Source organism: Siniperca chuatsi, linkage group LG23 (assembly GCF_020085105.1).
Source record: "Siniperca chuatsi isolate FFG_IHB_CAS linkage group LG23, ASM2008510v1, whole genome shotgun sequence".
NCBI classification, from domain to species: domain Eukaryota; kingdom Metazoa; phylum Chordata; class Actinopteri; order Centrarchiformes; family Sinipercidae; genus Siniperca; species Siniperca chuatsi.
Window position 1 is genome coordinate 12856529 of NC_058064.1, and position 288358 is coordinate 13144886.

At 39.9% G+C, this 288358-nt stretch overlaps 8 protein-coding genes and 2 long non-coding RNA genes across 40 annotated transcripts; 3 read left to right on the plus strand and 7 right to left on the minus strand.

The window, feature by feature from the left end:
* Positions 1–29855: 29855 nt before the first annotated feature.
* pdzrn4 (PDZ domain containing ring finger 4) lies at positions 29856–68739 on the minus strand. Of its 2 annotated transcripts, XM_044185707.1 has the most exons (10): positions 68603–68739; positions 68242–68462; positions 45713–45984; positions 44721–44823; positions 37689–37787; positions 35953–36015; positions 33973–34074; positions 33668–33784; positions 31829–32881; positions 29856–31724 (listed from the first exon to the last, which is right to left on the minus strand). In XM_044185707.1, exons 2-10 carry the CDS (start codon positions 68308–68310, stop codon positions 31152–31154), a joined length of 2451 nt encoding a protein of 816 aa, XP_044041642.1. In that variant the 5' UTR covers positions 68311–68462; positions 68603–68739; the 3' UTR covers positions 29856–31151. The 2 variants fall into 2 exon arrangements, with proteins under 2 accessions (XP_044041642.1, XP_044041641.1); XM_044185706.1 differs by having other exon boundaries at positions 68242–68707.
* Positions 68740–84747: 16008 nt separating this feature from the next.
* On the minus strand, positions 84748–85748 carry LOC122871095. Its single transcript, XR_006376785.1, has 2 exons — positions 85660–85748; positions 84748–85578 (listed from the first exon to the last, which is right to left on the minus strand). It is a non-coding gene; the product is annotated as an uncharacterized LOC122871095 (long non-coding RNA).
* Positions 85637–101875, plus strand: LOC122871096. The gene is made up of 2 exons (XR_006376786.1): positions 85637–85774; positions 100405–101875. It is a non-coding gene; the product is annotated as an uncharacterized LOC122871096 (long non-coding RNA).
* cntn1b (contactin 1b) lies at positions 101453–116011 on the minus strand. 2 transcript variants are annotated; one of them, XM_044185721.1, is made up of 25 exons: positions 115841–116011; positions 113020–113218; positions 112485–112638; positions 112333–112368; positions 112057–112183; positions 111784–111965; positions 110948–111043; positions 110640–110852; positions 110430–110529; positions 108695–108879; positions 108350–108474; positions 108053–108170; positions 107731–107881; positions 107502–107629; positions 107209–107381; positions 106903–107026; positions 106610–106777; positions 105471–105620; positions 105319–105389; positions 104938–105190; positions 104697–104818; positions 103340–103529; positions 103105–103226; positions 102800–102956; positions 101453–102721 (listed from the first exon to the last, which is right to left on the minus strand). In XM_044185721.1, exons 3-25 carry the CDS (start codon positions 112537–112539, stop codon positions 102639–102641), a joined length of 3129 nt encoding a protein of 1042 aa, XP_044041656.1. In that variant the 5' UTR covers positions 112540–112638; positions 113020–113218; positions 115841–116011; the 3' UTR covers positions 101453–102638. The 2 variants fall into 2 exon arrangements, with proteins under 2 accessions (XP_044041656.1, XP_044041655.1); XM_044185720.1 differs by lacking the exon at positions 113020–113218.
* Positions 116012–116939: 928 nt separating this feature from the next.
* Positions 116940–178043, minus strand: nrcama (neuronal cell adhesion molecule a). Of its 10 annotated transcripts, XM_044185709.1 has the most exons (35): positions 177745–178039; positions 157858–157933; positions 156785–157429; positions 151571–151621; positions 139808–139977; positions 139233–139250; positions 138765–138870; positions 138040–138233; positions 137579–137701; positions 137215–137385; positions 134406–134517; positions 134071–134255; positions 133563–133694; positions 133092–133235; positions 132836–132947; positions 132383–132549; positions 132053–132200; positions 131839–131963; positions 131449–131478; positions 130654–130755; positions 130050–130247; positions 129891–129961; positions 129480–129705; positions 128842–128957; positions 126369–126576; positions 125642–125764; positions 125270–125446; positions 124996–125028; positions 124233–124298; positions 123216–123338; positions 122901–123056; positions 122364–122495; positions 122184–122262; positions 121543–121554; positions 116940–120584 (listed from the first exon to the last, which is right to left on the minus strand). In XM_044185709.1, exons 3-35 carry the CDS (start codon positions 156838–156840, stop codon positions 120350–120352), a joined length of 4101 nt encoding a protein of 1366 aa, XP_044041644.1. In that variant the 5' UTR covers positions 156841–157429; positions 157858–157933; positions 177745–178039; the 3' UTR covers positions 116940–120349. The 10 variants fall into 10 exon arrangements, with proteins under 10 accessions (XP_044041644.1, XP_044041645.1, XP_044041646.1 ...); XM_044185710.1 differs by lacking the exon at positions 131449–131478 and having other exon boundaries at positions 177745–178040; XM_044185711.1 differs by lacking the exons at positions 131449–131478; positions 139233–139250 and having other exon boundaries at positions 177745–178040.
* A 5233-nt stretch (positions 178044–183276) lies between these two features.
* Positions 183277–194958, minus strand: pnpla8 (patatin-like phospholipase domain containing 8). Its single transcript, XM_044185722.1, has 10 exons — positions 193548–194958; positions 191141–192294; positions 190760–190909; positions 190460–190611; positions 189914–190008; positions 189588–189759; positions 189409–189466; positions 188995–189189; positions 184807–185002; positions 183277–184583 (listed from the first exon to the last, which is right to left on the minus strand). The coding sequence occupies exons 2-10, from the start codon at positions 192125–192127 to the stop codon at positions 184309–184311; spliced, it is 2280 nt and encodes a 759-aa protein (XP_044041657.1). The 5' UTR covers positions 192128–192294; positions 193548–194958; the 3' UTR covers positions 183277–184308.
* Positions 194959–196067: 1109 nt separating this feature from the next.
* LOC122871098 (THAP domain-containing protein 5-like) lies at positions 196068–199612 on the minus strand. Of its 3 annotated transcripts, XM_044185724.1 has the most exons (4): positions 199397–199545; positions 199082–199169; positions 198561–198747; positions 196068–198136 (listed from the first exon to the last, which is right to left on the minus strand). In XM_044185724.1, exons 2-4 carry the CDS (start codon positions 199165–199167, stop codon positions 197396–197398), a joined length of 1014 nt encoding a protein of 337 aa, XP_044041659.1. In that variant the 5' UTR covers positions 199168–199169; positions 199397–199545; the 3' UTR covers positions 196068–197395. The 3 variants fall into 3 exon arrangements, with proteins under 3 accessions (XP_044041659.1, XP_044041660.1, XP_044041658.1); XM_044185725.1 differs by lacking the exon at positions 199082–199169 and having other exon boundaries at positions 199397–199612; XM_044185723.1 differs by lacking the exon at positions 199397–199545 and having other exon boundaries at positions 199082–199367.
* Positions 199613–199667: 55 nt separating this feature from the next.
* LOC122871100 (dnaJ homolog subfamily B member 9-like) lies at positions 199668–202782 on the plus strand. 3 transcript variants are annotated; one of them, XM_044185728.1, is made up of 3 exons: positions 199668–199816; positions 200139–200380; positions 201191–202782. In XM_044185728.1, the coding sequence occupies exons 2-3, from the start codon at positions 200164–200166 to the stop codon at positions 201691–201693; spliced, it is 720 nt and encodes a 239-aa protein (XP_044041663.1). In that variant the 5' UTR covers positions 199668–199816; positions 200139–200163; the 3' UTR covers positions 201694–202782. The 3 variants fall into 3 exon arrangements, with proteins under 3 accessions (XP_044041663.1, XP_044041665.1, XP_044041664.1); XM_044185730.1 differs by having other exon boundaries at positions 199706–199816; positions 200093–200380; XM_044185729.1 differs by lacking the exon at positions 199668–199816 and adding an exon at positions 199823–199959.
* Positions 202783–207662: 4880 nt separating this feature from the next.
* On the minus strand, positions 207663–214197 carry LOC122871099 (aldo-keto reductase family 1 member B1-like). The gene is made up of 10 exons (XM_044185727.1): positions 214040–214197; positions 212844–213011; positions 212570–212686; positions 212225–212302; positions 210983–211105; positions 209935–210041; positions 209439–209520; positions 209184–209267; positions 208986–209068; positions 207663–208858 (listed from the first exon to the last, which is right to left on the minus strand). Exons 1-10 carry the CDS (start codon positions 214103–214105, stop codon positions 208816–208818), a joined length of 951 nt encoding a protein of 316 aa, XP_044041662.1. The 5' UTR covers positions 214106–214197; the 3' UTR covers positions 207663–208815.
* An 8620-nt stretch (positions 214198–222817) lies between these two features.
* Positions 222818–275196, plus strand: tfec (transcription factor EC). Of its 16 annotated transcripts, none has more exons than XM_044185732.1 (9): positions 222818–222914; positions 231812–232055; positions 266722–266976; positions 267763–267864; positions 269929–270049; positions 271118–271174; positions 271303–271378; positions 272281–272428; positions 273919–275196. In XM_044185732.1, exons 2-9 carry the CDS (start codon positions 231834–231836, stop codon positions 274396–274398), a joined length of 1461 nt encoding a protein of 486 aa, XP_044041667.1. In that variant the 5' UTR covers positions 222818–222914; positions 231812–231833; the 3' UTR covers positions 274399–275196. The 16 variants fall into 16 exon arrangements, with proteins under 16 accessions (XP_044041667.1, XP_044041666.1, XP_044041668.1 ...); XM_044185731.1 differs by lacking the exon at positions 222818–222914 and adding an exon at positions 224686–224708; XM_044185733.1 differs by lacking the exon at positions 222818–222914 and adding an exon at positions 224686–224708 and having other exon boundaries at positions 269929–269974.
* Positions 275197–288358: the final 13162 nt, after the last annotated feature.

Consider the following 288358-nt stretch of genomic DNA (forward strand, 5'->3'; position numbering starts at 1 on the left):
TAATAAGGCATACATTACAAAGGTTTTATAATTTTACTAAAAGTTTGTTAAAAAGAGCACTCCACCAGTTTAGCATTGTACTCATATAACACTGTCTGATTTACGATGGACGTTTTTTGGAAGTATCAAAATCGATAGTTTTTTTTATTCCACACATTATTTTTCCTTGACAAAGCCTGCAGCCTACATTACCCACAATGCACCTCGATCGCCAACAGTTTGGTCGGGGATTTGGGGGTGTTATGCTAGTAGTGGCTAATGTAGCCTTGAGCTGCTAGCCTCAAGTAGAGATGAGGAGCGGGATAAATTGCCATAATTGACATCACTTGAGGCAATTTATCAGATTTTGCGCAGCTCCCCTCTGGAGCCACAAGAGGCTTTATACTATATACTACATACTTTATATATAATGGGTTTATCTGAGCTTTCAGCTGCCTTCTGTAGCTGGAAATTACGCTGATGAGAGCGTGAGAGTAAAGGCTGTAAAACCAAAACAATGAGCTGAAAGAGCAAACAGACTAAAACGTCCATAGAGCTGAGTGGCACTGCAGAGTCGGGTGATAATTCTCTGTGGATCCATCTCTGTGAGTGGCACCTTTAACATTACACATGGTAATTTGAGCAATTGTTCATATAAAAATATTGATTAGTGCAGCTTTAAAAAAATGATTTTGACAACTTGCAGAACTACCGAGCATCTGGAGCAAACTGTCCATTGATGGCCAAACCCACAGCCCAAATGTGGTTCATATTATTGGCTTATTGCTGGTCTATAAAGCATTAGTTAAAACTAAAAACCTCTTTATAACGATGCCTTATTAGAAAGTGGTAACTATTTCAATATTGGCTCTGTGAGCTTTGGTTTTGCTTGAGTGTACGCTTTGATCTAAAGAAGATTTTCCTCTTATTCATGTGACTTGCCACATAAAAAGACAAGACAGCATCTGTCTAATTCTGACAGCTTGAATCTAACACACAAACATATATATGGATGCATAATGCACACATTAAAACAAATACATACACACAACCACAGCGAGCAGAGGTATTAGGTTGAGAGGCATCACACACACACACACACACACACACATACACTCGCTCTTATACTATGTATGACTTCTGCTCCGCATATTTGAGCATGTATGTCATCGTACTCCTTGATTGCACAGTAGGGGGCCATTTACATGTTGTAATAGGGTCCACATATCACTGCTGTAGGAGATGAGAGAGAAAGGGATACAGGCCTGAATGTTCCCCACAAACAGAGCGTCATGTTCTGCGCTTCTTATTTACATGTGTGTGACCCCAGGGTACGTTTGATGCCCAGTGAGATGGAATATGACATCTTTGCTCACACTGACATTGAATCTGCTTCAGTGATTCACTGGGTATGTCATATACAGAGAAAGAGAGAGAGAGAGAGAGAGAGAGAGAGAGAGAGAGAGTGATGGGTATTTCAGCAGATTGCTTTATTTACTTCACAGCTTATTTTCTGTGTGTTTGTCAGACTCGACATGGCAAATGCCACAAAGCCAAGCCAAAGGATGTCTGTCCAGCTTTCTGGGAAATGTCACTGCTTTCAGGGGAGCCAGCACTGAAGAATCTTCCACCATTATCAGGTTTTCTGACAAATGTGGTCCTCGTCCTTGTTTTTGTCGTCCTCACTTTGTACGCATGTTCCTTCCTTCTTTCCCTTTCTTACCTCCTTTTCATCCTTTTATTTTACCCTGCCATCCCCTGTCCTGGATTTCTTCTTGCATTCCTAAACTCTTACCTTTTCACATTATTTCTACAAGAATCCACCTTTGAAATCCAGTTTCTCATGCCTGATTTCTTTTTTCCTGCACCCATCGGAGGGCACGCAAACTTCCAAAGACAAACCACACTGCGAATACAAAAATACCCAATATGCTCATCAAACATGCTCATATTTTTTTATGCTGTTCAAGAACTGGCAACAGAATGTTTTCAAAGAGGGATTGTGTTGCAGAAGTTCTCACCTCCAAACATTTCAAGAACGCCAGTGTGTGCCTGTGTCTACTTAGAAATGCTAGCCTTGGGGATATGAGCTCCTTCGCTTTGTACTAGACTGCAGGCGCACATAAGAGCCAAAAGAAGGCTGCTACCATAAGACAAATGCATCCAAGGACAATAACAAGACGTTATTGTCTTGTCAAGCATGTGAGGCTCTTCAGTTACTGCTTGCAACAAAATGGGATGTTCAGTGGGGTTTTGAAGTGGGTTGAGCACCTGGATTTGCTAAATATAAAAGCTAGCAACAGTGTCAAAAGCACACAGCTCCATGATTCTCTTCTGAGTATTTCAATCAGGAGAGACCTCATTAGAATGAACAATCATTTTATTGACACGTGGTGGTGATGGATGAAGAGAATGCTGAGATCTGGATGGATGAGAGCTTCGGGTGAGCTCAGACCTGGGTGCTGGAAGTAATGACTAATGCGGTGGAGGATCTTGACGATTCGTAATGAAATGACAGCTGACAGCAACAGAGAGGACAACAGATTTTAACCGCTTTACGCATAGTGGTCATTACAGTGGACAGCTATTCAAAAGCCGTTTTCTTGTATATGCATGGGTTTTGATGGTATAGTATGGCACATCATCCACCACAGTGGACACTGGTGTGTCATCCCATACACTGCCACCCACTGGTCAGCCATTGTGAGTGCAACAAAAATTTCTCCAAAACAAAATGGCCGACGGACGGCCAGAAACGCTGAGCACCTCAGGAATATTTTGCCAGTCCTTCTATAGTAGGAGACCCTTGCAGGTAAATACAATTTGGTAACCTCAAGTAACAACTAAGGAGTAATATAACTGTTAAAATTTCCAAGTATTGATTTTATATTGTGAGGAAATTACGATGAATCATCTGTCCACTAAATTGGACATCATCTATATTCAACACTTTTGCATTGCATTGAACAATAAAATATGTGAACACATTGGTTTTCCAGTAAATAAATATATAATAAATGTATTATTTTATAGTTTTTTACATAATATATATATTATTTTATAGTTTTTTACATAATATATCATTTTATTCAATGTTTTTTTAAATACAGTTGAAAACTCAAAGGCATGCTGTCCACCCAAGTGGACATGTGAAAAACTCCTTGAAAAATGCATAGAGATTGTGGAAAAATCTGATTGGTTTAACTGAAAGAGTGACACCCCTAATGGAGGAATCAGGAGAAGTGAGAGAGAGAGGAATGAGGATGAATGACTACATAAGGATAGTCTTCCTGACTGAACTTACGCTAAGCTTCATTAGTCACTGTTAGACATCGTGCTTATTAGCTTTTTTGAAGAATACCACTCTCAAGTCTGCATGGTAAATATGAAGCTACCACCAGAAGCGGCTAATTATGCTTAATTGTCATTTTTACACTCTGTAACTTTGTAAAGATAAAACAAATGCACTAGCATTGTATTAATTAGTGAGCTGTAGAGGTGCTGGTAGGTGGATTTCTTTTGTTTTGGACTGAACCAGACTAGCTGTTTCTAGCTAGCTGAGAAGATTGATACCACTCTCACATTTGTCTGTTAAATGCAAGGCTGCAGCCAGTAGCCGGTTAAAGACTGAACACAACTTTTACTTATTTCAGGTTTTGTATGGATTAAATTAATGAGATATATCGTGTGAATTAGTGAGCTTTAGAGGTGCTTTTCGAAACATTTTGGCTCCGTGTAATGTTACGTTTTTATTGTTAGTTTTTTCGTTTGAACCAAATAACGAAGAAAAGGAAATACCATGTTAGAAATGTAAAACAAAGCCGTTTTCCTGTTTTTGTTGTCTGAATCAAAAAACAAAAAAACAACAAAACCAAATTCAAATAACGGTCCAATTTTGGTTTTTGCAAATATCTTTTTTCATGTTTCCGTTTTGAAGAAATAAGAAAAGCCACGTGACCCAGAAGTGAAAGTAAATATATCAAAATAAAAGCCAAGAGGATAGTAGCCATTCTTTAACACAAGCACATGGGTAAAGTTTGAAGAAAAATAAATAAACCTGGACCGGGGTATGATGTTTATTAATGCCATTGAATGCGCTATATATGTTGAATAAATTGTTCAAATTTGTATGGATTCTCTTCATTTGTGTGACATAATGGGAGTGTTTGTTGTCTATTATTATACACACTGGAGTCACACACTCCAGTGGAGTGTATAGGGCGAAGAAAGATGTGAGACATCTCTTTAAGTAGCTGTGCTATCCATGTTTCAGTCTTATATAGTATCTCATACAGTCAACTCCTAAAACAGTGCTCACATGGTATATAGCACAGTGGTTAATCATTCTTTAGACCAAAATGGAAAAATGAAAAAAGGAATTAGCAAAAAACAAAATCGGACCGTTATTTGAATTTGGAGTTGCTGCTTGGATTCAGGTATAAAAACAAAAACGAAAAAAAAAAACATGGTATTTCTGCTTTGGTTTTTTGGTTCAAGCGAAAAAACTAAATAATACACAGACCATTTTGTTATCAATGGACAAAGCCTACCTGGCTACCTGTTTCAAAACACAATTTCTGCAGGATGGGAACACAAAGCTGCACATTTATATGCACATGTGCACAACACACATTTACACAGGAAATGCATACACACACATCACACTCACACACAGATCCCATCTGCTCTCCCGTCTATAGATCCCTTATAAAACTTAAAGCCGAGGCAGAGGGGGCGCTGAGATGGAAGGGCTGACATCAGAAATGAGTGACCATGCCGCTTTTATATTCCAACGTACCCTGACCCTCCTCCTCTTTTCCCTGCCACATCCTGTTCGCACAACAATAGATTTCCCATTACTGCCCCCTCCTTCACTCCATCCCTCAATCACAGCTGGACAGTATTTACCCCCAGACTGATCTGATTCAGAAACCTACCTCAAAAATACCTCACCGCATGCTTGTGTGTGTGGTCATAGACGTGTGCTCATGTGAATATTTGTTCATGGGTACAAAATTGATTCTATGGAAGCGTGTGTGTGTGTGTGTGTGTGTGTCTGAATATGTGAGAATGTGTACAGTCATTTGTGTATGGTGTGAAGTGTATAGCTTCATTGTATTCCAAAAGCCCAGAGCTTATCTTTTCCTTTCTCCTCTTTTTTTTTTACCCCACCCTCCACATTCTCTGTCTCTCACACACACTCTCTCTTTCCCCTGCAAGCTTTTCAATTAGGTAATTACAGTGGCACTGAATAGAGCCTGCCCGGACACTGGCGCTCCATTGTAGAAGCACCTGTCCCCCCATAGACAGCAATTACCTGCCAGGCTGGAGGGGAGTTGCAGGCTATTGTCTGTGTGCATATATTTGTGTGAGTGTGTTTGTGTGTGTGAAACAGTTACTGTGTGTGTATGTGTCTGCTCAGCCTGTGCATGTACTGTACACGCATCTAAGCAGGTGTATTTGTGTGCTCGCTCATTTTGGCCCTAAAGGCTCTATATGCGTGTATGCGTGTGTGTGTGTGTGTGTCAGAGCTGATGGGGGTTGCACTTAATTAATCATTTTCGATGACAGTGATGGATGTAGATTTAGAAAGTCTATTCTTATTTGAGTTCATGTTAACCAATACAATTTCAACCTAATTTTCATCGTGAATATGTGGATTGTACGTGTTAAATGCCAGTGCTGCGTTCAGGGTATGTGAACGCCCTGCAGTGTGATTTTGCCTGGAGCAGTTCAGATTCTGCTGCCGCTTATGAGCAGCACGTTCACCACGTTGTTAAACACTTTGTTAACATTTTAATCTCTGCTATGGAGTGAACCAGAGTGGGTTTTCTCTTAGTGTGAGCAGAGAGTAAGTGGAGAGTGGCAAAGAGAAAAATTGGAAAAATTTCCGAATGCTTTGGACGGGGTCGTAAATGGCTGCCACTCCAGTTCTGGCCACTATACATCTATATATCTGGCCACAAGGGCTGTACTCAGCAAAAATGTTAAAAGTCACAGAAAGATTGAAAAAGCAGATTCAATCAACTTTGCACAACATTACATAAAACATTGCGTGAAATCGATGGCAGGAATGTGTATCAAGGTCCCCAAGGAAGAAGACGATGAGATGTTAACTGGTTTCACTATTAGCAAACAATATACGCCAGAACAACAAAATCCATTAGCTCTGCTGTTAGCTCCCTGAAATAGCATGAAAAACAACATTTCCTCAAACTCTGACAATCGCAGGTACACTATCTCACACGGGACACGATAGTGATAGCTAAGACGCCCCTCTCTGTTACCTTGTTTTCTTGTATATCTAGTGGTGAAGGGACTAGTAAGCAAAAACCTATGTAGCCACTGTTGTGCAGAGTTTTGCTTCTTGGGCAGTAGTTTAATAAAATACATTCATTTTAAGACAACAGTGACTGACCAGAGAGTGTTTATTCATCAGTTAAATTTGTTTTTCATTGGTTCATTACCAATTATCAGATGACATTTAGAACTGGCACACACTGTTGATTTAATATAAAGTTGTTGTTGAATGTTTTGTGAAATCCTGCAGTTTTCCTTTGCATTAATTTCAAGAAGTGAGAGCTTGTGAAGTGTAATCCTATGGTTTTGTGTTGGTGATGTCAGTACATCAAAATACAAATCTGGTGTGAAATGCGTCACTTTCACTCCTTTGGCTTTGTTTTGAACACACTAAAGATCCATGTAGTTTGAGCTTTTGTGAACAAGCAAAGAATAGATTTTAAACATTGCATCTAAAGCAGTTTATAACAAGTGGTAGTAAAATGTGGATGATAGCACATTAGATCACCATAATTACATTAAGCCAATAACATGGAGTGCAAGGATCGGCGCTGCAGCACACTTGAAAATATACTATGTATTAAATGTTTTTACAACCTATAATAACCATGTTTTCATGTATAATAGATGCCTGCAAAGTAAAGCTGTGCCAGGAAAGTTTTTGAGTTTGTTTTTTCCTCTTTTACAGGCTGCAGAAGCTGTACTTGCTTGTAAGGTCGAATCTAGTAAATAATGATTATGCAGTGTTTACATATCAGATTAAAAATGCTCACTCTATCATATATGAAAATAGTACAGCAAACTGCACCCCAACCACTTGTTTTTTACTCAGGCAGCTGATGTGTATTTATCCAAATTACACCCTGCAGAATCTTGTGCTGTGGTGTCCTGTTCTGGCAGCTCCCTGGTGTGTTAATTTACGCCTGGGTCCATTTTATAGTGAGCACCTATTGATCTGCTTGGACACACATGTAAGGCTCTAATGCTCTGTTAAGACAAGGCAAAATTACTGCTACAAATTGATGACAGCACAACGTGTGTGTGTATGTGTCTGTGCGTGCAGTGTTTCACGTCGTGTAATTCTGAAACCTCTCAAGGTGGCAAAACACGTCAGTAACACCCTATCACATCTGTTCCCATGACGATAAGGATCCACTCCGTTAATTAAAGCCCTTTACTTCCCCGTTATGCGATGAACAGGTTAAAGGACTTACACATACGCAAACACATGCGTAAACACAAATACCTTAATTTAGTAATGTGCCTTACTGAGTGGAAGACTCTAACTGCTCCATTGTCTCTCAATCTGGTTACAGCTCTATTATTTCCCCAGGTAAAAGCAGTGACGCATGAAGACGATTTGCCATCACAAACATTCTATCACTGACTGCTTTGTGGCTCCTAAATTATTTCAATGAGTAAAATGCATAGCGACTAATGGTTAGGCATCTTGGCAGGGCTCCAAGTCGCTGTAATCAAATGCATTCAGAGTTTATCAGTGACGTTTATCAGGCTTAGCGCTCTTGATGTTCCGGACGGAGGATGTGAGAGAGGATATGAGGCTGATGGTTGTGATCAATCACTGATAGCATCACACGGGACTAACGAGGTCTCCTAACGAAGGAACACAGAGAAAAGGATATAATTGGGAAAACTCATGATTATCTACCTCTAAAAATGGATTCCTACTGTTGGGGAGACTCAGGAAGAAGGGGGGAGAGAAGAAGTGAAATAAAAGGTCAATAGATAAAGACAAAGAGTTTCTTCATTAACAGTCATGTTTCCTGTCAATGAATCCTGCTCTGTTATAAGATAACATGGAACTTTATTGATACTAAACTAAATATGTGCCCAAGATGCTTGATTTACATAGTAAAATAAATATAAACATAGTTTAAATATACTACATACAAATAAAAACAAAATATACATACATAGCAAACAGGGCCATAGCCAGGATTTTAATATTTTAATATATATTCATTTAACTGTTAACCTTACATAAAATACAAACATACATTTTTCTACAGAATGGTCCAAATGTCCTATTTATTTATTTATTTTAACTTAGCGTGTGTAATTTATGTTAAATTGTAGAATGTAAACTCCTCCTCAAGTCCCCAAATTCCCAGAGACAGGACATGTCCTTGGTGTCCTCACTGGTAGCTACGTCGCTGATAGTAAAACTGAAAAAAATAAAAGTTTAAATAAAAAAATAATAAAGGGAGGTGCACAGGTACACAGGCATGGAAGAAAGTGCAGGATACCTGTGATTTTAGCCATACTAGTAGCATTGCTCTAGGGACAGCAATGTCTATCCATCAGCCCACCACTTTGGTCCAGACTAAAATATCTTTTGCCACAAGGGCTGTGCTCAACTAAAATGTTAAAATGTCACGGAAAGATTGAAAAGGGAGATTTCATCACCTTCACGCAACAAATTAGATTATAGCAAGCTGTATACCACAGAAGATAAACAGCGATCATCGTTTAACAAAATAGCTAGTAATATGCAGTTTAAGGTACGCTGTGGAGTTTTGTTGAAGGCAGACAAACGTGTTGCATTTCCAGGTAGCCATCGCCAAAACAACTAAATCTGTTAGCTTGGCCGTTAGTGCTGTTAGCTTCTTGAGCTAGCATGAAAAACGTCTATCTACATTCTATATTTTGGGGTGAGGTGGGGGGCTGAACCATACTTTTAAATTTTTAAAAAGCAAAGACCTAACCTTATTTTATTTCAGCACTACCATACCAATACTATACTGTTGATTAGAGATGAGCGAGTACACCATTGTATTATTAGAACTGGATACCGGACCCCAAAATGGCGCGTATTCATTCCAATGAGAATTGCTTACTTCCCCTGCACAGTAGTGTTTCTCCCGCTGACAGGCGGGGTCAGGTGGAATGGGCGTGGCTTAAATCAGAAGTGGGTGGTGCTTAAACAGGAAGTGGGCAGGACTAACTGGACATTGTTAATGTAAATCTGAAATTGATATGGGTTGATCAGAAGTTGCTTTATTTATTAGAAAATTATTTACAGAACAGCCTCAGAATTGAGCTTCAGAGCAATGTTTTTGATCATAAGAGTAAGAGAACTAAGAGTTTTACTCTGATGATACTCGTACTCATAAAAACTACATTATCGATACTTGTTTCAGCTGAGTGCTCCCTCAACCCTACTGTTGATACATCCCATATTCATATTCTTATCATGTCTATATTCCTACTAAGGGACTACAGGGGTGAGGTGGGGGGCTAAACCTAAGTAGACTATCCATACCGCTTAGTCCCGTTAGGGGTCGCGGGTGACTGGAGCCTATCCCAGTGACTTTGGGCCTTAGGCAGGGTACACCCTGGACAGTGGCCAACTCGTCGCAGGGCTAACACAGACACAGACAAGGACAGACAACCATTCACTCTCACATTCATTCAATACGGGCAATTTAGAGTTATCAATTAACCTACACATGCATGTCTTTGGACGGTGGGAGGAAGCCGGAGAACCCGGAGAGAACCCACGGTAACACGAGGAGGACATGCAGACTCCACCCAGAGAGATTGTGTGATGTTGGTCTGGTCCGGGAATCGAACCCACGATCTCCTTATTGGGAGGCAGGAGCTTTAGCCGCTCTGCCACCGTGCACCCCAAGTAGACTATTAGTCTTGTAAATAAACAGTAAATTGTTATTGATAGGACATGCCAGGTATCCTGATTACTTTCAAAATTGGAATTCTCATATTTTTGCTTTTTAAAATGCACATAAGACCGTAATTTTCCTATTTACTAACTAAAGCAATCATGGTCTTTAATCTGTCCCTCTCGAGAAAAATACGTCACTTCTCCCGAGTCACGAACTAGCGACAGTGAGGCAGGCAGAACCAGCCTGTGGATCGTCCTGCTAGGCGAACATATTAAGGGCACTTCAGCTGCTCAGACAGGCCTCACTTTGATCTGGGAATACACAGAGTCCTCAGTGCTGACAGTTTATATAAGCAGCAGATCCCAGCCTGTCGCTCACATCACCACCACTTTGGGGAAAGCAGCGGCTCGTGCTTTCGAGAGCATGGATGTGGAGACACACTGGGAGAAAGACAAGGGGTGACAAAGCAAAATAAAAAAAACACTGACACGTGGGTTTTGAACATGGCGAGTCTCAATTGAAGAGGAATGGTGGCGAGGTCTCGGGCATTTCAAACATAACACAACAGTCAAGGTCGAGCACTGTGGGATGACTTCCGAATATTTACATGCTGCTGCTCTGATGGTGAAATAGAAGTGAAATCGATGCCCTGAATACTCTAGCTGTCCAACGGAATGATTCCACTTTCTAAGGAGTCATTCATTAAGAGGTTAATGACACGAAATGGGAAATTAATTTAACGTCCAATGGAACATTCCCTGTAAGTGTGTGTGAGAGGGATGGACTGTGCTCGGCCATCGGCCTAATGTTCTTCAAAGTCAAGATGAATGGACCCCTCCCTTCTTCAGTGAACTCCATTTCTCCTATACCGATCATAGATATGGGCTGTTGCTTTTTTTCTTTGCCAGATTCAATTTATGGTTTAATTAACATTTTGGAGCCAAAAAGACACTCTCATGTCTTCAATAGCACAGATGGCCCAAGATGTATTTATGGATAGAGTGAATTGAAAATGAAAAAGCACAGAGATTTTGACTTAGAGATTATTATATCATTTGACTGAGCCACATATCTGAACTTGTGCTCGACAGCTGGTGGAAGACTTACTTACTGTTAACTAAAAAAAAATCCCTCCATTTCTGTGTTCACTGGGGAGCAATAAAAACAGATGGCAACTAAAATGATCCATGTCTGCAGTAAGATGACAATTTCTAATCATAATTTATCCCGAGCTCATCACAGTTATGTTGTGTTTGCAAAGTGGTTAATTCCTTTTTGATTCAGTGCCATCATAAAAAGACACACTCTTTGTGGAAGTGAACACTATTTCAGTTGTCAGGCCGGCTACAGGCTTACTGTCAGCGTTATATTGGCCTATGCTGATTAAAGCTTTAAATTTTGATCATTGGTGATTCAGGCTCTCAATAATGGTCAACAGTGATTAAGCTGTCACTGCAGGGCAAGGTCATTTCCGCTTCCAGGTAATGATACAGACTGCTTTTCATTTGTTGACGTGTTTTCAATATCTAATGGCAATTACACTGGCAAATGAAAGAAACAAACTTGAGCTAATTTATCAGTTAGCATGTACAAAATATTAGGGACATCTTCAAGTCATCTTCTATATCTGCATTTCCTTTGTTACTCCTGCAGGTTTCATAAGAGGAATGTGGTGTCCTGGTGGATCAGTGGTCTGGAGTGTGTGCCATGTGAGGCGCTGAGTCTGAATGTGGAACAAGACCTTTACTGAATGTCATCCTTGTGCAATCTGTCCTACCTTTGTTCACCTCTATGATTCAAGAGAGATGAAATGCCAAGAATGTAATATCAAAATATGAGGGTAATCAATAACAGGCTTTTATCTGGATTTGCCTCATTATTTCACATAATGAAGAGTATGTGTTTTTAGCCACGCTCGCGCCATGGCTCTAGGGATGGCAATGTTGGTCTGTTTATCCACTGCTTTGGTGAATGGATTGCCATTCAATAGTTGTTGAAACATTCAGAAATTTTGTTACAGATGACCCCACAAATAAAAATATATCCAATATTTTGGGCGCATGATGACATTTAGCCCAAAACGCGGGTGACAATAAGCTGAACTTGAGATATTTATAGTTTCTGTTTGTTGTACATGTAATTGTAATGCAATTGGTCCAGTCTGTGCTTTGGAAAGCCTTTGTCCCCAATATAAAACACATAGAACTGCTCAACACATCAGTTTTCTATCATTTTGTCTCATCCCATTATACAGTTGTATACACTTTATGCAAATGTTGACAAAAGACTACAAGAAGGGTATACAATAAATTTGGATGGATTGGATTAAGAGGGAATTATAAGAGGCGGACAGTGATGTACTGTATGTCTTCACAAATAGCTACAAAAACGTTTTTTTTTTCAAGGATTTCTTACTTTGTTTTCCCATTTTCTGAAGTCTTTATTCACTTTTACCAACTGTGCATCGTGCCTTCATTGCCATTTCACCCTGCACTGTGTGACAATAGTCAAACACCACACCCAAGATTGATTAAGTATGCATGCTGGCATGTTTGTCATTTTAATTTATACATGCTTAAAACACAGTATACAACTGAGACACATGCGTCAAGCCTATTGAAGACAGAGGACAGATATAGATTGTTTGGATTTACAGCACTGCAGAGGAATAATTACATCTTCTAACTGTGCTAAGTCTGAGCTCTCAAGGGAGCAAACAAAGCAAAGAAAGATTAATAATGAAATGATGAGACATGGACTATCAAAGGATGATGCGCTGGGAGGGGAAGCTATGATTTAAAGATCTGGACAAACTAAGACTTAATCACTTTATCTGATTGGTATTTGAAGCCATGAATCTCAATTAGCAAGCATTAGGATCTTCTTGGCAGTTATGCGGAGTCCATTTCCATGATTGGACCCTGCCTACTTGTCAGCTTAATATACAGCATAGATGGACATATTTTGAAAGCTGCTAGGGAAAATATATGAGTCAAAAGATGTTAATTTAGGATATCAAATATCTCAAAAGTGCAGTATTTAACATGGCATTTCAATTTAATTTGAGCAAAATGCTTAGTAGTGATTGCTAACATATTGATAACATATACCAGTGATTTAGTCTCCTTATGCAAAAATCTGTAGATCTGCAGGCTGTTGACTGAATTTATACTAAATCAGCCCTCTTTTTCTCAGCTGCTGCTGTTGTTGCCTTATTGTCTTATAATTAATGATTTCCTATCTTTGCTGCTTTGTCTATAGCACTTTGTCTCTCCATGGTAGCCGTGCACTGTACCCTCTTGCCTTTGTGTGCCTTAATTATGGCTGAATAGGAGACAATGAGCCTTTTAACGGATAGGTCTTTCTCTCAGCTTCCAGGTTCTCTATCATTCCTCGCCACAGGTTCTCAAAATGGCTGCCTTTGTACCTGCTCCCTCCATACCTCAATTATTAACAAACCAAACGGTTGTCCTGGTAACCTGCAGATAAGCAGCTAGGCTAATTTGGTTAGCTTGTTATCTCATCTGTTGGAAGGTAAAATGAAAGATGCTGGGAAATCACCTAATTAACCACTTTGATGTATTGTCCCTTTGTAAGTATACGATCAGCAAAAACATTAGCTTGCTTACTCTGCCGCTGAAATCCAGGATTTACAACATGCGTTTGATTGCATTTTTGTGACTTTTTTTAATTATTCACATTCTGATCTCCTGTTTTTGCTCCCTAGGTGCACAAAAATTCACAAGCCCAGTTTCCACAGAGCCTCTTTAGCATCACCTGGGGTAGCTTTGAAGGAACGCTAATCTAGGATTCAGTTTGATAATATGTCTATGAAATATTCACTCTTCTCTCCTCTCCCAGCATTGATTTTTGCATCCTACAGTAAGCTGCGAGCTGCCTCTTTGTGGCGGCATGTGTCTGATATTGGCAGAGGCTCTCAGGGAGATGCGTTCGTGTGTGGATGACATCGGGGAATCACTCAGACGAGTATCCTACTTGACAGTTGCTTGCTGCCATCCGATGCCTCTCACCTGAGGCACAGGCACCGACGTCCTTCAAAACCATCTGCCTGTCTTTCACTGCTAATTGATTTGTCCTTGGATGGAGGTGTCTGAGAATGCTTTGGGGAGAATATGTATTTTGACAGATGTTCTACAAGTGAATGTGTACCATACACAGAAAAAGTCAGGGCCTTGACTAAAAGACGCTATCGGTGCCTGGAGGTGAATTAGTCGTCTTTGTGATGCGTTGAGTTGTTTAAAGAAAGCGGCGGGAGCTTAATGGCGAGGCGTCTCAGCAATTTTACAGCAGCAATCTGGTTTGTTTTCCTTGTGCTTCAAAGTACATTAAACTCTCTCTCTCTTTCTCTACAGTACTTCTCTCTTGCCCTCTGGTAGCTCCTTAACTAAGCCAGCACTTTTCAGTCTTTAGGGATTCATGTCAAATCGCAAGAAAACACTATCACAGGAAGGGGTGGCCTCCCTGCGTTTTTGATTGATACAGCTTCGAAAACAGTTTCCCATCATCAGTAGTCGAAAGCCTGAAGCGCTGAAATCAATACATTGTCTTTTTTTGACCTAATAGCATTATGATAGCCCACCCTTGGTGTGCGTGTTTTTTTCCCCAGCAAGACCATAAAGGCAATAATTAATTCAGGAACTGAGGAATTATTCAAAAAGAAAAGGCTGCAAGCCACAAGTTGAATACTGTAGCCTTTAGTTTGAGCTCAGTGCTCACAAGGGATTGCTCCAGAACTGAATTTTGTAATTTTGTCTTTCTTTCTTTTTTTTTTTGCATAATTGCACACTAAACCTTATCTCCCCACCTCCAAAAGAACACCTCCCCTCAACTAGCCAAAACTTGTCTGGAAGAAATGGAGTTTATCATCAGCATGTGTGAACAAGAAAAAATGGCTGTGATATTCACAGAATTTCTCTAAAGAGATTTCAATGGGAGGAAACGCACAGAATTATTCAGTTATTCATGAGTCATCATTGTCAAGACACATCGACCAAAATACTGGGGATATAAGATATTTATAAGCGTTGGATTCTTGTGCTCCAGTTCAATCCAGTGTAATGGAAAATACTTTTAAGGAGCATCAAGCATAGGGTGTTTGGGGTTACGAATAAAATGACTTGTACCTCAATTATCAGATATAACTTGATATTAAACCCACTAGAAGCAGCTTCTGCTGCAGCATTCTGCCCTCCTAATTACCATAGGCTCCAGCATGCAGGACTTGCTCTCCTCTCTCTCCTTTTCCCACAAAGTGGAAGTGAGTGCAGACTTAAACTACCCACCAATAATTGGTCTGGCTCTGAGGATCTATTCCCTGGTGCTTATACTGAACAAGGAGAGCAGCTAATGTATTGGTGTCACAAAAGGTTAAATGCCTACACCAGCATTAAAATGTAATTAAGCTCTTCACCCAGCATGGAAGGAAAGAAAGAAGAAACACAATATTTCATATTATATATGAAAACAACATTTATACTTTTTTAGATATACATTTTGAAATAGTCTACTCCCCGCTTCTCCTTTTATATAATAATGCATTAGTTATAAACAAAATGATCACAATATATAACATGAAATATACTTAGACAACAATATGTAGTAAGCTTTTAAAAATAATGCTACTTGCACAACAGCATCCCTTGTTGGAGCCAAGGTCTCAACACAGACATGCAGCAATAGAGTCCCTTGGCCATTTGGAGGCAAGGCACAGCAATAGAGGGTTTTAATAAATACAGGTTTAATTATTTGATCGTACCTGTGATTGCTTCCCTACTAACCTAATAATGGCATGAATGTCTGTCGGGGTGTGCGTTGATTCCTGGGAGGCTGTGGGCTACAGAAGAGACGATTAAACATTTGCATTTAGATTGTGTGCTGACATACAATATAAACATATGGCCCCGTGATTCAGACATAGGGAGAGAGAAACGGAGGCAGACACGGAGGGCCCGAGAGATAGAAGTTGTGTATGGGGGCCCTTAGTATCTTTGTGTGTGTATGTATGTGTGGATGTTTTGTATGTACACACGGTTGAGGTGGTCCAGTGTTAATAGCCATTTCTTTCTCTCTCCCCCACATCTTTCCTCAGCTCTTTCCCCCTATCAGTGAAGAAGGATTGGAGGATTCATAGCATTAGCTCCACTGTAGCTTATTGCTTATTAGTTGGCCTTGACGCCCCGAGGAGAACATGGAGGTAAATATAAGGGGGATTTAAGGAGGTTCCATCTAGTGAATGGATGGATTACATGATTATAAAGAGCCCTGCAGGGAGGCTTGGATGTTAGAGGCAACCAGCTGGGGGAAAGGAAAAACATGAAAATACAGTAAGCAGAAGAGGAGAGATAGGAGGAGGACACCTTGAATGTGCACTGATGTAAAAGAAACTTCTGTGGGCATTTATTCTTACTGTACTGTAGAAGTCTGTGTTACTACACTGTACTGTAATGTTAATGGAACTGTGCTCTACAGGCAGTGTCACTGTTATATAGAGACAGTTAAAGGAAGTTAAAGTGTTCTGGGTCTCATTTTTGTAGTTTTGTCCATCATCTCTATTGGTTAAGATAACATTTTACTTACCAGCTTAACAACTGCTGTGATGCAGAAGTGGACAAGCAATAGGCCTGATTTTAAACTGACTTTTAGACTTCGAACCTCAATTAATTTTTATTTTTATTCTTTTTTTGGGGGCTACTTAGGAGCAGCACAGAAAAACTGTAAACACAAAATTGGCATTATTACCTCATTGAGTTGATATGTCAAACTTATTAGCTAACAGTTTTTTACACTTATCATTATCATTATTTACACTTCCAGAAGATGTGGAGCAACATTAGCATTCATTGTGTTTCTGGCTACTAAGCTCACTCTTCTTTTAGCTTGGTTTTTGGTCTCCACAAACTGAAAAATACATGGCTCTTTATGACTAAATGCTCCACTATGTTCACCAGCTGATTGTGCTAACATTGTCTGTGTGCTGTTTGGTGCTGGGCAGGTAGCTTACAGTTAGTTTATAAGAGCTTAAGCTTGAAATAAGGTTGATGACAGCGGTGAGAGTAAAGTTGCGTGCCGTTAAGCCAAAACAATGAGTTAAAATGTACAAAGTCAGGTGGTAGTTGCGTCTTTTGCACTCACAAATTCATTATTTTCAATGGAGACGCACAACAACGGCACTCAAAACCGAAAGTGACGCCATAGCAGTGCGCATTTGTTGCAACGTGCCTGTTTCTGAGTTAATTTTAATTTCAAGTGGTTTAGAAAATTGCGTTAAACTGGACATTTGTCCAAAAACCTGTCTGGTTGCCTCTTACTTGCCCTAAAGGTGTCTGGTCTAAAGCTGGGGTCTCCAGTGTCACCATGTCCCCATATCTCAGCAATGAGTCAAGTGTTATCCTAATAATATCTTCAGAACATATAAACCAATGGACAATATCCAGGTTACTGTGAATATACTCACTATATTACAGTTGACATTTATCTTGACCTTCTTGAGTTAGCAAGTGGACATACAGTTATGGTGCATGAGTCCTGCTTTTCTCTATAAGCCAGACTTCCAATCATTTTCCCTGTCCCTCTGACATTTTCAATATCAAGTATCACATTATATATTTTAAGTATATGAATCTATTTCTGCCAGTTAGTTCAGTCATTGACCCCTCAGCTGTTCTTCCACAAGCTGTTACTAACCATCAGTGTCTTGGCTCAACAAGCTATTATAGCTGAGGGAGGGGCTAACCTCAGTCTTGCTGGTAAACATGGCCATCCTTTTCGTAATTCATAATTTGACAGCGCATCATCTGTCTTCTTCTCCATGTGTATTTACAGCAATGTGTACATAATACCTTTATAAATAAAGTTTTTTAATATTAGACTGCATGAAGTTCCCAAGAACTTGAAGAGTGGCTTGTTGTCTGTAACTACACATATACATTTACTACCTAGGTTTTCTACACAGTGCCTCGCCCACAGACATTTCTGCAGCTCACGTGCAGCTGTGGGCACCACCTCTGTCCCTTTTCTCACTCATCCTCACTTTGTCAAATGGCAATTACTTATGAGACAATTACTCCTTCAGATCATGAGAGAGCCTGCAGTCGATGCAGTTGAGCGGTGATGACTTGTGTGACAAATTCTCTCGTAATAGTGACTCCATCGATCAGTGCATGAAGCAAATGTAAGTTTGTTAAATCAGTTGGGGAGACAAATGCAACACGTAGAATGTACCAAGTTTGTCTTTATTGACTGGCTATTCAGTTGATATTTACAGAGCTCTGCTGTGTGAAACAGTTCATTAGCGTAATCGATCCCAAAGCATACACTTCTCTGTCATGCTGTCAAATAAGCTGCTTTGGTCTAAAGCTGTTTTTATTGATATTCCTTGATGTTTGTTGTGTTTTCTTTTTTTTTCGCACCAACTTACTTTCCTCGCTCAGATGAATCTTTTATTGATTTCAACCTTTAACCGTCTGTCTTTTCTTTGCTGAAAAAGGTGTACTTTTGAAAAGTTACATCATGTTTTCAACCTTTATGACTATAAGTCATGTACAGAAGATACTGTAGAGACATGAGTCAGCAACATACAGCCACCATGTCAGTATATAACACATCTTATTTAAAGGATCTACAGTACATATCTGTAGTGTTTTGTGTAGGTTTCAGATTGCCCAAAGGCAGTTTGACAAAGGAAAGATGGAAAATGTTTCAGAAATCTTCTTGGATAACTTCATAAATAAATGAATGGATAAATTATGGAAAGAAACAATGAAAATTGAAAGGAAATTTTGGTCCTCATCAAACTAGAAAGAACGAGGGCACCTGGATTCTCTCTTTCAGTTTGACTTTAAGAAGTTTTAACTTAAACCTGCATTAACTGATTTTTTAGGTCACTTGGGGGTAGTGGAAACAAGCTGTGAACACAACATTGACATCACCTTTTAAGCTGATATGGTGAACTTGTTAGCAAACAGTTGCTTATTTACACATCCAGCAGTCACGGAGCAACATTAGCATTCATTTGGAGTCACGTTTCTGGCTACCTGGCAAATGTAAATCCAATATTCATTATATTTCATTATATTTCACAATTGTTTTTAGCCACGTTAGCAGCGGCTCTAAATGTCCCGACAACTATCGGATGTATTGCCATAAAATTTGGTGCAGACATTCATGTCCCCCTAAGGATGAATTAAAGTAACTTTGATGATCCGCTAACTTTTCATCTAGCACCATCATCAGGTCAAAATTGGGGTGGTTAATGACAAAATCCCCACCAGTCTCAGCTGTACTTTGTGGTTAGTGCTAATTTGTAAATGTTAGCATGCTAATATGTTTAACTAAGATGGTGAACATGATAAACATCATACCAGCTAAACATCAGCATGTTAGCATTGCCACTGTGAGCATGTTTGCATGCTGGCATTAGCATTCAGCTCAAAGCCTTACAAGCCTTACAGAGCAGGTTGCATGGCTGTAGACTCTTGTTCTACTTCACTTTTATTTATATTTGGTATTTTGATGGTGTAGGCTGTTGTCAGGGGCAGTTTGAGATTTTGAAGAAATTATAATTCCTACCTACATCACGAAATGTGTACACGGTACCTAGTTTCACAGAACTGTACATGTATGAATGGGCAAATTGTGATATCCAGTGTCAAATTGGAATATCATGTGAGTTGGTATACAACTATGAGGACTTACAGTATATATTTGTTCTCATCTAAACATGTAGTTTGGTCACAAATGAAAAGGGCAACACAACAGCTTTTATTGCTTTTCTGTTAATTCAAAAGACTTGTATAGTGCAGCTTGAAGCAGCCTTTCACTGAGTTTTTCTCAGCATGATTGGCCCACGGGCCCCAGTGACTTAACTACAACATCACAGTGCAGCTTCTCATAAAGCCAGATCAATTACTCTGAGTGGGACCTGATTTTTGTCTCATTTCCTGTCCTCATTTTTCACAGCTTCACAGGGACTGTAGAAGAAGGGAGCGCCATCTGTGCACTTTTGCCCAAACACAAAAAAGAAAACATGTCGCATGTTTAAGATAATCTCATGGAGGCACTTGTTCTTCTGGAAATCCTCTTGCTACAGAAATCAATTTGCTTTCATCAGGCCTAATGACACTTGGTTAGGGCTCCCATTTCCAAGTAGGGCATTCAGGGAGCTATTCATGGAGGATGAAGTAACTTGGTGAAAACACTTCAGTATCCAGTGATCCATATGGGCAATAGACTCGGCTGAAAGGATCAAAAGAAGTACCTTCCCCCAATTGCATCTCTGCTTTTTAATCAAATGTGAAAATGATATACCTTTTATTTAAGTGGCATGTTTATGTATTTGACTTGTACATGGTTCTTTATCCCCCAAAAATCCATTTGAGTATTCTCTAAAATACACCTACGGTGACAACTGAAACATTATCTGTTTTCACTCAGTTTCAGCAAGAACTGTTAAGAGATTCAACCAACTGCATTGATAAATGTTTGTAAGAATGCAAAGGACTATGGAACAAATAATCAGATGAACAAGAATGAAAGTTTACAGCCAACCTAGTGGCTCTCTGAGGCTGCACTTGAGCTAAACTTAACCATGCTAACATGCTCACAACAACAATGCTAACATACTGATGTTTAGCAGGTATAATTACCACGTTCACCATCTTAGTTTAGCCAGTTAGAAGGATAACTTTAGCTAATTAGCACTAAAGACATAGTACAGCTGAGGCTTATGGGAATGTCATTAGTTTTACAGGTTTTGGTCAAATTAAAACTTGATGGCCTGTTAAAACTGAAAACACAGGAGTAGAACCTGCTATCGCTCTCAAACTAATTTACTGGTCTTAATACAGGGAATGATGTTAAATATTAACTCAAAGTTAATAAACTTTTCTGATTTATTTATATTAAAAGATATTACTTTAGAAACATAGTACAGGCATTAAAATTGCGTAATATTGTATAATACTTGAGGGAGGCTGCAAGTAAAGAAGAATAATAATACTGGTCTCTCTGGTGTCCACTGTTCAACTCCATTTCCTGCTTAAGGTCCCCTAGCCTGATGTATCTTGTATCTTGAGCATAAAGCCCTGTCCCATAAGCAAACTCCTCAGGGGTCTTGAATCTCCAGCGCAGAAGTAATAGTCTGTTCCATTTCAAACGGCCCAGCACATAGTCAGCTGGCTGGCCACTGAGTTTCTACAATGAAGCTCAGCATGTCGTAGTCCATCTCCTGAGGGTAGAGCGGGTACCCAGCAGCCAGCTCTGCAGCTACCAGGCCCAGATACCACATAGTGATGGCCTCAATAAAAGGAATGTGCAGCATGATTTCTGGTGCTCTGTACCAGGTGGTCCACACACAGACACCAGGCTTAACAGTAGACACATGACAGGCCAGGACAAAGTCAATCATTTTCACTTTAACTGGCTGCTGTTGGCGGTCCACATCTATAATATTGTCAGGTTTGAGGTCATGTATGTACATTTCCCATGGACCTCAGGTTGGACAGAGCTGTGGCCAATTGTTATTGATTCAGCTCTGTCACTTGAAGACCCAAAAAAAAAAAAAACAATATTGGTTAGTTGCCAAAATATCAAATGTACAACGATGTGTACATACAATTTTACAAAATACAAGAGAAAATCTTTGAGTGAAAAAATTCCTTACATTTTTCTTGTACATGTCCATTAAAATGTTAGAAGTCTATTCCGTTACATGATCAGGTTAATAAAATAAAAATAAAAAGTATTGGAGCACTCATGGGGTTTAAGTCTGGTGCTTACACAGAAATTAAGCAGCTAAATAATTTAATTTACCCTATGTGTTATTTATTGCCATGTTGATGGATATTCTTCAAGCATTTTCTGAGCCATTATTAAAACATGAACCGAGATGGTTTGTTCACAGTTCTTTCAGTTGCAGTTAGGTTGAAGGTCTGATTTGCACTGACGGACTCTGTGACATTATACCCATAATATTCTATGAGTTGGGTAACTACATCAGTCTGGACCAAAGTGGTAGACCGACCAACTGACAGTGACATCCCTAAAGCCACTCCACCAGGTACCGGCATTGCTAAATACAATACCATGATCATTTTATTTTTTCCTCCCTGTCACTTATGGCCATGAAATGCTGAAACACTACTGCTGTATTTGCCACAGTCCAAAGCCATAAATGTTTGTTCCTTACCTCCTGGAAGTTACAGGCTCCCTTTGTTTTAACAAATCCACCAAAAACTGCTTATGAAGACAAAGTAATACATTGTGTTAAACAGCACGTGTATTGTGTATTGTAGTTTTTCCCTGACATGCCTTCAGTTGGTGGCTGAGTTCTATTGATGGCAATAAAGAGGCAAAACAAATGCAGTAGAAAAGACTGTGGAAAATACATGCTTATAGGAAAAAAACTACATTTGTGTTGGCATTATCATTTAAAGTAAAGTGGATGAAAACCTATTCTTTGGTTAGTAAAACAAACAGGATTCTTGATATATTTGAGACACTTTAAATTGTTATTCTTGTATTGTGGCAAAAGACAGACTTTTTTAATGCGGCCTTTTAATAGAACATTTTGAAAAAAAAGTTTTCATGTCCTCTGCTCTGCTCAAGGGAGCTTTGAACCCCCCGAGCAGAGCAGAGATGGTATACCCAGCACAACACTTGAAACCACTGAGCCCACCAGGGCGCCTGCAGTAAACCAGTAATAACTGAGCAAGATAAGGCGCAGTCAGCCAGATCAATAGTTGAGCGCATCACTGTCTAATCAAAGCCTTCACCTCACAGGAGAGACTGAAACAGAATATGTTTGTCTCTCAGGATAAACCAGGTGTCAGATCGGCTGGATTATGAAACCAGCTGCAACCAACCACTATTGTCACTGCTGAGACAGAAAGCAGCTACTTGAAAAGAACTGTTTCAAAGCATTATGCTCACATTTCATATCGGTCTTGTATTATATAAGGTGGTTCCAAAAAAATATAAAAAGCAGAAAATTAAATAAATCATTTCGTTGGAGGTATCTTTTATTTTTCTTGCTTCTTGGAACATTTGGAATAAATCTCTTAAAATGTAAAGACCAACTGCGCTAGAAGGCTTCAGAATGATATTTTATATTTTATCATTTGATCAGGGTTTCAGGATTTAAGAAAAAGTTGCTTGTTTTGAGCACACAACATTTTTCTTCGGTTAATCCAGTTCATTTTTAATGCGTTTCATTCTGATTTTCATCGACCTGGCTTAGAGGAACATGCAATCCTTCAGGTGAAATGAAAAATAACCAAAAGGAAATCACGGGTCGTGCAATAGTCACCTACTGTGCCGCACTCAGAAAATCCTAGAAAGCCGTTGGCTCCTCTCATTCATCTAACATCTTCTTCTCCCTCCACCATCCCACACAGGAACACTTACAGCCTTTTTGTTCCCTGCCACCCCACCTCTTCTGGCTGTATTCTGTTCCAGTTATCTCAAGTGTTAAATCTGCGTTCCGACTGTTCCTCTGAATATTTTATATCGCTCATTAAGCACAAGTTCAGCCACCTTTAGCCTGTTTTCATTCTACAATAGCAGCTCTTTACGTCTCATGGTCTGTGGGGGCCTGGGCAAAATAAAACAGCAGCAGCTTATCAGTTCAAACCGCACAATGGTCTCTCTGTTGTTCACTTGTACCAGCAAAGAAAAAAAGATAGTGGTGAAGTTCCACAGGAGTACAGTTAGTTGTCCTTCACGAGGAAAAGACAGTGAAATATCCATTTTGTTAATTAGAAGTCTGAATGTGCCATTACCGCATAATTGAGGCCATGAATAGAGGTTTAATGAATGGAAAATTATCAGTCATTACCCCACCCTAATCAGTCATTTATTCCGTAATAAGACACAACTCTTGATTGTGCTGTATATTATAATATGAGTTGGCTGTTGTTGGCACGACAGACAACACTGATTGATCAAATCTACATCTGCAGGTCGTTTATTCAGCAAGAAAGAGTCTGCATCGCTGATTGTTTTTCCCCCTTATTTTGCTGAGCATGTGTGCTTTTTCCCCCTCTTCACAGTAATATAGTGAGATACATTCATCCCTGGCAGCAACCACAGTATAACCACAGTCTTACACTGTTTACCACTTACCAACTTCGCTGGAGCAATAGGGGGTTAATTGCCATGCTCAAGGGCCCCTCAACGGTAGCTGCTGAGGTAGGAGGGACCATTACTCATTCAGCACTGAGGTTTTCCCACAAGGTGTAGATATTCAAATTAGATTCAAAGAGGCATGCTTAACCAACCTTCAGGCTACATTCACCCTGATTAGTTGAAAAAGGATATAATATCCCACCCACATCCATATCTTTAAGTCACCTGCAGTAAAATGTGAATATTATGTATCAGAGAAAAGTGATATTTTATTCATTGATCATCCAGCATCTCGTATATTTCTAGTCTGAAAAAAGTCATCAGCAAAGTACTTCTAATGATCGTTTGCCAAAACCCTCCTCTCAATAATCCAGTCATACAGCAAACGCAGCTAGCCAGGTCTATCAAGCTCTGGATTTCTTAACATGTTGAAGCGGTGTGCATTGGGCGCTAGTAACAAAGATACCTGGCATCTAAAAGAGTTTGGGGTGTTGTGCCTTATATTTTTAAATCACCTTTCCAAAACCAAAAACCCAAGAGCCAAATTGTAAGAAATACATTATACAGCGGCTCTAATGTAAGCTGCTAATGTTAGCATTCCCAACTAACTAGCTTACCCCGTCACCCAAGTCATTAGATGCAGGCTGATCAAAAACTCAGTCGGAGCTGTTTTAACAGCCTACAGTCTTTTTGTCGTCTTTTTCTATAAGCCCCGCTCCCCTTTGCTACTGCTGCTACGCCTGTCAAGCTTTCCGTTCTAGCATGAAGTGTGGGCAGTTGACAATGATAACAGTAATGAAATGTTCATTTTTGAAACAGTCGACTGTTCCTAAAAAAATCAAACATGTTCGATGTTAGTTATTAGATATTAGGGAGTTTTAAGTGGCCCTGGATGCTACTATATCGAGTTTAGGCTAACGTTTCGTACGTTAAAGTTTACACCCCAGCAACACTGAGATAATGTTATGTTTGCCAAACACATCAGCCCTCATCCTCAAAGCCTGGTCTTGTGAAACATACTGTTAAAAAATATAAACAATAAAGCACAAAAAAAAGATGTCTTTTACAGTATTTAGCCATCAAACGCATATGTAAAGATAGAGGGCCCAGAAATGTCCTGAACACAGGAAAATAAGAAAATACAGGCAGAGGGCAGGATCTCTGCAGATACAGACACCGCCACACACTTCTAGTGGATCATAAGTGATGATTGAGAGGGATTATTTTTGTATAAGTCTATACAGGTCTTTTTAGGAAAATCCTACTCAATCTACCTTTAACGTCCTTTTACATGGTACCCCTTTTAAAACGAGCCAGCTGGAAACCAACCCTGACCAGCTAGCTAGCTGCAGCTGATAAAACCTGCCAGCAAAATCGAAGGTCATCGGATAGAAATGAGATGCCTGCTTTTGTTAACCTCTGTGTCATATCCATGAACCACTGTTTCAAAAATTAACATTTCAAGTGGAAAGTTAACTGTTATCATTGTAAACTTCCTATACTTCATAATAGAACGGAAAGCTTGACAGGCGTAGCAGCAGTAGCAAAGGGGAGTGGGGCTTATAGCATCGGTCAGGTAAGGTACAATTTTTAAAAAGTCTTAGATAGATTTTAGATAGATTGATAATGTCTTATATATGACCAAAACACAATAAATAATCAGAAAAGATATTGACAAAGTGAGAAACTATTTCTGAACTTAACCAAGTTAAAATGTTTCATCAAATAAGCCAAAAACATGCAACTTTTCGACATTTTTTTCTTCTTATAATGGAGCATCAGCTGAGGATCTCCCAAGTTTTTTCATAGTAGCACACTCAATTACACACACACACACAGAGTCAACACTCAAACACACACACACAAAATGTCACCCACTTCCCGTCACGTCGTCTAAACTGGCGTCTCAGTAAAGAACACCTGACTTTGTTCTAGTCCTGCACATTTGCAGCTGCTTCAAAGACATCGTTAGATTAAAGAGGATACCACGCTTTTTCATCTGTGCTACAGTGCAGCACTAGGCTGCTCAGCTGTTGGAATTTGAATGAGACAGATCTAGATGAGAAGAATGGTTGAACAGGAGTCAGGATATAAGGATTTCACATATTCATGTTTACTGTATGTCTTCGGAGCAACATTCTGCTGTGAGGATAGATTTGAGAGAATAAACAGCTGTAAAGTTTCCAACAAACACCAACCTAACTCTTCCACTAACTAATTACTGCATGAACAAAATCCCCCCGATGTCTTCCTCATGGAGTTGCAGCACCTTTGCACTGTGTAGTTTTATTTTTAATAAGTTAAATCAATGGATGTTACCTGGATTTAACCCCTTTTTGTACACAATGTTTTGTATTAGTTTTTTACGCCTTTTCTCTGTTTTTCCCTAAGGTTGTTAGTTTTGTTTCAAATGTTCCTCTTTCTGGGGCACCCCGGTAGCTCAACTGGTAGAGCTCATACCATTAAGGCTGAGTCCTTACCAGCGGCCTCTCTCTCTCTCCCGCCTTTGCTGTCTCTATCTACAGCTGTCACTGTCCAACAAAGGCAAAATGCCCCAAAAAATAATCTTTAAAAAAAAAGTCCTCTTTCTTCAAAATGTCTATGAATGTCACATCCATTAAAGGATTAGTTGGACATTTTATGAAATACGCTTATTCGCTCTCTTGTCGAGAGTTAGGTGAGAAGATCATTTCATATCTGTCCATTAAATACAAAGCTACAGCAGCAGCCAGTTAGCTTAGCTTAGCATAAAGACTGAAAACCTTTACACAGTTTTTGTATGGATTAAACCATTGAGATGGTGTTAATTAGTGAGCATTAGAGGTGCTGTTGTGCTGGTAAATTTTGCTACCATTTGACAAAGATAGGCTAGCTGTTTCACCCTGTCCAGTCTTTATGCTAAGCTAAGCTAACCCATTGCTGGCTGCAGCTTCAGATTTAATGGACTATTATGAGAGGTATCAATCTTCTCATTTAACTCTAGGCACTATCCCTTTAAAAATCATGGACTGAATGTGAGGTTTCAACTTTTGATCTGAATCTGGTCATGATGTGACTTTGCACTGACCATTTGTCTTTACTCAGATATCAGGCAATTAACAGTAGTGACTGCATCCATCCAGCATGTATCAATACAGCATTTAATTTATAATGCAATGCCTCAGCATCTAAAATATAGATTTTTAAAACTACATTTTTCTTTTCTTTTTTGAGGGATAAATCTGGGTTTTCTATGTTAACTTCATAGTCATGAAACATTGAAGCAAAGTGCTGCTTTGAACGAGCATATTCCACATTCTAGTTATGGTGGTATTCTTTTTTTATATCATGTCTTGATGCCTGAAGCTTGCATGCAACCTAATCCTCAATGCCTTAGCATTAAGCTATGTATTTTGGTCATGCCATTGTGCTTCATACATGTATGGAAATCCAAGCCTATTTCAGTGTAGGCTACCACACGATACCACTGTAACAGATCAACATTCAAATACATTCAATTATTTTTGCTATGCACATTAGGATTAATCATTTATAATACTGCAACGAATTATTCCTCAGTGCCTGTGCCACTTCTGTCACACAGATATAAGTGGTTGGATATTATACAGGGAGATGGGTAGCTGTGAGAAAAGTGGGTGCAGTGCTTACCTGATTTAATAGTATGCATAAAAGCCCTGGCGATGGGGATGCCAGTCTGATGTCTCTCATTAATTCTTCAGTTCAGTGGGCTGTGGACAGACACAGCAGATTGACAGGGGATGAGGAGACTTCACCAGCGTCTCCTTAATGCTTTGAAATGGGAGTATAGTTTAGCTTTGATGCCTCCTATCGCTAAATGCCCCCCCACAACACACAGCCTCTGTGCACCCATATCTGACCCCCCACACACACTGTCAGTCAGTCCTGGTGTGAATACAGGAATACAGTAAACTGTAGCGACAGGCTAAATTTCTCTGTGTGCCACAAAAGATGCCACAAAACATCAAAATGCTTTATGACTTCCTGTGAGTGTGAATATGGAAATCAGAAGGCCTGGTTTGGTACAGCCTGGAGGCAGGTGTGGTACTTTTCCAGGTGCAGCAATCATTGCATTTCCCATTTAATTCTCCCATGTGTTCAATTAGCAATCATTTTCTATATAATCACTCACAAATAGAGCGTAACTGCACAGTATTGATCAGTGGCAGCACTTTTCCTGCATTATCTTAGTATCTTAGATGAACAACCTAGTTGCCTCCTCTCATGTACTCCTTGCCTGACACACACACACACACACACACACACACACACACACACACAGGATTGAATGTGTTGTCCTCTGCAGGAAACAGTAAGTTTTCTTATTCCTCTTGCGCCTCTCAAATCCAAACATGTAAACGGTTGGCCACAGCATGCATAATGCATGGTGGGTATGATGGAGACATCATCTCTTACTGCTGACTGAGCCACATTCAAACTCAGTCACTAAAAACTTTGGAGCTCTGGGAGTTTGACACCAAGCGGATCGGAGGATAGCATTAATATTATATGGCTGATATGGACCAAGATTCTACAGTCTATACTTCACTGGTGCTTAGGGCTAAATGCATGCTAACATGCTCACAATGACAATGCTAACAAGCTCATGTTTAGCAGGTATAATGTTTACCATGTTCGCGATCTTAGTATAGCGTGTCAGCATCATTTGCACTTAACACAGCTAAGTTACAGCTAAGGCTGATGGGAATGCCATTTGTTTTGCAGGTATTTGGTCATACACTACAAGCTTGGACAAATTTTGGACAAATTAAGTCATCCTGAATGGGACATGGCAACTGCTGCGCATGTAGATGCAGCGGATGGTAGCACGGCGGCAGTTGCTGTGATCGCCCCAGGAGGAGAGGAAAGAGAGTCAGGATAGGAGCTATGCTGGCCCAGCTTGGGCTTAAGGCTGCTCCTGGCTAATGTCTGTTCAAAATAGGACTCTGGCCAAGCAACGGGAATCAGAGACTGTTGTGCCCACATCTTTACAGAGACCTGCTCAATCAACATCCTGGATCAAGCACTCGATGGGCAGACCGTGTTCCCAGCTGACAGACTCCGGCAAGATGAAAAGAGGAGGACTCTGTGTTTACATCAATGATGCCTGGTGCTCAAGCACAGTCAAAGTGGATGGACACTGTTTCCCAAATGTGGTGCTTTTCTGTGAAGATGGAAACCATATTATCATTGCTATCTTTATCTGCTGTTTACATTCCACCAGATGCAAATTAAAAAAATGCACTGCAGAATTATTTTCTGGGTGTAATACGTGTATGTATATATGTATATAAATAACTGTATATATTGTTTTATTTTATATATTTTATGTTACCCTATTCTAATATAAATTTAATTCAATTAAAACGTTATGTTCTGTGTGTGTAGCATGAAGGGACTACAAATTAATTTCATTCTACAACCTTGTGTTGTAAAATGATAAATAAATTACCTTGTACCTTGAATGTGTGTACCAAATTTCATGGAAATCCATCCAATAGTTGTTAAGACATTTCATTCAAAACCACAACTGTCAACCACATGCTGGTGCTAGATGAAAAGTCAGGGGATCACCAAAGTCTTTAGGATACATACTTTGGGCACCATGGATATATGTACCAAATTTCATGGCAATCCATGGAATAGTTGTTGAGATATTTTAGCTATGGTCCCATCCCTAGAGCCACGCTGCTAGCGACATGTGAAGGTAAACTCCAGTAACTAATTACAAAAGACAAAAAATGTTCAGAAGGTAATTACTGACTAAAAGAGTCTTTCTTAATCATTTTTATTATTATTGTTTTATTACAAATATCACCATCAACAAATACTGAACTCAAGGCCTCTTCAATGAACTGTACAGTGAAAAGCAGCAGGTTTGAGTTGAAAGGCTGCAATATGATACATTTTCTTGACAGCGCCTTGTGTTGGTCTTTCAGGGGTAGCCATTTAACGTGAAACATTTATCAGACGGACCATAAAAATTAATTTACAATAAATAGAAATAACAGTAAACAATATAAATATGAATCTATTTAACATTTTAAACATAATTCACACATTTATGGTTTATAGTAAGGGTTCAGGGTTGACTCAAGGGTTACTTAAGTCAATGTTTGAATTAACCAGGTTCATTCAACCACTCGATAGATCAGAGTTTTGACTGTAAGTTGAGGTAAAACTCATAAATAAAATGAGCTTTTGAGATAGCATAATGATATTTTCAGTGCTTTTTTCAGAAGACTCTGACTTAAGTGACATTATCAACACAATGAAAGGAGTGTTTTGAGTTGGGGAGTTGTTGTCCTTCAGGGATTTCACAAAGTTCACAAATTTCTCTTTGTGTTGGTCTGGCATACAATGCAGGCTACAGTACAATCAAATAGTGTGAACTCTGACCTTGTTGGTCTGGTGATACAAAGATAAATAAGAAATTGCAATAAAATGTTTACAGTACATTGACATTCAGTGTAAAAATTCCCTTACAAAAAGTTACTGAGTTTACAAAGTGTGAAAAATATTGTATTTTACCCATTATAAAAAAATGCCACCTTGAACGAGGCAAGTGAAGTCACTTCATATGCAATGAAACAGAAGAATGGAGAATATGGAGACACAATACATAGTATACAAGTTAATGTGTTGGTTCTTAAGTTTTTTCTGTGTATCTGTTTGAACCAATATGCTACCAAAATCATCTGCTATCAGAAGCCAGTGCATTACCAAAAAGCCAGTGTAAAAACAGTGAAAAGTCATGTTTTGAATGGCTGAGGTCTTGTAATGATAGAGTTAAAGAACTATTCCAACATTCTCAAAGGGATAGTTACAAAGTTGCCTTAGGGATGCTACAGAAGTCCTCAGCAGTGACATTCTTTATTTAATTTCAAAAACTGACACATTTTTACATAAAGCAGTAGCCCCTGAAATGCGTGCTCCCTAATTAAAATGTTCAGTACTTTACTGATACTGATACTTTACTACCTGATATTAACACTTTAATATCAGGTAGTATCATTAGTACTGCAAGTATCATTTGTATCATAATATCATTAGTACTATTTGTGTCCACTAGACAGTTGTGACCGATAGGAAGGCGTTATGTACTTTGGAGCCCTCTGGGATTCTAGCTCCATGGCTCATCAGCTCCTGGATGGTCATCCAGTTATCCAGGATCTTTTTGTTTCGTTTCTTCATCATCTTTTTGTGACTGAGCTCCAAGATATTGATCTCCTTCCTGCCCTCAGCTCCACTGCCTGGCCCCTCCTTTAGACACTCAAGGCGGCTCTTTTGCATGAACTCTCTCCTCTTCCTTTGCTCCCTGGCCCGTACTAAGTGCTGCTTCCTCTCCTCTTTGCTCCAGTAGCGGCCCATCTTCATCTCACTCATAGCATCGTCATCTGTGGTCATGCCTCCGCTCCTCTCCTCTCGGATCCTTAGTGCCCGCTCCCTTAGAATGCGGTCACGAGCAGGCCTCCGGGCCACGTAGCGTGTACCGTCAGCGCGAACTTTGACCTTCCACTCTAGACGGGGTTCCCCAGGGCGTCCGTTCCTGTGCATGGGATCTCGACAGACACTGAGCAGACTCAGCTGGCTCTGAGAATACTCCAGGGATGAGTGCTGTTGTAGCAGCTGCATATAGCTCTGCAACACAAAGAACATTGTTAGCACAGAACTGCCTTCAGAGGTGCCTCACTCAAATCGCATATCAGCATTAGGTTGACACGTCTCTTCTTGATTATACCTACCTGAAGTTGCCTGGATCCTCCCTGGCCTTGATAGGGGGTTGTCTGATATGAAGAACCATAGGGAAGCCCCCTCGTGGAATCTCTGGTCCTCCCTTTCTTCTCACACCGCTCATCGTCTGCAGGCAGGGCAGGATCTGACTCAGACCGGGAAGGGTTGCTCTGATCTGGACTGCTGGAGATAACAGAGCCTGGGTCTGCTGGCCTGCAACGACTGGGTGTACCCTGGGGCTTGGGGATAGGGATGGGGCTGGAGGGTGTGGAGGAAGCCAGTCTGAGGTTTTTCTGGTTGGTGATGCTGATGTGTCTCTGCAGAGAATGATCAGGAGATCTCTCCGTACCTAGTGGTGTCGACCGCGCACTCTCCGCCGTGTTGTAGGCACTGGAGCTGTCCTTCTCTCTGATCTTATCGCTGTCCAACCTCTCCGGGTATTCGTGGATGTCGGCCAACCTGCCGTGTCGCTTGTGTCCTGGTGAGCAGGACGTGGGTTGTGAGGAGTCTGGCTGGTGGGTCTGGCGGAGATGATGTGCCTGCATGATGCTCTGGCACTCGAGCTCAATGCTGCGCAGTTCCTCATTTAGCAACCTCAACTCCTGCTCCACTCCATTTCCTCCTCCAACACCATCTACGCCATCTCCATCCCCTCCTCCTTGCTCAGTGAGACTACACTCTATACTGTGTCGAATGGAGTACACCCCACACTCGCCTCCATTCCGGATTTGACACTTGAGCTCCAAGAGTTGCTGGAAGCGATTCTCTAAACCTAGGATCCCACCTCCACCATTGCGAATACTGACTACCCCTTCATGGCCTTGACCTTTGGACGATGTCCTCGGACCCTGGGTGTCTTGTGGCACTACAGTCCCTCGTCTTGTGTGTGGATGCTCTGCCCGCCATCGGTCTCTCAGGCAATGGACTGGGGTCCTCCTGTGGAGTCTAGCCAGCAAGGGTTGGTGCTCTGGACTGTCTGTACTGCATCCAAATCCACTGTCTTTGTCTTGATTGTTGGAGGAACAGGTAGCTGTGTCTGTTGTCATGTCTTCTTCAGCTTTATGCTGGTGTATGAAGAAAGATAAAAACAGTTAGTCCTCCTCAAAGGAAATTCCATTGCACTTGCAAGAGTTTCTTATGTTGTTGCAGTTCATGATTTTGTTACACAGTGCATTGTGAAGGGAGAATGATCTGCCAATGATCACTAGGAATTACCTCCAAATTGGACGATTCTGCACCTTACGATTTATGTCCAATGCAAATGTTCAGTACCAATTCACAAAGTAGTGTGCCCTATATGTAGAGAGGCTGAAGGTCAGGGTGGTTGATGGGCATGTAGCACATCTGACTTTCATGATGAAGACCAGAGTTTACATCCCGTCACAGACCTGCAGATAGCGCTTGCCCTATTATTTACCATAACCATGATCTTTCCATAACCTTAACCAGGTGCTTTGGTTGCCCAACCTTAACCATAGTTTCTTTGCCATAGCCATGATCTGACCCTAACCATATCGAAGTTGCCATACGCAGATATTGTAGAAAGTGAGAATTTTTTAAATGTTGGCATTGGACTTTAAAAACGTCGTCATTGAATGTCATCCAGGGTTTTGTAGAATCGTCCAATATCAATGTTCTTGTCTGGCAAAAGGGTTGAAATGATGGTAAGGTTACATAAATCAAATCCTGTGCTCTCACTATCCTTCCTCTTCTGCCACCTTCTCTTATTTAGTCTCTCTTTCCCTCCTACCATATCACCTTTCCTCCCGCTTTCCCTGACACCCTTCTGCCTCTTTAGTGGACATTTTTGTCTTTTGTTTTGATGCATTTCTTTTCGCTTACGTTCTCACCTCATCTCTTCTGTCAAAGCTATGTTCTTTGTGCTTCCTCCTTTCCTCCAGGATCTCCATCTTCAGCTCTTCCACAAGCTCCTGTTGCTCGTCATCCAGCCATACCTCCTCCTCCAGCTGAAATCACACCATCTTGTCAGAAACCCGTCTCTCTCTGTGTGTTTGTGTGTGTGTAGAAACTTCACACAATCACGCTGACAGCTCGAAGGAAAAGAAAAGGCACTTTGCAGGCAGCTGTTGTTATTTTACATGACATAGGTTGTCAAGATAGGGCAGGGAGCCTGTGTAGGTGTGTGTGTGTTTACCTGGATTTCTGGCCTTGTTACCAGTAGTATGATGCTCCTTGCTTCTTCACTTGACAGCAAGGCAACAGCTTTCTCTCTGTCTTGCACTTCACAGCCATTTATCTATACATCAAAGACAAGTATAGATGGTCATGTTTAGAAGAACAAACTTGTAGAAAGCCCCAGCCACATCTATCATCCATCTAACCTATATGAATGAAAAGATGAGGATAATACAACTAACTAGTGTTCCCATTTTTGCAAGACACACCTTGAGTAATCACATGCTGACACCTTTCTTTCTCTCTCTCTGCCCATTTTCCTTCCTTTGTGTCTTTTTCACACTATTCTTTCTCGGATCTCTCCGTCTGTCTCCTCTACCCTCTGTCTTTCCTCCTTTCTGCCATCACTTCCTCCAACTCCACGCAACTCCTAGTAAAGGCATGGGTAGGCTGCACACTCGGCAAGGGGAGTCAATTACGAGTGCATAGTCCGACCTCACGAGAGTCTGCTCTCACCACACATCCAGACACACAATTAACTGTTCTTTGACAGGTGGCGTTCATCTTTTCCTCACTAGAGTAATGGGGCTGTCAGAAGAAGATAATAGGGCCAGGAGTACAGCAGGCCCTGCTCCCCACAATCATTCACACTACTGGGACACAGAAACACTAAAGTGAGAGAATGGAGGTACTCAGAGTGCTACAGTATATACAATAAATATGGAGGAGAGGTAATGTTGGTACACTGTTGTTCAGCCAGTTTATCCATCATGCTTACAGTTCAATAATGATCAATATCGGACAATCTAATTTATGTAAACTAACAAGCGTAAATAAGAAATGACTCTTTTTTGTGTGGAATGTCATTTCTCAGAGTTACACTACAATATTTTGGACAGTAAGTATCAAGCACTTGTATGAAGCTGATTAGTTTTTGTTTTATTGCATGATCAAGTTCAACTATTTCTTTAAATTGACTTTTTCTTAGTTTAGCTGTTTACTTTAGTTTTTAAGCCTTCTATTGGAAAATAAATAAAAAAGTTCTATTAATCTTTTTAGGGACAATACACATTTTGGATGCATGCATAATGAATAAAAAAAAAATATAGTGACAAACATGCCATCGTAGCGTTAAGGTGCATTACCGCCACCTACTATGACAAAGCGAGAACGGAAAGAAACGGAAATGATTAAAGAGATGCTGTATTATTTACACTATATTATTATATGTGTATTATTAACATGATATCAATATTTCATTTTTAAACATCACTATTATAGTCAATACTGGTATATCGCAACACCCCTAATTAACATAGAGGTCTGTGCAGAAGACATTGCCAAAAACAAGAAACAGACAACTTCTCGTTAAGCTTTAACTGAACTGTTCACCTTGGCTACACACACCTGGTGCCACTCATTGGTAAGCCTGGTGTCAAGAGTGCAAACACTTTGTTGATCCTCTATTCCAGTGGGAAAACAATGGGCACTGAAACTTTGTATTTGTGGTAGACTGGATACAGATACAATCCAAAGTAGAAAAACTGTTTTCGTATATTTCAGAGAGTATATATAAGGTTGCAACATTTTATGTGTTTAGAGAGAACTATTCACAATCTCGGAGGTGTTTTCACATAATGAGATAGAGTAAGACAGAGACAGAGAGCAGTGCTAGAGATGATGTAGTGCCTGGTGTAATGGCGACTGCAGACTTTAATTTCCCTGGTAAAACCAGGTGATTAAATATACATATGCTTGCCCGGATTGGAGACACCAGCAGCTTGGATATCCTCTAAAAAGACGGTTTGGAGGATCTACCTTGGCATGTTTGTTCAACACAGAAAAAAGAAATAGGGATTTATTTTGTAAATACGTGGCTGAAATGAAAGATAACATCCTGTTAGTGATGTGAAGACTACTGAGGGTTAAAACTAGACACGCCTTGTGAGTTTATAATATAACCTGGTGTGAATGTACTTACTGAGATGAAAATACACACCTGTAGAATACGATCTCCTTCCTTGATGCGTCCATCTCTTGCTGCTATACTGTTCGGTTCCACCTGCACATAAGAACATGAAAATCAATGCTGACAGCAGGTCAACACCACTGATGTACCACTATCTCACCACTGCTCTCTCATCTCTGCTGTCAGGAATAAAAGTCTGTTTTTTCACAAAGAAAAGATGCTTATTTTATCGCTGACAACCATGTATTGTTCATACAGGTGGGTTTTCACAGGTTGACATGTATTACTGCTTTACATTCATTTTGAGTTTGGAAGCTGGTGACTGACACTGACTGAGGTAACATTTAAGTCCTTGACATTATACAGAAGAGCATGTTAGTTATAAATGAAGTGAGTGAAAGATCATGAGAGACAGCTGAGAAAAAAACAATAGAAGTCGCAAGTGTTTATGGCACATACATGATTCTATTTTAGTAGAATTAATCAACATCTCACCTTTTTCAAAATGCATCCCAGTAGATATGCAACAACACAACAAGCATTCCATAATCATTTCATAAACTTTGTTGTTCTTGCATTGAAGATCAAGAGAGGTAGCTACATGTGGGGAAAAGAAACTTCAGTGGAAATGGAGAAAAATATCACGCCCTTCCCAAAGTCGCACCGATACTATCCATGCATACATTTTAATGAGGGAAATTAGCATTTTTATCCTTTTTATCAAACATACAAAAATAGATGCGGCCTGTCAGTGGGAGACTCCCTTCACAATCTGTTGAGGTTCAGCAGGTGCCCGTGTTGTTTATGGTTTTGTATTCAGATTCTTCGTCTGGTTCAAGACGAACAGGTGAAAAACCAGAGAAATAGCTGGTTTATGTAAAAGTAATTTTATAAAGGCTGAAAGGAGCTAAATATACTGCAGGTCTTTGTGCTTCTGCCATTTCCATCTTTATGGCAGCATTCTAATCCTCATAGCAGTGCTTACTTTTCACACCCTTGCCTTTTCTATTCATAATGGGACTGAAATTGCACCTGCAGTCAGGCTGAACATTATTCTAATTCAGTTTGTAGTGCTTGAAGCCCTCATAATTTCATATAATGCAAGAATTTGTTTTCATTTTGTCTAGTCAACAATTTTGCAAGAGGATGTATTTTTTTCTGAGCAAATCAAAAGAATTGAATTTTAAAAAGAATTTCTGTAATATGTTCCCTCTTTGTTTTGTGTGTTTGGTATTCAGAGGGGGTACAGTAAATGGGAGAATTTGACATTTAAAATACTGTGGGGCGTGGAAGAGAAGGTTGTCGCTCAGAGCTAATTAAAGCCTTCAATTAAAACATGTTAAAGGAGGAGGAATGAGAATGGCAAGATGGGAATCACATTTCAAACCTGACTTCCTCTTTGGCCATGCATGGCTCATTCATAGTTGATATTCAAATGGCAAACATATTTCTCTCCTTCCTCCCTAATTCAGTTCAACTTGCTCTCTCCGTCAGGATGTAAATATGGGAATTCAAATGGGACTTCATGCCATCTTTTAATAACATCCTGCTCCAATGGAAACTGATCATGGGACCGTGAGTTTGATTTAGCGAACATGCAGCCTTGTCACGACCAGACCTCATCGGGGAGTGCTAGTTTATACTCCAGTGCTTCTCCTGGGCATAGCATTTTATTTTACAGTACAGTAAATATCTGTTGCGTAGTAGGTAATTATGTTACCTATAAGTGTCAGTGTAGGAGGACCAACAGGAACATCTGTCCCTACCTGGCTGACATAGATGCCGGTGTCCTCTTCATCGTCCGTCCTGTAGCACAGCGTCAAGCCAAGCTTCTCCTGGCTGTTCTGCCTACACAGCTCCACCTCCTGTTACACACACACACACACACACACACACACACACACACACACACAAACCAATAATGTTTTAAACCAAACATGTTTTCTCATGGTGTTTGCCATAGTGCACCTGTTATGAGCCTATGTTTTTTTCCCAGTGGATTTGATGGATTCCAAAACCATATCAATTCAAATATGAAGTTTATTCATCTGTTTTACAGAGCAGCTGAAATGATACCACCCATGGGAGATGAGGTCCAACTTGAGTTTTATGCTCCACATTACCGTTACTAATCACTTTGGGAGTGTTTTGTTGTTCTGTAGTCATAAGTAGTGAAATTGCTTTAGGCAAAGAGGATCTATGTTAATTTTCTACTGATCCAGGCACAATATCCAGGCGACCCTCAAATGTCAACCTCTCTCTCTTTTACACACACAGGTTTGTAATTATACACTTATGAGGACTGTTGCATTGTGCATTCCCAAGCCCCTGACCCTAACTTTGACCATAACAACTAAATGCCTAACCACCAAACATAACCAATAAGAGATTAATCAAGATATATTTACTAGCTGGATACTGGAGGAAAAACTGAATAATTATGTGTAGCAGATACATTCAAAATAAGCTTTCTTCTTTATGGTAATTAAAAACATAATTAGAGCTTCATTATGTTTCTGGCAAAACATATTTGATATAGCAAATTAGTTGAATTTGGATGTAATTTTTAATAGACGCGGTGGTAATTTTACATGTTCTTGATTGCCTCAGTTTTTCTTTTAATATATTTAACACAGCTTTTCTTTGTTTCTCTTATGTCACAGCTTTTAACCTGTATGAATAGATTTTTTGGCCACTTGGAGGCGCAACAAGCTCTAAACACAACTCTGACATATTAGCACCTTATAAGTTGATATGGCTAACATAACACAAACAGTTGCCTACAGTATTTACACATCCAGCAAAATTAGCATTCATTGGAGTCAAGTACTAGATTCTCCAAATGAACTCTTCTTTGCTCTCCGCCAACTCATGAGAGAAATGTCTGTCTCTTTATGCTCTTTCTCTTAATGCTCCACTATGTTCTCCAGATAGTTGCTAACTTTGTCGTTTCATTCTGGGCAGCGTACAGTGGGTTTATCTAAGCTTTTACACTGAAAACGATAAAATTCAACATTACTTTGCCCGGGAAGTAGATATGAATATCCAAAAAGGGTTGCAACTGTTGGGAATGCGATTAACTCAGATATTCACAACAGTATTTTTAGTAACTTCGGGAATTGTAATTGTAATGGCTTGCTATTCCACTGTGAACTTTATTTTTTACCCTAACAATCAAAGCTTGCATATATAAATTTGTTAGCTCTGAAACTCATTTCCTACATCTACTGTCTGCTACTTGGAAATATTATAGTTTGGTAGATTTGGCAGAAAAACAGTTAACTGAAAGAAGTTAATGCTCTTTAGCGATGATGGGAACCGCAGTAAACAATGCCTTTCCCATTACAGGTAGTCATGTTTTTCATTGGTAACATAAAAAACATGAATTAGTGCAGCTTGGATGACTAATAGATGAGTTTGGAAAATCTATCCACTACTAGCTGTATTTCTAGCTGTTATTCATCTGAAAGTTTTGGAAATCAGATTATCAAAGAAAAAGGTGTCTAGTCGATTGTGCAGCACACACACACACACACACACACACACACACACACACTGAGTTCTAGTTTGGTTTAGTCCCTTGGAGTCTTGGTCTAGTTGTTCACCTACACAGACTCACAGGCTGCTCCACCTTCACCCAGAATAAGACCTGAAGTTGCAAAAGTCACCACACTAGAACTCAACCCAGCACATTGAGAAGAACAATGATGTAACGAGAGAACTCTTTTATAACCTGCAGTCCAACAGTGCACTGCAAAGCAATATAAATAAAACACACACACACATGTAGTCCCAGCATGTGTTGTGTACATCAATGAAATGAAAGCCTGTCAGTATCAAACTGAAGCCAGCATGTGGCAACATACAGGGCAGGTCTATAGTGATGGTATTTCACAGGCTGGTCCCCTCCCACAGGAAATGTCTCTGAATTTAGCCCGACTCGCTACTGGCTCCTTTTGATCCCTGCTGTGTATAAAGGTAATCACATAAAGATAACTCCAGGGGTAATCTTTATTAACCCCACGCTGCCAAATTCATTTCAGCGCGGTGGAGTTGTGAAAGGAGGGGAGTGGGGTAAAAAGGGGTGACAAAGAGGGTGGGGGGCAAGAATTAAGCCCCAGCCGCTTTTTTCTGTCATGGGAAACCACAATAGCAGAGATAGACAGGGGAAGTAATTAATTTTTGTGGCATTTAACCCCCTGTGCAGACAGCCCTGACCTTCAAAGGTTGGGGTGTGTTAGGAGTTTATAATATAGTAACACCATGCGCTGGTCTTGACTACCCACACTCCTCACCAGTTTAGTACACTGGCTGATTCATACGAACCCTGGCAGTGAAAGAACAGCTGCATACAGAGAGATCAGACAGCACTAACGCCTTAATGTCACATTGGGTGGTATGCTGAGTTTTACTGGATTACTGGAGTCAGTTATCGTGTTGTGAAGCCCACTAGTCAATGATCTCCAGATGCTTGGAGCTGTGGGTGCTGAAACTGTAGAGAAGCTTGATTAGTGATGATTGGATCTTAATCTGTGCCACCATGGAGTTTAAATTATGGCACAGCAGTGACGTTGAAACTAATTTCACATGGCTTATAATGCATTGTGACAATTGATGGAATTCATCTTACAGTATGTGGTTTCCCAATTTTAAATGGGAGAGATCACATTTACCACATGCTACTAAGGTATATGAAAACTTAAGACGTATGACATAGGTGACATCCTATCTTTTAGAGCCACATTAAACATCTGTTAGCAACATTTCAGTTCTAATATGCACTTAACAGTTACTTCATGTTTCATTCAAAAGAAATGACTGCCATGCCTAATGTTCATTGGCTCATTGTTTCCACTTTGCAGATGATGACATCCGTTCAACTGTCACTATTTTATAGCGACAGTCCTTAAAGTGTAGTGATGATAATTCAGTCAGGAAAAGCATACAAATGATTTTAATAAGAGGTATCCCATTGATGCTGTGCTGTTTTCTTTAGCTTCTTTCAGATTTGTTCAAATTTGAAAAAATTCAAATTTTTCATCTGCTTTAGTGCTACTTGGTCTATGCAAACCAATTTTGTAGTACATTATGGGAGCATGGCCACTGACAACCTCAACACAAACCATTTGGTGTTGGCAGGGTGGCAGCTTTTTAAAGTGGGACAAAATCATCAGGGTTATCTTGAATTGGGTTAAAGGCTATCGATTTTTAACAGAAAACCTGCGTTTACGAACTGGGGGTGTGGACTTTGAAAGATGTAAGCATTTATCAGGCAGGGAGTGTCTAACAAAAGATGATATTACATTATGTTAATTATTAGTTGCATCATGGTAATTATAGGATCCAGTGTTTTTGGTGCTTGGCTCATACTAGAGATTAAAAGCCTGGATATCTTGGCCTGTGCTGCATTGATTTTCACCATTTTTCATTTAATCTTTCTCTCTTAAGTCCCCCAACATCATGGAAGTGCAATACTAAATCACAGGAGTACCCCTCTCTTACTTTTGAGTTTGTCACTGCTTGATCTTTTAAAAAGCAGTAACACATTTTTCTGCTTTATTTTCTCTTATTTTATACTTGCACTGACAAAGCGCAATAAGGCTCTTTATTGTTGAACCACCCCTTGCGTGCCAATATTTCTTTGTTTCTGAGGATAAAAAAATTTGATGTTTGGCACCTGCTGACGATCCATAATTAAGACATGTTTATTTTGACAAATTTGGCAAACAGTTAACTGGCTGCTTTCTGGCTGCTGCCACTTCATTAACTGTACTGTGTAACCTGGTGACCAAACAGAGCATTCATTAAAATCTGCTATTATTCAACATGTCCCGGGAACAGTATTTTCAATAACTCTGGGAATTGGAATTGGAATGGCTTGCTATTCCACTGTGAACTTTATTTTTTCGACATCTTCTGTCTGCTACTTTGAAATATTGTACTTTGGTAGATTTGGCAGAAATAGCAGGAGTATTATGACAGCAAGACTACCCATGTGGACAATCAGCTGGAAGTGAAGCTAAACCTGTCAGAAGTAATGTTCCTGGGAATGGCAGCCCTATTCTGTTTCAACCAAGAAGAAAGCAATTGTTTCAGTTAGATACACATGGATGGACAGAGGTAAGTAAGTGGTGTGGCAGGTGGGGGGAGTTTGACTGTATGTGTGTGCGTGTGAGTGTGTGTGTGTGTGTGTGTGTGTGTGTGTTCATGTTGTAAAGCCGACTTTGTTCTGATACTACTGCTATTACCGCACACAAGCACTCCACCCCTACTCCCACCCCTGACACACACTGGAGACTCTTTCATCAAGATGACGCTGTAAGGTAAGGCCACAGCTGGCAGCAGAGCAATCCTAATGACCCACAATGCAGTTCACTGAACCAGGAAGTGCCAATTAAACCAGGGGAGGACCATTGACAGTAGCAAACGTCACCTATCACTGTCACCTAGCATGACCTCGAGGTCCACTGTCTGAGTGGCATGATTCATCTGTTACAATGGAGACACTTGTGGGTACAGACCATTGGCTGTATGGAAAACAAATTGACATCAGCCTCAGCTGTACTTTGTGTTTAGTTGTAATTACCAAATGTTAGCATGCTTTCATGCTGAAGTAAGACAGTGAACAAGGTTAACATTCCCTGCTAAACATCAGCATTTTAGCATTGTCATTATGAGCATGTTAGCATGCTGACATTAGCATTTAGCTCAAAGAACTCTTGTGCCTAAGAACAGCCTCAAAGAACTCTAGCATGGCTGTACATATAAGGTCATATATCAAACATTAATCCTGAAAACATGTGTGAAAAAAACATGTCTCATATTCAGTATATCTATGTGTCTAAGGGACAAGCTTTTATACATGTTGTTTTGTGAAGAAGCACAAATTATGCTGTTCCAAACTAGCAATGTGTGAATTAATCACAATCACAATTCTCTGTAAAAGCCTCCTATTTACTGTATTAGTGATATACAGTATTCCATGAGATGGCAGATAATACACCAGCCACAACTTAATATGGAACATAACCTAATTGATTAATCAGTGCAAGGTCGTTAACATTCTGTAACATTGCTCAGACAAACCTAGAAACTTTTTAACAATTATATTGTTGGTTGCGGATTGAAATCCCACCAAATCAATTCTGATTTCAGTGAGTGCTTGCTTTTTACCACATAACATACTCACAATTTCTGTTCATCTTGAAGTGACTGTCTGAAAATGGACAAACATTTCTGAAGATCAGTGCATGATGAAAGGGAAACTAATGGCCTGTGGATGAAACACACTGGTAATTCAACAAGGAGGCCTTTCAGATAGGTTTTTTTGGTACAATTATATGAAGAATGCCCTTCCATCTTAAACCCAGGGACTTTATGCTACACAGAACAATCTAAAGAGTAGATGCAGCTTTCATAAGGGCTTGCATTATTGTAGACAATTTTTCTTGTATTGTTGTGGGACTTGTGAGCATCATGCGTCAGGGCTAGCCTTGGATTATCTCCTGGGATTCTGTGTTACTGACAACAGCAGCCTCATGTCCGACTGCATCAGTGGATTGCATTGAGCCTATTCAATCAAGTTTCAATAGCTTGGAACTCTGAAGCCACAAATCGCTTCACAAATGAGCATTTCCATTGCACAAGTATTGTGCTGTGCGCATCCTGGGCTTCATATGATTTTGATACAATATTAACACCATTTGATTCTTCATTGGAAAACTGAATACTCTGCTACAAGTCTGTTAAAGACATCCTTTCCTGCACTCTCCAAACAATGGTAAAATAAAATCACCAGAGGAAGGCTAATGACCAATAATTGACCACCAGGGTGCCACAGATTTTGATATTTCATCGCCAGAATTAGTCTGGAAGCTCTCAGTTCATTTTCAATTTCAAAGGGGCGTTAACAACGGGCGCAAATCAAAATGCCTCTGGACGCAATTGGATAAAACCAACCAGAGCAACGAAACGTGTAATGTTGCGTAGTTTGTAAATTAAACTTACCAAATCCTGTCGGAAGTACAGCAAACGCATCTTTCTTATCAACAAAAGCTTTAAGTGAGTTTGTTCTTCTTTTAGAGAAAATATACTGCCCAGTTGGTTTAATACTGACGTTATAGTTGGTTTAATAGTGAGTGGATTCAATAGAAACAGTTCCACATCAGCGGCAGCAATCTTGGTTGTTTACGAAAATGCCTCAACGACCAATAAGGTCACACTCTTCTCTACAGTCATCATATCAATCCCGCCCCATATTAGATAAACGGTTGTGACTGGCCCAACCAGATGCAGGAGGGTGGAAATTTGTCTGAATGGGAGGGGGGCCGGACGCAGCATCCATGGTACAAGGGTCTGCCAAAAAGTGTGCTTTCATTTCAACATGGACGCCACAGGTAGACTGGCTGAGCAGGTTCGCCTCTACAAACACCTCTATTGCAACGGACAAGCATAAATGCTGCTCTGCATGCTCTCAGCTCTGCGGAGGCACACGCCACGGTGTCTCGCGTGAGTATAAATAAAGCTTAAAACATGAGCTTGCAGATTATAAAATATAATAAAAGCAGACATTTTATGATGATGAGAGGAAAGGTTAGGGAGTCACAATATACATAAGTATTCATTCTCTGTGGACCATCAACTTTTACACCAAATTTCATACCAATCTTGTTTTCAAGTTATCTTGTCGTGGACGGATCGACTGATAGACTAAAGGTGCAAAAACATGTTGTGCTGTCCCAGTACAGTTTGAGGACTTTAGAAATACACTCATACAGCAGAAAGATTGAAAACTGTACCTCATACTCATACTCTTCAGTCCTCTCCACCTCTGCTGGGGTATTAGACAGGTACTCTGGACATTCATAAAACTCACGTTCCATGGTGTGGATGGAATGACAACTAAAGAGAAAAAAGAAGAGACAGTTATTTTAAAGGTCCTTAATATATGTTCCCATATGCATGTGTCTTCATGTTTGTTACCTCTAACTTGAAATAAGCAGATAATGTATTGAATGGCTTTGGCAGTATGACAATAATGTTAGCATACCAGTTAAATTTGGTCCAAGAATAAAGTAAGTGGTTTGTGCATCATGTTAATCATGCTAAATTTGCTTCTTTGACAAAATGAAACAAAAAAGTCAATTACATAAAAGTTATGTTATTTTGTATGTGTTACATTTCTTAGTAGTTGTCTCATTTTGCAACAAAACTCAGCAATGTAGACATCAACCATTCGCCATTCCCCATAAAAGCCATGACCTCTGTAAACTGTCACCATGATAACTGCCTCTTCATAATCATTGACCAAGACTGGCAGATTTGTAGTTTTATAGGACAAATTGATTTCATCTGCTGCCCAGCAAAGCCCTATAAATAGCCACAGAATGGACGTAGCGGCAGAATGCCTGCTCTATCAGCCCATTGGCTTTTAATCGCCCAGCAAAATCTCCCATTAAAGAAAATGGATGTAGCACACAGAAGCAATTATTGCATGCAGGTTTGGCTCTGCATAATGATTTCACAGGGACCATGTACTTAGCTATGCTGGGGGTTTCCACACTATGATACAACTGCTTAATAACTACCATGAAATGAAAGAGAACAGCGGAGAAGCCTCAAGGGAGCTTCAGGTTCATTTGGGATGGAAAAAACAATTTCCTGGTTCCAGTTAACAAAAAATAGGGTAATAATTTTCAAACTGTTTATGTCGTCTCAGTGTGTACCATTAACATTCAGCTACCTTTCAGTAGATGGAAGGCTAAACTGTACACTAAGTGTTTGCCCTCACCTGTCAGACAAAAGGAAGGGACAGATGTCAGGAACGGGTGGAGTAGCAGGCCGAAGCTTCGCCAGTGCCATGATGTGCTCAAAGGTGATGTCCGTTTGCGTGCAAACATCTACCACACACACATCCTGTGGTGTGCCGCTGTGGTTAGGTGCAACAGCAGCCGTGGCTCTGGTGGGGGTCCGCCGGAGGACCTGGACAACTATGGGGTCTCGCCTGATGGCCTCCACCACTGTCTCCTCATGGTTGACCTTGGAGAAGTCGCGCGCATTCACCTGGAGGAAGAGGAGACCAGATCACTAGGACACCCTTTGTCCTCCATCATGTTGCATGTTATGGTGAAAAGATGCAAACCATATTCTGTTCCAACGTCTGAATTCCCTTGTCACTGACAATAATTACAATATACTGTCTCTGAAAAGAGGAGTCTAGTCAGTAGAAAGTGAAAGGAGACCTTGCACACTTATTAATGATCACAATGCCTTTTTTTTAACCCTAATTTATCCAAAGACGATCTGGCAGACATACATGCTCTTTTCAGCAACAACCTGTTTCACATTCACACCTGGGAGCCTCGCAGTGCCTTTACACGTCTCCACAGTTAGGTGCTGAATAGCTTCCAGTAAAGAAACTACAAGTTAAGTGCTTTTATAAAGGGCACTTTGGCAGTAAGTCTTGATGGAAGGCGCACATTACATATTCTGCCTTTTTTTTTTTTTTTTTTTTTACCTACACACTTTCCCAGCAGGTTCAGACATTTTAAGTGCTGACCAGCTATTTACAAATGCACTTCTCTAACCTTTAGGCTACTGCCAAATTTACAGAGACTGTATAATGTACTAGACTGCAGCATTTGCTGAAGGAGAAAAACTCTTTAATGAGCTCATTTTATCTCATTCTGTTATGCACCAATATTCTTCTTCAAATCAATCCAACTCAAATGCATTATTTACATTACATTCCTACCATTAAGCCCATTAGACGTAGAATAATAATAACAATGATTTAAGGAAAGGAGCAGCAAAGTGGGGAAGAGCAGTGGGGGTATACCTTGTTCCATTACTCCAATGTCAGTTTTAGCAAGCAGCACCTTGTTAATTTGTGAGATCAGAAAAGGTTGTGCCAGAAGGGAATCAGTGGAGAAGAGATGTTGTACTGACAGCTGTCAATGTGAGAACACACACACCTAGGCATTTACTCTCGGACACAGATAAGTTTAACCCAATTAGTTTAACCTCTGTATTCCAAGGCTGTGCTCATGTTCATTTTCAGCCTGTCACATCCTGAAATTGATTGTTCGCATTGATTTTGACATCTGAGAGTGTTTGTCAAGGGCTTAAAATGTGGAAGCATACGCCTAATGTCAGCATCTATATTGGGAGAACAAATATGAAGAACTACGTTCTGAAATATTTCTTATACATTTTAGCCTAGTCGAAGGGCTTAGTAGCAGAAAATTGAACATCATGTTGATGGCAGTATGGTTTTCTTTTTGTGATGTCAGTATAGGCCTGCTAGACCTTGCGTGGGGTATGTAAAGAAAAACCATTATGTTCGACCCACACATGACACATTTCTTGACATTGTTAAGTGCAATTAGTTAGAAAAGTGTTGCAGCAGCTTTAGGTGCCCATCAGTCCACTGCCATCTGCAGCTATCACGGCAATTAATTTATGGCTGAACCTGTGATCTTTTTTGTTATGACATATTTTTGCCACGTAAAAGTTCTCATCCACACACATTAACTTCATTTTATCGTCCCGTTTGAACCTATGGGCATCTCAGAAGAAGCGTAGGGAAAGTTCCACAACATTTTTGAAGTGGTAATGCAGGTCCAGATGGACACATTAATCTCCAATCAGAGGGAATGCTCTGGAAGGCAGGAAGTGATTGTGCGGGTACACCTGCTAGTGTGTTTACCTGCTGTTGTTCCCTCTATTCAGTCTGCCTGTTGATGAGCTAACTGGGGGCTGATTAATAGCCAGCAGATGTCACAAAAATTGGGGATAATGGCTCAGAACGTGCAGGTTTTATGTCCGTGTTTGTGTGCACGACACATTTTGTTCATCATATACACTGAATTTACAAAGCATTAGGGATAATTAAACCACAAATGAGGAGATAAAGAGGAGCAAACAAGACAGAGAAAGGTTTTGGAACTTTGTGACAATTGCTGTGGATTGGGCAAAATGGTTCAGAATCAAGAAAATCATTCACATATTTGTTTTCCTTATGTCCACATATGCTTTAAATGGTTATATAATAACTGTATATTTCTTAGTTGTATTAGTCATTCTATTTTATCTTTATCACACACAGTCTGCATTAAACCTTCAGTGACATATCCATAATCCAACATTTTCCATACTTTTCATTGAAATGTCTTAATTTTCTGTTCTGTGTATAATCTTTTTCTTTGCAGTTTCCTGTTATTGTTTCCCCCATTTAGTCATAGCATGAAATCTTCCTTTCTGTCTGTATGTGTGTATGTGTGTGAGTGGGCAAGCATGCATGGTAGCTATACATGCAAGTGCGATATCTGTACTGAGACGTGTAGGTCTGCGGATTCCATCAATATGAAACACTAATTCCATTTTGATTACAAGCTCCCTTTCTCATTACTCAACTGCGCTCCTGTGACCAAGCTGACAGAGAGACAATATCAAGTCATTACATCATCTGATATAAACCATGAAAGCTCCACAAGAACACTAAAAATAGTGAGTTTACGGCAGTCCATAGGGATGGCTGTAATGAACCAACAATCTAGTATAGCCTTCACATACCTCTCAAGTTAAAGGTTACTATTGCCAATAAAAAATGGTTCCCAGTAGCCCTAAACCATAGCTTCTTGTCTGTCCAAACACTCTTCCGAAAGGTCAAGGTTCAAAGTGGTGTGCTACAGTTTGGGAGGACAGAATATACTGTTGCTTATGTGTGTGTGTTTCTACTTTGTGTGTTCGGTGAACACAGTGTGTCATCATCGATCTACAGCCTTTACTGAAAATGTCATTTGTTATTGGCCCACTTTGTATGCTTGTTATTACTTCTTGAGATGCTTTGAGAATGTTTTCTGTCTTTTCTATCTATCTATACTAGCCTACAACGGCAGAAAGCAATGACTACAGAAACATTAAAGTTGGGAAAAAAGGGTTAGAAGGCTAACACAGTTTGGCCAGTTAGCCAAATAAGCTACTTTAATTTTATGAATATAAAGACATATTTTATCTAAACAATGTCACAGACCTTAAGACCTAATTAACGGACAGTCTCAAGAGCACTGGGCAACCGCAGCATCTTCAAAGAAAATAAAAGAATCTATGATTTAATACAATTTATTAGCTGTTGTTACTTTTTATCTTGACCGTGTTTTGGATTTATAACTACTGCCTAATTTATGTGGTATAACAAACGGCTGTAATAACATGTCGGATCATCATAAATGACTTACAGGAAACAGTTAGGAAAAAGTAGATAAATGTATCTCTAGCTAAGGCTAGCTGTGGCTATCTCACCAGTTCAAACAGCATGGCTTTCTTGCTTTCGCGGTTTGGTCTTTGGAGTGCAATAGCTGCGTTTTGCTTGGTTTTTAGCTTTGTTTTGTAGTTACTGCAAAGTTTTACGACTTTTCTAGACAGACTTGTTTTACGAAGTTTGACTCTATTGTTCGGCATAATTTTTATATTACATCAGATTCTGGTCTTAACTCAGTTTTGACCAAATGGGTGAATTTTGGCTTTGTAGGGCAGTATAATGTGGTAGACAACCTTAATTCACAGCACTGTCTCCACTGAAAAGTCCAACTGATTGTTTGAATAAGCTCTGATATTTCGATTCCTGACATAACTCTAGACAGACTTTTAAGGGCCTGCAGAAAGCAAATGTTGAGTCGCAGCTACCAGCTATTAATGTAACATTTTGCTGCTTGTGATGCACGAATTAATACGCATCATTGACAATGAGGGGTTACTAGCAGACCATGGCTTACATGTGTTGAGACGGGGTTGAAAGTAGCACAGTGAAAGCCAATCAGTGCCAGGCCTGAGGCTTTCAATATGCTCAAGAGAGGGCTCATGTCAACCTTTAAATGTGTCACAGGGTATTATTTGGTCACTAAAATGGCTAAATGTTGTTTCCACTTTTGAATACAATCAGGAGCGATAAGGAAAGCCCAGTGATAAGAGTTTATTTGTGTGAGTGTGTGGGTGTACATGTGAATGGATGTGGTTTGTGCACAGATAAGAGCGTGATGGAAACCACTCAACCTCACAGCTAAATCTGACAGATATGGTGTTATTGTGCAAATGGAAGCAGACACACATAAGTCACATACACACACAGTTTAAACATTACATCAGCTCCCGACAGACTTAAAACAGCTCTACAATGCGATTGTTTGCATTAACCATATTTGACTGAATAATGCCAGTATCTCAGACTGAATAGGCTAACAATGGGCCACGAAACAATAAGCTGCCGAGGAGAGACCCCCTGCCCATTCAACACTGACCTCGTCTGCCTCTGAGGAGACACAGCTCTCAACAAGCTTTCTTCCATACATCCGCCATATCATGATTTTTGTGAACTTGAGCTCAATACAAGAATGATTGTTTTTACATTCATGGAAATTGGCATATTGTGATGAGTGAGGAAGCGCAGGTGGCGTGCGCCAATAATCTGCCAAATCTCATTTCTCTTCCTCCTTTTGCTGCATTGAGATGATTCAGGAGGCCGCTCTCATGTGGCAAGGGCTCACTGTCATAAATGTCTCATTTCAATAATAAAAGTCTCTGACATGCAATATCACCTAGTGCAGCGGAGTCAAAGACGATGATGGTTTCATAAATTTGAGTGGCAGGCTGTGCAACTGGACCCTTGCCTTGTGAGGGATGAGAATACTATGATGCTACTGATGCACGCGTTACAAACAGCCAGAACGAGCTAGCAAAACAAAATGGAGGGGGTTGAAATAAACCTTTTTTTCTGTTTGTTTTCAAACTGTCTTTCCAAAACATTCTACAATACTATCAGCTAAACATTATATCATAGATCTAAACGATTTGCAAATGGTCAGTTAAGGATTTAGAGGCAAATTAAGGCATCTAGTTTGGTTAGCAAGATGCCGCGTAAGTAGTTCCCTACAGTCAGTCGTAATCCAGGGGACTTATTTCTGTGTTTACTTTTGGTTGGACTCAAGCTTTGAAATGATTTATCTAAAATTGAAGTTTATTTGGAAAGCTTTAGGAGGCTTGCACTGCTTGCTCTGATACATTGTTTTGCTGGAGTTTCCATTTCCCTGACTCTCCTCAACGAAGGCGGTGAGTTCAATGTTGGCATCTCCCATTGTTAGCTAACTTCTCCCAGTTAGGGAAATATGAGTTACTTTAAGTTACAGAACGATGCTACTTTTTCAAACAGTAGATATGTAAGTTTTGGTTCTTTTTGACTTCTAAGTGCTCTAAAGTCAGAAAGTGAAAAAAAACCCAACTTTGATATTCCCTCTCACTTGCTGTACAATAGTACACCACCTGCCAAAATACAATTATAGCTCATTTCGAGCTGAGTATGATGTCTCTCTGGAGTAAATGACTGCTGTTTTGCTGTGATCTGATTCTTTTTAACCTATATTTAACTGGGGAAGATTTGCTGAGCATATGCATCTATCTTAGCAGCATCACACTCACTCAGTGCTGTTTTACTTTGCTGGAGCAGCTGGGGATGAGCTCAAGGGCACCTTTTCTTTCTTGTGGACACATTAGTAACCGTGTGGGAGAGTGTGCATTGTTTCAGGATTAAAACTAGAAACGTTTTAGTCATACGGGCACTTTCAGTAACATTTAAGCAACTGCTCCACTTTAGAAAGAGAAACTTGAGAAAAAGGGCAGAGGCTGATTTATACCATTCCCTGTCATTATATCAATTTGATGCCGACTGCCTTGACTCTCTTTAAGGATTACCTTTTATGGCTGAATCTCTCTCTAGTTCATGGCAAGCCTAGCATTTATCTACCCCTTGTAACTACAAAAGGATTGGAGGAGAGATGAATTGTGATGTGGAAGGAGAGTTCATCAGTACCTCATTGCCTAAATCTCATTCAAAAAGCTAAATTTTGACCTCAGGTAGTTCTCCTAACTGTGCTATTTTCTTCACATTTTAAAAGATTCACTTCAGGAATCAAAACATCCTGACTCGACTTTAAAAGTGTGTAAGGAGTTAGTATGATTTCACCTCCGTTTTGCATTTTTAGCCAGGCTTGTTCGTCTTTCCCAATCAGCAACTGTTCACTTTGCATTGTAATGCTCTGCTGTTTTACATTTCTGTATCGCACCAATTAATCAAAGTGACAAGGTATTTAATGAGAGGCAATTAGAGTGTTAACCAAAATGCAAATCAGACAGAGAGAGAGTGCGGAAGGGGGATGTGTGTTTGTGTTGGAAGTAGTGGTGGTGGCTTGGTGTGTGCGTATGTGTGTGATAATCTATGGCAACGGTTTCAAGGAGATGACGTCGCTCAGTGCTCTTATTAGGACCTTTATTCAAGGAATAGTTCAGCTCTTCCTGCCTGTGTTTATGTGCTCATCTTCACCCGTGATTGCATCTGTGTCCATGCCTGCGATTGTGTGTACAAGTTATAATGAGTGTCCTTCACAGTTTTTCACAGACATGGGCTCCTGCACAACAGGTGAACACAACCAATTAGTTCTGCATGGAGGAAGACCGCATGACAACATGAAACATGGATCAAATAGCTGTCTGGACGGATGTTAAGTAGCCTGCTTAGGTTAATCTCTCCTACATCATACAGTGTCTGTGTGCAGTAGATTAGACTGTTTTCTCTAGGAATCGCTCTTCACAGTGCAGGCTTGTTTTAGCTTTTAGATCTTAGCTTCAGAGGGAGCGCTAAAAGTTAAAAATGTATGAACTTTTAGCAAAGGAGTGGCGTGCTTCAAATGGTTTTTCGTAGTCTCACAGCAACACCAGAGACCAGTGAGTCCCACGTGTCCCTGTTCAATAATATCTGCTAAAAGTAACAAGCTGGTGTACTGTCCTTCAACTGGTATCCTGCATCCAAGCCCCTCATCATGAACCATCAGCACTGCTGAAGTGTCCTTCAACAAGATCGACTTTGCTGCTCTGCAGCTGATCATATGCTGTTACCTCTCTGTGGAGGGCCAAAACAAAAGATTATTTCCTACATTTCCCAGAATGTCTTCAGACAATCTTCATAATAGCCAAAGCACAATTTTGTGCCATTGTGCCAACGACCCCTTTAAACCATAAAATGTCTCGTCCCTACAACCTCCTTGTGCCCCATTGTCCCACATAAAATCAAGGGTAGGATCAATGTTGCTGGCAGGCTTCTCTTTTTTTTTTTTTTACATTTTATAAGATGTTTTTAAGGGAGTGAAATGCCACTCTTATCGTTTTGATATTTAAAAAGTTAGAGAGGATTGCTTGCTTTATCGTTGACAAAATGAACACAAGAGTCTGTCGGTCCAAACCATCTAGCGTTAGCTACCTGTATACGCCATTTTCCAGTCCCCGCTAGCTAGGTAGCAGTCGAGCACTGACTGACAGCTAATGCTAGCAGATGGTAAACAATAGTCGGAATCCCTTAGTTACTTTAAGTACATCACACTAATATCTAATACTACTAATCACCTTAATCAGGATGTCACCTTAATGTCTCTAGACATTCAGAGCTGAGCAGCAGCTTGTTCTATCAGTCTGTGAAACTATAAGCCAACGTTAGCTCAGCAGCGTAAGTGCTGACAGAGCTGTCAGTGGCATCAACTTAGATGATATTGGATATCTTCAGCTTTAATTGTCAGATGTGACTTACCAGCAGTTTGTCATTATTATCATAAGTAAAAAACTACATATTCATCACTACATATAATGCTGCTTTTGAATGTAATGAATAGAATAATGAAAATCTAATTTTAGGCATCCAAGTAATGTAGTCATTATCACTAAATGTGAACAGCAGTAAATTGGTCTGGTTGTCTCAATACAGAACTTTGAAGTTGACTTTAAGTAATATACTAATAAGATATTTGTCAATGTCACAGTTAAGTCCTGATGGAATGGGAGCACTTTCTCACCCTATTTTACATCCATATGATTTTATCAGTGTAATGGGAAAACACGTCTGACATAATGTGTAATATTAATTTTATTAGTAATATTTTAACATTCTCTGGGTGTATTTTCAAAAGATTTGTTTATTGTCACACTCGCCTATGTGACCCCCTCGCACACAATCCTGACTCAAACACCGCTATTGGTGGAGAAATTTCTCCCTCTTTGTTTTCTCTGTTCTGCATACTGAATGTTGGTGAGTTAAGGTGGACACCATTGCTTAAAAGATGCAACAAAAATGTATGTTTACTGTGGATCTTTTATAGCAGCATGTGCCTGTCTCTATTTTCTTTGAAATGACTCATGGAGTTTTGAGCTAATTGTAGTACTTAGTATCTTTATTTCTCTCATTCTCCTTTATGTGGAGTGTTTTTTCTTTGTCTTGCTGTCAAGATCTTTCTTTGTCATTTTCACTGTAAGTCAGTCCATTTCATTTAGATTCAGTGGGTCTATATTGCCAATGCAGATGGTTCATCGCTTTCTGTTTCTACCTATGTGGGGTTTTTGTGTGTGTCTCAAGGGTTTTCTCCTGTCTCGCTCTTCACATGTCATCTTTTCCCACCCCAGCGTGACAACACCAGCAGTAGAAACACGCACACAGACATCAGAGACTGTTGACTTGTGACTGTCATTCCAAGCAGCCATTTCTGATGTAAGTGGGGGGAAATCAAAGGTTATCATCTGTCAGTGAACGCATTAAGAACCATCTCATTTCCTGCTCTTTGTACCACTTCCATATGCAAGGCAGGCTTCCTTTCAATTAGGTTTCATGAATACAGATACTTCCCACTGGTAAAACCTTGGAATGAAACATGATTTGTCTCGTATTCTGTTTTTTGGAATTACAATATGAGTATTTTCTTTTATTCATAAGACAACCACAGCATAGTATGCACAGTATGTGCTGGTGATACTTTCAAGGGAAAAACAACCTCCTACTGTATCATCACTGAGGTAATAGAAAGCATGTGAAGTCCAATTAAAACATTCTTTCCTATAATTTGTACCTCATGTATGCTGTTAGATAAAATGACATCCAATGGCAAAAGTCAAGAGGTTTGCTTCACACTGCCTAGTTTAATCCACAATCTTATTCAACATCTACTGTAGCCTGGCAGTTTCCTTCATTTTCTCTCATAAAATGACTAATGCCTTCTGCCTGGTGGGCTCATACATCATGGCAGAGCCAATATGTCTGTGTTTAACTAATAGGCTCTGTGTCCTTAAGCAGCCACGGATGGCACAGGTTATGACAAACTGCATCAACAAGACATTCATTACCCTCAACATCCTAGCAACCAAATCACACAATTGCCGCGATCCACGAGTGAGCATCCAGCCCCGCTGCCACACTCTTATTCCTCGCACCCCGTGTCGCCAATGCATAAATTAGCCTTCTTTTGTCACATTGGGGGGTTGGCGGGTTGAGAATTAGCTCCGTTTGTTTTGCTCGTGATGAGACGGGGTGCACTGATGGCAGATGACTGCAAAACTTCTTTACTGACAAATCAATAGAAGTCACTTTCATGTGTTTGTGTGTCTGGGGATTAGCCAAATGTGTTTGTGTGTACATTTTACACATGTATGCTTGTGTGTGTGTGTGTGCGTGTGTGTGTGTGTGTGTGAATCCGTGCAGATAGTTGTCTTGACTGACTAATGTACTAGGCCTGCGATGTACCAGGATTCTATTGTCGCACTGTCCTCCCCACAGTCATTAGATCACCATTAATCTCTCATCTGCCATTAAAACAACAGCCACTGAGCTGCGCTGAACAATACAGTGGCCCTTCCTCCAGCCCCTTGACACATACTTGCAATGAGTTTGAATTAGGCTCTTGGGGGTCACCGATTAGACCCACATAATTCATCCAGACGGCTGAGTTCACAAAGAGGTTATGTGTTACTCCTCTATATGGGAAACAGCATAATACATTCTCCATCCAAGCATGGAATCAATTCTTATACTGGATTTAACTTAAAGAACAAGGTGGTGATATTCTATATTTTAAATACTATCAACAAATCCTATTAAAAGACTAAAACCAACAATTAATTGATCCTACTAACAAGTGGCCTGATATAGCTTATTCTTCTGTGCCATAGACCTCCATTGTGGTCCAAAAAGAAGTGTTAAAACACATCAATGAGCCACTAGGTGACACATTCTTTCGTTATCAAGGACCTGGGCACTGTAGTTTATTTTGAGTCAATCCTACAAACACCGTTCTGCTGCCATAAATACCCGCCAGTGCACCAAATATGTATTAATCCACTGCTGAAAATAGTACCCAACAAATGCACTGTTTTCTCTTGTTTCAGTGGCGTTTGCTAAAAACTGCAGTGCCTAGCTGTATTAGAAATTTAGGCCTTTTAGAAAAATGTAACTTTATATCTGTGACCAATTTTTCTTTCAGTAGGAACCAATGGGCATGGAAATGAGTGCTACAGAGAAAGTACTGGGAGATGGACTTTTGGTCTTTTCATGGGGTTTGTTGACAATAAGAACAATATAGAATAATGCAAGCCTTAAAACAGCATATGTTTTGCCAACAGATGAAATCAGGCCAGTGGATAGCAGTAGGCTTATTTTTATAAACCAACTTGGTTCTGAAATCATATTTATAAAAAAAACAAACAGGAAAAATGACTTTGTCTAAATTGATGCATACACTGTTTTATAGTAAGCATTGAACAATCTATGGTTTATGATGACTATTTTTAGAAGTTGACCTGGATTTGGTAGTAGTATTTTATTTATATTTATTTTATCATTATTTGCTTTACATATGTAATGTTTTGAAAATTGCCACTTTAAATACCAAATGTACTAAAAAAATTAGACTTGTTTTGGGGAAAAGAAACAAGTGTTTGTCCTTTTTTCTTTGATTTAGCACAGCAGTTAATGCTGACTTTTAGATGTGGCAATGGCTCTTTCAGGATCCCATTCAGTTTCTGCTGCCCTTGTTTTCACTGTTCTGAGTCTAAGCAACCGTGGTGCTGTGGGTGAACCGTACAGACAGACTAGCAGGGGTTTAACAGTGTCATGAAAGTAACATCACATGCAAACACCGGTGAAGGGACAGACAGAGATAGAAGATTGACTGAGACTGTATAAATGCTGACTGACTGAATACGTCAGTAGGAAATTAGCATAGCCTCCCGTTGCCTGAAACATTTTGTATACTCATAACTATGTAACAGAAAAACATTGCGAAGTTCATAATCTTTTTTTAATCTCTAAATTAAGAGAGGAATCTAGAGGGAAAATTATTGGACAATGGACCCAAAATCCTGTATGAATGAGTTAATCTACAGAAGTTTCACCATAAATCAGTGGGATAATGTTATCTTAAATTTAAAACTTCTTTTCTGAATTTAGAATTCAGAAAAGGTGGCTCCTTATTGAATGCAGTCTTGCTATGAATCTTTGTTATTCACATGAGCACAGATTTGGTTGAAGGCAAAAAGAGCCAGCCACAGATGCAGGGGCATAATTTGCAAAACATGCTAAAGCTTGGAAAGTTAAAACATTTTACTGAGGAGCGGGAAAATAAAAGATTTATGTGCTGCTTTTTGCATAAAATTATTTTTTTTAATTTTTTTTTTTAAAGAAGCCTAGAGTGTGAACTTAACATTTTTTCTCTCCTCCCACCAAACCTTTGCCTTTTTCATTTTAAAGTGATGCATGTTTATGCTCACTGGAAGCACCTCCATTAGCATTATTCATAACATGAAGCTTCCTGAGTCCGCCCTTTGGTAGTGAAGAAAAACAACTTTACACTCCACTAACTGTGAGCGGGTGAGAAGAGCTCTTTCTAAAATACCCTCATCAAAAAACGTGGTTGGTTAGTTAAGTGAGAGACACGTGGTGGTGCAATTTAACCCTCATTCGAACCCGCTTCAATCAAGACTTAGACTGTATCCACAGTTTCAGGCAGCTGAGTAAGTCTACAATATGACTGAGTGAATGGCTAATCACATCCGCCACCAACGTATTATCAGATGGATGATGATTAGTGACTGGGTAATTTTAGGTAATTTTCAGACTGTATCACAGATAGACTCTTTAAATCAAATCGCCGTTTCTCAAAATGGGTAACAGGCCTAATTTGTGAGATCCTCCGTGTAACAAGGCCATGAAGCATGTTGAAATGATGTGTGACTGACTAAATAGGTATGCATTCAGGAAGGTAGGACTGAATTTGAACTTCTTGTGGCCTATATCTGATCTTTTTGAAGGGAAATGTACTATTTGGACAACCATAAGAGGACAGAAAGAGAAAAACAACAGCATTGGCTGTGTGTTTAAATGCCTAAAATGATCTATGTTTACCTTAACCTCACAGGGATGTGTATGGTATACATTTTGTGTATCAGAAGCAAAGGCAGTAGTAGTGTGATGTTGATTGGAGTACCGCAAAACCTCTTAGGGGTGAAATCAGGGCGAATGGTTGGGTCAGCTAAGTGTGTGACTTTGACACGATAAGCAAATGCTACTGATTGATGAGGACAGAATGTGTTTTTTTTAAAAACAAACCACAATCTCTCCCTGAACTTAACCAAGTAGTTTGTGTCCAAACCTCACCAAACTTTAACCATAGCTTTGGCAGAAGCGAAAACATTCATATGAGTCATTTTTGCAAAGCACAGACAAGCAATGCCATTCTTCCCAAAGGACCATCAGATCAAGAAACTCACACACGGGTCTTTTTGGAAGACAATGACAAATAACTTGGAGGCACAAAGACGTGGTTTTAAGTTTCTCTGCAAATGCAGCATGTATTTCTCATTCCTATCAGTTGGGCAAAAAGAATGAACACAGTGTTAGATTGTTCTTTAAAGTTTCTTTTAACTGAAATACATATCTCTGGAGGATTTCTGCTTTAACAATTCTAGACATAAAGTGATTTTTTAAAATATGTTGCTCTGCACTTTAGGGAAAACACCCTACCCACCCTAAGACTGGAGTTGGGATACAAGAGGATGAGCAGAAGATATCCCTTGACCAACGTTTGTAAAATGTTCTCAACCAACAGAGAAGCATGTCATTCTTTAATTGATCTTACATGCCCTCTAAATTCTCAAAAAAAACCCCAAATGAAATCAAACAACTCAAGTCACACAGTAACTACACAAGTACACAGTTCTTTATACACTAATTAGCCATTTTGCTCGGAGTAAGACTGTGTTATGTGCCTGCACCTGCTGGGATCTCAGCATTTACAGCGATAATTCATACATTTCGATATTTAATGACTGCACCACAGAAGAGACAAACTAACAACAACAACAAAGACCCATCCACAGTGCTTTGGCCACTCTCCATCCTGAGGGCATTTCCCATATCAACAAAAGGCTTATGGTTACACCCGGCGCTAAATGTAATCATCCCCCCTACTATGCAGATGGTTTAGTGTTATTCTATCTGTAACTGGACTCGATGCCAGGCTCTGAGTGGGCCTAATGACTCCTAAACCCAAGTTGGTTAAGTGGGAATCCAACACCAGCACCCTGCTGTAACCTAATCTCCCTTTAGACCACCTGGACCCAGGATCCAGCCTGTGGGTTCAAAACACACTTGGCAGTGGCAGTACAACAGTGCATTTAGCTAACAGCCTTATCAAGACACATAGTGTATGCAGAATTATTTAGCTTTGACAACATACTGTAGAGCAGATGTCATGATGGCTGTCAGAGAAAAACATCATCACTGACATTATAAGCAACCAGCTGTAAGTGTTCACGACTCAGAGCCGCTGTTCTTTGAAAACAGTTATAACAAATACCCGTCTCCCCCAAATGATGATGCGTGATGGAGAAATTCTTGGCAAACAGAAAAAAGAGCTGGGAAAAAAGCGGAGGTTTTCTTTTTATAGTGTAACTGACATTTGGTCTCAGATGAGAATTGCACCTTCGTTGCCAAAGAACTCATCCAAAGATCTGACTGAGAGAAATTTTATGCAAATGTCAAGGATGTTAGAGGTTTTTATGTCTCAGAAGTTGAGCGTTAGCATTTTCCCCTCTGCAACGGCTAAATATCTAAGGGAATTTCTTTTTTTGTGTGCACATTTCATGCGTGTATGTGTGCATTTTTGTAGTGGCGTGTAGCAGCAAATGCCTGCAACATATCCATAACAGCTCCAGATGGTTTGTCGTAACATCTGTCTAACCTGACAAAACATAGCCTGCAGCTTTTGGCCATAAGGTGTATTGTTGGGTTATTCTGGCACAAAGTTGGCTTCAAACCGTATAGCAGTCACTGGCTGACAGCACACACACTGAGACTAGACAAAATTTGTGTCTCTCTCTCTCTCTCTTTTCCACACACGAATGACAGTCAGACGTCACTATATTTTTCGTTACAGGGTTTTTCCAACACAGAAAAAATCTGTGGCACCTCAGAGGGCGGGGTCGTGCCAAAGGTGTTTTAATGAGTCCAATAGACAGACAGTGACAAACAGGCAGAAAGACAGACAGGGGCAGTGGAATGGAACAGACTTGAAACAGTGTCTGCTGACTGATAAGAGATGGGGGAGGAGGAGGGCGAGACTTTCTGTTTTGGAAAGGGCGAGGTTCAGAAGGGGCGAAAAAAATCAGGAGAATGGGGGGATTTAAAGGACTTATTGATGGCACACGATGTGTCTTTTCTTGCTCCGTTTCTCTCCCCTCATGCTTTACTACTGTACTATCTTCCCTTACTTTCTATCTCACACCTTCTTTTCCCCTCCTCTACCTTTCCATTGTTCCCTCACCCCCACCCTTCTCCCTCTCCCTACCTCCTATCATCTTGGCCAGGCCACTTGGCCAATTGGTGAGTATGGTAATCAGCTAGGGGCTGATAACAACTGATAAGTCCAATTGTCAGGTGCTAAAAGCTTGAATGACATTTTTACACAGCTGAAAAAAAGAAAAACATGTCGTAAAGCTGATGAATGGATGAACACTGTGTGATTTTCCTTCTTGTGTGGTACATGAATGTACACAGTATGTGCAAATAGGCAGTATGTGCAAATCTACCTCTTAATGTTGCCGTGTGGTTGTGTGTACATGCATCATGCGTGCGTCCTTTGCTGTGTCTGGAGGGGAGGCAGGAGGTGGGGTGAGGAGTGTTACTTGTGCCCACAGAAAGGGCTTTCATCCTGGGCTTATCAGAGCCAACACAGGGGGAGATCGTTGGCTGGTGGAGCGAAACGGCGACTGTTGCTGTTCCCCCCTCCACACCAGACCAGTCTTCCCCTGACTTTGTGATCCCCCTCACACACACAAACACACACACAAATACACAGCGAGAAAGTGGTGTGTATGTATGATTGCATACAGCCAGATACACCAAGAAAGACACAGCTAGGCATAGACATCAATGTACAGAATCTCTGCCATCATCTCTGTCACTCTCCCTTAAATACACACTGCAAGGAAACACAAACACACACACACACACACACACAAACAAATTCATTTACAACACAATCAAAAATACCTCATCAATCTATTCCAACTGTTTCCATATTTTTAATGGCAAGCAAACACACACAACACCAGGGTGCTGTTTCCCATATTAACTTGGCATTAACCTGACGCTGAATAATCACCCATTTCCTGTTTCCACTTTTGGCCGGAGACCAGAAGACGTGGTACCCACGGCATCGGTGACGCAGCCATATGCACCTCTAAATCATGCAGTATTATCGCCATGCTGTGCTCCAACGAGCAACTATAACCATGATGGAAGACACCAGATGATCTGTGTTCAACAGCAGAGTTCATTTCCATAATGCTAGATTAACATTTTTAGGGTGAAAACCATTAAATATTATTATTTAGCACCTCAAAGCTTTGAAAGTGTGATCGTTAGTTATTTTTTTGGAGTTGTGTCTTATTTTGAAACTGTAGCTTTCATATTTTGGAATGAAAGTACAGTACATACAGTAGAATAAAACAGATCATCGGATTTAAATGCAAGTAAGGATGTACGTTTTGAGAAATTTGAAAACTGATTGATTTCAAAAAAGATCATTCTGTTTTCTGATATGTAATAGAAAACTGCCAGGGAATGTGTTTGTGTGCGAGAGAGACTTGTCAAGTGGAATTACACTCACAAGTGAAAAAGACAAACTCACTGACCTGCACAGACAGGAAGACAATTTGTTGGGCCGAAAAATGCATGAAAAAATGGAAAGGTCACTTCATTCAGTACTTTCTGGAAAAGCTCAAAATCCCGTCAGAGAGACAGAGACGGACAGAGAGAAAAGAAAACAGTGAGTTCAGGACCAGTGTTGTGCCCCTCTGATAAGTGGACAGCTGATGAATCAGGAGATACCACCTCCCTTGTTGGTCATCTGTAGCACATTTTATGGCCCAAACACATCATTCAGAGGTGAGATCTTCCAGCAGAAGATTATACTTATGACCATTCCCCGAATCCCAGACTTCGCTGTCATGCATGCTCACTCTTGGATCACAGGAATATTTTGCTGTAGTTGTATGATAACTGCAGTTATGTGCTTTTTCCATTTCATTTTCTGCTTTGCACCAACCTCTCAGGTCGATGTAAGCGATAGCACTGACATATTTCACATCCTTATCTGGATGAAGTCACCATCCAGGACTAAGGTGGCCATATGGAGGTGACGGCTGTGTGGGTCTGACCACAGCATCCCCTGCTCTGTGTGGCACTCTCTGGACACCATAGCTGGTGGCGGGATGAAGGGGTGTCTGTCTAGCCCCCTACATGCTGTCTAACAGGCTGGACATGTGGCACAGCATCTGTCTCCGGAGGACAAGCCCACACTAAAGATTGGTCTGGGTCATCACCATACACACCCACATATGTACAAAGGGGATAAATGTATATGTATATGATATGAAAGCATATGAAAAATCTTATTTAAATACATTTATGAGAACACTGGTACGTCCCACCCTTGTTATGATAAAACAGCTTCTCTATTGAATCAGCACATTTAACGTTTAAAGTTAAAAATCCTTTGGCACACCTGTGGTTACTGGAGGTAATGGCAGGTGCGTTTTGTTAAGGAGTTCCATTTGAAATGACCGGCCCAGTATCCCTATGAAGAACGTCTATATTGGATGCATCCGCACCTCACAATTTACATCCATGAAATCCAGTTACAAGATTCAGTGCCAATGCATGAAGCAGTGTGTCCTATATGTAGTGAGGTGGAAAGAAAGGTGTGGAGGTCATGTGTCTGACTGCGTTTTTGAGTTTGTGTCCCATTACAGAATTGCAAATCATGTTTGCCTCTGTATTAACCATGACCTTACCCTTACCTTAACAAAGTGTTATATTTGCCTAACCCTAACCATACCTTTGCCATACCACTCAGCCAGTAACAATGAAAACTACTGTGTAAGCAACTACGTAAGACAAATACACTGAATGGTATTACTGAAAAAAAGCCTAACATAAATAGTTCTAAGTAAATGGTTTGATATAATGAATACCTGCAATATATGCAATGTTTGAACCAACATACAATAGCTTATCTTATTAACAAGCCACCCAATGAAATGAACCAGACTTGACTAAACTGCACTCAGCACTCATCAAGCCATGCTTTTGTTTGGTTTAAATTTCAATTAATCAGGTATTCTTCCATAGAAAACAAACACTACTCTGTTACAAAGCAGGAATGCAGGGGAGGATTACACACAGGGTAGTTTCTGGCTGTTGTATACTGTAGATATATGCTCTGTGGTATTGTTGTGTGATACAAAAATGCTGACTCTGGTACAACTAAAAAGGAGAAAACACATAGGTCCTGAGAGGCTCTGGAAGCCAGAGGCTGTGGGACAATTTAACATAGCCACAAGCAAAATACATGGCATGGCAATTGCAACAGCCAGAATGGAGCCCCGCAGTTTGAGTGTGCACACACACAAAATCACAAATGAAACGCTGAATGTAAATGGTCTGACGAGAGTCATAAATCTCTGCTGGCCGCTGGGCAGCTGGGGTCGAGCAGCCAGCAGTCCTGTCAGAATAGCGCAGCTGTGTGAATAGAGATAGCCACTGTGGTGCAGGAGACACCGAGGCATGCCTGAAGGCTGAAAACTGGAATTGGCCTCTGAAATGCTCTGTTACTTTTTCAAAATGAAAAGTGTTGAACAGTTCTGTTCCAAACACTATATATCGGGGGGGGGGGGTCATTACCACAACTCCAAAATAGCTGCAATCCATTTTGTACAATTGTCATTGTTTCATCCACAAAAAGACATTTAACATCTTTAAAATGAAAAAAATCACCCTTAAGGCCTGGTCACATCATAATGTGGCACAGCAAAATTAATCTGCGCGTCTTTGTGAAATATTTGGTTCTAGAAGCTTGCTTACGTGGTGACTAGTGGCAGGGCTAGCTGGTGAACAGCTGGCAAACACGCTAGCCATCCGGGACCATGCAAGTGCTGGTCAGTCACAGTAGCTCCCCGAGCTTATTTCTATTTTCTTTATTTTTCTTTGTACTGTGATGTTTACTTCACCCTGGCATTTTGCTATCAGGATGGTACATTAGTTCCTTCACTATAGTTCTATAGTTTTACTGACGAGGGGAAAATGCTCTCCAAGCCAACGAGCTTGCTAACTGAGCTTGTTAGGTCAGTCGCTAACGGGACAATAACTCAACTCAACTCAACTTTATTTATAAAGCACTTTCAACACCACAAGTGGAACCAAAGTGCTGTACACAAAATATAAAAAAGAAACAGAAAAACAGAAAACAAACATATGACATACACACCTACAAAGCATTGTCAAAAGCTAAAGAATAAGATAATAATAATAATACACAAGTTTATTAAAAAAAAGGTATTTGTACCATAAACACTTGTCTCATAAATGTCTGCAAACCATTCGCTTCTGTTTATACTCTGATGGGGGAGGTGAAAAAACTGGATGGTGCAACACAGCTAATCACATCGATTCCATTGGAATTAATTGATTTTGCCATAAAATGTTGCCATTTTGAATGGTGGTGTGAACAGGCCTTAAAACAGAATTTACATTATGCTGCTCTAAAAATTTTGGACAGTCAAGTTCAAACACAGGCAACTGTCTCCCTAAGGTGGACGTCAAAGCATCAAGACTTGAATTGATAATGCCACCAAATGACTGATGAACTGGTCCACAAGCTGGACAAGACAACAGTTTCTCCAAAGAATGCCATCAACATCAAACTGTTATTCTCAAATATATCATTGCTCTAACAAGAAATCACATTGGTCAGGACTCACCAACCAAGACACAAGAGAGTGAGAGACACAAGACGAATACATCAAAGCTTCAATCCAGTGCCACTGTGCACCTGTTCTATCCCTGCTTTAGCTATGGTACAGTATCAGCATCCTTTGGTTTTCCACTGGTATAATGAGCAGGTGTTGTCCTATTGTGCAGCACTGTTGGAAGTGCAACAGAACAAAAACACTTTTAGAATCTGAAGTGTTGTGTGTGTTCCCAAGCAAAATGAGAGAGGGGAGAAACAGATTGCTGAGAAGGAGAAAGACAGAGGGGGAGAGAGACTAATGAAGGTTATAGAGAAGGAGAAAGTCTGAAAAAGAAAGGAGAAGAAATGAGTCTGGAATGATAAAAGAGAAAAGAGATAGAGGGATTGTTGAGGAGTCTCTCTGGATTTGCAGAATCCCCTCAGCCTCCAGTCTCGGGACAAAGTCACACTGACACACTTACTGCCTGGTGAGCTCTCGTTCTTTCTGTCTCTCTTTCTTTCGCACTGATAATGAGAACTGTAGGTGTTCGCCGACTGTCACATACACACCACAGAGCGTTTAACAGTAAGAGGGTGTGCTCGCTCACACACACACACACACAATATTCTTGGACATCTGCCACGGTGGCAGGACACCTAGAGTGTGATGCGGAAATAGGAGGAAACCATAAGGGTAATTTTTATGTTAGTTCCAGCCAGTCTCCTTGCAAACACCATGCTTTATGATACAAGCATACATCTGGTGTTATGTTATGCCAAATGAAAATTGCCTGAGCTATAGCTGTTATATAGCCTTAGATCTTTTTTGGGTGTCATGTGTTTAGTCTAGTTTACTGTAAGATAAACCACTAAATACACCCAGTGTGTACAATCTACTTGTAATTCTAGATTCCAGACTTAAAGTAATAGTTAGACATTTTGGGAAATTCACTATATTGCAGAGAGTTAGATGAGAAGCTCTATACCACTCTCATGTCTGTACAGTTAATATGTAGCTGATGCCAGTAGCCGGTTAGCTACATTAGCATAGAGTACTGGAAACACAGGGAAAAGCTAAACAGCGAAGGGTCATTTTTATACTTTGTTTTTTGTACAGATTTAACAAACAAGATAGTGAGCTTTAGAGGTGCTGGGAGGTGGATTTTGTTACCGTTGGATAGAGCCAGGCTAGCTGTTTCCCACTCTTTCCAGTCTTTGTGCTAAGCTAACCGGCTGCTGGCTCTCAATTTTTACTGTACAGACATGAGAGTGGTGTCAACCTTCTTATCTAACTTTCAACAAGAAAGCAATGTATTTCCCACAATGTCAAACTATTTCTTTAACAATGTTATTTATCATTACACTTCAGTCATACACATGCTCTTTATATGTCTTTAAATAGCTAATTAATAAATTGCTCAGTGGGTTAACATACTAAGCTACTTATCCCTTTGTTCTGGCCAGTTTATTCAATTCACCTCAACTGTACAAAAGGAGCAATGACCTTCTAGGGTTTCCTTTAACTGACATGGCTAATTTTCTTGCACACCACCCAGGCAGACAACACAGACATACACCATCTCATTAAAGCATGAGGGCATTTAGTCAGAGACTGTAATGAGCTTGAGACTGCAGCACTGTGAATAACGTTCATGAAAGCAGCGTCTAGCAGCGATTAAAGGTTAGGGTAGTGATGATGTATTTCTTACATTTTACGGTGCCCATAACAAGAAAACAGGCTGTCACTGCCACCATCAACCTCATTATCATCAACATCAAAAATCTAAAAACAGCTTTACTGTCATTATTATTGGACACAGTAAGGGTTTATTTCCCACCAGGGCTATAAAACTAAACTAACAAAGTATTCATCAGAACTGCTCCTACTCATTATGCTGTATCCAGTTTCCCTGCTGTCTGTAACCGTGTAAGGTACTAAATGATGAATGAATCCTTGCTGCTGCTGGCCTGGTATTCGCCCGTACTGTACTCAACAACAGAGAGAACCCAGAGCACGTGTTTCCCCACAATCAGCTCCACGCATGCAACGCTGCTGCACTTCATTTTTCTCTTCTTCTGTTCTTGAATTTAAAGTTGACATTAACAGATAAAACCTGTTAAAATACCGCTGAAAATTTTCAAAAAGCAGTCAGAGAGAACTAATACATCATGTTCTTCTAATTCTAAAAGAATGGCATTTTGGAGATATGTGTTTTTTTTAGTAGATTCACACTTGCTGACACTTCCTATCTAATCAACACATTCCAGCCAAACCTAGTACAAGATGACAAGTTATACATTCACAGTGTTTTACTGCTCATTATGACAATATGATCATTTGTGGAGGTAATAATAGAGTGTATGGCTTTTGTCAGTCAAAAGATGTATCTAAAATGTATATAGTATTTCTTATGTGTCATTTATGCCTATATATTGTGGAAATTTCATGAATATAAAAGGGCTAAAGTTCAATTTACTCATTCAACACATAATGTGAATGTATTTTCAATAAAAAAGCATCAAAATCACAGAGGCTGGATTGTATTTCTACATGACAGCAACAATGTGAAAACTCTCATATCGGGTCAGAAGAAGAAAAAAAAAAAAAACAAGTCCAGTTCTGACAAACAACAGAGAGGAAAACAGCAGAACACATTTGTTGGTTGTTCTTTGAACTGTGTTGCTTCTAGACAGTCGCAGGCAGAGGAGATGTGATGAATTTCCCTGGAGCCAGCACGGGGAAAAGAGCTGAACTTGTTCTCACATCTCCTGCTGCTGAGGAGAAATAACTAGCTCCATTCACTTTGATGGAGAGGGGAATACACACACACTCTTTCTCTCACACACACACACACACACAGGCTCTCTGCCTGGCTGCTTGGAAGTAACTCATTTTTGTACATTTCTCTCATTGTCCCTCTCCCATTTTTTTCCTGGTTTCCACACTGAACCTGTCTGCTGTCTTTCTCCTCTTTCTGAAAATTACTCTGACTTCAGTTTTTTTAATACTGGCTCACTTTTACCTTCCTTGCTCACTGGAGGGAAATCCAATTCTTTTCAGACGCCAAATCATTCCTGCCATCATTATCATCATTGCTACTGCTGTCATTAAGTTGATCACGCCGATGATACCCAACCAACAACCACACCAAACCTCCAAAGTCTCACTTACCTGTGCAATCTCATACAGCAGTTTATAGTGTTCCTCCCGTTTCTGCAAGGTGCACAAATTGCAGCCCATTCTAGTTGTCAGGGAAACAGTGCCGAGTGCCCGCTGGAGTGTGTGTGCTGTCTGCGGTGAGTGTGTGAGCTCCCCCTGGGGCGAAAACACACTCGGGCTCCTCTTCCTTGGCTCCCCCACACCTCTTTCTCATCCGTGTATCCTCAGACTCGCTCCGAGCGCAGAAAACACACACACACACACGTGTCAGTTCACTGCTTTAGTAGAGGTTGTAGTTCCTTCAGTGTGTGTGTGCGTGTGTGTGTGTGTGTGTTTGTGAGGAGTGTATCAGTGGTAAGATGAGTAAAAGCACCTGGCTTCTCTTTCCCTCTTGCCTGTCACTCCTTCTCTTGGTTCTCACTTGCATGCCTACATACACTCTCCACCACCTCCTCTCTCAGTGTGAGCACACACTCGTACGCACACACACTTTTGGCTCATGCAGACACACCTCCTCCTGTGGCAGGCTGCCTACACATGCCTGCTCCTACTCCAGCTCATGAATAGACAGCGTTCTCATTGGCTGTTTAAGGAAAGGGGCTGGGAGGGGACTAGTTTTATCTTGGGCAGATTCAGTATCTGAAAATCAGTGTTGTTGTTTGCAGGCAAAGTGAAGGACATGCTGCGCGTGTGTGTCATTGTGCCAGTGGCTGCATCTGTATTTGTATGCTTTGAGTACATCTGTTTGTTATCTGTGTGTACATACATTCCACCAACATGCAAAACCCCACCATTTCAATGCAAAAAATTGAATACAAAAAACAAACAGGAGTTAAAATGCCAGTTAATCAAGATACTGAGAGGGCTAGAAATCAATCTCATTTGGATTCAATCAGATAGCCTTCTGCACTCAAGTACAATGGTTGGAGGAGTGGTGTTTAGTGGCTGCCATAGATTTACAGTCAGAGAGCGATAGTCACCGAACAGATGCTCCCTCTCTCTCTCTCTCTCTGCCGGCAGTTAGACAAGGGCACCGGACTGGGCTGACACACACAGGAAGAAACACAGACTAGTATTGACTGGCTTCAAATTAGCTTCCAGCCCAACTGGCCCCTCTCCATGGGGGTGAGGGGACAGAGGGGGGAGTGAAGGAAAGACAGGGTGATGGAAAGAGAAGAGGATGGATGACTTGGAGATGCTGTGCAGATAAATTGAAAGAGAAGTGATGGTATTACAACCCTGTCACACTAGAAATTATGCTAATTAACCACGCCAAATATGTTTTAACAGAAACGTAATGCTGCCCAGATTACATTTCTTATCAATATAATGAGTAAAAGTTGTCAATGAACATTTTTATGGTTATGTTTAGGCACTCGCAGTACCTGGTTAAGGTTAGCGACAGATCGTGGTCTTGGTTTAATATTGAAACAGTCAACAGTAACTTGAAGAATGAGACACAATGTGTTTACTTTATTAACATTTAAAGTCAAACTGAAATTTGAATTTTCCACACATTCTGTGTAAGGAAATCAAAATGACAAAGTAGCTATTGTGCATAATGTTCCATTTTTCAAAAGAAGATAAAAACATTCTTGGACATATTTGTGTGTGTGGGGAGGGGCATTTCCCACATAGCGCTGGTGCCGTTAGTGATTTAAGACACCTGCCCCTTTACAAAATTAAACATTTTAGGAGGAATCATCGTGCTGTTAAGATTATCTTTCACACGGAAAGTGGAAGCTAGCAAGCTAGGCTAACTACTAACTTGGTGGACCTACCTTACCAAGATTGGCACTAATTCCCACTCAACGTTACTTTTGGTTCATGTTACTCAAACTAAACACCAAGGATATGCTGTTTTTTAAGAAAAAAAAGATTTAATTTCATTTTGACTTCATCTGAGAGCTCTACTCTAACAAAGTAGCCTTGGAGCCTAAACCTAACCACCCTGGTCATTAGTGTCAACTTCCACCTCCATACAACTTGCATGTGGTACAGAAAAGTAGCACAATTAGTACAAACGAAATTTCTAGGAGACAGAGTTGAACATTAGTACGCTCATACAGTATAAATGAACATATAGCATCCTTTGCTTTGTAGCCCTGAACATGCCTACATATATCTTGTTGTTGTGTTCTGTCTACGGTCAAATAGTAAGACACGTATATTAAAATGAAACTGCTATTAGGAACATTACAAAACAACATATTGTATATTCCTGGGGGAAGTATAGTCTATAGTTTGCAAGGACAGCCTTCATTGTCACAATGGGCAACATGGAACTCACTCAATGCTTTACAATGTATTGTATTGTTTTCTAAACTCAAGAGTTATATGTTTGGGTCATTCTTTCTTTACAAGAGGTCAGTACATTTCATACTGTAGCATGATTTATTTTACAATGAAATGCATGAATTGCACTGACGAACAGCATAAAATCTGTTATGGCAAAGTGGGAAGTTCCAGTCAAGAGGCAGATACACATAATAGCTGTCACTGCTAAGACTATGAGAAGAGAGAACCAATGCGTCATCCTTCTTATCACCAGTTATGCAGGTACAAGGACCATATTGGTTCAGTCAAGGGCGTCAGAGCAGATCCAGATACAGCCCCCCAGATAACACTTAACCCTTTTTCTCCGACCGTTCTTGTCCCCTTCTGATGAGGTCACCACTTTCTCCGCTGACCTCCGAAGGTGACTTCTTAGGGGTGACATCACCACCTAATGAACTTTATGGTTCGTCTATTTCTTTTATTGTTTTCTTTTGTTCTTTTTCTTATATTTCTCTCTTCTGTCAGCCTCTTCCACTGTTTTCCAGTGCTGATGTTTGCTGTCTGAGTATCGGATTAGCAATATTTCCAGACATTCTAGTTATACTGCCACTGTGATCATCCATAAGCTCAGATTTGCTGACGGACACACATACAAAGAGCTAAATGTGTGTCCAGAACACACAAACACACACAGTCACATACACAACAAAAATGGGAAAATTTCAATCTTATTGCTCCACTTTTTTACTGAAAGGAAAGTAAATCTGAGATGCGCAATGTTTCTACTGAAGGTGACATCATCATTGTGGTCATTTATGGCCTATCACCATCCTTTTTATTGTTCATATCACCCACTTTCCATCATCTCTACAATTTATCTCCTCCTCCATTTCATCATCCTGTTCTATTGCATCTGTGTACATGAGACACTGGGCAGATGTCTGGCTCATGTTCTCATATAAAATTGAAGAGACTTGTATAACTTTAAGAGACGTGGGATTTGAACCCTACGGATCAGAAATGATATGAGAAATATTGTACAAACAAAATGTGCTTCATTGTCTTTGATGTCTGACAACTGGACTGGCAATGCAGCAGCAGAGTGGTGTCATGCCTGTAAGGTTGCATATTCAATAAATTCTTAGACAAGTAGTTAACTTTAGGGTGAGGAGGGCTGAGGTGGGTTCAGACAGCTGTATCGGTCATTTCATATTTTATGGTAAAGTCCGTCAGTGTGATCTGCCAGTCAGTCAAAGGTTAACCAAAAATAGCTTGCTGCAGGGGAAATGGTTGCACTTCAAAGGAAGCCTGAAACACCACATTAGCATAATGTCCTATATGGCTGTGATGGAAAGAAAATTGGCCACTTCGCATGTTCCTCTCTGAAAATAGAAACTTGTTAGGTAGGCTCTGAACCATTTCAGTATTGAATCTACTGTCAATCTAAGTATAAACTTTTAAAAAGAAAATTCTAAGAGTTCTAGGTATAGCAGGTAATTACAGCTGCGTGAATCCTTCATCGAGATGTTCAAGGGCCACAGTATCCTTGACGACAGACGGAGTAGTGCGTCATGGGTGCAGAGCTGATCTAATCAGGAACTATGATCACGCTTTTGGTCTGTGCTCAAAGGCCTGCCCTGCAGAATACCAAAAAACAGGTGTTCAATGAGTTACCACTGCAAACTTTTCTCTCCCTTTCTCTCACAAGTTTCCTTGAAGCTCATCAGCGGACACGATGGAGAGGCTCGTCTTTAACTTTAGCGCGGGCAGACTGAAAACACCTCCAGGACTCATAAAACTTGGTTTTATGATGATCTGAGAGTGTCCTTTATGCATTGTCATTTATGTCTCTTTAGGATGACAGTTATGATGTTCAAAAACATCACCAGATTCTGTTTCAGAGAAGTCGGAAACAGAGTTGTGATGTTTGCAGCACAGTTGTTATGATCAAAGTCGGAAAACATGCTAATAGGTTCTGATGTCATTCTTAAATTAGCAGCTTAGCTTTTGTCAAAAGATTTAATCAATTCTCAACCACCTGTGGTGAAAAAGTTTGCTTTTAATGTGAATTTTACGCCATGTGTGGAAAGATCAATAGAAAACAGCAGCATTTCTGCTAGAGTAGACAGCTGGGCGTCTCAAAGCCAATGGCGTGAGAAGAGCCTAAGGGCGACCGACACATGGCTCTCAATAACCATAACCATACATTATTTAAAACTCTGAACCATTCATCTAGGTAAAAACATGATTAGAGTGCTACTTACAGCGCGGAGCTAAAGGCCGAGGGGAAATAATGGTACGTGATGGTAATTGAAAAGCGGCATCCTTTTCTGTTTTTTGTTCTAGTAATTACATTGTAACTATTCATTACTGTCTAATTACTTTGCAGGAGGCCAGCGTTCAGATCCAATCCTCATAATGACTATCTCTCCTCCACTCATTGTCTCCTGATCCCGATTGTTGAAGCAAAATCACTGACTCTGTAAAAAAAAAAGCCAGAGTGATTCCAGTCATTTAATTATCAAATTATGAGCAGAGTTATAAAGAGAAACAAAAGGCGGTCAGCTCACAAAATTAAGGAAAAGACAAAACAACTAAACTGGGATCCATTCAACAAACACAGAGGGACCTTTTTGTTCATAATTTGCAGACTGCCAGTTGGGCAAAAAATCATTCATTAGTGAGCTGTTGTGGAAAATGTGTTTTAATGTCCAATCTTAGTTATATCCCCATTGAGCAGCCAGGCAAAGCGAGGTAGACACATGCACAGAAATTCACACATATACACAAACAATGTGTGCGATAATGAAACCTTCAGAGCTTGGCGTCAAACGAACCGAGGCAGCCATTAAAACAAGTCAAATCACTGTTGAATCTGTCGCTAACACTTTCTTTTTCATTGCTCCATTGAACAGGGCGATTTAGAAAAGCAAATGGCAACATTTCAGGATCCTTCTTGAACCATTGTGACCAGACACCCAGAGGCTGTGTTACCCCCTCCTTGCTCACTATTCAGTATATACAGCAACTTAACCACCACAGTGCAGCATGGCCGGGGGGGAATATGAGATCCTGACAGCCTCTTTACTCAATAAGCTAGTAGCCAAACTGGCGTCTGACCAGCTGACCTCACACCACGTTGGCCATGCAGGGTCAAGTAGCCCATAAGGGTGAAGTTGTCCTCAGGCACTGGGAAACAGATCTCTCTCACCAGCTTATCTTCGACTATTGAGCAGCATGAATACACTAAAAATCAGCCTACGAAGCATGGAAGAGCTTTGTTCCACTGAAATACATTACCTTGAGTGACAGATACTCCACTCAAATCTTCTTTTGGAAAACCAAAAGAAGATTTGAAGTTTAAATGGTCTGGTTTGTACCTTTTAAAGTGTTTTTTGGCGTGGATCTAGGGATGGCAATGTCTCTCCGTCGGTCCACCACATTGGTCCAGACTGAAATATCTCAACATCTACTTGACAGATCACCACAAACTTTTGTACAGATTCATGGTCCCCAGAAGATTAATCCCTTGACTTTTCCTGTCGCACCACTATTTTCGGTTGTGAAATGTCTCCACAACTATGAATGGATTGCCTTGAAATTTGGTACAGACATTCATGTCCTCCTCAGGATGAATTTTGGTGATTCCTTCATTTTTCATCTAGCAACATCATCTGGTCAAATTTTAGTTTGTCTAATACTTTGGTTTATAACCAAATACTGCAAAACCAGTGACAGTCCCATCAGCCTCAGCTGTGCTTCATGCTAACTAACTAATGTTATCGTGCTAACAAGCTACACTAAGATTGTGACAATGGTAAACATTATACCTGCTAAACATCAGCATGTTAACATTGTCATTGTGAGCATGTTAGCATGCTGGCGTTAACATTTAGCTCAAAGCAACACTGCTTAAGTACAGCCTCACAGAGCCGCTAGTGTGGCTGTAGACTTTTAGTTTTGTTGCCTTTCATTCATTTATACTATGGTTATCATCAATTCCAACAAAAATATATCAGTGGGTTGTGATCCCATGCAGTTATTTGACACAGCATCTAAACCAACTGGAGCTCATCTGCCACACAGCTGAGTCTCAGGTTCCACCCAGACCAACGTATGTGTGCATAAAAGAGACACAGAGGTAGAGAGACATTTCTATCCGTGCTATAGCCTTAGGGAGTAAACATACACAGATACCCCTGTCTGCACACACACACATTTACACTGGAGTGTTGCTGGGCTCTGGGCCTGTCCCTGTTGTGTTAACCCAATAGCATAGGTCCAATAAAACTGATTAGAGAAGTCTTTGCCTTCTGCTCCCAGGCCCTGCTGCTGGACTAATGGTACAAGCGGGCCTCTCAATCTTTCCACAACATCTGTGCCAGTATTTAACCATGAGGATAGATGGAGCACCAGGGCCAGGAGAGCACCACCGGCAATCCGAGGGAGGAAGGAAGATAGATAAAACAGCTAGATCGATAGACACAGAAGATAGATAGAAAAATAGATCAATAGAAACCTAGATTTATCCATCTTTTTCTCTTTTTGGTTCTCCATCTGAATGCTGTGCACATCATCCTCTCCTCCACTCAATGTAGAGTGCAGGAAGGCCAAGCCAGCTGTTCCTCCATTGTCCAGGTGCTTAACAGGATTACGGGGGGGCACAAGGCCAGCCTCTTCCACACATACACACACATATACACACATGCACACATGCAGACACTTCCATACACAGACTTAACATAAAACTTCAAAGGCAAGCCGAGAAGCACAAGGACACATCATCCCTCGGCTTTACGGATAAGGGCTGAAGCCATGCTTGGCCAAGCATGCAGATACTGTGTTATTGGGATGCTCAGTGTTACAAAAACTGTGTAAATAAACAAAACAAAAAATACCACACTGCAAAACATATACATTGTATTCAGTCATTCAACCCTGCATTCAGCATTATATCTGCACATATTTTTTTTTAAAAGTGAAAGGAAACCTGGCTACTAAATGTCTTGTCACTATAGCTTTGACCTTTCACTAAAAAAACACAAATGTCTACCTCATGGTGGTACCAGAGAAAAAGACAGGGGATCACCAAAGTCAGTAGGATTCATCCTCTGGAAACCATGAATGACTGTACAATTTTTTATACCAATCCATCCAGTAGATGTTGAGATATTTCACAGGATAAGTGAAACTTTTGAACTGCTGGTAGCGCTAGAGGAAAAGTCAGTGGAACGCCAGTCATTAGGATTTAGCCTTTGTGCACCATGGATATCTGCCATCCATAGAGCCATGGCTAAAAATAAGATGTCGGGACTAGATTAACCATTAAAGAACTTGTAGAAAAGGTTTCAGTCGTAGTCATCTGGACACTGTTTTCAGAATCAAGACGTTTCGGCTCCCATACAGAAGTCATTCTCAATTGTGAAAATGGTCTGAGAACTCAGAAATTTAAGATACTCTGCGTTGCTTAGGTCCTGCCCTCAGGGAGACAGTGTTAAAAATAATTAAGCTTACTAGTTATCTTAATGCTAAAATCTTAATTTGTCAGACTGGGAGGCACTAGATTTCACTTCTGAAAAATATTTCACAAAGTCCCTTTCTGCCTCCCACTCCTCTGCTTTTCCGTCTGTCGCATGCACATCCACCTTCGGCGGAGCATAGCCCTTTCGATTTTTATCAGCGCACCAACTGGGTTTAAAAGGGCTTCCCTGTTGTGAATTAATGTGGCCTTAATCTGGCCCCCCACTCACGGTGATAAAGGGGTGTAAGAGACAGAGCGTGTTCGGTCAGAGGACACAAGATTAGTCATACGCCACTGAGCTCGAAGTGGGGCCTTCAATGTCGCGTGTCGTTTAACTACCTGGTTCCACCTGCTGGTGCCCCCTTTCCTGTCTAATCCTGGCTGAGCACAAGGTACTGCCTGTCAGGAAGATAAGGAAGTGCCCATTGTCTTCCTGATCCTCCTTATGGCTGTATAGTAACCTGAGGTGTGGTCACAACATAAAAGCACTGGGAACAAAGGCTCCATCTGGAACAAAAAAAGGACAAAATTGATAAGACACATGTTGAGATGTCATTGTACACAGAATAATAAGTTTTTTTCTTGCAATTAGCTTTTACTTGGTCGCTGGAGATATGCTAGCCATGAACAGACAAGCAAAATCTCTCAAATAAAATCACTTATTCATGCACACAAATGTTTTGTTGACGTCAATTCCTTTACATGGCAGGAGGAGCCCACATAGAGTTTACATTTGAATGCCTTGTGTGCGCTACACTGCGTCCATAACAACAGGGGCCTGAGCCCATGTAGTGAATAAGCACACAGCATTGATTTGGGGCCCTCTGTGGCTGAGAGTGTGGCTGGCTAACTGGCAGCGGTTGGCCTTACAGTCAATATGCTCAATAAAGTCCAGATTGTAGAACATACAGTAATTTGGAAAATCCCAAGGAACACAGATCTATATTGGGTAAATCCATACAGCAGGTCAGCAGGGGATTTCTATTAGACGTAAATGTCTATTATAACAAGTTATTTAGTATTTGTTGAGCTCTTTAATCACAGTGATCAGGGATCAATCTTATCCCTAATGATGTGCATTGTTTTAGTTGACATTACAGCCATTTTAATATATGCATTTTGACATGCAAGATCATCATAATCTTGCAACCTAATATATTATTTAAAATATTATTTAGAAATGTTAATTATAGGTAATGCTTTCCTTTCTGTTACAATGCCATTATAATGTGTTCAAAATGTATTATTTCCAGAAGTTGACACCAGCTCAGGACTCACATCCTCACCACCCTGTGTTGTGTCTGTCAATGATTTGGCGTGTTTAGCTTCACAAGCTTGTAAGGATTAAAGATTACTGTAAGTGCAACAGTTAAATAGTTCACCTTTTCTTATTCACCTCAGTGGCATTGTTCATATTGTACGTAGGTAAGTAGCAAGCCTATAATCCTGTGTATTTTTTGACTTGTAAGTTCATCTCATAGCGTTGCAAGATTAATTTATCATAGCCAAGAAGACCCAAAAGACAGGTGTCTCTACAAATATAATAATGTAATAGATATTTTATTTCTATAGTGGATGGTGAAATTAATAGAGATATTAGAGTTACATGATTTAAAAAAGTATCTTTTTTTTATTAATGTGTTAAGACACATTAACATATTAACTTTATAAATGATGTATCTAATGTAGTTACTCCTCAAGGTAAAATTATTCATATCTTCAGATGGCAAGAGATGTTGTCGAATGAAGCCTTTCAGATAAAGCCACACAAATAGTTCAGGTTGTTGTTGCTGCATCATGACTGTAATAAAATCACCAGAAAAACAAATCTGAGCAGCCCTGCATGTCACAGATCTGTTACTCGATCTATCCCACCATTTTATTTTATGTGGTTGCATCTGCTGGAGAGCTCAGGGCGTCTGGGTCTACAAATGTTCACCGTTGGTGTGCTTTCTTTTTAATGCTCAAATGTTTGTTTTTTTGTCTCCAAAATGATCCACACACAAATAAATGTGATTGATTGCTTGATTGACTGGGCATGCCTTTAGCACCCTGCTGGTCCCAATCTTCACCCAAAGTGACCAATAAAGAATTTACTGTCCCCACAATGGCTATACAACAGAGAAAGAAATGGCTTTACGAGGAGAAGATGGCCTATCACAGTCCAATTGAATGGTTTCATTTCGCTCCGCAATATACAGTATTTATTTGTAGCAAAACAAAATTGATCTTAAAAGCCCCAAACTACAAAGATGAAATAGCAATAGAAAGAGTTTTACTAACATGCCTGTGATAATTCTGTCAGAGGTGATATGTTTTAAATCTAAAATTTAAAACGAACCTTCCAGATTTCATATAATGTACAGTAAGAGTCATGATGATGTAAAATTATAATTCAAGCAAAAAGACGAAAAGCATAACACCAAATTAGGAAGGTCTGTGTATTTTATGTAACATTATCAGCCATCTGTTTAGCATTGACTGATGCTACTTGGTTCAAAGCAGCCTGAACACAGACAGTTTGGTAGACACACAAAGCTCTGACACCAGCTCTGTTATGACCCCAGAGGTTAAAAGGATGCAAGGATCAGATGGCCTCAGTCTTTACAATGCTAATGAGGACTGTGGAGGACCCCTTTTTCACAAGTACTGGGTATGGCAGCACACACACATACACACAATTTTGTAGCTTAGTCAGGATCTTCTATTGACTACATTTGTTCCCTGACCCCTAACCCTTAACTTTAAACATGATCCCAACTTAAAACTAAACCCCTGGTCGCACCAGAAAGTGGTACAGTGAAAGTAATCAGTGCGTCTAAGCGAAATATTTGGTCTAGAAGCTTGGTGTAGTGACTACTCACAAGGCTTGTTGGTGGACCACTGGAGCTGGTGAGCTAACCGCTTACTCGCTAGCTGGATGCATGGGCCTTTGTTCAGTCACAATATCTCCGTGTTTTGTTTACTCACCTCTGCATTTTGTTCAACATTGTGCACCATTTCGTTTGATAAATATTCATTGAAGAGAAGAAGGAAAATAAAGTTTTCCAAGCTAAAATGCTTGCTAGCTTGCTAATAGTTAGTTTGCAAACTGGTTCACTTGTTAGCTTAGCTTGGTTGCTAACAGGACAATACATTCACACAGTTTATTTAAAAGATGTATTTGTATCATCCACTCTTCTCTCATAAGTGTCTGCAAAACATTGCTCTTTTGTGGAACAGTTTTTACTCTGACAGAGGAGGTTTAATAAAAGTGGATGGTGCAACATGTCTAATAAGCTATGGTAGCTTCCACCATTTTGGACTCTATGGCTCTCTGATGCCTTCAAAGCAGCACTGTCAAGATGCCTAACTTCCGGTCAACAGTGGAAAATTGCAGGTCAAAGTTCAGCAAAATCAAAAATAAAATTCCACTGATTTTACTCACAGACTGTATAAAAGAAGGCCAAAATGCCAAATGCAAGGCTTCAAAACAGTAGTCCACAAACCAATGGGTGACGTCACAGTGGGTACGTCCACTTCTTTTATGATTTTACTTCTCCCCCACGGGCGAATCTAAAAATCGATTCCATTGTAATTGTTTTGAATGCTGGTGTGACCACGGCCTTATTTGCTCTTGTTCTCACAAGGATATAGCTACAAGAACAGTCACACGCTGATGTTTACAGCTCTTTTTTCACCTTATAAAATCTCTTGTTTTTCTAATCCTGCACCAGTCTTGTCAGTTGTTTATGATCCAATATCAAGCCAGGGTGGCTGTAAAAAAAAATGCCACCCTAGACGAGGGGAAAAGCACAGAAGGTCAGAGTGCAGGTTTTTATTGGTACATACCAACAGTGCAAGTTATAATGCTGTCAAAAGCATTTTACATCACTTTAACTGCTTGTTAAAAACATATCGGCCTGTCAAGTATGATTGGATTTGTCACATATTCATGAATTGACGCATATCACCTGTATGTACAGTATGTGCTATATGTTTTAATCAAATCAATCTAATTTTAAAAAAGCGGTGTTGAACACCATATTGTTTACCTCCCTCTCTTGACTTGATAGCATGCTGTGGTTGTCATAGCAACCATGCAATATGACAGAGCTGATGACAGAGGAGCTCTAAGCGGAGATCTGTCACTGAAATAGCCTCATATGGTGGAGTCATGCGGTAATGGTGTGTACACCTGTGTGTGTGTGTGTGATGAATCCACACACATGTGGATAGACCATTACTTTTTCTTCTTCTGCTGTGTCCACAGAAAAGCCAAATAATTTTGGTTTGATTTGATTTGGGAGTTCTCCTCTCACCACAAACATGTCAAAGAGGCGATGTCAAGTGTGTTTGGACAGTGTGTCAAGTATTGATGGCAGACAAAAATGAATAAGGGCTCTCTGTTTGGTTGTACTTGACTTAAAGTCAGGGCCGCAGAAGTAAAAGTAATCTGCAGAAAGGCTTTTTGCAAAAATAACATGCCTCTGACAAACAATGTCCGAAAAGCATCATAACTTCTTTTGTCACCAGGAGGTTGTGTTTGGAGGCAGAAGGTCACATATATAAACACAATGGATAAGGCATTTCTGTTCTGACGTGTTGACTGAGTTTCACTGGACACTGTAAAACTCTGCATGTTGATGATATTTTTGCACTCATATCATCCAACCAAAATCCCTCTGGTTATTAGGGCTGTTACTTTTTATTCGCAATTTGAACTACCGTTAGAATATGTGAAAAAATTAAATATTCGATCTGTAATTATCTGTTCGAATTCAAAATTCAGTGTGTACAAGCCCAAAAGCGGTGCCTTGTAATCCAGTGGGGGGCACTCCTAAAAATGCACTGTCCATCTGGTCCTCTGCATGCCTTGTTGACTTGTCAGTAAGCTAGGCTATTGTTGTTCTCTTAAAATACAGTAAAATAGAGAAAAATAGCAAGCCTTGCTGGGCAGATACCAGACACCAAACCCTTTAAGACATAATGTGAGGAAGAATTTTGGATTTGACACCATAGATGGAAAAATCGTGGATAAAGGTTAGTTTGTTTGCTAATTTAGCAACGCAACTGCCTTACAGTAACGTTAACTTGTCACTCAAGTGAGGCAGTAGCAACACCACAAATGGAAAAATGTTCATTCTACAACGAGGATTAGGCTACATGGTTTGTTTTTCAAATTCATTTGGACAAATTACATGTTAGTTTGAATTGATTTAGATTTTTTGAAAAAGTCACAGCCTTACTCTGGTTGCAATTCTTATCTAACGGTTAAGATGGACCTCATAAAGCACTATGAAGGGTCAAAGCTTCTAATTTAGAACAGGAGATAATAGTGCATCAGATCATGTGTCTGGTAAATGTTTTCAGATTTGTCAGTTAAATCTGCACTTCTCTTGCCACTAAGAAGCACTTTCTTCTTTGTTGACCTTTAATGGTCAAATCATCAGAACGGCGCATTAAGGCATGTTAGGGTCACCCTGTGTCCCAGTGGGGGTCCTCTTCGGTCAAAAAGATCAAAATGGTTAAGAGGCTTAATCTCATGAGAGGGAAGCTTGTTTAGTAGATCCACAATGCCACAAGGTCAGTTAAGTGTTAGAGTTCAAAAGGCACCACTCAACCTTTCATTCTTTCTTTTCAGCTATCTTTCTTCTTCTCTGAAAACAATCTCACCAGGTGAAATGCTTTAGAAGAAAAAGAGTTCTGTTACTTCAAAAAGTCACAAAAAAGTTAGAGCCCTGAGGTTGTCCTCACACAGTATGGGGGTCTTGGGTAAAGCTACCCGAATGGTAAATAGCTCCTGGTCACAGGTATGATTCCACAGCTCTCTGCAGACTCAAACCTCTCATCAGCCATCACTCTTGGATTTATTGCCGTGTTTTTCCATTTCATACAACTCTTCTGTGTTGGAGCAACAGTGGTGCAATGCAGCAAGTTTTTTTTCATTATGTTTTCTATACAGTTCAGTCGAGTGCAGGAACTCTAGAAGTGTGCTGCTAACAAATCCAGACATATCTGACATTACATTGCATTTTCACAGGGCAACTGTAGCACAGTATGTGTTAGTGTAAAGGAATATTTGAACTAGTTCTGACTAATCTCACTCCTTTTCACTCCAGATATTACTGCAGGAAAAAAAAAAGCTTTTTGATTTTGATTCCCGTGCTTTGTGGTTTAACACAGATAAGAGAGAAAATAAAGCAATACGATGCAGGCAATAAAAAAGAGTTTTAAAAAGTTTGAAGCACCTAGATTAGAAGTTATCAACTTATTCCAACCACATTGCTGAGTAGCCTTAGCTATGTTATTTATGTGGTTACTTGATCTGAGAGGCCATGTTTGGGTTTTTATGATAATTTCAGCTTGGCCTGGGCTTGCAGCATCCATGAGTGTCTTCAAGTGCTGCAGTGGCAACCAAGACCACTCAAAGCTTTTAGAGCATGTGGAATAAAAACACAAAGAGCTCTATTAAAGGTCCCAGCATCCAATCACGCAAAACATAGTCATAGCTTGCTAATAGGTCTTAATGGCAGAATATTAGTTGCATTTAACAGACCACTTATATGGTCAGGTCTCTTTGCTTCCCCAGCCATTACTTTTTAATCACTAATTTTCCTAGCATTTTCAGTATTCGTCAGCCCAACCATCCATCCATACATTTCTTGCTCTCACCATTTTCAGGAAACTTGTTACAGTGTCATAACACATGCAAAGAGAGAGAGAGAAAAAATGGCCACAAACAGAATTTAATTAAAATCCAGTGAATGAAAAGTATGTGATGTGTTTTAATTAGTTTCATATATGTTAAAGGAGGCAAAAGCTGTTTTTTGACTGTTAACTTTTGACATTTAACTATGTGTTGTAATAATAATTAAAATAAAAACAATCAATTATTTACATAGCATTTATTTATATTACAATATTTATCAATCAAAGCATGACCCCAGACCCCCGGATCTCCACTGACCCTAGAACTGCCTCTGGATTTTTTTTACTTCTTGGCATTTTAATAGTTATATATTGATGCAGTAGGTGTACATGAAACTTCAAACCAGCTAAATGTTCTTGGTCTCAGTGGCCCATCCTGTTTGAAAATTTCAACACCATAAGGAAGAAAGTCAGAAATGAAATTTTATTAGGTCTTTGTGTTACAAAGTGACAAGTAGCCACGCAGTTTCAAGTAGACACCTTAAAAAATGAAAAAATGAAAAAAGTAGCGTATAAAAAGGAGAGACATAAAGATGGACGGAAAGACAGAAAGTGAGGTGTAAAGGGTGAGAGAGACACAGTGATGAGAAAAACCATTGATCAAAAGACAGGGTTGGCTTGCCCCGCTCTGGGTGAGACAAATGGCAGTAGCTTTGTCAGTATCTAGTACAGTGTGTGTGTATATATATGGTGTGTCTCCCTGTCTATCTGTGCCTGTCATGCTCCCCTGCTTCCAATGCATGACAATTATCCTGCTCCAGACTGTGTCGACAATAAAAGAAAAAAAACGAGGCTCCATGAGATGACACCCTGCCAGTGTTGTAGCACAAAACTTTAGCTGTCAACAGTTTCTTTGTGACAGCAACACTTCTTGTGATTTCCTGATAATTTGGTGTTAGAGTGACTGTAATGTATGGGCATCCTAATGGCTTGTACATATTGTGCCTTCATTCCTAACATCAACCAGAACTATATGAGAGCTGTTATACTGTGTGGGAAAGGTGTTGGAGTGACTATGCACCATAGTGCACCAGGTTTAAAGCCCCCAAAATCTTGGTTTCAAATCTTAAGAAGTTCTCTATAAAAGTAAATATTCATGACTAAATAAGCAACAATGAGAGTTAAAGTTTGGAAAAAAAATATTCTTACAGTAATTTATAAATAGTTTAACACTCAAAAACTCAGCTAATGTGCTTTATCAGGACCCCACAATTGTCATCACACTCTGATTCAAATGTTCCTCAACTCTGACTGGTGCATGGAAGTACGTGACATCACCTTTTTCCAACTGAGCCCTGCCCAAATCTTTACCAAAAGCCAAAACTGTTCCAACCCTGGCAGACAATTTTGTGATCATGTAGGACCCCATTGCTCATAATGAGATTGAGAAAATAAGTTTTCAGGGTCTTTAAGCTCTGCCACTGCTAATGCATCTCAATGTAAAAGCAATTTGTCCTGCTCATGTATACAAATATAAAATGTAGCATCTCAAAAAACCTTCAATAATAAATAATAGGGTTGGTCCAATTATCACCTTCACAGTGCCTAATGTGGATTTATGGCTATGGTCAGAAGCCTTTGTATCCTTTCACAGGTCATAAACTGGGAGTCACAAGAGGTCAGATGAACACTGAGGTCACCTCGAAACACATCCCGTCCACCCTTTGTATTTGTCATTATCTGTATGTGCTTATTTGTGTCCACAGCTGTAACCACCCACACAAATGTGCATGTAACATATCCCACAAAAAGTAAAAGCAAACACTTACAGGAAAAGACTTACTTCTGGTTATCACTACCTTAAAAGAAAATGTTTTCTTTGACGTCTAATTTTTTACTTAATTGAATGAATAAATAATTGGGAGATTGTATAACCTGTTCAGTAGCTGTGCTGATAAGTCTTCAAAACTATGGAAGAATTAGCCTCTGCAATTACTAAAAAACACATACAAGCTTCAAAGGCCACATAGCAGGATATGAGTGTGATAGTGAATTTCCACCCCAATAAAAAAAAAAACAGAAGCCCGTAATGAATTTATAGGATTTTATGCTTTTCACTTTGAAACTTAAAGCACACATTTATTCCTCTAATTGGCCAAATAAAGGTTGTAGAAGGGAATTTAAGTGGCAACATAAATTTCAATTAATGATTCCAATTACCTGAAATTGGTTTCACCTCCATCTCACAAACAATGACAAAATAAAACAACCTCCATTAACTTTTACACATCAGTACACACCCACAGACATACACATGCACCACAGGCATTATATAACCTTACAAATTAAAGTAATTATTACAGATATTAAATAATACAAAGCAATTTGTAGGCAATCATGAAATGCTTGCATCAATTAAACAACGCAGTAGGATTCAGGAGGTAAACTACACAAACACCATTGAAGAGCTGCAATTGTTATGGTTCACAAGCTAAGGACCCAAATGCAGAACACAGGAAAGTGGAGAACTGGATAGTAGTAGTAGTGACAGTCTTTATTTAAATACGGCAATGACAGGTTGATAAGTGCTCTTCAAAAGCGGGTGATTCCAGTGTAGTCTGCTATAGCCAGTAGTGACGTTAGTAGTCACAGTCCGTGGAGAACTGACTGGACTCAGAGGACGGAGACGGTGAGTATAGGTTCTGGCTTGGCTGGTGTAGCGTGATTGGCAGAACTAAAGCAGCTGGCTCGTGTGATGAAGCAGGCCAGACAGGAAGGGCGGCTGGCTCGTGTGGTGCAGCAGGTAGATCAGGAAGGGCGGCCCGCAGACACCAGAGGACATGGTGGCCGCAACCACCGACAGGGAACAACCACGGGCAGGCAGCGGTCAAAACCAGGAAACAAGTCCAACAAAACAAATCCTACAGGGAGCAGGCAAAGTTCAAAAGTCCACAATACAGGCAAGGTTCAAGGAAACAAAGAATCAATACAACAGAACTCACAAGTAAGAAATGCCGGGATGCTTGACACAGGAACAAAGTACAACCAAAATGCACATGAACAGGGACAACGACCTGACAATGAACAAAGGAAAAGACCCGGACTGAATACACTGAGGTAGGTGAAACACAATCTAAACTGGAGGCAAAGCAAACAAAGACAGGATGTAAACCAACAAGACACACGAGGAGAGGAGAACACTACAAAATAAAACAGGAAACAGGACAAAACCCCAAACTATGACAGCAATTGACATTACAGTAGAGGACTTGGCTAAACCTGTTAAAGAAATACTTTGACATTTCGGGAAATACGCTTATTCACTGTCTTGTTGAGTTTGATTTCTGTGCGATGAATACAGCCTGCAGCCAGTTAGCTTAGCTTAGCACAAAGACTGGAAGCAGGGGGAAAGAGCTAGCCTGGCTCTGTCCAAACGCAACATTAACGCTTGCTCATTTTCCTCACTGATAACTAGTGAGTAAAGCCTGTGACTTTTTTATGATTTTTTTTTATGGAAATAGTTTGACATTGTGGAAAATATGCAAATTAGCTTTCTTGCTGATGAGAAGCTGTTTGCTTAGTTTGGCACAAAGACTAGAAATAGCAGGAAACACCTTTGGACAGAGACAGGCTAGCTAACAAAATAACCTACCAGCACCTGTAAAGCTCACTAATTACCATGTTATGTTGTTTTATTTTGTAAAAAATCTGTTTATATGTATATATAACTGTTATACAGTTAAATACAGTTTTTGTATGTATTAAACAAACCAGAGATAACGTGTTAATTAGTGAGCAGTAGTGGTGCTGGTAGATGGCTTCCAGTCTTTACGCAAAGCTAACCAGCTGCTGGTTGTAGCTTCACATTTACCGTACATGCATAAGAGTGGTATCCATATTTTTTTATGTAACTCTCAGCAAAATTTCCGAAAATGTCTAACTATTCTTTTAAACCGCAGTATCTTTGTGCAAAGTGTTGTCTGTAGGATTATATTAGCCTGTTCTCATTAAGGCCCCACAGAGATATAAGCATGCCTGATTGTATTGGATATACATTCTTTCTGTATAATGATCCAAAGTATTAAATTATGTAGCCAAGTACAGTGCGCACATACTTCAAAAGACACTGAAATGAATAATTAGTGAACCAAAACACAGATTTTTAACAACACGTGTCACTAATGTATTCTCTTGAATACATTTTCTATATTTTTCCTCAGGATAATCTTAAAAGCTATGCTTTTTGCACCAAAATGTTGAGATTTTGTTGGAAATGTTGTCCTTTTATTAATCTGGTAATTATATGAAAATGTATTACTCCCTTCAACACATTTTGACAGCACTTAGTAACCTTCATTCTTTTCCTCAATCACATTAGGACACATTGTAGAGGCACAACCATATACTGTATAAAACAGGTCACATAGCAGATCTTCCTCTTGCATTGAAAAGTATTAGAGTGAACTATGCTGTATAAAGTCTCATATCACATGTTCATCAGCAACAATCAATGCATGCTTTACACACACTCTCTCACTGATCGATACCACAGCCAGCAGCTCTGTTAAGGATCTGCAGGTTTAAAGGTAACCTAGTTTGCGGATTCAGCTATGGAGCTGAGGAGGCTGATAGAGCTTCCTGTTATTTGTTTCACTACATCCTTGTAGAGAGGACCTGTTGACCCTTCCGTTCAGCTGCTGATTATCTTTTCGCTGGCAGTGAAAAATATGTTTCTCATTACATGCATTGGAAATTGATTGCGGTCTTCTTGCTTCAGCGCAGTGTGTCTGATTGGCCTGCGGTGGAGATAATTGCAAGTCTTGTTGTCTGAGGAACTGGTTCTCATACTCAGGCTTGTCAGTCTGGCTGCCCACACCAGAGCCCAGTACTTTCATCAGTCTCAGGGTCTTCAGGTCACAGTTTTATTCTTCACTGCATATGCAAATATGCTCCTCAGAACAATACTTTCTATCTAGTTGAGGCAAGGGTTTCAAAAATAACAGTCATTAGAGAATGAAAGGTTGGACTGTCTGCTGGCTGCTTCAACACTGCTTCCCGTGATTTTCGTGACATCAACAACCACTGTCTACTCTTTCTCCCTCCTCGATTTTCTGTTTTAAATCTCTTCACTTTCCTTAATCGTCACTCTTCTACTCATCTACTCTGTTACTCTCTCTGTGGTAAGTCCATATCATATTAAACTTATTTTTGTCTTTATTTCAACGGTCTTCGCGTTAGGGGCTAGTCTTTGTTGCTGTTATGTTAGCTTAGTTCCTAGCCTAGCCTACTAGCTTAGCCTCTAGTCACCAACAGCTAACACAACCTCGCTAACTGTGTAACAATGATACAAAATTGTAAATGGGCATGCTCCTCATTCCATCCTGTGTTCTCTGCTCTCAGAATACAGGGCTCGTGTTTGTCCCCAGAGTTAAAAAGAAGTCAGCAGGCTGCAGGACCTTTTCCTATTGTGCCCCCTTCCTCTGGAATAACTGAAACTTAAAACTCATCTTTCCACTTTAACTTTAAGCTACCTGCTTATTTTTGATTAGCTTGTACCAGTGGAGGTCTCAGTGAATCTGTTAAGCCTTGTAGTTAGTCTATGTTTGTCCTGCTGATGAGAATAGCATCTCTCCCACAAGCACATGAGCATCCAAGCTGTGTGTCTCTCTTCTCCTCCTTGTCCTCTCTTTTCACTCCTCTCTCTCTCCTTGCTGTCAGGGCCTCATTCCAGATGTTTTTGGATCTGGATCTTCGTCTTCCAGGAGATTCAGCCTCTTGTCTCCCTCTGTCCCTTGTGTGCATGTTGTCCTTGTCTCTCTCTCCCTCTATGTGTGTTTGTTTCCTTTCTCCTATATGTGTGAATGGTGTGATTGAGCTTTGACTCTTGTGTGTTAGTTTACTCTGTCCTCTTTCCAGGTCTCCATGGTGGAGAGGAGGTCGCACCTGGAAGTTGCTTGACATCAGATCACTAGATCCATATTCTTCATATATCTTTCAATCTATCTATAATTTTGTTACCCTAATTGTCCATTCATGTTGGTCTATATCTATTGCATATCTGTCCGTCCTGGAAGAGGGATCCCTCCTCTGATCCCCACTCTTCTTCGGGATTCTTCCATTTTTTTCCCCTGTTAAAAGGGTTTTTTGGAGAGTCTGTCTTTATCTGAATCAAGGGTCCAAGGATAGAGGGTGTTGTATGCTGTACAGATCGTAAAGCCACTTTAGGCAAATTTGTGATATTGGGCTATATAAATAAAACTGACTTGACAAAGTTTTTGTTCAACATCACTGCACATTTCGACACCCAAAACACTAATCTGTCTAAATTCTGTCTTGTAAGTAAAGCTTTTTTTTTAAAGTCAGCATCCTGACATTTTATTTTTTCCAGGCTGGTTAGTCCAGATGCTACCTCTAATTAAGAACTGTGTCAAAAAGCTCCAGATGCACCACAACAGCTTTGTACCTATCAGCAGCCAACTGTGATCCATCAGCTATGTGCCATGTCAGATTTTCAGTGACGAGCTCTGCACACAGAATTTGGCAGACTACTCCATTATCTGCAAACATAAATCTCCAAATTATGTGTGACAATGTGTTGGGCATAAGCAGCAAGATAAAGCAGTATGTGAAGTGTGTCAGATTGTGTTTGCTGAGTGGAAATGTGGGTATAAATAATGACTTGGTGTATTCTATCATGCTTTCACTAAAGCTTTAAACCTTTCAAATCTATTGCAAGAGGTCTCTCGCCTCTCTCTAACAACTGCTAACAACCATAGTTATTATTATTATTATTATTATTATTATAGACTCAGATGTAATTGGGGTCATACGTGAGGATAAAGGTCACTAAATAATCTTCATGCTCCTCTGGTATTTCTGCATCCTTTTCACACCACAAAAGTATCTTTAGTAAAGGAGAAACGTGATTACATGACTGCACAACAAAAAACAAACATCTGTCACAAACTTATTTTCTCATTGACTTCCATGTGTTTTTAAAAGTATACAAATTTGGGGTTTAACAGATTGCAAGTGCTCAACGATGCTAGATTCTGTTCAGATGAATAATACACATTTTAGATAATAAAAACTCTACACCCCAGGAAGACTAACAACAACTTTATGGAAGCTAATGGGGATCCAAATAAAGAATAAAGATAAGAAAAGGGCTAACACCATAGCACTTCTGTAGTACTATCTGTCAATACTGAATGAACACATTTGTTTTATAATTTATATCGTCTTATTTTCCAAACAGCAAAAATTGTTATAAGGACTAAATTTCAATACCCTGTTGAAGATGATCAGCAGGTTTTCAATAAATTTTAATAGCTTCTATAATAGCTTCTATGCCTCAATATTGATACCAAAAGTTGAAGGAAAAAGATGTATGTACAGTATATCAAGTGAATGATAAACAGATCATAGGTCAGAGAGAAAAACTTAGAAAATCACATGCTTTGATGACATATCGCCTACTAGTGACATTTACTAAACTCTGAAATAATGTATAATTATTACATTATATTGTCAAATAAACACTCAAGTTTCAGCAAAAATATTTCTTTTATATGAAAAAATATCAAGTGAGAACAGAAAAATATTATTATTATCATGATTATTCAAGGGCACTTTTGGTCCAAGCTCTGTTAATTTCTGACCCGGCCTCTGTCATGCTGCTGCCGCACTTTCTCTTTCCCCCCGTCTTCTGTAGAGAATATAGATAACTTGACTGAGCGTTTCTATTTTCTAGCCTTTATGGCACTGGTTTAGCGGCCTGCAAGTCGAGTCAGTGAGTGTGATGAGGTACACACACGGGGAGAAGAGATGAGACGAGTCGGAGAAATAATTTCACATTGCGTGAGAAAAGTAGACAGCGGAAACAGAGCTTTTAATCAAGAATGGACAGACTCTTACATGTTCAATCTTCCCACAAGCAGTTCAAATCCAGTATGTCTCATATGTTCCAAGGCGATTATTATAAGCGTCAATGTGAAGCGCCACTACGAGACAAATTATCATTTGAGAAAGTTAACAAGAAGGATAGATTTTGGTCATTGGATGGCATCCTCCTTCATATCACCTATGCATGGAAAGGAAACCGTGTACTGGTCACAGGAGGTTGACAAGCCCCACTTGTTAACCTTAATTTGTTTGGCTTGTCTTGTTATAGTGAAAAGTGACTGTGAGCGATTGAGTGTTTTCTTTTTTTTTTTTTTTACCCTATTTGAGCATTAATTTCATTATTTTTCTTTTCTTTCAGTGGTCGTCAACCCATTGCTTTAAACACACAGTGAGGTGCCCTCTGCTAATCTGCAGAGCGCACCCTGTACATTTTAAGGAATGTGAGAAATGGGTTCAGAAATGAAACCTGACAAAAGGTAGTCTGGAATCAATGGGTGAGGCCTTATTGTGCAAGGGGTTAATGGTTTGTCGAGACAGGGGATTGTACATTCCTGCTTTTTAGGATTTACTTTGCTCATGTTGGGCAGCATACAGGGGAGAATGAGACAAAAACATGGTGGCATGTGAACCCAATCATGGACCAAACTCAAAGTTTGAAGCACATCATACAGTATGTGCCTTTGTGAGATGACCCATGAGTGGCCTGGTGCATTTGAAGAGATTTGTTCCAAAAGACATTTACCATTTTAGTAGAGTTACAGTCTCCTTATAAAAGTAACTGGTAGAACAGAATTGAGACAACTTATGGTTAAATGATAAGGTCAGGTTTTAGTTTTACAGCTGCCTGCTGCATCTGGACGCTATGCTAATGATAGCTGTGAGAGTGAATTCCGAACAATAAAATTGCGGGCCAAAAAAACAAAACAATGAGCTGAAAGATGCAGAAACGCTGCATAGAGCTGAGGGGAGTGGCAGAGTCAGATGATAATACTTTGTGGGTCTGTCACTATGAGCAACCTCATTCATAAACACACAGTCATTTGATTCCCTTTATTACAAAAATATGAATTATAGCAGGTTTAAAGATTTTTTTTTTGTCCAAGATGTTGCAAGACCAAAGCTCTTCATTTCTCATTTTTTCCCAGGGTACATAGAAAATAATGCCAAAAAAACAGTATTTCCTTGTGAAGTGTCCTTGAGCAAGACACTAAATCCCTACTTGTTCACGCACTTCTTCTCTAAAAAGTAAAGACGCCCCTCTCTTTAACAACTTTGAGCTTCATACAATCTTCTATCCAAACAGAGTGATCCAAAAGTAGAACTGTATATCACTCCTCAAAAAGAAGGCTTATTTAAAGGCTTACTCCTTCAAACAGATGATATTAGCACCTAATCTGCTCTCACGGAGGAGCTCTGGTGCCGACAGCAGGGAGTGAGCTTAGAGACTCAGCTAATTTGGGTAATGTTCAGGAACAATGGAAAGAGGGGCTTCACTGTGTCATCCGTCAATGACTAATGCAAGGCTGGGGAATAATTTCTACCAGGAATTGATAGGACATGGTTCCTATTGTCTGAGAGGCGTTCTATACAATGTGGTGGTGATGTCAGACTGGGTGCATGCACGTCAAACCTGTCAAACCTTTTCCTCCCTGCATCTTTCTTCTCCATCCTCCCCTACAGTAATGGAGCGCTGGCAAAAGTCACAGGTCTTTTTGATTTTGAGCGGTTCCTTTTTGGGGAATCATAACATTGCAACAGACACAATAGTAAAATATTTTTTAAATAGTTTAGAAAAGTTCAAGCTGCTCTAGTTCATATTTTTATATCAACAGTGGATGACTATGTATAATGTGAAAAGGGTTGCTCATAGTGACAAACCCACAGAGAATTGTTCCCCTCAGCTGTACAGAGCATTATAGCATCTTTTAGCTCATTGTTTTGGTTTTACAGCCCGCAACTTTAATGTTCTGGTTCACTCTCACCGATCTCTTCAACCTCTTTTTCAGAGAAAAAGCTCAGATAAACCAACTGTACTTGCCCAGTGCAAAACATCAGACTGACAAAGTTAGGGACTAGCTGGTGAACTGTGAAACATTTAGCAGCTAAAACGTCAGATATTTCCCTCAGGAGTTGGTGAAGACCAAAACAGAGCTAAAAGGAGAGTTACTGTAATATTGCTAAATTAGCAAGATCTCTTTCTCAACCCAACTGGCAGTGGTGGATGGCCGCCCACCTTTGAGTCTGGTTCTGCCCAAGGTTTCTGCCTCTTAAAGGAAATTTTTCTTTGCCACTGTCGCCAAGTGCTTGCTCATGGTGGGATTTGTTGGGTCTCTGTAAATAATATTATAAAGAGTACGGTCTAGACCTGCTCTATAGGAAAAGTGCAATGAGATAACTTCTGTTATGAATTGCCACTATATAAATAAAATTGAATTAATTGTTAATAATTTTGTCGAGTGACCTGAAACACAACTTTAAGAACTTTAAGCTTTAAGAGTTCTTATTTGGGATATTGTGGTCTTTCTCCAACTACTACTGGGACAAATCACTCTAAACATCTGAACTTTGCTGTTCAGTATTTCAGCAATGCTTTATTTACTATTAATCTTGTGTTTTTTAAACAATGCGATGCAAATATTGTTTTACATAAGAATGGCTTTGTTGAACAACCAAAATGTAATCAGAGGGCTTGCTCCAGATGTGTATGTAATGGCAAAAGTGTAGAAATAACATTTTGTCATTGCAAACACCCCTGCTGGGTTCTCTTCTGTAGGTTTTGACTTAACTTCCTTCAGCTTATCTAGCCCATCCCTCACAAAGACAAGCGTAAACAGAACACAGATGTTTCTCCGACCATTTTGTGAGGGTGCCATTAAATAAGTCACATTATTACATGACAGGAGTGAAAGTGGCAGTCTTCTCGTGGAGGTTAGTATAGGAACTTACTAAAGAGCAACCCAAACATCTGCTATGCTGTTCATTTTAGCACCCAACTGTGGCACAATGCAGCCTACTGTAACTCCCCTGAGGCTTCTGCAACTGACAGATGGCAGCAAAGGAAATCAGTGTATTTGTGTGCCCATCTGTATATGTGCAAACAAATTTGTGTACTTGTGTTTGCATATCTATGTTTTGCATTTGTGTGTGTATTTGACACAGTGGTGTGGTCCCTGCATTACTGAAATGTCTCTGCTTTGATATCTGCCTGATTCTTTCCAGGTGTGAACAGAGTTAAAATGCTACCTCAGGAGTGCAGTCAGATCTGAGGCTTGGAGATAAACACTGCTGAACTGTGGAGGAAAGCAGGTGTTTTGTTTGGTGATTGTGATATCATTATGGATTGTGAAGACACGAACAGCCTGTATTTACTCAATGCTTTGTGTCAAGAACAAGCAGCATGCTCACCAAAGAGATCTTTTAGAAGAATGAAATTATGAAAATGTCATATTTTTAAGCTTTAAATTTGAGTGAAATGCTAAACTACACCAGCATCCCCTAAATTGCAGATGAACCCCTTTCAGCTTTTCAGGAAAAAACAAATGCAGGTTAAAAGATTTCACCAAGGGGAAAGGACATTAAAAAACTGCAAAGTTTCGTCTTTCAGCAGCGACCCAGAGCCATAGCCATTAGCAATTTTCACTTACTTAGCATAATTTGATGCCTCTCTTGCTTTGAGCAAGGACCGGTCATTAAAAATGCATTTGTCTCAATTAAGGTGATAACACATTAACTCTTTACAACAAAATGCACTTTCACCACTTGTATGTGTGTTGGTAACTATTGCAAAAATGCTTGTTTTTTTAGGTATAATAAAGTTATTCAGCATGTAGCTTCAGTGAGGTTTTGTGTGCATGTGTGATCATGTTGGAGTGTGAACTAGGGTAACTGAAAGAGACACCCCGCTGATTGTAATGTCAAAGCCAATTTACTAGTCACAGGGAATACAACACAGCTTGTAGAGATATTGTATAATGTAATTTTAATCTTTCCACTACTTTAGTTTATGTCCATATACCTGGAAAACTAATGACATTTCCATCAGCCACAGCTGTACTTTGTGTTTAGTGCTAATTAGCAAATGTTAGCATGCTACCATGCTAAACTAAGATGGTAAACAAGGTAAACATTATACCTGCTAAACATCTGCATGTTAGCGTCATCCTTATGAGAATGTTAGCATGTTGATGTTAGCGTTTAGCTCAAAGCATTGCTGAACCTGAGCTAGCATGGCTGTAGACTCCTTCTTTTCCTTTCAACTGTTCCCTTTCAGGGGTCGCCACAGCGAATCATGTGTCTCCATCTAACCCTGTCCTCTGCATCCTCTTCACTCACACCAATTAACTTCATGTCCTCTCACACTACATCCATAAATCTCCTCTTTGGTCTTCCTCTAGACTGTTGGTCTGTTGGACTTTGGTCTTCCTCTAGACTGTTAGTCTTTTTTAATCTGTCTCTTATGAGTCCCCCAACTTCTAAGTATTCCACTAGGAATGTCAATTTAATTGTAATCTGTGATGAAATTGGGAGATAAATGTCCCATTTATCCATTTGTGTATCCATGACACACATGATTGATCCCACTGCCTGGATTTTGATGAAATTCCGGTGAAATAATGCTCGTCCAATATTTTAAAGTAAGTAATAAATACACGGCTTGGGGGCATTACTATACTTTATTTGATGAATTTTGCAGAATAACACCATGTACTCACACATTACATTTATCAGCCCGAGCAGGACATTACAACTGTTTGCTATCAGTGTCAAATACTCAGACAAAGAACGGGAACCATTGTTAAAACTTACAATGTGACATGTTTGTTACTGTTTGGCTCACACAGGGAAGTCATCATTTATAGGGGACATATTTACTGCAGTGTTGTTATTTCTATGGAAATAAAAATTTTAAGACTGACAGAGGATAAAATTTCTTGTTAAGGTGGACAATGTCTGCTGTGTACAGATGCATGTAACACAAGAAGAGACACAACAGACTGGATCTGTCACCTTACTTAACAACGCAACACCACTAATGACTCTTTATGTAACCGCGGTGTTGACAATAGAGCCTATCTCTGTGGCTGAACCTAGGCCTGTTTGTGTCTGCAACACCTGATGCAATGTGCTAGCCTCGCTGACAATGGTCTGAGATGATGTGAGAGTCTGCACGCCAAAGGATTTCATGTAGCTTGCTGTAAGTGAAAAAAGGCAAATTCCCCCAAAGAATTGCCTTTAAAACTGTGAAAAAGGACTATGCAACACACACTCACATACAGATTCATAAACAAAATATGCAGACGTACTATAGACAGACACCACAGAGGGGCCATCTTGCTGTGCATCTTTTCCACTTCAGATTCAGATGAAGACAATGTTTTAGTATCAAAAAAGACTTTTGAAGTTGACATTTTCATCATGCCTCCCAGACAGACATCTTTCAGCATTAACTAGGGGAATTTGAGCAGGATATTTTTGTTGTGTGTAGCTCAGCAACAGTACTTTGATGCTATAGAGCTGTTTCTAAACTTTAACTTCTACTTTCATGTCATCTCCTCCCTGTTGAGAGAAATCTTCCCTGTGAATAGGGAATGTGTGATAAATCCTGCCATTATTCTGAGGGTGTGAGGAGGGATGGAGGTGATTTTGCCTCACGGGCACTGAGTGATGCCACATCATTTTGTGGTGTCTTTCAAAGTCTATCCTCTTTCCCTCTCTCCCTCTGTTTCTCACTCCGTCTTCTGTTTTTTTTCTGCCAGCTTGTTTCCTGCCTCTCTGCTTCCATCCCTCCAGCTTTTCCTTCCTGACAGCACAGGTATCACATTCCTCTTTCATAAGGCTGACATCCATCCTTCACTGCATGGCCTCCTGTGTGATAGCTGAGAGCACGCCACACTAATGGCCAAAGCCCTTCTCTCCTGTCTACACCAGAAACAAGGGCAGATATTCAGCAGAGCAGATATTTAACAGTGTCTGCAAAAAATATGTTCATCATTGATAGTCCACTGGACTATCAAATCAATCTTCCTTCCATTCAATGGTTTCTTATTTCACTCTTTTGTCAGATATTTTTCACTCGTTCATATAATTTAATATAATTGTTGTTTACGTGTATACTTTGGGCTTCATTGGAAGCCTTTCCCTTTCATATATACCATAAATTAAAATCACTTTACGAATTATGTGTAAATTATTCAATAATCTAATGAATGTATCTTATACCAGTGGTTTCACTTGTTAAGAAAATGTTTTACTGAGATTGAATACAGAAAGAGTGATGAATCTTTTGGCCAGTGTGCTCTCCCTAACTCTCTACCTGATTGACTAGATAATTATAGATACTGGAGACTGATTCTCAATAATTAGAGGCATAGACAACCTTGTATTGCTTCATAATTAAGGATGGATTGAATTAGATCAGGGGTAGCACAGTGATGATATGTCATATAAGCTCTGTAGGTTTTCATTGATAATACATTAACAAGACTAAGAGTCTACAGTCATGCTAGCGGCTCTGTGAGATTGTACTTAGGCACATCGATGCTTTGAGCTAAATGCTAGCACTAGCATGGAAACATGCTCACAATGACATTGCTAACATGTTGATGTTCACCATGTTAGTATGGCGTGTTAGCATGCTAACATATGCTAATTAGCAGTAAACACAAAGTATTCTGTAATGTACAGTATTGGATTAATTAAAAGTTTGACTTCAAGATGGCGCTACCTATGGAGAAATCTTACTAAAAACCAAAAATGTCAACTTGCTGGTGGCACCAGGGGGAGAAGTCAGTGGATCACAGACAAAATAAAAACAGAGAAAATATTTTATTTTTTACTCCATTGTCCTTGTTTACCTTGTACATCAGTGAAGTATTTGATCTGGATCTTGGAATAAATGTATCCCAGCAGCTGAACACGTCCGTGTCCTTTCTGTTTACCAATGCTGCTACAAATGTCAAACGATGACAGCTGTTAACGGTGTGTTTTGTGTGGACTGCCCATTTCCCAATTTCAGCAATCGCACTGAATGAATATCTCCTAAACAAAAGCTGAAAAGGTATTTACAGCAATAAAGACTTCCTGGCTCTGTGGACGTACTGCTGTTAATCTTTAATTGGACTAAAAGAGGATTGGAAACAGTTTTTCTGGCATCAGCGATACCAAGCATCGGGTCTGCCAGCACAAGACAGAGAGGATTTGGTATGATTGCCAAAGCAGACTAGGGGGTCCTGGTGCAGAGTGAGCACAAATCTGGCAGGGGGCTGATGAGCCACACAAAACCAAGTCACACAATAGTAGAACCTGTCTGTTATTTCTGAATTTAGACAGCACTGTGGAGAACTGGGTATCTAGGGAACATTTCCACAATGAGGTTTCCGAATTTAGCCAATGGACAGGAAAAGCCTTTTCTGTGAAAGTATACAATGCACAGTAAGCAATCAATTCCCCCTCAATGCCACACAATACAGCTAAAATAGTTTCCTTCAGCCGCAAGGCGCACATTCTTTTTGTTCACTAATAGTGAGAGGGCACCAACATCAACCATCAGCCTGACAAAGTACCACCACCAGAAAGAGGTATAGGTGAAGGAGCTATTCTTCACAGAGTAAACAGGGTCATAAACTACCCATAGAAGAGGCAATTACTTCCTGATCTGACACTGCAGCCCATTTCAGCCAATCGAACAGTGGGAGGGGCCTCCAACCGTGGTCTTACAGGCTGCTAACCAGGTTAGCTGCGCTGTTAACACAGACCTGCTCTGCCAACACCAAATTGGTTTGGGAGATTTAGCGTAGCAATAGCAGGAGCCATCTGATGTTGCTCAATACATTACTCCACTCTGTGGGACCAGCAGGAGTGGCTTCTCTAGTCTGGGGTAACTAGCTAGCAAGCCAGGGGGCCCTGCCAAATTTATGTGATTTATGGGCCAGTGTGAAGGCTAATGCAGGCTGCTTTGTATATGTCCTGGTTTGGCTCTTTGCTGGCTACACATACTTTATTTTGAGCTTTCCCATACCTTTGATGCTTATAGTATTCATAGTATTACCCTTTGTGCTGCAACACTGCTGCTAAATTATAGAAAATGTGTTCTCTATTTAAATTCATAGTGTGCTGTTGTGCAAAAACACGGCCACTGGTGTATGGATAAGGATGGGGATAATTCATAGAATGGAAATAAGGCTAAAACGGTCAAGAGGATTTGATAAAAATGCAATGAGTGTATGTGAGAGGTAGGAAATCATAAAGGCTGAACCTGCTTTGAGCACTAGAGCACTAGGGCTCCAGCTCTATTATTAAATCTATTTATGTGCTCCCACCATCACAGGTCCAACCTGACAGCCAGAGAGTGTCTTCTGATCAAATGGAAAGCAGCAAAGGGAATATCTAATACATAAATAATCAGCTGCATTGCACTGCATCGTGGGAGTTTATCTGCTGTATCTGACACCTGGTATACCTTGTATACCTGGTGTCTGTCAGAGTGACTTTAGCGGGCAAGAACAACAGTGACTGCAAAAAAATCAGACAACTGAGATGTCTTTAGTGTTATGACCATCGGTGGAATCAGCACTCAGATTATTTACTCCATTACAAATAAAAGTCTCAAAATTCAAAATTTTACTTGTACAGAAGTATTATCAGCAAAATGTGAAGTATACAATGTAAAAGTAGAGTCTTACAATATTACATATATTTCATTAGTGGATTATTATTGATGTAATAAGCAACATTTTAATGTTGCTATCTCATCAAGGTGGATCATATTTCATAACCACGTCATAGTAGTAGTAGTCAAAGTAGTACAAATGGAAATATAGGTACTTCAAAACTGTACTTAAGTACAGTACTTGAGTAAATGTATTTAGTTACTTTCCATTACTGGTTATGACCGATTCATTCATGTATTCATTTATGTATCATCTCATATCTTTGAAAAACTATCAACTTGTTTATTTGGCTGAACAGCCGAATTGTCTACTCTCATATAACAGGTTACATATGTGTTAAAAAATATATGACATAAATTGACATAATCGTCCCCTGACATATTTTGTATGTGCAGCAAGATGTCATGTGCTGCTCCTGTCCTGCTATGTGAGTGTTAACGCCTTCCACCAAAGATGCAGCATTCTCACATCCGTGCTGTAACAAAATTGGATGAGTTACATTCATGAAATCAGTTGCTCAGAAGCTTAGTGTCACCATTCACTGTGCCGATGCATTTTATTTTGACAGCACAGCCAATGCCAGAGTTTAGTTTGCATATCCATCCTTGATCAGGCGAGTTTACCAAATTACCTTTCATATTTACAGCTAATGGCCCAAGGGAGTGTTGTGCTTCCTGCACATATCTTAGCACAATATCAGTCAGACCCACCACAAATAAATCAGTTCACTGATAAAGTAACATATTAGCAGCATTCCACGTTTTGCATGCACACAGTCCTCTGTGCAACTGACTTTGTTATATCCAACTTAGCCAACCACTACCACAGTTCGACTGGGCTTTAGTGCCTTATTCAGTGGCACCTCACACTGTTGCTATAAAACGAGAGGCACTTTTTTTATCACATTGTGGAGATGCGACTTAGCAGATGCCTGGTCAGAAGTTCCCTTTCATCATAAATGTGACAAAGTCACAGTGGAAAAATAAAGCCTTTAATTCACAAACATGTTGTCTAGTGGAGTCTGATTTAACATCACAGCTGAATTAAAATGCTGGATTCTACTGAAAGCAATATTTCATGCTATACAAAAAAGATTTCGGAAATGCACTGCTGTCCAAGCCACAGAGACAGACTAAAGGCTCATAGTATGCTGCTGTTGTTCATTGTCCACAGAGGAGCCAGCCCGAGCAAGTTACCATGTATCACAACAACAGGCCCTTCAATATCCATCTCTGGAGGAAGATTCACTCCCCTGCCATGAGAGACTCACCTTTATGCATCTGCTGTGATTGTTTGTAAATGATGGCAACATTGATTTCAGCCTCACATGGGATTTTCTGTGTCCATGTAATTTGGCTGAAGGGAAGGAGGTAAAATGGGAGAAATGCTGGTAATGGAGGTGGAAATGGTGGAGAGATAAAAGCCACCCACACAGAGACTACTGTACAGTATGCAAGCAAGCTTGCTTTAAAGCACAAACAAAAGCACACAGACATAAAACAAAACCTTCAAAACACCATCACAAAAGATTATGGATATGCTGTCACACTGTACAAGGAATGAGCAATAGCAGAGTAACCTTAAGAGAAACCAATGCTATAGTAGTATTCAGTGTGAAAAAACCCAATGGTGGATGTGAATAATATTGCTGTGAAAGTGCAAGGCAAACAAAGAACACCCATTTATACAGAAAAAAACTATTTTAATGAGCACATTTTTGTAGTACTGCAAACTTTTATTGTAAGGAAACTATGGATGATAAGATGGGTATGTCACAATTCATATTAGAAATAAAAAAACACTGTTGTACACTATATTGTGTATGTGATTTGACTGAATGATACCCAAAATGTTGGTAAATGGCACAAGGATGTACTGCCATCTGCTGACTGAAATCACACATCACATTGCAGCTTGCAGGCTCTTGAGAGAGCTCAAAAAGTCAAGAGAATAGAAAAACTGAATTCCTTGTTCATCAAATTTAAAATTAAGTGCTAATAAGAGTAAACACCAAATCCCAGGCAAAAGCTATCTGATCTGTATTTCCCAACTTATAGGAATGTTTCATGATTGTTCTTAAGTTCAAAATTGACTAAGAGTGAAATTGTTTCATTTGTAAATGTGTTTTTCTTTTCTGAGATCAGACATGAACTCTCTGTTGACAGGAACATATGTAATTGGCAAATCAAAAATGGACTAAAACTCAACCAATGAGACAATATAGACTGTTGTACTCTGTTTAATGGTTTTGCAGCCCGACATAAAGGAAATTAGCATACATATATATGTGATATACAGTAGTTTCTGTCCAACCCCGGTCTCATGGTTCATTCAAATATTACATTTTCACTTGCAAAAATCATCACTGGTATCAAAGGAAGTTGTCATCAAAGTGATACTGCCTTCATTGGTGCAGCTAGAACTCATACTTAAATTGTCTATGCACATGATCCTGGTGAGGATGAAACTTGAAATTAACATGAAGCAAGTATCCTTTGTACCTGTCACACAGCACCATTGAAAATTTAGAAAATTAATCTAAAAAAGTTTAACAAAAGTGAGAACACCTTTTAGAATCTAGAGCAGTGTTCTTATGATTGTGAAGAATAACATTTAAAATGTAACACGCCGTGTGCTCCAAGAAGAAAAATGGATAAGTGACATTATATGTTCATAAAATCCAGTCACTCATCCTTCTCTGCTCATTCCAAACCAAATGCAGTGATTATTATACAGTTCTTTACATAATATTCTTTGCTTGACCATCTGAGAAATTGACAGTGCTTGTTATACATAACATTTCCCGTTTCTTTGGGTTAAACTGTAGCTTGGTACTGTTTGTCCAGCTCAACTCCAAACAGGAAACAGTGATTAGAACATAAAGAAAGATGAATGATAGAAGATGGATAGGACATATTGCAGTAGTGATAGAACCGTTTTTTCATTCAGCAAACACAACTTAAAAATGACTTTTCTAGATGCTAGGTGCTTTCTAGATTTCTATCTGAACAGTGCGTCGAGACATCATTCAACAATTATCATCTGTCTTCATTCGTTTTGGCTTTGACTTTGGGGTGATTTGAATGAAACATCTGGAGTTGCCACAGATATTTAGGATCTTCTCTTTAACTGACATAAAATTATGGCCAGATGCAGGAGTTCCACGTTTTACTGCCTATATCCTGCAGTTCTGCTGCATTGTTCATTTAGAAGAAGTAAGTCCATTTTTTTGTGAAAAACAACTTCCGTGTGGTGTTACAACAGAACAGATGCAGGACAGATGTAGGGTCTTAACCAATGACTATCAGTGTTAGGAGTGTTTGGAGGAGAAGACTGGATCTCTTATTACAGTAGGTCCATATATTTACTTCCCAGAGTCTATTATATACATGTCATTTGTGGCAGACTTAAATTTCCAATCCCACAATGCACAGCGCCAGCAGCACCAAAGACACTAGGCTTAGAGTGGGCGTGATCATAGATGCTTTACCTGAGGAAGCAGAGACAACATGAGACAAATGGACCAAGAGGACAAAAAATCTGGAATCAATCATTATTTTAGTCTTACCCTGAATCCTAATCTTCCTGATTGGGCCATCTCCACCTTCATAACGGCCACGTACCATCAGCTCATAGTCTCCAACCTGAGGCATGGGGAAGTCCATGAAGTGCCAGCCAGTGATGTAGACTTTCCCGTAGATGTAGCCTGTCTTTCTGAACATGACCTGGAAACCAAAAAGCGTGGGAGATTTTCAACATTTCCATGTAGAACTGGGAATTAGTCTTAGATCTGATGAAAGAAGCATTATTATTATCAAACATTATTAGGCTAAATAGATAGTAGCAAAGCTTTGCAAAGCTTTCCACACCCACCTTGTAATACAGTGGGAAGGAAATATTGCCAAACCAGTCATACTGGATATGATCCCACCACACATACAACCACTGTCCAGTCCAGGTAATATAGCGCCACATCCTGGGAGGGTCTGGTGGTGCTGTAAACAAAACAAAATTATGTATTTAAACCACATCTATATCTGTATATCATAATAAGGTAACTCTTATTATAGGTGCTTATTGTCCATAGATTGTGAGTAATTGGCATTACGTGGTCTCTTTGTGAACATCTCACAGTGTTCACCAGGGGGTCCGAGGCCGGCTCCATTGAAGGCTCGAACCTCAATGAGGTAGTGAGCATCTGGCAGCATGTTCTCCAACCTGGTCTGATTGACTGTGGCTGGAACAAATATACGGTGTGCTCCCGGCTCCGGATCATCGTACTTTCTCCAGTATTTGACCTGGTTAGCAAGAAACATGATTTTTGTTCTTGTTTGTCAGTTTGCTGATCATATAGTAATCACTGGAAAAAGAGAGAAATTTCAAAGCTATGGTGTTTTCGTTACAATGCTATAGCTAACTAACATTGACACCAAGGCCAAAATACATTGAGAATGTGGTAGCAAGAATCGTTGCAATGTAACTTACAAGAAAATTAAAAATGAAATCCTGTTATGATACTTCTAAAAAGGGTAAAATCTTAAGTCATTGGCTGTCCCTAAACAGCAAAATTATCAGTGTCTATTCTGCCACCAGCACTTGGTTTCAGTTGAACATTCACTACAGTTTAGCTAGCTAACTGACTGTTAAATTCAGCCTTTTGTAAGATGTGTGACCTAGCAAATATTGACAGGCATCTTTTACCTGCTCCCCAAACACTCTCGTAGGACCATTATCTATAAGTAGGACTATTCTTTTGTGATTGTTATTTTGTGATTTGTTAATTTATTTTTTTCTGCAATCATTTGACTTATAACAAAGATAACCATACCAGCCGTTTGAGGCTAATGTGTTGCTAAAATAACTGTTAATTTACTGTTGGGCTAATTTGTGTATTTTACTTGCAGACTTATGTGCATGTTTACTACCGGTATATCATGACTGTACTTCCTAAGGGGATAGATGTTGACCATTCACTGTTTCTCGCCAGCATGAAGCACAATGTACGTTAGCTAACTAAGTTGACAGCTATAGCTAGCTAGTCTATAATTTTGAGTAAAAAATTATAGACTAGCAAATTGTTTAAGATATCTTTTTCTGATAATCACTATCACATGCCAAGTACTGTCTTTCTCAACTTTTATTGGAAGTATGTCTAGCTAGCTCACTACATGCATAGTGAGAAAGAGTGTTAATTTATCTCTGCCATTAAATAAATATGCCAGCGTGTCAGTCCACATTCAGCTTATTCATTCATTTAACACTTCTCAGTAGTTTTGAATAGCCACAAAGGAGTTGTATCAGTTCTGAGTGAATAAACAACTGTTCAATCAAAATATAACACTCCTGTGGATAGACAATAGAGCTAATATGTCTTTGTATATACCTTAAGAAATTTTACTGTTATACAGTATATTTGTTAAAGACAGAAATCTTCAGTAACGGTATGGAATTTAAAAGCTCTGTACCTGGTATCCCTCAATGTACTGCTGCAGGCCTGTACCAGTGTCGACCACTGGCAACCACCAGACCAGAGCTTCGGTGGAGGACACTGGTCTGGCATAGACGTCTGTCGGTGACTCTGTAGGTACTGTAGAAGTCAGGATGAGAAAAGTAAAAAGATGGTCAACTGCTCTAAGTTTAGTGCCACACCCTTTATTTTTCCAAGAGAATTGAACCGAAACCAAACTATAAAAACAAAATCCTCACCATCCCTTGGGTAGTAGATGTCCTGGGTGGGGCTGTACGGGCCGTCTCCTTTCACATTAAACGACTTGATCTTCACCTGAAACTCTCGGACCTGGAAGTCTTCGTCAGTTGGAATGAAGTAGGAGTCCCTGTGAACGTAACGCCTTGTCTCGGGGTCTGAAATGGTCTCGTACCACCAGTCGTAAGCATCGTAAGGCTTGAATGCCACAATGTAACCAAACTTTTTGCCGTAGAAATACCATGGCTGCACAGGCTAAGGGTCAGGAGTGGAATGAGAAAAAGAAAAAAACACCAATTAGATTTTATTAATGCAGGGATGCGTGCAAGTATTTTCAGTATATGACATCGTGATCGAGAATCGTGATCTGAGGGCTTACTTACTGTCCATGTGATGACAATCTCGCCATTTCTACCTCCATAACCTGCCACATCAGTGGGAGCAATCACTGGAGCTGAGAAGAAAAAAGGTCATTAGTGTTTGTTTTTTTACCCCTGACTAAAAGATATGTCAAATATTAGTATTCTCTCCTTACAAGAATCCCAGGTTTTGATCTTGAGGGAGGGGATGCTGGCCTCTCCGGAGCCATGCTCATTGGTGGCGATGATCCTGAACTGATACTCCATCCAGGGGTACAGGTCTGTCACTTCTGCCCTCTCCGCATTCCCGTCAAGAAGGGTTGGAGCTGAAGGAGACACAAATGTCATGACTCTTATTTAGGTGCAGTATGATGAGGCAACCCTGTCAACAACGTCCAAGTAGATTTTACTTGCAATTTGAAGCGATCAAATCACATAAGGTCAAGGATGGTGGATTAAAAGCGAGTTGGCCCCCTACTGGCAGTGAGCAGTACTCACAGGCAGGGGCGTCATGCAAGCCAAAACTTTTCTCGAAAAAGAGCAAAATCTTATCTACTTTAACCAAAAACTTGCATAAATTCACATAAAAAGACTATATCCATAATGCAAATACATTTAGAGAACATAGATAATGAAGCCACATATGAAAGGAACCTGCCAACATGGTAATAGCTGTATTTTCAAACACAATGCATAGGAAGCAGCATGAGTACAGATGACTGTCCTGACATCACATGCCAGTGTCTGCTCCTTTGCCAATAAAAGCTCAGACTGAGCAGTAATAACCAATTTTCCAACTGCTCAGTCTCCGTGAAAGACTTAGTCATCCCCACTAGCCTAGGTACATATAACCTGTAACCACACCTAAACTGATATAACTAGAGAGAGACAGAGAGGGGGGGAGCAATAATAGCCAAGTGTAGGAATCCCTAACTCTCTCCAATTGCATTTCATTTTCACACATTAGAAAAAGGGACTGATGCTCTACTAACCACTTCAGCAACACACCGTTAAGTTGTAGCTACATCTCCTCCATCACAGCAGAGTGCTGCGGGCTTGTACCTGCTGTTGCGAACCGATTTCATCCTGCGACTTTTGGATGAAACCAATACCATAGGGAAAGAGGGTGTGTGACTTTGAGGTATGATCTATGACATAATTAGGAGAATATGTTTGACTCATAATGATTGAACTAGATATTATAAACAAAATAATAGCAATAAAAAAAAATCAAATAAAAATATAATAAAGACAGATATCAAAAATCTGGCGGGGCACGTGTCCCACCAGATTTGCGCATGACGCCACTGCTCACATGTGCTGGCGTCCCTCCAGTCGTCTTCATTCACAGCCCAGTAGTGTCTGGTTTGAATGGTGTAGTAGAGAATGGGGCTGTTATGATCCGCTCCTTTAGTCCACAACAGCTTCACCCACGTGTCCCCGATCTCTTCCACCCGGATCACACCCGGAGGCCCGGGAACACCTGGATCAGGGACGAAAGGCGCATGGAAAGAAGGTACATATATTCTGTTGTACATTTACTCAGAATAAGAATATCAAACAAAGTACTAAAATGTAATTAAAAATCAAAAATAATCTGGGACTGACCTACAACCTTGAGGTCAGCGTATGCTGTGTCGCTGTCCACCACTGTCTGAGTCGTGCAGGTGTAGCGACCTTCGTGCCAAATCTGGACATTCTTTATTCTCAGGTCACCCCTGCCATCTTCACTCTGAACAACAGGAAGCAAAAACAAGGAGATAAAAGAGGAAGAAAAAATAAAAGGAAGATGGAAAACAGTGAGGGCAGAAGACAGAGCTGTATATTTGTCATTGGCTGACAATACCAGTAGGGTGTCCAATTGTGAGACACGTGTAAGATGTTATATTAGGCTAGGACAAACCATCACCGTACCATAACGCGTTCGTAGTGTTGCCCTTCAGAGTCAAAGTCGATGACCCTAAAGTCTATGGCCCAGATGAATGCGATGTCCAGCATGGGGTCGTATGAAGCAGCACACCTCAGAATCACCTCATCACCAACCTTTACCTCAGTGTCTTCAGGCGCTTCTGTGATGCTGGTAGCCTCTAGGGAAAAGAAACATCACAAATAAAGGTAAAATCTTTATACTAATGCAAGAATATGTCACTGTAAATGTTTATTTGTATATGTACAAACATACAGTATATATGCGCATATTCACTGACCTGTGATGGTGAGATAGCCAGAGCTGTTGGCCTTTCCTCTGTCATTCTCAGCAAAGCAGTTGTAGACACCCTCATCATTTTTAGTGGCATTGAGGATCTCCAGACTCCCATCAAACAGGATGGAAATGCTAAAAATGACCACAATTAAGCTAAGGTGCTTGACAGTGGATGGGTAATGCATACTGTATTAGAGGGCCTCAATGTTGAGTGTATTATAAGTTGGACAGACCGTGAATTGTTGAAGAGGAGCTCTTTGCCCTTTGTCCAGGTGTACCGCGGTCTAGGAGCAGCTCGAGGTTTACACTCGATCACCACACGGCCATCTTTAGCTCCAAGAAGCTGCTTCTTCACAGGGTTAAACTCGAATGTAGGAGCACAGGCTGAAGGGAGATTATAAAGTGAATTCATGTTTAGTCACTGTTGTCCCCAATTTCATGATCTCTTCTGGCAAGAAGGAATTTATGTCATTGTACACCAAATGCAATTTGTTTCAACGGTTTCGTCACCCTTCAGTCCTTGAAGTTTAAAATTTTAAAACACAACTGACTCACCGATGACTCGCAGCTCAGCGTTGGCGTATTTGATGCCCCAGTAGTTCTCAGCGATACACTGGTACATTCCTGAGTCATCAAAAGTGAGACTGGAAAACTTCAACTCCCCCTTCCCATACTGGAAACACACACACACACACACACACACACACACACACACACACACACACACACACACACAACCCAAATGTAAACTTGAATATAATTTCAAAGAAAACCTAAGCACTAAAGCTAAGTTGATACCATGTACTCCTACATTTCTTTAATGGCAGGTGACAAAATGTACAACTTTTTTACCATATATCCATCTTTGTACCAGCGGATGAAAGGAAAGGGCTTCCCTGACGCCACACAGCGCATGGTGTGCTCTGAGCCGATGTCAATCTGAGTGTTGTTGATGGTTTCTGCCCACTCTGGAGCAGCTGCAAAAACAAAATATGATATGATAAATATGATAATATGACACAATATTCAAATATATGCACCACAGAAGTGCCACTTGTTGCTTTATTGCTGTCCAAAAGATCTACTTTTGTGTTGTCTCACAAAAGAACACCACTGGCACCACTGTAAGAAATACTCTTTATACTACATTTACACTCTGCAATCTAATGTTGGTAAAGTACACCCCAGTTCACTTACACTCCACATACAGCCAGGCTTTGTGCCAGTCCTTTCCTTTAGTATTGATGGCTTCACATTCGTATCCGCCCACATCTTCATACTGTACGTTGTACAGATGAAGCACAGCTCCAGATTCGCTGATCTCATGATTTGGTGGGAGGTCTGTCGAGTCCACTTTCCTCCAAACAATATGAGGGACGGGGCTGAAAAGACACACAAAAAACATCACATTCAGACTTAAATTAAATTTAAACTCAAACTTAAATAATAAAACAAATGTAAATGGCATGGACAAAAATGATGGGACCCGTAACATAATATTTTGTTGCACAACCTGTAGAGGCAATCACTGCAATCAAACGTTTTCTGTAGCTTTCAGTGAGACTTGCACCTGTTAACAGGTGCTTTGGCCCATTCTTCCTGAGCAAACTGCTCCAGCTGTCTCAGGTTTGACGGGTGCCTTCTTCAGACTGCAAGTTTCTGCTCTTTCCATAGATGTTCGATAGGATTCAGCTCAGGACTCATAGAAGGCCACTTCAATAGTCCAATGTTTTGTTCTTATCTATTCTTGGGTGCTTTTAGCTGTGTGTTTTGGGTCATTATCCTGTTGGAGGACCTGTGACTGAGACAGAGCTTTCTGACACTGGGCAGTACGTTTCACTCCAGAATGCCTTGATAGTTTTGAGATTTCATTGTGCCCCTCACAGATTCAAGGCACCCTGTGCCAGGCACTGCAAAGCAGCCCCAAAACATAGCAGAGCCTCCTCCGTGTTTCACTGTAGGTTTGGTGTTCTGTTCTTTGAAGGTTTCATTTTTTCGTCTGTGAACACAGAGCTGATGTGACTTGCCAAAAAGCTCTAGTTTTGACTCATCTGTCCAAAGGACATTCTCCCAGAAGGATTATGGCTTGTCAACATGCATTTTAGCAAATTCCAGTCTGGCTTTTTTATGTTTTTCTTTCAGTCCTCCTGGGTCCTCTTCCATAGAGCCCACTTTCGTTTAAAAAGCAACGGATGGTGTGATCAGAAACTGATGTACCTTGACCTTGGAGTTTAGCTTGTATCTCTTTGGCGGTTATGCTTGGTTCTTTTTCTACCATTCACACTATTGTTCTGTTCAATCTGGGGTCAATTTTCCTCTTGCGGCCTCGCCCACGGAGGTTGGCTACAGTTCCACGGACCTTAAACTTTTTAATAATAATTGCAATTGTTGTCACAGAAACTTTGAGCTGCTTGGAGATGACCTTGGAGCCTTTACCATCACCATGTTTGTCTATTATTTTCTTTCCGATCTCCTTAGACAACTCTCTCCTTTGCTGGTCCATGTTCAGTGTGACCAAACAGCACAGTGTCTACTTTTCTCTATTTAAATAGGCTGAATGACTGATTACAAGATTAGAGACGTGTGATACTAATAAAAGAAACTAATTAGTTTGAAATATCACTATAATCCAATTATTTATTATCTTTTCAAAAGGGTTACCAACAAATGTGTCCAGGCCATTTTAGAACATCTAGAATAGAATAAGCAATGATTCATCTCTTTCACAGATTCCTTGCTTAATTCTATGACATACCAAAGGCATGCAAGTATACTTGACAAAATAGCTTTTAATTTAATCACTTTTCAGGAGGAAGGATGCATTATTTCAATGAGCTGTAAAGGTACCAACAAATTTGAGCATGTCTGTATCTCATGAGCCCTTGTACTTCATTTATTCAGTACATTGAGTGTCACAAAAATGAAAACTTACTTTCCCAGTGCAAAGCACTCTAACGTAATATTAGAGGCCAGCATAGCAGTAGTATCTGGGAACTTCACCCTGATGTCTGCTGGGTACTTTCTCTCCTCACCTGAGGATAAAAAATTATATAGAAGTAAAATATATCCAAAATTTTCTAGTTTTCTAAATTATAGAGGTTTATATTTTTTTCTTATTAAACTGCAGCTATTATCTACTGACCGTCCTCAGGGGGTAAGGGGATGAGGGGGATGAACTTGGAGAAGACACTCTTCCCTATGATGGGACTGGAAACGAAGCAGGAGTAGTTTCCTGCATCCTGAGCTTCCACTTTGGAGATGTACAGGTTCCCCGTCTTCTGGGAGACAAACCGACGTTGATCCGTGTGCAGGAAAACTGGGAACTCATTGTAGATCCAGCGGTAGGTCACCTCCTCTGAAAAGGAAAATGCAAGCGGGACGTGGACAAGTTGTTACTGTTATCTTCACAAGACTGATTTTTCCAATGGAGACATGAAGTCCTGTACATACGTGGCCAGGCTTTTGGAGGGGCGCACAGCAGAACAGCCCCCTGTCCCTCTTTGACATACACTGGGTCTCTGTCCTCCTGGGGAAACTCCTCCACAACTATATTGTAGGTGAAAAGAAAATATAAAAAATGATGGAACCGGAAAGCAAAAACATAAAAATGCAACACAGTCGTTACACAAGGGACATTTTAACATTCTTAACATTGTCTTTCTCCATTAAATATTGTACTACATAATGACGTAAGTGGCAAGTGTTTATACAACACAATGTAGCCTGCACTGCAAAACTGTACATCATCTGATTCAATATTACAATAACACCTGAAGCTAAAAGAAATGAGTCAGCTTTAGTCATTCGGGACCTCATCAGAGTCAACAGAGTGGGTGTTTCTTCTTTCATGCCAGATTGATTGTTGCTATGGTTTATTAGCTCTGCCCATTTTTACTTTGTCATGAAATGAGACATAAGAGTGAAGACTAATAAAAGCCTCAGCCATAGCCTGCAGGGCTATAGTCAGGTACGGTATAGTAATTTCAAAGACCCGGTCAATTTGACTTCATGTCAAGACTGAGATGAGAGTCATTCAAGTTTTGTTCTAAGTCGAAACTAAAATAGCCACAAAAAAATAGGTGTACAGTCCTTGAAGAACTGAACTGATCCACAGTCTATGTCGAACTAATTTATGCACACAATTTTGACTTATAAAGGGATAGGCGACGAAGCACTTAAATGTATCTACTTTTATGGAGAATAAATGGAGATAGATCTGGCAAGTGAGTGAGTGCTACTGCCCTGCTAGCTAGCATCAGCTGCACCAGCAGGGTTCACATGCTCACATCCAAACTTGACCCTGGCTTCCTTGCTGATGACGGTGCCATAGATGTTCTTGGCCACGCAGACGTACGTCCCGGCGTGTTTCTTCTGTTTGGGGTTTGTGATAACCAGGTTCCCCCCCACAAGGCTGTAGTGTTCGTCTGGCTGCTCCATCAGCTTGATTTCCCAGTTATCACGGCGCCACCTGGCAGTGAAACAATACAATTCTATACAAGATAGCTATAATGTACATTATATTATTGCTTTGAAGGAAAATCTCCTTTAATATGTGTAACCTGTATGAAGCTGGTGGGTTCGCTCGTGCCCTGCAGTTCATGGAGATTCTCCCATCAGGTGAGTCCTCAGTATAGACCACATCCACAGGCTCCTCCTCAAAGATGGGGCCATATCCAGTAGCATCCTCTGACAAATTTTACATAACAATTAGCTGACATACTAATTTAAGGCTGAAACGTTGTGATGTGTGCAGCATGCCCTGTTTTTTTTTTTTTTTTTTTTTTTTTGTTTTGTGTCCTGGGTCTTTTGGACAACAAATGAGAAACTGAACTCACCTCCATAAATTCTAGGCTCACCAAATAGGACCGCCACTGCAAAAGGAAAAACATGGCCATGTCAGCTAATGGTGTGCAGGTAGTACTGACATTCTTGTTAGCACTTTTAAGGGGGTAAATGGTTTATTTTCAGGCATCACTGTGTCTCTTACCTGTGAGGGAGACGGAGGAGGAGAGGGCCAGGAACAGTAAAGCAGTGGAAGCCATGATAGTCAACAAACTGACTTACTGCAGCCACGTGAGTTAGGCGGATGGGCAGAGGGACACAATCAAGAAGTCGATGGACAGGGCATGAACTGGAGAGGGCTGAGTAAGAGACAAAAAGACAAACATAATCACTGTTTTTTTATAACGTAAGTAATAATCTTCCTTCATTGTGGCAACAGTATGTTATTAAAACACTCATGTGTCACTTTTAAGATATAATACCAGACTGATGACTGTGCATGACTTTGCACACCAGAAACAGAGTGAGTACAGAACTAGCTGGAATCCTCCCTGTGCATATAAATGATTCAGGATGTGAGTGACTCAGCAGAACGCTGCAAATAGTCAAGCAAAGGGCGTGCACATCCACAAGGACGTATAGGCCTGTGTGTGTGTGTGTGTGTGTTTGTGTGTGCACGCTGACACACACTAAAACACTAGGGCTGTCTGTAATCAAAACACAAGGTAGCACTGCAGTACCTAGAGATCTCCTGCTGCGCCGTCACACATGCTTACACTTCTGCAGGATGAAATGGCAGCACTGCTGTGAGCAACTGCAGAGTTTCAAGTGGGTCGCCGACACATTAAAATGATTCCCATGACTTCCACACAGAGATTTTAAATTTAGGAAAAAGAGGGCACTGGAATCTGATCGGTACTCTGTTCTGATTGATGTGATCTGTATTGGGACAGAAAGAGTAGTATCAGTGCACCCCTAGTGTAAATCATATCATTTCAGATAGTATATATTGTAAATGCAGGCTACCTAGTGATAGCTAACTGGGGGAATATGTTTGTGGGCTAAAGTCTCACCAACTCGACTCAAGAGTGTGAATTTAGGTCTAAAATATGGAATGCAGCATGTCAGCAGTCCAAGGAACCAAAAACCAAAATTAGGTTTATTTTACACTCGCAATTGTAATTATGAAACAAAAGCTGATTTATGTTTGATTGTAGATTAAATATATCAAATTATTTAGATGTGGGCATTTAAATGAGGAAAACACTTGCTGATCACTTGTCATATTGTTTAATTTACATTTTAAATTTTAGACATTTACCGTAGGCACTTTCTACAACTTTAACTGAACTTGTTATGGGATCAGTATGAGTTACAGTATCTGATGCTCATTCTAAACCCTCACCCTGCCACCAGAAAGCATTAAACTGCACAGAGCGGTCTGATCAAATTATAGTTATTAGTTCCAAAAAACCTGCATGGCAGAAGTGTGGTTGATACTAATATATTGTTTACTGTAGAGTATATAGGTGGGTTTTCGTGGGGTTTATGTTCACTGATGAGGATACACTGGCTCTACATGCCTCTATGTTTACTCCAAAAAGCCTCACAGACCTTTGAACTAAACCGTTGCACTAAACAGTCAGCTTAAAACTCAGGCTACATCTGATAATAATCTTCCTATAAAGGTTAGAAATGTTTTGACATGGAAGTGTACAAAAATCTGAAATTCTGGGAAATAAATGTCATATTGTGATATTATATTGAAAAATCAACATGCTTGTGAGAAGCTTTATTTAAAAAAAAGAAAAATCTTTAGTTCACTATTTAGTATCAATTTTAAGAAAACAAAAAACACTATGTATTTTAAGTTGTTGGTGTAAATATTGTGGCCATTTACAGTAGGCACCATCTGACAACAAATGCTTGTATGTTCTTTAGTTAGCTAGCAGCCAGACAGTCTCACAGTCCTTTTCCGAGTCATTCTGGGTGTGAGAAGAAAGGGAAGAAGAGGCAGAAGAATAAGAAGGCACACTGTAGGAAGAACAAACTGCCAGACAGCCACCTCCCATGTGTCTCAGCCGCCACATTTGTCTCAACCACACAGAAATAGAGAGAGAGCAGAGGCATGCACCCAGTATACAGCACATCCACATCTTTGAGACTGCAGCACTGACTCCTTGTGTGCACTCTTGATGACTCAACACTAATATCACTGCTGCAAAGTAGCAGTTGGCTGCAATGTATGCTGCATTTGCACAGCTATTCATATGTCTTCAAACTGTCTTTGAGATGGAGTTTGAGCAGCAAGAAGTGGATGAATGGGGGGGGTATATATCTATGCAAACATATTCATAAATCAATCAACTTCAACGCACAAGCTTCCAGGACACTTTTATATATATATAGCTTTGGCTTTATAGATTATAGTTGCAGCAATCTGTTCCACCACTAATTCTAATCAATTCAGAGAGTGTTTTCATGTGTTTCCTCTCGCAATAATCCCATCACAGATCCTCTTTGGACAGACCAGCGAAATTTAGGTCATCACATGTATTAAGCCCAATGTCTTAGTGACAGCTGGAATAACCATGTTTACTCTGGTTTTATTTTTTTTTTAAATTCACATTCAAAGTCATGTTTGAGCTCAACAACAGGATGAATAATGTTTTAATCTTGAGTTTACTGGGTTAGTGATAAATAGATTAAAGTGGGCTTCATTTGATTTGTTGGTGTTGGTGTTTTGGTTCTGGGTTTCTACTCTGCATTCCAAGAGCTTGAATGTGTCAAAATAAAAGACAGGAAATAAAATCAGGCCCAGTATTGAGGATGCGATGGGAGAAATAAAAATCCATCTTGCAAAATGTTTGACATCTAAAAACTGGGGAGGCTAAATTGTTCATGGACCCTCATACATTTTGCATTTTTCTGCTACAGCCCAGTGGACGGGGAGGGGGGCGAAGAAAAGTAATTGATTTTCAGAGGATATATGTGGATGTTTATTATAATGCAGTATTTGCAATATTTAACTTAAATGATATTTGACTCAACAGATCTTATGACAGTACAATGCAGAATACAATCTTTAAACAGTGTTTGAATTATAAGGGAGTTGCCCTCTTGCCCATGAAGGACAGTTAGCCCTTTACCAGAGGATGCCATGGTGCATCCAGCAGCTTCCTGCGCCCTTGACGCATACAGTATCTTATCTGACACTTTCACCTTGCGTCTCCTCCCTGCATCTACACAGACATACTTTCTTATCTCGTCTTATCATGTGCTGCCCATGACTAAAAGTGCACAGTGAGAAGCTAAAATCAGTGCTCACTTTGTCGCAGTCATTCATAAAACCACCAGCCTCTAAAAGCAACTGCGCAGCTCCCTTACATCACTTCACCCCAATGACGACTGAGAGGCACCGGTAATTCACAGCTCTGCATTGCGGTACTCTTGTGCCGGTCCATTTGCAGCACTGAACACATTCCAGTTTATCCTCACTAAGTCCAGGCACAAGAGCCGGTTAGTTCATGCACACACTCTCTCATGTGATGTCGTTCTTACCTTTGAGGCAGAATGGGAAATTTCAGTTGGCCGACACTCTCCGCATGGCACACCTGGACCCGAACCGCATCGTCCCACAGCCCACCCGCCGGAGCGTCCCGTTCAGCTAAACTTTTCCATTGGAGGAAAGCGGCTGAGTGACACCTCTGGGTGGCAGCGAGGATGCGGCTGCGATTGGTCCATGAGTGAGGGAGGATGGGAGGGACGCGAGCATCATGCTCCTGCGCATCCGAGACAAGGGAAATAAAGCCTTCACGGAAAATCATTTAAGTTTTTGAATACATTGTGAAGGATTACTTTAATACCTATTAGTTGATAAAAACACCAGCAAGTGCAATCATTTCAATAAGTCACCTTACCCAGACACACTCAGTAGGTCTTAACAGGAATATTAAGGTGTATTAAAATAGTTTGAGTTTAGGGAAATACGAGTAGAAAACACAGACAATAGTCCATATCTTACTGCTCACCATGTGCTGTGCATCATAAATGACCTGCAGATCAATCCATTATTAATGACAGATTCCAGACAACAGTTGTATGAGTAAATTAAATATGGTGTGATCCTCTACAATGTGGCTGTTTGGGAAAAAGATGGTTGAAGGTAGGTTACAGTATAAATAGTCCACATTTGCACTGGGCCAATACAGACTATAGGATTACTTACATATATGTATTATTTATCTTTGTTTCTTCATCCTTTATATTTTTTCTAATTATTATTATCATTATTATTATAATATTACTCACTGGACATATTGTAAGAGCATGTGACAAATAAAACCTTTGAACTTTGAATCTGCATCTTAGCAGGTGGCATATTTTTTGATTGGTTGTCCTCTTGGAAAGAAGCCATATAGAAAACTGCAGTAAAGCTCTTCCAGTAGATGAGAATAAAGGGCAGACGCACAGCGCATGCGCACACGCACCAGATGCATGTCAATCTTCCAAGGATTAACTTTTTGGAGGTTTATCTCTGTGGATTATTTGACAGATTAAAAAAACACTAACATCATTCCCATTTTCAAACACTAGGTGTGGCTACACACACACACTTTTGCGTGTTGCACCACATGACCACAAAGAAAAACATCAATGATTTGAAATCCTGAAACCAACATTTATTTCATTTTTTAAACTTCATTTAAAATACAAAATATTTTGCAATATTATATTGTAGAGTAAACCATTTGACAGCCTTTCATGCTTCTCATGTAGCTTCAACATTAACCAGAATGTCATATTATATCATAGCATATACTGTGTATCCTACTGTATGTTCACCAGTCACTAGAACATTGTTTCCAGGGTATTCACACTCCAATGTGCCAGTCCGCTTATCCGTCCATGCCGGCCATTCCTCTGTTTGCTCCAAATTACAGTTTTGGTTGTTTGTTTTTTTTAGATGCACACTCTTAAAAAGGATGTGTCAGTTTCACCTGATGTCTATTTTAGGACAACAGTTCTCCAGCCTGCTGTGTTAGAGACACCAGATGTTGTCGTAAACTAGATGCACGGATGTGTTTGAAGTGATACATCCTGTTTAAGCGTGTGCCTTTTTATAGAAAATACAGGGGAAAAAAGGTGCGTGAACTGTCAGAGACAGAAACAATACAGGTGTCACAAGAGCTCAGTCACAAGTTAAACAATCTCCTTTGATACCTGATGGGCTAAACATTTGAGCTAGCAAATCCACCTGACAAGTTCAAAAAAAAGAATAAAGAAAAAAGAAATTTCACAGCAAATAAGAGTGAAAACGGTAAATAGTCTCATCTCACTCAACGCCATTTTGCGCTCCTACCCATAATGCAGCAGGGCCAATTGAGGTCAAGCTCTCCACTCTGACCTCAACACATCTATGCTCAATTCAAGCCAATTATTTACAAAATGAAACAAAAATATCTACATGTGGAAAGCTGACACATCGCAACCTAAAAACTTGATGCAAGTTATGATAAACCTAAGAGTGGAAATGCTCTCTGATTTAAAAAAACAAAACAAGTCTTGTATCTCCTGTTGAGAGTTGGACACACATCAGAATTCTAGACTGTTTTCCATGGAAATTGAAAGCGATAGTATACATCACGCACGCTGTAACACAATAGCATGCATGTGCTGAACACACACACACACACACACACACACATATGCACACTCGTGCACACAAACATTCACACACAAGCTTCATTCTTTTACGGTAATAGAAAACTCACTGCGTTCAGTGCTGCGTTCAGAACGTGACGACATACACAGATATAAGGTTAAATGCATAAACCAAAGTCACCAGTGTGTTTACCATTTGCAGTGAAACAAGCAATATTTTCATTCACATAAACAGATACACTTGTTTCCACATTCAGTATCATGACGCAAAATATTCCGACCCCTTCATTTCTAAGTGCTACCACCAGTAACAGTAAGTCCCATTCTGATAATAGTCTGTGCCAGATGGTGAGTCTGGTTCCTGTCGGCAGTTACCTGGTGAGCAGGTTGGCAGTAGTTTAGTGCTGCTGAGCAGCGGCTCCTCCTCAAGATGAATGCGTCAGGAGGAGAATGTTTGAAATGAACACATGAAGACACCTCAGAGGCGTCCAACGCTCTGACCTCAGGTTTCCTACACATTTTTATACTCCACACATTTCCTCAGTCTTTAATTCTTAGCTGGATGGTGTGATTTGGTGGTCTTTTTATATACCATATGGGCTGATAACTGGGTGTATGATTGTCAACAAGGCCATAACAATCTATAGCTGAAACATTTTTCCTCCAAATTAATGCCACAACTGCAAAAAAGGTCATTTTTGAAATCCTTTTTTAAAAATAGTTTTAGCCCTGTTGAAAACTATTGAAAGGCTCGAGGAGGTTTATTTGAAGTTAATAAGCCCACATAGATGTTTCACAATACTAAATGACCATAGCTCACAATAAAGGGTCTCAGTTTTAATGTGCCGTTACGAATAACTTCTTCAACATCAGCGAAATTCCGTAAAGCTTATTTTCCATGAGTGTTTAATGCCGTTTTGAACACTCGCATAGCCTTTGAAGTTGTCGTTAGAGTAAGGTGGGATAGTATTCTGTATGAACTGTATTCATGGACTATATGAACTGCACTGAGCCCAGGTCTGTCCTGTGTATGAATAGGGATGTAATTCTATGGATCTCAGTCACTGTTCTCTACAAGGCACTAGAAACCGTGCTGAGAGTTTCTTGATCACCGACATATATCCAGAAACTACAGTGTGTACTCTCAGTAAACCTCTGTAACATCTTTTTCTCTCTTTTCTGCCAGTATACATAGCAGCTACGTAAGTGGAAATGCTATTGGATACAATGTCGGGGTAGCGGTTAGTTCTGACAATACCAGGATCGCCTAAAACAAAGGCTTGCACAGTGGTACTTGACAATGACACTGGATCAGTCACACCTCCACTTGTGTTCAGTTAGTGCTCGGTAACAAGAACGCTCGGTGTAAAGGAACAGATTGGGAAAGAAAAGCAAAAAAAAAAAAGAAATGCAAGCACAGAACAAGCTTGAGAAAACACAAGGCTAAAAACGGGCCAATTGGAATAAGTGTGGGAGTTCGGACTGGCTGGCTGATGTGATAAGGAGTGACTGAACGCTGAGCTCAAAGTGTTTCCAGGTTTCCAAATGACTACAAATGGACCTCCCTGACCTTGAAATATAGCTTTCTTCTTATTCTATTACATATGTACAAACAGTTCATCTGTCTCAAAAAGACATATGCTAACTTCTACTTTGAGTCAAACATTTCACAGTGGTGTCCACAAAGACACTGCTGCCATTTTTTCCTATATATATATATCATACGCCATTGAACACTTTGACTGAAAACCCCCCAAAAGAAAACAATAAGAGGCATACCCAGTGGCTAGTAGACGAGCACCATACAGCCTCAACACGCAGCTCACGTCTGCTGACACAAAGATGGTAAAATGCTTAGTAGAATCATGATTTATTTCATGCAGATGTTTATGAGTGTGATTAAATGCATATTTGCCTGCCTGCGGGTCATGTACTGTACTTTGATAAAATATATATTTGGATACATCATGTTTAGTATGTTTGCAAAGGAGATCAAATGGCACTAACATACACACACACACACTTGGCCACACTGCTGCTCAGTCTGAGTGGTAAAAACTTTTTCTAGTACATTCCTTCTGCTTTTCTATATTGCTTCCTCTCTCCTTCCCTCACATCCCTCGCTCCACACCTTCTTTCTCATGGGGGTCTTTGCAATGCTGAGTGTGTGTTGATCAGAGGTCAGACAGGGGCTGGCGGGTGTGGAGATGAGGGCGGGTCAGCAGTCTTGGTGACAGGTAGCCATGGCGATGGCCAACGAAGTGACAGCCACCATGGTAGAAGTAGGTGTCCACAACGACTGTCACCTTAGCAACTGTCACCACAGAGACGGTTCCCGTGGTCACATTTGCCAGGGTGACAAGGAGTTGCCGGAGCAACCGTCACAGCCGGGCCGCGTTGCCTTCATTAGACAAACGAGTTCATGGCGTTGACAGGCGACGGGGCCTCTGAACTCTCGTTGCCTTCGTGTGTGTCTTTCTCTTTCTTGCCGCTGTACTGGCCGATGAAGGAGCCGTCCTCATTGAACTGTCCATCCCCGCCCTCCCCGTAGTCCACCAGGCTGTCATCGCTCTCGTCGCGACGCACTGTCCCATTGGACGGCGTCCGGCTCCCCTTCAGTGGCTTGTGGTCCTCTGTGTCACTATAAAAAGGGTAGGAAAAGGTTGAAGGAAGGTTATTGAGAAAATAATTCATGTGGTTTGTTTGAACTTTTTCTGCAGTGGTCAGAAACCCTAGTGTGCACACAGGACAGGCTATAATCCAAGCATTAGCATTTTAACATGAGTAATCTGGCTTTTCCACTGCACAAATGCCACATATACTATACCCTTGGCAGAATATATTGCTGTTGTGTTTTGTACACAGTTTGGTTTGGGCTCAAGGTGTACTACAAATGTGCTTAAGTTGACATATAAGCATATATGGAATGCCTGAAACATTATACTTCATGGTACTTGTGCAGTGGAGCAGCTCCACTACATCTATAGTATTTTATAGTATTATCTATAGTGTTAGTGCTGTTTAAAGCCTGAGTGCTGTTCAAGTTTAGGGTTAGTGACCACAGCTAGAGGATTTTGAAAATGCGTGCTGTTCAGTCTCTTGCAATACTTTACCTTTATATGCAATTTCTGAAATTAAATCAACCAATATGCTTTCAGTTTACATGCAATAATCAAAAATGCACTCTTATTTTTCAGTCTTTTTTCCCCCAAAGGTAAAGCCTGTTACCATTTACCTTCTGTCAGTATGTTCATTTGGTCTAAAAACGTCCTATTCCAGGCAATACTATGCAAGCTCTACAATCAGAATCTAATACATTTCAACTGTATTTTCAAGCTCAATGCATTTGCATATTAAAAATAAATAAATGAAGGAAGCTAGAGAAGTAGAAGCAGTCATTTTTATTGTTAAATTCTAGTGTTAATGTTGGAACTGTGGTTATGATGTTGACTATGTCAATGAGTATGATGACATAGTAAAACCAGATCAGGTGATGTGCTTTCTCCTTGCTTTTAGTTTAATTCAATTCAGAAACATAGCTTGAGATGTTTTATAGGTTGTGTGAATTGCATGCTGGTTTTTACCACATCTCGTCTTACCTCTCCATAGACCTAAACCCGCCAAAAAACAAAAGATAAAGAATGGAAGCACACATGAAAAGCAATTCATGAGCCACAATGAGTGTCTATTCTTTTACGCACTAGACACAGACAAGACAAAGCATGCGAATGGAAATATTTAAAGCACAATGACATTCACATTAAGTCATAAACACACATTCATTCATTCATAGCAACTATTTTACTTCAACTTTAAACTCTAAAATCCTAAAGAACCATAAGTCAGAAAAACATGAAAATGTGATGAAAAATTATGTCACCATAATGGAATTTGTTTTACACTTGTTTTGAGAACAGTTAGCATACAAGCGACTTGCGAGACATGAGATTACTTGTTAAAATGGACATATTTTGCATTGTACAAAGCTTTTGTTGATTAGATGGCCAGTGTGCAGGTGAGTTGGTCATTATAAGAATCAACACATAAGAGTGCTTATTTTGTCTTGCCTCTATGGAGTGTTTGGTAATGGAGTCTGGTGGAGAGAGTGTCTCTGCAGCCTGGTAAAATGTTCTATATACAAACAGTCAAGTCAGGACACAATGAATGTAAAAGGAAAAGAAATCTCATACACTACTGAACGCTGTCGTCCTAACTTTTCTGACTGAAGAACATCTCTCACCTGTACTCTCCAAATGTCCCGTCATCCTCCTTCATGGGTTGGATCTCTGGGTCTTGGTGAGCATCTTCTTTCTCTTTCACTGTAGATAACACACAGGTTTTTTTTGTTTAAATTTCCATCCATCCATGTCAATAAGCTTGAAATTACAGTATATGTATATACTGATAATGTGTGCATTACCTGGATATTTGCCACCCTTGTTCCTCTTGATGAAGCACACTATGAGAAGGACCAAGATGAGAAGAGCGATGGCACACATCAGTCCAATAAACCATCCCTGGGTGGCAATGTCTACCTGCCGGCTGGGTACAGCTGGACACAAACACACATAGAAAGAGGAAGGAGACAGACAGTGAGCATAACAGTCAAAATCTCAATCCAGGCTGCTAAAATGGTGGAATCTTCATGCTGATCAACACTGAGATTAACAGAGGCTGTAAACACAGAAATTAATTTTAAAAATGGGTTAATATGCAATGATCGTTTAGGCGCTGTAAACATGACAAAAAGAAAGACAAACAAAAGCCACGACAGCACAATAATAGACCTCTTAGCAATGATTTTAAGTGACATGCATCAGACCAACTTGATGGTAGCATGCTTGAATGTAGTATTGTAAGACTGATAATGAGACATAACAGAAAGGGGATGGGGAAAACGAGACAGGCAAAAAAAAAATTATACAAAGACCATCTATCCTGAGGCATGCCGCCTCACCTGGCACCATAACCAACACTTCGTCTGTGCTGTGGACCGTCGGGTCAGCCGGGTCTCTAGCTACCACACGCACCCTATAGGACGTCCCCGGCTTTAAACCTTTTATCATATGCCAGTGTGAACCGTTTACCAACTCCTTTTTCCAGTCCTCTTTACCTAGAATCGGTGTAGTGGATGGAGAGGAATTAGATTCAGGGAGCCTTTGGAGGAAAATAATTATTTGAATGCTGGTATTTAAACAGTTTTGATGGTTAAATTATTATGGATCAGATCGATTCTGAGATTTCGAGGTGCAAATACAAAGTGAAGTCTTACTGTTTTCTACAATATATTCCACATATACATTCTTATGGTGTCCAAAGTAATCCCAACTGATCACTGCACCGTCCTCCGACAGAGACGTGTTAACTTTGCCAAACGCAGGGCCTACAGGTGGCACTGAGCACACAAGAGAGAAAAATAAATCAAGGGCTTTAATTCCAAAATGTACCAATTTGACAAAATCACCTGAATTTCTCAACTCATTAAAATACCTTAATATGAAATAAAACCTTTCAAAAACTGCTAGGGAGCTTAAGTACAGGAGTGAGTAGAAATAACATTTTAAAGAAATAATCATACAATATGCCAATATTTAGGATAAAGCTGGTGCCTACAAATCTACTATAGTTCAGTTTATTAAATTTTGGTTGAGTACACTTTTTATCATATGAAAACAAAGATACACCAGCTATTGTAACTTGAGGTCTTCCAGCAGCCAAATTCAAGATAAGAATTTAAAGGAACTCCATGTCTGTTCCACCAGTTTGAGGATTAGATTTAAAAAAAAAAAAAAACCCTGTACAACTGACCAGAGCCTAAATTTAGAAGCATTGGCTGTTGGTTGTCTGTCCCATTTAGCATGTCAGTTTAACAAAATTATCCCACTATACAATACATGGCAACACAGTTTTTGTTATATGACAAAAGAGCTTTCATAGTAGTCAGATCCTGCCACAACATAGAAACAAGGTCAGATATATAGCTGCTAAAAATGGCCATCTCAGTGAGGACATATATTAGTCCTCTTAAAACAGCAAGTGCCAGTTAGGTGAGAAAAATCTAACAGAAATCAACTTTACTCAACTTGTACAAATAAGTTAAAAATACTGATTAAAGAGGTATAGTATAGGAGCATGTGATATTGTTACCTTACTGACCAAATTTTATTTTCCTATTCATAAAACTAATATTTTAAAGACTTTATTTTGCTGAGATGGACCATTTTTTGCAGGGTAGAGAATATGTGTAGATATTTGGGGAGTTAGAGCGGGACACAGGGAGTGCTTGTACCCTTGTGAAACGGGGGATGCGGAGACTGAGTGATGGGGGAGGTTGGGTGAGGGGGCTCTGTGGGGCCTGAAAGAACATGGAAAAGAGAGAGACAACACACATACACACCACAATAGACAACATACAGTAAAAACTGCAGAGCCACTGATTTACAGAGAAAGTTGCTACTGACATGCTGAGTTAAAACATGTTGCAACACCTCTCAATCCTGAGATTCAGAGTTAAGTTAAGCACCTGGTTCAGCATTGCATCCAAACTAATGAAACTGACCAACTCTGAATCACAGCACTGCAGGATGCATAATAACTTAAATCAAATTCTAGTTATTTATATACGCAATCCATCAGTTTATAGCATCAGCAGGTACATAATGTGTTAGTACTGGACTGAAACAAAAGCATTCACAAGCATCATGCGTGAGGCTTCTAATGAAACCATGTTCATTTGAAGAAGGCAAATAAAAGGGAGCTAAAGACCGCAAGCACAGCTAATTTTAAAAATTTAAAAAAAATGTAAACTATGTTGCAGTAAGTACAACCTATTCTCGCAGAAGAGGACACAAGCATGGTTGCTTGCAGATGCCATGGAAGTCTGTCACACTTAAATCCTACTTACTCACACAGGGAGTTTTAAGACATGCTAACTTAGTAACATGCATGGATAATTAAACCAAAGATAATATCTTTGCTAAGCTATTTTTTTGTTTCTAGTATCTGATGGTATGAATAACATGCAGATGCTTCCAGTGGCAAACTTGGGTTACCTTTGCCCGTCTCTACAGTGGGCTGAGTACGAGCTTCAGAGAGAAGAAAAAAGAGAAAGAGACAGAGGGGATATAAGGTGTGGAATGCAGTAGGACCTCATGGTTGTACTTTTGAGCTCACAGGAATCCCTAATATCCATCATGGCACTGTGACTCTGACCCTTGCACTCCTTATTTTGTTTGTTTGAATGCCACTGACATAGGACGTTGACCTTTTTCTCCTATTGTGGTCGTAATTTGCTAAAGATGAAGCTAAATGGCTAAAATAACGCACTTGTGTCCATGACTGTGAAGGCCTCCTCTGTGATGATGGGGCCAGAGCCCTTGATTGTCTTTGCACTTAAGTAAAACTTGTAGAGCATGCTGGAGTTCAGGTTTCCCAGGGTGGTGGTGGTCTCATTGGCTAGGAAAGTCACGACCTTGACTGGTCCCAGTTCATTGGTGTTGTTGACTGCAGAGACAGAGAGAAAGGGTGAATGATAGGAAAAAGACAGAGGATGGAGAAGGAGTTAAAGGAGTGATGTGAGGAAATTTAAAAGGAGAAAAGGTTGAAGTTAGGAATGAACATGTTTTTTCCTTTGCACAAATGCAGCATAATAGTGTGTAGAACACAATGGGCAGTGTGTCAAGCAGTCAGTAAGCCTACCTGGTTGGTATTTCAGTGTGTATCCAGCGAGGCGTCCATTGTTGTTCATTGGTGGGCCCCATTCCAGAGTGAGAGAGTCCAAACTAGGGTTTATGACGTTCAGAAAAGAAGGAGGCCCAGGGACTGAAAACAAAACCAGAACCACAGTCAGGTTTGGGACGTTGCACTGGACCGTTCATGGGACTCAGCATTAATATATAGTGCATAAGATAGTGGCTGTGGAGCAGAACATGAACCTGTATGATTGTTAGGGCTTTTCCACATCATTGCTAGGAGATTCCAGGCGGTTTCTAGGGCATTATAAAGGTGGTTGCTATATTCTATGTGGTTACTAGGATGTAGCTACAGGTTTGCTAGGTTGTTGTCACAGAAGTAATATTAGTAGTTGTAGCAACCGTAGTATTAGTAGTAGGCAGATACAACACAACAGAGGTTCTAATGTTTTAAAAGGCTGATTTAGTGCAATACAATTCCAAGTGTGGTGACCCCATTAATATTCGGTGGTAGTTCCTGATGTAAAGTATGACAAAGTTGTATGACCCATGTAACCTTTCCCATTGTTTTGAAATAAACAAAAAACTGCTTTATAGCAAAACTGTGGGGAGTTTAGTCTGGCAGAAAATAATTACATGCAAGATAACTTTGAATTTTGAAGATGAGAAAATCGTCAATTTTCTGTATGTATGATGCTCTAAACCTGCAGAACAACCACGTCAGCCATACACACCTCCCTCTGGTGTCTCAAATTTCTTGCTGGGGCTAGGAGGCCCTTCTCCTTTGTTATTAAGGACCCTGATGGAGAGATTGTAGAGGCTGTAAGGCTGGAGGCCTGGCAGACGTCCCTCGCTGCGATTCCCACTGAATGTCAAAACCTGCTCCTGCTGCTCTGTCTCCCCTTCTGCCTCGTGCAAGCCGCGCTCGCGCTGGTAGTACACCTAGAGGAAACACACCAGAGGAATCTCTGTTTTGTCCTCATTTTGTTGTAAACAGTTTTTGGCCATCCAGTACTTCATATCAGCAATGCTCTGGATGAAGTCATTCACTGGGCTAAGGTAGTTGGCAAAAACAAATACATATAACTGTGTGTCATCAGCAAATGAGTGATATGAAATGTTGTATTTACTGAATGATGGACACAAGTGGGAGGATATACAAATTAAACAGCAGTATTGACCCTTGTGGGACTCCATATGGAATGCTGACTTTATCTGATTCAAAGTTGCCAAAAGACACAGAGAAAGATCTTCCAGTAAGATAAGAAGAAAGCCAGTTGAGAACTGTGCCTCGAAGGCCGCACTGAGGTCAAGTAGTACGAGAATAGAAACTTTATGGTTGTCTGAGATAATTTTAAGGTCATTAACAACTCTGACCAGGGCAGTTTCTGTGCTGTGGTTAACTCTAAAACCAGACTGGTAAACATCCAACAAATTGTTATATGACAGATACATATGTAATTGTTGGTAAACAACCTTTTTAAGATTTTTTTCCAGGAATGGGATGTTTGAAATTGGTCTGTAGTTCTCAAAAGCAAATGGATCAGGATTACTCTTTTTCAACAGTGGTGTTATAATAGCATGTTTAAGACATGTGGCGAAGAGTCCAGAGAGTAGGAAGGCATCAACAATCTCAAGGACATTATCTACCAGACAGCTGAAAACATTTTTGAATAACTTAGTAGGTATTATATCAAGATCACATGTTGCAGAACTTAACTGCTGCACCACTTCTTGTAGTTCACTATGTTGAATAGGGGTGAAGTTGGACAGTGTTGGAAGCACGGCAGAAGTGTTGGAAGAAGAGTGGTCACACGCACCAGCAGAGGAAGCCACAATATTATTCCTAATATTGTAAATTTTATATTCAAAAGTATGAGGAAAATTCATTACATTTCTCTGAGGAGTGGAGCTCAGCAGGTATTGGTCTAATAGGATTAACTAGTTAATCAATTGTGCTAAACAGAAACTTGAGTTATTCAAAATTTCAGTAATAATTTGAGAAAAGTAATGCTGTCTAGACCTTTTCATTTCTGTGTTATAGTTACTAAGCCACTTGCACTCATATTTGCACCATGTTCCTTTTCGTGCCCTCACTCTATCTACATTCCGCCAAGGTGCTTTTGTTTTACCAGAAATTATTAATTAACTTGGTATTTATGGGTGTAATGTCATTCATAATTTGTGCCACAGAAACGTTAAAATTACTAACTAAATTGTCACACAAAAGCCACTTTAAGAAACAAAATAGCCTGAAAACAAGTCTGAGTTACTGAAGTACACCTGGCTTAAATGGTAAAATTGCTTTATGAAACAACCCTCTGCACACAAAGTCACAAACGACTGGACACGCATACAAACATTCGGCAAGATGTCAAGACACTTGCATCATTTGCTAAATGTGCAAGAAAACTCAGCAAGACCAACAAATGAACTCAAAAGTTTCTGCACTTCTAACCACATTTCAATACTGATCATTCAGCACAGATTTTACAGACTGAAGAAAAGCAATGCCTATATATACACACTGCAAAATGGCTGACTCTTTATCAATTATCCAAAGAGGAGTAGACACACAGATGGCCAACCTCTGAGGAAGTTGTACCTACAACAGATACATGCCAAAATAAACCTCTAGGGGCTCCTTTTATTTGCATTAATGTGTTCTCTCATATAGGCAGATAAATTAGTTTTTGTTTTGTTATTTTGATTTCCCTATATACCGTGTGTTGCTGGTTGTATTTACAGTGCATATTATATTACCTTCTGCTTTGAACCTTATTTTGAAATTTCTGTGTTGGAGTTACAATATCCTGAGTGTCTGCGCCTCATTGGATAATTGCTAAAGAGGCAGACATTTTGTGAAGTGTATATATAGGCTGTGCTTTTGCTTATTCTGTAAAAACACTGATTGGGGCTATGTGCTGAAACGTTAGGGGTTGAATACAGCACAAAATCTCCAATACACTAGTTAGTATTGCTGGGTTATTGTTCACATTTAGTGTTGTGGGTACAAAAGTATAACATGAAAGGGTTTAAAAAATCATATTGAATGCTTGCATGTGTGTTAAACACTCCTCACTTGAGTTTTGTCACAAAGCACTGACTTGACACTCAAGCACTGACTTGACAGGTAAAGTAGTGGCAGTACCCTTACCAGCAACAACTAAAGACACCCTGTAGAAATAACCATTTATCAAACAATACCTTGTATCCCTGTAGTTTTCCTCTGACTGAGGAGAAAGATACAGGCTCCCAGTGTACTTCTGCAAGTGTGCTGTTGTGAACCATGACCTGCACACTATCAGGAGCAGACAAAGGCACTGCAGAGCAATGAGAGAGAAGCAGTTAGTTAAGATCTAGTTTCAAGTCACTACATTAATGGGAGTACTACATTTGTCTTAAGACTTATCATGAATTAAAACAATATAAATTTATTTCTGCCTAACCTACTGCACAAGTTCATGAAAAATATTTAGAGTAAAAAGGATCAGATTCAATGGTAATTATGAAATTTCAATCACACCCCTGAGAAACAAAATGGCAACCTTATGTTGACTGAACCCTCACAAGAATATTTTCATATTTACATTGAATTCAATGACTCCCTGTGAAGTGTTTCTAGTACTACCAATCCCACTGCAAATTAACACTTATGCAGCTCTACCAGCTTTCAGTGCCATATTTTGTTTTGCCAGCTTTGTTGAATCCCAACACACCAGCACACCACTGGCTTATGTAGAATTTAACTGAGTGTATTTCAACTCGTTTTGACCAATGATGAGTAAACAAATGCTTCAAAGATTTTTGAACCCAAAAAAGTATTTAATAATCAGTTCACTCACAGTCTTCTCCAGAGTATCCAATCACGACTTCAGGCTCTGGGCCGTTGCCATAATAATTCAAAGCTTGAACCTTGATCTCGTAGGGCACATAGGTTGGAGTTCCAGACACGATAAACTGAGAAACATTAGCCACATTCTTTGAGGACCAATCCTCATCCATGTCCTTCTGTCTCCACTGCACTTTGTACTCCAGACCAGGCCCGTTGGACTGAAATCCTGTCAGCGGCTATACAGAGAATATTTTTTTTGTCAGTTGCTGAAAAACGACACACTGAAATATTCTAACTTGACTGCTGTGAAATGTTTGCCAAGCCTTGACTTACACTACATATGCATAGGGAATACTAGAAATAGGCTCACATTCTGCCCACGACAACAAGTGATTTCCACTCTAACAAAAGAATGGCTTACTGTCCAGGAGATAACTAAGTTGCCAGGCTCTGTTCCTACTCCCTGAACATCTGATGGATTTTCATCAGGAGCTAGGAAAAACAAAAAATGATGGTTCAATGAGTGAATATTTAATATATTGCAGTAGTTTTTTTCCGGAGAGGTGATCATGTTTATCACCTGCAGGGTTGGTCCTGTATTGGCTTGAGGGCGGGCTAGGCTGGCTGTAGCCAAAGCGATTCACAGCCAGGACTCTGAAGGAGTAGTAGACGTGTGGAGAGAGGTTTAACTGTGCTGTGGTGCTAGTACCAGCAGCTTCTGTCAGGTTGATCCAAACTCCTGGCTGGTGGAGCAGATCCTCGTATTGGATCAGAAACTCTGGGGAAGATTTAAAAAAAAAAGAAGATTCAGATTTCAAGAATTTGTTGACAGACACTGCCTCAAGGAAAAGGACGAAAGAGAGAAAAACATTTTTTTACTGGTGATGATTTCTATAGGTTAAGTCAAGATATTGTGTATATTTAGCCATGGTGGCTCATTGCTCATCATACCAACTACCAAGTTCCTGTCTTGCTTATTCCTACAAAACCACAGTTGCTGCTTCCAGAAACCTAAACTGTATCTGAACTTCCTGCACAACAGAGGATTCTGACTTGACAAATTTTAAATGTGGAAATTCAGCTTTTGTTGTCAGGGACAATATTGTCTAATTTCAAGTTTGGCAGTGGGAAAGCGTAGTTTGATTAAACTTGCTTCCAAACAACTAAGCAGCAACATTTCATACTCTGTGTGGGACTGTTGTGTTCGTCTCCAGGAATCCAGGTGAGCTGTACGCTCCTCTCTGTCTGGTCAGTCAGTTCCAGGTCAGTCGGAGGGTCAGGTTTATCTACAAACACAACGAAGGAGCCCAAGACCACAGAAAAATGAAAACACTCTCTCTGCTATTGATTACAGCTAATCAATGCTACTGTTTTGACTGAAAATTTGACATTGATACTTTCAGTAAAAACAGTTAAACAGTAAATGAGCTGTAGGGTAATTTATTTTGATGTGACACTAAATCACTGCTGAATATTCAATTAATATTATATCTTCATTCAATAATACACAGGAGGCTGTTTGTAAAATGTTATAAATTGTGAAGAAAACCTTGTTTCTTATTGTTGAAAAAAGTGCAATATTATGTTGTGCAATTAAACATGTTAAGACCATGCACACCCACACAGGTGTTTTCACTTCTGGCCGATTAAATCAATCACAGTCTGCACATGCCCACAAAGACCTGAGAAGAGGTCTAATCAGGCAGGTTAGGGGAAAACACCTGTGTGGGTGAACCATGGGTGTGCAGAGGCTGTGTATATTTCAAATGTTAGGGACTTTACAATGAAATAAAACTCTTTGAGATTGTAAAATGCATAACCTATATTAAACAAAACAAAATGAAAATGGTATATTATGAAATAAAGAAAGATTTAAGAACAATCAACATAAAATAAACATTAAGGTGAAATAGAAGCTACAGGTTTTACAAACAGAACTAATGAAAGCTACAGAATCCTAATCTATGGACATTGTTTACCGTAGACAATAGCTGGAGTAGGAGTAGCCTCTGAGACAGCGAGAAGCAAGAGTGAAGTAGAAGAAGAGATTAGATGTTAGTGTCAGATGATGGAAACAGCAGAAAAGTAGGGAAAATACTGTGATAATGTGACACTAAATTAGATTAAAGCTGATACCCACTGTTGCTGAAATTTGAAAGTGGTAAAACAATGGTACTGGTACATTTCAAAAATAAATTATATTTGTTGACAGAGTGAGATCATTTACCATGTTCCACTACAATTTCAATGTCTTTAAAACACATGTATCCAGCATTCACATTGTGAGATTTGTACACTCACAATCCCCAACCTCTGGCATCCTGCTGAGTGCAAAAGACCCTTGAATGCACGTTCAACTATGAACGTACCTACAACAGTCAGCATGGCACTGGCTGAGTCCTGGTCCAGGGTGGTGTTCATGATGCAGGTGTAGGTGCCCTCATCTCCATCCGTCACATCTTTGATGGTCAGACTGTCCGTGTCCACCTCAAACCTGATGACAGTATCAGAGGGATGATGCATTTTTATAACACTGTTTTTTCAAGTCTTAAAATTAAATAAATATCTTATGAGACTTTGTACTTCTCATCATCTGGCAACTCTCCATTGTCTTTAAGCCAGGTCATGGTGGGAACGAGGGATGGGTCATGTTTGACTTTACACTCGAACACAGCGCTCATTCCTCTCTGCACCACCTTGTACTCTGGCTGCTTCAAGATACGGGTGGGCTCTGGAATATGGAGAAAATAAAAAATTCATATAAATAAATAATACAGCTTCTTAATGTCCACATGACCCTAATGGCTATAGAGGCCTAAAATATAATCTCCTTATGAGCTATAATAGTCTTTAACAGGCTAAGAGTTGAACCACCAATCTCAATGTCTGAGTTGTGACTGGTCCATATCTGACCTTTAACCTCCAGGTAGACATGGTTCTCCTTGATCCCCAGGTTGTTGGTGGCAATGCAGGTGTACTTTCCACTGTTTAGTGGCTGGGCCACATGGATCTCTAATGTACCATTCTCATGGATCACATAAGGGTCACCATTCTTAATGCTGGTCTGACTGTCTTTGAACCTGCATGGAAACAGCAAACAACGTGGGTTTAAGTATTTAATGGTGCTGTGCAGCAAAATTGGTGGGGTAATAGCTAAACTAACAAGAGTCTGAGTCTCACTGGTGTTTTCGCTTTTCAGTATTAAATAAACTTTGTATGTGTTGCACATTCTCATTGAAAGTCTTAATCTGAGACTTAAATTACAGCATCTTAAAAACTGACAACCATTTTTTTCAACATGGTTTTGAATTTTTTTATTTTTCCAAATAAAAAGAAAAGTCACAGGAAACCTTATCTGAATCTTACCATGTGATGGTCGGTATTGGTGAGCCAAAGGAGGCACAGTGAAGTAATGCAGGGTTGTTGGTGATGACCTGGTATATTTGGTTGGGTGGAGTGAGCACCCTTGGGGCTTCAGCTATGGGAAGAAGCAAAACATTACCTAAATCAGCACTGTATCTCCCCCCTCACACACACTGGCCTGTATATCCAAAATTTACGATCAACTTTAAATACATTTCCAGCTAAACTGACTTAGTTTAAGATTAACAGTTGAACTCACCAAGAACGTTGACAAAAGCGTTTGCCATCAGGTAACCAAATTCATTGGATGCGTTACACTGGTAGACAGCACTGGACCCTGACTGCACATTGCTAAGAATCACAGTGTCGTCATCCACCTTCCGACTGTGGTCCTCAGGTGCTTCTATTACAAGAAGAGAGACAGGATATTTGTCTTTAACTTTTATACATATATATAGTGTATATGTATATATATTTTTGGCACAAGTTCTTCAACTGCACCATTAGAGTTTTATGTATGTAGAAACCAGCACATAACAATTCTGGTGAATTACATGAAATATATATAGAATACCATGCAGTGGGGAAAAAAACACTGCTGCGATTGGGAGTTGAATTCCTACTACAACTCTGCATGTTGATTTATGGCCTCTGTTGCTGTCAGGTGCTTTGGATGTAAGTGTGCATAAATGTAGTATATTCTACTTTTGAAAGCATTGTCTCTACTCACTCTCTAGAGGGATTCCATTGACAAACCAGCTAATCTTCGGTTTGGGTTCTCCATTGACTCGACAAGTCAGGATGCCAGTCTCATTCGGGGCGAGGATCAGGTTCCTGGGAGCGCTGACCCAGAAAGGAGCCGCTGTGGATGACAAAGAGAAATATAGAAGACACAGAGCGAGATATTTGAGAGAATGGCAAAAAAAAAACACTTTGCCAAGCCTTTTGCTACATGATGTACGTACTTTAGTGATGCACTCAAAACTATTTTCAGTGAATGGAATGACTCCCTGTGATTGCAAAGTGTTGCTAGTACTACCGATCCCACTGCAAATCAACACTTGAATGAATGAATGTCTTTACACCAACCCTGGTTGTCAAACTTCAATTAATTTACTTTAAATTCCAAAACTACAGAAGAAACGTAAATACCCAATTCTGATGTAATGATAAAAGGAAATTACTCCACAGTGCACCACTAGAGCAAAACTAGAAAATAACTGTGTTAAACTACTGACCTTTGACATTGACTTTGATGATGTGGTGTACAGTGCCCAGGTTGTTTGTGGCTGTACAGCGGTAGTCCCCAGCATCAGCTTCATTCACATCAGAAACCTTGAGTGTTTTCTTGAAGTTATGAAAGGACATCCTGCTGCTCGGTAGCTCTGCTCCATCCTTCTGCCAGGAGATATCTGGAGTGGGCCTGTCACAGAAGCAATTACAACAGGATGTTTGTTTTATGTTTTAGTCTAATGAATACCCTGACAGTTTCTTATAAAGCACATTGTTGTATAATTGTAAGTTTTTCTTCCATGTAGATTATAGATACAAGTTACAGCAGATGCCTACTTACAAGCCCTCAGCAATGCATTCTAGCTCCAGAGTCTCCCCTCTCAGAACCATCTTGGTGCTAGTGATACCGAGAGGTGTCATGAAGCCGGGGCGGCGCTCCCCCTCTGGGCTGTCTGAACACATGAGGACACACCACCAAATTAGAACTAGAACACAACATTAGACTTAAAGGCTCCTCTTGCAACAGTGTGACCCCCAGAGGTGAGTGAAACCATGAGCTCAGAGGGCCATCCATATTCTCATGAAGGAAATAGGTGGTAGAAGCATACACTGTCAAGTGAAGACTCGTGAAGTGATTTGTCAAAGTGGATAGAAGGGAGAGGAAAATTGGTGAGTGATGACCCAACACAATGTAATAGACGATTTTTTTTTTATGCCTCGTCACATATGAGCATTATCGCCGAATCAGAGAGCAAAAGGAATTTCCCTGAGAGGAGTAGCTGTCGGTTTGTTGCTATGGCAACATGGGGGAAAGCAAACCCCAACCACACAAATCCCTCAGAAGTTCTTAATGGAATGATCTAGATTTCCTTAACATTCCCAAGGAAACTAAAAAAGAAGGAAGGGTCATTACATCATCATAAAGTTCTAATGCTATGATCTTTGATGAAGAAATTCCTCTACCAAATGAAAGATGATTATAGGCATACTAAATACATTTGTCTGGTAATCCTAAACTCAATGTTTTCAAGGGACACGTCACTTGCAACTTTTTTTTCATTTGCCATGGTGAGCATTTTAATTTGACTCACCACGAGCCCTGTTTAGTATGCCTATAATCATCTTTGGATACTATTTGGAGACGAACAATAAATAAACGAATGAGCACATTTGTAAAAATCAGTCAGTAATGTATTCTCTGAAGTGTGTTCTTTCATTTGGTGGAGGAAATTCTTCGTTGTTGAGTTTTAGAGTGCTTCCCCATGCATCTCCCATAGGCTTTAATAGAACTGGCACCAAAGTCTGGCACCAAGCAGAGCATTAGAACATTAACGATGATGTAATGACCCTTCCTTCTTTTTTAGTTTCCTTGGGAATGTTAAGGAAATCTAGATCCTTCCATTAAGAACTTCTGAGGGATGTGTGTGGTTGGGGTTTGCTTTCTGCCAAGAACCCCCATGTTGCCATAGCAACAAACCGATATCAGGGAGATTCCTTTTGCTCTCTGATTCGTTATGATGATGTAATGACCCTTCCTTCTTTTTTAGTCTCCTTGAACATGCCTTTGCCAAAAAGGTCAGAAAATAGATAATGAGAAGTGTCATGTAAGAATAATAATGTGTTGTATCATGCATCATATGTGGCCATCTTGGATAATCATTGATTGAGCAGATCATGAGATCAGTCTGAATTTGTATGTGTATTTATGATTCCAGGGGAGATGCAGTTAGCTGACACTTTCTCATCTCATTTCTCAGACCATCTTACGCTTTACTATGTTATTTGCATACAGAGGCGATTATAGATATTGCTGTTTTGCCATGTAATAACTATTGTGTCATGCATGATAGTCAAGTCATTTTTATTCATATTGATCATGATCCCAGGTTTGTCTGACTCTCTATCTTTAGACCCTTAATTTTCATAAGGAAACACTCCAAAAAACAAACAGGATAAAATGAGAGAAACCTGAGGAAGAGTTTGTTAAAATAGTCACAGAGGAGGGGATTGAGGCCAAGTTAAAGGTGAGTGTGTATGTTGGGTATGGTTAGGCCAGGGAGTAAAAACAGGGCTGGGTTCACACTGAGGGGACTGAATGGGAATAAACCAGCAGCACTCACCACTATAGAAATCAGTGACATTGTATAAAGCAGCCACAGTCTCATTCAATGTTTCCACTGTAATATAACAGAAAATCATAAGCATGCAAAACTAGGAAAGAAAACAGGAAATGCTTTACTTTACAATGGCTTTTTCCCAGTGTATTGTGAAAAATGCATTGTAAGTACAGAATAATATTATGTTGCTGCAAAAACTTTGGCACATTATGGGTATAACATTACAGTTACATTATTGTGACACTGAGATAGGGCCATTGTAAAATCAAATATTGCTAGAATGCCTTTATAAAGCTCAGGAAAGGTAGAATACAGGAAGAACAGCACAAAACATAATCTAAGGCTAAGGCCGTTTTGCATGAGCAACACGTCGATTTGAAACAGGAGTAACGCAAGATCCCATTGATCACAAAATGTGGAGAAAAAAATCTACAAATATGAAATAAGTGACTGTAAAAGGCTTCAGTCGTAGTCATCTGGACACTGTTTTCAGAATCAAGACGTTTCGGCTCCCATCCGGAAGTCATTCTCAATTGTGCAAAAATTGGACGGGAACTGGAAATTTAAGCTACTATGTGTTACATAAGCCCTGTCCTCAGGGAGGAATCTGCCTGAGTATCTGTTAAAAGCTAGTTTCACCTGAAACTGACCTAAAAGTTTCCAAGATGGCCCAGTAATCAGTAATCAGGCCTATTGTTTTCTGGCTGCATTTACTTCATCACTGTTAAGTACCTGATTAGCATGTGATTGGCATGACCAAGGTGATAATACACTCTGAAATTGAGAATGACTTCCGGATGGGAGCCGAAACGTCTTGATTCTGAAAACAGTGTCCAGATGACTACGACTGAAACCTTTTCTACGATAGAACACTCCTGGACGAATGAGGGACTACACCGTCTGACTGTAAAAGGGAAAATCTTGAAGGTTTTGCTGTTCTACACGATCAGAAATCCAAAACTCAAATCTGCAAGTAGAGTTTTTTGTCCTGGAAGATTGTCGAATGGAGTTGTATTCAGTATCTTGACTTACTGTTCAGCACGGTGACTGAGATAGGCTGTTTCTGTTGGATGGTTTGTGTGTGAGGGAAGCGAGCATAGCAGATGTAGTCAGGCCTGCTGTCTTCTGGGAGAACATTTGAAAAGTACAAGTCTCCATTCAGAGCCTGGGACACTCGTTTATCCAGCGGTAGCCTCTGGAAATCTAAAGGACAGGGAGAGACACACACGTCAATTGCCAATGTAAATATCTTGTTTGATTTAGTTTTGCAAGAATAAGATCTTTTTCATGGTGTCAATAAATGGTCCTTTGTTTGTCTGGCATTGTTCTACTGAATGTGAAATTCTTATGTCCTTGTGCCATGTGTGCAGTTTTTTTATACATGCAAATGACTCACTGTTGTCCATCCAGAAGATGACAGGAGGGGGCAGCCCTGCAGGGGGTCTGCACTGCAGCACCAGGGAGACCCCCATCTGCACCACGATGGCCTCATTTCTCTCCTTCGACCACAAGGGGGACCCTGTGAGTCACATAAAAGTAAAAACAAAGGTACTGCAGGCTTCCCCATAGCGCCACAATAGTATAGACCAAAGTCATTCATATTCGCAAAAGTGATTACATTGAGGATTTTGTGGAAGCTGGAAACTAGGAATTAATATTTTTCTTTTGTTTGAAGAGTTCAATTCCAAAAAGAACTTTACAAAACGAAACAAGCAACTTGTTCTTAAACTACTCCAAGCTTTTCGAAGTGTAAAAAATAACTTATCATGCTGTAGTTGGAGCTCAAGCCATTAGAATCAATTTTAATTTACGAAAGCCAATGGAAATAATGTAAATGAATATAATCAGAATTCTTACTGGACTGTCTGATGACAATGTTGTTGGATACAGCGGTGCCGTGCTCGTTGTGTGCTGTACACTGGTACGTTCCCTCATAAGCTTCAGCCTTTTCCCCGCTGATGTCAATGACCAGAGTTCCTGAACCAGGCTTTATCAGGACTTTGGAGTCTTTCTCTACATCAAAGTGGGTCCCATTTCTTGTCCATGAAAAGCTAGGATCAACAAGAACAACAATTTATAGGCTAGAAACCATGAGGAAACACAAAAGAGAGGAAAAGACACCGTATAGCCTGTTAGTTCAAATCATCAAGGTGCATTGTGGTCTGTTCATGCAGACTGATTTGATAGCAGGGAGTTTGGCAGATTCTAATTCGTTTGATTCAGAGGCTGGTGGCAAATCTAAACTGTGTCTAACTCACTGTGGCAGGTGTGTTTCTCAAAGGGTTGCCATGACAACAGTTACTATGGCGATTCATATTTCCACACTGCTCCAGGTTAAGTTGCCCTCAGAAACTGATCTATAATTTCTGAAAAATCTGTTTGCTGTTGATTTCTGAAACTCTCAGGTTGTATCTTTAGCATATCCTGATTTCATGAGCATTTGTTCCTCAATTACACTGTTAACCAGAAAAGTAATAAGTGAAATATGCTAGCGTAGTTTGTGACTGGGATGGAAACCTGCATTTGTCTGTTGCACATGTTCTGATAAACAAGCATCAATGGGATGGGAGTGATTGTGTCACCTGGGATGAGGCTTCCCCTTGGCCTCACAGTGGATGACAATGTTCTCCCTCGGATCAAAGATGTAATCCTTTGGGGACTGTAGCGTTATAGTGGGGGGTTGGGGCACTGAAGAAACATGAATAGAAGCATAATTCAGACACATACAATGAAATGTAAACATAGCACACTGGGGCTTACAGAATCAAGGTTATGCAAGCAACATGCAGCAAGCATTCAGTCAAACTTGACAATCAAGTGTTACACCATCTGGAACTGCAAACAACAGCTATCTGATCTTATAACAACTTACTGTTCCATGAACTGACATAAACCAAGCGCCACTCCAAAACAAGCAAGTCACTTCACACAGTAGCAGTGTTAAGATAACTGCATGCACATCTAACATTGCTAGAATCCACAAAAAAGCAAGTTAAAATAAGACCAAAATCTCAACACTAGAAGTCACAGCAGTGTTTGTGGCAACTTACATCCTTCCAGTACTTTAGCTTTTTGTCCACCATGACACGTCGTACCACAGTGATAGAATATTGAGGAAAGGTGTTAGTTTTTGCATGGAGTAAACCACAGGTTTAGGTGAAATAGTTGCATGTTCAAGTACTTTTAAGCATCTTATTGCGCCTGCCTATAATTTCTACATTTTTTTTTATATTTCTATGGCTTCAGTTTCATCAGGCAGGTGCAATCAATGCAAGAAAAGTAGTTGAAGACATCATAATTTCATACAGGATGTGTGATACAGCTAGACAGAGTTCTTCCGAAAATGAATTGCATTTCAAAACTGAAAACTGAAAACTTGATCCCATGCTGAAACATGCAAAGCTGAAACACAAGAAAACCAGTAAACTGCTACTCAATCTGCAGCTACTCTAAAGCCCCTTTAGTGGCCCATAGAGGCTGTAATGTTCATAATGCCCCACAATATGAAAGTGTTTTCCATAGAGCATGAAGAGTTGATGCAAATGGAATAGTTGATAAAAACGTTTTCTGAATTTACTATTTTGGTAATCATAGTAAATGTGATATTGATAAGGACAATACTTACGATCAAGAGGCACTTCCAGCGCTGAGGTCACATGACTCAAGAGTATCAATAGCACAGCTCCGAAGACTGGCACCCACTTCCTGTTCCTGTCCATGGTTGGGTGTGTCACGATGAAAACCTTTTGTCCAGATTCAGCAACACAATGAGGGTGATCGACGGAGTGACGAAGTCTGGATCCAAAGGACAGAGAGATACAAAAAAAAGAGAGACGATAAAAGAACAGATTACTACATGGGTCTCAATCCATTTCACAAAATTAAAATAGGTGCATGTGCATTATGAAAGTATATGCTCAAACGCGCATGTACATACAGACAAGTCTCAAAATGTGTAATGTATATACAATCAGTTCATAAAAATGAAAGATATGGGTGCACAGAATATTTAGTCTGACTCACAATGGAAAGATTACTTTGTTGCATTTTTCTGTGAAGTCCAGTGACATTCTCACAGCTCAACATCCAAACTAGGGTGTGAAAGTCATGGATCACAAGTGGCTTATCCGTTGGATAGCCTGTCATCCTGTCAGCGTAAAGACTTTGGCAGGAGGCAAAACAAACTTGATTCCGGTCCTTTTAACTTAAACAGCATCCTGCATTTCTCTGGTGTTCAAGATTCCATCAAGAGACACAGTAGTTTAATATAAGCATTAGTGTAGACTGCAGCTTATTTGATTAATAGGTTTTCTAAGTGTAGGAGCTGTCAAGAGCCATAGGATGTATCCTATATTCTAGTCAGAAGACACAGACTCATATGTTTAGTCTTCGTGGAGTTATTTGGTGCTAGCTGTGTTCACATTGCATTGTTCTCAAGACTGATTACTAGAACATCCCAGCACCACTGAGATGCCCCGTCTACCACGTGTTTGCCTGTAAACATATGGCATGTGAGTGCGCTCGGCTGGAACGATCACAGCTCTGCTGCGGATATAGCTGCGCAGTAGACTGGCACATGCATGCACAAACACACCACATTAGTGGAAGCATCCTTGTCAGTTTGTTGTATAGATCAAGTTGCACATGAGTGCGGACCCACAAGCGCTAGCTTCTGTTGCGTCATCCATAACAGAGACACAGATTGATACGTACAGCCGTCACAAACACACAAAACCACGGTGGCATTAATGGGCTGTTGTAAACTGCACCGTGGTAAGCAGGAAATTGTGTGTTTGTTTATGCCCTTTATGTCCTCTGTCCTGCAGTGTGTAAGCCTCTGTCACATGTGCGTTAGCCGGTATTAATTTATTAGCAAATTGTTTTATTATATCACTGCATCAAAGGCATCAAGATACACGAGGAATGTATGCAATGTCTAATATAACATTCAGTCTTAAAATTACTGCAGGATTTCTGTTCCACTACAAGAAAAAAATTCTTCAATCAACTAGCACATTTTTCATGTTTTGACAAAGGCTAGACTTCAATTCTCAGCGCTAGACTAAATGATTTTTTGAAATAGACATTTTTTCCATTGCATGAGCAAGTTGGATCAAAGTAGCCAAAGGGTGATAATAACTCCTATGCAGGCTGAGATGGATTTTGAGATGGAGCAGTGTGCTGCTGTCAGGTAAATGGCTCAGTCCATCCTGACATTTTTATTATTCATGACTGGCACATACATCTGCACAGATATTGTAGACACACAGATACACAGGTACACCACACACACACAAGGACAAATACACAGGGTGGGTGAAGTCTTCAGAGGCATCTGAAGGTGAAACTATCAAGCACACTGTTAGACTCGGGCCTGTTACATCTCGACTCTGCTGGAGAGGAAGCATGTCTGATGACATAGGGAGAGCATGGTAATGAGCACACACACACAGAAAGTAGTGTGTCAGATTTTATCCAGCTGAGCTAGGCAGAGTGTGTGAGCTCATACAACCCCAGGACACAGCTAATTACGCCGACACGTCCTATTGGATATTACTCTCACTAGTTAATGGAGAGGGAAGACAACAGAGAGAGAGAGAAAGAAAGCAACACAATGAAATGCAGGCCATGCATGCTAAATATTCTAATGTCATTGTGAAAAAGATATCATGCAAATGTAATAGCCCATCTAAAGATTAATTACAGTAATGCGCCATGCTGCTGCAGCAGAAATGGCCTCCCCCACAGCGGCAGTGGCCATATTAAGATGAAGCCCATTCACCTGGTAGGGCTGCTTATAAGTGGGACTTGTCTAAAAGGTAATGAGTGACAAAAAGAGAAGGGGAGATGGATGATGGAAATTGATGAACAGAATGTACAAATCTGTAAAAATGGTAAAGACATTCAAGACAGTACAGAGGATAGCGAAGAAAGGGAAAGAGAAATTCTATAGCCTGAGAGAAGAGTGTGATAGGGGATGTGTGAAAAATGAAATGCTGCATCAATTACTTTACAGGTCTCCTTTAAAGTAGGGCCCAACCAATTCTGGATTTCTGAGGCCTATATGGATGTTTGAGATCACAAAAAATCTGATGACAGTATGTCAGCTGACATTAACATTTTCTAATAAACATGTCTGAGTAAATATATTTTAAAAATCCTTTGCATGTCTGCCAACAGGCAGAAACCGATAAATATGTGAAGGTGCTGTCATATTTTATTTGAAATTTGAACTACCAGTCAAACGTGGGGGAAAATTTGATCTGTAATGATCTGTTCGAATTCAAAATGTTTAGTGTATAAGCTTAACAGGCTGTGCCTTGTACTCCAGTGAAGTAAGCTAGGCTACTGTTCTCTATGCTAACAAAAAATGGGTTATCTATATGCCTTGCTAAATAGATAATCATGACACCAAACTATCCGAGAAGTATTGTGACTGCCTCGATTTGCATGATCATGCACCATAAAACTGAACTTTTGACTTTTTAAGTGAAGAGGATAAACACGCTTTCATACCTGTTTGTAACATGGTCAAATACGGTCAAAGTGTTTTTGAATCCTGAAAGAATTTTTCATAGTTAAAGGCTGTACCACAAGGCTGTACTGTGCTGTGTGGTGGAAGACATTTCTGTAGAGGCAATATTATCCAATGAAAGGATCTCTCAGGAGCACAATTACACACACACATACAGCCTAACATTCATCCTAAAGCGGGTAAGTGGGTAAAAATAACTTCCCATTGCTCATTTTCTCACAGGCCAGGGATAAAAAACCAAAGATGATGATGACAAAGAGGACTCAAAGGAGGATGAGTTCCTGGCTAGTGGGTCATCCTCCTCTTTCCTCTTTTCTCTGACTCAGGGGTCAAAGCCCAGAGGTCAAAGAGTCAACCTCCAGCTCTGCCTTTCCATCTTGATCACTCTATCCTTGTCTTTCATTCACTTCCTGTCTTCCGTCTTTCTGTCTATTTCACTCTGTCATTTTGTGTTTTGCCACCGTGGTCAAAAGACCCATGAAGTAAATTAGTCCACTGAAAAAGCGACAGTCAGAGGTGCTTCTGTTATTGTGGTCCTTAATTTTCTTGTAATCTTATTTTCATGTTTTAAGATGTTTCCTGTTGTAAACAATGTTCAGCTCGCTGAACTTGCAGGAGATTTTCCCGCTGGATTTCATCCTCAGAATAAATGCTCAATAAGTCCAGGACTTATGGTCATCAGTCCATCTGTGCTATGCTTTTTTCTGTAACTCCATTGAAAGTAAAAAAAAAATCATTGGGTGTTCGGAATGCTTAAAGCCTTGCCGAGAGTCAGGTGAGAAAATTGATACCACTCTCATTTTATTACCTTTGGACAGAGACAGGCTAGCTGTTTCCCCCTGTTTCCAGTCTTTATGCTAAGCTAAGCTAACCTGCTGCTGGCGGTAGCAGAGCACCAGGATCGATCTTCTCATCTAACTCTTGGCAAGAATCTGTATATTTCCCAAACCAAACAACCTATTTTTTGACCCCCAGAATGAGCAATTTGTAGAATTTTCTACACCGCATCTCTATTCTTCAACCGTTTGGCAAACATTTTAATTCAATTTAAAATGCTGATTTATTGGAGAGTTCATCTACAGATTAAATCCCTGAGAAAACCAATGTGTCCATTGGTGTCTTTGACCAGGACATTTAAGTATTATATGCTCTCTCAATGACATGACCCTGAATAAAAGCAGTCACTAGATATCTTTATTATAGTATGAAGGTTATAGTAAGAGATGAGAAAGGACTTTAAATATATTGCATACTCAGTAAATTACCAGTTTCCAGCAACAAAGAATGATGTGAAGACAAACCCAACAGTCTTGTTGCCTCTCAGTTTGCAAACCCTGAAGGAATGTGCTAAGTTGGTCACTCCACAGCCTTCAGTCACACTGAGAGACACTGAGGCATGACAGCCTGACTAGACAGATGAGGGAGGAGGCAGGAAGAGAATTAGAGGGAGGGATAGAAACACAGTCATCTGCAGTCACATCAGATCACAGTGACATAGATATTTCAAAGACAATAGACTGAGTCGGACCGCTTACAGCTAGACTGGACTGGATGCTCTCTCATCTGTTACTCAGTACACAGACAGATAACTATTTGTACATAAACACATTGTGATGCCACAATGACAGTTTGTATAGTAGAACTTGCAGTCTGTCGTGAAATTAAATTTAACATCATTTATATTTTCTTTGCAGGCTGAGATTTAACTCCTTTGAGTAGACATCCAGTACATGCATCATAACACACTAACCAGACCACACTGAACTACAGTGGGCCTTCTCCAGTGTCTCCAGTAACCAGGTCACTAGAATAGGAGTTCTGAGCCAAGAGAGTTTCCACTGCAGCCTAAATGTGAAGCCACCGTAACTGCCACTCCACTGCTGCCATTTGGGAAAGCAGACTTTACACTTTTGTTATTCAACTATGGGGGGAAGTGCATCTGAACCTTTTTAAAAACACCCTTTAAAACTGTGACAAAAACTAAATTGAAATAATACCAGCAGTTGAAACAAAAAGCCAAACTCCCTGAAACTGAACAGATAGTAGGAACGAAAAAATGAGGACAAAGAAAACCTCCTGTAAACAAAGACACAAACAATGCAGACCACACACACAGACCATTGCTAATGACACTGAACAAATGCATTTGTGCAACCAACGCCAAGGTGAGAACTTTAGAACTTATCGTAGTATTTTGAAAAACGATCCTGCAATCATGTGTGAAAAGTACATGCTTGTGTATGTCCATCAGGGAATATTTCCATTTCTTTTTTTGTAGGTAGCATAAGCCCTTCATGCTGCTAAGTTTTAGAGACTGAACAGAACTGCTGCAGATCACTGAATATATTTGGTAAACTAATTCTTTGCTTTTTTTCAGCCACTTGGGGGCACCAGAAACAAGACAACACCAGAGACATTATGACCTTTTAAGTTAATAAGTTTGCTAACAGTATGTTAGCAAACTGTTGCCTATTTACACATCCAGCGGATACAGAGCAACATTAGCATTCATTTGGAGTATTTCTGGCGACCTGATGAATATAAGTCCAATATTCATTCTCTTCTCTCATTCTTTAGTCTCCACCAACTCCTGAGGTAAATATCTGGCTCTTAAGCTGCTAAATGCTCCACTATATTCACCAGGTAGTCGCTAACTTTGACTGCCGTTTGGTACTGGCCAGGTAGTGTTATTAGAGCTTTTTTGCTGAAAACAACTTCCTGCTGTGGCTGAAAAGTACGCTAATGAGAGCTGTGAGAGTGAACCAAAACAGTAAAGTTGCAGGCCAGAAATCCAAAATAATAAAGCTCTGTAGAGCTTAGGGGAACTGTAGAGTCTAGTAATACTTCTGTGAGCTCATCACTATTAGCAACCCTTGTCACATACAAGTAGTGTGATCCATTGTTAATATAAAAATATTGACTATAGCAGCTTTAAGTTAATACATTGTTTTTTCTCATACATTAAGACACCGGCCAGGGCTGGGGGTTAAACAGAAAAAAGCCACTTACAGTGTCAGTTGAGGAGGAATCAAAAATGTAAATCAATGCCAGTGGATACGAGACAGATGTAATCAACACCAGGAGAGACACAAAAACATGCTAACATGCCAGTCCTCTGTATAAACACATGACGAAAGGGCTGACCCTAAATGGAAAACTCCAATCTGCTCTCAGTCGTTGTATCTGTCGATTTGATAACTTTATCGGCAGACTGCTCTGTCGCTCGTTACCCTTAACTATCTTTCCCTCTCCCTCCTTCATGAAGCCCCATCAAGAGACCGGTCTGCCACGAACAAAGCCCATTGTAAAGTGAGAAAATGGCCCTACTTCTTTGGGGCAAAGCCTTTACTTGACTTTTTGGTCAAAAAGGAAAACAAGGAGTAGCATTGCCTCATTAATCCACTGGATGGGCTGCTATCCATGCATGCTTCAGATCTTTTTACAGAGTTAAGTATTATTTACTAAAGCACATTTGTGCCACAGACAATAGGTGGGTAATGTTACACTTTTCTCACCTTAGAAGATAAGGACAAATATTATATGAGGGATGGGAACAAAGCATTCACTCTCAAGCTAAAGTGAAGCTATGCAGGGTGTTATACAAGATGTATTGTCTATTAAACAAATACATGACACCGGGAAATGCAGAGCTGAGGCGTGGAGTTTATTGTAAAAAAAGGCAATAACCTCTAGTGAGGATAAGGTAATGGCATACTTGCATTACTGGTATGGTTTTATTTCCTGAGAAATGTTTACACAGCATGCACCAAATATGTCCACAGATCAGTTTGTATATTGATATTGTATGCTTAACAAAAATTACAGACACTCATACCTGAAAGATGAGCAGTATATTCTTGTACTTTTGGCCAGTAAGCAGTTTAACTGCTGTTCAAAAGCACTTCAGCCAGGTTTCCTTGTCAGGATTGGAACCAGCTGCTTAATTACACAGAGCCTCATGATTTAACTGCTGACTTCATCGGAAGCTGTCTGCTACATTGGAAGTTATTGTAAGAGGAGCTTCCACTACACTAACACCACTTCTTTGTAGTGAAAGGACAGAACTGGCAGCCTCTTTGTCTCCAATAGCCCCCAAACCGGATCACACACAGCCACCTAATCAGAACAAACTATCTCAGCCTCTTTTTGCACATGCACACACACACACAGGACCTACACTTTCTGGGGTCAGTTTTTCTGGCACCATCCGCAGAATCCCCCAGCGCCTGCTTTTCTCTGAGGCTTTGTGAAGTGCTGATGGTCAGCATGCGCCACGCCATGTCTCCCCCACCATCCGCACCTCTACCACCACCCCATGGGGGCTATTGTCCTTCATGTTGTTTATCACTGGGATAACGCTGAAATGGCAGGGGTATTCTAGGGCACAAGGTGACACCTTCGGCAATAAAAGATGTGGCCACAGTTTATCCGGGTCTAATTCTTTACTGCATCAAAAAATGTGCAGCAATGATAGAAAAAGAAAATGTACACATACATGGTGGGAAAGTTTGGTTTTGAACTCAGCAAAATTGGTGAGAAATTGTTTTTCAAAACAATATTGCATGTGTCAAAAAACAACATTCATTACAGGCAAGAGACAGTGTCATCTGCATAAGTGAATCCATAATTCCTAATTTAAATACAGTTTTAATGTGAACTGAAGTGACTTTCTCTTAAACCATTACATCTACATTAGACCAATTTGACATTTAGCCAAGTTCTTATCCATGGTCATGTACAATAAAAGAGAAGTTTGTGCTTCATGCTCAAGGACGCAAATGACTGGATACGTCTGCCACAGACTTTTTTTGCGTGTGATTAATTTTTTTCTCAACTACGTTTTATATATGATGTATGAAAGGGGTATGAATTGAAGATCTGCTGACCCCTCCTCCCATAACCAACTTAAAATTTTACCCTGCTGCAGTGAATTGCATCTCCCAGCCTGAATATGAATAGCCTTAACCAGTACGAAAAGTTGTATTGTCTTATTGTACTTACTGTCATTTCTATATCCTATTCAGGATATATGAGCAGCCCTGCCTTTCCCTGAACTGAATCTTGACAGCTTTGCTCCAGGCACATTCAGGTAGCAGAGTGATCCTCGCTCAAAAGGTGAAAAAATGGGAACACCTCAGAAGGTGTCACGCCCGCTGCCTGATAAAGGACTGTTAACACAACTGCCATGTACATCTTGTGAAAAACCTGCTTTGACAAAAAAAATAAAGCTCACTACAAAGTAAATGTGTTCTTACCAATTTTTAAGCTAAAATACAATAAATGGCATTTGACAAAAAAGGATTATGTATGTATTTAAAATATAGGCAATGAACATTCAATGTAAATGTAAATTGTGGTTTTGTTAAACCAAAAGTACAGGATTAAACTGAAAAATGATAATTGCTCAAAAACAAAGCACTGGACTCATCCATGTGTAACTCATCAAAAGCCATTACTGATAGCTGCCATTAAAGTTTGCTTCATCTGACATCCAGTTATAGCACTGTGATATTTAGACAATTGCACACATTTTGCCAGCCGGTCTGTTGACTGCCGGGGGCTTGGTTGGGTGTTGGGTGTGTTCCCATGTGCACATGAGTGTGTATGCATGCTTGTGTTTGTGTGTGTGTGTGTTTGTGAGTGCATGTCTTGCCTGTCTAAGGTCATCTCATCAAAAGCCGTGGGCTCAGCCAGAGCAGAGGGCCATACTGTCTATATGTGTGTGTGGTTGTATTTATGTGTCTCTGTGTATGTGTTTTTACGCATTTGTATTTCATATATGAAATTAAAATGGCAAAGAATGAAGGGAAATAGAGACAAAAAGATAGTGAAGTATTTACAATATCCTTAAAAAAAATCTATCTTGAAATTTAACAACATACATTCTTTCTAGTATAAACTGAAGTATGGCTATAACAGTTAATTTGTTGCATCAGTGCATTGTTTATTAATCATGTCAATTCAACTGTATCAACCCACTATAGAAAATAGAATGAATCAGTCATGTATTTCCCTTTTTTTGGTTACTCCCAAATATTCTATCCATACAACCATGCAAAACCGGTAGCATTGTCCTTTAAATATCAGCTCCATCTCTTATCAGAAGCCAGCTGAAGAAGACTATTGCTGTGTGTTTGAAAAGAAGCACGCATACGTGTTGGATAACACAACCTAAAATCAAAAGTCTCATTCTAATAGTGTGACAGTGGCCACATAAATCCATCTGGGCTCGTAAACGAGCCAAGTCTCATTGGTATTCCTGGGTGCTATTGCTAGGTAAAAGGTATTGATGAGCAGATAGATGCACGTGGCGTTGGTATGTGACTCTGGGCTTTACTATGACGATGAGTTACTGTGTGTGTCTCTGTGGATTTGTATGAGTGTGTGCGTGTCCTTCAGGGCAAGACTGTTATACCTTTATAGCTGAGGTTCTTACATACCTTTTCCATTTTACTAGGCCTGATCAATCTGTGAAGACCTTGACTGTCATGATCATCGCACCCTTCAAAAGTGTTGCACAAGGCACACAGCATACTGATGATGTTGCTATTCTTGTAGCCGGTTGTAGGGCTAAAAATGTAAGGTTTTTTTCTTGCGGAGTATCAAAATTGGCAACATGTTGTTGTCTAGGGAGCATGAAAGTACACAGCAAATTTTATGGCAGTCTGGCCAGTAGTTGTTGGTAGTGATGAAAGGTAAGACAGATGGTGAGACTGATCAGTGGACTGACTGACAACACCATCAGAGCTAGCGGAGCAAATAAGGATATAATTATAAAGGAGAGACAGTGTGATGGGGCAAAGATTGAGGTAGAGCAGGCTGAAATGTTGACAGGAGAGAAAAGGGCATGATGGGAAGGGGGCAGGAGGTGAGGGGGGGAGGGGACTGATTGACAGTGTTATAGCAGCGCAACAAGCTGGCATGCCCCTTTTTTCTTCTCCACCCATCTGTTCATCAGGATTACTCATATAGAGAGGGATGGAGGAGGAGAGGGGAAGCTGTAGGAGGGCAAAGACTGGGAGAGGTGAGAAGAGAACAGGAGAGGAGAGGAAAGAACAGAAGAGGTGAGGAGAGAACAGGAGAGGAGAGGAACGAACAGGAGAGGTGAGGAGAGAACAGGTGAGGTGAGGAGAGGAGCTCCATCGTCACAATCTACCATAACTAAATTCAAACCACTTTTCCATCTTTTCAGTAAAATAAACTGCTGTGATAATAACTCACAATTATGGATCAGTGCAATATAGTAGAGTGCTCTCATGGGGCTATTCAGACATAGCTCCCTACAGACAAATATGTTTTATGGGTTTTCCACAATGCAGATAGAGCATGCTGTGTACTACTGGCCTTTTGTCTGTGTACATTAAAGGGGCCCTGTGTTACTCACCAAAACACATTGCATGTATCCTTGAGGTCTAACACATGTATCAAGTGCATTTCTTTTAAAAGTATTTTAAATACAGCATTGTTTACATCCATGTTTACTAGCTTGCAGTCTTCTTCTTCCCTGTCTTTGTTGGTGCATTGCAGCATACCTTGGCGTGTTACCTCCACCTCATGATCAGTGGAACAGTGTGACACCATTGGTAGGACTGTGGGTCGTGTCACCAGCATGCACGAGATAAACAAAACGGGGACACGCTCAAACTACAAATCTGCAAATTTTCCTGCATTGTTCATCTGGGTGTTCATCCTCTCTCTGTTTGTGTGTGGTGGTGTGTATGTGCACAGGAGATTGTTCAGCAGCAGGTGAGGAGGAGGTGATGCCAGGACATGTGGCTCCTATTTGTCTAGTCACATTGAAACAAAGTCCAAACACATGCTGGATATTCATATGGTCCTCTCACCTTTCTGGGTGTGGACATGGGTGTAGATACTTTCAGAGGGTTTCTTTTTTCTACTGTAGGCTTGCAGCTTTTTGCATGTTTATATTTCATTGTATTCCAAAAGATGTATAGCTTTTAGCAGCACGTTGGCTGAATTAGGGATTGATCTTAAACTCCACTAACAGAACAGTCTTTTTAAACCATAAGCCCAACCTAACACCTTATGTCATGCCCCAGCTTCCAGCTTGTACAGTAAATATCTTCACATCTACTCACTAATATTCTCTCACTTCCCTTAGGAGTTAATTTCTTCTTTATTTTGTTTTTTATCATCCAGACAGCAACAACCTGAACAACACACTTAAATCCCAGTCACAAGGAGGTTGTAACAGGCATCAAGCCACTGTACTTTGCTGGGCTAGTACATGGTGAGTGTACAAACTGCAGATACAGGGCACAGCCAAGACTGCAAAGGGTATAAATCAGTCACTGCCAGTTGTAAGACACGCCTCAACACTCAGCACTTTTCGTCCATGCTAACTGACCCTTATTTGAAGTACAGCCATGGTTTGAAAAATTGATAAAATGCCTTTCCAGTGCATTTCCAAACCCAAAGATGTTTGTTGTTGTCAGTGACATTCACACAATATAATGTATGTACATTTAGTGCTTATGAATCCAAGCAACAGTGCATATAGTGCACTAATCCCCTCAGGGTGATACTGAACACAGCGCAACAGCTCATATCACTTGTATACACAAAATGCACAAGGCCAGGCACACCATCAGCTAAAAATATGATCGAAAACTAGAACAGGGGTGTTGGAGGGAGAAGCCGATTGACGCAGGAGTAAAGAACAACCAGCTGCAGTGGCATTATGAGCGAGTAAAAGCTAAATATAAAGACATAGTTATTGTTGTCATTGAACCTGATTGGTGCCCTCTGTGTACACCAGGGCTTACCAGCAGCCAAATAATGGATATAATAGTAAAGCAGATGAAGTATATTCATTTGCAATATTTGACTTACCTGTGAGGATTTAATCTCAGGCACTGTCTGTCTCCAGGAAGTGGTTCTAACCTGCAACAATGAGAAGGAGGACATTGGCCATTAATGGGGCTATTTTTCAGCCAACATTAGAAAATCCCTTCCCATTGGACTTACCAGTTCTAACACTTTGTACACTCTCGTCACCAGACAGTATAATCTTATTCTGCATATGATATACAATCATAAAAACTGTGCTACTATGACTACTACTACTTCATCTCCTGTGATATTATGTAGCACTGATGTTTTTATTACATTTGGCAAAGAAATACTTAGTCAAAGTCCTGCACAGCTTACATTCATGCAAACTTCATCAGCATCCTCCCGTTACACATACAAGCATCAGATAGCATGAGCAGTTAAATGACACTGAGCTGCAACATTTACAACTTAATAGAGAACTGAAGTCCTTATAATATAAAATAATACAATTTAAAAAAAAAAGATGTATCTCTATTTTGGAAATGAGCTCTTCTAATGAATGCAGCCAAATCCAGTTAACTAAATATAATTAAGACATCAACACAAGCCAGTGTCACACACGCAGCGCAACATGAATACGTGGGCACATCCTCCTAGCTCTCTAGGGAATACCCAGTAAATGATTGTCTTGCTGAACACAAGGCCTTCAATCAATAACCAAAATGTCTCCAGTCATTTTTATTACTTTAACCTCGAGCAGGGGACACACACAAGTGAAACACACACAGTGCCCCCCACCTCCCACAAACAGGCTTTCCTTCGTGACCGCGAATGCATTATCATAATCTCCAGAGAGACTCTCCATTCATCTCACATTAGCAAAACAAATGTGACAGACAAAGAACGCCAGCCCATTTAGACGTGGAGCCATTTAAACTATAGTTAGCTCAGAGGAAAAAGACGGTGGATTATGTGAGTATCCATTAATAAGCCGAGGTCGAGCTGTTTCAACTTACTGGATAATGTAAAAGATGTAAAGATGAGGAACGGGTCTTTGAACTCAATGAGATGACATGGGTGAGTAGCTGCTGTCACAGGGAGAGAGATTGGAGGAACGGCAGCGACCCAACCCAACCCCAAGCCATGACCCGTTACCACAGAAACAGAAGGATGTAGAAAGAGAGAGGCAAACAGAAAAAGGAGGGAAAATTATTTGTTGATGTCTAACATCAGCACATTAGAATAAACCTAAGTAAGTTTACCTGAAAGTGTATTTATTGAATGACTGAATGAATTTAATATCCTGGACTGAACTGAACTGATCTGAACTGAACTTCATTGATCTTATCTCAGCAGAACTAAAACAAAGTGAACCGAGCTGAACTGAGACCAGAGAGGGCATTTACAGATGAGGGGAAAGAGGGGGAAAAAAGAGAGAGAGGGAGATTTTAATGAACGGAGACAGGAACGCACCGAGACATCAGAAAGAGGCAGAGCGAGGATGAAGGGAGAAAGAGTGTTGAGAGAGAACACATGAAAAAATGAAGGGCGAGTGGGAATCGAAAACATGCATTATTAACGGGCAAATCTAAAAGCACTTCATCAGAGTGCAAGAGAGGGGGGTGGAGAGAGATATAGAGACAGACTAGAAAAAGAAGAGGAGAGCTAGGAGGTGGCAGGAGAGAAAAGCTAGCAGACCTGACCCCAAGCTCCAGCACATTACCATGGAGACGAAAATAGAGAGACAGACCCTGGATACCATGTGACAACAAAGAATTCAGTTTGACATTTCGGAAATATTCGCTTCCTTGCCGAGAGTTAAATGATATGATCGATACCACTCTACAAGCTTACATGGAGGAGACTGTTAGCTTTGCTTTGAATAAAGATTGGAAACAAGGGTAAACAGCTAGCCTAGCACTGTCCAAAGCTAACAAATTAACACATTATATCTGGTTTGTATAGCTGTACAAAAACCAAAGTGTGAAAAGGAAAATTTGCTGTTTTATGGGGGTTATGCTGCATTATTTCTTGGCCAGGAGCAGTGACTTTGAATGGTTGCCTAGCAAGGTAATGGTGACAAAAAGACTCCAGGAAGTCAAACGTAAAACCACAAATTGTTGTCTTTACACTTAGATTCCTTTACACCTAGAAGTGTTAATTGGTGAGCGGGTAGGCAGATTTTGTTTGCTTTTGGCAGACCCAGGCTAGCTGTTTCCCCCTTTTTCCTCCCCCTGTCTTCATGCTAAGCTAAGCTAACTGGCTGCTTTTAGCTTCGTATTTAGCATCCAGACATATAGTATATGATGGTGGGATCAATCTTCTTATCTAACTTTCAGCAAGAAAGCGTATAAGCGTACTTGTCAAACTATTCCTTTAAAAAAAATATATTAATTTCACTGTAAAATATTATTATATTTACTTCAATTGTGTCACTGAAATTAGTATGATATATGGTTGGAAATCAGGATATTTTGTCAAAAGAGGTCTGGAACTCAGCATGTTTACTATGTGAGTTTTCACATATACACTTGTTAATGAATTTTGATGTATTAGAATATAAACACTGTGTGAAATGTATTTGCATTGTATTTTAAAGTATTTCACAATATACAGTGTAGAGTTAATGTTTAATATTTTGAATCTGTATGATGAGCCTTCAGAAGAATTCATGAAGCAAAAACAGATCTGATTCGTTTACATCTTGAGTAAGGAACTAAAATATCTCTATGACGACAGTGTGAATGTGAAATTTAAGCTCTGTGAATATTTAAACATTCCCTGGAGATAAAGGCCAGTGTTTCTCTGAATGTCCTTATACCAACTACAGTGAGATCACTGTTTGCTTACTAAAGCTGTATGTCCCAAAGCCCGGTGCCCCTCAGATTTACTATCCATCTTCTGTTTCAATTGGCTGACTGAGTTTATGGATCCACTGGGAACCAGTATACTACATGTGTCTGAACGTTTTGGTGTGTGGTACCGGGGGGGGCTTTGCCGACTGTGATATAATAACTGACCCCAGGCATGAATAGAAATGTGGGTGCAAGTGTGTGTGTTGAGGGGCCTCAGCAATCAGCGGCAGGAGCAGCTGCCTGAAAAAAACACTTAACACACGCCCTGACTGCCTGGCCTCCACGCCCACTTCTACCTACGATATTAACCCACACACACACACATACACACACAAACTGGTAAATTAAAACAATCCCTATGTTGCCTCCCCTATTAGGGGGTTAATACACATCCTCATAAACACATATACACAAGACACTAATTTGAATGTGGGTTGAAATGACTGAGTGACCAAATTGTAAATCCAAGTAGCTTGATATCCTTTTGAAGAAGAAGAATAGGCTTGAAATTCACCATAAAATATTCTAACCTCAATATTACATACATATAAGAAGCACAGTATATACGGTAGTTTCAAGGTAAGAAAAAAAGTTTGTGCTCTATAGAAATAGATGAGTGCTCTGCTCTTTTAAACACAGTTTGCTGTGTCAAATTACCAAGCAATGCAATGCAAAATACATTTAGATTGTGTGACATGTATCCACAGTGAATTGGTAGTCAGCTATGGAAGCAGTAGCACCTGGACCAGCGACGACTGTTTTTCTGGAGCCTGAAGGTGTCTGTTTTCCGGTATCAGACATACTATCTGTGCGTGACGAGATTTTGGTGTAGGCCTTGGGGGTTATTATTTATTACTCTCCGTGTGTGTGTGTGTTCTGTGCCAATTTACATCTGTCTACATGTACCTATAGTCACAGAAAATGACAAATGATCTCATTAAGATGGTCGCCAGGTTGGGTTTAGTGCACCATGTCATTGTGTCCTATAGATACAATGTTCCACGCTGCCATTGCAAAATCCCCTGACATGTAGACATTAAAAAACAAAAACAAAATCATTTCGAACATGTTTAAAAAAAAACTGTGAATAAGCCAAAGCAGATCAATAAGACTAGTCAGTGATTTTCAGTACTTAAGATTCCACCTTGAGTTTCTGGCTGACTGAAAAGCACATACTAGAGAGGAAACTTTTTGGTAGATTAGGAAATAAAATTGAAACTAGATTCATGCAGTTAAAATTATAAATTCCCAGGAAAATGTTCCTGGTGTTCAAAAGCACTATATTACTGGTCTTCCACGGTCCTCTTGCACTGGTACACTTAGTAGTTTTCACCCTTTTTAGTAAACTGTGAAAACAGTTTAGGGTGTCCACACATATGGCAAAAAAAGTACAAAATAGCAAACATAGCATGATCTTTCTTGAGGTAGGGCCTTTATAGCTGCTTTTTAAGTCTCCACTGAGCATTCAAACCCCCACACATTCCCTTGTAATGTTTGTATATATGTGTGTGTGTGTGTGTGTGTGTTTGACACAGAGACTTGGGGGTTGGTTACCATGGCTATTGAAAGGTTTTTTAATTCTGTTAGCATCCTTCCGATGACAGACAACACAGTCCAGTCCCACACAAAAAGAGCAGTTAGAGAGACCTGGGTTTAATCAGAGAGATTTACTGCCTCCGGAAAGTTTTTTTCTTCCCGCCAGAGGTTAAAGGGACGATTCTCCCATCCCCACTGTTCCCATTCGACACCACACAATGCACACAATGAAGTCATCAAGAATGTCACACATGCATACAGACGGTAAGAGCAAGACAGATAAATCAAGACGAAGGAACATTAGGAAGTAGCATTCCTCTGCAGCTGATCCTCTGCTAAGCTCTCTGCAACTGAAGGGGAGCATATTGTAAAAGTGTCTAGGTACGAGTGTTCTCTGGGGATTGGATCCAATCATCAGGCTCATTTTACAGCCCCAGCAGAGGGAGTGTATTGAAAGCGAGAGTGAAGCAGAGAGGGACAGGAAATGTGAGAATGACAGAACAGAAGAGTGGGAGGTTTGGAGCAACAAACAGAAGAAATAGACTGTTGAAAAAGATGATTTGTGAGCTGACTGAAAAAGACGGGCAGTTTGGCCACCATCAATGCAGATTAAATACCTTATGATGCTCGGGTCCATCAAATGAGTCACAGTGAGAGAGAGGCCTGCCTTAGAGTTTGATTTCTATGTTACAGTTTTTCTCAGTCGCTTTGGTACATTTCTCGAATCAAACTCACAATTTGCAAAACAGTAAGTGCATTTCTCAAAACAATTTGTACAAATAGCAAAACACCATGGATAACCTGCAAAAGTTTTAACATAGGAAAAACTGTACATGTGGTGCTGTAGAAATTACATTAAGGAATTACAATCTTCCTACACCTCTTGACGATCCTGTGTGTTGGGCCACAAATTCTCATCCACATCACAACGAACATCTTCTCTTGCAATGCAGCGTGGAAAGAATCTTTTTGAGTGTCTTATCCAGCCTCTGCAGGCATCTGCTGTGATGTCGTCACATGCAGCCAGAAGGGTCATTTGTGTATGTGGCTGACGATCGTATACTTTCCATCTCCATGCTGAGAAAAATTCCTCAATGGGGTTAAGGAATGGAGAGTAGGGTGGGAGGAACTCCATCAGCATCCTGTCATGGGCAGCAAACCATTGCCTGATGATGTTGGAACGATGGAAACTGACATTGTCCCAAACGATCACATACTTTGGCAGGTCATCTCCAATCTGACCCCTCTCTTGTTCAGGGATGAGATCCCTGTAGAGAGTGTCTAAAAAGGTGACAAGACGCTCTGTATTGTAGGGCCCAATAATGGGAATATGCGTTAGCACACCATTCTCAGAGATTGCACAACCCATGGTTATGTTTCCGCCCCGTTGGCCTGGCACATCAACTGTAGCTCTGTGGCTGATGATATTTCGACCACGCCTTCTACGTTTTGTTAGGTTGAAGCCAGCTTCATCCATGTAGAGGAAGCTGTGCGGTGGTTCACTTGCTTCCAGTTCCATTATACGCTATATCCAGAAGACACAAAATTAGTTTTATGAATTACATGCATTTTCATTTTGGTCAAGATACAGTTACATCAAATGTATACAGCACATATTTGCTATGGCTGTAGAAAAGAAGATGCAATGTGTCAAGTTCACACTTACTGTACTGTATATCACTATACAATGTTGTACTGTTTACTCTGAGGTACAGTTGCTGCATGCTTATACATGTTTTACCTGTATTTACCATATTGGCAACGCAGCTCCTTCACTCTTTCACCATTTCTTTCAAACGGAACAGTGTAGAGCTGCTTCATATTCATTTGGTGTCTTTTCAGCACCCTATCAATGGTTGAGATGCTGACTGTTTGGATGTTTTGAAAGATGTTGTTGTCCTCTATAATGGCACTTTGTATCTACCTTAGTCTTATTGCATTGTTTTCTATTACCATGGTGCAAATGGCCTCCTCCTGTTCACGTGTGAAAAGGGGCCCTCTGCCACCCCTGTGAATTTGTCTTGCAGTCCTATGTGGGGAAAAAAAAATTAGTAATGAAAGTACAGTGTACAATGCCTATTGTTAGATTACATACCTATTCTGTCAACGAAAAGTCTGAATAATCGAGGACACAGTTGTTCTTCCAACATTTGGCTGCACCCTTCGACCAGCCTCGGCCATTGTAAGTCCATGATTGAGAACGTGGTCTACGAGTGTGGCTCTAATCTCATCAGGAACGCGCATATGTCCTCGGCCTCTTCTGCCTCTTCCTCGGTTTTGCCTTCCAACTCCTCCACCACGCAGCCTCACTCCTCTTCTTCGTCTTCTCTCTGGCTGTTGACCCCGTCCAATTCCTTGTTCTTCTATTGTCCAACATTGTAACATTCTGTTGCTCCGGCTATATATATACCTGCTAGTTGATGCTTCATGAGAAGCACCTTCGTTAGAGAAAGTCAAGATTCACCTGGAAGCAATTTACCAATTCAGGACAGATTTAGAAAAAAGTCTAATGGAAATATAGAAAGTATAGAAATATGCTTGACATATTATGATAACTTGTTCAACCATTTTGCATGTAAAGACTTATGCTATGAGCTTGTGCCTAAATGTTGTGGGGGGTGAGACTATTCAACAGAGACCCAATATAATACATTTTGATCAACATGACATAAGCAACTGATAATGTAGGAAACAACAGAGAATTGTACATAATCATTTGCATGGATGTACCAAAGCGTTTGCAACTTGTTCAAAGAAATGAGAAACTGCTTTTTGATGTGCACAAGTGACACAATGATGTGAGAAGTGAACAGGTAGTTTTGAGAATTTCAATTCTGATCTGAGATATGTACCAAAGCGACTGAGAAAAACTGTAATGCAGGATTTCCGCAGGCAGTGCAGGGATATTCCTCCTAAGGCCGTGCTGGGAGGACTTGAAAACCTCATTTAACACAAACATGGATATAGGAAAGACCTGTCTGACATTCAGTATGGCTTTCTTTACAGAACACAGTCCCATGCAATGAAGCACTGTTTGTATTTACTATGGCGCCCCACAAGAGATAAAAGCTACCATGTTATACTTACACTCAATTTAAAATTTAAATATATAAAAAGTAACCCAACATGAAAAATACTATACACATCTTACTGTACTGATATATATTTGGGTTTTGTCAAGTTTAAAGTTAAAGAATATGTCACATTTTCAATTCTTATCTTAAAACAATACTCAGATGCCTACATGTACACTGAAAGCCTTACTGGTTACTGTACTCATTCCTCTTCCATAGTGGCCATGAAAACATCCCTTCCTAACACAATTCCAATTCCACAGTTTTGTTAAAGACTTTTCTGTTTAAAATTCTTTCTTTGTGTTTTTTCCCTACACTGAAACAAAGCAGGGAAACACTGTCCTGGCAAACATACAGTGGGAATTTTGTGTTAAAAAGACTTCGGAAACTTCGGAAGACTGCTGAAGTTTCATATTAGCTTTATCTGACTTACAGAAGCATTTTTGCATGAAAAGAGGACTGTGGATTTTGTCCCTCATCTCTTATACTGGAGTCACGTTCGGAAGGGATCCCTTCACAGCCAGTATGGAGAGGAAGAATGATTACAGTGACTGATAACTATTTCAATGTACATATGTTATTTTTTAGATAGACTTGTGAACTTTTCTCTGGCATTAATATTAACACTTTGTTTCATGCAGAAAAAGCTCTCCACATATTTAGACACAAGAGGACTGCACTCAGTTGTCATTGTACTTAATTATCAATTACTTCAGAGTATTGTCTTCAATATGTAGTACACTATGTCACCATCTCTCACAAAATGACCTAATAGTGGCCATTATTGCCATAGATCCATCAAGATCTGAGAGGCTGTGACTCGCATCACCATGGAGAGAGTCAAGCAGAATAACACCCAGAGTGCTTAACCGAGCAGCTATCAGTGGCATGACATGTCAGAAACACTGACAAAAAAATACAATACCCATGCAGCCAGCACCCTAGAGACCATCTCATCTGAAGGACCAACACAAAAGGGAGGCGAGGGAAAGACAAAGATGGAGACAGATGGAGAGTAAAGCAATGACAGTGAAAATGAGTGGTGGGCAATGAGAAATGGAAAAGTGGAAATGAGAGTGTGAGGAACAAAGGGCTGTTAACAAGGGAGGGCAAACAGTGGAGGGTATAGACCTATAAGATGCCTGGGAGACATCTAATATTGATACAGAGAAAGGCAGGAGAAGAAGAACAGAGGATTGAGGCCTCCTAATATTAGTAACACCAGTGGAGAGGGATTTCTCTATGTGATCTCATTAATTTAGGACTCCTCACAAAAACCTTGTTCTCAGCTTAAAGCTGTGATGAGGAAGCGACAAGCTAACAGAAAAGCTGCTCAGACACACCACAACGGCTTACTGTGACAGACAGATATTACACTTGCTACATTCTGTTTGGCAGTCTAGCTGTAACCAAGTGAGATTACTGTAAATGGGATACCACTTTTTTTATTTTTAATGGTTCAACAAAGCCACCACATGGAGAGTGATGCCAGATTGTGGCTTTTATCATACTGAAAAAAAGACTATACACACTTCTCACTCCTCTGCTAGTCTCACACCACACAAACAAAAGCACCTCACAGCTGTGTAATTGGTATATCCTGCAGCAATCGCACGACACAAGAATCTTTGAAGGAAGATCCAAAACTGGAGATGAGCGATGGCAGGATTACTAAATTTGCTATTTTTAGAAAATATCATGGCTTGCTTTCCAATTTTAAATGTGGGTATGGATCAGGCTACATCCTGCTGACAGTACATCAAACATGAAATTTCAGTCCTAACTCTGAGCTTAGAGGTATGCAAATGTTAGCATGCAAACACGCTAAACTAAAATGGTGAGCATGGTAAACATTACACCTTATCAGCATGTTACCATGGTCATTGTGTGCATGTTCATAGACACCTGTATAGCAATGAAGCAAGTAGCGCAAATGCATCCCCGTTATTCAATTGGGGGAACAAAGTTCTGGTTTTGCTTACATACCCCACTTTTTGTCTTTTTTGAAATAAACTTATCATCGTACAGTCCCGGCAATCAGGTGAGTATATTTAAGAAGCCTATATCAATGATGGTGACCTATTTCCAGCAACTGACAAAAACATCACACATTTTTGGACCACCCTTTTGAGGTGGTTCAGTCGAACTCGTCGCTGATCGTTTGCCACAGCAAGCTTTGGCTGTCAATCACAGTCTGTCAAACCACACAGAAGTCTGACTGTTTACAAAGGTGAGAAACATGCCATTAAGCCTAACTGCAATCATAGACTGAAAACAGAACATAGGGAAAGACAGGAAAAGAGAAGCTAGCATATGTTGAATGAACCTGCTTGACCCTCTGACTCCAGCAAAACTCTAAATTAGCGAAAAGTAGGATTGTAATGTCGCTGAAATGCAGAACAGATTTGCTATCGGATAGGATTCAGCTGTGGCGATAGGACGTTCACTAAGGATCCAAATCAAAGTGGCTATTAATATTTTGCATTAGCCCTGCTGATTTTATTATTTGGGATGTAGTGGAGGGTAAATTCACATAGTTTACCCACCTTTTTCAAATGCAACAGGATTTACTCACCTTTTTATGAGTTTACTATTACCTAACATTGGACAGTTAAGCCAGCGGACATTTATTGTTTACCCACCTTTTATTTTACCACTACACCCCCTCTGTGATTTTGTCCAATTACTGTTAATATGTAACTAACAACTATAACTACATGTAACTATGTAGCTAATTTGCTACCCTGCTCTCTCCCTCGTCCCCACACAACAGCAGACTAACCTAAAATAGTGTTTCCCAAACCTCTATTAGAGCACTCACTCCTTGTCCAGCATGTTTTCAAGCCAACCCTGCTTCAGGAAATTTGTTTTAAATTAAAAAAATTCTAGGGGAGGACCCCCACCAATTATGTATCTTTCCAAGTTTGCTCCCCCATTTTAAAACATAACCAGGCTCCAATGTGCATGTTTGCATGCTGACGTTAGCCTTTAGCTCAAAATACCACTGTGCCTAAAAACAGCCTCACAGAGCAGCTAGTATTACTGTAGACAAAGAGAAATGTCCACCCCTTGTCTTTACTTGAGTACTTCCTTGTTTTGTGAATGAAGCGATACACAAGTTGAAGCAGCTGCGGTGTCTTTGTTTGACCACTTAGCGACGGTCAGCAATGCAAACACTGTCCCTAAAGTTCCTGAACCTTTGAAAACTACTACCCCCAGACTAGGGACTTTTTTCAATCGTATGGGTACAAAATTTTGGCCCTAGCTCCTCCGAACATATCTGCAAACTACCAACAATATACGCTTCCCTACAATGTCTGCTTCTGGCAACTGAAGCATGATTATCATTTATTCGGTTATGTTTAAGCAACTCAAGCATTTGGTTAAGGCTATGGAAAGATCATGGTCTTAGTGGAATATTAACAGTCAATGCTGATTTGAAGCAGATAGGACGTGTTGATTTTTTTTTTTTTATTAACCAAAACCACAATCTTTCCAAATGTTTTAGGAGCCTGAACTTGTCACACCTCCAGGATTGAACATTTGAGCAAAAAAAGATGAACATAATCCAGGCAACAATTTAATTTCCTCCACAATGTATTTGGCAAAGAAAATGAGTAGAATATAAATGTATTATGTAGGAGATGGGTTTGGAATAGTTGCAATGATAGTATCATTGTTAAAAAACACTTGCTCAACAATTCAGATGGGACAGCATGAACCGTTTTAGCACCATAAGGTAACAGTGTGAACAGTGAAATGCTAATATGTAGCGTGTGCATGATTGGAGTGAGATGTGATTATCTGTGTGTCTGTGCATGTGCATGGCTAACACAAAGTGACTAATTACACTCCACTCAGCAGTTCCACTAGATTGAATGTGAAAGCTCTAAAACACACACTTCACTAGACTGGTTAGACTTGACATTAGCAGTCCACTTCTGAAAACGGACTTGGGGCTACGAGCAGACAAAACAGAGCGCTATCTAAACAGCAAAATTATGCACTAGCCAGGGCTCTTGTGTTAGCTGAATGAACATGCTTGTGTGGTCTGCTTTTCGTATTTATAAGTGTTATATTTGTTTATGGTGCTTGAGGTCAAATAAACACTCAATAGCACATTAGACAAGGCTCAATAGACTTTGTTAATGTGGCTACATTTTTTTTGCTAACAAAAGAAGCCTTAAAAAGCAACAGAAGCCACATGCAAATGCTCCCGAGGCAATCCTGAATTATGTGACAGCCATGATTCATGACTTTACCTGAGCAGCAAAATGAAAGAGCTTGGTTGGACTTATTTGGATGCTATCATGGTCCAGTAATGCAGTGGTGTTGTTGCTTCCTTGCTGTGGTATGCAGGATCACTGTAGCATGACTTGGACACACATGCATCTATATACTGCTACTTATACACATGGATTCACACATACATACACACGAACACACGCAAAAACCTACTTTATTTACTTCCCACCTTTGCCCTGATTTTCCTTAAACAAATTGACAATGAACATTGACCTGCAGTCAAATGCAGTAAACAAAACAATCCACAAAGAGTCAGCTGCACCAGTATGAAAGGCTCAAAGAGTCACAGTTTTACAGTGTACTAATGTCAAACTCTTTCTATTAAAACCTTTTGGATAAAATGTCTGCTCTTATGCTAATGTGATACATTTGTGACACCGTAGATGACAATCCATTGAGAAAAGGCTCTCTGTGTGTGTCCCAATAACCTCTTTATTTAACACCAATCTTGACTGACTGAGGAGGACTTACTATATCTATCCTTTGACACCCTTACATGGCTTTTGGAGCAGAAGAAATCAATATTTAACGTGCTGTTTCTTACACACCTGCCAATCTCTGACCATTCCTCAAATGACTATAATCTACACCTCTCATCTCTAGAGCTTAGACTCCAGAACACAATCTTCACCTTGTTTATATTCTTGTTCCAAATTCTTAAATGTATTTTTCAGGTCTCTTAAAAAAAGTTATATCACAATGTCAAATAATTACATGTAGCCTACTGTATGTGAAAGGGGTCACTGGTAGTGATGAACCCACAGAGGATTATCACCCAACTCTGCAGTTCTGCTCAGCTCTATGGAGCGTTTTAGCGTCTTTCAGCTCATAGTTTTGGTCATTCCCAAAAGCAGTAAGAAACTAAACCTATTGTACATGACCTGCCTAAAGGCTCAGACATACTTTCTGTGTCCCGCATCTGCGTACCGCGCACACTGTTCCATTCATACTACAATCAGGGTTCGCGGGGGTCTGGCGTTCCATGCCTCAGGATCTTCGCAGCAAAGTATAGCGGCAAGTTACAGATTGGGCTGTAACAATGTGTCATGGATTATTTCTGAGATGTGCCAAGCTCTATGGCCTGCAGCTGGAGTTTGTTGCCTTCTCGTCCCAAGCACAGTGGGCGGACATAGCACAAGATTTCTGGATGATTTGGAACTTTCCACTGTGTTTGGGCGCCATCAATGGAACGCACGTGCAAATCAAAGCACATCCAAAGTCGGGCAGCGACTACAAAAGGTCCCCTCCATTGCTCCATTATCTGGAGCATGCACAATCAGAGTGCTTGCTATCCATGGTCACAACTTTTGGACTGCCCAGGCTCCTCGCGGACATGGGTGGATGATGACATTTACGTCACGCGGACCAAAGCGGACGCTCACGGTCACCCGGACTCAGAAAGTATGAATTTGGCTTAACACCAAATGGTGGACAGACAAAGCTAGCAACTAGCTGGTGAACATAACGGAGCATTCAGCAGCAAAAAAGCCAAAAATTTCCATCAGCAGTTGGTGGAGACTAAAAACAGATCTAAAAGTAGAGTGGACTTAAATTGATTAGGTGGAAACAAACACGACTCCAAATGAATGCTAATGTTGCTCTGTATCTGCTGGATGTGCTAGGCAACTGTCGGCTAACACGCCATATCAACTTTATAAGGTGATAATACGTCAATGTTGTCTTTGTTGCGATGTACCCAAATGAAAATTAGTTATTGCAGGTTTAACTACAACAATGGTTTGCCATTACATTTTCAATGCAGAAACCACATTGATTTTCTCAACTGTTTCTACTATTTAATCACCCTGCTATTAAGCACGCTGTTTGGTTCAATTGCAGCAAAAGGCAAGAGTCTTTGGTCCATATCCCTCTGGCTATACCAACATCTGCTACCACAAGGCTAATAGCCAACATGGATAAGGAGAGGTGCAATCTTGTGCTGACACAAGAGTACATATACAAAACAAACTTTTTTCCCCCCTGTTTAGCCAGGCCCAGACCTGCAGGACAAGTGTGACTTAGCAGAATTCAAACCCACTTAAGGTGATCAATACAAAAAGGAGTCACCAAGAGAGCATAAACCCCAAGTGTACAAAGAGATCTGTCCTCGAGCCAACTCCAAGTATTTCCTGTAGACGATAAGCTGCTTGTCTGAAAGTTTAACTTTTATACAGATGCAAATGCAAAAATCTGATCCAAGATCAATAATACTGTGAGGAAAACTTCACATACATGTAAAGGCAGGTTCTGTAATGGACCTACCAAAGTAGCAGACCCTAGCAGTCTGCTATCATTCAATCTCTCGTTGCAGGCATATGCTATTCACTGCTGCCCACAGGGCTCTACAGCCTTGTTGGCCAGTGGTGCTGAGCTTGTGGCAGGCCAGACAGCATGGACCCAGCTGTAAAAGAGAGTCTGTAGCTATCTCTATACAAAGGCCCCACTCAGCACATTGGTACTCTAAAAACAGATGCTGTCTGAACTAATGAGAGTATTTCGCAGCAAAGTGGCAAAGTGTTTACATTGGGACAGTCTACAACTCCATCTGTACAAAGGCATTCTCTTCTATTATGTTTACTAGTCTATTAAAGGTTATGCCACATTTGAGGAATATTAACATTATGACTTTGATTAAGTAAAACTTAATCTTTATTGTCTCAATTGGAACTGAATCCCCGCTTTTGGCTAGATGTAACAAAATGCCCATCTGACCACAGGGATTTTGGCTAAACAAGATAAACTGAGTTAACCCACTCGACTCCATCCAACCTGTGTTAATGAGCTTGTGAAGGATCACACAGCTGTCTAAAAACAGGGGCCTCTGCTTTCAGCAACACTGATGCCCTCTGGGTCCCCGGCCCTAATCCCAAAATCAATAATCCGAGTGTCAATACAACCCCGTGTGCTGATACTTATGGATTTGGGATTCCTGATACACGCTAGCAATCAGTGTTTTAATGTGAATGCTCTGGTGTGGGTATACTGTGAGAAAAGTCAGTCAATTCCAAACCACAAAAAGGTGAAAGGAAAAGAAAATTAACAGAGAAAAGGAACCACAAACAAATCCTAAACCTGATTTTGGAGCTGTATCCCTCTCCCATTTCTCTGACAGAACAAGGACAGTACATCCCTAATCATCCCAAATTCGACCCTACTACATGGGGGAGTGTGAGTACAAGTGACAAGCGGGGCAAAGCACTCAATAATTCATCACTCAGTATAGTATTTTGTGGCCTGGCTTTGATACACCAAAGCAGGGGCAGAGCTTCTAAGCAAGAAGAGAAGAGCCATACTTTTGCATATATATGTGAGAGGATATCAATTATTCAAGTATGAATCCTCTCTCACAGCTAGAGGGACCCTACACTCAGCTCAAAGTTGTTGTTTTTTTTAGCCATTTTCAGGTGTTAATTCAATGTCTGATGCCATCAAGAAAATATTCAATTATGTACAGTAGGTGGCTTCGTAGATGTAGTCCCTATCTGAATTTCTCCTATATCCATTTTCAGATGCAAAATGATGTCATGCGGCAAGATAAAAATGCTCAAATATCATGCAGTATGTCAAACACAGGAAAACTGCATTATTAAAGAGGAATAATGGTCAAAAGCTAAAACCATTACCAACCGAAAGACACTTCTTAACATCTTGACAATAGGGCTGCAACTGAAGATTATTTTCATTAGCAAATTATCTGCCTATTGCCAAGCTGGTTTATTTATATTGCTTGTTTTGTCTGACTAACACACTAATACAAATGTAATATTATAGAAGGTTAGGAATACCAACAAATGTTTATATTTGAGAAGCTGGAACCAGTAAAATTTTGAAATTTTTGCATGAATTCAATATCCTGCTCCTAGTTGTTTCTCCATGAAATTATTTCATGCATAAAATTCATCATACATTTTTCTTTTGAGAGCAGGGTGGTCACTGGTACAACATTTATGAAGTAAATGGTGGTCTACATTGTTATCAACTTCTTGGGCACAAAGACATGTTTTCTATATTATATTATCTTTGATGTACAGTCCAATGTAGTGCAGATACACATCAGTCAGGTCTTCCCTGAAATTATCTGTCTCTGAGGAGAGGAGGATAAAGATTGATGTATGGATGGATAGCTAAGAGATAGATAGAGAGATAGATAGATAGAGAGAGAGAGAGAGAGAGAGAGTGGATGCATTCAAATGTCATATTTGATAACGTCATTTTTATGGAACAACAAGCAGTAATTCATATGGTTTGCAAACAAATAAAATTGTGTCTTCAGTTATTTAAAGCTGCTCTAGTCAATATTTTTTATATAAGCAATGGATCAAATGAAATGTGAAAGGGCTCGCTCATAGCATATTTGTTTTGGTTTTACGGCCCACAACTTTACTGCTTTGATTCACTCACACTGCTCTCATCAGTATCTTTTTCTGGCAGCTGTTCTTGCAAATAAAGTACTGATAAACCCACTGTACGCTACCTGCCCAGCACCAAGCGTCAAACAGACAGATTTAGTAGCTACAGTACAGAGACAACTATTTTGCTCAGGAGTTGGTGAAAACCAAAACAGAGCTAAAAGTAACGAGTCAATATCGGACTTACATTCGTCAAGTGGCCAGGAACATGACTCCAAATAAATACTAATGCTGCTCCGTATCGGCTGGATGTTTAAAGAAGCCACTGTTTGTTCGCCATATCAACTCTAGAAGGGGCTAATATGTTATTGTTGTGTTTACAGCTTGTTGCCCTGTGTCCAAGTGGCCCAAAAAACAAAAAAATCTATTAATGCAGGTTTAAAGTTCATTTATAATTACATTATAATGATGTGTGTTAAAGAGTTCAACATGTCACACAGACAATTTCACTCCTTGCCATGCCCTTCCACAAGAAGGGAAAAAAAGACATCAATGACATTCATAGTAAAACACAAGGACATGCACAAGTGCGGGCTAAAGTTGGCTCAAGCATTTTTTTAAAGTTAGAAGTACACTAATAACTAACTAAAAACAAATATTTCCATCAATGATAAATACACAGCATATTATATATGTGCATATTATTGTGAATGAGTTTCATCTTTAATATAATGTTAAAGAGAATGCTTTTCTGTTGGGGTCTAACCCCAAAAGCTGAAGTTCAGAGCGCATTGGAGAGCCTGGTGATCAAGTAAAATACTTCTAATAGCTATAGTGAAATATGGGATGGTAAGGCCAGAAAATATGTTCATGAAATCCTATATGACATTTCATAATTGTTCTGTATTCGAGTACATATTTTTACATGCAAAAATAGATATAGCCAGCTGCAGTCTAATTCCTGGGCTTCACCAGGAAACATCAAGTCACTCTCAGCAATCACGTCCATGAAAATTCAGCTGGCTACGCTAAAGTGTTCAGTTGAGGCAACCACAAGGCTCCAGACCAGAGACCCACATATGAGGGTGGTAATGGCGTTACTGTGAGAGAGTGTGAGAGAGTTACTATAAAGGGCCAGGTCAGTAAGAGTGGGTTAAAGAGAAAGATATGCTGTGGACAATGGTATTCTTTACAAATCTAAATTGTATGTATGTCTATAAAGTGTCTTTGTGACAAATGCTTTGTTAAAGCTCTATAGAAATAAAATGGAACTTGATTGGAAATAATGATAGCATTTTGTCTAGCACTGTCTTTATATTATTGTCTCTGGAAATTTCATAGCTACTGGCTCCCAGCCAAGTCATTAAAACAGTTAATTATCTGTGTATGAGTGCAAGTAGCTGTTAGAAAAAGTTATTTTATTAATATATATATAATATAGTTAAGCATAGTTCTGTCTCTCTTTTGCAAGAGAGTCAGAAAAGAAAATGAATTGAGATTTGATGCCATAAATTTCCTGCTTACTGGTGATACATGGTTTATTTTTGATAAAAAGATAATAGTTATTATTAACACACAGAATTTTGTATAAAGAGATGAAGATGTACAGTATTTGCTGTGTATCTTAATGGGACAAGATCAAAGACACAACTATGGTTTGTGAGTTGACTGTTTTGAGCTGACCCATGATTACACAAAGATGTAGAAGAAGAAGATGTAGTTTCTTTTAGCATTTGTGCCAGAAAAGCATTTGTAGTAACAGCTAAAATGATTAATAGCAAAAATGTGTCAGAAATTAGGTTGATTTCTGATGGATAGGAAGTAGCCTCAGTCACTGTATGGTTGACAAGATAATGACTAATGTCCTTACTTCCTGTTGATGATATATTTTTAAAATGAACACATTAGAAATCAAATCTTCTATGGCCCTACATCTTTGTATATACATTCCCTTTGAGCAGCTAGTGTGTCTAATTAAAATCTAACTGTGTGAGAATCATCCGTATATGTATTTTAGCAATCTGAGCAGGGACATCAGGGTGATCTCTTCCCCACAGAACAGCGATTGGGAGAGCAGAGATAGTAGCTAATTTGGTAGAAAACAACCTGATTACAATCTATTCCTCCTTTTGATCAGTACCAGCCACAGAGAGGATCCCTGAAACTTTGTTTCATGCTAAGCTGATATGCATTATAAAAACTTGAAACAAATAAATTTAAAATAACTAAAAAAAACATAAAAAGCTGTAGGAGGAGGTGGTCTGGAGATACCTACATCTTCAACTGAAGTGTATTTGTCTCATATCTCATGTCCAAGCTAAACTGTTACAACAGCGGCTATGGGTGCAATACGTCAGGGTGAGTAAAGTAGCCTAGCTCTGAGAGGACAATGCAGAGTATCTGGCAGCCCCAGCTCAGCAGTTTTAGGGGTGAAAGAGATAGGGACAGAGTAGAGTGGCAGGGTGGGGCATTATCACTGATGTGAAATGCCAGTGACTTATCGGCAGGCATCCAAAGGCATCAAATAATGCTGAGCAAGAACAAACAGGAAATGAGTTATTCTTACAGTAAGTCATAGTACCCACAGCCTGGACTGCATCAGGTCTGTTGACATGAAACACCTGCTGAAAGTACATTAAAATGGGTTTGTGTACTGTTTACAATAGGAAGGGCAAATTATCACCAAACTGGCTTAACGTTAATAATCTTAATGTAATTTTTCACTTATCTACTTACCCAATGGCTGTCAAAATCCTATATACTGTATAGTTTGGCTCACCACACGTGATGAAGCAGTCTCAGGTTTCCCCAAATTACAGGAAGTAAACTGGGTCTTTTTTACTCTATATAGCTATAGATTTTTGAAATATCAAAACAACATTTGGAAACACTTTAAATGTGTTCATAATGCATATACATTACTTTCATGTCACTGAGAGCAAGACCTTGCTCTTACAGCTCAGTGTAATTTAGTATGCTTCAGAGGCATGAACAATACTGATGAAATGTGAGGCGTATGTAATATTGTTACAAATTAAAATGCGTAAAGTGTGTGTCATGGGGTTTCTATTTACCCTGCAGCGCATAGTGTGAGCATGTGGATTGTTGGAATAAACAAAGCGGGTTTAACAAGACAGATGTTGTACGACTCTCTTTCTCTCTTCAATGCTCATAAACATGTGGATCTGTCTGCCTTCAATTGGTTTATCAGTTAACAGACACATCTTAAGCTGATAGATGACTTTTCCACATTGAGAACGGCTTCTGTTCTCCGTCCTCTTCATCCGCTCACTGGACAGTTTATCTTTTTCTACAAAGACATTCTTTCAGCACGGCCAGAGGGCACTTATTGAAGGCGGGCTGGCCTCAGAAAGGCCTTGTCTCTGGGGTCAGACGAGTAAGATCAAGAACACGTGCAGGCTCCATTGAACTGGAGCCGCTTTTCCCACATCATACACATATTGATGATTAGCAGATGCTCTTTATGTAAAGTGTCCCCTGAACAATTAAGTGTTTTTGTTACCACTAGGTCTTCAATTCAAAAATGCTGCTGAGAACAACTTTTACTAAATAATGACATGGTGAAATGTGCCAAAAGATGTTACCAGAATATTCTGTAGATATCCTAAGGTATAGGCAGTGACATCAGTGTTGCCACAGGGAGCATTAGTTGTCATTGCATTGTCAGCTTCGGGCCAATGAAATACCTTAAAAAGCAATACATAATTACACACTCTACAAATCATGTGTAAAGGCTCTAAAATAAACCCCCCATCAAACGAATCTCTCTTCATGGCTGGGAGATATCTGCCTATGAGAAGAGAAGCTAAAAACCAGCCGTAGCTGACAGATTCAATTATGCCCTGTAAAAACATCTTTAATAATCATTGTTAAGGCTGGTTGGTTCACACCCATCATGTGATGCTGGTGCCTTGCACCAATTGGATGTTTGGTGTGATAAAAGGAGCTCTTTAATGGCTTCTTTGACCTAAATCCTCACTAATCATTTTAGAGCTGTGACAAAGATTCTGGTAGATGGAGGTAATATTATTTTTAAGCCTACTGTACAATGAATTAAGCTCCCACCACTGGGATTTGAACATTCCTCCTTTGTTTCCCTTAACACTGTAAAAAAAAGAGGATATATATAACCATATGCCTTTGATATAAGTTTACATATTATGTATTTTTTCCTCTTCCAGAGAGCCAAACACCTGATACTTCCTGATACTGGAAAATGTATAATAGCAATTTCTGAATAAAAAGATCTGAATTTGGATTGGCAAAAGTGGCATTTTTCTTAAGCTCTGAATGGATTTAACATGATTGGAATCAAAGGCATGAACACTCAAATTAAACTGCAGTAAAAACAAATAATCTTTGCCTGCGTATGGCACAGTATGTAAAATTAAATCACCCGTTCAGACAGATATGTTTTTACACTCAGCAAGTGACAGCTACTACCAGTCTGGCAACTCCTCTGCTCTCACCCACTCTCCCATCTGTTGCCCACCTGATCCACACAAACAACTCATCTGCGGCCTGCAAGCAGACTCAAACCTACTGATGACTCTATTCAATTCAAAAGAGCCTGATAGGAAACTAAAAAAATGCATGATGTCAAAGAGGTGAATAAAAGTGGAATTACTGACTTATCGTGTGAGTGTGTACATGTATGTTTTTATAGAATGTGTATGTGCACATGTGTGTGTCTGTAGTAGGAGCAGCATGCTATGTCTCTTTTTATTACTCTCCAGTCTCTTGCTCTACTTAGATGCGTCCTGGCACCACATCTCCTCTTCACTGCAGCTCTGGTTTCCTCTTCCTTAGTTATTCCACATGTCTTCTCCTCACTCTTGTCCCCAATACTGCACTTTTCTTTTTCTCCTCTCCTCTTTCCCTCCTCTTCTTTCCTTTTCTTTCCTCTCCTCTGCTTTTTTCCTTTCCTCTCCTCTCTTCTCTTTTCCTCCTTTCCTTCCCTTTTCTTTCCTTTCCTTTCCTTTCCTTTCCTCTCCTCCTCTTTCCCTCCTGTCCTTTCCTTTTCTTTTCTTTCCTCTCCACTCCCCTCCTCTCATCTCCTTTCCTTTCCTTTGCTATTTTCCCCTCTCCTCTCCTGGTTTATAAACCTCAATTAATGACTTAAAACAGTTAAATGAAAGACTATAAACTATATCTACTCTTATACTGAGATACTGTGTAAGGTATTTAGTGTAGGGCTGCAACTAAAACAGTTATTACCTATTATGAATTAATGTGATGATTATTTTCTCGTTCAGTCATTTTGTCTATAAGATTTTTAATAAAATGTCAGAAAATTCAAAACCCAAAGATATTCAGTTTACAATGACATGAAACAGAGAAAACAACAAATCCTCATATCAGAATTTTTGCTTGAAACGTGATTTAAACGATCACTCAATTGTAGTTGCAGATTAATTTTCTGTCCATAGTAAACTGGAATACAGTGTCAGCTAAGTGGCTCTGATGTATATTTGACATTAGACTCTCATGTTGAGTCAAGCCTGTCTAACACATTTGGTATGTGCACAACTCCTCATTGCCCTTCCTTGTGCAAAAACTGTGTCTCTCCCATCACCCAGCAATAACATCATTTTCCAAAAAAGGAAGAAAAACACCACAAAAAAACCATCTGTCTTGTATGGAAGGCAGGAAGAACATAAGCATCTGCTCTTTCAGGAATCTACCAGCAGCAGCAGAGCGTCACACTCCAGGCCCGGCTTTAACCGTCCCCCATTTTCCAATTCATCTATCTTCAGCCAGTCATGCTGATTTAATGTGTCCCGGTCCCTTAATGAAAACAGCCATCCAAACATGTCCAGCTGTGAGCCAAAGGTGTGGGGGTACAGCGGGGGTGTGGAGGTAGGTTTATGCCCCTCCCACCCACTAACCCATCATCATCGCCGCAGGGTGCTGATGCTATTAACCAAAAGCATACAGAAGAATCTATGATACTAATTGTATTCATTTGGCTGCAGCTTCCCAGTTGGTCCAACAGATCTGAGCCAGGAGTTTATGAATCTAAGACAAAAACCCAGGATGCGCCTATTATGACTTCATTAACATGTGCACCTGCATACTTCATTGGCAGTTGCTTATAGGGAGAGAGCTTAACAACCTCTGGGGATAAATAAAAAAAGAAGCATTGTTTCCTTGTTGTGGCAATGCCTGAAGGAGTGCAGGGACTGAGAATTAAAACTATAATTACAGCATAGTATGCATTGTTACAGAAACACAAAACATAAACATTATGCAGATGTGCAAACAGATTATCTCGCAGCATTTCCTCAGTATATCAAGGATGGTATGGACTAGAAGCCAATACCAAAACCTCACCGTATGAGCTGATTTTGAACGATTGATGAACGATTTTTCCGAGCAGGCATGCCTATCTTAAGTTAAGTAATTAGTTATTTTATTAATCAGTTTTTCTTAATCATTGTTCTCCATTTGATGACACTGTAAATGTAATATCTTTCAGTTTTGGACTGTTGGTCCAGAAAAACAAAACAAAACATGGCATTTAAGGACATCACCTTGGGTTTTCAGAACTTAGATGGGTATTTTTCACTCCTTCTTGACATTTCAAGACCATTAGAGAGTTGTGACAGTGTGACAGCAACTGTGGCAGTTTTCACTATTTGCAGAAATTTTACAGACCAACCCATTAATCGATCACTAAAAAGTAATAATAGGCAGAATAATTAGTATTGAAAAAAATTGTCCTCAGCCCAAAGTAATGAGCTTGGTTTAACAAATGCTTAAAAGCACTTATTCTGTTGCTAATTTTATAGTTGCATAGAGTGACATACTCCTGGAAAACATGGCCTTAAAATGCCCATTCCACAGTCAAATATCAGCAGTAAAAATAATATTGACTGAATGAAAACTTTTTAAAGCTGATATAGGCTGACGCAACAGTGTACCAATGTATGAGAGTCACAATATATACACTATATACGCACACTTACAATCTATATTAAAAAAATAAGAAATAGAGACTGAAAGCTATAACACTGTCACATGTCACAGTTTCAATGTCACCTGGGTGAAATGAAGGGGAGTTGACCTCAACCCTGATCCCTAAACAGCCCTGAACACAAAATTATGCACCTCCCTTGTCTGTAAATTGTGTCATCACTTAAGGCGACAGCAGGCAGAATGAGAATGCACCTAAACCAACCATAAGCTCCATCACCTGACTTGTGTCTAATGGGCTGTGGATAAATGGGAGAGCAACGATGACACTGCATCTGCCGTGAGTAATGGCTCAGTGCTGGCAGTCTGGGGAGTTGTCAGAGGAGACTGAAGTCATGCCTTGTGATGTCTCTTGGGGTCTCGCCAACAGTGATGGTGCTGCCAACACACAATACCTGCCATGCCATGACATGCCACAGCATTACATGGTATGTGTTTCATTTTCAAAATGACTCCTAATCATGCTAATTGATTAATAGCCCAAATAAATTATGGCTTTTTGTAAGTACTTGGTAAAATGATCACTTTAACAAACCAGATGTTCAATATTTTTAAGATGTGGATTCATTTGAGGTATTTTTAGCTGATATAGTATGTTTGAATATTAAGACAAACATATACTGTATCACAGCAGACATTTTTACTTGTTATAGTAGGAAAAGCACAGTTCATACTAATTTCATTAACGATGGCTCCTATCCATTCACGTGTCTAAATGGAATTGAGCCACCATTTAATTCCATTGTTTACACCTGTGCTTTTCCTACTGTGACATCATCAAAATGTCCTCTGTGAAAAAGGCCTGTTCTGTTGTGGAGGTTTACTGTTGCAAAGCACCACTATGAAATGAATGCAGAGTAAATATTACTGAATCTTTCCAGTACAACAGAAGGCTCTGATATTTGTGTAAAATCTAGCTTCATTTTTTGTTAATGTTACCTCTTTATTCGGTTTGGTTCACAGAAGGTCCTAACATAACTGCAGAGAGCCTCATCAAAAGGTTGGAAGCTTTTTTAGAGAGGAAAAAATAAATGTCTTGGCTCTCATTATGTTCCTGAACACAAGAATACAGTTTGAAATGCTGACTGGAACATTTCAGAATGTAGGTTAGCAGGATGATATTAGCATTCTAGTGCAGCTTCAGGTTTGCACAACACAACAGGAAGCTTCCCGTTCACTGCAACTGATTTACCACTTTTTCCAACTGAATACAAAGCTTGCAGAGTTGTTCTGTTATTTAGAACTGAAGAGAAAATAGCTCAGGAGTTACAGCAAAACTGACTTTACTGACTGAATTAACATATATACCATACATAAATATATTAAAGATAATATAATAATATTTGCATGAAGTATGGTTGAGGGTCAAAGTGAACACACCGCAACATGTCATACTGCATCACATAGTGTTACAACAACAGCAGATGCTGACTGCAGACATTAACACCTCATGTACTGTCAGATAGTGGGATTCTTAATACCATCACAGTGATTCTGTTTTATAGTCAGGTGTGATACCCACTGGTCATATACTATACAGCAAACAATATTACCAAGCATCTGTTACATATCACCAATCAAACAATCATATGTTTTGCGAAAATCCTTGCAACACAATGACATGTGGGCCCAATGAGAATTAAACCACTCGCCTTTTTGTTATCAATTCTCTACCACAGAGCAACAGGACCACTCTGCATGCATCTATGTGGAAGCAATGTAGGCCTTTCAGTAGTACATATTAAGCAGAATATGTTATTAAGACAATGGGGGACACTTGTGGGACTGGTGACCCCTTATATTCCCTCACACACACAAACACATACAAAGACAGCCCACCTTCCACCATAGCACCATATCAAATACAACCACCCTCTGTCCATTTACTCTATATCACATTCATATCAGCATACAGAAAACTGTATCTGGACACGGGCTGCAACTGACTATTTTCATTACTGATCAATTTACTGATCGATTCATCATGTTGTCTAGAAAATGTCTGAAAATAGTAAGTAGTCCTTATTATTATTATATTTGACAAGTAAAAGCAAATTTAAGAAGCTAAAAGCAGAGAACACTTAGAACCTTTGCTTGAAAATTGACGGATATGATAATCAAATTTGTGGTTGATTATTTCTTGGTTATTTGACTGGCTGATTAATAGATGAACTGAATAATAATTTCAGGACTAATATTGACTGCAAATGCTTAAGATTATGCATAAGATTCCTTTAGGAATGGGGTTTGAATTCATCCAAAAGGTGAATTGACTGTAACCAATCCAGTGTCAACGCCAACTGCCTGTAATCCACTCCTTTCTGTCTGCTTATGTCTTTGCATTTGAAGACCTGTAGAAAGATGTAGTTCCCTCTATGAAAAACAGCACATGGTTGATAGTTAGACAGCATTTTGAAGGGAACCCCGTACAAAAATCACAAATAATTTTCCTTCATGGACCCTTCTAATTTATTTTATGGAAGAATCAATGAAGAATGTTGATCAGTAATGGAGGCCGTTGCCCCTATTCATACCTCTAAGTCTAATATCTGAAAACAAGGCCTTAATGGATTTGCTGCCTGCCTTGAAGTCAGAAACACTTTAATTGACAGCTAGAGGAGCTGAGCTACATCTGGCTGCATCACTGGCAGACATCAAATAATCCGCTCAGCGGTGTGGGGCCTGGCTGCACCGGCCGGCAGCAGCAACAATAAGCACAAACCCTTCTGCTGCTGCAACCGCCGCTGAATGCGTTCATCCAACACATTGCTTTCTCTCCCTCTGCTTGCTTTGATGGTTGCTCTTCAAGATGCAGTGCATGCAGTGAGTAGACAGGCTGCAATGGTCTGCCTTTGATGCTCAGCAGAATCCAGATTAACAAAATCGACAATCGGCGTCAAGCGCCTACATATTGCTATATTATTGGCACCTGGTCATCCCGGTCAAGCGGCATCACCGGGATGTTGTGGCGAATGAAAATGCACCGACTTGACATATCCACTGCACCATTATTCTCAAGCGACATATGTTGGTACTGAAGACAACGGGGGGAAAATGTAATCCACATCTTCAAAAGAAAAAAAGAAAGAAAAAGAGAAAGGCATGTTCAAACTCACCGTCTGCTGCAAACCGGCTCCTGTATCCTACCCCCGGCAATGAGTGTGTGCTGATGCTGTAGAAAATGACGAGGGGTGTTTGTGTGTGTGTGTGTGTGTGTGTGTGTTTGAGGGACCGTGCCCGGCCAGTGTGTCCGTCCCCCCTCTCAGCCGCTGCAGCAGCAAGCTGTGGTCCACACGGATGCTCCGCTCTCCTCACCAGCTCCCCCGCCGCTGTCAAAACCAGCAGCGCCGAAGATCGTCTACACTTTTGGGAGGACGACACACTCATCGGCGAAAACCCGGCCCACTTTCCAGACCGACTCGGCTTGAGTGGGCGTCGTCAACCCTCACGCACGGGCTCTTTCAAGGTGACGTTGTTTGGTGGGGAAACATTTAGCATCGTTTTACAACATTGTTACAGTTGAACATATGCCTTATTTTGGCCCAGTGTTAATGCCCCCTCTTGGTGGAAATCGATCTGTCAATGCATATTTATGCCTATACATTCGCTGTTCACATTTTTTTTCAATGCACCCCATTTCTGTATACATACGTTTATTTATTTATGTATTTCTTTCTTAAGTTTTGCTAATTTTTTATATCTCAACGCAATCCTGCTGTAGACCTACTTTAATATTAGTCTAATAGGCCTATGCAGGCTGCAGCCAGGTGTCTCTGCTGGTAAATAGACTGTTATCATACAGAATTGGGCTATTTGATAGAACATAGTTGTTGGAAGTGGGAGGATTTATTGACCGTCTAAGAAACACTACGTTTCCATCTTTGCTACACTGAGAAGACCCCAAGCTCTACAACGTGTTACTTCTGGTAGATGGAGAATATATCAGAGTGAGACCTCGTTGTTTTCTCTTTATCTGTCAGTCGCTGCCAGTCTGGTGCAGAAAGAAAGAAAGAAAGAAAGAAAAAAAACCGCAACTGCAGCGACCCCGTTTTAATGAGCGGCAGCAGTGGGACCTGCAGATACATAGGCCTATGTGTGAAATGAACAATAACCCTGCAGAGTCTTGTTATAGTTCCTTATTGTAATTAATGAAAACTCTCTATATCCCGAAAATAAAGTCACATGTAGTCTTGTATGTCTGTGGCTATTTTTTTTATCTGTATGTATCATAACATTTTATCATTTAGAATAATAGGTTTTCTTCCTGTATTTATTTATTTATGTTTTACTAATTTGATGTACTTTCCTTCTAATATTTATAATTGGATGGCCAGATTTTAAAATGTTATAATTTAGCAATTTAATCACTGGTTCCAGTGTATCATGGAGTGTGCAACATAGTACAAAAAGTGATTAAAGTGATACTTTAACGATCCACTTTATTGGGGCGCCCCTGGCGTCTTAGGCCTTGGATTAGCTGGAAAATTCATCGTCACAAAGCTGAAAACGGGGCTGTTTTTCCGAGCTCATGAAAAGTTGACTTTTTAGAGATATGTGGTTCTCACAGGACAGAGACGCTACAAACATATGATCTTATAGAATATGATGCACTGCTGTAGCAGTAAACTGTATATGTAAACTAGCCAACTGTATATGAAGTAGCCAACTGTATATGAAGTAGTTAAAATTAGCTCAACCTGAAACACCTACAGCAGTAAAATGCAACATACACATTAATGCAGCAGTGATATTAATCCAGAAGGCAACACTGACAGGAACCATTTTACTGCAGAAAGAATACTTTTACTTTTGATACTTTTAAGTAAATTTTGCTAATAATGCTTACATCCTAAGGTTTTGAATGCAGGACGTATTAGTACTTTTACTTAAGTACAGGATCTGAATACTTCTTCCACCACTGCAACTAGAGACCCTGTTCCATGTTGTTCTCCATCTCTCTACTGTCGATTCTGCAATAAAGGCTTAAAACTTTACAAAAAAAACACTGGTGTTTCTCTGCCATCAACATAGGACAGGTGGCCCATGCAGACACAGACATGGCAGTGCTGGTGTCAAACGCCCCACTGCACTTTACATTCTCATTACTGGCCCACCTATCCATATCACATTTTGGACTGCAGAACTCACACGACAGCTATGTGTGAAGACCCCCTCACCCCTCCCACATCACTCAGTTCCAATGTGGGACAGCCCAAGCATGTCTTACACACACTGAGACCTTGTCATCAATATGGCACTCATCAATACCAGTCTCGTCCACACTGTTTCTGTCTCGCTCTCCTTGTCTACCAGTCAAATGAGTGGTGAAAAGAATTTACTTGACATCTGTTTAAACAGAAACTACATATTTTAACCATCTTTTTATAATGAAAAGTGTCAAACCTGGGCTTTTACTGCCATGGCTTATTCATGTTCAGGTCATCAGCACCGTGTGAAAATAAAGGCTATACATGCGCAGTTTCTTCACATGATAAATGCATGTAACACTCATCCAGGCCGAAGGGCATTAGCATTCATAAGTCATGTGCCGTTGCTAGTAGTAATGGTGACATGTCCTGGGGGAAGGCTGGGACCAAAACAAAGAGGAGTTGGAGCTCTTCTCACAAAACGTGATTTAGCAAGAGATAAAAATGCGCTGGTGTGTCTGTGCATGTACGTGCAAGTCTCTCAGAGACCTAACAAAGTCATGTACCAGCTCACTGATTTAAATGCATAATTATGTTCCATGAGTGTAACTTAGAAAACATAATAAGAGGGTTTATACTGTACAGACGATGAAACGGTGGGCAGTGTTTGTTTGACATTCATGCAGGGCTCGTTGGTGAAATAGAGTGTGTGTGTGTGTGTGTGTGTGTGTGCGCACACAGGTGCGTACAGGTGTGTCCCCGCACTACCTGACTGGCAGAGATCTGTGGAGAGCCACAGCACTGTGTAAACTGTTCTGCTGTTTCTTTTTCAATGAGGAGGACGTGACGGTTTTTACAGCGCGACATAACAGACATACTGCTGTGGTGTGTGAAATACTCCCAGGCGCTTTCAACATATTTTCATTGCCATTTCTGAAACCGTGTGTCTGCTGTCTCTCTGAAAGTCCATCCTACTGAATGAAAACAAATAACGAAGCTAACTGTTCAGTATCACTACTGTAATATGATCCCCTATAGATATGTAAACTGATTAACATGCATCATTTAAAAGTGTTTTTTGAATTAGATTTGTGCTAAAATCATTTGCTAGACAAAACACTCCCGTTTCAGTATCATTTTACATTTTTCGGATCTACTCCAAACCTTCTCTGGGGCACTGTGTACTTTAAAATCAGTTTATACAGGCCAGGATATATTATAATACGACAGTGTCTCTCTGACAGCTACCAGATACATGCTTCCATACGGTTATTGCTTACACAACAGCCTTCCTAACTTGGTCAGAGAGCAACATCATTGACAAATGATGTGAAGCAGCTGGGGTCTACACATCCTGAGATGACCCAGGTTGTAGACGGGGGTCAGCAGGAAGAAAATGCAGAAGAGAAGTGACTGTATGTGAATTTCTTTCAAGCCCTTTGGGTGATTTTGTCCTCTGCGGTGACAGACGGGATGCATGAATCCATTCCTTTACCCTCATTTCTAGTCCTGTGTGGGCTTCACACTCAGGGACTTATCTGCTGGTTTACACACATCATTGGAGCCACTGTAAACTCATAGATTATGATCACATGCGTAGCCGTTTTTACATAGTCGCAGCTACAGCCCATTGGGTGAGGTTCTGATACTGCTGTGTGCATGTAAAAACAAAGCAGAGCCATGTAAAAACAAGGTGAGACAACTTGTACAAACGTCTTCTCACATGCTGCACTGTTGTTTGTATAAGACGGCACATCCTGGCAGACGTTAGGCTAACAAACAGTATGTGCCAACTGAAGGAGCTTGAAAACAAGAGGAGAAAAAGAGCACACCCCTGAGATATTGTTAGCAAACTTACATGTGATCACTTTTTTTTTTGCAGATTACAATTTCAACTGTCAAAAACCCCCTTATAGCAGTAAAGTGAAAGAGGTGGATTGAGTTACACTCTTCTGCCAGATCAGGGACAATTTTAGGCAAACGTGGGCACACATACATTGAGAAGATTGTAAACGAGAAGGGAAATATAACGGTTGCTAGGGAACACCATAAGACCAGACAATCCAATTCTGCTTGAGGAGGAGGGGGAGGAAGAGATAGACAGCTCTTGCCACAACAAGCAACTAATAGTGCAGTGGTATGAACTATATATTTCCCACTCCTTCATGTAAACAGCCTGGCAGACTTCACTTTACCTTGGCACTTTGTCCTTTCAGGCTCAAGGAAATTGCCAGCAGGATGAACATCGCCAGAGAGTGTTAATTTCATGTTCACCTTATTTGTCTTTACTGCGCTCGTCAAAGACACAGCTGGACAGGAGACTTAAATAATAGTGTGTGCTGTGTTTGACAGTGGAATTTCACAGCAACAATTACGCCTCTGTATTAAAAGTTTTCAAATTAGCAGAGGTGTGAGCCCAGCAAAAGTCAACTCCAGCTGTGTAACAAAACACAACAAATGAAAAATGTCATCTTCTAGCAAAATTTTAGAAAGTAATATGACTCAAAACCAGGCAATCGTGACTAAAATACAGCTTGACCTTACCCACTCTGTCTGCCAGGGAGTTTGGGGCATACATGTCAACCTATTGGGGATGAATGTTATGCAAGTATTCACTTTAGAAGTATCCACCTTTTTATGCCACCCCAAAACAATGTAGGCAAAATGGAATCATTGATTAAGCATTGAAAAATACATTTTGCCAGCTCAATTTCTTGAGGTGTTGGAAATTAAAAACTATTATTATACTATTTCAAAACCTAAGCAGATTAGACTGATCTGCTATCAGTATGGTGAGGTAAATATGTATGTTTTGTGATTTGGGTGAACTGACTCTGAATACATATATTGCCAGCTTTTAATGTAGATATTCTTGTAGGCTCTGTCACACCAGTATCAGCGTTTACCCACTGAAAAGACCCTTCTAGAGTAAGGCCATGTGTAGGCAACACAGCCATAAATCAGACCTTGATGTTCAAGTGAAGCTTGCCATGGTGAAGCTCAAGCTGGCGTTGAAAAAAGAAAAGGGCCATCAATCTATCAGTCAAGCCAGTTTCAACTTTGACAGTTTGAAACTAAGAGTGTGGCAAAACACTTGAAATATTCTTGTCATTGTTGTGGAGGTTTGTAGGTATGCCTCCTTGTGGCGTATTGTTCACGTTGATTGGGGAAACGACAGCATGACTGGGAGGAATGAGGCTGTGGAATTTCAGTGGATCTTCAATCGGATCATAACAATAAAGCAGAAAATCAACATGTGCAATTGGGAAAAAAAAGCTATTCATCATAGGAAGACACTTTCCTTTGTGACAACTCCATTGTTGGGGCTCTTTGTGTGTGGGTGTGTGTGTTAAGTATGTGGCAGCAGAATGGAATAAGCAGATAAGCATGATTAAAATCAAATAACACGACATAAATTCATGTGGTACATCCCAACCCACTAATTTCATGAGCAGATTTTAAACGAAATCGTACAGAGGTCAGAGGTCAAAAGAGAACAGATTTTTTATGACGGTTTTGAAAACCAAGTTTTATTTTTTCATGACATTTTTTTTTTCTTTTCAGGCTTGAGTGAGGTTAAAGGCAAATGCTTTATACTGAATAATGGGCCACAATGGAGAACATGCTTTGTACCGAGGAAAACAGTAATCACGTTCTGATAGTTTCTCATTAGTATCAGAACAGATGTCAGTGTGGGTGTATGTGCCAATACAGGACAGGGAAATTAAGCATCAGAAATATTTCTTTTATCATATTCTTAAATTACAGCAACAGCACTCAAATAATAATTGCTTCAAATATTATTTACATTTTCTTGGTTAAGAATTATATTTTACAAAGTGCATGAGGTCTGTCTTCAGTACAGTGTTAGCAAAAGGCAGTTATGTTTATGTCCTCACTGTGATATTACGTATTAATTACATTTTAATGTATTCAAGTTACTGAAAATGAAAAAGAACATCTTTCTTTTTTTCTTTACAAAATAGCTACAGTTATCATATTATCATTTATTCTTCATAATATGGTCATGTGTCAATGCAACATTACCGTCTTTGTGCGTTCCAAAATCAACCATCAGTCAGTCAACCAACACTTTTAGCCAGCTTTAAATTCATACATTTTAGAACTTGTGTACACATACATTCCTATAGTCCCTTTCTCTGATCAGTCAAGTGAACGATCATGTGTCAAAACCTGCTGAATCCTTTTCAAAGTACATTATTCTGTCTCCATCATAGACATATTCTGTCCCACAAAAAACAAATTACATTACATTTGTAATTTCACACTATTATTTACAGTATAGTTGTCTTTTTTAATGAATAATTATAGTTATAAATTTCTCAAACAGTCCTTTTAGTGTTAGATAGATGATTATCAAACAAATTATATGGTATTTCGTTCCAAATTGCCTCCTTAGATGCTTAACGCTCCCTTTTCAACACTGAATTTATCAAGTCTTGGGAGTTTTTACACTCCATGTCTTCTTACCTTAAACACTCTCTTGTGGTCACACTGCTGCCAAGCCAGTGACTACAGCTTGGAGATGAAGGGGAGACCCTCGTACATGTCGGCCTTGAGCTTGGCCCACTCGGCCAGTCTCTGGATGGTGCTCTTCTCCTGGCCCAACACGCTAGCTGCATTCCTCAGCTTGGCCTCGTTGCGCTCCAGGTAGCGCTCCCCCTCGCTCTTGAGGAAGTTCAGCTTCTCTGGGCGGCTCTCATTCAACGGGATGTCCTCGCTCATGTAGGGGTTGAAGCGGAAGTAGGTGTCAGGGGGCAGGAGAGCGTCCAGCATGGTGTGCACCTCTGAAATAAGGATGGAGGAGGGAGCCTTTAGCTATCAAAGTCAGACACTAGTTAGAGGCAATTTTTTATTTTCTCTTTTGGTTTATATTTCAAGAGACTGCACTGAATAAGAAAAATGGCAGTGCATTACACTGCCTGTGACCGCACGCCTCTAATCTTTGGTTTATAAATAACTGTGTGTGGGATGTCAAACACGTACAAACAACATTTTGTGTGGTCTTACCCTCTGTATCTGTGGCACTGCTGATGACGTTGGTGAGCTTGGTCTTGAGGCTCGTGTAGGTTGTGTTGTTCTTGCCCGCCGTCTCGTACCGTCCTGTGCCCAGAGACAACACACACTGCAGTGGTGTGTTAGGCCACAGACACTTACACTCATGGATGGCCAATGCTGTGGGGTTGTTGATAAGGAGTCCTCCATCCTTAAGGAGAAGACAGATAATGAGTGGAAATTAAGAAGACAGCCAATTACCCCAAAGTAAGCTAGCTGTAAGGCAACAAGTCAATGATATGTGTGTGAGTGTGTGACTGTTTAATGCCAATGATGCATCTACATCCGCAATTCCAAACTAGAAACTACAAGTTTACATTCCTCCAGTCTTTGACAAGAATTAGGTCAGAGCTTGATCAAATTTAAATGGTGAGCAATTGGCGTGTGCATGTGTAAGAAGCATGTTTATGTATGTTTATTTCCAGTGCAACTGAGACAGGGGAGGAAATGAGCTTTTTAAACCACTGGCCACAAAACTGTAAGGTCACCTTCAGCATTCTGTCAGTCAAATATGCTTACTAAACAAGGTTAATGCAAATATAGGACACTTTGTATGTATTGAATGCACCTCTAGGTTTAATATATTTGTTGTGACAGCCTGTAGGGGACAAATGAGGTGAAGTGGACAAGCTGTCCCAGAACTACACAGCTTTAGGCCAGAGGAAAGAAGCTTGCTGGCCAGAGATGTGCTGCACTGGCAAACACCCTGTTTATTCAGAAGTAAACAATAAAGAAAAGCTGTCTTTTTAGCAGCTATCAGCAGTATTTCTTTTAGTAATTTGGTCAAGAACTTATCTATGTAAAGAATCTAATTGCTGCATTACTCTGAATTTAGCTTGACTATTACAGCATATTGCATTTCAGTATTCTAATCTTGACTGACTTAATTTAGAAGCTAATCACAAATGATGTACTTGCTTCTTCACATGGCCTGTGATGTCTCTTTATAACTGAATAATATTATTGGAGTCATGAAAGAGTTGCTGGTCTAAATGATGCCAACAATGAGAGAAAGAGGACAATGAAGCTGAATGGATGCCTTGACCGGTTTAGTGCTAAACACTCTCTCAGTTTTTCCCCAAGTCCAGTGTTGGACCCTATCCAACCACTGAAGTGCTTTTGGCTTGGATTAATAGAGATGGAGAGTGTGGCACACAAGAGGTCTAATCCCTGATCCTCCACAGCAGAGCAGAGGTAAATGTCATTTCCAAGCCTGTATGGGGAGGGGGGTGAATCCTCTCCTTCTTCTGGGATAAAGCAAACAATCTGTCATAAAATGTCCAATGCAGTAAAAAAAAAAAACAGACACCCAATAAAACATGGGTGCTGAGGAATACCCTAAGAAACAGTATGCTACCTTACTGTTTTTATGAATTAAACATTTTTTCTTAACCTAAACTAGTTTAAAAAATACCTGTATAGGCTTAATATTTTGTTCTAGGAAACTTATTTTGGATTCAAATGTCTGTCTGTGGGTGACTGGTGCTCTCAAACAGTTCGCTCTGCTGCCCTGGTATTACGGTACAATACCGCCTATACATATTATTCTTAGCATAAAAATAAACCTGTTTACCCTCAGGTGTAAGCTATTGAAACAGTGGACACAGTTCACACTCTTGAGGCAGCAGGTTAATCACACAGCTGCTCCACAGCTCTGACCCTCAACCTCTCACCCAGTCTCATTTAACTGAATGACATCCAGCCTGCATCTAATCACAACACATAAACAGCATGCAGCATTCTCACATGGGCAAATGACTGGGTATTACGCTATGGCCTAATAACAACTGCTTGCCTTAAAAAAAGAACTACAGCTCAGGGAGAAATATTTACATTTTACCTCTACATTGAGTATGTGAATGCATTTTTCTCCACTGTGTTTATGTGCGTATGTTTGTATTTCTGATGCCCTGCAATGGCAGAATTTTCCTGAGAAATACCGCTGCTAGTGCTGAAAACTAGAGTAGGAGTGAGACCGGTGGGTGGCAACGGTAGCTCAAACTGTCGATGAAACACTATGCAGCTCCAAGAGGAATGTGGAGAACAACACACACAACTCATTCACTCTCCATCTTTCCATACTTGCAGTCATCCCAGAGTCCATGGGAAACAACTCAAAACAGATACTTGGAAATAAACGGAAATTCTGTCTTGGAAATGCATTAGTAGCAAAACTAAAACAAACATCACACAAGTTTTTGAGGTTAGCAGTTGCAGTTACATTAGGTTCTTTGCTAAATTAGTAGCTGGAAAAGCTTGGGCTCAGGCAAAGAACTAGGAGGCCATTTGTTTTAATTCTAAATGCTAAAGAGAATCAAGGCTTAGGTCAGTAAACAGAGTGGGATTGGAGATTAGGATCTGTTATTGACTAAAACATTGTAGGGCTGTTTACCAGGGCTCTTGTATTAGGAAATAGCAGGGGAGAGAAATACTTGTTAGAAGGAGGGACAAGACTAATTTTGCCTAAGTAGGTTATCAAAATTAAGCTAAGCCTTGAGCATAATTGCTGTCCATAAAGACCATCTAAAGATATCTGGCCTAATAATCAAACTTCATAAAATAACACGTTAAAGGCGCTCTACGATAGGGACGTAAGCAGTATAAAACATCATACTAGCTGAACATAAAATACATCTGTGCTACAAAAACAGTAGTCATTTATGAGATGCCTTAACAGCCTGATTTTCATTCAATGGCCTTCTACTTAAATCTAATCTACCATTCTTGAACCTAATATTATATTCTCTCCCCCTTTTCTGTCTGTCTCTGTGACTCAAAAGAAGAAAGAGCTAGCATCCATTACCTAATTCGCTACGTCATTAGTCAGTGTGAGAATGCAAACAAGTGATGTGAAGCTTGTTATATGGAGCACCATAATGGCATTTTATCACAACACTGTGCAGCCAAGTATCAGACTGAAATATGATAATCGAATAGAGATTGCTGATGTTTTTAACACTAATCCAAACATTATCAGACTATTTACCCAGCTGCAGGGTATGTCACTTAGGTAGAAGAAGAAGAAGAAGAAGAAGAAGAAGAAGTCAGGAGCAGAACTATTTGTCTTCCTCAAACATACTTCAGCAGGACACATAGCTGTTGAAGGGGCAAACAGGCTAGATCTCACTACTGCATTCAAAACCTATAAAATAGTTATAGATTTAATACTGGATTAAACACTGCACAAAAAAGTCTATTCAAATTTTGTTATTTTGACAACATCAGCTAGACTGCTACAAACACTAACTGAGATACTATTTATTTTTTCCCATTTTGGAACACCTGAAATATAACCTGACGCGCCAGATGGTTTGTTACACAGAACCATCTGAGAAGTCACCCTTGGAAACTGTTTGGAAAAGGGCACGTCAAAAAATACTTGGCAGGTGATTGGATCACTGCATATCACGGGCTAACTTCAAACCAATCAGATCAACGAACCATATGGCGTAGTAGGAGAGCCGAAGCCAGTCGGGGCGAAAAAATCTTTTCCATTGACAAAAGCCTTTAATACGGTTCTTTGCTCTTCTTTCAATGACGAAATACTCATAACTGATGCTATAACAGCATCTACACCAACCTCTTTAGGAGCGTGTTCTTTTCGAACAAACAGTCGCTTCGCTTCTCACTGTCGTCACACCGAAACCACGGCCATAGCTGCCAGTAATTCTTCATAGGACGCTGATTGGTCCGGATTCTCGTGTGATCTCACGAGTCCAGCTGCCTCGCAAGGTAACCTTAAACATGCTTTTAGACAGTGAAGCTTTCCATTCTTCTGGATTATGTGCATTATGTAGTTAATGTAGTTGTGTTATCATTTCCTTCATCAGTTTACAAGAGTCTATTTTTCACATCTTTCATATTATATATATATATATATATATATATATATATATATATATATATATATATATATATATATATATATATATATAAATATAAATATAAAAGATATAGTGGCATCTAGTGGTGATCTAGAGCCAGTGTTTGGTTTGTCCGTTCTGGGCTACTGTAGAAACATGGCGACCCGCTCCCTCTGTAGATATAAACGGCTTATTCTAAGGCAACAAAAACACAATTTACACAACACAATCCTTATTTTCAGAATTGTACTGTGACACCTCCCATTTCTCTATGTCGTACCTGATGGAGGTCTTTTCCCAGGACAAATTCCTGGAAGTAGCCTGGGGCGGCAGACGAGGCCCTGATAGCCTGCCACATTTTGTGTTTGCAGTCTCCAAGGTAGTGGGATCTCACTCCTGGCATGAGTCTGTAGCTCCTAAACACATAGGCCTTCAGTGGTAAACCCCTGTTCACAATGGCACTCACTGCTGACACCTGGTGGACATACAAATATCATATTTAGAGAGTAACATGCAAAGTAATATTTATTTTTACAGCACTTCAACAAGCTGATGACAAAGCAATTGCTTTGCTGTACAGTGGACAAAGGATAAAACAATAAAAATATTGAAAAATGAATAAAAATGATATAAAATTAACCCATGCACAAATGTTTATCTAAACACTGTAGAGCTGAAAAGACATGTGACTTACTTTAGGGCAGTTTGGGTCCCTGGCACTCTCAATCATATGTCCCTCACCCATCCTTTCCCTAAAGAAAATACAAAAACAGATTAAAGATACAGACAAATTAGACTACTCCAGTGTCTGAAATCAAAAATGGAGGAGTTGGATGGAGTTGTAAAGGAATGGAAAGAGTCCTGCGGACTAACTTGAGGATGTTTTCCCATATTTCGCTGTCATAGAAAGCATGACTCCAGCCCATTTTGACAGTTCCAACGATGACATTCTGTTTGAAGACATCCGCGCCCAGCTTCCTGTACATCTCCTCGCACTCCTCTAAGGGGATCTGAAAAATTCCCAGCATGAAGGCCAAAATGGCACCTAAAGTAAAGAGGAACAAGTGTGATGTGCCGGTGAGCAAGGGATTGTACCGGGAAGTTTACATTAAACTCACATGTGGGGTCAGTGAGGGTCGGTTTTAGAGAAGAGTGAAAGGACAAAAAATGACAAACACTAAACAGTGATGACAATATACCCGTGCTGACTCCACAGATGTAGTCGAACAGCTGGTGGACTCGTTTGCCAGTCAGGTTCTGCAGTTTATGGAGAGTCTGCAGGGCCAGCAGTCCCCTGTAACAAAGTCACAAGGATTACAAACCTAGACTGACAAAAATATAGCTATTATATTTGTTCCACTGCTTGTCTTGTACAGTTGGCCTGCAATGATAGCTATTTGAAAACCTTGTATTTCTCTGTAGTGTAATAGAACCACATTAGTTCTCATCATTTGTCATTTCTCAATCAAACAGTGGAGCCAGTACTGTGACTTTGTTTTCTCTGGATTTTGTGTTAGTACATTTTAAGATCTGCATTTTAAATTCGCCACTTGCGTGGCTTTTCTTTAGCCACGTAAGTGGTGCTGCTCATGCACTGCTTATAAGAACAGCAAATGTAAAAGCAGGTTGAATCATTTGTAATATTTATAAGGAACAGATTTTTTTATTTATTTTTCATTTTTAGGAGTTCTTTTATGAAAATGCCACAGATACTTGAAGTTTCCCCCCCTCCGGAATAGCTTTACCTTGTTCCGCCTCCGTCTATGGTCAGGAGCCGAATTCCTCTGCCTTTGACTGGTTCGGTATAACCAACCAGGGCCAGCGCTTCTCTCACAGCAGCCTGAAGAGGAAGGTCTCTGGCCTGGCGCAAACGCAGCAGGCAGGGCAGCACACTCTCCTAAAGGTCACATAAACATACTAAACATACTGACTGCCAAAATTTCCCACTTACAAAACATGTGAGGACTGTGCAGTGTGCAACACATCTGACATTAAATTTAATGCAGGATAAGTAAAAAAAAATTCGGACCGTGATACACACTGACCTTGACAGCTACACCTCGTGTCTCGGGGAACTCCAGGAGGTGATAGCTGAGCTCCTCTACTCGACTTGTAAGGAGCTTGACATCAGTAACTCTCTGCAGGCCTTTCACCAGGGCTCTGGTCCTATTGTCTACACTCACCCTGGCTATTATCTGCATGACAAATACACACCGTGTACAACATATTAGGACCATGTGTTAAATATCAGGCCTGTCTATGCTTTTTCAAGGCCTTCATTTCTTAACCATAAGCCTTTTTAAAAGGTGCTTGTTTGATCTATGTTGAAATTTAACAACCTAGCAATAAATTAAATTCACATCATACAGAGTGAAATCATTTAAAACATATTTATTCATTTATTAGAGCCATACTGAGCACCTTACCTTCTCTCTTTGAGTCAACAGCTGTTGCTTCACTTTATCTGCTTTCTCCTTTTCACTATCCATCTTCTCTCCTGCCTTGTCCACAGTGGGCTCTTCCGCAGTGACTGCTGAAGACTTTTCTTTTTCAGCTGCAATGCTTTTGGAATCACCTCTAAATTTGGGGACCAGGGGTGCGATATAGCTGCCGACAAATGCCTGAACGCTGGGCCGAGGGTAGGAAAGATAGTGGGTGAAGCCTTTTTTAGGGGAGGTAGAAGGCGCAGGGATGGACTTTGCTGCGCTTTCAGTTGCAGGGATGTCAGAAGAGGGCGTACCTACTGAAGGACTGAGATTTTCTGATGGAGATGGAGAGGGAGGGGGAGGAGAGGTAGTGGGTGCTTCAATACTTTTAGCATCCGCCACTGGAGACAAAATAGGAATGTGGTCCCCAGTTGTAGGGGGAACGGTGTTGATAATGGGCTCAGAAACAGGATCATACCCCTTTCTGTGCTGCTGCAGTGGTCTGTTGTCTCCTTCTTCCTCTTGTGCGCTGGTGCCAAAGTAACTATTGATGTGCTGAGCAAGAGTTTTGTAGGTCTCATCCATGTTGGTGGACAGAGCTGCTGGGTGAAACAGCTGTATAGTTTGTTTTGCCACAGTCGAGGAAGAGCTTGGTGCAGACACATTCGCTGCTGAAGCTAAACTGGATGTGGACTTCTTTGTAGCAACAAAGGGTTTTTCTGTAACTTGCTGCCATTGCTTGTCTGATTCTCCCTCTGCTGTGTTCTGCTCGCCTTCTTCTTCTCCTTCTTTCATGGTTGCTTCAGGTGGTGAGGCAGTCGCTGTGTTGTTGTTAGAGGTTAAGGTCTCGGCTTTGACCAGAACTTCTGCCACATGGGTGCTGTCGACTGTGGCGTTACCAGGCTTCAGGCGGGAGAACTTGGCAATGAGGTCTGTGCTGCCTACTGCCTTGGTGACGCTGTCGAGTGTGGTCCTGATTCGCGACATGCGTTTGCTGGCACACTCTGAACAGCAGTGGAGAACTTTAAGTTAACCAGGAAAATGGATGATGTGTAAAATTATGCAGCATTCTAGCAGACAACCTGCCATCAGCTACAGTGGTTTTAGTAGAAATTCCATTTGGGAGGGAATTTTACTGCTTGTTCCAATGTTTCCTGAAAAAAAAAAAGAGACAGTCAGCACAAACTATTAAAAAAACACACACACATTTTCATAGGAGCCAACATTTTACTGCAAATGGAAAGTGGGCCAACAGAGGGCTCCATTTGACACCCTACCAATCCTGGTAGCCATGGAAACTGTTACAGCAATGAAAACAGATGCAGACAACAGCTTTCACAAAATAACAACTTAAACCCTCCAGTTCCCAGATGCCCTGTATGCGGTTCTTTGTTAAAGAGACAAGATGGAAGAGGACCGACATTCACTGAATCTGAATTTCACAGCAGAGTCAGCTCAACTTGTGAAGGCTTTGCTGGAGAGACATCGCCACACTGTCACAAAGGAGCAGGTGGATAACTCTCATGACTGTGAGATGAGGAATATCAACTGGGTTGTCAGCAAAGACTTTACGGTCGAAGTGGGAAAAAAGCAGATTGGGGAGTATATTCAAACCTGGGAGATGCAGCCTTGCTGGCTTTACAGTCTGGACTTCCTCTACTCAACCGAGGAGGAGCATCATACCTTCTACCACTACCGGGCCCGCTTTAGTACCCCGACCCCGCGGAAGCCGATTTAGGGGACAGCTGACGTCTACTTCGTCGTGGACATATCTAAAGTCAAACCCCAAACTCTGCCCGTGGAGGTGCACTTCGTAGTAGAGTCAAACAGGCTGGTGCACACACCCGGGAGGACCAGGTTCAAAGAGAAGTGGCTGGCGGACGTTATTGAGATCAAGACTTTGCTCCGAAGAGCGTTGGACCCTTGAACCAACTGACAATACACCGCCGAACCACCCGGAAGGAGATCCTAAATAAAATAACGTAGCTATCTTAAACATGAAAATGAAACCTCCGACAGTAAACGCTAACTGTTATAGTTAACGCTGGCTAACTACCTGTCAGTCTGTATTCTCAACTAACGTTACGTTTTGTTGGACCTCAGTGACTGTAACGTTATAATAACCGTTAGCTAAGCTACGTTTAATTAAAGCAAATTCAAACGTATTCAAGACAACGAGGCTGTTTGTGTTAGATAATATGCTTAACCTATTCAAATTTAAAGTTAAACACCTCATAATCATTATGTTTGAAAGCTAGCTTGCTAAGCAGACAGCTGACAACTGCAATGTGCACATTCAAAAACAATACATTAGCCGCTGCTAGCCTAACGTTAGCTAATTAATATATTGAGAGTATATTGCCAGTTTCTCGAATTTTACGCAATGTCACAAAAGTCTTCTTCTTACCATACGAAACAAAGGCCGTTAAATATGTTCCCGGAATATTTCATTCACTGTGGTGCTATAAAAAAATAAACAGGAAGAAGAGAGGAGGTGACGTAGTGTCCTGGATTTTTTGGGCCGTGCACAGTGTAATGCTTTATTTATGCCACTAGATGTCGACATCTTTGGAATAGAAATAACATTTTCATTTCATTTCAACAGGAGCAATTACAACTGAAATATGGACATGAAGAATCCACAGCACAGCATGTGCAGTGGAAAGAATTCCAAACATTTGAATGCATTGACATTGAGGTTTGATTTTCCTATTGTACTGTCGATGTGGTCTGAGCACCATAGCCGGTATACTCTAAGTATTTCAGCACCATGGAGAGCAACATTTAATCCAGTCGTCAGAGTGACATGAGTGTCGTGGTAACACCAGTGCATTACAACATTATTAAACATGTAGTGTTAAATTATCCCTGATCATTTGTGTCTTGAACAGAAAACAGCAACATGTCTGTCTAATCATTAGACAGACAAGATTAAGATCTCATGTTGAAAAGGAAATGAAGAGTTAATGAAATCCATGTAAGTTCTATTAATACCCAATGCAATATACAATTAACTGGCTCTCTCTCTTTTTCTCATTTAACATGCGCAAACACACACACACACACTTCAAGTCACTCCCTAGTGTTCATAATGGCTTTAAAATCAGTGGGATCGACATGGCAGTTATGAGCCAATGCACTTTTTTTTTAACAACAGTGCAACAAATTACTTATGCCATTGTAGCACGCTATCATATTTATTTATAGTATAGTATCATACAGGCACAGCATAATGGAGTTAACAAATAGAAAGTCATAATAACATTCTACTTTTGCCATTGGTTTGGAAGATCCCGAACGACAGTAACCTGCAGCTCTTTCAGGTACAAAATGAACTCATGCTAAGGACAAATAGCTTCTGTTCACTTGCTGCAGGCAGCAGAGAGCAAGAGAGTACAAAAAAGGCTGCATGAGTGACAACACTAAAACATTATCATCTTTTTCAGTTTCATGCCCACGCCACCTTTTATTGTGAATTATGAACACAGAGATAGTATGTATAATCTTTTGTTTGTCATGGGTGAAATGGTGGCGACACTGTAGTTTCACCTTTTGCTGTCACTGCTCCAACATGGGGATTGTACTGTTCCTGTCATCTACTGGTAGCCACTGTGACAAGCCTCTCAATGAAATGAATAAAGTGGATATTTTCTGCATATGGTGTATGTAGTGGTGCTGTAAATGAGTTGAGTTGCATTATGGGAACTGCAGGATGAAATATAGAATAAAAGTCAGGATAACTCGGCCTCTGCTGCTTCTATTTTGACCATTCTTTTTTACACATGTCTCTTACAAGCCCTACAACCTTATGAAAGTGTAATACTAAATAACTGGAATAACCCTTTAATTCATATTACATTCTGCAACTTCAACTGTAAATATAAATGGTATTTGTGTTGCTTGACAGCCTTGGTTGATGAATGTTTAGATTTCTAGCCAACAAGGTAAAACTGTCTTGGTTGATTTTCTCTTCCTAGACTCAGATCTCACTGATCCAACGACCACCCAATAGGGTTTGATCATTTCTACCTGATCAGCCTATTATTAACACCCTTCCTTTTGATTTTCAGGTTATATCTAAAAGACCCTTTCTGAATTCTGAAGTGCATGGTGTTCGCATCTGATGGGCCACACACTCGACAAAGTGGTTTTAAGCAATGTTAAGATGACGTTTTTTGTGTGTGTGGCAGTAAGACGGCTGTATTCAGTTGAAGACGATATTTTACTGCTTATTCTTTGTGCTCTTACATTTCTTTCTCTGCATCCACAATCTCAATCAGAGCTTTTATGGCAACTCCTGGTGCAATTATTATAATTGCCCCTAATAATATCAGTGAAGTAGCCTATTCTACTCTGTAATGGTATGTTTTCACCATGAATTCAGCTGTTCTTGACTCAGTTGCTCCTTCAAGACTAACATTGGAAAATTAGATGCAACAATTTAATGACATTATTGGGATCAACTGCGACGAAGAGATGCTGATCATTTGCACAGCTAGTTCGAAGACAAAACATGGATATATTTAACATTAGCCTATATTACAGTACTAAATAATACATTTGAATACTTACAGAGCATGAGCTCATTGTGGCCGAATACAGAAATGTGCAATAGACCTGAACATCTGTATACTGTTTTTGAAAATTTTTGAAATTGCACTTCACAAATCCTTTAACATGTGTAATTTTTCTAACTAATTCAAAAACCAATTCAGCCTCTGCCCTGGCTCTCTCTCTCTCTCACACACACACACAGCTGGTTGTATACATACATCATGCCTTTGTAGCCTAATTAAAGTCTTGATGTAATGCAGTGTAATTATATACTCAGTTAAAAGCACTACAAGTGTTTTTTCTTCATGCTAGTCTGAATGTATACAGCAGTTCCTCTTGTTGTTGACAGACAACAAGACATTTCATCACAGGCTTGGGTCAAAAATACAATGTTTTATTAACATGGTCACAATCCACTCCACACTGTCACAGATTCTGTGACCAGGCCTGCTACAGTGCAGAGACAGCCTATGGCGCAGTTCATTCTGGCAAACTGCTTCAAATAGGATTAGGTAACTCATTTGGCCAAAATATTATGTTGACTAATCCAGGGCCCAAGGGTGTAAAAGTGGGAGATAAATCCTCCTGCTGGTATATGTTCATGTCATTTTGGGGTTTAAAACAATCACCAACACAAACACAGCGCCCCGAGCAGCACATGCGATGGGAAACACATTTACAGTACACTTTATTCTCCTTCAAGGTAAATCCATCGCTGATTTTTCTGTAAAGCAGAATATTATGGACTTACAGGAGATTGCACAGGGTGCTACTGGCAATCATGCACAGCGCAGAAATAAAATGAGCCTCTGATCACATGGACATAATTGCTAGTGATTCCAAGACACTGAAGTCCGTGTCATTACATGTGTGAATGCTGTTGTTTGAACATAGTCAAAAGAATTGATCTGATGTGCATTAACTCAGCAAGAAGTTGCTGTTCCAGTCAAATAAATACCAGAGCTTAAAAGGAAATCATTTTGCCAGTTGTATATCAAGGTATTTAAAAAATAAAATACAAAAGTACAGCAGGGTGGTCTGGTGGTAAGAGGGCCGAACGCGTAAATGAAAAGTAAAAGTGCAGTTTGAAGGACAAGGCAGCATGTGTCAATGCAAAGCTTGTCATGTCAAAGTGCCCTGCTGCATTTCTGAACCCTTCTTAGTCACCATGAATCATAAAAAGTACCTTAAGTGCTATTCAAATGTAAATAAAGCAGAAAGAAGAAGAATTATGAAAACCAAATGAATGAACTCATGACACCAACGAAACATCACATAACACCATGAAATGATGGTATGTTACGATGGACCAAGAAACTGTAACAAAGGCAATTGTCAAACACAGACCAGACGGTACTGAGCACATCTGAGATCATGAATCATGAAATACTGATTTGGATGTAAATGTGTATCAGTAACTCATAGCAAAGAGCCGCTGAAAAGCAATGCCTCAGTTTAGCTTTGAAACACTTCCTGTAAAGATGGTCATACAGTGCCACCATGTGGACAAAAACAGATATACAATTGTGATATGGAAATATGAGAGCACCTACAAAGTTTTATAAGTCACAATTAGTGCTGTTGTGCTTTATGTATGGGAGCATGTGCAACATATCAGTACCTCAGTGGTAACAATTAAAATAAATGCACATCCACAATCTCATTTCATGTTCATACTGTAGCTTGTAATCACTTGCAGAATCAGAGCAACACAGATGATATATAATCTTCTAAAACTTTCTGCTTCTCTTTAAAAACAGCACCATCTCTCTTCAGGAGGGCGATCTCAGTCTCCAGAGCTCGGATTTTGGCCACAGTGCTCTCCTCCCTGCGATCCAGTTCCAAGATCTTTGCATGCAAAGTCAAGATCTTACTCCAAAGCTGATCTCTGTCCGTGTCCGGTCTGCAGTACGAGTGCTCGTAAACAGAAATGTGCTCTCCCTCGTCGGGTCCCCTCTCCTCCAAAAAGAAGCCCATGGGTTCGTCCTCCACCATTTCCACAGGGACAAAGGTAAAAGTCCGGCCCAGTGCCGCTTGGATGGCAGCTGCATTCACATTTGCCTCTCCATTGGAGAAAGGGCCCTCACAGCACAACACGGTCACGGTCGAGTCAGCCTGCTCTTCAGAATGGGGCGCGAGGCAGGAAGCTGTCGGAATTCCACTGTCACCTGGTATCTCACAAGCAGCAGGCTGTATCTCTGAGAGATTTGAGTGACAGGGGACGCCAGTGTCAGACACCAGAGGGGGTTCAAACATAATCTCTGTGTGTTCTGCGACAATGTTGTTTGTTGTACTTGACTGGACCTTTTTGCATGTTCTGCTCAAAATGAGAGGCCTTTTACTGAGAGAAGAGTCAAATCCTGCAGGCTCAGTGTCAATGTCTAAAGTCCTGGGTTTGGCCTCGGGGCTTCTTTTAAAGGCAGTCAATTTTTTCTCACCATCCTGAAATAGAAGAAAATTAGTCTACATTAAATGGGATTATGCAAAGTCAGCAAAGTGCAATACTGTAACAAGCTACATGGAACTGTGATGGACAAGAAATAAGAAATTCCCTGCAGAGGAGTATAATTCAGATGCATGCTGGCCAATCACAGGCAATGCAAACAAATAAAAAATATATAGAACAGGCTTGTTGTACACCAAAAACTTCTGATGAATCCAAAACTTGATGGTATTTTCTGCAAGTGAAAGTGTGCTCTTCCTCTTGTTGGCATTCTACTTGCGCTCTTCCTCTTGCAGAAAATGTTTACATAAATACCAATAAGTTCGTCCATAGCTACGTTTGTGATGTGCGGCAAGCCCTTAGGCCTACTTCATGTCGGAACTGTGATGGATGCTGAGACAGGGAAACAAGACAGATACATACATCCTCAGCGGAAGGGAAAACGGTCGGGATGGCTGTGTTCTTCAGGTAGCGGATGCCCCATCGAATATCGAAGCAGTCCTCCGTGAAATGCTCGCTGCACAGGTACTGATGTCGACTCGGGGTCCACTCCTCCCGCTTCATGTTGTCCACCCATTTCTGAAGCCTGGGCTTATCTTGCAAGGGAAACCTTTGGGGAATGAGAGGCAAACGTAAGCTAAAGGGCTGGTTTGAAACTGAAACTATTCAAGGTTTTAGTAGTGGAGTATCAGTGTCACTTGAACGTTGCATTATATCTAACGTTATTATTACTCCACATCTACTCCAGTCTCTCAGTCTCCACTTGTACCATTACAAGCAGGTAACCATGACTTACATTATACACTACTGACACATTATCTTTACCTTATCAATGGCTCTATAGTCAATATTATCTTTGACTAAAGGGGCTAAGGATAACAGAAAAGAGGCACTTGTAACTATTTCAACTCAGAGACACAGCAGAAAGAAAACAGAAAACGTACGGATAGAAGCTAATTCTCTTGTTGTCTTTTCTAGAAGCAGTTCCCCCGCGGTTTCTGCAAACTTTCACAGCACAGTACCGTGGCATATCTGCAGTGAAAATACATTAAAACGCTTTACGTTTACGCTTTAGGTACGTGTGTGGCAAAAATGTTTGAAAACACAGGGCAGCTCGTAAACTGTCACTTCCGGGTTGTACTCCTCATAGCGGAGATGACGTTTACGCCGTTAATTACCAAGATAGTTACCGTACAATCTAGGATTGTAAACGTTTGCACAACTACGTGGAGGAAATTAAATAAAACAAGATTACGTACATGTTTTCGGTCTCCTCACGGGATATTTTATGCATAAATAATTCCGAATAGTACAAACATAAACTAAATAATACCATTTACTGGGGTGAAAATATGTTTAGGTCTCACACCTCAATCGATAATGCGAAAATAACAAAGCGAAGCGAATACGGAAGTTTACGCAGTTCGGTCAGTTCACCGTCTTGCTTCGCTTGTATTCTTTTCGGACTATCAATTCTCCACGTGCGCACTCTTTCCACCAATCACATCGATCTGAGTCACTGTGTTTAGAAATGGACCAATAGCGTTGCGAGTCGTGGTGTTACAGCTCAGGAATGCAGCTCGTCAACAAAGCTAACATCGTTAGCTTTCGTTTCGCATCAGCTGGAGCTGTCGGCGGCTGATAGAAGTATCCGCAGGCTGTGTGTCACTTGTCTCCAGGTAATCCGTCTTTTCCAATTCGCATTAGCGTTATTTGTCGTGGGTGGTTTATCTGCAACTGAGAGCAAAACAACATAGTATCATTGACAAGCTTTTTTTGAAGGCAGAGCTGATTTAAGGTTCTCCCTTATTCCACTAAAACAGTGAGTTGTCATTTTTTTAACGCTGTTGAAACTAGCTAGCAAAGTAACGTTAGTTAATGACGTCATATAACCTGGTTTTGACTAGTTAGTATCCGAATTTTTAAACCGTTTTTAAAGTCTTCATGTGTTTCAGGGGTGTGTGAAACGTCGTTAAAGCTGTCAAACTGCTGTCTTCACAGCCTCAAAGGTGCCAAAACCAGCAGTATGACTACAGCGCAGTCGGTGTTGCTGCTAGCAGTGCATATTCTGCTGATCTCGGAGTTCATCCTGGCCAAGAGAGACTACTACGACATACTGGGGGTGCCCAAAGATGCCACTGAGCGCCAGATCAAGAAGGCCTTCCATAAACTGGCCCTGAAGTACCACCCTGACCGAAACAAGGGCCCAGACGCCGAGGCCAAGTTCAGAGAAATAGCAGAGGGTAAATGAGTCACTATGCCATTCCATAATTTAGGGCAATAGGCAAATACTTAACTTTTTACCAACTAGCTACTCAATAGTCTTTTTTTTTTTTTACACCAGGTCTCCTTTGTATTTGCCAGTCAGAAGTTATTTGGAATTTTGCGTCAAGCAATGCCAAACATAAATTGCTTGTAAAATACCCTTAAATTAGAATGTATGTATAGAATAGGTATAGGTAAATTGAAAAATGTCAGTGACATAGCCACCATAGCCATTTGAAATGGCTATGGTTAGGTTAGGTAACATATTGTATATTTGTGTAGGTTTTTCGTGATACAGTGGATCTTCAAGAGGAATGTCTTTAACTTCTTCCCTGAAAGACATTCCTAACAGTAATAATAGCTTGTGGTGTTTCTGTTGAGGGGACATATGTTGTCATGATGACAGCTGAGTGCTTAAAGCATTTAAGAACACATTTATTGGCACATTCTCTTTTCTCTAATGGGCATTATTAAGAAGATTAATAATATATAAGAAAATTGCCTTGGAAAGGTCAACCATTTATCCGTATGTTAAATTGGAAACACTAATGAATTTCAACATATGCTGTCTACTACAGGTACCTAACTAGATTTAGTAAGTAAATTATATGTAGGTCGTCTTCAACAGGACATAAATTTAAACATTTCTCTCTCGTTTCACAATAAATAGATAACAAACTAGCCACTACATTGCTCAAGCTTCAACTAAAAATGTTCAGAAACTTTCGAGTGGCAGCGTCCTAGCAACCAACACAGTGAGTGATGTAACGTGTCTTTGTCTCTACCAGCATACGAGACGCTATCAGATGATAAGAGGAGGCGAGAGTACGACCAGTTTGGGCATGGCCCGTCACCAGGGGGGGGCCATAGAGGAGGAGGAGGTGGAGGAGGAGACTACAACTTCAACCAGCACTACCAGTCCTTCAACTTCAACTTTGATGACATGTTCAAAGACTTTGACCCTTTTGGTCAGCAACACCACCAACACCAACACCAACACCACTTTCACTCCCACTCCCAATCCCAAAATCAAGCCCACCAAAAGAGACACTTTGACAGCCACTTCCAGGCCCACCGGGATGCTATGAACAGACACAGGGGACAGTTTCAGCAGGGGCGCTTTGGTGGAGGACTCTTTGATGACATGTTTGAGGACTTGGAGAAGATGTTCTCCTTTAACACGCACAGCTCCAGGACTGAGAGCAGATTCCAGGGCACGGGAAAGCAGCACTGCAGGACAGTGACCCAGCGTAGGGGGAACATGGTGACCACCTTCACCGACTGCTCCTGAGGCAAGCGAGAAAATGACCTTCTACAGGAATGCGGCCACTGGGGACACTGCTGGGTTTTTAGTTGTAGTTTTGGAATTGAATGCTAATTTATCACTTGGTGGAATAGAGAACAGTTTTGTGTGGCTTTTTTAATTTTCTTTATGTAATTTCCTCTAGGAACAAAAATCCAAGCTGGCCTGATAAACGGCTGCTTCCAAGCAATAACTTACTCACCTTATTGCTCATAGCATGTTATAAGTCTTAGGTTTATTCAAATACCTCCTTATTACTCAGCTTTCCAGGTTCATTATGTTTACTTGTGTTAATTTTTTATGATGGTACAATCTGTTAGACTCAGGTATGGCCTAAGGTTAATTAAAAAAAAATAACATAATGAGGCAATAAGATTTATTAAAACACCACAGATGTGACATTGTGAAACCTTCCTTTTGCAGCTATTTAGGCCATACTATTATTGTTCTCTCTACAATATAAACCAGGCTTTGCTCATTTAAGCATAGTGTACTCTGGACGTGTACATTTTCTCTCTTGGTTTTTAGTCATTAGCTTAAAAATTAGCAGACATTACACAGTAAGTCTCACAAATGTGCGATTTATAGAACGTGCATCAAATTTTGCTGTGAAAATGGAGCTTCACATCCTGCGATGTGTGCAAGTCGGTCATTATCAACTGTTACCTCGTTTTAGTTCCTTCCTACAGCGTTGCATTTGCCTTCACTCAGTCAGGGTAGGAAATGAACATCAGTCCGATGACAAATGCTGGTATACTTAGCCACAGGCAAAGTTTGTGTTCTCTCAGCTGATTTGTAACCATTTGTTTGGATGGCTACAAAAACCTGGGGTCATCTGCCAGTGAAGCTGAATGGTCTGAAAAGTTTCCTGAACTGATCATAATGTGCAATATTTAGCACCTTTGCTCTTCATGTTGCCTATCTTTCATAGACAGTGTTGTGTTAATGTCATTGTCTAACATCAGCACTTTGCGTGTGTGTGCGCGTGTGTGCGTGTGTGTGTGTTCACTGAGAGTGGCTTGAATGTTGATTGGTTGCAAAATATTTGGAGAATGAATAAAAAGTTACAAGCGCAAATGTCTGTGTTTGTATTGGGGGAGGAAAAGTGTGAGAAATGCATTCAAGTAATTGGTCTTAATCATAAATATGATTTGTTTCAGTTTGTATTGTTACATTCACTTGCCTCTGGGCCGAACACTAATGCAAATGTAGCACAAGATGATCAGTTACTATAGTTCCTGTGCATTACATTTGGTCAAGCTGTGTCCATCAAGCTTTTCAGACTACATTATACTGAATATTATTTTTCTGATGCTGTAGTTTGTAGGACTCATTGGAATGCATTATATTGTAATAGGTTTCGACCCCCACCATCCTTACTATACAGTATAGCCAACTCTGTTGTTCAAGTTAAACTCCACTAGAGAGCGTACTTTCATAAGATAGGAAGGCAGGGTTGAGGATATCAATTTACAGCAGCCTGTGAAAGGGAATGGAGAAGAAAGCCACAAAAACAGAGACATTGTGGGTTAGATAATAGTTTTAAAATTAGAATCTAGATGAGTTATATTACAACATAGAGTGTACAGTTATATCTGCTTGCAGGAAGCAGAGTCAAAAGAGAGAAGTTATTAAGCCATTTGATGTGTTTCCTCTTTCACGTTTCAAACGTAAACCTCATCAGATCAATGAGAGAAAAAATGTGACCTGATTACACAGCAGCAACAGAAGATGTGCAAATGTTTCATTGGGTGGCAAGCATACTCAGAGAAGATAAAAACAGAGGATGAAAGTAATAACTTACAAGGTTGCTCTAAATTTGAATTCAAAAGTGATGACAAGTATATTTGAAGTGCTAAAATTGTGCTTGAATTTTAACTTTATTTGGATAAAGACATAAATATTTGTTAAAAAATTGTGTTTAATTTCTACCACACAGTAGTGGCCCACTTTATGAGCTCTGCCATTACCATCCATATCAATATTAAAGGGTAAATACAATGACACAAATTAATCAGTTCAGTTACACTCTCAGCCATTCTTAGCATTTCATTTTTTGACCCCCCCCCCGTGTCAGAGGCTGCATGCTAATTCTTAGAAGGAACAGCACATGACAAAGAGGAAGCCTTAAAGCAATCACATAAATATAGGAACAGTAGCATGCCAAGCCTCTCAACCTCTCAAGCTGAAAAACCGCGTGAACATGTAATGTTGTGGTGGCTAGGTAGGCTAAAGGATAACTATTACTGATTAATAAGTGTCTGATAAAAATCCTTGTATCCTTCATGGCAGTGACATTCTACACTTAGTTAAATATCCAAAGATGAAGATGTGGCCTTCCAAGCTGCAATGCTACACTTTTAATGACAAGTGGCTGCAATTATAACAAGAGAAACAGAAAAGATAGCTGATCGTGTTCATGTTTTTAAAAGTGGCAAAGCTGGCAAAAGTATTTAAACATGGCAAAAATGCTGATGTCATAGAGGCTACACCAGGCCCAGCTGAGGGTCAGCTAATCCAGGCTAGATGAAGTCATTTACATCAATGCTAGTGGTGATCACCATGAGAACTTTTGTCCAGTTTTGAAGATATGGTCTTCCTCAGGCAAAGCTGAGGATGTGAGCATTTGCATTCAGAGATAAGCTGTCACATGTCACGCATCATGCTTTTGAAATATTTCCATTTTCACATTTGCTCTTGATTTATTTATCTCAAAAGCACATGATTCAGTGTATATAGCACTGCATTCTAAGAGTATATTTTCGCTGGTGTAAGTGTGTGTGGATTTAATGCCGTGGGCTCCCACCCTCACCTTTGCCTGAAAGCTGTGATAGTTGTCATTACTGTATCTAATCAACTTGCTTGTTTCATGATCCAATCAGTGTGTGCTGAGCTGCAGCAGCTTTTCGCTCTTCTGTCAATTCATACTATGGCTAACTGAGATCAGTTATTAAGTCGGACCTGGCATGTTTGGCAATTGCAAGTGTTTTTGTTGGGTCAAGATGCAGATTTTGGAGACCCAGCAAAAACACGTACATGACCACAAACGTAAGAGTCTGCTTGATTGATCCTGCTAGAACTGCAAAAATAGATTGATGTATGGGTTTGATACTTCTACACACACGCATAAATATATATATATATATATATATATATAGATTCTGTGGTCTGTATTATCTGTATTGTCCATGTTTTCATGTTATGAATTCATTATTATAGTAGTGCAATTGCAATACAATAAACTGGTTGATTTCACTGACTGACCTGAACATGATCTCTTCCAGGAGTTTAAATACTAAGATTTTACGGCACACTGACCTACCTTTAATAGCAGTCAAACTGGTGATACCAGCAATGACAACATGGCCTTTACATTCATTTATCATTTCATGTTTTCTAAATAGAACATAGCTATTCACTAATGAGGCCAGAACAACAAACAGAAGACAATCACTGCCACAGCTGCCACTGACACATATTTTACTCGTTTTTGTATCACCCTACCTCTATAGGCAGACCCAGGAAAGGTCACTGAGGTTGTTAAGGTGGCAATAAGTGCTGGTTACAGACACATCGATAGTGTCTATTTGTACAAGGAGTGGCAAAGAGGGAGGACCTATTCATTGTCGAGTGAGGTGCGGTAAACTACAAATCATTTGACCCAGTTTTACCCTGAGGTTAATACCTTTTGACTTTTTAGTGCATGTGTTTCTATCTATTTCAGGGTCTTCTGACATGTCACATTCACATTTTGACGGCCTCAGGGTCGACCCCGTCTTGTTCTTCCTTGCTGGCTGTGTTTTCCCCCTTAATCCAGGAAGTGATGGGTGGACACACTCCTTGCCACTCACACAGACACTGCATACACACTGATCTGCTGACAGACGCACCTTATTGTATTGTTTACTTAATCTATTTAATTAAAACTAGTCTTATTTACAGACTATGTGTGGTCTCCCTCTTTTGTAACATACTTTTGAGCCAGGTTGTGGCACCTACTAATACTACAGTTTCACCACCAGACTACCAGCATGCCCCACTCTCAGCTGATCAGACCCACATGATATACTATACACTGACATTACTCTGACAGGTACAGTATGTATATTAAAAACCCCTGTTTGTTTTTCATAGTTATGGTGCACCTTCCACATCCCATCTCTGGTGAGGGGAGCCTGTGAGAAGACGCTCAGTGACCTAAAACTGGACTACCTGGACTTTTTTAACATTTTCCTATGGGAGCCAAAGTGTGGATACCACTGTCCTGTCCTGGCCACTAAAACAAAAGCCTGTCTGTTGGTAAATGATTCTGGTTAGGCTCAACCTTTAGCCTATTTCAGCTGTCTAAACAAACTTGACTTTAGAGAATTATGCAACAGTTACGTGGGATGGCCTTTCGAAATTCAGACTGTCGTGTTTCCCTGCTTAACATTTCCTCCCCAATTTCTACCTCTACTAGGAAAGTCAAGCAAAACTGTGTATATTGTGGACACATACACAGTTCCTTAATGAGTCTTCTTATCAGAAATAATAAATATGTTTTGACATTTTTTTTGCAGCTGCAGCCAGGGGATGAGCTTTTTCCTTTGGATGAGCACAGGCAGGTCATTTCTGATGGCAGCAACTTCTTGGACACTTTTTAAGTGACTCACTGATAGTCCAACTGACTTGCAGGCAGCTTAAATCAAACTAAATATGGACACGTAAATAGACGGCAAAACAAGATGCATCACTAAACCAGTGTGCGATGTGTCTCACAGGCTATGGAAAAGCTGGTAGATGGTGGGTTGGTCAAGGCCATCAGCATCTCCAACTTCAACAAAGAACAGATTAAAACCATACTCAAAAAGCCAGGCCTCAAATACAAGCCTGCCACCAACCAGGTACAAAACAAGTCATTCCGCAACATAATGTAGACAGAAGAAAATAAAAGCATTTATTCTTCCTCCAGACTGAGAGCCACCTGTACCTGACCCAGGAGAAGCTGATCCACTACTGTCACTCAAAGGGCATAGCAGTGACAGCTTACAGCCACATGGGCATAACAGGCAGAAGCAGATCTAACTGAATTCTTCAAGAAATGCATGTTCCTCTTCTTTTTCTCTACAGGGCCTCAAAACACAAGAACTTCCCCTGATTACAGAATACTTACTAATCAGACAGTTATTCCTAAGTTCAGATCAGATCAGATCAAAAATACTTCATGGATCCCCGAGGGGAAATTCTTTCGTTACAGCTGCTCACTATCACGTCAATGCACACAGGAATAGAAATAGAAATAATAAAATACATCCGCAATGAGACAATTATTTCTAGTAAGAAATAAGAGATGTGCAAATCAAAATATAATACACTATAATACAGCTAAGTTAAATTAAGTACAAGTAAGTTTGACGGTGTAGTCCCTCGAACAAGTAAGTTTGTACTAGACCGTTTTTGTATAATGCTTGTTATTGAAAGAATTAATTCAATGAATGTATTATAACACTTTGGTTGTGTAGAATAAACCTTTTATACATCCTGTTTTATTAGTGATATAGTGGTTGTATGTTGATATGTTAATTAGGACTTAACAACTGGTGTTCAACCTAATTCGCATTCAATATATTTAGTTTGCTAGTCCTTTTTCATGATACATTTATACTGTCTAACCTCTGTGCTTATGCTCTCACCTCAATCACTGTTATACAAGGCTAAAAGGGTCAGTAGAGGACACACCAAGGACAGGATAATCAAAGCTAAATTTCATTTCCCTAACTAGAATTAAAAAATTGAGCATTACATCACAATGCATTCAAATGTGGTACAGTATGTGTGTACTGCATACATGTGTGTCCAGCAGATCATTCATTCATTTCCACAGTCTCACTCTTAGGTTTTCTGGTCATTAAGAGGCACAGTCACTTGTCTGAATGGTCTCTTCACTGCTCAACTGTGTAGAAACTTGCACCAACTTGTTATATTTTCTCCCACAGGACTTTATTTCCAGCGCTTAACAAAACAGCTCACTGGGGAAGTGAAAGCAACTGTTTCGGTTAATACACATGATTATTAAGTGCCATATGACTCACAAGTAAGAGTGGGAAGTACTTTGTCATCCTAAGACAAGTTTAGGTAATATGTTCTATATGTCACAGAGACAAAAGTGCTTTCAATTTTGCCGTCAAATCTATATGCTAAGGCACTAATGCCTCCGCCTGAGCGGTAAAAATAAACCTGTTCACACACTGAAGTTGGAAGAAAAAACAAGTTTAGTTACATGAGGAGTGCTGTGATGTGTGACACATCTCTGCATGTGTCACATTTGTGCTATGAAAAATACCACAAACCGTGGTATCACAAACATGTAAAACAACAAATAAAACACGAATATCCATGCTTTTGTATATTGTATATTCTGTTCTCAGAACTGTTACTTACTAAATATTTTAAATGGCATACATTTTTGTTCTTCAGTAACTTTAAATGCCACACTGACAGCAAAGTAATACATAGAATTTACTCAACACTAAGGCTGTTAGTGTTAGTGTCAGAATCACGAAATGCCCAATGTATACTAGATTAGCAAGAATTTCTGAGTGTGCGCCGTGAGCTTACTGGACATATTCAATGTAATGTAATGTAATGTGTCTCTTCAGACAATCACAATGGCGATCATGTGATGCAGTCACACGACTTGCTTGAGTATACTTCAGTGTGAATCGTCTGCTGGTAAAGCATACTATATATCATTCATCGGCATTATGCAGTACCTACTGATTGAGTATGTAGTATGTGATTTCGAACACAGCCTAAGAGTCAGTGAGAAAGCAAAAAAAATAAAAAATAAATAAAAATAAAAATGTGTTCAAACAAGCTAAGAAACTTAAATATGACTATTTAAGGAGTGTTGGGTATAAAAAGCTCTTTGGAGTGTGTGTTAAACCGGTTACTGTTTTTTATGGAAATGAAACAGTTAGCAAAAGATTGTTTCTTTTGAGAAACATAACATGAAAATAAAAATCTGATGCAAGGCCACACTAGAAGAACAGGAAAGCGAGCAGTCTAAAGGGTAGAGAAGCAATCTCCAGCATTCAATGTAAGCCTGTGGAAAATCAGCATTGTTCATTTTCAAAATGCAGTGTTGAATGGATAGTCCTTGTGCTTCGTGCTCCTACAGAGAGAAAATAAAGACAAGGAAAAATTAAAAAGGTTGCCTGACACACATCGTCTTAACAATGTTACAAACTAAAATAAATAAATAAATAAATAAATAAATAAAAATAAGAGTACGATCTCACCATTGCATGGGACAGACTCTCCAGTTCCTGTTGAATCCTAATATAGTCTTCATTTCCTCCTCAGTTAGTTCAAAGTCAAACACCTGCAAACATTTAAATTTAAATTTAACGGTCTTCATGCCCGAGCCAAAAGGCTAAGTAAGTGAAGCAGCCTGAGGGCTAATCCTAGAAAATCTGAACAATCTCTCAGATAATTACCTGGAAATTCTCCTGAATGCGCTGAGCTGTGATCGACTTGGGGATCACGATCACGTTCCTCTGGATGTGGAAGCGGATCAGGACCTGGCAGGGAAGGAGAAAGGCTATTAACATGTCAACGTCATCAGAGGTCATGACTTGAAGTGTAATCACAGTAAGGGACATGCGAATTAAGAGAAAAGATGAACATGCATTCTTTTTGTGTGTGCACAATACTGAAAACTGTATTTGTTTCAGCCAGTGTGAGTGCTAAACCTGAGCAGGTGTCTTCTTGTGCTTCTCAGCAATGGCTTTAATGTTTGGATCTTCCAGCAGTGAGGGGTCTTCAGGTTTAGCCCTGCAATTTTAAATACATCATCCAGTATTATTTACAGGACTCACACACGACAATCAAAAGGTGGACAAAATAATGGAAATACCACAGAAAAGAGCAAACACTGAATTAACTTAACCACAATCAAACACTGCTACAAAAGGTGGGCAGCTCTGAAAATGTATATGTGGCTTTTCAAAGCAAATTCTCAAAATAAAGATTTAATGTCTAAATCATGACAAAACATGCCACACACAGACAAACCACATAGACAAAGAGGAACAACAGTCACAAGTTCAAACAAAAAAAAGGGGATATGACAGACATAACTGGGTTGAGAAATACTGAATCTGCATTCAGCCAAATATGACCCACTTTGTAGCAGTGTGATGATAAAAAGTCCTTACTCATGTAACTATTATTGTCATGCTAACTGACCAGGGTCTGTCAGGGGAGCCCAGGGGGCTGTAAGCAGTCACTGAGATGCCCTGAGAGTGGCAGTAGTTGATTAGCTTCTCCTGGGTCAGGTATGGGTGGCACTCTACCTAGTGGGACAAACACACAACTCTTGGGATGCATTGCAGAAGCCATGGAGTGATGCACAAACCACTTTAAATAAATACCAAGTGGGCTACACATACGGCATGTTACTCAGGCCATCAAAAGATACTCTGACCATGTTTCTGAAGCTACTACATAGCCTAATAACATGGTAAAGATTTGGTTGCTTTGTACAATACAAGGTACAGTAGTACTTTGTATATGTAACTGTCCAGCCTTTGAAATGTGAGTTTCGTACATAAATAATTTTACAGTGGCTTCATCCTGTTCAATTTAGTGTCTTTTTCAAGGACACAACAAAGGCAGTTTTTGGAAAGTACCGTTAAAAAAGTATTCTAGCATAGGCTTATAAGAGAGGCACAATGTGTCATTGCATTAAGCATAAGCCTATGGAGCCTACTGTGTTTATTTAACATTATTTTAATGGATAAATTCACTCATTCAATATATGAGTGTTTTGTTCTGTGTTTGGTGTGTATGCTGACAAAGGGCAGAAGGAAAATTGTGTTGTAATCGAATATACAACAAGACCAGACAAAACATTGATGGTGAACGATGGTTCTGAGAAACAGCAAAAACATAAGGTCACCTCAGCTGATTGGTGTAGCCTGAGGGGTAACTGCTGTGGCCCGAAAAGAATTAACCAGACATTTTTTTCTCAGACTGATAAGAGGAGACAGATAATGCCATTATAGCCTCTTGCCCTTTAAGAACCGCAATCTTAAAATGTATCTGTTGTCTTGCTGCTCAGTAGCCTCAACTCAAACACGCTATATCTAAAAAGGCTGCATATGTACGTTTAAACAGTAGCTGGCCTCTATAGTTATTGGAGTGAAATCTGTTATCTCTTTGTTCTACAAATGTGTACTGAGCAGAAATGTCACTGGAAGGTGACTTTACTTGGATAAATAGTGTCTTAGTGTACCTGGTTGTTGACAGGCTTGTATTTGAGGCCTGGCTTGTTGAGAATGGCTTCAATCTGCTCCTTGTTGAAGTTGGAGACACCGATAGCTTTGACCAAACCAGCATCCACCAGCTCTTCCATCCCCTGAGAAAATTGACCATAAAAAAACACATTTACTTTACCCATGGCTGGTTAAGAGATACTAAATACTATCTGTGCCTCTTAAAGAAGCCATAGCTCCCATTTGTCTCCACTCCCCTGCTATAGTCAGCACCTCAATGATCTCAGGTCTTGCACAATCACATTTTAAGCTTGCACTAGTCTAAACCTGTCTCAAAACACCTGGCTAAGATCCCTCCAACTCTAGCGACTTTCAGTCCGTTTTAAAGCTTCTTTCTGGCTTGCTCAAAAATGTTGTTCATAAACAATATATACATATAACATGAACAGTTAAGAGCTTAATAAATTCAATGGCTCTGGTTTTAATTTATAACATAGGACAGGAGCAGCTTTGTTGGACATCAGTAATGCTAGACTTATGGATGATGTAGATCACCCAATTCTCAATAATGGGACAGGAAGTACACCCCGTCATAGAGTCCGTAGCTGAAAATCAGTTTTGCCAGAGTTACAGTAGAAAAACAGATTTTTCATCTGTTAAGTAAAAAAAATACAAAACAGAAGTGTTTTCTGTTTTTAAGGTAATGTTTATTTGTTGAAGACTGTAAATGTATATCATCTGTTAGACCTCTCCGTAGGCGTATCAGTGAAGGTTTAATTTATCATGCTAGCCTATCTTTGGTGCCAACCAGGGTAAAGTTGACGGAGCCTGGGGAGGGACAACGTTATACTGTGTTGAAATAAATTAATAAATGTTCAGCCTCCTTGCTGGTTGTTCCATTAGCAATGTCATTAACAGGCCGCTCACTTTGTGTGCGCTTGTAAAATTAGTTTTTTAAAAGGCTCATTATTACGGTTTTGTCTTTCTCTGTGATGTTAACAATGGTACTTTTGACATTCTTTCTCAGCCCTGGAACTCAAACAATTTTCTGATGCACCAAAAGCTATATATTTAAATAATTAAATTAATATAAACGTGTGACAACTGGACAACTAATGGCTTGAACTAACGACTACTAGTCAACTAGGAAAATCTTTAGTCAGGGGCAGCCCTAGCAGTTATGCTAATAGAGTTCCCAACAAGTTTTACCTGTTTAAATTTTATGTCTGATTCAAGTGAATGGTTTGTCTGTTTTAACTCACCTCCCATGTCTCCAGGAAGTGAGTATTATCACTGATCGTCTCTCCTGTGCTGTCCAAAGGAAAAAGCTCACTGCCAGCCTGTAACAGGACCAAGGGATTAACAGCCTTCAGGTTTACACCACATTACTATGACATTGACAATATGGAGACTCACTCATAGATGAAACTTCATACCAAAATAGGAGTGCAGATAGCATAGTATAAGGGTAAAAGGAGATTTTACATAAGGGACATTTAGTATAACATTCTGTGCATACCTGCTCATAGATACATTGACAGATTCCACCTGCGTCATGAGAATACATATATTTTCACACATTGCTGACAAGACAATAGTGTGCCTACCTTGAAACCCAAGGGCCAGTGCATTAGATAGAGGTCCAGGTAGTCCAATTTAAGATCACTGAGAGTCTTCTCACAGCCTTGCCTCACCAGGGACTTCTCATGGAAAGTGCACCACAGCTATGAAATGAAAGGAGAGGCAAGTCAATAAGCGACCATGCATGCTCAGGAATCCAGTATTAAAACACAGTTTTGATACAGTATACAGTTCCAACTTCTATTTGTGGAAGATATAATACAGACATGCATATGTGCATTACACACCCACACAACTCACCTTGCTTACTATGAAAAGATCCTCTCTCTTGACCACACCATCCTCGATCATGGCCTGAACACCCGCTCCCACCTCTGCCTCGTTCTGGTAGACATACGCTCCATCAATGTGCCTGTAACCCGCTGAGATGGCTGCTTTCACCGCCTCTGTGACCTTGCCAGGGGGAGACTAGCAGACAGGGATGGTTAGTTATTGTGGTAAACAGAAGTGTAACTACTATTCACTAACACTGGTTACAGAATACCTTAGCAGCAACTCTGTGTCTTCTATCATCTAGACATACTGTTCCATAATAACACCAAGGTAAATACTGGTAAATACTATGGTGTCAGTATACAATTAACGGTTCATGTTTTGCTTCAGTGGAATCCACATACAAAAATGCCATTGTCCTTTGTCTAAAAAGGGGAGTTTTAGTTCCGGATTTTATCCCCCAGTTTAGTTCTTGGGACTGTTTGGTTGGAAAACAGCAATACGACGAAGTTATGTTATACTTTAATTTTGTCCTTGGGGTGATGGATTTGATCCAAACTTTTTAGGAGCAAGTGACAGTCACAGTGCAGCACCCCGAGACCAACTCCAATTCCTTTTTCCCCCCCCATTAGGCAGGGATATCCATAATATCTAACGTACAGGCTGTCAATTGTCTCTTGGTGGACGACAAAGTCTGTACTGTACTGTACTGTTACTAATTATTATACTAATAGATATTTTATGGAAGAAAGTACATTAAGCGGGAAACAGCAGCCTTCATAGATAATTACAGACTATAATGTTGCTGACTTTAAAGTACACTAAAGCTCGGGCTGTCCAGGCTAGTTAACATATTTAAGTAAATTGGCTGTTCAAGCTGTATGAAAAAGCAAAGCACGCCTGTTAAAGATTAGGTTACATAACTGTTGGCGTCCACAGCAGCACTTGAACTAGGGTTACTGTGACTTGTGTGTGTTACGCTGAACGAAAAGAGAAGCCTGCCTGCAACGAATAACGTCAGCTCACAACTTGAGCCAGCAGATTTGCACACGAGCGCCACACGCCTAGAAACCTACTGCTGGAGTGCATTAGCCAAGGTTGTTATCAGTTAACGTTGTGGTTGTGGTGCCAAGTGCAGAAAATGGAAACCCACAGTTACTTTTAAAATTAAAAAGTTAACAGTTAACTAGGTAGGACAGCATAGAAAATAAAAATAACCGCACCTTCCATGTCCCCAGTCCCACAATGGGAATTTGTGCACCGGTGTTCAGTTTCACAGTCGTTGCCATTTCTCCAGAAGGACGAAAGTCGAGCGGAGGGTTTGTGCTGTTTCCAGAGTCGACAACGTCGAGAGAGCTTCTTCTTCTTTTGATTTTATTGGCGGTTGACAAACAGCTTTCGGGTGCGTTACCGCCACCCACTGATCTGGAGTGTGGACTAATTAGCTATCCTCTCTCTGAAACGTCTACAAAACATAAAGAAATACAAACAAAACAAATAAATAAAATATAAATAATTACATAAATAAAATGGAAACAAATGCAGAAAAATAAAATAATGATAATTCTCTAATTCTATTCATTAGTCTTGTTGATCCCTAAATACCCTAGAAGGAATTTCCAAGAATTATTTAGACTATTACTGATATTTTGCTCTCCATTCTCTCTTAGTGCATTCTTTAAAACTTATCTCTCAGAATCATACTTCTGGCAGTACAATAAGACATGGTCTACTGTTTCTTCCTCTCCACAATATTCATACTTTCCATTATTATGCTTCCAATCACGTTGAGAGAACTGTATGACCATTCCTTTTTCTTGTTATAATCCTCTCCTCTTTCCTATTTCGTCCTCCAAACCCTGTACTCCCAATTTAAAAAAAGATATCTTCCTTTACTTTCTTTGTTCCATTTCATTCTGCCACATTTTTTTGATTATTTACCGTAATCACCACTTTAGCTTCTGACACTACTCATATTTACACTGATGTGATTACTCCCACTCTTCTAAGCCCATTTTGCTGCTTTATCCGTCTTCTCATTCCCATCAACTCCCACATGGGCGAGGACCCAAACCGACAAAAGACACAGACAAACGCATTTGGGGAATTCTGAATAACGATTATAGTATTTCAAATAATAGATCCTCTCTACTCCTGGAGTTGCAAAATTCACTAATGCTGCACATGAATCTGATGATGAATCTAAAGATCTTATAAGTTCCCCCACGTTGATCTCTTATCAATTCAGGGGGGCTAAGATCTATCTGTGGCAATAACTAAGGAGGTATAGCTGGCAGAACATCTGATCTTATAAAACCTATATATATAGCTTTCAAAGCAGACCTGTCAGCTCCCCACTATCTTCCCACCAAAGTATTTACAATACTGTCGATATGTACATTCCAGGTGAGCCCATGGCATCAAACCACACTCCTAAACATTTGAATGAGTCTATCCTTTTCAGCTCCTTACCATATAAATACAGTTGGACCTCTGCTCAAATTTTCTTCCTTGTAAAGAAAAATGTATTTGTTTTCGCAACAGAAAACTCAAATCCCCATTCCAAAGACCACTGCTCTACTCTTTTGTTTCCTGCAGTTGTTTCACAACATATTCAACATTCCTACCTCTTTTCCACTGTGCCCCATCATCTGCAAACAAAGATCTCCCTATACCTTGCCCAATACACACACACACACACACACACACACACACACATCATCAATCATTATTGAAAACAACAAAAGACTTATAATACTTCCTTGTGGCGTTCAAATATCCACCAAACAGCTTGCTGAAAAATGTCTTCCCACTCTCACCTCTACAGAGCGTCCATAAAAATAATTCCTTCACCCATCTGAACATTTTACCTGATATTCCTAAACTTTTAATTGCAATTAATAATTCCTCTGTCCACAATATATCACAAGCTTTTCCCACATCAAAAAGTACTGCTACCACTACGTCTTTATTTACTTGTGCCATCCTCACCTTTGATTCTGGGAATACTATCGGATCGATCCACTTTGACGTTTTGACCTAAGATTCCTTGCTTCCAAATAATATGTTAGTCTTCCTGTGATCATACGTTCCATAATTTTACACATGTGGGATGTCATTGCAAATGGTCTATAGTTAGATGGATTGGTGGGATCTTTTCCTGGTTTCCTGATGGGTACTATAACTGTTTCCAACTTCCTGGTCATTTTCCTTCCTGCCAAACCTTGTTATATAAATGTAATATGACCTCTAACGCTACATCGGACAGATAGTCCACCATGGTATAGCAGAATGGATCTTTTTCCGGAGCAGTTAGTTCTGATTCACAGATGGGCCCTTTAATTTCCTCTAATGTGAAGGGAGTGTCAATTGCACCATTCTTCTCTCTTTCCAGCAATTCTTTATTTCCTTCACTCGTGTTTTTTATCCCCTCACCAACACATTAGCTAATATATCTGCTTTCGCTTCATCTTTACTAGCCAACACCCCACCATTTTCCAACACTGGGTACATAAAATGCCTGCCTATTTTTGGGACTTATTAGCTTTAGTTATTAAGGCTCGTCTTTGTTGCTTCAACCTCCCTGCCTGGAGTCTTGCATCTGGGTCCTCTTTTGAACTGAATGTGACACCCTTCTACTACCTAGTCCCTTTATTGCTTTCAATGCTTCCAGTTCCAACCCCTGACATGGATCATAGAAACTCACAATAACCAAACTACCACCCCCTAACCCTTTTTCAATTTATCTATACAAAACACCTTGCCTAACAAAAGTAGCACATCTCCCCCATTAACCCCTTCTCTGTCCCTTCTTATGCACACATATCCTTGAAATCACAAATCGAATCAGGTTTAAGCCATGTCTCTTCAACACACTTTAAAGCCTCAAGAAATTCTTCAAATTCTTGGCCATTCGGCAGCAGACTCCTTGCATTCCACTGAAGAACTAACATGAGTAAAATTAATCCTGTGACCATGATTCTTTACTTAACTGCTCCTGTTTTTTTAGCTCTTCTTGAACAGCCATCCCAGACATTCCTTGAATATTTAAATATCTTGCTGCACTTTTTACAATTATTTCAATCTTCTCAGATCACCCCCCTTTGCTTGGAACGTGCAGTTAATTACTTCAGCCATGAAATACACACAATTCTCCTTATTTACCAGCAATATATTTCCATCTCCAGTCTGGCCTTTTGTCACAAGTTGTTCAGGTAACTGTTCCTTCTCTATTTCTTCTTCTTTCCTCTCCACTCTACTCTCCATCTGACCCAACTTTATTTCTTCTGCATAAGATACATCTATGTTCACTTTTAGCTGCTGCACTTCCACTGCCTTCTTTCTCACTTCACAACCACCATAGGCCACACTATGTGCCCCTCCACACCTTCCACACTTTGTTTTCTTTACACCCGGCTGCAATATGTCCATATTTCTGGCATTTGAAACATCTCAAAGGAGGTTGGACATATGCTCTTACATTGTAACTTATGTATCCCACTGTCACTTTATCAGGCAACAGCCCTCTCTCCTTCCCTTCTTGCTTGAAGATGTTTAATGCCAATAACTTTACCAACTTTTATGCTTGACCTCAAATCCTCCAACTTTTCCTCAACTGGGATACCATATGTAACGCCTCTCACAAAGGGCCCATCACCCGTCCTCTTGGCTTTCTCCACCACTTTGTTGCACACTTTAGTGAACTTCATCGCTTTCTCTCTCTGCTTCTCATCTTTACACTTGATTAACAAACTCGCCAAATTTCTCCTTCAACCTGCGAGTCAATGCCACCGGACTAACTTCCCTTTTATCATTTCCTTCCTTGAACCTCAAAATTAGTTCAAAACCCTCATTCTCAACAACCCTCCTCCGCACCTTCCTCTCCCATCCGAACTATTACCACCTACACTACTATGGTTCCTAGCTTGCATATTTTTCCATACTTAGTCCACTCATTTAAATCCATATCCTCATTCCCACCCTCACCATCACTATTCTCTGCCATCCTTAGTCCAGTCACAGATCAGTATAATACTAATAACCAAAATGTTTAATGCATTGCATACCTGCTGTATGCATGATTTATCTAATTTTGTAATCTGTTTTGTATGTCTTTGTGGCATTTATTTGATTGGGTACCCCTACACTTTCAAATGACTCAAGATAGTTCCCAGATAATCCACAGCTAAGAACCACTTGGCGAAATAACACCTGCCTTTTGAATATTTCGTTTTTGCTAGTTCTATCTTTCAACCACTAGAGGGCACCATTACCACACTTACCAAACGTGTCATCCTCAAATCACCTAACTGAGGCTCCAATGTAAAATAATTAATAATCATAATCATTTCATACATTAGCTAATATGGCCAGTAATTACAGTGACTGAAATGACCGATCAGCAATGTTCATCTCAGGTAAGGCTCTCAAAAACCTCATGCACACATCCAATCTTTGATTTAACTTTATCAAAAGGGGAAAAATGCTCTTGGAACAAGCCTTGGGTGTGTTCATTGTCCAGCATGTTGCATGTAATGGAAGAGATAATGTTCTTTTGAATTAGCCTTTATTATTTTGACTACTACTTCCTCATGGCATTATGCCTGTTCAACATCTTAGTTTAGTATCCCCTGTAAAGGGGATGTGCACCATTGTGAATGTGCACACACAGACCAGCCTCAAACCCCAAGAGACAGCTGAAAGAGGGAACAAATACAAGGTGTCTTTTTTTGTTGGAATCAGATAAAACCTCACAGACCTTTAACTGAGCCATTCAACACTCTGAGCAGAAGATAAGAGAGCGATATAAAAAACATACAAAGGGAAAAGTTATGGGAGCCAGCAGCCGCTGTGTACCTCACAATGGCTCTCGCTAAAGTTTGTGTCTCTTCTGATCTTCTCCCAGCTGGACACCTGCTTTTAAGGCCCTGTCTCCTCTGATCTAACTTCAGACACTGGAGGGCCTTTTGCCAGCCTGCAAACTGTCAAAGTACCCCAGGAATCAAACACTGTCGCATGCTGTCATGATCAAAGGCACACAGGTAAACCAGACAAAGACACAGCCACATACAATTGTCATCTAAAAGAGGGGGGAAAGTTTTCATTTCAGAGGCTCTTATTCGTCAACTGCAGGCGGACACATTTTCACTGTACCAAGTGCATCGATTAGAATAAAGGAAAAGAGAAACGACCAGGCATTTGAAGATACAACACAGGCCCGGAGTAAAACCAAGTGCTTCTCAAGGAAACTTTTGGACAGAGAGCGTAGACTTAGATTTCAGAGTGTGTTGCTCCAAGAATCTCAAGAGAAAAGTGGGAAATATTCATAGACTAGTGGGATGGACGGAGAAAGGACAGTGGTGTGACAAATACATATATAGATCACAATGAGCTACTGTCTCCTTTTCCATTTTGTGCGGCCATAATGAATGCTCAGTGCAACTGGTGGTGTCCATTCTTTCATAGCCTCTACATCAGATCAGAGACTCCACCAGTAAGACCTGGCCTGTCCTGGGGAGATCAAACACCTAATTTCATTTCATGGCCTTTGCTCCATTCTCCCTGCCTCTTTTCTCTCCACCTCTTGTCTCTCCCATTGGCCTTGGCTTTGCTGTCTTTTTCCCTGTTTCTGCCAGAGTGCCCTGGGTCATAATCTCCACCCATAAATCTAATGTTGAGTGTCAGCTCCTGCTGATTTCACTCACACACTCGCGTTCCGCACATTTTTGTCTGAAATCCCTACGTCATAAGTAAATCATGGTTATTTGTCAAGTGCATTACATGTTATTGGATACACTGGAGATTAGTGTGGCTGATTTGAGCCCTGCAGTCATAATGGAATGTTTTATTTTTTTATTTACAAAAATCCCACTAACATCTGGATTAGATAGAAAGTTTAAATTGATACAGAGCTGAAACAACTAGTCAATTTATTGATTAGTCAGTCGTCAGAAAGTTAATCTGCAATAATTTTGATATTCGATTAGTCGTTTACATCATTTGATAAGCAAATATGACAAAAAAAAATAGCTCCAGCCACTAAAATGGTAATATTTGCTGTCTTCTACGGTAGTAAATTGAATATTTTTTGGATTTGGTCTGTTGGTTGAACAAAACAGGCAACTTGATGATGTCACCTTTGGTTCTTACAAGATGTGCTGCACCTTTTTCACTATTTTGCAACATTTTATGGACCAAAAAATTAATTAATTAATCGTGAATTAAAATAATGGTTAGTTGCAGCCCTTAATTGAATCTATTTATAGCTAAAAAATATTGGAAAATTCCAAAATATATCAGAAAACATATGATCAAAAAGAAAAAGTGGAATACACATACACATTCTCATGGCTTGTTACCATATACAACCTTGCACATGTGTTCAACATTTGGACAATGTAATATTACTGCTAAAGTTCCGTACTGGCATATTGTGTGAGGAAAAGCATCACCCCTGAGGATGAATTGCACCACTACAAGCATACACAACTCCAGCGTGCTCTGACGTAAAACACATCTAATTTCAGACAACAGAGGACTTCAGTGCTGTTGGTGTTGGTGTGTGAATGGTCACATAGCATCAAAATCATGTTAAGGTCTTGGTTACGTGAACAAGAGAAGCTCCTGCTTCTACCAGAATAGCTCAGGCAACTTATTCAGTTAATGTTATGGAATGTATGAAAGAGCCTTTATACTAACTTAACCCTTCAGGATGTTTGGACTTTTTGCTCTTTTCCTGTGTTTTTTTAAGCTTTGGATCATATTCCTGTCTTTACACTATATATTGCAGACATATTTCAAGCTACTCCTTCTTTAAATTCTTCTCCTAGCAGGCAAAAGTATCTGGTTTTGGTGTGTCTGTTGTCTTGAACTGCATGTGACAGACATGATGAGTGTCCTAACATAACCACAGACAATTTATGATATTGGGTACATTTCTCATTCTGATGAGGACAATTAGAAAAGCAAAAAACGCATACAGTATCTCTTCTGCCTCATTTCAGTTGTCACAGTGCTCCTGAATGTAAGTATTTATAACAAGCAGGGAATAGAAATAATTTGAAAATATAAGGTTTGGAGAAAGTTTAGAAAGTTTTAAGAAGGTTGGGATTACACAAAAAGGGTGACAACTCAATTTCTGGCAGATGCCTCTAATATTATGTAAATTCATGGTAAATTTCTAGTCAAGCCAGCGCCATGGCTCTAGGAATGGTCCACCACTTTGGTCCAGACAGTTGGATGGATTGCCATGGAATTTTGTACTGACATTCATGTTTCCCAGAGGATGAATCCTTATGACTGTAGTGATCCCCTGACTTTTCCTCTAGCGCCACCATGAGGTTGACATTTGTGCTTTTGAGTGAAATGTCTTGACAACTATTGGATAGTTGCCTTGAAATTTGGTACATTCATGTCCCCCTGAGGATGAATTGCAATAAATTTGGTGATCCCTTCACTTTTCATCTAGCGCCATCATCAGGTCAAGGTTTTAATTTGTCCAATACTTTTGGCTAAAAGTACTAAAAAAGTACTGACTAAATAATTGCAAAACTCTTTTCAGCCTCAGCTGTACATTGTGTTTAGTGCTAATTATCAAATTTTAGCATGCAATCATGCTAAACTAAGATTTTGAACATTGTAAATGTTATATGTGCTAAACATGTCAGCATTGTCATTGTGAACGTGTTAGAATGCTAGCATTTAGCTCAAAGCACTTCGATGTATAGCCTCACAGAGTTGCTCTGACTCTTATCTTGTTTCTGTCACATACCAGTTATTTCACTTTTAGGCATATCAGGAACTATCAACACTAATGAGTTACTTTCTTTTTTACTTCTTTTGTAGTTGAGAAAAGCCCTCGAGCTTAGGTTTCAGAATACAATAACATGGGAGAGTGATTATTTCATAATAATTAATAGTATGTGGGAAGTTATCTTTTAGCTATCTAGATCTTTCTGATCGGGTATGGATCCAAAACACACACACACTATTGTGTATTTTCACATGCACATACATACATATTGTGAACACACGTACGCACAGCCTTGGCCTTGTCTGTGAGCATAGGTGTCTCCTTTCTGGCCCCTCAGACATGGTTTGGTTTTTGGCTTGATTAACCACTTAGTTCAGTCTCTCAGACACAAGATTGCAGGGAAAAAGCAAGTAATGAAGTGCTTTTGAATTTGCATTCCTGAGAGCTTCCACAGACGCCTTGATTTCAGTCTGCCTTTGCTGTTTGTTCTTCGTCAAGAGATGTCTGCTATTTTAACGGTAACACATAACAAGTGTCCATCCAGCCTCCTCCATATTGCTCCCTCATCAACCTAACTGCCATGAATAAACACAATCAACATGCATCTGAAGGGGAATTCGGAGGCTTTTTCTCTCAAATTGTCCCTGATGGGTTGTTCATCGTTGTCATTATGCAGATTACAGTGTGACCGTGAATGCAATATCGAAGCCCTTTCCCTCTGGAATGAAATGTCACCGTTCCATAAAGCTGACCAAAAACACTTGTGTGTTTTGTTCTTACATGTCGAGCAGCGCTGATCAGTTATGGACAAACTGTCTCAAGAATATGAAATTAACAGCATTCAGTCTACACTTGAAAGTCAAGCCTTTATTTTTAGTATTGACCTTGACAACAATATCAGAGTGTCCATGCTGCATTATCAGCTGAAGCATCTATGTAATTTACCAGGTAAGTACCATGGTTTGGCTGAGAATTTCCAGAAAAACCTCAGAACAAAGTTATATACACCTATACACACATTGTATTTTATGTGTTTTGGGTAACTTTTTTTAACTCGTTTTGATTCATTTATGGGCAACCATGATTATGTAACACAATGACTTGCCAGAATCTGTGATTATTTCTGTCTCAGATATTGGGACAGTTGACGTAAAAGCTTCCCTTTGCACCCCGCTCCAGGGTGCTAGAAAAGAGGAAACGCAATTTGGTTTAAATCTGGGGCCCTTTTACTAGTCCATGCTTCCAGGAATGATTAAACATCAATACGAGGTAGATCAACAAGCAAGTAGATAAGCAGACATACAGTACACCGACGTGACCTGTCTTCCATAGCAACCAAACTACAGGTAATTGAAAATTTTTAGATTAAATTCTTTGCCAAATACACTGAAATGCAAATAATAGTATTCTGCAATTTGAGGTGTACTGTAATGTGTCTTAATGTGCAGTTTATAAAAACTGCCCTTGCAGATGTTTATAGTGAGGAGGAAAGAAGCCCATCACCTTCACTTCTAACTCCCTTCCTGTTCGTTAGCGGTAGGTAGGAACATTATTGGATACAAAGAACACATTTTTGGCTAATAAATACATATATTTCTTGTTCATAGATATGTAGAAATAATACCAATGTAAAGATTGTAAAGATATAAATCATTGTACTTTAAGACTAACCAGTGGTGTGGCAGTAAGTCCGAGCAGTTTCAAGAGAACTTGCATGCTCATCTTCATTTATTTGCAAATTAAAGTTCTATGTAAATCCATATTAGGCGACACAAACCTTTTTATGAATGCTTACTATCATATCCTATTCCTGGTTATAGTTATGTTTAAATAACAAAATGAAGATTTGTCATCAGTGGTGGAGGAAGTTTTCAGATCTTTTACTTAAGTAAAAGTACTAATACCACACTGTAAAAATACTCTGTTACAAGTCAAAGGCCTGCATTGAAAATGTTACTTAAGTAAAAGTATGTAAGTATTATCAGGAAAATGTACTTAAAGTATTAAAAGCACTATATTATACTGTTATATATTATATCATCATATTATTATTACTCATGCATTCATGTAAAAGTAGCATTTTACTGTTGTAGTTGGTTGAGGTGGAGCTCATTTTGAACTATTTTGTATCGCACTGCAACTAATGATTATTTTCATTATGGATTAATCTGCTGATTATTTTCTCAATTAATAGATTGATTGTTATTACCCAGAGCCCAAAGTGACACATTCACAATGCTTGTTTTGTCCAACCAACAGTCCAAACCTCAAAATTATTATATTATTATTGCATGAAAAATGACCAAACCGGTCATCAAAATATTTTCCAATTAATTATCTGTCAGTTGATTAATCATCTCAGCTGTACTTGCACATTTTCATGTTTTGTGTGCAAAAATCTTAATATATAAAGTAACTAGTCACTAAAGCTGTCAAATAATTGTAGTGAAGTAAAAAGTACAATATTTCCCTCTGAGATGTAATGGAGTAGAAGTAGAAAGTGGCATGAAGTACAAGTAGAGTGCTTGAGTAAATGTACTTAGTTACATTCCACCACTACTGTATATCTCAGACATCTGAAATCAATGTTTTTAATTATTGTAACTGCATTATTATTCTTTTCCAAAATGATTTTTTTCAAATAGTTTTCACAATCAATGCCATATAATTACTAAATTTCTGTAAAAAACAAAACACTCAATAGGCATTTGCTCCTCTCTATACTAATATTATTTCATGAAATTGCCTTTGTAAAAGATTACCATGCTGGATTAAGTCTGGTAGCATCCTTTGTTTAATGGTGTCACTTTGACAACACCTTGTCCTCATGTGGGCATGTTGTATGTTTGTTTGAGTGCAGCTTTGAGAAATCAGAATGACACAGCGGGAAACTCTTTAAAGTTCCTCATGGGGGTACTTCCTCATTTTTAGTCAGCTGATATTATTTACAATATATTAAGAAATACCCTGTGAACTTCTCTAATCTTGCATCACGGGAATGTTGTTTTCAGACCTGTGCGTGTGCCGGTGCAGGGCTGGGGAGGAGGCGAACCGTGTGGACGGAATTAACTATACGGCAAAGAGGGTGGGGACATGTGTAAAGGCCTCATGGGACGATGAGTCACAACCAAGATGACTAAGTAATAATTTTTCTTAAAGAATGTTGAACAAAGTGTCTGTCATAAATAATCCTAGAAAGCAAAAAGTATTAGATAAACGATTCATTTTGGGATAAAGGACTTTAAAGGATTATTAAAACTTCAAGCACAGATTTCAGTGCTTTGTATGCCTTTTTTTATTAAAGATGAGAACAGGCGAAATAATTTGTGTCAGTGGTGTGTAGCTGTGTAGTGTGCAATAGTAGGGATGTGTGCAGTGTCACATAGCTGGTGTATGTTCGGAGGATGGAGTGCAAACTTGGAGTAGTGCGCAGCATAATGGAAGTGTGCAGTGTTACTTTGACATTAAGATTTATGCACAGGGTACAAGAGTTTTGCAATTGACATTATTGTGTGAGTCATGGTTTGTTGAGAAACAGGCAGTTTATGACACACACGCCTTCTCAAATGTTTTTGGACTTTTTTAGTTTTTTCAGTCATAGTTTGTGGGGGCATAAGTTGCAGTTTCAAGAAGGAAATAAAAGTATGAACAATATCTTTTTTTGAGAAGTTGAATGCACCATACATACACATACAGCACCATCTGGTGGTTAATGTGGAAATGACAACTTGGATTTGATGTACATTTCCAAAGAAGTGCATTAGTGCATTTATTTATGCCCTGTCCATGATTGTTTTAGCTTCCCTTTAAAATTAATTATCTGTACTTTTGATAATAATAATAATGGCAACCATGAACTATTATTATCAGTATTTTAGTTAGCATTTGAACAGTGCGATAGAGAGATGTTTGAGAGAAGCAGTGGGCAGGAGGGAGTAATGTGCTGGAAGAATGTAAACATTGTCTGCTCTGAGGGCTGACTTCAAAGTGAAACTGTGGTAACCTCCTCTCAGCAGTGGCCCGCACCCTTGACCGTTGAAAAGTGAAAGCGAATGTTCATCCACGGTCTACAGCCTCTTCCTGAAACCACTCTTTGAAGTAACAAAATGGATCTGATTGACTTGTGAAGTAGACACATGTATAGAAAGAATAGAATTGTAATTGACAATGCACATGTTGCCTGTGTTCTTCCACAGTTTAAGCACAATGACCTTGTATATAAGCATATTAAACCTCCCCCGTGTGCAGACTGGTTTCCCACAATGCAATAGGACTGAAAGACTACAATACATCATCTTTGGTCGTGCTAGCAATTTTAGCAGTCAGCACATTTATGTGACAGGTGAGAGTGCAGGGTGTTTCATGAGAGCTTATAACTTCAGTATATGATCATTCAGACTCATATCTTACAGTTCACGTGGGGGACTCAAATTTCAAATGTCTTGCAGCAAGCAAAGATGTTAATTGCTTAATGCGAGGAAAATGACTAAATTAAAACCAAATATTTATATTGTTAATACAGGTAACATCTGTTAAACAAATCTTGTAAATGACTAATATCTCACGTGTTTAACTAACTTGTCTATCCTCTAGTTAGTAGGGCTTCATTATGTCCCATTCCCCCTGTTTAAACTGCTATAGACATGAGATTAGATGCTATGACATCATTATTACCAGAGAGGCACACTCAGATGGAAAGAGAGGTAACGTTAGTTTAATTCCATTAATTCTCAAAATAGCAAGTTATAGCTGTTCAGAGGCAACAGTTGAGAGGTAAGCATAAGTTTGAAGTGTCTGAATATGCACTATAGTTAATGTATTATGTATAATTCTATATACGGTGATGATAAAACAAACTAAAGTGACATATTGAAATATAAAATTAATGTTTTCCATACATATATGGCATGGCTTCTTTAACAAGTTAGGTCATATCAAACCCCTATTTAAGTGATTGGAATCAGAACAAACGAGGAACAGCTAAACCACACAGGTTTAAAACACAACCCCAAATGGAGACCTCAGCTCTTCACACAAACTGAACACACTCTGTAATAATGACATTGTGTGAGCGGCGCATGTTAAGAAGACTTTGTTGGTGTGATCAGTGATAGAGGCTGGATCTCCTGTGTGTCTGAGCTCTTCATCATTATCTTGGCTCGCTGACTCATGTCTTGAGCACAGGGAACAAAACTCTCGCGGCGGCCTTGTTCCCGACACAACGGGACGCCAGGAGGGACAATAAGAGAGAATTAGCAGTGAAAAAAGCAAATAAATAGGCGCTTCAATACTTGACATCCCAGCAACAAAGACCACTGTGGATGAGAGGGAGAGCGAGAGACATAGAGAGAAAGGAGGGGAGAGAGAGGCCTTGATGAAAATAAATAGTGGAGCTCAAAGGTAGGCATGGGTTGAGCGGATTAGAGGTGATGATGAGTGGAGAGCTGTACAAAGTAGTACATCTATGGGAGAGGTTTTAATGAGGCAGACGTTGGTGTGTGTGTGTGTGTGTGTGTGTTTTCTCATCTGTGACACAGACACTCAGAAAATCCTCAGCAATGATACTCCAAACTTCCTGTCTCCACATGGGTCGGTGAGGATTTGTATAAGTGTGCAACATGGACGGACAGACAGACAGAGAGACAGATAGTAGGGGCGCAAAGTTCAAGGAATTTCCTTTAATTATTATTGGAAAATTAATAGTGGGTTAACTGTTAAGAAAATGACACAAAGTAAACACAAAGTGAAAGTTTTTACAGTTAAACTAATGGCGTAGGCCATAACTGATGCAAAAATCTAACTAAATTAGTATTTGAGCAATAAATTAAATCAACTTAATTTAAATTATAATAACAAAATAATGCCTTCAACAAAAATTTTGAACTTTTGTCACTATTTAGTGAGTAGCCAGACAAGTTAAAAATATTTATTAAAGCAAATAATGCTGCACAACTTTTAGGCTTTATTAGAGGACGTAAATTAGAATATACTGAACATTGGACAGACCTAGCATGCACTGAAAACCAAGTCTAGCCCATTTTTCTTGGATCAACCAAAAGGGCTTCAACAGTAAATTCTGTTAAACATAAAAAAGGTTACACCAGTCTCTCGACAACAGACTTCCATCTTACTTGTTTTACTGACAATAATAAGCATGCCTTACATGATCAGGGTGAATCGAGTGCTGTTTGTTCACTGCAGCTAGTCCAGCTGCTAAAAACACCTGCTCAGGTGGGACACAATTACCATCGTACCAGCCCAAGGAATCTTTTCACTTTCAGATTTACACTCAAAGAATGCGGCTTACAAAGTTCATGACTATTGTTTTGATGTTTTTGGAAAGTACTGCTTGTCCTCAACTTTAGCACCATAACTTCAACAGTGTTTTCCGGCCTGCAGTGATTGAGCAGCTGCTAGCTAGTTCTGTCGAAGCTGGAAGTTTGACATTAGCTTGAGCCTTTTGATAGCTACCTTAACCAGACAGCCACCACACAACTGGGATTCATCGACACAAATCAGTTGGTTACTCAGTCAACGAAATTATTGGTTTTTATTATATGTTACCCATCTACATAAAATGTTGTCACTGAAGACAAATAAACAAGTCAGATCACAGAGACTGTGAACCAGGCCTGCAGCCTGATGTAAAGAAGTGTGAGCAGCACTGTTGCCTGTTGTCTTCCAGCGGCTCCGGCTTTGTGTATCTGTAAATCTTCAGAGCAGCAGGCCTTTAGTACTGTCAGTTCTCAGTTGGATTAAAAGGAAGTTGAACAAGCTCAAATGAATAGCAATATAAATAACAATTGTTGAACAACCAGGGAGTCATTACGTGGTGGTATCATGAGTTCAGGACCTCACAGTCAATGTTTATAGTGTTACGTGGCCATTCAGCAGATAATCAATAATGAGCCACGTTAGGTGAGGTAAGCTAATTAGGGTGGAAGAGAGGACACCTGAGACTCTCCTTGTCAGGATTTACATTTTTACACTTTAGGCCTTGATCTAGAATAGTAAATTATGTCCTAAAAAGTGGCTTTCTGAAACACATCCTAAATTTTTACTTCTTGCCTTTGGAGTCCAGGACTTAAATGAGATTAACTACAACAACCTATGTTAGTCCTTAGTAGTGAGAGTGTGAGAAGGCAGCCCTGGCCTGAGGGTGTTCATAAAAGGAAATGATCACAGAAAATACATAGTTTGGTGGAAATGGAGAAGTAAATACAGACAAAACAATGGAAAAACACATAAAGAAACACACTACTAAAAAACAATGTAAGTATTAAGTATTGAAATGGACAACTGGTCCCTTGACTGACACCATGAAAATCATAAAGGCTGTGATTTTGGATGATACAAAATATCTACTGTAAAGACAATATGTTGGATTCCTTTTTCATTCTGTATTTGCAATGGTGAGATCATGGAGAAAGAATAATTTAATGCAAATTGATCAGTGATCTATTGTAAGTGAATATCATTGGCATTATTTAAATGTGTCACATGAATATTGAACCAGTCAATTACAAAATAATTTAGATTTATTGACTACATGAATTTAAAAACTGAACTTGTGAGGCACAATTTCAAATTCCACTAAAAATGTTTTGTTTTGTTTTTTTAACTTGAGATTCAGCTAACCAAGACACACATCTAGCCACAAAGATTTCTTTATTGGCTGAATGACTATTGGAAGGCAGCTGCCTCTTGTGGATTAACATTCTTCACTTATAACACTTTCATTGTATGACATGAGATAATGAACACAAGTTCAGTTTGAGATCTGCATTTAACCGTTAACACCAGACTGTTGCATTAGGGTAAATATGCTTGTGGCTGCCACCGTTAACTCAAGTAAACCATGGGAAACTGCAATGTTTTAAGCCGGAGATTATGAATGATGAAGAGTAGGTGGTTAAACCTAAAGTTATTACAAAAACCTATGTCAAGATGCTCTGTGTCTCTGGAAAATGAGAAAACTTCATTTGAATTTGGGAAACTAGCATTAAAATTACAGCAAAAAAATTGATTTTGCAATAATCCAATTCTACGTTCAGCCACTGCAATCAGACAAATAAACTCCTGAATTGATGCATTTAATAAAATAATAATTTTAAAGTCAATGGTTCAGTAGGGGCTGACAAATTAAAATGTATGAAATTCAAATATAATCCCTATAGGTATGTTTTTCCTCTCTGACCCTGAGCCATTTGACCTAAATACACGCGTTATGGGATAGCAATGGAGCAGGAGTAACTGGGTGACAAAAGTCTAGTTGAGTGGCCATACCCATAAAACACTCTTAGTGTGTTAAGCCAGTTAACTGTTATTTAAGAGAGATGCCTTGCTCATGGGCTAACAGAGAAGCTCACAAACCACACACAAAGACTCAGGATAAAACCCACACAAACAAACCAGTTGTTCCAAATGACCATTCTTGTAGGAATGCAGCTAGGTGGACAAAACCCTTTCTCTACAAAAACCTGTTTTCTCATGCCCGGTCCACGTCATCTGCACATTTTTACTCAGTGCCTAGAACTGCCTGGCAAATTCAGTAGCAGAGGTATTCTGCAATGTTGGCGACAGAATAAAGGCAATTAAACGCTGTTAGCATCATGCTTGGACAGCCAGGCAGCCATATGCCTTGCCAATTAGCCTCCCACATAAGGAGAGAGAAGAAGAAATAAGAGAGAGGTAGAAACTAGACTCTAAGATCAAAATCATACACACTCTGCCACTTTCATCTACTTTTTCTTTGTGTTCTGTCAGCTCTGCATTGTAGCAAATGTATGAGTCTTCTCCATTAGTACTCCAGTGGCAGTGACGTCTAATTTGCACTCATATATTGTAATTTAGATATGAAGCACTTACTTTCATACTTGCGCCCTTGGCTCCCCCTGGGACCATCGGCTATTGACAACTTGTCCCCATCTTACCCACTTCTGGGCAAGTTTCTCCAGTGCGTTACAGATGTGGCCCATCACCTTTATTTCAGCCTTCAATGAAGAAATTAAGTGGAGTATTCTAATTTGTATCATGGCATCAGTGATGCTCAATGCTAGACCTTTTCATGCATCTTTTGTATGCTAAAAAAAGAACTGAAAGAAAGTCTGAATTTCTCGAGTTAATTAAAAGCATCAAGCAAAGCACTGTGTGTGTTGCGTGCAATAAAAATGTTATATCTGTACTGTTTATTTTCTATTTTTAATTTCTCCTAAGTTCAGACTTGAGCCTCTTTTGCCCATTCAGTGACAAAAATGAAGGAAAAAGAACATTCATGTCACAGAACACTATTAATTAGATTAATACATTCTGTTTTGCAACAAAGAAAAGATCTTTTTTGCCATATTTAGCTAAATGGGTTATATTAAAAATTCATATAAAGGGATGGTTGGCAGCAATGTTTTTCCAATCAAATTGGCTTTTGATTATATACATCAACTGATTCTGGTTAAGCAACAGCCTCTAAGTTGCTTTGATCTGGGGCATGCTGCTTGTTGTTACTTCAGTCACGCCAATAATCAAGTTTGTCCATCCATTCACTTCATGATGGAAATACTAACATTTTATAGAATTAAACTCTCTACAAATCCAATGAGGGGAGCATTCATTAATTTCACAAATAAACCCCAGCAAGATATCATTGTCATTGGACTGAATAGATTTGAGAGAATCATCTGGAAAGTGGTCATTTCCAGAACACTGGAATAGCTTAAAGGACAATTCTGCTATCAGAAACAATGTTCTCAAATCTGACAGCAGACACTAAGGCTCCCAAGCAGAAAGTTCAGAAAAAGAAGCTAATGCAAAGTCAATATAGTTCATATTCTTTGGGTATCCATTGATGTTAAATACATCAGTTGACATACCACCCCATGACTAATATGTTCTAATGTGGTTGAAAATTGGCAAAGTGTTCTTTTAATGTTTTTATAAGAAACTGGCCAGCTTTAAAGATTAGCAACCAGTAAAACTATGGCAACCGTTGTAAAAGTTGTAGTCTACAGCTGTCTAAAGTAACTGGTGGAATACAATTTTTACTAATGGAGATAAACGCATGCAAGTACACACAATCACATCCACCTGTGCATCTCGCTTCTGGCCTCTCGTTTCCCTCTCCTTAACAAGATATTCACTGAGAAATTCAAGAATAAATCATGATTTAATAACGATAATATGACAATTTCATTACATAAGTGGTTAATTTACTGACTAATTGTTATTTCCTTTTTTTTTTGTTGCTTAGATACAGATTCGGGTTGTCAGAAATGTTCCAGTCGTGCTCCAGCCCAGACAACCAGTGGGTGATTAGTCAGAAAGATGTCGGACAGGGTTTATATGATTCTGGACCACATCCACATAGCTGGCCTCAGTTCTGCCCCCCTCGGCCCAGCAGCACCGTTCATCATTCCCACTCTGAGTGTCCCTATGGTGGAGCCTACTCCAGAGCACAAATCCCTATTTGGTGCCAACCCAAAAACACATGGAAGGTAGGTAGCCTAAACAGAATGTTATGGTAACACTGTATAAATCTGAATCAAGGCATTATTCATGTCTCAGTCATGTATCAACAAGACTAAGGGTCTACTGCCAGCGGCTTGGTGAGGCTGCACTGAGCTAAATGCTAATGTCAGCATGCTAACATGCTTACAATGACAATGTTAACATGCTGATGTTTAGCATGTAATGTTTATCGTGTTCAACATCTTACCTTAGTGTGGTAGCATGCTAACATTTGCTAATTAGCACTAAACAGAAAGTACAGCTGAGGCTGATGAGATGTTGTTAGCTTTGCAAGTATTTGGCCATAAACCAACCAAACCAAAGTTTTGATTTGGACATGATGATAGTGCTAAATGAAAAGTTTAGAAAACACCAGTTATTACAGTATATCTTGAGGAAGACATGAAAACATTATTGCGGCAGGAAATAGGCAATGCAGTAACAGAATCTTGATTCATATTTGATCAGCATGGCATAGTTTGACAGCTTCATCTGAGTTTCGTGAGCCTGGTGCCTTGCGCTGTATCAACCAATCACAGCAGCGAAACGTGTGACGTGTGACTTCAAATCTGGACCGGTAATGCTCCTCTGTTAGTTATCGTATCTAACCCGCAACATATTAGATAAATGGTTGCGATTGGCCTGACCGAATCCAGGATGGGTGGAAATCTGTTTGAATGGGAGAGGGGCCATGAAACATGAGCTTGGCAGATTCATCTGGTTCCCAGGCTATGAAAACATGGCAATCCATCCAATAGTTGTTGAGCTATTTAAAAGCGTTGGACTGACCAACGGATTGACCAACAGACCGACATCGCCATCCATAGAGCCATGCTGCTAGTCTGGCTAAAAATCAACATATATAACTGACGTGTTTAGCTAATTTATACTTAAGGCATTAATTAATTTATTTTCATTCATTCTCTTATAGGACAAAGTTGAAACAGGCATTTCAGACATGTATATAATAATAATAATATATATAATATATATAAGACACATTTACATCTGTGTTTTATTCACATATTATTTTATACTTGTGATCCGGTTCCACTGTTATAAAGATCAGTATGTATCCCTATCCTGCTATTCTCCATACATCAACTGTTCTTCAAATTGCTGCTATGTATCTCTTGTGGCTTTGATTTTTATGTTCATTACCCGACCTTTGTTCCTCTCAAATCTCTTTACATTACATTACATGTATATGGTGTCCAGACAAGAACTGTGATCACAATGCAAACAACTACCACCTCCAGTTTAAAAGATCCACCATCAATATGAGTTTTTCTTATCCACACACTTCCCCCAAATAGCCCACATATCACCACAGGTACATAATTATTGAGCTGTTAGGTAAAAAAAAAGGTCACATGTATAATTACAGAGCGCTGTCAAATGCATCAGCTGGCATAAATATGACACCTAACCAGGCCGTAAACACAGCAGGCCTCCTCTGGTGAACCTCCTCCTGCCTGCTGCATACAAACAACAACAATGACACATTGTTGTCTATTCGGCACAGCTGTTTAGAGGCCTTCAGCTGTTACAGTGAAGATCACAGTTGTAGAAAGGCTCATTTGCAGGCTACCTATTTTTGTTGATATTAGTCTCCTCAAATGCTGCTTTCAGTGGAAATACATTTGTGTGCTTACAGTATGTGTGTAACCATCTGCCACTGATACATACTAGCCTGATTGTGACTATATTGCTGTTGTTCACACACGTCAGGAACCATTCGAATGAACTCTGTGTTTTAGGGGTCATTTCTTTGGAATTCTGTCTCTGGGGATTGTAGCACCATTGTCCAGGCAACTAAAAACCACACACAATGTGCTGACAGATCACTGAGCCATAACTGGCTACTGCAATTACTGTATGTCACTGTATGCAAACTGTATGTATTCATGTGCTCTTGCATATATGTGCTTTTTTTGATTGCACAAAGATTGCAGACCTCATTTGGGATTTAAAAAAATCTGATATATTTTCCTGCTTTGCTTTGATGCAAAAGTGAGACTAAATTTTGGATGTTTTGAATATGGTGGGGCAATTGTGAAAGGAGCCAAGATCGGCTGTAGTTGTCTCTTAGGCTTTAGGGAGGGAATTTCTGGAAGGCAGATATGAATCAGACTATTAGAGGAGGAGGAACAGAAAACATCCCTGCAATAGATGGATGACTGATAGACTTCAAAGCAGTGTTGCAGTATGTTTCTCACTTCTGTAGGAGGCCTTTCATGTGCTAAAGTTGCTCCGGTGTGTGATGTGTGTGTTTGTGTGCATGCACAAATGCATATTGGTGTTTGTGAGTCGATTACTGCCTCAAGGTACAAGCTGCCCCCTTTGTTAAAAATCTACGTGTTTCTGCCCACATTCTGTATCAATATGTAGTGAATACAAAGCAGCAGAAATTTAATTAACATTCTCCACCATTTAACAGTTAGTTAAAATTTTGCTCAGTTTTACACTAAGCCGTTTTTCTTGATCAGTCAAGAGATAATGCACAAATTAGCTTTGTGAGGTAAAACAAGGAACAGATACAGTGACTGAATGTAAGTTACAAAAAAAAAGGCAAAGATCTTTATGCGTGAAACATTTATTACACACACAACCAACACACAAAGGAATGGATAAATGCAGCCATGAATGTTATGAATGCAGTGATGAATAACTGATAAATAATAGAGGACCACTGTAATCAGATAAGTGGATAATTTTGGGACTGGCCAGTGAAAATCACCCTGTATGCGCCATTCAGCAACTGAGAGAAGTTTTTGGAAGCACTTGTGAAATATTTTACAATTCCATATCATGATTATATTGAAGGGAGATTCTTTTCCTGACCGCACACTAAATGACCTAATAACCTATTAGCATCAACCCAAATATAACACAGGAAAAGTAATGTTTTCACCTGGTGGTTCAGATAGCCAGGGGACAAGTTGCGCTGGAAGGGAGGATGGAGGCGGCGTCTATTCTCCTGTGTGGGCAGCTCTGCATGTTTGGATGAGCTGAGGCCCAATGCGCAGTTCGACCAGTAATTCCTCTTATGGAGCTCCCAAGAGCTCGAGCCTCCTCTAAATTGCCTCACTGTCGCTTAACTTTTTTTGGCATCCTCTCTGAGTCCTGGTAGGGGTCGTTTTATGACCCAAAAGGAGAGTAAGACAGGATGTTTGGGGAAAGTTTATCTTTAAATTCTCACAGAGCTTGTTTATGAGGCAGAGGCTATATGCAGGCTGTTTAGAAGAGGGCATCAGTTTTCTGTGGAATAGTTAAAGTTGTTCATCATCATAATCCTACTCCTTCAATACCAAAGGAAGAGACGTTAGAGAGATGCAGGTAAAGAGGGGGACGATTCCATCCCCAAATAAAAATAACAGAACTGCTTCTATGTGCTATTAATATGCTATTAAGAAAAGGAAAAAGTAATACCAGATAACAAACTAATGAAAATGTATATTTGGCACGTATTTGATCAAATAGATGGGTTTCCTTTTTACAAATAATCCAGAATGCGTGTAGCAGCAGGGTAGGAAACATGTTGCAACAATGTCATGATAGATTATTTGTGGACATTTTCAGTATTTAGAAATGAAACAACTTATTGGAAACCAGTCAAAATACAGTTTAAAAGTAAATTTGTATGCAGCACTTGTCCTTGCATTTTCTAAACTTTTAACCACACATCTATCTTAGCCTGTCTGCTCAGGCTAACTAACACGACACACGGAATTCCATCTTTACCCATAGTTGGAAATGAACTGCGAGTGTCCCAAAGCATCAACAACATGGATTAAAAGCACAGAAGCCCCCTCACACACAAGTAGCCTGGCACAGCAAGACTGACAGGCCTAGGGCACGACATTGCAGTAATACACAGAAATGATTTTAGCTGTTCCCCAGCCTCGCTTAGCTGCCTCTCCTCCTGTGAGTCTTTCATTTTAAAGAACAAACTACCCATTTTACGTGTTTTAATCTACTGACCCCCTAAATTTACCTCCAGTTTTATTCAGGATTTTTCAGACCTTTTTCAGACCTTTTATCAGTCATTGTGCTACAATATGACTGATAAATATGTGCTATACAATATTTAATTTGACTCAATATGTGAAGCAGACCAGCCATGACAAAGGGCACACGCTTGACCTTGGTCTCCAATGGTTTTGGTGTGGACGATGTAAACTTGATTGATTTTGCCATCAGTGATCACAACACAGTGCTCTTCCAGGTTCAACTCCTTTCTCCTGACCCCAAACCCACCACACTGATTCGCTCCCTCCCCCTAAACTCACTCTCTGTTCCTCGCTTATGTCAAGCTTTTACTGCCTCAAATACACCTTTTAAAACCAGTGAACAACATGGCCTCTCCATAGAGGAGTTTGTCAGCTCTAGATTCTGTAGCTCCAGTCAGATTTAAAAAGCTGAAACCTTCTTCTCTGCCATGGTTAAATGAAGAATTAACTAACTTAAAGAGACAATGCAGGAAGGCAGAACAAAAGTGGAAAAAGGATAAACACAGTACCTCCCTTGCTTCTCTAAAAAACCAAATGTCCACTTATCAGTATAAAATCAAAGAAGCAAGGAACACCTATTTTTCAGACCTGATCACTAGACAGGGTCACAATCCTAGAATCCTTTTTAAAACTATAAATTCTGTCAGTGGTCCTCCACCTAGTTAGCCAGTTGAATCCACTCCAAAGAGTTGTGAGGATTTTCTTAATTACTTTTATAATAAAAATAGTGGAGATTGGGCAGCATTTTAACACTGATCATGTTGATGATGTTGACTCCTGCCCACCTTCAACATTAACCCACTTCAATGAAATCTATCAGCCCTGGAACACACTGTTGCATTTTCTAAATCATCCACCTGCCTGTCAGATTGCATTCCCACTTTGTTTTTTTAAAAGCTGCCACAGATTTTAAAAAACATTGTCTCCAGTCAACTGATTTCTTTTATGAAAAACAATCTAATCTTTGAAAATGTTCAATGTGGTTTCCAGGATCTATTTTGGGTTCCCTCCTGTTTACCATATACATGCTACTCCTGTGTTAAATCATGTGTAGTCATGACATTGACTTCCATTGCTATGCAGATGACACCCGATTGTAAAGCCCGGTACCACAGATGCATCCTATATTATGTCCTGCCTCACCGAGATAAAAAATTGGTCCAAAAATGTTTTGAAATTGAATGACTCCAAATCAGAGGTCATTAGAACTACCCCATGTGGCTCCAGTACTAGCAGCATTAATAATCTCTCCTCTAGTCTGGGTGCCTTATCTAATAATGTTCAAAAAGAGGCCCACAACCTAGGTGTCATTTTTGCCATAATTGTCCTTTGATGCTCAGGTGACTAAAGTGGTGCAGTCCTGCTTTGCACAACTGACACAGCTCAATTCAAATAAATTTTATTTATATAGCGCCAATTCATGACAGAAGTTATCTCATTGCACATTTCCTTTAGACCGTAGTATTTATATTATTTACAGAGATCCAACAAATCCCACCATGAGCAAGCACTTGGTGACAGTGTAAAACTTCCTTTTGACAGGCAGAAACCTTGGACAGAACCAGACTCAATGGCCATCCGCTGCTGCCGTGTTAGGTTAATCAATATCAGGTCATTCCTTTCCTCTGCAGACTTAGAAAAGGTCATCCATGTTTTTGTCTCTTCCAGACTTGACTATTGCAATGCACTTTATTCTGGTATCAGCAGGCAAAACATCCAAAGACTGCAGCTGATGCATAACGCTACTGCCAGGCTTTTAACACGTACTAAGAAAAGCGATCACATTACATCGATCCTTGCTGCCCTTCACTGTTTACCTGTGAGTTTTAGAATTGATTTTAAGATTTTACTGCTTGTTTTTAAAGCCTTGCATCTGCCTGAGGATCTCAGGAAGGCAAACAAGGTATCGTCTTTTAAATCTCTTCTTAAGACTCACTTTTATCGTATGTTTTTTTCTTAATCTGATGGTATTTGTTGCAGTTATTTAAATTAATTTATCATGTTTATATCTTAAGTTCTGGATCTTATTTGCTTTTATTATATGTCTTTATTGTAAAGCACTTTGTAACTTTGTTTTGAAAGGTGCTATATAAATAAAATTATTATTAAGTAATGTTAGCATCAACTGTATGAAATTCCTGCTGTTTGACTGCTGCATAAGTTAAGAGAACAGCCACATAGGACCATGAAACCAATATATATATTAATTATAAGCATAATAACATGATGCATTTTCCACCAAAGCCATCAGTCTGCCACCTCTATTGGCTGTCACCAAGTCGCACACTAGTTCTCTGAACGCACATCAAACTAATTACCAAAGCATTGATCACAGAGCCTGAAAAACAGTAGCAATATTAAAAACACAGCCATAAACACACAGTAACAGTGTGAGCTGTCTTACCTTAAAACCATAAAACTATACACCACCTTCCATTACTTTACACCATATAAAATCCAGGGCTCTGACCAGATTGCTGGATCTAATAGCTAATTTAGCGCTCTGAGCTAACCAGGAGGTTTTCTTCTTGAGATAATGAATATTTTCCTCCCATTACTCTTGTGATTCGTGCAATTTAAGGGTTTGGGTTATATTTAGGGTTATGTTGATTTCCTCATAAACTCTTAGTCATTTTGGTTTATTTTCTACTCTCCACAAGACATTGCTCGGAAACCTGTCTATATGGTCATCAAAATCCCTGTGTCAATACATGGAAGTCAGCTTTCAATAAAAATTGCTTGGTATTCTCAGTCTACTGTATTAAATTGCATAAACAGTGTGGTATTAGGCCAAATCCAAATCTGGTGCGTTTTGAAACTGCTGTCACATACAACATTGCGAGTAACACTTCAAGTCAAAGCTTCCAGGCAGAGCCTGTGAGTCACGGTGGAACCAGACATATAACTTTAGTGTGCTGTTGGGTGGTGAATGAAGGAAATTTCCACAAATTCAGCTGGCCAGCTTGCACACACTGTGGTGATAAAAGACAAATGTAGTAGTTTGGTTTAAACTGTTATTTTGTCTGTGCAAACACACTCAATTCAACCTTACAACAAAATCTAATTTAGAACCATTAACTGTGAAGACCCATCGTTTTGCACAGTGGAATGTTTCATTGTACAGCGTGATCAAATGCCTGATCCACATTGAAAATCCCTTTCTCATCCCTCCACAAGGTCAGCTACACCTCAATTACTAACTAGTAAGACATTCAGTGATTGGCTTAAGATGTTGGCCAAAAACAGGAATTTACACCTGAGCCCTAAGGTCAGGTTTTGGATTATGCCACCCTGCTGTACTGATGGCAGTCAGGGAGAGAATGTTGAGTAAGGAAGAACATTTTTCCAAAACCAGTGAGAAAAGGCAAACTAAGGCTGTTGCTAATGCAAAGATGGAAAAGGAAAGAGAGAAACTGAGATACTAAGGGGAATGGAATAAAAAAAAAAGGAGGAAAATTGCAACCATTTTAGGAGGAAAACATGGAGATGGCAGAGAGGACAGCCGAAGGAAAAGGGAAAGAGCCAAGCCTTAAACAAGACTGGTGTGAAGGAAGAGAAGAAATCAGAGGAATGTGTGAGACAGGGAGAGAGCACAGAAAGAGAGGAGGGTGTCAGGGCAGCAGGGACACTAGCAGGCCAAAGCATGGGAGAGCAGCGGTGATTGGTCTGGACCACCCATCTGGACTGGCTGAGCGCCTGGGCTGGCTGGACTGCAGTTTGCCCACTGGACTGGATGCATGGACGAATGGAGGGATAGAGACAGAGAGAAGTCCAGTGTAATTATTCAGATGGATGGAACAATGTGCTGGAAACATTAAATATGTCAACGGAAAACACACATGCTATCACCAGCAACTGCACGCAGTTAAGGTTAATTCCATATATGGTATATCAGTTCAGCTGGATCTGGATATGTCAACCATATATCAACTCAGTGACCCAGAAATGCAGGGTGGTCATAGCAGAGAGTCCCATATATTATATATAACTTCATAACTTAATAAATTAGATAATTCCCTTTTATATATATTTTGTACACAGTATCTACTGTACAATGAGACAGTCTTGTTAAGTCCCTTTTTTGTCAATCTTCAGACATATAAGAAGTGGGTGTAATAAAAAGTTATGCTTATAATTACAGTCCATTTCCAGTGTACGATGTGACCGTGAACCTCTCATTCATCAGCACAGTAGTTATCGTGAGACAGAGTGAGAAGTTAGATTGATGTATGTTTGCTAAATTGATCTGTCTAAAAAAAATGCTGATTATTAAAAAGCAACTGATAGTTTTGGGACATTTTTTTACAGACCGACTGCACACTTGGTTTTTGACCCTTTTTGCATTGCAGTCCAATTTACACAGCATACTGTAAATGAAATTAGCAAATCAAATAAAGCCTCAGACTTAAATTGTGTTTTCTATGTGAACTGAAACAACTATCCCTAAAGGGACAACAACCTCACTGTTACTGTTTTTCTACAGTTCACCCCTACAGAAGCAGCACTATATATAAGCAATGTACTGTAGTTAGGAAGCTAATGAAGAAGGCTTTTTTAAGCTGTTGGCATGTAACTGTCATTAACACGTGTCAAGGAAACAGTGTATTCTTTTTTTAAACATCTTATGCTCACTAATAACTCACTTGTAGCTCAGAACCACCATAGTGCTCTAACATCCATCTTTTTGTGAGCATGAATTAGCTAGTTAGAGCTCCCAAGCTCGTCACAAAAAATCAGCAATTAGAGAAGTTCTCTGAAAATATTCTGGGGCCTCAAAAACAAGATGAAACATACATTTTCATGACCAAAAAGAAAATTAGTCAAAATTCCAAGTATGGAAAAGTGATGCTGTCACTATTCTAATTAGATTCTGGATTAGTATAAAAGCTTTATATTTCATTATCCAGTGTAAGTATGGAGCCTCTAATACATAATTACAGATCTTATTTAAGATGAGCAGCAATTAATATATCATTCCTTTCCTCAACAAAATAACATTTAGGCATCATCACAACCACCTTTTGATGTTGCCTGTGATAGAAATGTCATTTAAAAAAATTTTTTTTTACATGATTGGGTGATGAAATTGCTCTCTTTTGGAGAGATTTTCCTCAGAGTTCTTTCCCCTGACCCCTTCTGATATGGCAGGGTTATCTAAGACACTAATAGGATTAGACAGAATGGCCCCCCAAATGTTTCTTTAGTGTCTCACACTGGACATAACTCCATCCTAACAACACACACATACACACACATCACCTCACCCTTGACTTCCTACACCGATTGTTCTTGCAACAGCACAGATCAAGCCATTGGACTGTCCCAATAATTGACATGCAGAACAAAACCTCAGGCCACTTCTGGATAAAAACATATCATAATCCCTCAAGGTGGTGGTGGTGGTGTGGGGGTGGGGTCAAGGCCACCAAGATAGCTATTCACAGCATCCAGAGACATGGAGAGACCTCCGGGAAAGACATTGTGAGGTGTTGGTATGAGACTTGGTATGACACCCCTGGGAAGAATGGTGATTAGTAACGAAGAGGATTGACTACACTATAGGGCATTTGTTACCATCTGGTAATACATGTGAAAACATACACATGGCATTGACTAATGCTTTCTTAATGCTACTAATGGTGGTGAGCAAGTAAAGACATTGCATTTTGGGTACAAGCTTATTCTTGTTGCCACTTAAGCAGGAATTATACTTTTGTAAAGATACGCGTAAACATTTCTGCTGATTTACGCAGTGATGGGTGAAAACGCATATCACATGACCATTCACGTACACTGGGCATGCACGTGCTGGTGTAAACAGGAACAGGGCAAAAATAATAAGGCAGGGAATCGTGACTGCTCTTCACAAAATCCTCCCGGATAATGCTGTTTTTTATTGAAACATTGTAAATAGCATTTTGTTTGTCTCTTTGTCCATCATTGTATTTTCAAAGTCGTTTTGTGTCTTTCTAAATATAGACAATATAACATCCATTCCGTCAATGTACAAATACTCCACAATATCACAACACATACTCTGAGTTCACATTAGCCAATGATGCTTATAGCCTACATAGCCTTACACATGTACTCTTTTAGTTGGGCTATTCTTTGAACTGACATAGAATGTTTCCTGTTTTTGTTGATGTAGTCTGTGGATTAGCATTATGGCATAACTTTACCATGTGTTTGATAGAAGTTGATGACAAGATCCTTCACTTCGTTCTCTGTACTCAGTGTTTAGATGTAGTCTGGACCCAGGAAGATGGTGATGGTCTTACAGATTTATCGGATGATGACTGAAACAACTTGTTGGGATAGTCCATGGGATAGTTCAAATGCATTAACGTTATCGGTTTTCCAGAGACTTTTCTCGTCACTCAGGTAATACAACGTGCAGGATACCTTTGTAAATACATCCACGTGAACTAGTTTTTGTTGTTGCTCCTTCCAAATCTGGACATTAGAAAGTTTTCTCGCCATTCCCCACAACTTCATTAATAAAATTATCCCACCAGGCACTAGTTCTTAACCCAAAACCGGTGCTCAATGTAGGGCTGATAACGCAGCTGAACTTGGGAATTGTCACAAATTGCTCGAATAATTGCTTGCCTCCTGCGCATGTAGGCAGTTGTAGCAATATAAAATTAATTGAACTGCAGAACAGCTGCTAGCATTGACAACAAGGTCAGCAATGCCGGGTCGTTATCCATGTTGAATTAGCCATGTTTGTGTTTGTTTTCTTCCGGAAAAGGGTTGCGTGATAGGGGCATGACGAATCAGGGAAGGACACGTCATTACTGATGAGACCCAATCAAACAAAAACGGGGCCAGCAGCGTTTCCAAACGTATCCGTCTGAGTAGTGTGGATGCTAGGTGTAAACGTAGCAAAACATATGCGTTATAAAACAAAAACATAGTAGTGTAGATGTAGCCTAAACCTAACCACAAACAGGACTCTGGAACTTGAACCCCTCCATCCACACAGTGCTGTTGTCTGTCTGAACGTGGTCAAAGTCTGCTTCTTTATCTACATATTTCCCTTTTTTAACCTGATAGCACCTTTGCCATGAGTGCTTCTAGAGTTTGTTATTGCTTGAGGATGTTTTTTTAGTTCTTGACCTGCTTTTTTAATGTCACTTCTATGTTCTTGCTTTCCTTATGTTTTCGCTGGGCAATATTATTCTGTGTGTGTTTAATAATTGATGTTGTCTAATGTTTTGAAATTTCATTTATTAGTTGCACTTTGATGCGCAGATTCATTTTTTGATGTGTTTGACAACTCGATTCTTAATTCCTAAATCAATTGGCATCTACAGTATGCACTGTATGCACATATTGTGATAACCCTAACCCATTTGCATTATTGCTTCATATGAAGATAAAATGTTTCTTTATATCTCACATAGGTGGATGGAATGAGTGTTCCAGTGATTACGTTTTGTGGATAAGATCAAACAGTAAAGCGATCAGTGACATGGCCATTACTCTCAGTGTATTAAGAGACAATGGCTGTTAGTAATTATCTTAACAGCATGGGGGTCATCAAGCTCTCTACTCTCTACTCCCACTCTTATCTATCCCCATCGCTTTACATTTACGCATTCCCAAACATCACCAGAATGGGTTTGTGTCCTGTGGCAGTGTTTCTGACCACTGCCCTTAAGTTTGTGACAGCATGGCTATGACTGCTTGTGTTATGAATCGCAGGCAGAAAATGGAAACTTATGTAGTATTCACACCATTTCAGCTGAACGTGAAAAACTGTAAAGTCCCCCCCCATTCCAAATTTGGAGCGTTAGTCACATTATTCCAAGATTGTTACTCCCATTGCTAGTCTCGTAGTCACACCAGATATACTGTTTGGAAACTAAACCTAAATTAGCATGTGTTGCCGTGTTACACATTTCCTGTGGTTTGCTAACAAGTAATTATAGTTGTAAAGTACGATATATTATGTGAATCTGGCATTATACTCAACACCCAACTTCAGCTTTCATCCAACAATAATTAATGAACAGTGAACTTGAAGAACAAATGTAAAAGAAATTCATAAAATTGATACACACATGAAAAAATGTTCTCTGCGCATCTTCCAGTAGTATGCAGCTGGATCAGGGCTCAGAGTCAATCTGTTTTGACTCTGATGAAAACACAGTAGTGTCAAAACGTTGTTCTGAATCCTTTCACATCCCTTATTGAATCTTATTAGGTTACCTTTCAACATTTGCAAGTAACTAAAGACTAAAATAACCCCAATTTAAAGATGTTTAATCAGCTTTGGTTGGCTCAAAAGGCAGAAACGCTACAGTTATAGTGGCAGCCTAATTAATGTTCACAACCTATAGCTACAATGTGAAAATGAGATGAGTAGCACAATATATGAAATGCTCAATAAATGTATCAGACACCAGCTGTAGCCTACTGTAATTCACCAGCTACCTACTCTGAAGGTCCTGGCTTACAACTATTACATTGATTAAATTAAAAAAATTATATGATATGATTCAAAGTGTGACTGGAAGATTCTTAAATTGACGTGAGGTGATCAGCTAGATAATTTCTTGAGAGAAGAGTCTCCATTTAGTTAGTCCCACAAAAACAACCAGGCCACTCGTGGTCATACAGTGGTGCTAGAGTGATGTGTCTTTTCACTCCCAACCAATCTCTGGCTGAATACAGACACCAGCTGCAGTGAGCACATAAGCCACAGAACACAGAAAGCAGATCCAATCTGCTGCCGGTGATCTCTTTCATCTTAAACCACAACAGTGACATTCGACTAAAAATGAGAAGTTTGCTGGAGCGCCCTGGTAGCCGAATGGTCAAGCGCATGCCACAAAACCCCCCAAAAAATCATCTTTAAAAAAAAGAGAATCCACAACCTATATGTTTTCCATTGCTCCTTGCTGGTAAAAGAAAGTGAGGAGACATAAAAGGTTTGATAATAGATTTGCTAGCGTCAGAGCTTAAATTATCCAGGTATTTGCTGACTGGGAAATGGATCCAAAATGGAGCCGGCAATCGGAATCCATCCCTACCGCAATATAACAAATGAATGCAAATAATAGATCACATCATCAACATTGATGTTCACTGCAATGAACTGTGTTTCACTGTCATACATCACATCAGAAAAAAACTTCACATACGTAAAACAAAACCTTTCACTGAAAGCTGATCCAAAATCTATCTCTACATTTACTCACAGATCGTCATTACTGTGGGTACTAAAGTAGATTTACTGCCTTGGTCAACAGCATGCATGTTGACCAAGCTGTAGCTGTAGCTACCTATTGTATATTCAACTTTTTGATTCACTGATGCCCTCTTTCACCACTGGGCCACACTTCTTCTGGTGCTGGTGCCATCATGACTAAAACCCATGCACCTAATACAGCCATTCATCCAACTATTCAACCCCGGGCGTCACTGTGGCCCCTGCATACTCCATAGCCTTTATAAGATTAATGCCATGGATGGAGCAGGTGTCTGCCAAAATTCTGTTCCTATTTAAACCTCCAGGCCCATACCGGCAACCTAATCCTATTAGGCCTAATTGAGTGAAGTGAACAGTCTTTTTCAGTTAAACTAAGTTCACGCACTAATAGGATTCAAAAGGGGGCAAAAAAAGGTACAATGTGTAGAGAGTAGTAGTGTTAGTGTGTGGCTGGGGAAGTGGACAGTGTGCATCAGGGAGAGAGTAAGCAGGGACTGTATGTTGGGACCGGTAGAATAGATCTGTGTTAAATGAAGAGGGAGGGAGTGGGCTGGAGGTCTCCCCGGATGCTAGATAAGCACGGGGGGGGGGCAAGAACAACATAATTGGTATTCAGGAACCCCTAGTGTGTTTGTGTGTGTGTCTGTATGTTTGTGTTTATGATAACTGTGTAATAAACTGTGTGATGTATTAGGAAATCCAGTGTGTATCCTTGGATACTTGTTCAAAAAAGATTTTGGGGGGAAAATTTTGGGGAAAGTGCAGTGTCACATTATGTACTGTATGAACTAATACAGTCACATTACAGTAAACGGTAATAAAACAATGTTCTGCAAAGTTTCAGAGGAAATGAACAAAATGATGTGGTTTAAAAGCATTAGCGAAATTGATCTTATTCTGGCAAACATTCATCTGAATGTCAGCACATGCAGTGCAGTGTGTGTTGTAGAGTCAAAATAGAGGGACATATTATATTACACCCCATTAAGCAAATCACAAGGGTAATGTGATTTTTTCAATGCAATCTTCATTTTCAAACAAGTATTGTAGTGTAGGAATAGGCTTAAACTACGTTTCAATCAATCAAATCAAATCAAGTTTTACTGTCACATACACAATCACACACATTGTACACAGTACAACATCTAGTGAAATTCCTCTTTGTAACTGGTTCTAAGTTAGTATGTTTATGCAATAGGCACACACAAAACACAGACAATAGCATGCACTACAAATAGATCAAACATCAAACAGCATCAAAAACTTCCTGGTAAGAAAGCAACCACAAGATATGATCTACCGGGATATGTCCTCAAGCCAATAAAGACAGTAAGATATGCCAGGCTAGGCCTTAAAAAAAATCTAAAAGCTTGTTGCCTCATTGGATCCTTCTTGTTTTTGGCTTGTGGCTACTACATGATCTTATCAGGGCCCTTTGTTAACATCTCTCCCCCTTTGTTCCCTGCTGATAGACAAGATGAGCAGTCACGATATGCAAAGCTTCACACACACACACCAAATTAAGGAGGTCAGAGTGGGAAACAGTGTTTAGCCAGTGGCGTCAGTGACACAGACATGGCCTGAGGGCCTAACCTTTCAAGGCTGCCCATGGCCAGAGGTGTGACATGAGACTCCCTTTGAAGAAAACACATCCAAAAGGACTTGAGAGACAAAAGGTTAGCGTAGGCTTTCAGTGATCTTACATGGCCTCCTTACTGAAGGACATATAGGCAGCAAAGGGACTGAAGACATAGTTGACATCTAACTGGAAGTGATAAAGTTGATGTAATCTAGGTTTTTAAAGTAATAGCATTGAGTTAACAGATTCATAATTGTTTTATTTATTTTTTGAATGATACTGATTTCTCACAGCAGTGTTAATTTTGATTTAGTTTTAGTTTTAGCCTTAGGCTTTTGACTAAAATGTAAATTAGTCACATTTTAGCCATTTGATTATTGTTAGTTTTAGTCTAATTTTAGTTTGTAATCAGTACATTTTTGCCAAATTTTTGTTGTGCTTTATTATTTTTATTTTCTGAGGCTACAGCTGTAGCCATCTTTGATGTTTACAGATAGCATGGTTACAGGTGTTCTATTGCAAGGTTAGCAGAAAAAGCAGTTTACTTGTACATACCCGACTGAAATAATAATTACATTATTGATACAGTAATTATTTCATTTTCCTATTCACCTGTCTTTTACCATTTAGTTTTAATTTGTTGGAGATGTATACATTTCCTCATACTTTTTATTTTCAAAGTTGACCTTTAATTTTAGTTTTGGTCTCTTGGTCTTTGGTGAGAAAAAATGGACGTCAACAAATATTTTTCATCAGTTTTCGTTGACAAAATTAACAGTGGTTCATAGACATATGTGCTATACCATAGAGTGCACTGCATTACAAGAAGCTGTTATGTTACAAATTAAATCAGTATAGTACATATTTACATAAATGTCAGCCGACATAAGTCTAGCCTGATAGCCTAAATTTCATTATCAATTTTGTACTGTAAAAACTATTACAATAGCTAGCTTTTTTTTACAGTGTAGTATGCGTATGCTGTGGAGTCTGCTTTAAGATACCTTTTAAAAATAATACATTTTTGATACAACTCTCCGCAGTCATGGTTCGGATGAGGTGAATTCTAAACCGACTGCCTGACAATTAAACCATTATATGCTGTCTATTCTTCTAATCATGTTAAAGATGGGTTGCCTTCATAGACATTTCCTAATCTGATTACATGTCCCCTTTTCTTCTGATATCACTTGCAGAATGGCATTGCCTTTGTTTCCTGTATTTTCATGGAATCCCGTGTAAATGTCAAAATGTTTTTCCTCTGAGGCAGACTGCAATCGGTTCTTTTCAACAGAAAGTAAATGAGAGAACAAAGAAGAAGAAAATGTACAGTGTATACCTAAATTAAAAGGCCTTAAGTTGTATATCCTGCACCTATTCCCATTTTAAAGTGCAAGATATTTAGTAAAAATGTGGAAACAGCGATACAACAGTTTATCCTCATCCTAAACTAAGTAATGCGTTTCCAATGGCCCGTTAAAACTGGCTCAGACTGTGAAAAATCCAGAGGCACAAACTCTTCAGCAGTTATGGGAACTTTGAAACAAGGCTTCATTCAGTTTGAAGACCAATGTTAAAAGGGGTGCAGTGTAGTTTTTGAAAAACAAACAAACAAAGAAACATATGTAAATTATTATTACTGTTGCCGTTATTAGCAAAATATTACAAGTAATCATCGTTTTTCAAATATTACACTTTTTTTGTTAAAGGCAAAGTTCGACACTTATTTGCTTTCTTGACGAGAGTTAGATGAGGAGATTGATACCACTCTCGGGTCTGTATGCTAAATATGAAACTACAGCCAGCAGCCGTTAGTTTAGCTTAGCATAAGAACTGAAAACAGAGGGAAACAGCTAGTCTGGCTCTGTCCAAAGGTAAAAAATATGCCTACCAGCACCTCTAAGGCTCACTAATTAAGACGTTAAATCTAGTTTGCTCAAACTGTACAAAAAACAAAGAGTAAAAAACAACAATTTGTGGTTTTAAGGGGGGTTAAGTGCAGGACTGTTTCTAAGCTAACGGGCTGCTGGTTTTAGCTTCATAGTTAGCGTACAGACATGAAAGTGGTATCAACTTTCACATCTCTCGTCAAGAACATGCATAACGTGTATTTCCCAACATATTGAATTTTCCTTTCACACAGTTTGAAAACAGACTTGAAGAAAAGCTGGCTGAAGAACATCCAATGTTCTTACACCCATGCAGTAGTTCAAAAAGTAATACTGTGTTCTTGTAACACATAAAAAATGTGAGTGAGCTGAGTGACACACAGTATGTCAAAGTGTAGCGCTGTTGTGATGTGGTAATTCATAATGTAAAGCAGTGGCCTGAGGTTTACAAAGATCTGATCCTCTGGAATTTAACCTGAGAAGACCTGTCCTGAGTTCACCTCAAATACAATATCCTCGCCAAAATACTATGTATTTGTTTGTGTGTGTGTGTGTGTGTGTGTGTGTGTGTGTGTGTGTGTGTGTGTGTGTGTGTGTGAGAGAGAGAGATTCCAGTGATGGAGACTGAACTATGAAAAGTGGGGGCAGCGTAGAACAATGATAGAACAGAGAAAGGGAGGGGAAAAAATCAAAGAATTGGAATAATTGGCATAATTCAAGGTGGCTGGGCACAGTCAGGGGGAGTGTCAGTGTTGGGCGAATCTTTTGCCATCCTCAAAGAGAGACAGTCTGCACAATTAGCCACACGAACTCTGACCCCGCTCAGAATAATTAATGAATAACAGAGGGGATAAAGACAAAAGGCGCAGAGCGGTCTGGTTGAGTGGCGAGCGAGGGTAATACATCAAAGAATGCCGTTAATTGGCCCTGTGGCTTTCATTCTTTGCCCTATTTCTTTCAATTCATTGACTCAAAATAATGGGTTCAGGTTCATTATCAACAGGTCATAAGCCCTGGGAGTGCCAAAATTCAACAGGAGAGTCAGCGATGTGTAAGTGTGTGTATGCTTGCCAGTGCATGTGTACAAAAATGTGTGTGTGTAATGGCTTTACTTTTGCCTGGCCCTCCAAAGTCCTGACGACATCAATTCCACACAGGGAAAACTAAGAGTTGTGTAGTTGGGTTGAGAAGAGAGCAACAGGCCGCAACTATCAAGATTTTTTTTGTTGTGCAAGAGCAAAAAGTAAATTTTTTTATCGCGGGTGTTTGTGAATGCTCCGAGTGTTGCCACGATGCTGGAATATAACTGGTACGGACAGGTAAGTGAAATCGACACGCCTACTCCTGCGATGATGCTTTCAGAATATAAACTGCGTGTTAATGTCTGCTGATGTACCTGAGTGATACTGAATGCCTGCTTAGGCCTCAGAGTTGCTTAAGTCAAATAATAATATTGCAGCATGCTATGAAAATGGATTAATAACATAGACGATCACAACAAGACAACAATGGTTATATGGTGCATAATCAAATCATTTTCAAATATTGCAGACCAACTACATTTCCATGACTTTGAATCAAATTTCCAAGCAATATGTTTGTGTCATGTGCCTGTTTGTATGTTTTAGATAAAGAGCGCCCTTGTTTCAAATTTAGGACTGAATAATGTTGATATTTAAATGGCATTAGTAGTATTAAAATAATTCAACCCTGAATTCTCTGTTGAAATGATAATACCAAACTAAACAGAATCAAAGCACCGCACTGTACTATAAATCTTACAGGAATACAACTTGATTAAAAAGTAGCAGAGGCACTGAGACTGATGACGTAAGGAGCAGAGAAAAAATTACTGTAGTTATTACAGAACTCGCCAACTGTCTGTATGGGTACAGACTCTTGAAAATTGAGTAATAAGTTCTGTATAATAATAATATTAATAATGATAATGATTACAATGTGATAGTTACAAAAATGTGTCTTTTTTTTTTACATCATTGTAATTTCAGTATGTGTATGTCAGATGACATTTTGTCGTTGTCCAGTAAAAAAAAACACGTATCTCCAAATTTGGTAATTATGGGCTGTGAAATTTCTACTTTTGTATGTGACATAAACAATTTAAAAATCCATTGGATTATATGAAGAATGCATTGTCACACAGCTGAAAACTGGGCTTTTTATTTCTTAGGTCATGAAAAGTCGACCTTTTGGGGATGCATTGTTCCACAGGACAGGGATGATTTGTGGAATTTATGGCAAAACATGAAATACTGTACTAGACAAAAACAAAGCAGACTCGTGAAAGAAAATCAAATGTTGGGCTTTCATTCACTCTTAATGATGCACAAAGTAGAAAATTCAACAGTATTTTCGTATAACAGCATACATTTGAGTCTAGGTATTCTGTGTTTTCCTTTGCTTTGGTAGAGTTCACATTGTCACAACTCTAGCCAGCATTCTCATATGCTCTTTGGAATAGCATGTTGAAATGGGTGTATTTATGTATTCAAGGAATATGTATTCACTATTAACCCATTTAATCCCACTACCTGATATGATACCAGGTAGTGGGCTACCTGAGTTGTATGATACAAAACCCCAGGACCCGGCAAAAACCCCAGATCATGTGAAATTACTCCCACTCACGTACAGAACCAGACACACCATGAAAGAGTGTGGGGTAGGAGGGGCGGCTAATTGAATCACCGTAACTTTGTTTGCTCGCGTCACGTGATTTTGTGAGAAATACCTCACCGCTTGTTACACACTCTGAAATATTTCAGCCATCTTCTTGGCTGAAGACAGTACAGTTTTTCTCTCTGCTAGTCCTTTAATTGCCATACGAAAGGTTTCCCATACCTGGGTGAGCCATGTCAAGCAATTAATACCCTGAAATACGCCTTTTAAGTGAGTCTTTTGGTCTCTGGGGCTCCCCATTGTGATGAAACGATTGGTGTCATCTCACATTAGCCTTGCACAGGTGCCTTCTCTGCCTGCACATCAGGTCATTAACATAACCAGAGATGGAGAAAGAAACTGATTTAGATGAAGAGACAGACAGAGAGTGAGTGAGATAAGGTATAGATAGAGGGAGAGAGCAAAGGAGAGAAAGGGAAAAGTGGAAGGATAAATCAAGATCATTTGCTTTGGTGGGACTTGCTTTAAGTCTTTCCTAAGCACAGAATGAACTTATAACCCCTAGATAGCTCAGAGTGCTAAAAATGCACACACAAACAATGAGGGGTGTTAATGTAGGCTATGCTAACTCCACACCCAATTTGCAACATCCCAAATGCATTAAGGATCAAAGGATTTTCACGTTTTAGCCAGGTAACTACAAGTCACGTTTATGTATACTGACAACCATTTTCCAAAATAAGTTTACATTGATTTCCTACCATTCAGGAAGCTATATACATCAACAGAGTATACATTTTACTGCATTAATTTTTTGTAAAAGTTATATTATCATCATGTTGTACTGCAGATAAGAGAATAGACCAGCGGTACTTTGAAAATTCCTGCATGGCGGCGTGTTCAAGGAGATTAGAGATTTGAGTGCATTACATTCAAAAGCTACAGTATGTTATGAGAAAATCAAACCCAGATGATAAAAAATAAGATAAAGATAAACCTTTTTTATTTTTGCATTAATAAATGTTTGATATTGATTTTTAAAACTGTTTCTGCTCACAACCACATTACCCCATAAAGATAATATAACTTTGATGTAAATAGATAGATACTGTACATAGATGTTCTCTGTGATGGATAACCTATGTTAACCTAAATTTGCGTAAACTGATTTCTATAACATGCTGAAATGAACTGATTCCAATGGCTGTTCAGAAGTTAGGAACTCAATCTAAAAATGTCACGAAATGGTCAGCTGTAATGTAAAGTACAGTATATACAGTTTAAAGGTCCTTTAATCCCTAATGCATTTGCACTGTGTGCACACTTCTATGTGCACAGTTTGAATCGTGCCGCTCAAATATACTGAGATGAAAGTGATCTGACATGGAATTACAACAAAGTTTCAATGTAATTTTTGGCTGACTGATGAGATCTGTCATTGTGAAAACTTCACAGACAGCAGAGAAAAACAAACAGCAAAGCAACATTCGCTTTAGTTCATGCATGCATTATCAACGCATAAGTACAATAAATGCAACGCATGCTTGAACACTGACACTGGTGGGAGCAGAGGAGAGTCAGCAGTGTTCAGAGAGCGTCAGTTGGGTTTAGTCAAAAACATTTGCACTGGCTGGATTTAAAGAACTGAAATGAGTATGTTTAAGTGGAAGAACCCCTAAATCTTTAAATGTATAAACTTCACTTGGATGTTTGACCTTCTTTGTGCAGAATGATGTGTGTGCAGAGTTTGATACTAGAAGGCAGTTTTCACATTCATCTGCTGAAGAGGGAAAGTTTCTCTGTGCTCACCTTAAATCTAAGTTTAACATACGAGATGTAACATCAGAACTAGTTTGGAAGCCAATCATGTGAGATGGAAACTTGAAACCTACAGTGTTTATGCTCTGAGATTGGACTTTTCAGTGAAGTAGGAGACATCGTGTGACCAGCAGTTAAACTTTTGAAATAAAAAATGTTCGCAGATTATGGATTTTAAAATGAGGTAGTAGGAGCAGATGTAATTTTAAGAATGAGTATTTTTATATGTAACATGTCTGGAGTGGATCTTTAAAAGAGAAGCATAATTGGAACATCATGTTGCTGTAACTGCATTATAAAAGTATAATCGTCCACATGTTTTTACTCATAATAATAAACAATGAATGTTAAAAGGATCATGGTCATTTTCCTGACAATGAGGGAGGAGATAGGGGTGGATGGATGCACATACAAAGCACAGGACTTTGACACCAGAGGCTGAGGATTGTGTCTTGACCTCCACACCCTAACTTTGTGCCTACATATATGGCACACTGATTCCTGCACTGGTACTGTACACACGTGTTGTTTAGGCAATTAAAACACTTGGTTAAGGTTAGGGAAAGGAAGGGCTGCTAGTACACAAAGGCTCCCTCTCTTACTATCATATGTACAAACAAGATGGATTCATTAGATGCAGACAATTTACTTTATGGAGATGTAGGTGATGTGTAGTTGCTTTATCTTGGTTGGAGGTTTAAACCAGACATGCCGGTTCAATTCTAAGTTCAAGCCATTCAAGTCTCATGTGTAAAGCTTGCGAAGGACCTATTTGAGTTAACTGGTGCAGCTGCTTAGTTTTGGTGAACCGTATTTGGTGAAATGAAGTGGCTGGCATGTGCATCAGAGGAGGCACATGGTAGTCTACAACGGAGGAATTGGCAGTGACAGAAACTCTGTAACACACTTGGAACTGGCAGTGACTAAATGATGGAGAAAATAAATTGAACTCAGGCACAGCTAATTACTCAATTTACCCTAGACTAGCAACTGGAGTGATGAGAGAGGGCAACTGGCGGAGTAGCATGATCCAATAAAGGAACCGGAAAATAAATTCTGAAAAAATGTATATTTATTATATTAACAAAAAAGAAAAAAGGAGATTTATGTGTTCTACACTAAACTGATTTGGGCAGGATGGAGATGCACTGTCATAGTTTGTGTAGAAATATTTAACTATGTTCTCAGTAAAAGGCTCTCCAAGTTGCACTGTTACATTTATTCATTTGGAGTTAAAGTTTGGGAAAATACATTATCATAATATTGCCTATAATTATATTGAGAGAAAGACAAGCTAATACATAAGACCTATGTTGTAAGGACAGGATCTGGATGCAGTATAAAAACGGAACAGACCTGCGCGTGATAAAAGCCTGAGATCTTCTGGCCTTTACTTCTCACTCCCCTCACTTTCATTCTTGGTCTTCCTCTCATGCATTGGTGGGAAGAGGAGCACTGGCACTCCTCCCTTCGTCACAGCAGCTTACTCGTTCAAACGGCAGGGGCACAAAGATAGCCGAACAGAGCAAACAAACAGCTCTTTGTCCACAGCACAAACCATATATTATAAGTTCTGGTAAGGTCAAAGTTGATTTAATTTTCTGCTTAGTTCTCATTAAACAGCTATTGCATTATTTAATTTCCCACAATCAAGTTAAGGGGGATGGGGGTGGGGTTGGGTGGGTTATCAATATATCCAATATACCACCTTTTGAACAGTGGCTTGCATTTAGCCCACAAATGCACTTTATGTGGGTTAGGGAGAGTAGGATCCTCTGTTTGATGCTTCAAAGGTCAGAGGAACTGCACTGAAATATGTAGTTCTATTTGACTATAAAACATTTCCATGTATTGAGTCAGCTGTAGCACCTCAACACTACCTGTTGTAAGTGCATGACAATTAGTTAGTAAGCAAACAGAGAAGTTTAAACAGTTAGCTAAAAACAATTGCTAAATGGTTGAAATAGTTAGCTAAAATAAATAATAATTGGTTAAAAGTAGAGTGTTTCAATACCAGGGCAACCCCGTACTTCCACAGTATTGTATATACACGTTGGTAAAGAAATTGGACTTGAATCATCCAAAACAATGTAACGTGTGAATTGCTGGTAGACTTTTCCCTGTCTATTATTTCTTTTCGTTTTTGTATTTATAGTGCATAATGTTTGGCTTAGATTATTTTATTATAGTATGCATGTGTGTAGGTAGGTGTATGTGTGACAATATTAACAAAAGGAAGAAAAAAAATATGTAATTATTTCTGATATCTTCAGACATCAACAATAATAGAATCCTAATAATCCACTTACTTGTTACATCATTTTATCTAACATATTTTGACTTAGAATACTAGAGCCTAAATTTATCAGTCTCTAATACATTACCCAGGACTAAATTAAAAAGCTTGGAACACGACAACTTCCTCAGTTTTTTCTCTCTTCTCCCTGTCACTGTTACATTATTGGATATTTTTGGGCCCTTCATCTCTTTTACTGATTCTTGCCATGTTCTCTACTTCAGTCTGGACAATACCTTCAGATCATATTCATCTGCTGAAGGGGGGAAGTTTCTCTGTGCTCAGCTTGAATCTCAGTTTAACACGTGCACATACAAGCTGGTTTTGTGATATCAGAAGTCAATCATGCTCCAGTATGTAACTTACAAAAAGTGAGATGGAAACTTGAAATCTCCAGCCTCCTAGCCAAACAGAGAAAACAAACAGCTCTTTGTCCACAGCACAAACCATATATTATTAGTTCTGGCAAAGTCAAAGTTGATTGAATTTTTTGCTTAGTTCTCAATAAACAGCTCTTGCATTATTCAATTTCCCACAATCCAGTCATCTCTTTTATTGGGTCTGTCTTGACCATTAATTCTTGCCATGTTCTCTGCTTCAGTCTGTACCTTCAGATCATATTTACTTTACAATCAATGGTTTCTTATGACATATACAACAAGATTCTCCAGAAACTGTTTTGAGACAATTTCACACTAGAAAGATACAAAAACAATGATTGCCTGGTTTGTTTTTATTTTATAAAAATGGCTTTTGGAGTTGTACTATGGGGACAGAGGTAAATACACTGGAATAAGACAATATTGCTGTATTTCAAGTCAGTTTGCTTTTTACCAATATGTCAAAGCTTTTTACTAAAACCTTGACATGACATAATGTTATGGAAGAATGATTAAGAGAAATGTTTCATAATAGAGCGAAGTACACCCCCATACAGTGTAGCGCTGACATTTTTCTGACTAGAATCATTTACTCTTTTAAATGTTTGCAAAGCGGTCAAAGAGTCAAAACACTGGATCTGGTGTTAGCTCATAGCACACCAGGAATTAGCAGGGCATGTCCATCCACCCTATTACTGGATCTATGGTCTTCTTGGCCTTTGTTTCTACTGCACTTTTTTTTTTTTTTTTTTTTTTTGGCTTGCTGAGTGATGGTGACTAACAAGATTAGTAATATGACCATTTTCTCACTTATTTTTGAATTCTAATACATTTCTAAATCACTCCATAGTGGTATTTCCTGGTGTTTCAGGTTACACAAACTGAGCTGTTTTCTCATCTTAGATGCTATTATATCTCCTCTTTTTACATTATCATCTATCTAGACAGAAAATTCTAGGAAACATTTGTGCAAGTACATTTTTTGGTGTAAGTTTAGTATAAGGTAGACATTAGATCTATATTATATTAGATACTGTACATGTACAACTACAAAACAGATTCAATTAGTGTGAGGAAGTAGATCCAGTAAAGTAACTTTACATGTGTAACCCTGACATCATTCAGCTGGAGTAAACAGTAAATGTATTTAGACTGCATTTGATATGCATTCTTTTTAAGAGGGCTTTGTTATGAATGCATGAAATTGGTAATGTACATTGAGTCAAAGTTCATAAGCTTCTTTTGAGAGTGTAACATGGATTTCTTTCTCTGTGTACTGAGCAGTTTGTCTTAGGCTGTTGCCCAGGCTTGAAAGGCCTTCACTTTGGTGAGCTGGGACTGTCTCGCAATCAATCATGTGCATAATTTTAATAAGACTTCATCTTCATAGTTATAGATGGAGCCCACCGGGGCTTCTTTTCACTGTCTGCCAAAGTGAGAGATTAAAGTTGTCTACAGTACAGCTTTCTGACATCATTCAGAGAGGCAACTCTAAGCACTGGTCTATCCTGTTCTAGCTCACTGGACAGTGAGGATCAAGGATGAGGTGCCCCTTTCAGGACCACAATCACTACACAGCAGTTTACCCACAATCCTCTGCTCTGTATTGCTCAACAGCTTTGCGGCTGTGGTTTGGATCTGCCTTTGATTGGTGAAGATTAGGTCCATTTTCCTTTCTTTGTTTACTTTGTGTGCCCTTTTATCACTGTGAATCCAAATTTGGTGATTTAATATTTTAACTTCAATTGAAGAATTACATGCACTTTTACGCTTTAAGGGTGACAAACAATTTATAGTTTTTAGGCTGTCCCAACAAAAATATTGTGGGCACAGAAGAGAGACAGTAGTATGTGATAAAGTATACTATAATTGGGTGGAAAAGTTCACTAGAGGCCTAATAAAGGTGTGTTCAGACAGAACAAAAAGTTAATTTTTATTCGTGTAAATTTGACTGCTGGACTGTTTTTGTCTGTTTCTTTGTCCCAAACAGCCAATGTAACAACTGTACAGATGTTAGCTGTAGCTAGCTAACAATGTATGTTCAGATTCTGACTGATCTTAGAACTCACCAGGAAGTCCAGTTCTTTGTTATTTTACTCTGGTCGCTCTCCTTTTTCTTCTTGTCTCTGTACATTTATCAAGTTGAGTCAGTTAAGCCTTGTAAAAAGCACAAGGCTTACATTGAAACACTCTGAAGCACTGTAATGTATGATAGTAGTTGGCTCTCAGTTTACGTCTATCCGCTCACTCTCGCATATTTCCATTGAGTTTGTATGCAACTGTGTTGCGTCTAAAATTTGTTTTGTGTTCTATCTGAACACACCTTAAGAGATTAGCTTTTGAGTATCTGTCATAGCAAATTTACATCTTGAATCAGCCATATGTGCTGTTGAATTATTCCTGAACAAAACACTAAACTGCTAACTGTTACATCCCATTATTCCTGTCCATGTGTTTCCTGTTTTATTTTGAAAGACTAACCTCTCCTGTCATTTTCTCCAGCAATTCCTAGTGTTTGTATCTTTGTTTTTTGGACTTTGTCTCGTTCCTTGGATTCTTGGATTTTGCCTGCTCCCTGTCTGATTTGTTTGCTTTTCTCGGACTGACTTCCTGTGTGTGACTGCCTGGCTCTTCAGTAAAGACAGCCTTTTGAACTTTACTCTGTGTCCTGTGCTTTTCTCTGCTTCTGAGTCATTGTTCTAACCAGAGCAATTACACTACCCACACCCTCATTTCAAATTGCTCTAAGGCCCTGACCACGGTAAGGCATGATGTCATGCAACATGTCAACATGTTATCATCTGATTACTCACTCACTTCTATTAGCTTGGTTAGCCACTGTATGTAAGACAGGGTGATTTATTTTTTATTGGTAATCAGTTATGAGTGATTTGAACTGTAACTGATGAAGTTGCATTTGTTGAAATTCAGCAAAGTAAAAAGTGTTTTTTTGGCTATGGTAGCCTTAACTAGTGTTATATACTCACTAGGTGGCGTACTGTACATACAGTTCCACAAGCTGACCATTAACTTTATTAGTGTTTGAGTATGTGTCTCTGTGAAGGACTGTGTGTGCAGATGTGCATGTAAGCATGTGTGTAGAGAATCTACAATCTCTCAGGTGTTCCTGTGAACAAGCTCCTTTTCACTGCTCACAGAGAATAATGTTCTCTAACTGATTTAGCAGCAAAAATTGTATTATTCCATTTCGACTAATTACATCTCCTCTGCACTGACAGTGAGGACAAGCTGCACTGCATCCTTCTCTTCATCTTTCTCCTCCTTCTCTCACTCAGCTTTCTGAAGTATTTCAGTTGACTGAAGCTGTTGTTAATGTGTTTGTTGTTTGTAAAAATGGAAGTGAGAAAATATAAAGAAATACTTTGTTTGTTTGTCAACCATGCCCGTGCATGATTCAATCACAGCATTGATACTTGAGAACTTGAGAACAGTAATGCTTTGCAAATGTTTATTACAATATAGGAAATACATTTAAAATCAAACTTAGGCCTTAAGAATATACCCAGTGTGTTTTGGTGAGAAATGTTAAAATCACAATCTAAACTCCATTGGGTACATAAGTAATTTTCTGTCTTTACTTTAAGTATTTTAATATTTTTCACACCACTGTCGAGGCAGACCATTTTCATAAATTCAATATTTCATCAATGTAACAAGCACACACTCACGCTCTCACACATAGTTTCACGTGTAATCCAGTTAAAATGGCTGTAATATTTAATTCATATGAGAATCATTAAAAGTGCAGTGGTGCTGTGTCCATTATGCATTCCTTTTCTAGCAGGATAAAACAGTCCTCAGATGTGGGAGCTGCACTTTGAAGTGTTGTCTCAGAAGCAGGCCAACTCTTACAGGAAGTCCCTGATGTTTAAATCATGCCATGCAGGGGGGACTAACAAAGGTGAGCACTGGTGGCTTGCCCCAAGATGAGCCAAAAATGGCCAACCAGGAATTTGGCTAGATCACATAGACTGTGTACACACGGGCGGACATCTAATAAACAAGAAGCAGACAAATGTGGTGAAGTTGTAAGAATACAAAACACAGTGATGTGCATGTACCAACAGACATATGGATACACACACACTCATGAAAATGCAGCAGAGATGAAGAACAGCTGAGTATGTGTCTTGTTGACCATCAAATCGCAGCAAAATGATTTAGACACAGCAGCAATAATATTTGATTATAATGAGAACTCCTTTTCGCAGAGATCACTGTACAGATAGGCATTCTCTGTTTAATGAAATCATCCACCATGGACACGTGTGGGACAAATTGCAATTTAACAGCTGAGAGGAGACATTAGCTTATTGTGCATTACAGTGTTAAAATTATTCTTTAAAAACATAATTTGTACCAGCTTGATTTAACTGAATCATTGTGATTTGATTAGCCTTATTACATGTCCTCAATTTAGGTTCTGATGTTTATTAAAGTGTATCAAAATATATAAAACCCTCAGTTACTGTTTGCAATAATCACTGAATCAGCCCTGAGTATAAAACTGGTTCTCAATTTTTCAGGACACAGGACCATCCTGGATTTCACTCTATGCTTAAAGGGACTAGGGAGAGATTAGGGATTCATTTACATAGGCCAGGTAAATGCAGTCAAGTAAATGGTAGGATAGAAAACCAGAAGTATTCTGTGTTAGCACTGTTAGCTGTAATGCTGAAATGTTTGCAGGTGAACAAAAAGTTGTCAGAGCATTTGCTTTAACAGAAATTTCTCAACTATCTTAATTTGTTTTGCTAACCACAGTAGGATTTTAAAGTTGGACTCCACTGTCCACTTTCAGTTCTTGCCTTCTGAACTGTATTTATTATCTAAAGGTTGGAACTACAGGGAGGATTTGCAATGACCCCTTTCAGTTTTGCTGTGTCCAGGAATTCTCTGAGAGCCATTCTGGGAAGGCCTGTATTGGCCTTTGTTGTGGCCTGACAGTGACTGGGACATGATAACAACTTTGTGTGAGTGTACATCTGTGTGTTTTAGCATTTTTGCACACAGATTACATTTTTGTGCATTTCCCCAGTTGAATGTGTGACTGTAGTTTGATGGTTAAAGAGCCTTTCAAGGGAAGTGGGTGCCATGAAGATAACCTGGGGGAATGTGCTGAGCTGGGCTGGATGTTCTGCAGGAAGGAAAGTGTGGTGATCCACAAGCAGGAACTTGCATTCTGTCAACTTATTACACCCCCCCAACTGCCATCCATACTTCTGCCTCTGTCAGGCCTTTCTCTGACCAAAAGCACACACGCGTACTAACACATGCAGGAAACGGCCCGTGCAGCTCCCAAATAAGCTGATGTGTCATGCCTTCCTTGCCAATATTTCTGCAAAAGCTCAGGAAGGAGGCTGCAGCACCTCTCTTCTTCTTCCACTTCTTCTCCCCCTGTCTCGGTGAGACACAGCCGTAGCCGTGACAGTTCTTGTTCCTCTGTAAGAATTTGCAGCTCCTGTGGTGGGAGACGCTGCCACTCTGGGAGCCATGAGTCGTTGTTGTGTGGTCAAAGTGATCACCTTGACAGAGATCCAACTTCTACAGGTAGGGAGTAGCGACTCAACTACAGGCCAGGGAAATCGGGACAAGGCCAGATATAGAAAAGGGTATGAGTGTAACTATGTGTGCATTTGTTTGTGTTTGCATGCAAGAGAAAGTGTCTGTGCTTTGTAAAAGGCATGCACCTACAACCAGAATAACTGAATAGCTACTGTGCAATGCAAACTTAGCGATCATTTTGCTATCCCAGTCTTATCTTCCCTCACATTTCACAATCTATGGTGTGTGGTTACAGCTATTTACTGGTTAGCAAGCTCAGCAAAAAGACAGTAAGCATGTCTGAGAAGCCCTTTTGTTCCACTTTCTTCTTATCTCTATAGATTCAAGATGGGAAAAAGATAACTGAGCATTGCTACTCTGCATTCCCTAACTGTGTCAGTATGTTGTAAAATATAGCATTTTTGAAGAAATGAATCCAAACCTCCTACTAGGTTTTCTCCATAATTTGTACAGCTAGTTAATGTCACCATCACCCAGTGTTTCATAAGTTGCTGGATTTTTCTGAAGTGAAAGGAGAACTTGAGCAAGAGTGAAACTGAGTTAGGCAAGAGCTTTTCATTTAGAAGAAACACCTGTGAGTTTGTCTGTTACAATGGCATTGTGAATGCAGCATTTCAGTGGGACTAAAGAAATACACCTTTTAACTCAGAGGTAAATCACACCACTATTAAATTCATCTCACAAATAGAGGCTGAAGAAATCATGATTTCAAAGAATATATTAAACTAGACTCTGAGATTTAGCATTGAGTATGTGTGTGTGTCTGTAATCTAAAGTTGTGTTTTTATCTTTTAGTGGAGAATTTGTGATTTTAATTATAAACATAATTGGGAATATACATTATGTTCTGTAATGCAAGATATTGATTGTTATTTTCACTTGAGGGCGACAGAGTTGATGTCAGAGCATTGCTGTGACACGCTTTACAGTTGTAATTATGTGCACTTGCTTGCATGAATCAGATACATATTCTATATAACTGCTAAAAAAAACATGTGATGTGACTTCACAGGAGAGCATAGTATTGGATTTGTTGGATTTGATTGGACGCAGGAAGTATGAATGCAAACCAGACAAATATTATTTCATTGTTCAAACTTTATGAAACATAATGAAGCAAACTGTGCTGAAATAAATTTAAGGGATATATTAAAATTTTGTTGCATCAAATAGTGGCCATTGCAAAACTATCAGGAGCTGTGTAGAAAGGCAGAAATCAAATATTGCTTTCATATCAGTAAAATGGGAATTTTAGCCTACAGTACATACTCTGCTATAGGTTTTCATGTCAGAAATAACTGCAAATGTATGTAGATGGAAAGTGAACCTGTGACCTCGTCTCTAGCAGTAACCGCAAACGCTGCCTCAATTGTTGTAGCAGGTGCCAGTAGCCTTATTGACAAAGAGAAAAACTGAAGTGTCTGAAACATCAGAATAGTCACTACAATCCCAAACTTGAGCCTTGATTGATTAGATTCTTATCTCATTCCTGTCCCATATGTATGGCCAGCATTGATAATTTTCAGCATGTCCTCTTCACACATGCACAGGCCTGCCATTGTCAAGGTTGGTCTCGGTGACAGAAGCACCATTACCTCTGAAATCTAATTAGATTCCCATAAGTGGATAACAAGCGTGTCTCCGGCATTTACAGTAGTGAAAAAGCTAAAGTGAAACCAGGACAAACCGCTGTCACACAAAGCAGATGTGGTGTGTAGCAGGTCCTGGCATCCCTCCTGCTATGCGTAGTGGAAAAAAATGTTGATTGGCTAACAACTGGCATCTTGTTTGGCCTGGAGAAGTCAGATAAGAGCTCTCAGTCACTACTGACAAGTTCAGTATTGTGATGAGCCTGTTCTTAGTTAGGTGGATGAGTGGTGAATAAGGGCAGCTAGTCTAGCTGACAAGGAGAATTTAATGCTGAGTGATGGGGATTGGACCCCTGAAACTGGTTTGTTGGAAAATTGACCACTACAGGGCTCTGGTCAGAGAGCACAGAGTCATCAGTTTGATTTAAGGTCTTTACATGCAGAATGGAAATAGCACAAGTAGTACAACAGTACAGGATAGTGGTGCATAATTCTGTATTTCAAAATAAAGGTCTCTGAATGTGAAGAATTTCCAACACTTTTATTGTAAAGTCCAAATCCAAAGTTGCCACAGCTAAAAGTTAGTTTTGTGCTAGGTTACATTTAACCCATACAAACTTTAATTGTTGCTAAAAGTCTGAAAACACAATAGGCTACTTGCTAGCGAGCTACTCGTTTAATCAATTCCAGCAAATTTTTCTGAGACTATGTAACTTTTGAGAGAAGAAAAGATACGTCCTTCCTCATAAAAATTAAAATTTGAAATCACAAGCAATAAAACGCTCTGTTGCTCAAATGAATTCACTCAGGTTTTTTGTTGTTACAGCCTTAGTTGGTCTGGTATGACCTGTAGCTAATGGTGACTAATGTTAGCTAATTTCAGCAAACTCAAGGAAAACATACTACTGAGTGAGTTAGCTGACATAATGACTTATCTCCACTTGTGCTACTGTTACTGTAGCTTAGCATTTTAGCTAAGCGCTACTGTTTAGCATTTAGCATTATCTCATTACTGTCAGTGGCAATAGTTACATAGTCTTGCTTTCGATGCTTTCATTATCTGGGATTGTACTTAGTAAATTACATTTGTTTTCAGGGTATGGTAATGGGCTCTAAAAGACATTATTAATATGTCAGCAGAGATGGTTAAGAGAATGAAAAATGTATTTGTCTTTATTATCCCATTAACTTTTACCAATCAGTTACACATATTAAGTTAAGTCACACTGAATAGTAAAACTGCTAAAGTACTACACCAACATTGTTACTTATCTGACTTTCTTCTACTTCCAATTGATTAGCTGAGGTCATGTAAAAAAGTATCTGTGTAGTTATAAAAAAGTTCAGGCAAACCCATAGAGCATGCTATTTTTTTACCAGTGAATAGAATACTTTTAAGAGGAAGTAAAAAACTGGGTAAAAGACACAGACAAAGCTTACCATCTATAACTGACAACTGACAAGACTTACATAATAACACCACTGCTAACAATACATGTATTTTTATTAAATACACCTAAAAGTACTCTACAGGCCATAAACTAATAAAGCAAGTTACAACAGTAAGCTTCTTTATGAGCTCCAGACCAGTAAGTAGACTAGACATTTTTAGGTGAGATGTCCCCTCTGAAAATAGCTCTCAAACTATAGTAATAAATACCTCAAAATAGCTTTATTGCAGTTATTGTTTGGGAACTGATAATACTAAACTGTCAACACTAAAACCAGTGAATGAATGGTTAAAAATGGCATTAGCAGTTATTTAAAAACTCCATTGGGGAACAAGGGTCAATTGTGCTGCTACAACCCCTGGAGCAGGCAGCAGAGGACAATGGGAGCTGACCACTGATTGGTCAGTCAGACAGAAAAGGGCGGTCTGAATGAATTAGTGATAGAAGCTAAAGGCAGATATCCTACAGTGATCAAACCCTGGGTGATCTGACAGTCTGGTGTTTGAAGTGATTATCATGCTACGCAACATAAAGGCTTACGCCCAGCTTTGGGCCTAATTAGTTCACTTAGGGCCCTTTATAAGACATTGGTAGGGGACTGGAAAGTTCAGACACTTACTGTCACTCTTCTCAGCTGAAGAACAGGATAGCAGCAGCAGACCTGGATCCCTAAAGTTGACCTGCTGCTACACCAAAACAAACCAATCTGAAGATTATCTGCTTTTCTGAGAATGCCACACTTAACTGACTGCAGTTACTACATGATGCGGGACGCAACCAGAGCTTCAAATGTAAGAATATCGAAATTTAGAAAAATTCTGAATTACTTTGTAAAATGTTTTGTTGAACAGTGTTATCATGTTTTCTAATGCAACATATTTGTAATGCTTTTATTAAGGCTTTTATTACTGGTTTGGCAATCTTGACAGCTGGCTATATGTATATTTATGTACTATTGCAGATTAACAGAATATGAAAGTAACCAAAAATTACGCATTTTGTTTGTCAACTTATAGCAACTACAGCAACTTTCATTTTGTGTTGATTCTGGTGGCCCCTGTGGAAAAAAGCGATAGCGTTTCCACCACCTCGCGTTGTAAAGATGTTGATCTTGTTAGTGCGTGCATTTGTTTTGGAAGACACAACTTATTTTTAATAAACACAGCGGTTTGCAGGATGCATAGCGATGAGATATTGTATCTCTTTGTGGCTATGTGAGATTAATAACTGTAATATGCTTGGTAATAGTAATTTTGTTGAGAAAGCTAAAGTTATCAACATTCCCCAGTAATGTTGTGTCTTAATAATAAGCCAACTGCAAGATATAGCTTGGTAGCAAGGCCAACATAAAATGTTACGTTAAAAGCCAGTTGTATTAGAGTAATGTCTACCGTGACCTATACCTCCATTTCACGTCTCACAATGTATTTCATTCGCCTGTCTAGGAGGAAGAGGGCCAATTTAGGATCAGTTTTGAATCCTTTCAAATCCTGCAGTTCTCTCCATCTGTTGAATGACCGACCAAGGTTGACAAGGTTTTTGCCCGTGCTTTATCCCTGTCCCTTTTTCTCTTTGCTGATCTTGCCCCAGTATCAGCCATCTGCGAAAATGTAAACATAGGCTCCTCCAGTCTGCGTCCCGTAAAACGTTTTGTCGTATTTCGCAGGGAAGCTGACCTGGTGACAGGCATTAAGAATAACTATATAGAAATAGCCAATTTTCTCGCTGATAGTCTCGTTTGCCTATGTAGGTCATATAAAGGCATCAGTATTAAATTGAGACTGTTTCATAACCAGTTAAAAACTCCTTGTAGTATGTTTAAGTTTAGTTCTGGGGAAAAAGTTTTTGCTATTGACCACATTTTTCAGGTACTACTTACTGGTAAATGGCATTAAGAATGAGTAATAATTCTCTTAAAGACACTTTATGTAGACAAGTTCTAAAAAATACAGTACTGGTGTAAGTCTGTAAATCTGCTCTGCATAAGTGACTAATAATGGAAAAATTCTGAAAATTTCTCTGTATTGAATTAGATCATCTTTTCGCAAAGCAGACAGCTGCTGTGAACACATCTTGTGCTTAGTCAGCGCTCTTTCAATAATGTGAGAAACAATGTGCACTCTCCAACTTCATGAACTGATTTTTTATTCAGTCAACTAATAGAACTTGTTTATGATTTGTGTTTGCTGCAGGTACACAGCCACCTGGAGAACTCCAAGTTCCACCTCCACCAGACCCCCAATCAGCAGGTCAAGCAGTACCTGACGCTGGGCTCCAAGTTGGCCTCTTCGGCCGGGCAGGGCCACACCGTTCCGCATCCACACACCCCTGGCCAGCAGCTGGCCACCGTGCCAATCATGAGGAATGGACACATGCCCTCTGTCAGCGACAGCAGCAACCCCAACAGCCCTGTTACCCTGCTCACTATGGCCAATCATGACAGCGAGGTGAGTGGACTTATGGGAAAAGAAAGCGTCTGAATGTAAATTATGATGTTGCTGAATATATGGAACTGAAATTAAGAAAAGAGTTACATTGCAAAAAAAAAATTGAACCACAGACTGGGTCACATATGGACGAACTGTAAGTCATAATTTTTGTAGATTTCGCAACATTCTTGACACGTTTTCCTGTCAACACTCCACATTACTGTCAAAAGAAATATTTTGTTCTGTGTTCATTTGTTATGCCATTTGTAAGAATTGTGTCTTAGTCCCTCTATATTCTGTCATTAAGAGAGATAAATCATGGCTGACAGTTTGTTTGGATAGACAGTCAACATGTAAGATAATTCACGTATCAGTATAATTTCAAGTATCAGTAACCTGTAAAAATTTCTATCTGGATTGGGTTTGAATCTCAGAGAATGGTTCTAACTAATCATCTAAACAAAGTGATGCCATTATTGATCTCCCTCTCTCTCTGATGTGCTCATCAATAACTTCAGACATGCAGTCTCTGATGAGAGAACCCTTTCAAAAGGAGACAACTAGTTTGATAACAGATGCATGTTTCTCCCGCCAACACTGCTAACTAACTTATGTATAACATGGCGGTGGAGAGCTTGTCTGTTATTGGATTAGTCTCTGCACAGTTCCTCCCCTTTCTCGTGTTTATTTTGGTTTGAATGTTGAGATTTCAAAAGATCAGACTTGGACAGTATTGAAATTCTGGTACAAACATCATCGGTCTGTCCAGTCCATGAGTACACTGAAATTACTGTTTTCTTTTAGTTTCCAATGGATGAAGTTATTGATGACCTAATTAGTCTTGAATCCGGTTTCAATGATGGAGGCTTGGATTGCATGGAGCCTAACATCATAATGCAAAACAATGTAAGTATCAATCACATTAACTATTGCTCTAACAGCTGCATACTAACACTGTTTAAAATGTGACAGACTATCAACAGTTTGAAGGTCTTTTGTATTGATTTCTTTGTTTGTTAAGCTGCTCACATTATTGCGGTTAGGTTTATGTCAAGTTAAGTTCCTTAACGAATGACTTCTCTCTTTTTAAGTTGAATGGGGACTTGAAAGTGGGGTTCCTCCACCCAAACATTTAGGTGCAGGCTTGACTAACTTGGGAAAAAGGGGACCTCTCTTAGTTTGAGGTCAGCTTAAGTCTAGAGATGAGTCAAAGTTCATTGGGGCTTAGCAACATTTCTCACATTACTCAAGAAAATCAACAATGCAGATTAAGTAAAAAAAAAAAAAAGGATGTTTGTGGATATATACTTAATGACAATATGATAAAAGAAGCTACATTTATAGTAACTGTCTTTCTAAGGTCCATTCTTGGGAAGACAACCAACTAGAAATGGCACCACAGACAAGCACTATCAGGATTTAGCCAAGAAGGAATTCAAAAACTCTGAGCAAAACTCTGAGACAAGGGGTCCATTTGGCTGGAGAACACAGCAACACCTGAACCAAATACAGAGAGAGTTTGTGGGATGGGAACACTGGGACTCTGGCCTAACTACTTAAATACAGAAAGAGCCAGTTTGGCAGACAAAGAATCATACACACAGATAAAGTGACATGGAGCAAAACACTACAGATACTGTGACAGAGAAGGAATGAGAGGGGGGAGGAAAAGATAAGGCGTGGGGGGAGAGGGAGAGGGATGGGACAGGCAGTAGGTTTCAAATGAGGACAGAAGCCCGACAGAGGAGCGAGGAGTTAAGAGACTTTGTTGGAGAGAGTTACTGAGCCATTGGATTGGGCTAATGCATACACTCCCCATGGGCTTGTTCAGAAATGATACCATGCTTAAATGGATCAATTCATCCTAATTAGTCATACAGTATGATGCATCACGTCGTTTCGCCATGTCAACACATCCTGGAACACAGACGGGAAAGGGATTGAAGTGATTACAATAGGAGTCGAAGGGGAATTGTTGCAATCTTTCACTTTGATAAGCACTTTTGTCCCCTCCTCCTCCTCCTCTTCTCCCATCTTGGTGAGATAATGAGAAAAAAAAAAAGCTCATGCAAACCAAACCGACTGCAGATATCTGAAATGTCTGCAGTTTCTTCTGTTTTGTTTCTTCTCCTCTTTTTTTCTCTCTTGCTTTCCATTCCGTCCCATCTCTTGACTTGACATGCAGCCTTATCACATTTACCAGTCTAGTAGTTAGATTTGACACACGTCGTGGATAAAATTGGCTGTGCGCATCTTGGAATGCATGGTGGCTTCAGTAGCATTTTCCCATAAATGCACAAATGCGAATTAGACACACATGTGTGTCAGCACGCTAAATTTTGACTTCTCCCCAGTCTGTGAAAAGACGTCTTATCGCAGAACTGATGCATGCTTTCCCAGACAAGAAGAGACCCGTAGGAAAACTGTTTTGTCTCTGTTCAAGCAGTTGACCTAGCTAGCCTTTTCATCTAATGGGTTGCTATTTTCAACACAGAGCACATCTCTGTGTTAGGAGCACTTTCAAGTGGAGGGGTTTTGAAAATGGTGGCATTAGCAGATCAAGACTCCATGTCTGGTCAAAACAAACCTCAGAGGGCTGCAAGCCTGGGGTGGAGGTCAGGGTTAGATGGAATCATCTGGCAAGAATTCATGACCACAGAACTGGGTTTGCACTGTCCTGCTGAGGAAGTCATGTGGATACTACAACTCCCTGCTGGGAAGTCCAAAGCCAGAGGCCTGGGGGCTGACAACCTTCTCTGCAAGGCTCTGATTGCTCCACTCGCCTCTTGCCATTGTTGTCAATGCTAAACAAAGCCACACAGCAGCTAAAAACAACTATTTGTGTTATGGCTTTTGTTAAACGTGATAAAGGCACGTGTGTTTATATGCGTGTGAAATTAAGATGTTTTTGCATGCTTCCCCTGTGACTGACCTTTTCTCTTTCTTTCTCTCCCTCTCTCCCCTTCCTAGGTGTCCCTCAGTGGCAGCATGCTGGACGTCTATGGGGGTGAACAAGGTATGAACGCCCCTAATGGTGGAATGAGTCCCACATCTAACCCCACAAAGCTCACTGTAAAAAGGGAATACACAGGTATGAACTCATACCATAGCATTTGATCAAACAACTAACCAATTAATGAGTTATTACATGCTCACTTTGCTGTAAAAGATAAAATCACACAATATCTGGTTGTCAGATAAAGACATTTTAGGTAATTAAAACAAAGAATAAGGCATATTTCTCTTAAACAATAATTAATTCTCAATTTAAGCTCTGGGTGGGTGCTAAGAAGAACAGAGTATACCTGCGTTAGCTAAAAAAGGCTACGTGTTGTGTGTCTGTTCCTGCTAAATTCAAGTCCAATTACGTGTGTCAGGCAAACACACAAATGTTAAGCTGATCTGTGTCCAGTGTTTGACAAACACAGTCCTGCATGTCATTGGTTCTGTTAATAGGCCGTAGAAACGTGTAGACCTTTCGTCACAGTGCAAAAAACCCCATAACAACAGAGGGCCCTTTAAGACATTTCTTATTAATGTCATGCATCAAGCAAAGAAGCCTAATTGATTTAGGAAACAGAAATGATGCCTGAAGAACCCTTCACTCTCAACGGGCAAATAAGTAAATTGCCATCTGTTTCATTTGAGTGTGGGCGGAGAGGACAATGGGCTGTTAGACAGAGTTTAAATTGTCTTGATTGAATCAACAGAGACAAATTGGGAAATCCAATCTCAGGTCCCCAATTATGTAATTTGGAAGAATGTGAATACAAATATGGATGCACTGGCATTTTTGTCCCTCTCCAGAACATTTTAGTGAATTTGCTAAACTGTCTTAATTAAGGAGCAAGTCGTTTAAAAGTGAGCACCATTTTCTTTTCCATAATAAGCTTCAGAAATGCTGGAGAGGATAAATTGGGCTCTTCGTGCGTTGTGTGTGTGTGTGTGTGTGTGTGTGTGTGTGTGTGTGTGTGTGTGGTGTGGATGCATGGAAACTCCACATTCTGCCTGACCCCAGCACTGAACTCCATCAAAATAGCTGATTGTGTGTCTCCTGACTGGACCTTTTGTGGTGTTTTGTGTTCGTTGTCTTTCAGTTTCAAAATTAGTGTGCATTGCTAATCAATTCGTTCCCCTCTGTGATTTTTTTTTTTGACAGAACACGACACAAGGGTGATGGCCAAAGAGAGACAGAAAAAAGACAACCATAATTTGAGTAAGTGTCTCTCGCTGCCTTTCAACTCGCTCACAGTTTATCATCTGAAAATTTGTTATGGCTAGCCTTTAGCACGGCAGCTGACAGTGCCCTAATCATCTCGTGCTCTTTTGTTTGTTCTTGCATAGTTGAAAGAAGGCGAAGATACAACATCAACTACAGGATTAAGGAGCTGGGGACACTCATACCAAAGTCGAATGACCCGTAAGTTGCAACGCCTAAATATATTTGTTGAAACAATGCCACTGAAGCAACTGCAAGACCTTGTCTGACGGGGAAGCATATTAAATTCGAAGCACAAAGACACTAAACGTTGTTCATTGAATTCAAATGAGTACTCAAGCACATTTCAGTCATATTTCAAGGGTGCACTTGAACTTCCATTGAAGTCTACGCTCCAAGAGCTGTACATCCTCTCACTGGGTCCCAGCAGTTCAGCTCAAAGCATGAATGATGAGGAAAGGGTCGAATGCAAAGAAGCAGGCCACACCATTTGAATCAAAGTTTGAAGCACAATTGGAACATAGAGATGGAGTATGGAGCTGAACTGAAATCCACCGGCCATCTTTCGCAATTGAACTTTGTTTCAAATTTAAATGGAAGGTTAGCGTTGTCGTCGTGCCATTAACACGGGATAAAAGAGATTATTAGCACTGATCAGACCAACGTCTCACTCCTGTGGAAAAGGACAATTTTACTAAAGCTCCCCTTTCCTTTTTAAAAAAGCAATAATATCTGCAAAAGAATGACTTGCACTCTTGCACCTCAAGTCCAATGCTCCATTTCCCCCCCGTCTTCCTACTTAGCTCATTTTCCCTCACCTATTTTTACTCAAGGATTAATTTTACCGAACAAGGAGGTACGAGAATGGACTTTCCACATAGCTACTTAACTATTCTATTAAAATTCCCATTCAATGTCTCCATGTAATGTCCAAGGATGAATAATTGCCCCATGTAAATCACCATTTCTTATTCATATCATAAAAAGGGGAAAAAACCTCTGTGTTAAAACTTTTCCCCCTGTTTTTTTATTGCAGAGGATATTCTGTCGACATCAGGGGGTTCTGTGTAAAAGGTTATCTTTAACATTTCTTCTGTCTGCAGTGACATGCGCTGGAACAAAGGCACTATCCTGAAGGCCTCAGTGGAGTACATAAGGTGGCTGCAGAAGGAGCAGCAGCACGCTCGGGAGCTCGAGAGCCGTCAGAAGAAGCTGGAGCAAGCGAACAGGAGACTGCTGCTGAGGATCCAGGTAATAAAAGATAACAGTCTAAATGTGTTTGTTTTTGTGGTATACACGGTGATAAAACACTGATAAATCACATTAATACTGAGAAAAAGTGACTAAAGTAGTGCTTATGAGGAGTCAACTCATAAATCTATATCTTTATTTCTTTAAAACAAGTAAAATATTATTATTAAAATATTATAAATATTGTTTATTCTTAAAAAGTAAACACAAAAGCACAATCTGAGTTGAGATGTCAGTGCACTTCTTTTTGCTGCAGTTTCATTTGTGTAAACTCGTGACAACTAGGCAGAGTAAGGCCTACAAATTAAGATTATTTCACATTTTAAGACTCAATATTAGATTAAATGATTTTCATTGGATATTATTTGCAAGACAACACAGTTACAAGTTTTGAACTACAACTGTTTATAAGCTTGGTAATAAACAATGTTAGATTGACTATGAGATACTTAAAAATGACAAAAATATAGCCTTAAACTTGATGTCTTCCCATGTTCCTCTAACACAAAACCATTGTTGCTCCTAATAAATTTTAACACACTCCTTAACACAAAGGATTGGCCAATCAAATCACTAATGTCCCTTTAATGTCTTAGCACTTAGTCCCAGTGCAGGATCCAAGTAAACTCCCATTTTCACATTATTGATTTATTTAAAAACAGCCTCCTCCAGGCATCTAACAGGTCTGTTTCATTATGCCAAAGATCAGTTTGGAAAAGACAGAGGGCTCACGCTGTTAACCCCACCTGACTCAATCATCCCGAGGTACTTCTCACCTCTGCTAATTTCCACCTCAAAGCTTTACGACCCTACAACGTAAACTAATTTCCACCTCCAAAGCTTTACGACCCCAAAACCTAAACTAGACAACCATTACCTGATGTTGAGTAATGAGTAAGACAATAACCCCAGCTCTTTCAGTGGGAAAAAAAATCAGGTCAGAAATAGATGATGAGCACTAATAGAAAAGATGCTTATTGACACATGCATGCACAGGAGGGCTGCGTGTACACCTGCACACTTTACGCACACACAGATTGTGGTTTATCTGAGTTTACTCATGATGGGAAGAACACAAAATCATTTTCTTCAAAGATGACAAAACTATCCAGGAAACTCTGACCACCACTGATGATAAAAGGACAGTTAACAAAGGTCAAACAGGGCTTTGTGATGACACTGATAGGCGATTAGTGCTGATCATGTACTCTGTGATAAGAATGTGTGTCAACATCTAAACTCCCCAAGTGCAGCTCACTCCAACCTAACCTCAGTATGTGGAGGAGATGTGGAGAAGGTGTGGTGGTGATTGTTAATCCACGCTATAGTGTCATGGTAAATCAGCTCATATTTGAGACATTCACACATTTTTAGGTATTTATTCAGATATTATCTAGACATGCAATGTGAGTGTTGAGGTAATTTTCTCAACAACACATCAGAAACAGATACCATCTTTAACTCATGGTTTCTTTTCCTTTGTTTTCCAGGAGCTTGAGATACAGGCACGAGCACATGGTCTCCCAAACATGGCTACGGCCTTGGGGACAGCTGAACTATCCTCCCATCTACTCAAACAACAACAGCAGCAACAGCAGCAACAGCAGCAGTCGTCTCCCCAGACCCAGCATTCCCAGCAGCCGCCCCTCTACCAGGAGGACCCCAACAGCGACTACCTCCAGAGGATAGCCGTGGTCCCTGGCATGCCATCCAACCCCGCTGCCGGCGGGCCGCAGGATCACATCTCCGGCGCCGACGGCTGCACCGCGTTCTCCGATCCGCTGTCCCACTTCACAGACTTCTTCAGTGCTACCCTCAAGGAGGAGCATCGGCTGGATGAGATCCTGATGGATGACCCGCTCTCGCCCTTCGGCACCGACCCGCTCCTCTCGGCCGGCTCGCCTGGAGCAGCGTCCAAGGACAGCAGCCGCAGGAGCAGCTTCAGCTCTGCTGAGGGTGACGACCTATAAGGGTGCCCTCTTCAGTTACACACTCTTGTTATCTCCTCATGACAACACGGTTGTAATCCCCAGTGGTAAAGGGCATACACAGAGCCTTCAAAAGACTGATGGCTCCGGGCATACAATAATGACCACTCACAGGGTTGCACGTAATTTAAATGACAGCTAACACACCTGACAGTGCCCCTCAAAGTGTCACCTGTAAATAAAGTGTGTAGTTCTTGTTTAAGCAGGTAGGTGTTAGTGCTCGATTGGCCCAAAAGCTTGCATTCTTCAAAGCTCAGTGGGACCAGGAACAGCTCATGGACCTCCTGCTCCTCCACCTGCTCTTTTTAACTTTTCTATAGACAATCAATATGTTTCTCTGCCTCCCGGACAGAGCAGAAACAGACTCACAAGAAAAAGGGAGACATTTATCAGCCTTCAAGTACATTATGTAAATGACCATGTCTACTGTTTTTTTGTTTTGTTTTTTTTGGGGGGGGGGGCACTGTGGTAGCTGTACACTGTAACATATGCAAAATAATCACTGAAAACCTGCCAAAACTGTCCTTTTTTACTACTTCACAAAAGGATGTGATGTGCCTTATTCAAACTCCCAGTTTTGTCTTTAAAAAGATATGAACATGTAACTGATGTTCTCACCACAATGCCTAACATGTCTCTGGTCTTGTGTTTATGTATTTATATATGTTTTAATCCATGTATTCATAAAAAAAGATATATATTATTATCTAACATGTTACCTTTTTTATTCTTAGTAGGGGTCGGAAAAATATAATAAACCCCTTTTTTTGATATACCTTATTTTGGCTTCTTGTTGTCATCTCACAGAAGACATTACTACACCCTCAAACAATACTACTACTACTACAATACTACTTTACCTACAGTTCTATTCCTAAATGCTACATAAACTCTCTTAAACATGATAAAATAATAATAATGCATTTCTAGAATTCTAAAGTCTTTTGCATTTTACTTTTAATGAAAGACTTATGTTAACCACTATCTTTGACAAAATACGAGAATTTATCATAATTTGTTCTTCAATTGAGTACAAATCAGAAAGATCTCACCTCTAATCCCTCATTCATAACTCTGCTCTGTTATTAAGTGTACAGGAAGCTCAACAGATCAGGGGCATGATGGTAGATACGTGAATGCAAAATGATCTTGCTGGACAATAACAGGACTAAAAGTGTGAACAAAGCCTGAAAAGTTTCATAGTAGAAGGTGAAGGGCTGGCTTACAAGGTGGCTGATTGGCAATGAGTGGCGGAAAAGAGGAGAGAGGAGGAAAATTAGATAATAAAGACAAGTAGAGGAGGAGTAATAATTCTGATGAGCCTACTGTGAGCTGATGAGCCCTTGAGGATGAATAATGGCGAGGGATAAAGAGTTGCTATGAGAGCTTTCAGCTGAGAGCTAAGAAAGTTTCCTTTGAGGTAAGCAGGATGAAGAGATGTGTCATTTCATACTATGACCTCATTATGATCACTAATCTTAAAAACAGACTGTTTTGTGTAGTTGTATTATTCACAACTCATTCATCAACATGTAGTTTCATAATTTCGAAGTCATGCATTAATAATACAACAAACAGACCAGTCTTAAAAAAAAACAAGCCAATACTTCCCAAATGGATTTCTCATCAAAGCCTCCCTGAATTAATGTTTTAGAGTGTTATTAGCGTGTGTTTCTCTGTAATGAAATCGCTCACATCTCCTCTTTAGCCACAAATAAGACTGAACCAATCAATCATCGCGGAGTACAGCCACTCCAACTACAAAGTCGTGAGTGATGTTTACGGGTAATTGGCCAAAGCAGTTATGGAAGGTAAATATAGATTTTCATTATGCTTAAAAAAAACATGAAGCGTATCTAAGAAAGAGTCAGTCATGACTGAAATTTCAAAAGGCTCAATTTACATTTAGATTTTCAATGATTTTTTCTCTCCTTTCTCGTCTTACCAAACTTGGGAAAAATACACAAATCCAATTAGTGTAGTGCAGGAATTGATGAAAGTCAAAGTCAGGGTAGAATAATACAAATGAATACCCTTTACTTTCATGAAAGTATTGACAGAATATAAAAAAGAAAAAATACCTATACCCATTCACATAACACTCTTTTATGACTACCTCAAGAGAAAGCATTCTACCCTGAAAAAGAAAGCCAGATTAAACTTCCTAATTAATTCATTTCTCTCCATATCAAAGGCTATCATGGACAAAGTTCAAGACCAGTTTTGCACAGGCTTCAAAAGGAAATGTGGTCGGATGAGGCAACGGTGACATCAGAACAAGCGACTTTTTATTTGGAATATCACAGTTCATCAACCCACGGTTTGGAGACTCACAAGAACTGATGTGAAAGGGTCTACAGTGGACTGAGAAAACAGTGCAGGCGTCCGATAACGCTGTCATGTTAGAGACATTAGCTGCATATGTTAAAAGGAGAACATAATATGGGAAAAGTTTGTAATCCTACAAGCCTCCCCATTTCTCTCTCTCACTCCCTCTGCTCTTTTCCTAATCTCCTTCATAAGTAACAGATTGGTTTCTAGCTAGTTACAATATCTGCCAGAAACTGTACACCTTGTAAAATAATCTTTCCATTCCTTTTTGTGTTACAACTGCATGCACAGCAAAATGGTCTCCCTCAAAGAATTACCTCACTCCCAGGATGAAAGGGCTGCTGCTGTGTCATATTTCAAACAGCAGGTGGCAGCAATGGGCTGTGTTTCGTCATCTCATTGTGAAGTATGTTGATAAAAAGAAACCCAAGGCAGGAGTGTGGTAAAACAGATAACATTTGTGGAGGATTATTTTAAAAAAGTAAAGTAAAATAACTTTAAGTGTATAACCACAGTTGGTAAACAGTACTTTCACATATGGAATTATGCCTTGGCAGTATATGCTTAAGTCCATGGTACTACCTATACTTCACAGTATAAACTGACAAATCTAAAGAAGGCAAGTGATGTCGTGAACCTCACAGCGGAGTCGTTCTGTCACCAAAACAACATTGTCAGACCTCCTGCCACCCACCAACACTGACACCACCACTGAGCAGGAGAAGCTGTCACCTGTGCAGATGCCACAGCTGCCAGCGTGGTACAATGCACTCACCTGTCGAGCCTGCCATTGGCAACTCTTAATCACCTTCCGCTGAGGTGACTCACTTTGGAGCATGGCAAACACACACACGCACAGGGCCGCACACACTCGCGCACACAAACAAGCCTAATCAAATGCGCTTGTGTGCAAACACAAATGTGCACACACAAGCACAAACATCCGCAGATATGCATGGTACACACACACACAACCACACGCACAGGTGTGTATCTCATTGCACCTCGTTGCCACACACATACGAGGAAGCTAAGGGAAAAAAAATAACCTCCTAAAAGCCCTCATCAGGATCTGGACTGTGACAAGACTTGTGCACAAATTAGGTGAAATTTGAGTGGGAATAACAATATGACAGCCGGCAGTGAGGCACCAAACATCAAGTGTCATATCTATTTTCAGCCATGACTCAGAGCTGTGTGACAAACAATACCATGCTGCTTCTCAATCAGTCAGCCCGTCTACTGGAAATGTGGCAAACTAGGCCCTGGATGAGTTTTCCCTTCAGGAAAAATAAGAAATGATCTGAGATTAAGGTCAAAGTTAAAGGTGAAATTATAAACTTTGGCAAAATGTGAGCATTAAATTTAATGATTAGGAACTCAAGCAATCAATATAGTCTTTCCAGTGCACTACAGTAATTCATCCCATGATTCTTCAGGGCATTAGCCTCCATGCTGCTTCTATTAAGGACCACACCCTGACCAGTGCTTGACAAACTCCCACGTCACTAGACTAGCAAGGCCCCACGTGCATTAACGATGGAACACGAGAGAGATGAAAAAAAAAAGTGGCTGGGCCTTCTCGAGATGCTATAAAATTAATGCGATTTCCAGAGTTTTTATGAATCGAGCCAGATGCCAAATACATAACTTCAAACAAATTGACTTCCAATTATTGGTGCGGCACACCACTTCCAGATGTGCAACAGATGGGGCCGGGGCGACCAAAGGTGTCTCAACCCGCGCTTTGTGTTATTCTGCAGTAAAACGGCAGTACAGTTGTATGTGTTTTAAATCACCGTGGGCTGTGGGCTGGAGGTGAAGGGAAGGACAGGGGAATAGCGGAAGGAAAATGAAAGCACATCATTAGGAAAATGTAAATCTACACAGCACAGACAGTGGAGCTCCATATGTAGCACTAATACAGCCTGATATTATGTAAAGGCAGATGAGATGCTGGGGCTGAAAGCTGGAGCTGTATCAAGGAGGTGGGGGATTCAGAAATGTAAATGTTAATGTGATCTCTGCTGTATCTTCCAGTGCTGGGATTAAATGGTAAAAAGGAACAATTATGGGGCTCGCTTTTTTTGTGCATATGTTAATAGCTTACAATATCCTTGCATGCATAAAGTACATTAGATATGATTAGAAGATATCCAAAATACATAGCTTTATATACTAGAAGGTTGTATAATAGTCATAAGTAGCACTGCACTCTGTTCAATTGTTAATGAAGTCTCTTCTTGGAAACTTTAAATAATTTGATTAGTCACTGTTAAAGCTACATAAAAGTAAAACAAATGTGATTCTGAGTGAGAAAAGTAGCTGAGCACGGACTTCTTTTCACTGCAGAGGAAACTAATAGAATATCCAATAGTGGTACAGTGTCCTGGGAGGGTCACGGCTCTGATCCCATTACTACCAGAGATTTGGTCCCTGTGGGAGCCAAAATGGCTGTGTATTTTTCTCAGAGCCCAAACTGAAGCAGTCTACTGGGGCCCTATCTACTTAACTAGCCAGAGAGCGGGGACCATTTTGCTTAGCCATCGTACCTCTGTGGTGCCTTTAATTCCCTCGCTCTGTCAGAGTTGTATGCTAATCCAGCTAGCGACAGACACCCCAGGTCTCTCTGCATGCACACACACTCGAACACACACTTTAACCTTGTGTAATCTGGGTGACCTTGGACTGAATGGAAGCTGCTGAAGAGAGGTCCCTGATTGATTTGTAATTCAAAAGAGTGATGGCCACTGTGCCCCCACCACCCTACCACCAGGAAACCCCTCTGCTACCCCTACAAAATAAAATAAAAGGAGACTGTCTAACAAAATGAAGAGCAACATTTAAAAACAGTTACTACTTAAGTAACTGTTACTCTTCTTTCCTCTGGTTTGGTGAGTTAGGGAGCATGGTGAGGTGCAGGGGCAGCTGGCTAAATGTCAGATTTAGGCATGGGGGTGCAGGGTGGTGGGATGGTGGGGGTGAGGAAGGTGTTGTGGGGTAGAGCATCAAGATGATCATCATTAGCAAGGGAAGATAATTGGCGCTGCATGGGCCCCTGCGTTTGAGAACTCTGATAGGCATCTTGTCTGCATTATTCATTCATCTTCCCTCTCTCTCTCTTATTCTCTCTCTCCTGTTCCCTCTCTCGACCCGGGCCAGGCGCTGGGCCTTCGGAGCCGGACTCATCTATTATGGATGGGTAATTGTTTATTAAATCCAGGCCTGACCCTATTATGCCTATTACCCATGTGCTGCACACCAGTGTGGCTGGCAAGCATCTGTGTTTTTCCATATTCTAGAAGATCTGACAATCCCCTGTTAGGGACGTGAGGCCGCTTTGGCGTGAGTAAGTGTCAGCATCCCTGGCCCAGCACGGAGAAAAGGAAGGAAAAAATAGGTTTCGATAGGAAAAGAGGAGGAAGCCGACAGGGAGGAGAGAAGAGGATGATGAAAAATAAAGCCAATGCCCGCGTGGCTGCCACTGGCCAGAGAAGTATCTCTCTCTTTCTCCTCCAAGGCTTTTTGGATGGAGGCAAAGACAAAGGGTGAGCTAAAGAGATGCTTTGCCTCTCATTACACTGACTCCTAATCTACCTCTGCCCTATCCTGGGCAATCCCTGCTCCAGGCGTTTGGATGCTAAAGCTTCAAACTAGGCAGTTTGTCCAAAGCGGATTCATTACCTTAGATAGGACTACCAATGAGCCTGCTGAAATGTCACATTTAAAACTCACACAGCAGCCAGAGCCGGGCCAAACTGACACTAGAGGTCAGTATTGTAACAGAGTTCAGATGGCCCTCACTTTCACTAGCAGACAACAGTGAGCTTAAAGCAGACACAGACATTACAAAAGATAGGAGAGACTGAAAATAATTCAGGTAATGGAAATGAATTGAAATGAAATGATTAAGTTCAGTTAATTACTCGGTAGCTTAGGCAAATCAGCTTAACTTGTATCAAAATCATTATTTCAGCCAGAACTGCAGATTCACTAGGAAGATATTTCACCAACATGTACTTAAACCAGTGTATGTAAAGTAGGATCAGGTTAATGGATTAGATCTAATACATGTGGCACTCGGTGTGGTGACAAAAATAAATGTGCTATTATAAATTATAGTTCTGGGGGAAACATACATGGTCAATTTAAAGCCACAGACGGTTCTTAGGAGCAGAGGGTGGAGGTGGTGATATGTTTCTTTGTCACCGTTCAAGTATTTATATCACCTCAGTATCACTTTGTGAATGACAGTCCTGCTAAATACCAACTTCCTGTTCAGGAAAACAGTTAAAACAGTTCTCTCTCATACTGTCAAATATGTTAAAATACTCACTAAAATGTCTCTACAACACAACACTGAGGAGAAAGGGAAAATATCGCCTGGCTTGCTGGATGTACTGCTGTGCTGTGATATGATGTAGTGATCTGCATGATGGCATGTCACTGGTTATTGGCTGGGTTGAGAGTGATTAACATGGGGTGTTAATTAGTGGGTCGTCAGGAGCGGGTGTGTGGCTAACAACACAGCTCTGAACAGCTTGGTCACACATAAACACACAGCACAGCTCAGGCCTTCTTTTACAATTGAAATGAATTTTACAATTAGTGCTGAGGAAAATCATTTAAATTATGTCTTAATATGTTCGATTTAATCAAAGGCTGAAGATACTGAAAATTAAATCATTTCTACAGAAACAGAATCAGGGGATATGTGTGAACATTATAGGAATAATATCTGAATTATTACTTTTATTAATATATAAAGAACTGCAGATTTAAAAACAATTGTCATTTCAGACTCTATTTGAATTTATGACAAATTATGTCTTTTTAACACAGAACAGGCTCAGATCAATAAAGATGGTTGTGAAGAAGGAAACTAGTGAAACACTCATTATTTTTTAGCCTCCATTAAGTGTTATTTACTGATAAACTCAACAGCAGGCAAGAGTGTGGTCATTTAAAAATACTATAAAAAATAATAACAAATGCTGATGTACTTTTGTATTGAGTGAACCAAGAGAAACAATCAAACTTTAACATCTTAAAAAAATAAAATAATAATAATAATAAGACAAGGAAAATAAGAGATAGTCTTTGAAAAGAGCATCAAGTACAAATCAGTGATACATTATTTACAACCTTTTCTAATAGCACTCATAGAGAAATAGAGGCGGCCGGCAGGAATTCCAGTAGCAGATTTGCCGTAATGCTGTTGAGTTGATTAGAAGAGTGAGAGGAGAGTGACTGAGAGAGCGAGTGAGTGAATAAGAAGAGAGGAGGGAGTGAGTGAGGGAGTCAAGCCGCCCCTCTTCCCAAAGCTTATTTATTCCTCCAGCATCTAGCCCACTGATTAGGCAGCTACAGACACTCTTAATGCCTCCACACAATGAATGAGCTGCTGCAATTTCAATGGGCTTATCTGTTGTGCTGTGTTCAGTAAATAATGCCACAGCTGTCAGTGGCCTCGAATGCATCATCCATGTAGCTAATGCTATGTTGGGATTAGCCGTGTTGAATGAAGTCTTGTCACCGAGCAGGGGAAGCTGTGCCAAGCTCCAAACAGTTTACAGGACCCTCCGCCCCAAGTGGAACAAATAGAATGTAATTAAGGAGAGATGAGAGCATGGAGGAGGTGTAGTTCGACAGGGATGCACACACACTAACATATGCCCACACAAACACATACTCTCACATTTACTCCTGCAAATGCAAATGCCTCTTTGTTAGTTGCCATGCCTTTTAATACCCAGAGAGAGTAAAATACCTTTTTTTTCCACATTATGGAATTTGTCATGTTCAGTTGGAGCTGTCATAGTTAGAACAGTGTGCGCTAATGTGTGTAATCTGCTTTGCAACACATCAATTATGATGGATATTGCTCCACCGCCATGCTTCCAGGGTTTTTATACAAGCCTGCAGGGGAATCAGTCTTTTCTTGTTAGGCAACCTGTTTAGTAAATAATGATCCACTTTGAGTCTGGCTGATGCCGTATAATGTGATGTGTGTGCTTGTGTGTACACATGTGTGCATACAGTATAAGCATGTGTGTGGTTGGTGCTTTGGTGTGCAAGGATCAAGCCTAGTAGATCAAAAAACACTTACGTGCAGGCTTGAATTCAATCATGCCTACGCTGTGTGAAAACCCACGTCACGGAGAAACCTAAACCGCTTCTGAATGTGCTACGAGCCCATATGTAAAAACTATAAATATTATCAGTGACTTGGAAAAGTATTTCCAGAGCTGTCTGAGCTAACAAAGAGACAGAAGGATAAATATTTAGATCTTACACTGTGTCAACAAAATTGAATATTTTCCAAATCAGCTTTTACCAGTCTCTCTGTTTTTTCTTGCAGGGATGCTCTGTGGTGCACGTACACCACCTCTCCTCTACCTGTCATCTCCTCTCTCCCCTCCAATAATACCACTGCTATTTGTCTGTTTTGCTACCTATCAGAACTCTTTCTTTCTTCATGGCTGTGGATGATTCTCTATTTTGCACAAACCCTTTCTTTCTCAAGCAAGATCGGTTCATGAACTCCCTTCGCTCGCGTTATGACGCTTGTCTCTCCTCCTCTCGCTCTCTACCTTGCTGTCTCCAGGACAGGTCGGTAGAAAAAAATGGAGAGAGTGGCACAGAATAAATCTTGTACTCGCTCTGAAACCATAGGGTGCGCTCCATTTCTCTCTTTTTCTCTCCATCTAACAAAATCCTATTCTTTCTGTTAACCACAGATTCGAGAGCAGTCCTCTTCAAACAATCCCTAACTTTTGCTTTGAATCATTCACCTCCTGGTTTGCTCTCCTTCACAGACGCAGAGGAAAGGGCAACAACATTTAGTTCAGCTTATCCAGAGCAATCTCCAATGACCGAAACAGTAGGGCAAGTGATGTTTCTTTCACACTCATTCTTTGGAGTTTTCAGTTACGGGACAAAGCTCTCTAAACTCGGGGGTCCACCCTGCAAGCCGTGCTTTAGCTTTGGGCCCTTTGGGTAGCTGCAGCAGATCACATGGAGATCCCTGTCAGATCCCCACTACACTGCACTTCAGTCAGTCAGTAAGTCAGTCCGTCGGCAAGGCAGAGAGGTAGGTAACAGACAGGGAGAGAGAGGCCCTTCACTCCTAGATGAACACATTCTTTAGTGTCAGCACAAAACCCTCAGCTGCACTGGGACCCACTCACAGCCACTGCTCTGTGTATTGTTTTTGTGTGTGTGTGTGTGTGTGTGTGTGTGTTGAAAGTGTGTGGTGGAAGTGTATGTATATGTTCACACACCTGTGTCAGAGTGAAAAACTGCTGAGATTTTGGTGGCTTAATCAGAGATTGAGACAGACACCACTGGATATTCTATTTACTCCATGCAAGCTGCTCCCCAATGTCCCATAAAGCCCCTCGCCTCTGAACTAAGCTGGTCAGGGTTAAAGCTCCCCAGCGACGGGAGACTGAGTACCTGCCCAGAGTGTGTGTGTCAGCGTGTTTATGTGTGTCTGTCTATGCGAACACACAGTCCTGTGCCCCGCCTCTCTCCAGTGTAATGGCTTTATTTATGAAGTGGCACCAGCAGTAACAGGCAGGCGATAAAGGGGGAGATAGTGTAGCAAAGCCGCATGCCAAGCCGCGGCCTGCAGCCATGCTATCCTTATGGCTTTTAAAAGACTGATACTATTTGTCGTTGTGCGCTCACCATGTGAGTGAGGAGCAGGAGAGGTGAGGTAAATACTGCTGCTAGAGAGGCGGGAGAAGGTATAGGAGGTGATAATCACTCCCTGCAGGAATTTGTTTACCTTAACTACTGAGTAAGTCGATATAAATAAATTGTTACATGACGTTCATTAGTCAAGAAGAGGAAAGAGAAGTTGCTAATAACTTAAATTATGCTCACTGAACTTAAATCATGACTCATTTTCATGCTTTTAGCCTATTTGTCTAATTTTTCACATGATGGAATTTCAAAAGAATCTATTCAAAGTATTAGTATGCTCCACTAAGTGCTGTAACATACAGTAAAAGATGGTTGTTGATTTCTTCAAATTTAGCACCAGAGACAGTTTAAGCTAATCAGCCATAAGAATTTTTTTTCCATCAAAATATGACATTAAAAGACACAGGGTGTTTCGTTTGAACAGCAACAGCCTCAGCATCAGCACATTTTACTGCAGTAATAAATGCATGCTTAGTTCATGAAGGCTTCATCTTTAATGTACAAGGAATTATTATGTTTTGACACTAATGATTGACAAGAAAATGCTAGTAGTCATTGTAATTATATTTACCAGAAAACAAACATGTCAGATGATATAAAATCAATGTGATACATGTCAGACAATATAAAATGTTATGTTGTCACACAATCATTCAAAAATTGTTATTCTTATTTATTCAACACAACTGAGCTTGCGTGAGAAAAAGCCACAACTTCAACTTGCTATTTCTCGTGTATGAGTGATTTTCTAGAAACCCCACCTGCACTTGGGGTACTTGACACACACACACACACACACACACACACACACACACACACACACACACACACACACAGAGGTGTGCCTTAAAAAACAAAAAATGAGGACATTTCCTCAGTATTCCCCCGAGGCAGCGGCCTGCTGGCCAATGAGACCAGCAGGTTTCTTCGAGATGCAGAAACCTGTTGGAACACACAGAACTCATTCAAACTCTTCTGCCTGTCCTCTTCCTCTCTTCCCCTCTTCCTCTCTTTCCAAACTCTCTCCCCCTCTTGCTCGCTGTACTTTTGTGAGTTAAGTTTGTGTGAGTGACTGAGAGCATTAACCTCCTTACCACAACCTCTGCCTTAACGCACCTGTGCACCGGGTAAGCCTGTCATTAAAATTAACATATGACTTTCCATTAAATGAGCACATTCGAGGTGTTTTTCTTTCTCGTTGTGCCACTGCAAGCAAACTGCTGAGTGAACTCAACAGTTCTCTGGGGTGCCATTCCTGAGTTGTTTACCTGACTAACTAATGTGATTTACTATTTCTTTCAGACCCAACGACACTGAATTGATGGCATCTGACTGTGACCAACAGTGCATGACAGCAAAAACAGCGATGTATTCATATGCACAATGAAAGCATGGTTTAATGTAAACCAAATGCCTGTTCAGTAAGCGCTGTTACTGAACAAAATATCTGCCTGCAAAGTAGATTTGTGAGGCACAGCTGCTGTCATCACAACCACCTAGTGTGTGTATCAGAAAAGACAGACAGAAAGTAAAGAGAGGAAGAGGTGAAGACACTTTCTCTCTGCTCATGACTCCCCAAGACTATATATAGCGTCTGACTTTTGTAGCCTCCGTTAGATCCCATATTTCAGTCTGACCCTGATCTGAAGACAAAGCAAGAGTTTCTCCTTTTGTCTCTCTTTTTTAACTCAGTGTCGTCCCCCCACACACACACACTGACTAAATTGTGCCTAGATTTACAGCTAAGACAACAGAGCGTGGGCCTTTCAGATGTGTCATCTCAGTAAACTGCTCGTTTGTTAGCGGATATGTTATACTCGCTGTCACGCCGAGGTCCCATCTTGTTTTGCCAGGTGGAGAGGGGCCCTTCCCCTTCCCTGAATGTTTTGATCCAAAGCAGCTGGTAGGACACGATACCCGTTTAGTCTGAGAAATCAGCTTGTACAAACAAACACCTCGCTTTCTCTGTATCCCGGCACAGGCCAGTGCATCTGCCAACCATTAGAACCGAATATCTGCCTCGTATCAGCCTTCATGGAAAATAAGCCAGATCCTGTTTCCAGGCCAGCAAAAAAACAAAACAGGCCTCAGGCATCATTATTCATTATTAAAGATGATATGGCTGAGACAGGGGCAGTTTACAAAGTACACCTGCGATACCCACAGTGACCCAGCCTGCATACCCCATCTCTCAAGGGAGATGCCAAGTACTGCTCACAGGTGTGTTGGGTTATGCATGCTGCAAATGACAAGAAGGTTAGGTGACATGTCTTTAAGATATGCGATTAGCTCATATGGAAGTCATTCATTTTTATTCATTTATTCACCTTGTCATCAAACACCAAAGCCAATTCAAAGTTGGTCTAAGAAGAGCACAACCTGTGAAAACTCTAACTTACGGAAAACTCTTGTAGTCTCCCTGACACATACAACGTACAAACATGCAGCCAATAGCTGTATGTTGTCAGTCATTCCAACGCAAAACTGCCAGGCTGATATAAAAAGTGCTACGTTAAGCAACTCTGGAGTGTCACAGTGGTTGAAGTTAACTTGTAGGCCTACTGAGCACTTCTCCCCAGAGTACAAACTTGTTACAAAGTAAGGAAGCACTTTTGTGTTGATGGAGGGAAACTGAAAGCCACTATAGCTGGCTACAAGGACTTGAAGCTTGAAGACACCTCGCTGCACTGTGAGGGAGACGAGAAGAAATAGAGAACAAGAAAGTGAGAATAAGGGCAGATTGGACGGTAAAGAACGATGGAAATGTAGGGGAAAATGGCATACCTTAGGAGATGGAACGAGAGAAGAGAGTGTGTGTGTGTGCAAATTAATGTGGATATGTTTGAAAGGGTGAAAGGGAGGGTGGGTAGTTTTGGCTTGTTTTCTTTGGCGCACCTGCCCGGAGAAGCAGCCACGAACAGGAAGGTCTAAAAGTTAATTACATCAGCTGTCCGAGCCAAAATAAATGTCAGCCCCTGATGGATGCTGCAACACCTCCTCGCCTCTCGCTTGCCTCTCAGCAGGCACTTCACCTGCTTTAAGTTCAATGACCTGGATAAAAATCTATGCAAAATACACTATCTCTGAGACTGAAATATATACAGTATGTCGCTTTTGCTTACGTTCTACACATTGGCCATACATATTTTTTGGATTAGAATACTTTTTGGAGGTGTTTTTAGGGTGGAAACCTCAAATGGAACCCATTTTGACTTTGCAAATGTCTACATTCCTAACTTTGCATGTTAGTTTTTGTTCACCTCTCTGCTAATTTGTCTGCATCTGTTTCTCTGAAAGTGTCTCTGCTGCTGAGTCTCCACCATGCTCTTTTTCCCCTAGCTATGTTCATTAAGCAAGCCTTGTACCAAAGCACTGCTCCCGGTCTTTCTTGCTTCTTAATCATTCTTAATTTCACATAGCACCTAAGGGTGCCCTTCCTTGCCCAGTGCTTCTACCAATCCAGCCCCTCTGGCCTCCCCCCCAACATTGTCGAGCCTCAGCTACTCACACACCCCGAGAGGCCGACGGTACCAATCCAACCCCAAGCCTCCACGCCATTCAACCTCTAAGCAATGTGGACTTTAACACACGTTATCTCCCGGTACACTCTGATGATCCCTGCAACATTAGCATAACGTACTAAACAGTACATGTAGATCATAAGTCACCCTCTACCCATACATACTAATCTCAACAGTTGACCATATACTTTTAATTTTAACCTCATATTTAACCACCTTAAACAGCATCAGGCTGACCAGACATTTAGACCATAACCAGCCCTGTGGCTGTGTGTTGTTTTTGGTACAAATGAGACGATTAAATATAGTCAAGGAAGGACATTGTTCGAGTTTGAAGGCTCATAAGTAAATACTGCACAGTAGTTTATAATACGATAAGA

What these genes read in the sequence shown, in the direction of transcription:
- pdzrn4 (XM_044185707.1), bottom strand. Translation starts at nt 68,310, where the DNA reads ATGGGCTGCAATTTGTGCACCTTGCAGAAACGGGAGGAACACTATAAA. An exon ending in TGCTGTATGAGATTGCACAG is followed by an intron (nt 45,985 to 68,241) that starts GTAAGTGAGACT and finishes CTCTTCCTCCAG; the next exon opens with GTGAATGCGCGCGACTTCTC. An exon ending in CTGAAGAGTATGAGTATGAG is followed by an intron (nt 37,788 to 44,720) that starts GTACAGTTTTCA and finishes TGTGTGTAACAG; the next exon opens with GAGGTGGAGCTGTGTAGGCA.
- LOC122871099 (XM_044185727.1), bottom strand. Translation starts at nt 214,105, where the DNA reads ATGGCAACGACTGTGAAACTGAACACCGGTGCACAAATTCCCATTGTG. An exon ending in ACTTCCTGGAGACATGGGAG is followed by an intron (nt 211,106 to 212,224) that starts GTGAGTTAAAAC and finishes CAATTTTCTCAG; the next exon opens with GGGATGGAAGAGCTGGTGGA. An exon ending in ACAAGAAGACACCTGCTCAG is followed by an intron (nt 209,268 to 209,438) that starts GTTTAGCACTCA and finishes CTTCCCTGCCAG; the next exon opens with GTCCTGATCCGCTTCCACAT.
- cntn1b (XM_044185720.1), bottom strand. Translation starts at nt 112,539, where the DNA reads ATGGCTTCCACTGCTTTACTGTTCCTGGCCCTCTCCTCCTCCGTCTCC. An exon ending in CTCCTCTTCAACAATTCACG is followed by an intron (nt 107,630 to 107,730) that starts GTCTGTCCAACT and finishes GGTCATTTTTAG; the next exon opens with CATTTCCATCCTGTTTGATG. An exon ending in TGGCTATCTCACCATCACAG is followed by an intron (nt 107,382 to 107,501) that starts GTCAGTGAATAT and finishes TCTTTTCCCTAG; the next exon opens with AGGCTACCAGCATCACAGAA.
- LOC122871098 (XM_044185724.1), bottom strand. Translation starts at nt 199,167, where the DNA reads ATGCCACGGTACTGTGCTGTGAAAGTTTGCAGAAACCGCGGGGGAACT. An exon ending in AAGAGAATTAGCTTCTATCC is followed by an intron (nt 198,748 to 199,081) that starts GTACGTTTTCTG and finishes CATTCCCCAAAG; the next exon opens with GTTTCCCTTGCAAGATAAGC. An exon ending in TTTTCCCTTCCGCTGAGGAT is followed by an intron (nt 198,137 to 198,560) that starts GTATGTATCTGT and finishes CTTCTATTTCAG; the next exon opens with GATGGTGAGAAAAAATTGAC.
- pnpla8 (XM_044185722.1), bottom strand. Translation starts at nt 192,127, where the DNA reads ATGTCGCGAATCAGGACCACACTCGACAGCGTCACCAAGGCAGTAGGC. An exon ending in TGTTGACTCAAAGAGAGAAG is followed by an intron (nt 190,910 to 191,140) that starts GTAAGGTGCTCA and finishes TTTGTCATGCAG; the next exon opens with ATAATAGCCAGGGTGAGTGT. An exon ending in ATAGACGGAGGCGGAACAAG is followed by an intron (nt 190,009 to 190,459) that starts GTAAAGCTATTC and finishes ACTTTGTTACAG; the next exon opens with GGGACTGCTGGCCCTGCAGA.
- LOC122871100 (XM_044185728.1), top strand. Translation starts at nt 200,164, where the DNA reads ATGACTACAGCGCAGTCGGTGTTGCTGCTAGCAGTGCATATTCTGCTG. An exon ending in GTTCAGAGAAATAGCAGAGG is followed by an intron (nt 200,381 to 201,190) that starts GTAAATGAGTCA and finishes TGTCTCTACCAG; the next exon opens with CATACGAGACGCTATCAGAT.
- tfec (XM_044185731.1), top strand. An exon ending in AACCCAAAAACACATGGAAG is followed by an intron (nt 232,056 to 266,721) that starts GTAGGTAGCCTA and finishes TGTTTGCTGCAG; the next exon opens with GTACACAGCCACCTGGAGAA. An exon ending in ACATCATAATGCAAAACAAT is followed by an intron (nt 267,865 to 269,928) that starts GTAAGTATCAAT and finishes TCCCCTTCCTAG; the next exon opens with GTGTCCCTCAGTGGCAGCAT.
- nrcama (XM_044185709.1), bottom strand. Translation starts at nt 156,840, where the DNA reads ATGTTCGTTGTGATGTGGATGAGAATTTGTGGCCCAACACACAGGATC. An exon ending in CTGAGATTAAATCCTCACAG is followed by an intron (nt 139,978 to 151,570) that starts GTAAGTCAAATA and finishes CTTTGGATCCAG; the next exon opens with ACTTCGTCACTCCGTCGATC. An exon ending in CGCTTTTGTCAACGTTCTTG is followed by an intron (nt 132,948 to 133,091) that starts GTGAGTTCAACT and finishes TTCTTCCCATAG; the next exon opens with CTGAAGCCCCAAGGGTGCTC.